The sequence below is a fragment of the Hermetia illucens genome, chromosome 5 (assembly GCF_905115235.1).
Source record: "Hermetia illucens chromosome 5, iHerIll2.2.curated.20191125, whole genome shotgun sequence".
NCBI classification, from domain to species: Eukaryota; Metazoa; Arthropoda; class Insecta; order Diptera; family Stratiomyidae; genus Hermetia; species Hermetia illucens.
Window position 1 is genome coordinate 64840343 of NC_051853.1, and position 288358 is coordinate 65128700.

The window sequence follows — 288358 nt, forward strand, 5'->3', positions numbered from 1 at the left end:
AGCTTCAAAATGGTATATAGGTTGTGGGGTCTAGGTGCCTGGAAAATTTCTGATTTTTGCAGGAATCTGGGGAAAAACTTTAAACGCTTATATCTCCGTTAATATTGAGAATTTCGCAAAAAGGAGCTTAATTTGTGATCACTACTACTGGTAGAGGGTCTGAGCTTCAAAATGGTATATAGGTTGTGGGGTCTAGGTGCCTGGAAAATTTCTGATTTTTGCAGGAATCTGGGGAAAAACTTTAAACGCTTATATCTCCGTTAATATTGAGAATTTCGCAAAAAGGAGCTTAATTTGTGATCACTACTACTGGTAGAGGGTCTGAGCTTCAAAACGGTATATAGGTTGTGGGGTCTAGGTGCCAGGAAAATTTCTGATTTTTGCAGCAATGTGGGAAAAAACTTTAAACGCTTATATCTCCGTTAATATTGAGAATTTCGCAAAAAGGAGCTGAATTTGTGATCACTACTACTGGTAGAGGGTCTGAGCTTCAAAATGGTATATAGGTTGTGGGGTCTAGGTGCCTGGAAAATTTCTGATTTTTGCAGGAATCTGGGAAAAAACTTTAAACGCTTATATCCCCGTTAATATTGAGAATTTCGCAAAAAGGAGCTTAATTTGTGATCACTACTATTGGTAGAGGGTCTGAGCTTCAAAATGGTATATAGGTTGTGGGGTTTAGGTGCCTGGAAAATTTCTGATTTTTGCAGGAATCTGGGGAAAAGCTTTAAACGCTTATATCTCCGTTAATATTGAGAATTTCGCAAAAAGGAGCTTAATTTGTGATCACTACTACTGGTAGAGGGTCTGAGCTTCAAAATGGTATATAGGTTGTGGGGTTTAGGTGCCAGGAAAATTTCTGATTTTTGCAGGAAGCTGGGGAAAAACTTTAAACGCTTATATCTCCGTTAATATTGAGAATTTCGCAAAAAGGAGCTTAATTTGTGATCACTGCTACTGGTAGAGGGTCTGAGCTTCAAAATGGTATATAGGTTGTGGGGTCTAGGTGCCTGGAAAATTTCTGATTTTTGCAGGAATCTGGGGAAAAACTTTAAACGCTTATATCTCCGTTAATATTGAGAATTTCGCAAAAAGGAGCTTAATTTGTGATCACTACTACTGGTAGAGGGTCTGAGCTTCAAAATGGTATATAGGTTGTGGGGTCTAGGTGCCTGGAAAATTTCTGATTTTTGCAGGAATCTGGGGAAAAACTTTAAACGCTTATATCTCCGTTATTATTGAGAACTTCGCAAAAAGGAGCTTAATTTGTGATCACTACTACTGGTAGAGGGTCTGAGCTTCAAAATGGTATATAGGTTGTGGGGTCTAGGTGCCTGGAAAATTTCTGATTTTTGCAGGAATCTGGGGAAAAACTTTAAACGCTTATATCTCCGTTAATATTGAGAATTTCGCAAAAAGGAGCTTAATTTGTGATCACTACTACTGGTAGAGGGTCTGAGCTTCAAAATGGTATATAGGTTGTGGGGTCTAGGTGCCAGGAAAATTTCTGATTTTGCAGGAATCTGGGGAAAAAACTTTAAACGCTTATATCTCCGTTAATATTGAGAATTTCGCAAAAAGGAGCTTAATTTGTGATCACTACTATTGGTAGAGGGTCTGAGCTTCAAAATGGTATATAGGTTGTGGGGTCTAGGTGCCTGGAAAATTTCTGATTTTTGCAGGAATCTGGGGAAAAACTTTAAACGCTTATATCTCCGTTAATATTGAGAATTTCGCAAAAAGGAGCTTAATTTGTGATCACTACTACTGGTAGAGGGTCTGAGCTTCAAATGGTATATAGGTTGTGGGGTCTAGGTGCCTGGAAAATTTCTGATTTTTGCAGGAATCTGGGAAAAAACTTTAAACGCTTATATCTCCGTTAATATTGAGAATTTCGCAAAAAGGAGCTGAATTTGTGATCACTACTTACTGGTAGAGGGTCATGAGCTTCAAAATGGTATATAGGTTGTGGGGTCTAGGTGCCTGGAAAATTTCTGATTTTGCGGAATCTGGGGAAAAACTTTAAACGCTTATATCTCCGTTAATATTGAGAATTTCGCAAAAAGGAGCTAATTTGTGATCACTACTATGGAAGAGGGTCTGAGCTTCAAAATGGTATACAGGTTGTGGGGTCTAGGTGCCTGGAAAATTTCTGATTTTTGCAGGAATTGGGGAAGGGAAATTTGTGATCACTACTACTGGTAGAGGGCTGAGCTTCAAAAATGGTATATAGGTTGTGGGGTCTAGGTGCCTGGAAATTTCTGATTTTTGCAGGAATCTGGGGAAAAACTTTAAACGCTTATATCTCCGTTAATATTGAGAATTTCGCAAAAGGAGCTTAATTTGTGATCAAACTACTGGTAGAGGGTCGAGCTTCAAAATGGTATATAGGTTGTGGGGTCTAGGTGCCTGGAAATTTCTGATTTTTGCAGGAATCTGGGGGGAAAAACTTTAAACGCTTATACTCCGTTAATATTGAGAATTTCGCAAAAAGGAGCTTAATTTGTGATCACTACTACTGGTAGAGGGTCTGAGCTTCAAAATGGTATATAGGTTGTGGGGTCTAGGTGCCTGGAAAATTTCTGATTTTTGCAGGAATCTGGGGAAAAACTTTAAACGCTTATATCTCCGTTAATATTGAGAATTTCGCAAAAAGGAGCTTAATTTGTGATCACTACTACTGGTAGAGGGTCTGAGCTTCAAAATGGTATATAGGTTGTGGGGTCTAGGTGCCTGGAAAATTTCTGATTTTTGCAGGAATCTGGGGAAAAACTTTAAACGCTTATATCTCCGTTAATATTGAGAATTTCGCAAAAAGGAGCTTAATTTGTGATCACTACTATTGGTAGAGGGTCTGAGCTTCAAAATGGTATATAGGTTGTGGGGTCTAGGTGCCTGGAAAATTTCTGATTTTTGCAGGAATCTGGGGAAAAACTTTAAACGCTTATATCTCCGTTAATATTGAGAATTTCGCAAAAAGGAGCTTAATTTGTGATCACTACTACTTGGTAGAGGGTCTGAGCTTCAAAATGGTATATAGGTTGTGGGGTCTAGGTGCCTGGAAAATTTCTGATTTTTGCAGGAATCTGGGGAAAAACTTTAAACGCTTATATCTCCGTTAATATTGAGAATTTCGCAAAAAGGAGCTTAATTTGTGATCACTACTACTGGTAGAGGGTCTGAGCTTCAAAATGGTATATAGGTTGTGGGGTCTAGGTGCCTGGAAAATTTCTGATTTTTGCAGGAATCTGGGGAAAAACTTTAAACGCTTATATCTCCGTTAATATTGAGAATTTCGCAAAAAGGAGCTTAATTTGTGATCACTACTACTTGGTAGAGGGTCTGAGCTTCAAAATGGTATATAGGTTGTGGGGTCTAGGTGCCTGGAAAATTTCTGATTTTTGCAGGAATCTGGGGAAAAACTTTAAACGCTTATATCTCCGTTAATATTGAGAATTTCGCAAAAAGGAGCTTAATTTGTGATCACTACTACTGGTAGAGGGTCTGAGCTTCAAAATGGTATATAGGTTGTGGGGTCTAGGTGCCTGGAAAATTTCTGATTTTTGCAGGAATCTGGGGAAAAACTTTAAACGCTTATATCTCCGTTAATATTGAGAATTTCGCAAAAAGGAGCTTAATTTGTGATCACTACTACTGGTAGAGGGTCTGAGCTTCAAAATGGTATATAGGTTGTGGGGTCTAGGTGCCTGGAAAATTTCTGATTTTTGCAGGAATCTGGGGAAAAACTTTAAACGCTTATATCTCCGTTAATATTGAGAATTTCGCAAAAAGGAGCTTAATTTGTGATCACTACTATTGGTAGAGGGTCTGAGCTTCAAAATGGTATATAGGTTGTGGGGTCTAGGTGCCTGGAAAATTTCTGATTTTTGCAGGAATCTGGGGAAAAACTTTAAACGCTTATATCTCCGTTAATATTGAGAATTTCGCAAAAAGGAGCTTAATTTGTGATCACTACTATTGGTAGAGGGTCTGAGCTTCAAAATGGTATATAGGTTGTGGGGTCTAGGTGCCTGGAAAATTTCTGATTTTTGCAGGAATCTGGGGAAAAACTTTAAACGCTTATATCTCCGTTAATATTGAGAATTTCGCAAAAAGGAGCTTAATTTGTGATCACTACTACTGGTAGAGGGTCTGAGCTTCAAAATGGTATATAGGTTGTGGGGTCTAGGTGCCTGGAAAATTTCTGATTTTTGCAGGAATCTGGGGAAAAACTTTAAACGCTTATATCTCCGTTAATATTGAGAATTTCGCAAAAAGGAGCTTAATTTGTGATCACTACTACTGGTAGAGGGTCTGAGCTTCAAAATGGTATATAGGTTGTGGGGTCTAGGTGCCTGGAAAATTTCTGATTTTTGCAGGAATCTGGGGAAAAACTTTAAACGCTTATATCTCCGTTAATATTGAGAATTTCGCAAAAAGGAGCTTAATTTGTGATCACTACTACTGGTAGAGGGTCTGAGCTTCAAAATGGTATATAGGTTGTGGGGTCTAGGTGCCTGGAAAATTTCTGATTTTTGCAGGAATCTGGGGAAAAACTTTAAACGCTTATATCTCCGTTAATATTGAGAATTTCGCAAAAAGGAGCTTAATTTGTGATCACTACTACTGGTAGAGGGTCTGAGCTTCAAAATGGTATATAGGTTGTGGGGTCTAGGTGCCTGGAAAATTTCTGATTTTTGCAGGAATCTGGGGAAAAACTTTAAACGCTTATATCTCCGTTAATATTGAGAATTTCGCAAAAAGGAGCTTAATTTGTGATCACTACTACTGGTAGAGGGTCTGAGCTTCAAAATGGTATATAGGTTGTGGGGTCTAGGTGCCTGGAAAATTTCTGATTTTTGCAGGAATCTGGGGAAAAACTTTAAACGCTTATATCTCCGTTAATATTGAGAATTTCGCAAAAAGGAGCTTAATTTGTGATCACTACTACTGGTAGAGGGTCTGAGCTTCAAAATGGTATATAGGTTGTGGGGTCTAGGTGCCTGGAAAATTTCTGATTTTTGCAGGAATCTGGGGAAAAACTTTAAACGCTTATATCTCCGTTAATATTGAGAATTTCGCAAAAAGGAGCTTAATTTGTGATCACTACTACTGGTAGAGGGTCTGAGCTTCAAAATGGTATATAGGTTGTGGGGTCTAGGTGCCTGGAAAATTTCTGATTTTTGCAGGAATCTGGGGAAAAACTTTAAACGCTTATATCTCCGTTAATATTGAGAATTTCGCAAAAAGGAGCTTAATTTGTGATCACTACTACTGGTAGAGGGTCTGAGCTTCAAAATGGTATATAGGTTGTGGGGTCTAGGTGCCTGGAAAATTTCTGATTTTTGCAGGAATCTGGGGAAAAACTTTAAACGCTTATATCTCCGTTAATATTGAGAATTTCGCAAAAAGGAGCTTAATTTGTGATCACTACTACTGGTAGAGGGTCTGAGCTTCAAAATGGTATATAGGTTGTGGGGTCTAGGTGCCTGGAAAATTTCTGATTTTTGCAGGAATCTGGGGAAAAACTTTAAACGCTTATATCTCCGTTAATATTGAGAATTTCGCAAAAAGGAGCTTAATTTGTGATCACTACTACTGGTAGAGGGTCTGAGCTTCAAAATGGTATATAGGTTGTGGGGTCTAGGTGCCTGGAAAATTTCTGATTTTTGCAGGAATCTGGGGAAAAACTTTAAACGCTTATATCTCCGTTAATATTGAGAATTTCGCAAAAAGGAGCTTAATTTGTGATCACTACTACTGGTAGAGGGTCTGAGCTTCAAAATGGTATATAGGTTGTGGGGTCTAGGTGCCTGGAAAATTTCTGATTTTTGCAGGAATCTGGGGAAAAACTTTAAACGCTTATATCTCCGTTAATATTGAGAATTTCGCAAAAAGGAGCTTAATTTGTGATCACTACTACTGGTAGAGGGTCTGAGCTTCAAAATGGTATATAGGTTGTGGGGTCTAGGTGCCTGGAAAATTTCTGATTTTTGCAGGAATCTGGGGAAAAACTTTAAACGCTTATATCTCCGTTAATATTGAGAATTTCGCAAAAAGGAGCTTAATTTGTGATCACTACTACTGGTAGAGGGTCTGAGCTTCAAAATGGTATATAGGTTGTGGGGTCTAGGTGCCTGGAAAATTTCTGATTTTTGCAGGAATCTGGGGAAAAACTTTAAACGCTTATATCTCCGTTAATATTGAGAATTTCGCAAAAAGGAGCTTAATTTGTGATCACTACTACTGGTAGAGGGTCTGAGCTTCAAAATGGTATATAGGTTGTGGGGTCTAGGTGCCTGGAAAATTTCTGATTTTTGCAGGAATCTGGGGAAAAACTTTAAACGCTTATATCTCCGTTAATATTGAGAATTTCGCAAAAAGGAGCTTAATTTGTGATCACTACTACTGGTAGAGGGTCTGAGCTTCAAAATGGTATATAGGTTGTGGGGTCTAGGTGCCTGGAAAATTTCTGATTTTTGCAGGAATCTGGGGAAAAACTTTAAACGCTTATATCTCCGTTAATATTGAGAATTTCGCAAAAAGGAGCTTAATTTGTGATCACTACTACTGGTAGAGGGTCTGAGCTTCAAAATGGTATATAGGTTGTGGGGTCTAGGTGCCTGGAAAATTTCTGATTTTTGCAGGAATCTGGGGAAAAACTTTAAACGCTTATATCTCCGTTAATATTGAGAATTTCGCAAAAAGGAGCTTAATTTGTGATCACTACTACTGGTAGAGGGTCTGAGCTTCAAAATGGTATATAGGTTGTGGGGTCTAGGTGCCTGGAAAATTTCTGATTTTTGCAGGCAATCTGGGGAAAAACTTTAAACGCTTATATCTCCGTTAATATTGAGAATTTCGCAAAAAGGAGCTTAATTTGTGATCACTACTACTGGTAGAGGGTCTGAGCTTCAAAATGGTATATAGGTTGTGGGGTCTAGGTGCCTGGAAAATTTCTGATTTTTGCAGGAATCTGGGGAAAAACTTTAAACGCTTATATCTCCGTTAATATTGAGAATTTCGCAAAAAGGAGCTTAATTTGTGATCACTACTACTTGGTAGAGGGTCTGAGCTTCAAAATGGTATATAGGTTGTGGGGTCTAGGTGCCTGGAAAATTTCTGATTTTTGCAGGAATCTGGGGAAAAACTTTAAACGCTTATATCTCCGTTAATATTGAGAATTTCGCAAAAAGGAGCTTAATTTGTGATCACTACTACTGGTAGAGGGTCTGAGCTTCAAAATGGTATATAGGTTGTGGGTCTAGGTGCCTGGAAAATTTCTGATTTTTGCAGGAATCTGGGGAAAAACTTTAAACGCTTATATCTCCGTTAATATTGAGAATTTCGCAAAAAGGAGCTTAATTTGTGATCACTACTACTGGTAGAGGGTCTGAGCTTCAAAATGGTATATAGGTTGTGGGGTCTAGGTGCCTGGAAAATTTCTGATTTTTGCAGGAATCTGGGGAAAAACTTTAAACGCTTATATCTCCGTTAATATTGAGAATTTCGCAAAAAGGAGCTTAATTTGTGATCACTACTACTTGGTAGAGGGTCTGAGCTTCAAAATGGTATATAGGTTGTGGGGTCTAGGTGCCTGGAAAATTTCTGATTTTTGCAGGAATCTGGGGAAAAACTTTAAACGCTTATATCTCCGTTAATATTGAGAATTTCGCAAAAAGGAGCTTAATTTGTGATCACTACTACTGGTAGAGGGTCTGAGCTTCAAAATGGTATATAGGTTGTGGGGTCTAGGTGCCTGGAAAATTTCTGATTTTTGCAGGAATCTGGGGAAAAACTTTAAAACGCTTATATCTCCGTTAATATTGAGAATTTCGCAAAAAGGAGCTTAATTTGTGATCACTACTACTTGGTAGAGGGTCTGAGCTTCAAAATGGTATATAGGTTGTGGGGTCTAGGTGCCTGGAAAATTTCTGATTTTTGCAGGAATCTGGGGAAAAACTTTAAACGCTTATATCTCCGTTAATATTGAGAATTTCGCAAAAAGGAGCTTAATTTGTGATCACTACTACTGGTAGAGGGTCTGAGCTTCAAAATGGTATATAGGTTGTGGGGTCTAGGTGCCTGGAAAATTTCTGATTTTTGCAGGAATCTGGGGAAAAACTTTAAACGCTTATATCTCCGTTAATATTGAGAATTTCGCAAAAAGGAGCTTAATTTGTGATCACTACTACTTGGTAGAGGGTCTGAGCTTCAAAATGGTATATAGGTTGTGGGGTCTAGGTGCCTGGAAAATTTCTGATTTTTGCAGGAATCTGGGGAAAAACTTTAAACGCTTATATCTCCGTTAATATTGAGAATTTCGCAGAAAAGGAGCTTAATTTGTGATCACTACTATTGGTAGAGGGTCTGAGCTTCAAAATGGTATATAGGTTGTGGGGTCTAGGTGCCTGGAAAATTTCTGATTTTTGCAGGAATCTGGGGAAAAACTTTAAACGCTTATATCTCCGTTAATATTGAGAATTTCGCAAAAAGGAGCTTAATTTGTGATCACTACTACTGGTAGAGGGTCTGAGCTTCAAAATGGTATATAGGTTGTGGGGTCTAGGTGCCTGGAAAATTTCTGATTTTTGCAGGAATCTGGGAAAAAACTTTAAACGCTTATATCTCCGTTAATATTGAGAATTTCGCAAAAAGGAGCTTAATTTGTGATCACTACTACTGGTAGAGGGTCTGAGCTTCAAAATGGTATATAGGTTGTGGGGTCTAGGTGCCTGGAAAATTTCTGATTTTTGCAGGAATCTGGGGAAAAACTTTAAACGCTTATATCTCCGTTAATATTGAGAATTTCGCAAAAAGGAGCTTAATTTGTGATCGCTACTATTGGTAGAGGGTCTGAGCTTCAAAATGGTATATAGGTTGTAGGGGTCTAGGTGCCTGGAAAATTTCTAATTTTTGCAGGAATCTGGGGAAAAACTTTAAACGCTTATATCTCCGTTAGTATTGAGAATTTCGCAAAAAGGAGCTTAATTTGTGATCACTACTACTGGTAGAGGGTCTGAGCTTCAAAATGGTATACAGGTTGTGGGGTCTAGGTGCCTGGAAAATTTCTGATTTTTGCAGGAATCTGGGGAAAAACTTTAAACGCTTATATCTCCGTTAATATTGAGAATTTCGCAAAAAGGAGCTTAATTTGTGATCACTACTATTGGTAGAGGGTCTGAGCTTCAAATGGTATATAGGTGTGGGGTCTAGGTGCCTGGAAAATTTCTGATTTTTGCAGGAATCTGGGGAAAAACTTTAAACGCTTATATCTCCGTTAATATTGAGAATTTCGCAAAAAGGAGCTTAATTTGTGATCACTACTACTGGTAGAGGGTCTGAGCTTCAAAATGGTATATAGGTTGTGGGGTCTAGGTGCCTGGAAAATTTCTGATTTTTGCAGGAATCTGGGGAAAAACTTTAAACGCTTATATCTCCGTTAATATTGAGAATTTCGCAAAAAGGAGCTTAATTTGTGATCACTACTACTGGTAGAGGGTCTGAGCTTCAAAATGGTATATAGGTTGTGGCGTCTAGGTGCCTGGAAATTTTTGATTTTTGCAGGAATCTGGGGAAAAACTTTAAACGCTTATATCTCCGTTAATATTGAGAATTTCGCAAAAAGGAGCTTAATTTGTGATCACTACTGCTGGTAGAGGGTCTGAGCTTCAAAATGGTATATAGGTTGTGGGGTCTAGGTGCCTGGAAAATTTCTGATTTTTGCAGGAATCTGGGGAAAAACTTTAAACGCTTATATCTCCGTTAATATTGAGAATTTCGCAAAAAGGAGCTTAATTTGTGATCGCTACTACTGGTAGAGGGTCTGAGCTTCAAAATGGTATATAGGTTGTGGGGTCTAGGTGCCTGGAAAATTTCTGATTTTTGCAGGAATCTGGGGAAAAACTTTAAACGCTTATATCTCCGTTAATATTGAGAATTTCGCAAAAAGGAGCTTAATTTGTGATCACTACTACTGGTAGAGGGTCTGAGCTTCAAAATGGTATATAGGTTGTGGGGTCTAGGTGCCTGGAAAATTTTTGTTTTTGCAGGAATCTGGGGAAAAACTTTAAACGCTTATATCTCCGTTAATATTGAGAATTTCGCAAAAAGGAGCTTAATTTGTGATCACTACTGCTGGTAGAGGGTCTGAGCTTCAAAATGGTATATAGGTTGTGGGGTCTAGGTGCCTGGAAAATTTCTGATTTTTGAGGAATCTGGGGAAAAACTTTAAACGCTTATATCTCCGTTAATATTGAAAATTTCGCAAAAAGTAGCTTAATTTGTGATCACTACTACTGGTAGAGGGTCTGAGCTTCAAAATGGTATATAGGTTGTGGGGTCTAGGTGCCTGGAAAATTTCTGATTTTTGCAGGAATCTGGGGAAAAACTTTAAACCCTTATATCTCCGTTAATATTGAGAATTTCGCAAAAAGGAGCTTAATTTGTGATCACTACTACTGGTAGAGGGTCTGAGCTTCAAAATGGTATATAGGTTGTGAGGTCTAGGTGCCTGGAAAATTTCTGATTTTTGCAGGAATCTGGGGAAAAACTTTAAACGCTTATATCTCCGTTAATATTGAGAATTTCGGAAAAAGGAGCTTAATTTGTGATCACTACTACTGGTAGAGGGTCTGAGCTTCAAAATGGTATATAGATTGTGGGGTCTAGGTGCCTGGAAAATTTCTGATTTTTGCAGGAATCTGGGGAAAAACTTTAAACGCTTATATCTCCGTTAATATTGAGAATTCCGCAAAAAGGAGCTTAATTTGTGATCACTACTACTGGTAGAGGGTCTGAGCTTCAAAATGGTATATAGGTTGTGGGGTCTAGGTGCCTGGAAAATTTCTGATTTTTGCAGGAATCTGGGGAAAAACTTTAAACGCTTATATCTCCGTTAATATTGAGAATTTCGCAAAAGGAGCTTAATTTGTGATCACTACTATTGGTAGAGGGTCTGAGCTTCAAAATGGTATATAGGTTGTGGGGTCTAGGTGCCTGGAAAATTTCTGATTTTTGCAGGAATCTGGGGAAAAATTTTAAACGCTTATATCTCCGTTAATATTGAGAATTTCGCAAAAAGGAGCTTAATTTGTGATCACTACTATTGGTAGAGGGTCTGAGCTTCAAAATGGTGTATAGGTTGTGGGGTCTAGGTGCCTGGAAAATTTCTGATTTTTGCAGGAATCTGGGGAAAAACTTTAAACGCTTATATCTCCGTTAATATTGAGAATTTCGCAAAAAGGAGCTTAATATGTGATCACTACTACTGGTAGAGGGTCTGAGCTTCAAAATGGTATATAGGTTGTTGGGTCTAGGTGCCTGGAAAATTTCTGATTTTTGCAGGAATCTGGGGAAAAACTTTAAACGCTTATATCTCCGTTAATATTGAGAATTTCGCAAAAAGGAGCTTAATTTGTGATCACTACTACTGGCAGAGGGTCTGAGCTTCAAAATGGTATATAGGTTGTGGGGTCTAGGTGCCAGGAAAATTTCTGATTTTTGGAGGAATCTGGGGAAAAACTTTAAACGCTTATATCTCCGTTAATATTGAGAATTTCGCTAAAAGGAGCTTAATTCGTGATCACTGCTATTGGTAGAGGGTCTGAGCTTCAAAATGGTATATAGGTTGTGGGGTCTAGGTGCCTGGAAAATTTCTGATTTTTGCAGGAATCTGGGGAAAAACTTTAAACGCTTATATCTCCGTTAATATTGAGAATTTCGCAAAAAGGAGCTTAATTTGTGATCACTACTACTGGTAGAGGGTCTGAGCTTCAAAATGGTGTATAGGTTGTGGGGTCTAGGTGCCTGGAAAATTTCTGATTTTTGCAGGAATCTGGGGAAAAACTGTAAACGCTTATATCTCCGTTAATATTGAGAATTTCGCAAAAAGGAGCTTAATTTGTGATCACTACTACTGGTAGAGGGTCTGAGCTTCAAAATGGTATATAGGTTGTGGGGTCTAGGTGCCTGGAAAATTTTGTTTTTTGCAGGAATCTGGGGAAAAACTTTAAACGCTTATATCTCCGTTAATATTGAGAATTTCGCAAAAAGGAGCTTAATTTGTGATCACTACTGCTGGTAGAGGGTCTGAGCTTCAAAATGGTATATAGGTTGTGGGGTCTAGGTGCCTGGAAAATTTCTGATTTTTGGAGGAATCTGGGGAAAAACTTTAAACGCTTATATCTCCGTTAATATTGAAAATTTCGCAAAAAGGAGCTTAATTTGTGATCACTACTGCTGGTAGAGGGTCTGAGCTTCAAAATGGTATATAGGTTGTGGGGTCTAGGTGCCTGGAAAATTTCTGATTTTTGCAGGAATCTGGGGAAAAACTTTAAACGCTTATATCTCCGTTAATATTGAGAATTTCGCAAAAAGGAGCTTAATTTGTGATCGCTACTACTGGTAGAGGGTCTGAGCTTCAAAATGGTATATAGGTTGTGGGGTCTAGGTGCCTGGAAAATTTCTGATTTTTGCAGGAATCTGGGGAAAAACTTTAAACGCTTATATCTCCGTTAATATTGAGAATTTCGCAAAAAGGAGCTTAATTTGTGATCACTACTACTGGTAGAGGGTCTGAGCTTCAAAATGGTATATAGGTTGTGGGGTCTAGGTGCCTGGAAAATTTTTGTTTTTTGCAGGAATCTGGGGAAAAACTTTAAACGCTTATATCTCCGTTAATATTGAGAATTTCGCAAAAAGGAGCTTAATTTGTGATCACTACTGCTGGTAGAGGGTCTGAGCTTCAAAATGGTATATAGGTTGTGGGGTCTAGGTGCCTGGAAAATTTCTGATTTTTGCAGGAATCTGGGGAAAAACTTTAAACGCTTATATCTCCGTTAATATTGAAAATTTCGCAAAAAGTAGCTTAATTTGTGATCACTACTACTGGTAGAGGGTCTGAGCTTCAAAATGGTATATAGGTTGTGGGGTCTAGGTGCCTGGAAAATTTCTGATTTTTGCAGGAATCTGGGGAAAAACTTTAAACCCTTATATCTCCGTTAATATTGAGAATTTCGCAAAAAGGAGCTTAATTTGTGATCACTACTACTGGTAGAGGGTCTGAGCTTCAAAATGGTATATAGGTTGTGAGGTCTAGGTGCCTGGAAAATTTCTGATTTTTGCAGGAATCTGGGGAAAAACTCTAAACGCTTATATCTCCGTTAATATTGAGAATTTCGGAAAAAAGGAGCTTAATTTGTGATCACTACTACTGGTAGAGGGTCTGAGCTTCAAAATGGTATATAGATTGTGGGGTCTAGGTGCCTGGAAAATTTCTGATTTTTGCAGGAATCTGGGGAAAAACTTTAAACGCTTATATCTCCGTTAATATTGAGAATTCCGCAAAAAGGAGCTTAATTTGTGATCACTACTACTGGTAGAGGGTCTGAGCTTCAAAATGGTATATAGGTTGTGGGGTCTAGGTGCCTGGAAAATTTCTGATTTTTGCAGGAATCTGGGGAAAAACTTTAAACGCTTATATCTCCGTTAATATTGAGAATTTCGCAAAAGGAGCTTAATTTGTGATCACTACTATTGGTAGAGGGTCTGAGCTTCAAAATGGTATATAGGTTGTGGGGTCTAGGTGCCTGGAAAATTTCTGATTTTTGCAGGAATCTGGGGAAAAATTTTAAACGCTTATATCTCCGTTAATATTGAGAATTTCGCAAAAAGGAGCTTAATTTGTGATCACTACTATTGGTAGAGGGTCTGAGCTTCAAAATGGTGTATAGGTTGTGGGGTCTAGGTGCCTGGAAAATTTCTGATTTTTGCAGGAATCTGGGGAAAAACTTTAAACGCTTATATCTCCGTTAATATTGAGAATTTCGCAAAAAGGAGCTTAATATGTGATCACTACTACTGGTAGAGGGTCTGAGCTTCAAAATGGTATATAGGTTGTTGGGTCTAGGTGCCTGGAAAATTTCTGATTTTTGCAGGAATCTGGGGAAAAACTCTAAACGCTTATATCTCCGTTAATATTGAGAATTTCGCAAAAAGGAGCTTAATTTGTGATCACTACTACTGGCAGAGGGTCTGAGCTTCAAAATGGTATATAGGTTGTGGGGTCTAGGTGCCAGGAAAATTTCTGATTTTTGGAGGAATCTGGGGAAAAACTTTAAACGCTTATATCTCCGTTAATATTGAGAATTTCGCTAAAAGGAGCTTAATTCGTGATCACTGCTATTGGTAGAGGGTCTGAGCTTCAAAATGGTAGATAGGTTGTGGGGTCTAGGTGCCTGGAAAATTTCTGATTTTTGCAGGAATCTGGGGAAAAACTTTAAACGCTTATATCTCCGTTAATATTGAGAATTTCGCAAAAAGGAGCTTAATTTGTGATCACTACTACTGGTAGAGGGTCTGAGCTTCAAAATGGTGTATAGGTTGTGGGGTCTAGGTGCCTGGAAAATTTATGATTTTTGCAGGAATCTGGGGAAAAACTTTAAACGCTTATATCTCCGTTAATATTGAGAATTTCGCAAAAAGGAGCTTAATTTGTGATCACTACTACTGGTAGAGGGTCTGAGCTTCAAAATGGTATATAGGTTGTGGGGTCTAGGTGCCTGGAAAATTTCTGATTTTTGCAGGAATCTGGGGAAAAACTTTAAACGCTTACATCTCCGTTAATATTGAGAATTAATTTGAGCTTAATTTGCGATCACTACTATTGGTAGAGGGTCTGAGCTTCAAAATGGTATACAGGTTGTGGGGTCTAGATGCCTGGGAAATTTCTGATTTTTGCAGGAATCTGGGGAAAAACTTTAAACGCTTATATCTCCGTTAATATTGAGAATTTCGCAAAAAGGAGCTTAATTTGTGATCACTACTACTGGTAGAGGGTCTGAGCTTTAAAATGGTATATAGGTTGTGGGGTCTAGGTGCCTGGAAAATTTCTGATTTTTGCAGGAATCTGGGGAAAAACTTTAAACGCTTATATCTCCGTTAATATTGAGAATTTCGCAAAAAGGAGCTTAATTTGTGATCACTACTACTAGTAGAGGGTCTGAGCTTCAAAATGGTATATAGGTTGTGGGGTCTAGGTGCCTGGAAAATTTCTGATTTTTGCAGGAATCTGGGGAAAAACTTTAAACGCTTATATCTCCGTTAATATTCAGAATTTCGCAAAAGGGAGCTTAATTTGTGATCACTACTATTGGTAGAGGGTCTGAGCTTTAAAATGGTATATAGGTTGTGGGGTTTAGGTGCCTGGAAAATTTCTGATTTTTGCAGGCATCGGGGGAAAAGCTTTAAACGCTTATATCTCCGTTAATATTGAGAATTTCGCAAAAAGGAGCTTAATTTGTGATCACTACTACTGGTAGAGGGTCTGAGCTTCAAAATGGTATATAGGTTGTGGGGTCTAGGTGCCTGGAAAATTTCTGATTTTTGCAGGAATCTGGGGAAAAACTTTAAACGCTTATATCTCCTTTAATATTGAGAATTTCGCAAAAAGGAGCTTAATTTGTGATCACTACTACTGGTAGAGGGTCTGAGCTTCAAAATGGTATACAGGTTGTGGGGTCTAGGTGCCTGGAAAATTTCTGATTTTTGCAGGAATCTGGGGAAAAACTTTAAACGCTTATATCTCCGTCAATATTGAGAATTTCGCAAAAAGGAGCTTAATTTGTGATCACTACTACTGGTAGAGGGTCTGAGCTTCAAAATGGTATACAGGTTGTGGGGTCTAGGTGCCTGGAAAATTTGCAGGAATCTGGGGAAAAACTTTAAACGCTTATATCTCCGTTAATATTGAGAATTTCGCAAAAAGGAGCTTAATTTGTGATCACTACTACTGGTAGAGGGTCTGAGCTTCAAAATGGTATATAGGTTGTGGGGTCTAGGTGCCTGGAAAATTTCTGATTTTTGCAGGAATCTGGGGAAAAACTTTAAACGCTTATATCTGCGTTAATATTGAGAATTTCGCAAAAAGGAGCTTAATTTGTGATCACTACTACAGGTAGAGGGTCTGAGCTTCAAAATGGTATATAGGTTGTGGGGTCTAGGTGCCTGGAAAATTTCTGATTTTTGCAGGAATCTGGGGAAAAACTTTAAACGCTTACATCTCCGTTAATATTGAGAATTAATTTGAGCTTAATTTGCGATCACTACTATTGGTAGAGGGTCTGAGCTTCAAAATGGTATACAGGTTGTGGGGTCTAGGTGCCTGGAAAATTTCTGATTTTTGCAGGAATCTGGGGAAAAACTTTAAACGCTTATATCTCCGTTAATATTGAGAATTTCGCAAAAGCGAGCTTAATTTGTGATCACTACTATTGGTAGAGGGTCTGAGCTTTAAAATGGTATATAGGTTGTGGGGTTTAGGTGCCTAGAAAATTTCTGATTTTTGCAGGAATCTGGGGAAAAACTTTAAACGCTTATATCTCCGTTAATATTGAGAATTTCGCAAAAAGGAGCTTAATTTGTGATCACTACTGCTGGTAGAGGGTCTGAGCTTCAAAATGGTATATAGGTTGTGGGGTCTAGGTGCCTGGAAAATTTCTGATTTTTGCAGGAATCTGGGGAAAAACTTTAAACGCTTATATCTCCGTTAATATTGAGAATTTCGCAAAAGGGAGCTTAATTTGTGATCACTACTATTGGTAGAGGGTCTGAGCTTTAAAATGGTATATAGGTTGTGGGGTTTAGGTGCCTAGAAAATTTCTGATTTTTGCAGGAATCTGGGGAAAAACTTTAAACGCTTATATCTCCGTTAATATTGAGAATTTCGCAAAAAGGAGCTTAATTTGTGATCACTACTGCTGGTAGAGGGTCTGGGCTTGAAAATGGTATATAGGTTGTGGGGTCTAGGTGCCTGGAAAATTTCTAATTTTTGCAGGCATCGGGGGAAAAACTTTAAACGCTTATATCTCCGTTAATATTGAGAATTTCGCAAAAAGGAGCTTAATTTGTGATCACTACTACTGGTAGAGGGTCTGAGCTTCAAAATGGTATATAGGTTGTGGGGTCTAGGTGCCTGGAAAATTTCTGATTTTTGCAGGAATCTGGGGAAAAACTTTAAACGCTTATATCTCCGTTAATATTGAGAATTTCGCAAAAAGGAGGTTAATTTGTGATCACTACTATTGGTAGAGGGTCTGAGCTTCAAAATGGTATATAGGTTGTGGGGTCTAGGTGCCTGGAAAATTTCTGATTTTTGCAGGAATCTGGGGAAAAACTTTAAACGCTTATATCTCCGTTAATATTGAGAATTAATTTGAGCTTAATTTGCGATCACTACTATTGGTAGAGGGTCTGAACTTCAAAATGGTATATAGGTTGTGGGGTCTAGGTGCCTGGAAAATTTCTGATTTTTGCAGGAATCTGGGGAAAAAGTTTAAACGCTTATATCTCCGTTAATATTGAGAATTTCGCAAAAGAGAGCTTAATTTGTGATCACTACTATTGGTAGAGGGTCTGAGCTTCAAAATGGTATAGGTTGTGGGGTCTAGGTGCCTGGAAAATTTCTGATTTTTGCAGGAATCTGGGGAAAAACTTTAAACGCTTATATCTCCGTTAATATTGAGAATTTCGCAAAAAGGAGCTTAATTTGTGATCACTACTACTAGTAGAGGGTCTGAGCTTCAAAATGGTATATAGGTTGTGGGGTCTAGGTGCCTGGAAAATTTCTGATTTTTGCAGGAATCTGGGGAAAAACTTTAAACGCTTATATCTCCGTTAATATTGAGAATTTCGCAAAAGGGAGCTTAATTTGTGATCACTACTATTGGTAGAGGGTCTGAGCTTTAAAATGGTATATAGGTTGTGGGGTTTAGGTGCCTGGAAAATTTCTGATTTTTGCAGGCATCGGGGGAAAAGCTTTAAACGCTTATATCTCCGTTAATATTGAGAATTTCGCAAAAAGGAGCTTAATTTGTGATCACTACTACTGGTAGAGGGTCTGAGCTTCAAAATGGTATATAGGTTGTGGGGTCTAGGTGCCTGGAAAATTTCTGATTTTTGCAGGAATCTGGGGAAAAACTTTAAACGCTTATATCTCCTTTAATATTGAGAATTTCGCAAAAAGGAGCTTAATTTGTGATCACTACTACTGGTAGAGGGTCTGAGCTTCAAAATGGTATACAGGTTGTGGGGTCTAGGTGCCTGGAAAATTTCTGATTTTTGCAGGAATCTGGGGAAAAACTTTAAACGCTTATATCTCCGTCAATATTGAGAATTTCGCAAAAAGGAGCTTAATTTGTGATCACTACTACTGGTAGAGGGTCTGAGCTTCAAAATGGTATACAGGTTGTGGGGTCTAGGTGCCTGGAAAATTTGCAGGAATCTGGGGAAAAACTTTAAACGCTTATATCTCCGTTAATATTGAGAATTTCGCAAAAGGGAGCTTAATTTGTGATCACTACTATTGGTAGAGGGTCTGAGCTTTAAAATGGTATATAGGTTGTGGGGTTTAGGTGCCTGGAAAATTTCTGATTTTTGCAGGAATCTGGGGAAAAACTTTAAACGCTTATATCTCCGTTAATATTGAGAATTTCGCAAAAAGGAGCTTAATTTGTGATCACTACTGCTGGTAGAGGGTCTGGGCTTGAAAATGGTATATAGGTTGTGGGGTCTAGGTGCCTGGAAAATTTCTGATTTTTGCAGGCATCGGGGGAAAAACTTTAAACGCTTATATCTCCGTTAATATTGAGAATTTCGCAAAAAGGAGCTTAATTTGTGATCACTACTACTGGTAGAGGGTCTGAGCTTCAAAATGGTATATAGGTTGTGGGGTCTAGGTGCCTGGAAAATTTCTGATTTTTGCAGGAATCTGGGGAAAAACTTTAAACGCTTATATCTCCGTTAATATTGAGAATTTCGCAAAAAGGAGGTTAATTTGTGATCACTACTATTGGTAGAGGGTCTGAGCTTCAAAATGGTATATAGGTTGTGGGGTCTAGGTGCCTGGAAAATTTCTGATTTTTGCAGGAATCTGGGGAAAAACTTTAAACGCTTATATCTCCGTTAATATTGAGAATTAATTTGAGCTTAATTTGCGATCACTACTATTGGTAGAGGGTCTGAACTTCAAAATGGTATATAGGTTGTGGGGTCTAGGTGCCTGGAAAATTTCTGATTTTTGCAGGAATCTGGGGAAAAACTTTAAACGCTTATATCTCCGTTAATATTGAGAATTTCGCAAAAAGGAGCTTAATTTGTGATCACTACTACTAGTAGAGGGTCTGAGCTTCAAAATGGTATATAGGTTGTGGGGTCTAGGTGCCTGGAAAATTTCTGATTTTTGCAGGAATCTGGGGAAAAACTTTAAACGCTTATATCTCCGTTAATATTGAGAATTTCGCAAAAGGGAGCTTAATTTGTGATCACTACTATTGGTAGAGGGTCTGAGCTTTAAAATGGTATATAGGTTGTGGGGTTTAGGTGCCTGGAAAATTTCTGATTTTTGCAGGCATCGGGGGAAAAGCTTTAAACGCTTATATCTCCGTTAATATTGAGAATTTCGCAAAAAGGAGCTTAATTTGTGATCACTACTACTGGTAGAGGGTCTGAGCTTCAAAATGGTATATAGGTTGTGGGGTCTAGGTGCCTGGAAAATTTCTGATTTTTGCAGGAATCTGGGGAAAAACTTTAAACGCTTATATCTCCGTTAATATTGAGAATTTCGCAAAAGAGAGCTTAATTTGTGATCACTACTATTGGTAGAGGGTCTGAGCTTCAAAATGGTATATAGGTTGTGGGGTCTAGGTGCCTGGAAAATTTCTGATTTTTGCAGGAATCTGGGGAAAAACTTTAAACGCTTATATCTCCGTTAATATTGAGAATTTCGCAAAAAGGAGCTTAATTTGTGATCACTACTACTAGTAGAGGGTCTGAGCTTCAAAATGGTATATAGGTTGTGGGGTCTAGGTGCCTGGAAAATTTCTGATTTTTGCAGGAATCTGGGGAAAAACTTTAAACGCTTATATCTCCGTTAATATTGAGAATTTCGCAAAAGGGAGCTTAATTTGTGATCACTACTATTGGTAGAGGGTCTGAGCTTTAAAATGGTATATAGGTTGTGGGGTTTAGGTGCCTGGAAAATTTCTGATTTTTGCAGGCATCGGGGGAAAAGCTTTAAACGCTTATATCTCCGTTAATATTGAGAATTTCGCAAAAAGGAGCTTAATTTGTGATCACTACTACTGGTAGAGGGTCTGAGCTTCAAAATGGTATATAGGTTGTGGGGTCTAGGTGCCTGGAAAATTTCTGATTTTTGCAGGAATCTGGGGAAAAACTTTAAACGCTTATATCTCCTTTAATATTGAGAATTTCGCAAAAAGGAGCTTAATTTGTGATCACTACTACTGGTAGAGGGTCTGAGCTTCAAAATGGTATACAGGTTGTGGGGTCTGGGTGCCTGGAAAATTTCTGATTTTTGCAGGAATCTGGGGAAAAACTTTAAACGCTTATATCTCCGTCAATATTGAGAATTTCGCAAAAAGGAGCTTAATTTGTGATCACTACTACTGGTAGAGGGTCTGAGCTTCAAAATGGTATACAGGTTGTGGGGTCTAGGTGCCTGGAAAATTTGCAGGAATCTGGGGAAAAACTTTAAACGCTTATATCTCCGTTAATATTGAGAATTTCGGAAAAAGGAGCTTAATTTGTGATCACTACTACTGGTAGAGGGTCTGAGCTTCAAAATGGTATATAGGTTGTGGGGTCTAGGTGCCTGGAAAATTTCTGATTTTTGCAGGAATCTGGGGAAAAACTTTAAACGCTTATATCTGCGTTAATATTGAGAATTTCGCAAAAAGGAGCTTAATTTGTGATCACTACTACAGGTAGAGGGTCTGAGCTTCAAAATGGTATATAGGTTGTGGGGTCTAGGTGCCTGGAAAATTTCTGATTTTTGCAGGAATCTGGGGAAAAACTTTAAACGCTTACATCTCCGTTAATATTGAGAATTAATTTGAGCTTAATTTGCGATCACTACTATTGGTAGAGGGTCTGAGCTTCAAAATGGTATACAGGTTGTGGGGTCTAGGTGCCTGGAAAATTTCTGATTTTTGCAGGAATCTGGGGAAAAACTTTAAACGCTTATATCTCCGTTAATATTGAGAATTTCGCAAAAAGGAGCTTAATTTGTGATCACTACTACTGGTAGAGGGTCTGAGCTTCAAAATGGTATATAGGTTGTGGGGTCTAGGTGCCTGGAAAATTTCTGATTTTTGCAGGAATCTGGGGAAAAACTTTAAACGCTTATATCTCCGTTAATATTGAGAATTTCGCAAAAAGGAGCTTAATTTGTGATCACTACTACTGGTAGAGGGTCTGAGCTTCAAAATGGTATATAGGTTGTGGGGTCTAGGTGCCTGGAAAATTTCTGATTTTTGCAGGAATCTGGGGAAAAACTTTAAACGCTTATATCTCCGTTAATATTGAGAATTTCGCAAAAGGGAGCTTAATTTGTGATCACTACTATTGGTAGAGGGTCTGAGCTTTAAAATGGTATATAGGTTGTGGGGTTTAGGTGCCTGGAAAATTTCTGATTTTTGCAGGAATCTGGGGAAAAACTTTAAACGCTTATATCTCCGTTAATATTGAGAATTTCGCAAAAAGGAGCTTAATTTGTGATCACTACTGCTGGTAGAGGGTCTGGGCTTGAAAATGGTATATAGGTTGTGGGGTCTAGGTGCCTGGAAAATTTCTGATTTTTGCAGGCATCGGGGGAAAAACTTTAAACGCTTATATCTCCGTTAATATTGAGAATTTCGCAAAAGGGAGCTTAATTTGTGATCACTACTACTGGTAGAGGGTCTGAGCTTCAAAATGGTATATAGGTTGTGGGGTCTAGGTGCCTGGAAAATTTCTGATTTTTGCAGGAATCTGGGGAAAAACTTTAAACGCTTATATCTCCGTTAATATTGAGAATTAATTTGAGCTTAATTTGCGATCACTACTATTGGTAGAGGGTCTGAACTTCAAAATGGTATATAGGTTGTGGGGTCTAGGTGCCTGGAAAATTTCTGATTTTTGCAGGAATCTGGGGAAAAAGTTTAAACGCTTATATCTCCGTTAATATTGAGAATTTCGCAAAAGAGAGCTTAATTTGTGATCACTACTATTGGTAGAGGGTCTGAGCTTCAAAATGGTATATAGGTTGTGGGGTCTAGGTGCCTGGAAAATTTCTGATTTTTGCAGGAATCTGGGGAAAAACTTTAAACGCTTATATCTCCGTTAATATTGAGAATTTCGCAAAAAGGAGCTTAATTTGTGATCACTACTACTGGTAGAGGGTCTGAGCTTCAAAATGGTATACAGGTTGTGGGGTCTAGGTGCCTGGAAAATTTCTGATTTTTGCAGGAATCTGGGGAAAAACTTGACACGCTTATATCTCCGTTAATATTGAGAATTTCGCAAAAAGGAGCTTAATTTGTGATCACTACTACTGGTAGAGGGTCTGGGCTTGAAAATGGTATATAGGTTGTGGGGTCTAGGTGCCTGGAAAATTTCTGATTTTTGCAGGCATCGGGGGAAAAACTTTAAACGCTTATATCTCCGTTAATATTGAGAATTTCGCAAAAAGGAGCTTAATTTGTGATCACTACTACTGGTAGAGGGTTTGAGCTTCAAAATGGTATATAGGTTGTGGGGTCTAGGTGCCTGGAAAATTTCTGATTTTTGCAGGAATCTGGGGAAAAACTTTAAACGCTTATATCTCCGTTAATATTGAGAATTTCGCAAAAAGGAGCTTAATTTGTGATCACTACTATTGGTAGAGGGTCCGAGCTTCAAAATCGTATACAGGTTGTGGGGTCTAGGTGCCTGGAAAATTTCTGATTTTTGCAGGAATCTGGGGAAAAACTTTAAACGCTTATATCTCCGTTAATATTGAGAATTTCGCAAAAAGGAGCTTAATTTGTGATCACTACTACTGGTAGAGGGTCTGGGCTTGAAAATGGTATATAGGTTGTGGGGTCTAGGTGCCTGGAAAATTTCTGATTTTTGCAGGCATCGGGGGAAAAACTTTAAACGCTTATATCTCCGTTAATATTGAGAATTTCGCAAAAAGGAGCTTAATTTGTGATCACTACTACTGGTAGAGGGTCTGAGCTTCAAAATGGTATATAGGTTGTGGGGTCTAGGTGCCTGGAAAATTTCTGATTTTTGCAGGAATCTGGGGAAAAACTTTAAACGCTTATATCTCCGTTAATATTGAGAATTTCGCAAAAAGGTGGTTAATTTGTGATCACTACTATTGGTAGAGGGTCTGAGCTTCAAAATGGTATATAGGTTGTGGGGTCTAGGTGCCTGGAAAATTTCTGATTTTTGCAGGAATCTGGGGAAAAACTTTAAACGCTTATATCTCCGTTAATATTGAGAATTTCGCAAAAAGGAGCTTAATTTGTGATCACTACTATTGGTAGAGGGTCCGAGCTTCAAAATCGTATACAGGTTGTGTGGTCTAGGTGCCTGGAAAATTTCTGATTTTTGCAGGAATCTGGGGAAAAACTTTAAACGCTTATATCTCCGTTAATATTGAGAATTTCGCAAAAAGGAGCTTAATTTGTGATCACTACTACTGGTAGAGGGTCTGGGCTTGAAAATGGTATATAGGTTGTGGGGTCTAGGTGCCTGGAAAATTTCTGATTTGTGCAGGCATCGGGGGAAAAACTTTAAACGCTTATATCTCCGTTAATATTGAGAATTTCGCAAAAAGGAGCTTAATTTGTGATCACTACTACTGGTAGAGGGTCTGAGCTTCAAAATGGTATATAGGTTGTGGGGTCTAGGTGCCTGGAAAATTTCTGATTTTTGCAGGAATCTGGGGAAAAAGTTTAAACGCTTATATCTCCGTTAATATTGAGAATTTCGCAAAAGAGAGCTTAATTTGTGATCACTACTATTGGTAGAGGGTCTGAGCTTCAAAATGGTATATAGGTTGTGGGGTCTAGGTGGCTGGAAAATTTCTGATTTTTGCAGGAATCTGGGGAAAAACTTTAAACGCTTATATCTCCGTTAATATTGAGAATTTCGCAAAAAGGAGCTTAATTTGTGATCACTACTACTGGTAGAGGGTCTGAGCTTCAAAATGGTATATAGGTTGTGGGGTCTAGGTGCCTGGAAAATTTCTGATTTTTGCAGGAATCTGGGGAAAAACTTTAAACGCTTATATCTCCGTTAATATTGAGAATTTCGCAAAAAGGAGCTTAATTTGTGATCACTACTACTGGTAGAGGGTCTGAGCTTCAAAATGGTATATAGGTTGTGGGGTCTAGGTGCCTGGAAAATTTCTGATTTTTGCAGGAATCTGGGGAAAAACTTTAAACGCTTATATCTCCGTTAATATTGAGAATTTCGCAAAAAGGAGCTTAATTTGTGATCACTACTACTGGTAGAGGGTCTGAGCTTCAAAATGGTATACAGGTTGTGGGGTCTAGGTGCCTGGAAAATTTCTGATTTTTGCAGGAATCTGGGGAAAAACTTTAAACGCTTATATCTCCGTTAATATTGAGAATTTCGCAAAAAGGAGCTTAATTTGTGATCACTACTGCTGGTAGAGGGTCTGAGCTTCAAAATGGTATATAGGTTGTGGGGTCTAGGTGCCTGGAAAATTTCTGATTTTTGCAGGAATCTGGGGAAAAACTTTAAACGCTTATATCTCCGTTAATATTGAGAATTTCGCAAAAAGGAGCTTAATTTGTGATCACTACTACTGGTAGAGGGTCTGAGCTTCAAAATGGTATATAGGTTGTGGGGTCTAGGTGCCTGGAAAATTTCTGATTTTTGCAGGAATCTGGGGAAAAACTTTAAACGCTTATATCTCCGTTAATATTGAGAATTTCGCAAAAAGGAGCTTAATTTGTGATCACTACTATTGGTAGAGGGTCCGAGCTTCAAAATCGTATACAGGTTGTGGGGTCTAGGTGCCTGGAAAATTTCTGATTTTTGCAGGAATCTGGGGAAAAACTTTAAACGCTTATATCTCCGTTAATATTGAGAATTTCGCAAAAAGGAGCTTAATTTATGATCACTACTACTGGTAGAGGGTCTGAGCTTCAAAATGGTATACAGGTTGTGGGGTCTAGGTGCCTGGAAAATTTCTGATTTTTGCAGGAATCTGGGGAAAAACTTTAAACGCTTATATCTCCGTTAATATTGAGAATTTCGCAAAAAGGAGCTTAATTTGTGATCACTACTATTGGTAGAGGGTCTGAGCTTCAAAATGGTATATAGGTTGTGGGGTCTAGGTGCCTGGAAAATTTCGGATTTTTGCAGGAATCTGGGCAAAAACTTTAAACGCTTATATCTCCGTTAATATTGAGAATTTCGCAAAAAGGAGCTTAATTTGTGATCACTACTACTGGTAGAGGGTCTGAGCTTCAAAATGGTATACAGGTTGTGGGGTCTAGGTGCCTGGAAAATTTCTGATTTTTGCAGGAATCTGGGGAAAAACTTTAAACGCTTATATCTCCGTTAATATTGAGAATTTCGCAAAATGGAGCTTAATTTGTGATCACTACTATTGGTAGAGGATCTGAGCTTCAAAATGGTATATAGGTTGTGGGGTCTAGGTGCCTGGAAAATTTCTGATTTTTGCCGGAATCTGGGGGAAAACTTTAAACGCTTATATCTCCGTTAATATTGAGAATTTCGCAAAAAGGAGCTTAATTTGTGATCACTACTACTGGTAGAGGGTCTGAGCTTCAAAATGGTATATAGGTTGTGGGGTCTAGGTGCCTGGAAAATTTCTGATTTTGGCAGGAATCTGGGGAAAAACTTTAAACGCTTATATCTCCGTTAATATTGAGAATTTCGCAAAAAGGAGCTTAATTTGTGATCACTACTATTGGTAGAGGGTCTGAGCTTCAAAATGGTATATAGGTTGTGGGGTCTAGGTGCCTGGAAAGTTTCTGATGATCATGCTAAGATCATCCAAAGGTATCCTTGCCCGGGGACCAGGGGATGTAATCGGAGGGTGGCAGTCCAGTTCGGCACGCCCCAAAGGGATAACACTATTCAAAAATCTAGAAAAGATTTTGTTTTTCTTCAGAGATAAATTAATGGAACAAAGGACCACCTCGTCACATTGAAGCCTTACTCTACGTGGTAATTAAATTTTTCAAAGGAATATAGACAAACGTGGAATTATCTCGTATCGTATTTTTAGATATCTGGAGACAAGTCTTTTTTCATTGTTTTCATTCGTCCTAACAACAAAGTTTTTCTTTTGACTTGGCTATTCAGAAAGTGTTCTCTGAATCTTGGAAGTGCTCGGGGCTCTCTAAAGATTCCGCAAACAATGGACTTTTTGTTATTGTCTCCGCGTTCAGAGGGAAAACTTCATTGGAGCCAAGAAAACCATTACATGGTTTTCCACACTGAGGCCGGAGCTTTCATGAAAAGCTTCCGTGAATTTTCATTTGTTGAGGAGTATCATACATCCCTTTGGCACCATTTCACAGTGTTTCATGTGCCTGCCGGATAACACGACGAACTCTCTGACTAAATTGTCCGTTTTTCCCGTTTCGAGAGCAAATTCATAAAGGATATCGACATTAGTTGCGTTGTTTGTGTCATCGCCTCCTCGAATTCTATTCCAATTCCCATCGTAATTGGGTCTGTGTGTAATTGAAAGTAGCCGCTTTACTTAATTAAGGGGTAACAATGTGTGGTGACGAAGTGCTGTGAACAGTAAAACGAGTTCATGGAGTATTGTGTATAAATTACAATTGCTATCAGGAAGGTGGAAAGCACGAGGAGGTTACGCGATTTGTGAGGTAGATCTGCTCAACGGTGCAGCATATCTGAAACAGTTTTTTGGTGGAGCAAGTGGCTATCAACTACTAATTAGTGGTGACCTCAGACAGCAGTCAGCTTCGATTTTTTGTAAGTTCCGAAAGCCAAGTAGAAAGAAAATAAGAAGATAATGAGATAATGCGATATTGTAGCCTGTACACCGTCATGACCATAAGAATTGGGGGTTCTAAATCGATATTTTTGCCTCACTGTATTATGGGGTTTAGAGGGACTTTCCATGGTTCCATTAGCACAAATATGTTTTGATAAAGTGTGAAGCATGAATGGGATCTTATCGTTACCTATAGAAGCAATTGAGGAACGACACGCACCTATACATACATATATAGGTAGTTATTTTGCAACATTGGGAGCTGTCTAGTCTATTTCATAGAGAGAATCTAAATACAGGCATTTAAAATAATCAATTCTAGGCGACATACATACTGGGAATGCAGTCTGAAAGTGTGAGTCAGTCTATTTGCTATAGGATTTCAATCTGCATGGCACAAAGCAAGTAGTGAAATAACAATGCAGAGCAGATTAGCGGAAAGCATAGAAGTATCTTGTTTTCCGCATAGGAGGCATATGGTCAATTTAATGCAGTACCCATTCCTCGATTTATGTTACTATATAAATGATTTGAAATATGAATTTTGCTCCAGGACAAGTCTATATTATCATGTATAAAGGGCCTGGACATATCAACAAGGAAAAAGGTTTAATTTATGTGGAATTTCTAACTGGTCCTAATTTTCTTGCCTTAATTACACATAAGTATGGAAGTGTATGGACAGTGACACATTAATTTGCTACAATTTTTCACTGAAATACGAAACTCAAGCACTCTTTTATGACGGAAAGCAGGTGTCCACGACAATGTTCACACACGTAACATCGGGCAACATTTATTTGTTTTCATTAGTGGCTACCATGTTCCATTCGTGACGTTCTAAACTGCTCCCTAATGTATATTTAGGCAAGCCGAAGCTCATATAAGATGCTTTGAATATCGCGATAATACACTGTACATGAAATATTCCTGTGATTATTCCCTGAAAAAGAGTCCCCAGTTATCATGTTTGTTTGGTAATGTGCCTTCATTAACTTAACCTTTTTTTATCGTATACAAGCAGTATCAAGATGAATATACATATAATCACACAAGCATCTCGAATTTTTTAATGGATAAAGAAATTGAAATTTATGTGCAAGACAGCGACACAATCAAGCAAAATAAACATCAACTTTTTTCCCACATGGGGCGCCGATTAAATATTTTCATTCGATTTCATGATATCAAAGATATGTCATCAGAAGATGCAAAAAGGACGTGTGCCCTCCATTTACTGCTCGCTCAAAGTACAGTCTTAGAAATTGGAATAAGTTTCATGCAAATGAATCCTGTGCTTTGCCACGGGTAACACATACATATATAGTAAGTATATGCAAGTTACTTATTCGTTTTGAGCAAGGGGGATATAATATTGCTGAAGGCTAGAAGCTGCCTTCGTTTTATTATCCACAATATTCGCGCATCTTGTACTTTGGAGGCTTCATAGTGTAAACATAAAGAAATTTTAAATCCTGTCTCATTGAATATCGTCGGAATAAGCATTTTTGGGGTTTGTGTGGAACAAAACCTTATTAAAATTGGTTTGTTGAAAGACGTCACTTTTTTTATAGAGGTCGAAAGCATGGAGTGTGTTACTATATCCTACCAAAATCGCCTCTCTTCTGCTATGCCACACAAAACTATTGGTTCACTTCTCTGCCACTTGATCGCAAGGGTTCTATCGTTCGAAGTTCCTCCTAAATACAGGTTATGCCACTTGCTGCACTTCACACTCCCTGGGACTCAGGCGTTTGCGGAATAATAACATAGTGTCTACTCGTTAAGAGGAGTTCAAACTGTTCCATCTCACTACCAAATCACAAGAACGGGCTTTGGGTTTTCATAGCTGCATTCACTTTAAAAGTCAGGACGAAAGGGGGAATTGTGACGTCCAAAACCATGTAAATACCGGCGGTCTCTATCATGTCCCACCATGACCCGGAAGTTCTTCGTGATGAGGTTTAAAAAATCTTTGAAAAGTTTGGGTTCGTGTCCCCTGATGAGCAAGCTAGACTATTCCATTTCTGGTAAGTTCACCCAGTACAGTTCCCTTTGCGGTTCTTCTTCATTTTTCAACTACGTACTCCTGAACTCATTTGCGATTTGACAGAATAGCTCTAGATCGTATAGTGGCGTCGCCGCTGCTTTCCTGACCAGTCCACTCCCACACCAGTTTGTAATTAACCTGTTAGGACCACAGTGCCTTAATAGCTGCTAGGATTCGGTTTGAATAGCAATGTTCTGCCCCTTATAATTCCTTTCAAGGTTGAAGGAGGCATTTCCGCCTTAAATATGCAGGTTTGTCACCAATTGGCTCAAGGTGCGTTTTCCTTGGATCAATGATCCCGGTGCCTGCTCCCGCTGCTATAAGGGATTTGTCAGTGTACCAGGTAACTAGCTGCTGGTTTAAATCATATGTCAATGCCACGCTTTCCCAGTTTAACCTGTTGCTATAACCTGTTTCAAATTTCTTATAGAACAACAGGTTTCAATCTTTTTGTCATATTATCCCTTGGTATCAGCAGTTCAGGACGCCGTCTAGAAACAATAAATTTTCCTTCGAATTCGGTAGCTCATCCCTTCACTTGTATTCCCAGACATTTTGAAAACCGCCGTCCTTGCCTGCAACTGTATGTGCAGATAAAGAGGATGGAGAAGAGGAAAGATGCCGTTGTGCATGTCCTATTGTTCCACTGATACACACGCAAGCCAGTTTTTGAAGTTTGTAAAAATTCTGGCTGTTGTTGTTCTGTTTGCCCAGATTATCGCCCCATAGATAATCATTGACCTTACTGCAGTGTAAATTCAGTGCAGTATTTTTGGGGTGCTCAGCCATTTCTTTCCCTATTTTGGGCCTGCAAGTAACCAGAGCCCTGGTGGCTTTTCGATTTATGTTTTCAACCATAGTAGTTTTTGGTCCAGTGTGATTCCCAAATATTTGGTCTCTGTTACACTTTCATGCTATGCAAACTAATGGTTTTCAGGTGATCAAGGTTGCGCTTCCTAATGAATGATACTATATTGGCCTTGTCTGTTTTATGCGCAGCCCTTCCTTCTTGCACCACAGTTACCAGTGATTCGCAGTCCAATTTGGTTTATGTCACATAGGGAATCCTCGTATTTTACCCCTAAAGATTAAAACAATTTCATCAGTCTAATCGTGGACTTGTATTCTAGTGTTTGTTAGCTCTGCTAGGAGTTCATCAACTACCATGCCCCACATTAATAGTGATAATACCCCACCTTGTGGACAACCTTGAGTAGTGTTCATTACAATAGAATTTGTACCTGTCGGTACTTCTATTTGCCTACTCTCTAAGATTCTGGGTGTTTCCTGCTCCCTAGCGGATTAGGGCGTCTCGTATCTCTTCGTGCGATATGCTATCGAACGCTCCTTCGATGTCCAAAAACCCATAGAGTGCTTTTTCCTGTTTTTATGGTGTACCGTACTGCGCCCATCAGCTAATACAGGACAGTTTCAGTTAACCATTCTACTCGGTAAGCGTGCTTATATGGATGTGGAGAATGTTAGATCTAATGACATGACATTCTCCACCATTTTAAGTACGAACGATGTTAGGCAGATTGGTCTGAAAGATTTGAGGTGTATAGGTTCCTTTTTACTCACTTTCGGAATAAAGACCACTCTTGCCCGTCTCCATACTCTTGGTATATATCTCAAGGCAATGCTGCCGTTTGCCACTCTCAGCAGAGATCCTAAGATGATTTCAAAGCCTGAAGTAGTGCTGGCAAAATCCAAAGCCATCTACTCCGGGTGATTTCAGTGGGTTCAATGTTCCCACTGCCAAACTAACCCCAGCTTGCAATTCACCCTTTTCTCCCTTCTGTACGAGTGACAAGCGGAATGCTATTGCCTTCCGCCGTGGAGTAGGCACCGGAAAATGGGTTCTGAGAAGTGGATGTATCCTGTCCTCCTCATATCCCATAAATGACCCTTCTTCTTCACATAGCCAGAAGATATTGCCTTGAATTTGGCTATTGCTGTGTTTAGTCTGGATGCTTCTGCGGCCTGTTTTATTTTGTAACAAAAATCACTTTGGGAAAATTATGTGTGACGTCAAAGGAAATCGTAGTAATGACCGGAAACCAAAATTATATAACAGTAGGGCGAATATTTAGCTAGCATAATTGTTAACAGATGACTCTAATGCCAGTAAGGAGGTCTTGTCAAAGGCGCAAAGTAGTTTTTTAGTACAGTGTTTGCATGCCTTTTTGGACCCGTTAAAGGAATTGTCCTATACTTCATTGTTCAGTATGGTTGTATAATTTAGTGTAAAAAAGCTTATTTAAAGTTATAGAACGAGTTTTTGTCTAGTGCTACGCATTCTATTGATGCAAGTCTACGTAAAGTAAGAACCTAACAATATCTTCACAGCATTCCCTGAAGCTGTATCGTTTTGCTTCCCTGATGGCGTTGCTATACGCCGCCAGTGTTCTTTTGCCAGCCTCCGTCCCACTCGATTAAGGAGTTTTCTCACATCCATTCTCATTCTGGCTAGGTTCTTGTTCCTCCAGGGAACGTTCCTTGATGATTTGACTGTCTTAATCTTAACTGGCTTCAAATGCGTCAATGACTACCCTGAAGAGGCTTCTCACCACTGTTTTCAGCTCTTTTTCGCTCCTGATATCACCGCTCCTTTGCAGATGAGCCATATTGTCACTCAGTTGTTTTGTGTAGGAGCCCCAGTCTGCTCTCTTGGAATTCTTTATTATTCTGTCTACTTCCAAGTTGCCCTCGATGTCCAATGTGATTTTTCTGTGAGCCGATATTGAGGGCTGAGGAGGCTGAGAGACTTTTCGATCGGCGGGATTGTTAAACCTAACAGTTAAGTACATTGAATTGCCCTCGATTTGAAGATGAGTTTTTTCGAGTAAATCAAAGCAGCACCGGGCAAAGTGACAGTTGGAATTTCGGCCTTAAATCGGCTCATGGAAAATGTTGAGGGTCCTATCATAAGAGCATGATATGTCTTTTCATGAATGCAACACAGTTTGTTTTGTTCTATGGTGCGCACGGTTGGGCTGAAGCACTTGACAGGGTAGTTGCGAGGGTGATTTCCATTACCGTCTTGCCAAGGAAAGTAAAATGATTTACAACTGCAAAGGAAGAGACGCAAGGGCGGTGGTAGCTCGTGAAGAACGACGAGATGTACTAAGGAGGCAGATATAATGCGCGGCTTATTAGCCACTTAACACCGTGATATTGATTATTTCTTTATCCAGTTTCTAATTAGGTATGTAGTTTTTCAGTTGTACCTGAGATTAGGAGACATGCATCCCTGACTGCATATATTGCAATGAGGTGGTGGACAACACCAATCACATCTCCTCTCTTGTGGAAGTGGGCGTAGGATTCTTCTGTAACTTTACCCAGATACAGGGAGCTTTTTACGAACCACAGTTTTCAGAAAGATGGAGAAGAGTACGGTCAAATGGACTTGTTCTGGGCATTATGTTCAGATTCTTGTTGCGAAGAAAATAGAATTCGACCGGCGGGGGACTGGATGCAGGGGGTTGTTTGAATTAACAATTCCCTTCCTTATCTGCCTTCCTTCTCTTCGTGAAAGGAATTCCCTGACTAGCAAGCTCCTTAAGGCGAGACTGGCCTGTGTCAAACGCAGGTATTCAATTGGTAGTCCGAGGGCTTACCATTGTGGAAGTCCAACACTGTGCGTAAACACATTCTTCTACTTTACCTAAAAAACAAGAGTATATTTTATCACTCGAACCTTTCATAAGATATTTCCTCTGTATTTATCACATTCACAGCGTAAAATGTACAGTAGGCCAAGTAGGTATGAAAGAAAAACGAACGGAAGAGAAAAAAATAAAAGATCCTATATACTATGCTATAGTAAGCGTTGAACGTATATGTACTTTCTATTGGTTCTCTTGGAATTGCAAAGAATACTTCATAGTTACAAAATCCATACAAACTCGAAATCATTTTTCGACGCTGAAGGTAGCTAAGAGAGCAGAGAATCACACTCACAAATTCGCTAGTGGTTGTCGGCATGGGGTCGGGACTCGGTGATGTTTGCAGATGTTTTGTAACATAATATCACATCGACACGGACGTTACAAAACATTACTTATCACAAGAGTAATATCATCATTACTTATTCACTGGGTGGTGATACGGTGATGTTTCGAATTTAAGTAGTGTTATGATGTTAAGTGATGTTGCGATATTAAGTGAACTCTTGATAAGTGGAAAATGTTCTTAACTTTAAGCTTAAAAGGTCAATAACTCACCTGCTATGGATAATCGCTAAGGTTCTGAAAAAGGGCACTATTCTTGAAGGCGGCAATTTAATGAGTATTAGCATGCTTTCTGCTATCGTAAAGATAATAGCTAAAATGATCCTGGGACGTATCAAGCTTCCGTTCTTCCGTTACTTCTTGCACTGACCACATTAACATCTCGCGGATCATTGTTGTGTGCTCTGTTTAGATCACCGCTTCATCTGGTCTTCATTGATTTCTAGAAAGCTTTTTACGGCATCAACAGGGAGTATATCTGAAATGCTCTATGCAGTAGAGGCATCATTGTGCGTGCTATATCGGGGTGTGAATTTTCAAAGGAATTTGAAGTTCAAAGCCGAACTGGTTAAATATGGAGGCGACCAATTACACCAAGTGGTTCATCAACTTGTGCTCAAAGTGTGGGACAGCGAATTAATGCCTGACGGCTGGCAAAGAGGCATTATCTGTCTGATATAAAAAGGGAGATATCACGCAGTGCAGCAATTATAGAGATATCACGTTGCTGAGTACTATCTATAAGATATTCTCCGCTATCTTGCTCAGAACATCATTAACCCATACTAAAGAGGCTTCACTCCAGGCAAATCAACAATAGATCAGATTTTCTCTGTGCAGCAAGCGATGGAAAAAACTGTTGAAATATGTAGTTGCACCATCTATTTATCGACTTTAAAGCCGCTTATGATAGCATAGCCAGGGTAAAACTGTACACAGCCATTCAGTATTCCGACGAAATTAATAAAACTGACTAGGCTGACTCTGACCAGTGTGCGAGGCCAGATAAAAGCAACAGGATCACTCTTAAAACCATTTAATATCAACAACGGTCTTTAACAAGGGGATGCCGTTTCATGCGTCCTCTTTAACCTGGCGCTGGAGAAAGTGATCCGTGATGCTGAGGTAAATGCGAGGGGTATGATCCTCTTTAAGTCCACCCAACTACTGGCCTATGCTGACGATATCGACATCGTGAGAAGAACGAACCGTGACGTTCAAACTGCCTTCATCCAGATCGAGCAGAGATCAATAAAGGCAAGACAAAATATATGGTGGCAACTGCACTGGTCAAACGGGAAGAATAAACATAGGGGACTACAAATTTAAGACTGTTGATAATTTCTCCTATCTAAGGTCGAAAATCACAACCGATAACAGCTACGACGATGAAATCCGAGCACGGTTGTTGGCAGCCAACAGAGCCTATTTCAGCTTACAAAAACTGTTCCGCTCGAAACATCTCACCATAGGGTCAAAGCTCTTACTGTATAAGACAATGATCTTGCCAGTCCTCATGTATTCCTCGGAGACCTGGGAGAGAAGAATCCCGCGAAGAATTTTTGGCCCCCTACATGAGGATGGACGATTCCGTAGCCTACATAACGAAAATACCATGACCGTCCGGTTGTGGATAAAATCCGGCTCAATAGGTTACGGTAGGCAGGTCACTTAATCCGTATGGATGAGGATGATCCAGCCCCGAAGGTTTATAAGGGCAATATCTATGGTAGAAAAAGAAGACGAGGCAGACCCTGCCCAAGATGGAGCGGTGGCATAGGTCAGGACGCCAGACAGCTTTTAGGGCTATCGAAGTGGTGGACCTTGGCCCAAAACCGAGATGTCTGGGGTTCCTTATTAAGGCAGGCCTAGACCGGATTCCGGTTGTTGCGCCGTTGATGATGATGATGATCTGGATGCAATCTCGAGGGTTTTATATCCCCATTCACCGTATCAAGTCACTGTTGTTTCGGCCGGCCTTTTGGTCGTTTACCATCGACTTCGATGTTCAGACCAATGTTGGCAAGTGAATTTTCGTTAGCGCGAGTTACGTGATCATACCATCGAAGACGCCTCTCTCGTAGTTTTTGCACGATTGGCGCAGTCTTATATCGATCGAGGATATTCTCATTTCGGACGTAATCAAAACTTGCCAGGCCACTAGTCCAACGTAACAGGTCAACTCTCAGAACCATAGAGAGCGACAGGATGGACGATATTGCGGTAAATTTTAGATTTGAGACGAACACAAGTTTTGCAACGCTGCTTCATCCAGGTTGCGTTAATATGTGGAGCAATTTCATAGTACAGTTCTTCGTTGGCTGATAGTTCTGGGCAGGTCACTCCCGCTGACAGTGATTGTGCCTGTTTTATTGGGATCGGTCGTCAAAAATTCGGTTTTGTTCAGTTTGTTTTCCTAGCATCTGATAGTAAAAATGATCTCGAGCAACTTGTTCAAAAATGGAATGATCGCCTCATGCAACATGGTCGCAGATTGAATTTAAACAAAACTGAATTTTTGACGACCGATTCCCATGAAACAGGCACAATCACTGTCAGCGGCAGTGATCTGTCCAGAACTGAGCGATTTAAATACCTCGGGTCAAGGCTATCAGCCAATGGAGAGCTACGTTATGAAATTGCTTCACGCATTAACGCAACCTGGATGAAGTGGCGTTCCACAACTGGTGTCCTTTGTGATCGACGTATCAACGAACGTCTCAAATCTAAAATTTACCGCAATGTCGTCCGTTCAGTCGCTCTCTATGGTTCTGAGTGTTGGCCGACCATAAAAGACAATGAACGGCATCTCGCGGTAATGGAGACGAAGATGCTACGTTGGACTAGTGGCGTCACACGTTTAGATCACATCCGAAATGAGGATATCCGCGATCGTTATGGGGTTGCACCGATCGTGGAAAAGTTGCGAGAGAGGCGTCTTCGATGGTATGGTCACGCAATTCGTGCAAGCGAGAATTCACTTGCAAAGATTGGTTTGAACATCGAAGTCGATGGTAAACGACCAAAAGGCAGACCTAAGCAACGGTGGCTTGATACGCTTGATGGGGATTTGAAAGCCTCGAGATTGCACCCAGATCAGGCATTCGATAGAGCCAAATGGCGAAGCCGATTACGACGAGCCGACCCCGCTTGTGAACGGGACAAAGGCTGAAGAAAAAGAAGAAGAATCTGAGACACATTCAAACGTTCTCTCCAGAAGAAATGCAATGTAAAGAGGGTGATGCTTTCCACGGTGTTTCTCCATAAGTAACCGCGCAGCGTGTATTACGTTAGCAGTTCCGCAGTTCTTGACAAATCAGGCTTGATTTACGGTTATTTGAACAATTCCGCGAATACGGTCGTCAAGAATGCGTTCAAAAATCTTCATGGCATGGGAAGGACGGTAATTTGAACATTCGGCTGGACTTCCTTTCTCTTTCCAAATTGGAACTTTGGTACTTTCTTGCCAGTTAGACGGTGTTCTACCTTTCTCAATTTCTCGATTGAAGAATTCACTGAGCCACAGTGTTGGGTCCCAGCTCTTCGTTTTCCAGAGCTCAGATTCGATGTCGTCATGTCCTGTGGCTTTCCCGATTTCGGCGCTGATAGGTGGAACTGCCACTAATGTCAGCAATAATTGTGGAAGTGGAGGATGAACAAATTCTTCAGTTAAAATCTGCTCCAAGTATTCTCGCCATTTATCTGCTTTTACTGAAATTAAGTTGTTCCGGTCTAATGTCCTTCGTACTACTATATGGGGGTAGCACATGGAAAGTGATTGAAACTCTGTTGCTAAGAATTAATAGTTCTGTTCCAGGTCAACATTGAAAATACTATCCTTAGATTGGTTACTAATTCCAACTGGATGATGATTTTGGTTGTTGATGCTGATATCAAATCTCAATCAACTGATAATTGATGTTGTAATTAAATTTTCCCCCATGGTATTACACTTCTAAGAAGCCTTTCCTAGATAGCATTGAGAAGTTCAGTAGTATCAATATAAATCCTTTACGTTTTGTTGTTGTTTGTTTCTTCTATTAATTTCACCTCCACTGTATTATAAGCCTTTTATCAGCCGATACCACTTTGGCTGGTTAAAGGATGCTTCCAAGTTAAGTTTCCCTATCTTTCCTTAAATGTTTTGTTACTATGGGAGCTATACTAAACTTTCTTCTATCTTTCGGGAGTTGAGTTTGGGATCATATTGGGCTTTTTTGAGCTACATCATTTTGGAGTATTTAGTTCAGATAGCTTAGCTGGTAATGTTATGGACTCCATTGTGGGTCTTAATCATTCCAAGCACAAAAAATAGGAAATCTCCCGGTAAAAGTTTGTATATATTTCTCTGCAAGAAACTGCTGCATGGGCATAAGGACAACCTAATGAAATATTTAAGGAAGTGCATATGTATGTATTTCCCTTTTTAAAATCCGAAATTTGATGGGGTTATTGTCCTCCGGACGATTCTTACCCACGCACAGAAGTCATTTCAATTACAAATTTCTTCCGTAATTTAAGCTTCCCATGGAATATACACCCCTTGATTATTTCTAGAATATTTTTCGCGTTATAAAGCTGATGGTTATATGCCACAGCATCCACACACTTAACCATTCAGAACAAGAGTACGTCTGTTTTTAATAGGGCTCAACGTGGGTACACACAAAAGTTGTCAGCCATTAAGCTCGGAATAATACCCCGCAGGATATTCTGACCTGCGAGTGAGTTCTAACTCATGTAACATGTTTTAATTATCGCGATAATCTAGTGCATATAAGAGTGTCCCACAGTGTTGTGAGCACCTACAATGAAACAGTATCCGGGAATCGGTGCTTGTAAGGAAATATGTGCTTTTCACACCATTGTTGTTCACTGCGTGGTACACACATGTATTCATAGAGGGATTGAAGAGAAAAGTTTATTTCTAAGGGTTTTATTTCAATTTACGCTTGAGATTTTTCAAGTGCCTTCGATTTTATGCTATTCGCAATACATGGTATTTTTTCATGAGGACTCTAAACTTTTTATTTAAGAGTTCGTTGAATTGGAAGCGTATTCCTTTTATGTAGTCATTACACACTTTATATCCTTAAATATTCTTATCCAGGTTTATTTTGGCGATTGGTTTTATTAGCAGAGCATGCAACCCGTATCCTAATTGCTCAAATCAAATATTTTAAATTCATATATTTATGTACATTATATAAACGTAAATTGTGCCTGTAAATTTGTAAATTAATTTGAGGGAAAACGCTTCTTCAATTAATGGATATTTTTTTATTTACTTTTTGTAATTTTTATAAAGACTCACTCCTCTCACTTGAACCTTCGTCATTCATTTTGTGTCATTCTTTTCATAATTTTGATAAAGGTTCGGTTTGAGTGGAAATGCCATGTCTTAATAAAAATTAATAATATTACCGCTGGGAGCGTATGGTTTCTAAGACCCTTCATTTCAACTCAATTTCAGAATCTAGAAAATCTGCCTAGCAAGAAATTAAAAAGAAGGGTGTCTTTTGTCACCATAGTTTGAGTATTGGGAAAATGAACTACTCCTTCCTAAAACATTTTTTTTTTAATTTCTCAAACGGCATGCTATTTGTAAATAGCCGACATCATATTTAAAACTTACCCGTGTGAAGGTTGTTTTTTTTTCGCTTTTTTTAGAATTTTTTTGTGAAGAACTGGATAAAGATACAAATATGAATTTTTCACCATATATTTACTAATGTATTGAGCATGCGTAGTATTTTTTCCAATCCGATGGCATGGTTCGTTATTGAAATACAGAGCAATTTATACGCCCATCTCCAAAAGAAGGTGTTTTTCTGCTGCCACACTAGTTGGAAGGAGAGGAGAGTTGGAAGGAAAGGGAAGTGACAAAGTTTAGGATGGGAGCAGTAGTGGATAAGGAACGGTGTAAACCGCTTTGTTTGGGCATGGGAGTAGCGACCTGTGTAAGGAATTACTCGACCATCTATGACTATGTTTTGTGTGTTTCTTATATAAAGACATTTGAGCCGGCATTTGCCCCATTAGCACCTCCACCGTAATGTATTGCATATATTGTGTCAAAATATTCACTTTCGCGGCTAACATTGAAACTCTTAGAAGTTTCACTGAAGTGACAACTTTGACCTCCTATAACTCTCTTATTAATGGTGTAATTTCCACCAAACTTGATAGAATAATGCTTTTGTGCAATATGGTAATATACTATTATTAATTTTATTTAAATAGATATCGGTATGGAGGGACTTTCGGAGTCTAGGAGCATAGTGGCAGCTTGGTGATTTTTCTCAGATTTTTCGGATAGGTAGGTTCTGAGAATGGGTCGGTGAAAGTGATCTTTCAGCGGCCGCTCTCCTTCTGGTGAAATTAATGTCAGAATTTAGACCAACTTTGAAAACTACTAACCGAGACCGTTCAATTGATACTCCATATGACTATATCCTGTGAAAAAAGATATAAATTCCACATAGAATTATGCAATTCACTTCACTAAATGGATATTCACAGTTCTCAACTTCCCACCAAATTTGGTGTTAATCGGTATAACCGTTTCCGAAAAAAATGTGTGACAGTAAACCGATTTTAATGAAGGTTTGTTTTACTCAAACCCTTAAATGGGAGCACCTCTTCCCTTCTTATTTTTCCCCTAATGCATGAACTTGGCTTTTGTTCAGGTGCAGATTCTTCGCATTCAGCGAACTTTCTATGGCGTTTATTTCTTCTCTTGGAATTGTTTAATTGAATTCATTGCTCGTGATCGCTCCACTGAAAAACTTGGAATTTTTGCGACTTGACTTTTCTTCTTTAATTTTTCCTTACCATCCAGTCTCTCACGCAGTGTCTACCAAGGGACAATTTTGGCTTATTATAGCTTTATTAATAATAGTGCGATTTCCACTAAACTTGGTAAGATCATGCTGTATGTTATAGCCTACATTACTACTACGATGAACTTATGGGGAGTTTTCCAGCCAAATACTAAAAATTATAATAATATACTATTATTTACTTTATAAGGAGGGTATTTCGGTGCTTAGGTACCATTGAGACGTACAAACTGCCATCATCCAGATCGAGCAGGCGGTGATTGGCGCGAGATCTTGGACTACACATGAATGAAGTATATGGTGGCAACGTCAGCACCGAAAACCAACCAACCAAAAACATCAATCCGCACTGGTCGAACGGGAAGAATAAAGATAGGAGAATACAATTTTGAGAGCGTTGATAATTTCTCCTATCTAAGGTCGAAAATCACAATCGATAACAGCTACGATGATGAAATCCGCGCACGGTTGTTGTCAGCCAACAGCGCCTTTTTCAGCTTACAAAAACTCTTCCGCTCGAAACGTCTCACCATAGGGTCAAAGTTCTTACTGTACAAGACAATGATCTTGCCAGTCCTCATGTATTCCTCGGAGACTTGGGTTCTTAGCAAGAAGAATTGCGAACTCTTGGCCGCTTTCGAGAGAAGAATCCTCCGAAGAATGTTTGGCCCTCTACATGAGGATGGACGATTCCGTAGTCTACATAACGACGAAATATATATTAGCGATACCATGACCGTCAGGTTGTAGATAAAATAGGTTATGGTGGGCGGGTCACTTAATCTGTATGGATGAGGATGATCCAGCCCGGAAAGTCTATAAGGGCAATATCTATGGTAGAAAAAGAAGACGAGGCAAACCCTGCCTAAAATAGAGTGATGGCGTAGGTCAGGACGCCAGACAGCTTTTAGGGATATCAAATTGGTGGACGTCGGCGCAAAACCAGGATGTCTGGAATTCCTTATTAAGGCAGGCCTAACCGGATACCGGTTGTTGCGCCGTTGTTGATGATGAGGTAACATTTAGAAGCAGCCTGTTGATTTCAAATATCGGTTGGGTAGTTTCTGAGAGTGGGTCCGTTGAAGAGATGATCATTTTCGACCCCCCGCATTCCCCACCTTTCTAACAAATGTGAAAACTAAGACCGGCTTTGGAAAGTACTAATCGAGGCATTTCATTTGATATCCTACATGAACCGATTTAGTAAAAAAAAAATGTACACCGTCGTTCTCTTTAAATTCAACCTGAAAGGATATAACTCATTGTATGGGTGGGCGTTCGCAGTTCCCACCTTTCCATCAAATGTGTCAATCGCTATAACCGCCCCCGAGAAAAATGTGTGTGACAGACAGGCAGACACACATTCGGCTTCCGTACTGCCAGATCAACGCTCGACGCCATCAAACTGGTCACTGGCTTAGCTGAAAATGCGATGCACCGAAGGGGTAGAACTAGCAAGTATTGTGCTGTGATTACCCTTTACGTACCAAATGGGTTCAACTCTGCCAGTTGGAACGTTATAAGGAGGTTATTGGCGGAGATTGGTGTACTCAGTTAGTTAACTCCGCTAGCCGACAGCTACTTAATAGATAGAAGGTTCTGGTATGAGACAGGCAATCGAACCAAAGAATACATTGTTCCCGCGGGTGTTCCACAGGGCTCTGTGCTGGGACTGCTATTGTGGAACATCATGTATAACGATGTCCTCAACGTCCCAGTTGCTAGCGAGGCCATAATAGTGGGTTACGCCGATGACATAGATTGTTGTTGTAAAAGACCTCGTGGATGCGGAATTATTTCCATCCGCTGAAAGATGCATATTTTGCATTCGCGGAATATTAAAACAGAATCGGTGCTTATCACGAAGCCCGCGATGCACTCGTAGACTACTTATAGCTAGAGTAGTTAGCTCTATACTGCTTTACGCAACGCCAATTTGGTCAATTGCATTGCATACCGCATGCAATGCTCAAAAAATGAGCACGGTGTATAGAAAGACCGCCCTAAGAGTGTGCTGTGGTTATAGGACCATTTCGGATAAAGCGGCCTATGCAGTAGCCGGAATGATGCCGATCGACATTTTCGCCGATTAAATGGCACGTACCAATGATGAACTAGATTCTTCCTCTGATCGGCAAATGAAAAATGCCGAAAGGGAGAAATCGTTAAGCACGTGGCAGCAACATTGGGAACAGGCGAAAAAGAGTCGATGGACCCATATATTGAATCCCAGCATGAAAGTGTAGACGCAGAGAACGCATGTGAAATAAACTATAACCACCATGTCCCGTGAGAAACTGCGTGAGATTTCTCACGGGATATGGTGGTTACCGTAAATATCTCTATAGGTTTAAACTGGACAGCTCACCCAACTGTACCAGCTGCGACGGTATTCCGGAGGACCCGGAGCATGTTTTCTTTTATTGTCCGAGATTCACTGAGGAACGCAAAAGTCTAGAGGATTCATTGGGAGGAACACTTGCACCGGAAAATATAATTGGAAAAATGCTTGCATGCCAGGTGAGCTAGAATGTAGTGAGCGACATGGTAGGGCGGATTCAGTGCAGATTAACAGCCGCATGGGAGGCGAGAAAGGAGCGGTTGCGAATGCAATCGATAAGCGAAGGGAAAGGCTAGAGCCAAGCCATGTCCACCCCGCAACGAAATATATTGTGGTTGTTTCGCGGGGAAAAGGACAAGAGTGTGCATGGGGTGGTTTTAGTGGGTAAAAATCCGACACGCTGGGATATGTGTACCTGTGTCTTTGGAAGATTTCCACCTCCGGAAAAAAGAGACAGATGGGCAGACAGACAGTAAACCGATTTTAAAAAGCAAAGCACAAAAAAAACAAAGATAAAGAGTTAAAATCTCAACAAACTTTTCGTATAGGTACAAACTGCCACTGGATCAGAAAAGTCTGGTTTCAATATTGGTTTATGTCGTGCTTCAGTTCGAGAAGGTATACCTTTCCAAAAATTTGGCAATGAAATAATACGTGTAGCAGGACTTGTTGTTAGCCAGCGGTGCAGTTGAAAACTATTGTTATTGATATAGGAGTCAAACCAAGGGGTATGTGTGTAGTTTAAGTTGCCCTCTAAAATTAGGGTCTACGATTTGCCAGGTGGGCGTGGTTGATCCGCGCAGAAGGAACTGATGGTGTAGAAGTCATTCGGATTAAAGGTTTGATCTGGATAATAGACGAAGAATTTAAGGAAGCTAATGGGTGGGAAGAGTTGTATAGTAAAGAATTTGCCGGAAACTAGAATTGCGGTGCATCTGACCAAGCTGCAAGCATTTGGTTTGAATAGTGTTGGTCAAAGTTAGGAAATGAGGGCCTGTGACATTATTTGCGCGTTATGTTCACCGAGGAACAATTCGAAATCGTGTCTACGGGTCCGATCGACTAAAGAGTTTATCTTTAATTCAAAGATCCTAGCATCCATGATTGACGTCATTAGGATGATCATAATCATAAATTGCCGACATTGTTCGGCGAACAGACACTGATTCGGGATGTTTTGGTTGGGCAATGTTGGAGGAGCTGGTGTAGTTAGGTTGCCGCTGCAGATTGAACTAGCGAAGTATACGGAAGGCCGAGTGGAAGCGAGCGTTGAAACCTCGTGTTATTTGTTGGGTTGGACAAGGTTTACTGTAAAAACTGCATTGTCGCCCTACATTCAGCGCTTAGGCGACAGGGACAGGTCTAGCTTTTCATGAGTCAGCCTTAGTCCAAGCATTACTTTCTTTTCGATAGGATGTCGGTTCATTTTAGGCACCATTATTCTATTTATTGAAGCTTTAGCCTAGTTTCTCAAAGTGAGCAACACGTAGAACCCTGATGGCTATGGCATATTCTTAATTGCTTAGTATAAATTCCGATAGTTCAACAATTTTGACTCCAAATATGAATCTTCAGATCTGACTTCTACTCAACAGCAGAAGAGCTGCATCATAGTAATTTCCGTTCCTAATTCGCTACATTTCAGGGTGTTTAGAGAGCTCCTTTGGTTTACGTCTTTTACCGCACTAAATATTGAAGGAAATTTCATAGTTGCTGAGCTTCTCCTGAATATATCCAGCTTTCGATCCTGATTTCTATGATTCCTAAGCTTGACTGCGGTTGCTATCATTATGCCTTGTGATGCCTATTGTTCTCTTTTGTTGTCACGGATCGGGCAGATCCAGTTTTCCATGTTACGCTTCAATTCCGACAAGTAAGTTCATTTCTATTCCAAGACAAACTATCCCACGCTGGGCGCTATTTATGTTTTATTGGGCCATGTATTATGTATGGTTAATGGGTGGATGAAAACACTAAGTTTAACCATATCTATATTCATGACATGTTAGATATACATAATCCAACTTTATCAGAGTTGATATTAGCTGGCATTTACCCTTTCATCTTTTGTGTTCTCATTGTTCTTAAAATTTTTTCTATTGGGTTGGTATCTGGTTATTAAAACCAGACAGCTGCCCATTTTCATTAAATTTAAGCATAAGGTAATATGTAATATGGTTGGCATAAACCACTACGCTGAGCAAAACGCGACAACTACAATACACCATCATCCTTGTGGGTTCCTGGTAGTATGATTCAGGATCTGAATATAAAAGGCTAGCATAAATAATAAACAAATAACATCCTTCGCGAAAAATGAAGGCTGAAATGGCCGAAGGATAGAGTCCTGAAGGAACTCCGATGGGGTAAACATAGAGACGAGATCAACTACAGAATTAAACGCGATTTACTCTATCATCTCAGTAAGAGCCCAACCAGTAGAGACTAGTTTCTGAAAATCCATACGTCGATGTTTGGTGAGAAGCAAGGAGTAGTCAATAGAGACGAAAGCGTCGGAGTCAGTAGCATACAAACCTCCACTAGAGGTCGTTATAAGCAAAGATTGTTGAATATTATCCTCACAACAGTAAGAAAGAAGGAAATAAAAGAAAAAAAAGAAAAGAATAAAAGAAGGAAGGCCTTGTCACCGGGTTCCCTTTTCCAATGATTATCCCCTTCTTCCACTCATTGGGAAAGCACTTCTGAACGACAGCCAGATAGCGGAGACGTATTGAGTTGGAGTCCAACGCTCAGCTCCCTTGGGAGTAGACGCAGTAGTAACAGGTAAGCGACCGATGATGGCCCCTTTGAAACTTGATATCAACACCTTTTCCCTTAAGGACAGAAGACTACTCCTAAGTCTATTATCAACGTCGATTTGACCGTTACCGTTCAGCCGAAACTCAACTGACATTTTGTCACCGAAGACGAGGTGATGAAACTTACAGAAATCTACAAACGTTAAGCCATACTTTGGCAGATCTCATCTTAACATTCAGATCGATCATCACGGCAATAATGTCACCTTTAGGGAGCATTCCTCTGCACTGGTGCGTAACATTGTAGAATTGTATAATAATGCTCTTAAATCTACACCGTAATCTAGCAATCAAAATCCTGTCAGAGTCTAGCTCGCAGGTTGTGAGAGCATGCTTCTATCGAGCATTCTGGGACTCTCGATATCATTGTCGAGGAGTTTCGATGACCAAAGGCCCTAACCATAACGCCAGTCTCTACCCGAGGCATATTGTAGGGAGAAACTTTCCAGATAAGTAAAAATACTTTGAGTGTATTCATGAACTCGAGCTCCTGTGATGCTGACATTCTATTACATTGTGGGAGTAAATTCACACGAACTTTGACCTTCCATGATCTTATCAATAATAATAAATCTTCCAAAAACTTTGCAGTAGTTACGATTCTATCATATTTTGCAACTGACTATAATAAGCCGAAGACGTGAAAATATAAGTTCCATCTGATATTCTATTTCAGTATTAACAGTTTCAGCAGCCTATACCTTAGTACTTTTCCAGTTCAACTAATTAGGGTGTATACATATGTACATGTATATAGTGATTAAGATAAATGAATTTTACAGGAGTGATGCCCTGGAGTGATCACCCAACCAACCATTTATATGGTTGCCCTTCATCCTTGGTATGGTATAATGCGTCAACTAGTTCTGCTATCGTTCGCGGTTACCTAAAATGTCCTTCAGCACCCCCAATGACTTCCCTTCACACTCACATTTCTCGTCTACTGTTCTAGGCCAAGTGCCCTTGGGGCGATTCACTCATCGGCCATCCTGAGAGAGTAGGTCCCACTGCATGCAATAGCCCGCAGTGTAATTGTTGCCAATCTGTAATGTGTGACCTATCCATTGCGACCTCCATCTTCCGAACACAGTGCGCCCACCAAGTTCTTAGTTTGAGATAGTATCAGGCCAACGCACTCCGATGATACAACGTGGAGAGGTATTGACAAAAGCTTGGAGTTTTTGGGTAACATTGGAGTTCAATTTCCATGTGCATAGCAACACAGAAATAACACTAGCGGAAAACGATCTGAACTTGACCTTGGTGGTAAGATAACCGCATTTCCAGATTCTAGACAGGGTAGTGAAAACGGATCTTACGCTGTTAGTACGTCGGTAACATTCATTTCAGTGCCACCGTGTCGGCAGATGCTCTGCCCATTAATGGAGGTAGGGAGAATATGATAGGTCAGAAGCAAGTCATCATCATCTCTGCCCTGGGAGAATCGTGACCGAACACGACATGAGTGCGAATTATATCCAAGTGAATACTGCCTTATATATTCAGACCCAAATTGGGCCGAAACGAAATTATTTTGTTTGAGCATCCAATTGATGTTGGATCAGACAAATTGGGTAGAAACTTTCTTCCACTTTCGGTCATGAGTTGCCTCTGCCCTGGACGAAAGTGTCAGCCATTCTTTCCATAAATCTTTTTATGCACATATCCTATAACAATTCTATCATAATGCTAACTTCTGAGAATTTTATTCGAAACGTTAAGTACCGTACCCGGAAAAGTCTCGCTTGAGGTCACATTCAGCATAAAAGAGACATTTTCATAGCTTCCAAAGAATCGCCCTTAGTCACGACTTCCTACGAAACAGCAAAACTCGACCTAACCAAAGTGTAAGCAAAGGTAAAACAATACACAATGGCTATAAGCCAATTAAGCCGATTCTTAGGCGAAAGTTTCTTAGGAAAGTTTGCGGCATAGCTGCATGGCCACGTGACCAGTAAAAATAAAGTCTTCCGGTGCTATAATTCTTTTTCCAATTCCCCGTTCCTTCTATTTGGTTAGTTGGACAAGTATTCCCTTACATCCGTCATTAGACCAGAGTCTCAAATAATTAAAGTTAATGTCACGATATCTTGCGAAGTAGGCATTTTTTATCCTTTCAATGTCACGGGCAAGCTCAAATGGTGAAATAAAAATTACTCGTTGCGTGTTATGGGCTGTGTAATAATAAGGTTTCTTCCAAATGAAATGGTGAAATGAAACGTCGAAATAAAATATTATTTGCCGAGTTGTCACAATCTCGGCAGATGCCGGATTTTACCTAATACTAGTACTAAGTGTCAAGCATTTAGGCTAGGACGATCCTACCTACTTAAATTATAAAGGGGCGCTGGTGGTGGTGGCCAATGGTAGGTTATTTATTTATTAGTTTGGCAGATTTTTGGATTTATTTGTTCCGGTGAATGGAAATGAAACGAAAACAGAGGGAGAGATAAAATCTGGTCCCTGAACTTCGTTCTCGGTTAACATGGTTTAATCGTCACATGAGTTTGGATGTATTCAAATTTGGTTTGCCCCTAACAAACAGGAGGCGTGAAGTCTTCAGAAAGACAATCTACCGGACAGCTTCTGAGTAGGTATACTTCCTTTAAATAATTACTGCTAAAATCGAAGCCTATGGCTGCAAGTACCCGGAAGCTTTTTTGGAAAATACAACGGTCAGCTTTCCATCTAGTGTATTGCTCTGCTTATGGTGTCGTACCGCATCAGGCCCAGAGAACTTATTTGAAGTTGTACCATAGCTCTTACCACTCTAACATAGAGATGTCCAAAGTCATACAGAATGCAATCTCAACAGTATGCAGTATTCGACGATTAAGTTGGTATTTCCGTGGTGGGATTGTGCCTTAGATTTCTTCCCAGGGTGGGTTTGGTCATCATAGCCAGCCCACAAGGGGTCTTTCACATTTATATGGTTGCCTTTCCTCCCTTGATGGAGTCTTGGATTGTTCCATCCTCTCTTTATGACAAAAGCGTTGATGTGGTATTCGACATAAATCCCCATTAAAAAATTAGAAAAAATAAGAATTCGCACAAAGTGAAATCGAAACCAGAATGGAAAGATATCAAAATTGGAAAACATAAATAAGTAAACATATTTCTGGACGAACATTAAGAAGAAAAGAGGATTTTAGTCCAAAATGAAAAACGAGTAAATACGAGGCTAAAATATAATTATAATCATTAGAAATGTTGAGTTCAAACGAAAATTCATCCTTTCGAAATTCCTTTACTTGCGGGCTAGTCGCTTTCGAAATTGTACGCAGCCTTCTATGGTTGAAATTGCTGGACAACTACTACTTTGCTCTACGAGTTGGGGCTAAAGAATACACTTAAAGTGTTTTCCTGCGAAAGAGGCGACTAAAAAGGATAGAAATTTGTGGGCTAGCAATCTCCAAATTTTGAAACTTTATTGCTACTGAAACGTCTCGGATAGAGGCTGACCTCACGCCGCAGACCATCGAACATGGACTACGATTGATTTCTGGAATGTGCGCACGCTCCTCGAGAATGGTAGCTAGGGTCCCCAGAATATTCACTTTCTTAAACTCGAGCGAGAATTCCAACGATGTACGTTGGACTTTCTGGACGTAAGCGAAGTAAAATGAAGAGTACTGCTCTTCCATTTGGTAGCAGTCCGAAATCTGGTGTTGGGTTGTTTCTGACAGCTATCGAAATTTGCGCTCTCTTGATATTGACTGCCAGATTCTGGTCCAGGGTAAGAGATTTCCGATAGAGTGCAACAGAATTCTAGGAACAATTACATATACGCAGTTCAGGAGAGACCTTTGGATTATGACTATTATTTAGATAATAATGGGGAAACCCGCTCTTGCCCTCCGTAACGAAAATTGTTGAATAGTTGGTGGATTTCTGCATATTCTCATCATTAGTGGCACACATGTCAGTTGGGTTTCAACTGACCGACACCATACGAGCAATCAGTAGATTTATGAGTTGCATGCTGGATATGTGTAACAAGAGAGGCAATGACATCGGCTTCGAAAGGAATCATCATCTGATAATTCGTTCGCTTGCGTGTTGCGTCCTAGGGCAAGTGAGCTGTAACCCGCTAACATCAACATTGATCCCTTGTATAATCTAGTTGTCGCTTGAGAGTGGAAGAGCAATTTTGCTGATCGGACGGAAGATACACTGAGTAATCCGTCTGAGAATATCGATAAGCATTAGGTCGCCATGAAAATGCTTTGTTCCGGATACTAGCCAGGTCGTGGGTCACGTTCCGAAGGAACGTTATAAGAACTGACTGACTGCAGAATCGTGAAAACGGATCTATGAATGAAGGGGTTCTATTGACCGTTCTGAATGATGGCGGATGTGACGCGCTCAAAATTTGATACCGAGCGAAATCTCTGGAAGTTGAGCGTAGCGAAATAGAGAAATTATTTCGACCATCAAGTGCATTGATGAATAAACCCGTTGGAATCGACGGTCTCCTCGCGGAATTATTTATCGCTACATCTGCAGTTATCGTAGATTTGGTACTTCCATTCATAGGGAAATCTTGAGAATGCGAGACCTTTTCCGAAGAGTGGAAGAGGATGATTGTTAAGAGTTCAAAGAAAAGCACCCATTTTGAGTGAAGCAATTGCAGTATCTGGTACTTCATGCCATCGCAAAGCTAGTAGCTAAAATAATCCTGGAACTTATCAAAGAACATTTCGAAAGTTTGATCGAGAGAGCAGGCGGGCTTCCGCTCCTACTCTTATTAACCACATTGAAACCTAATGAATTATTCCAGAACAGTGGAAGGAGTTTAGGCCTTCGCTTCACCTACTCTTTATCAATTTTGAGAAACTTTCAACAATGTGAACAGGGCTCTATGTGGAGCGCTCTACACAGGAGAGGCATTCTGGAGAAACTAATAGCTATTACCAAAGCGACATATATTGGTGGGAAATGTTACGTGCTTCACCGATGCTTCACAGGTTCAGAACGAAGTCCGCCAGGGTTGCATCCTGTCACCGATATTATTTCTTTTTGTTATCGGTTACGTTCTTCATGCTGTTTTGTCCGGAGGACGAGAAGAAATTCAATGGGCAATGACATCTTTCCTCGAATACCTCGACTAAGCTGATGACATCCGTTTGCTCTTTCACCGGGTCATGGAGCAAATGGCTCTGGATTTGGAAAGACAAGAGTAAAGATTATTATCAACAAAACCAGCTTCTCAGTCTGACGGGTCATCGCCATCAGCATTAATGAGCGGAGCATCCAAGGCTTTGATCAATTAATTTATCTAGGAGCAGCTGACGGGGGGTAATGGACTGGATGTACCCATTAGCAGCGGTAGATCTGTATTTGCTTTTCTAAAATGTGGAATGCAGTCATCTTAACACCAATATCAAAATGAGACTGTTCGGTGCCAGTGTCCTTTCCGTGCTGCTATATGGAAGAAGCACATAGGAAGTCCCCCCCACTGTCAGTCGGAGGCTTGAAGACTTCGTGGGGTATGCTTCCCCGATACTATTTCAAACGAAGAAATTGATCGACGCACGGGTCTGGTACCCATATACAAGGCGATCGGAAGGCGAAAGTAACAGTGGATGGATCACACATTAAGGAGGGGCGACAATTGCATTACTGGCTATGTCATGGAGTGGAATCCACTATTCTAAGATGGCCGACAAATAGCGCAGTAGTGAAGGACTGTAGGTGCCTCGAAGTCCGGGGGAGCTGAGCGCATTTACGGTACGGTTGACGCGCTATACTTCACCCAGGGTTAAATGACAACCATAGATGTACTAAATACAATAAATGCTATATGCTATCGGTAATGAAGACGAAGATATTGCACGGACTCGGTAGCATAACACGCTAATTATGACTGAAATGAGGACATTCACGATCGATATGAGTCTTTAATGGAATGGTCATGTCTATCGCTAATCTATGAGGTGATGTATCTTGTTTTGCTTTTGCCAAAGTGCAAATTTTGAGTAGAGCAGATTGGTTTAGTAGCTTTTTCTCGCCTTTCTTTTTATTTAAAGTCGCCAGTACTGTACACAAGATGTAATATAACTATGTTTTATTGAAAAGCTTACTTTGGTGCAAAGCTTCCTTTATGTGTAGTCCTTTATATCATGAATCTAACGCACCGGACTGGAAGACATCCTGAGGATGGCAAATGTAGTGGGCGTCCCTTCAACGTTACCACATTGAGAAATATCAAAACAGTCTTTCTGATTGTTTTTCGAGATTGGAAAGCACAGTTGAGTTTAATAGCAAAAGCAGAGGCATAACAACATTTGGGTGTGAAAAACATTCGCGAGGCGTAGCCCGTTTTCCCACTCCGAAACAGAAATATGTTGATGATTTCAAAAGTAGAGTCCAATAAGCAGTCTTTGGAGTGGGTAGCAGCCACTGCGAGCGTCCGAACGACCCACCAGTCGGTTGAGAAGTTTTGAGATTCTGATGAAACAATCTACATATGGAGATTACTTGATGAAGGGAAGAATCATCACACGTGCCGTTCAAGAGGCATCTCGCACGTCACCAAATGTCTCTCGATATCCTTCTCCTTGAATTGATTTGGAATCCAGTTACCTGATTTCCCGGCCATTTCCATCGCGTGCATCCAACTCTTTGGACAAATAATCAAGGGTTCGCGTTCTTTATCACTCACGTCGAAATTGCAACTGAGGATCGTCGAAATCATTCTTTACAAGTTGTATCTGAGCGTGATTACCGTAAATATTGCTCAACATACGACGCGTTTCAGCCCCATTTTTTCTTTGAGAGGTAAAAATGAAGCATGACTTTCTGCAAATGCTGTTTTTTCGGGGCGAATGTTGACATTTTTGGCGTCAGATAAAAAACGATTTTTACGCTTCCAACGAATGTCAACTGCTCCGATCAAAACCTTATACGGTTTTCGGGATGTCTTTTCCGGCAATGTGGATTGTCACGATGGCTTCCTGGTCTTGGTTCAAGGTTGGGTTCCTTGGATGTCGCTGGCTATCGCGGAAGAAGGTTCGAGCTCATCGGTGTTGCTAATAGACGAGCTAGTCATCGCCGGGAGCACTGTCTATCAAACTCAAGGTAGCAGTACTGTATGTTGATTTATTTTGCGGTGTGCTTTGCTGAGATATTAATGCTACTGTTTGCACTTCTTGGTCACGTGATCGTCGAACTGCTGTTGCCTTTGCGTGGCTACCTTGTAACGTCTCTTTTTTGTGGTCCTTGGTTCTTGGGGCGTGGATAAATGCTTATATCAGTGCCTGTATCATAGGACCGTATTTTCGTGTTTCGGTCGGACATAGACATGCGTTGTGATAGGGATGAAACGAGGCCATTAGCATGGAAGTATTTTCCACGAGCTACCTTGTTTTCTCTTCCTGGCTGGCACTCAATCGCTTTATTACGGATTATTTATCGCTCCTCTGTATTAATCCGCAAACGTATTAAAATCATCAAAAGTTGTTGCACTTAAAGTCAAGCAGGCCGAGGCGGACTAATCACACTAGCCGTTGCAGTCAGCATTGTTTTCCAAAGAAGAAATTCAAGGCACATTTGATTCGAGATGTTTCCGGTGGAAAGAACGGGAAGTACGTCGGAAAGGCAAAGAGAAGCGTCCAACACCTCTTGATTTAGCCAAGGAGCATAGGATTACAATGGTGACATTTCTGTCTCCCTCTTCCCGCCCTAGACGGCTTTTGGACCCATCAAATTGCAGTGGGAAGCTGGAATCAATGGCTGAATGAAAATCCATCCAGGGAAAACTATGCATTGAGCTCACAAAATATGTGAATAAAAGATTTTTTTCAAAACCAATAAGTCTAAGGCCTAAAGAGTGTTGGAACTCACACCACCCAAGCGGGTGGTAGAATTGGTTGTCCCTACTAAGTTCTTAGTAAGGTGGTAGAAGTTTGTGTTAGTACGGGTATAAAGAATAGAATACCTCTGCAAAATGTCACCTTAGACGATACGAGGATAGAGCTGCATCTTTATTATGTGAGATGCTCAAGAAATGGTCTGCCGTTATACAATATTTCTTAGACAATTTCCACTATCCAAAGTGAGCCAAGTTTGAATTCTATTCGATACGGTGCTACCCAATCACCCGTCTAAATTGTAAAACATGCTTGAATCGTTAGAGTGCTTTGTTCTCATAGCGGCTGAAAATGCAAATAGAATCGTAGAAAGGTGCGCGTTTAATACTTAATGAAATCTACTATTCGTAACTTACAACTACTCAATCGATAAGATGAGTTCTTCCATATACATATGTATTTATTTTCACTATTCCTGGGTAATTGAATGTGAACTTTATCAGAAAAAAAATCATTACTCAGCGAACGTTGAAAGGTCAAGCAATATTCCCTAAGGTTAAGAAAACATTCTCAAAAAAGGAATTGAATGAAAAGTATTTTCATGAATCGTACATCCGTCTTCAATTCAGATTGCTTGAATCATCTGTTTGCCTTTTCCTTTTTTGATAAATATAATTTTCTGCCAATCAAAACCCACTTTCAGACATTTCGGAAATTGAGAAGTGCACTTTGCCCTTTACGTTGATGGCAAGTGTATTGGAATGATTGATCAATATTAGACCTTTCTATAGAAATCAATTGTGGATTTTATATAGAGTGAGGCCAAAAGTCAATTAATATTTGAAATGATTATAAGAAATTCAAAAGTTATATGAACTAAAAAGCATTTGTTTCAGAGTTGTTACAATCTCGACAGTTGTTACATCTAGGACGATCCTACCTACTTAAAATATAAAGGGGCTCTGGTGGTGGTGGTTGGTGGTAGGTTAAGGAGAGAACGCCCCTCAACCATGAACATGTATGCAGAATGGTGTGGTTCTGAATGGTTTCATCCAAACTTTGTGAGAGTCCCAGGCTGTGACGAATTTGGGTACAATCCTTCTAGCTCACATTATTATGGGAACTAAACCGCCCTCTCGAGACACCAAATTTCTTTGATTTCCAGAGTCAGTGGCTGATAGTTCACCCTCTTCTCTACATATTTCCGTTCAATGTTGTTATTACAGGGGATAGCAACATCAGTAATATACGTGGAGGGTCCTGTCTTGTCAACTAATAGCACGTCAGGCTTGTTGTCGGTTATATGGTAATCAGTTAGAGTTTACATATTCCCGCGATCAGTCCATGCTTGAATGAAAGATTCTGTATCGGCGCCATAACAGCCCGCCACAACGTCTCTAGTGCCGAACTACACATTTTGCACCCGTACTTTCATTATAAGCTTTTTATGTTCCGGGATGGCGACCACAACATCCTGAAGAGTGCACATAAATCCTTCCGTCTCAGCAAAGAGCTTCCCAGCAAAATATGACTACCAGAGATAATTCAAGTTTTTACCAAGGATTGCCTTTGACTTATCTTAACTTTAATTCCTTTAGAGGATTGAAAGATCGATACTTCAAGTTAAGTGGAGTCAGCCCACAATCTGATACTCGTCTGCTCTTTGCTGGTGGCGTCTGGTGGGTCGACTTGGTGGTGATGTTATGCCTCCACGTCAACCTCGTACCTGCTTCCGATCCCACGAAGCAGGTTCATCCGCCTGACAGTTCTAACAATTTGGATGATGCATTCGGAATTTGGACATAGTAGTCTGTATCCGTCGTTGGATATTTTCCAGATTGGTCCTCATTCACGACAATATTTCGAATGTATAAGCTAGTGAAGGAATAGTGAATATGTTCAGTGCGCTTATTTTATTCTTCCCCGAAAGATGGGATTTCAGCACTAGCTCACATGTCGCAAGAATTTGGACAGCAGAGCATCCTTCAGATCACTCCTAGGTATTTTTAGAAATCTGTCCCGGCCATAGCCTGGATGTGAAGGTCGTCAAAGCTATGTTTGGCTCGTGATAAACGATTCGACACTTCCACTGTATTCCAAATTCCATCCGAATATGACGGTTAAGCATGTCTACTAATCGTAACAGACATCTGAGATGGTCATCAGTACCAGCATATAACTCGATGTGATCTAAGTACATCAAGTGTGTAAGCTCGTTCGTACTAAGTAGGCCAAATTTGATTGCGAAATCATACTCTCTATCATCAGTCAGTACCAATATAAAACCAAACAGAACTCAATCAATCTAACAAAGCCCCAAAGAAAATAGTTATTTAAAAAAAATCAGAGCTAGTAAACTATTCATACAATACAGTTTCTGATATTAGATGCAATATATTTCTTATCATTACGATAACTGCCTCAACAAGGATCCTCGATCTACTTCTGTGGTAGCTGGAAGCATCCACGATGAATCGGCTTTGGCTCAAGCGCCTCACACATTTCTCGCAGCTACACCCGCCCCTGCTGTTCCACTTGCTGCCTTCAACGCAGTTTGTTGCGCAGCTGACAACCGGAGCTATTCCGAAAAACTTTCCGATCTTGTCTCGCTCCCGCGATATCGTTCATTCTCCAGGCTATCGTTCGTCACTTTCACGGTCGAGACACTAGAGTACATAAAGGGGAAAGTTGACTCACTTTCACTATTGTCATCTGTCAAACTGACAAAAAACATCCGCCCCTACCGAGTGATATCTTTATTTAAAGTCAATTATCCGCACGAATGGAACGGAATCGGCAATACTGCTTTTTGGCTTGAAGGTGTGTTCATTAAGCCGTACAAGTGTACCAGCTCAAGAATAAATTACAGGGCTGCCTCAACCATCAGGGTCACTGGCTCTGTGTTTACTGTCGGCCGTTTTATCAAAGTGTTATTGGGTTAAGAACCAAGCAGGGACCTTCAATTTATCGGTGATGGCTCAGCAACATCATATACTCTGTATTCATGAAACCTGGTTTGGCGATAATTGATTGAACTCGAAGCTCCTTGCATGGTATTCTATTTTCCGCTGCGACAGGAATCGGCCTGCATTACTTAAGTCCGGCGATGAGGTCTTAATTGCATTAAAAGTTCAACTCCGCCCCGAATCCGTTTTTTTCTCCCCTTTCTCTGGGTATTGCTCAACGCCTCTTCTAGATGCAGACTGCTCCGAATTGCTTGCCATTCTTCTCCTTACACGTTCCGTAGTTGAGTTCCTCATTGGTAATCTTGACACCAACGTTGGACCTGCTTTCCTGACATCTTCCTTGTTAACTAACTGTAAATAACACATCCGCCCCTCTGTATGTAATCTTTGACAAAGGTCTCGCTACTTTCCTTATCTTTGGAAAGAGGGACGCTAATTCCTATCCTCCAGAGCGGAGATCCTTCTTTAGCTGTGGACTACCGTCCCATCTTTCCTCTCTCCTCTAGAGATACGTCAACGACTGGCTGACCATGCACTTCAGTTACCTCATTGTCAAAAGGCAGGATGGTTTCGTGGAACATGGACCTACTGCTCTAAACCTTCAGGTCTTTACCAACTTTACCAACTTTATTAATATTTGAGCTTTGGTAGTAAGCAGTAAGTAGTCCGGTATCATAGTTCATTATTGAAATACAAAGCAACTTATACCCACATCTTCGAAAAAAGATGTTTTTCTGCTGTAAAGCTAGAGGGCGCTGTGCCCAATTTAAAGAAAGAAAAAAAATAAATGGCATTTTAACGTGCGGACTTAACCACGGTTGGCAAACTAGGAATATTAAAAAATGTTGAAAGGTAAATTTTTTCCACCTTGTTGAATTTTTTTGTAAATGTTGATGTTTTTTCACCGCTTCTTTAAAGCATGAAAAAAATGATCCAATGAATCATCATCAATCATCCTAGTTTGCGAACCGTAGAAATATGTTCTGAATAAGTGGTAAAAATTTCAAAGTATTTCGTTGGATAGGTTTTCAACACGCAGTTTCGAGAAAACCGGGAATTTAATTGAAGAATTCACTTTTCTAGAAAACTAATTTCTCTCAGAAATTTCTACAGTAAAGATATTTTTAAAGAATAGTTTACGGAATTAGTGGCAGCTATGATATCACAAAACGTCTTAAAACAAATACATACAATCAAAATGTAACAAAAATCGATGAATTCTATGCACAAAGTGTTCTGTCTTCCCGAGTGCTATATACATACATTATTGTCACACTAAGCAAATCCCTAAGCTGAGTTGTTTCCTCAATATCTTGGAATTGATCGAAAATTCTCCATGCAATCTCAAATCTGTGCTGTAATAGGTTCGCTCGTATCTATTGATTTTATTCAAAGGTTATTACGAAAATAATTACATAATCGGCTTATTGCGCTTCAAGATAAAGTATGTGCTGTAACGCTAAAAGTGTTTGAAAGGATATTCTTCAAATTTATGTTAAAAGGGAGCTTTGGAATTTTAACTACAAAGATGTAGTTTAAAACGGAAAGTTTTGGAGAAGAAAGTGGACCGTGGGCAAAACAAATCGAAAAACCGGAAACTGCCTCAAGTGCAGAAGGTTTTGTGTATTTATTATGCGAGAAACTTTGTTTATCAGCAAAAAAATTCTTTATCCTCTTCCGCATGTAACATAAAATTGTATCAATCGCTGTACGTAAATAGTTTTCCAGGCCACACATTCCTACCAAGTAAAATATGTAGCTGATTTGGAGTAAATTGTATGTGACACACAGACAGATGGAGTTACTTTGATGAGATTTGGCTTTACATAAAACCTTAAAAGCACTGGCAGTTTCAAGAAACGAACCTAAAAATTTGAAAGATAAAAGCTCTATGCTTTAAGTACAAGTGTCGGCAAGAGAAACAAAGCTCAATACAATTGACAACGATGGATGAACCAGAGTTACGAATAAAAAGGAGCAAAAGCAAAGATAGAACTTCGCTCAGGAGCAATTATTATCTCTAGCAAGGGCGATATAGGCGTGCGGTCATCAAGCCTTATAATATACCATCATCATCAACGGCGCAACAACCGGTATCCGGTCTAGGCCTGCTTTAATAAGGAACTCCATACATCCCGGTTTTACGCCGAGGTCCACCAATTCGATATCCGTAAAAGCTGTCTAGCGTCCTGACCTACGCCATCGCTCCATCTCAGGCAGGGTTCTTTTCTACCATAGATATTACCCTTACAGACTTTCCGGCTGGGTCATCCTCATCCATACGGATTAAGTGACCCGCCCACCGTAACCTGTTGAGTCGGATTTTACCCACAACCTGACGGTCATGGTATCGCTCATAAATTTCGTCGTTATGTAGGCTACGGAATCGTCCATCCTCATTCTTCGGAGGATTCTTCTCTCAAACGCGGCCAAGAGTTCGCCATTCTTCTTGCTAAGAACCCAAGTCTCTGAGGAATACATGAGGACTGGCAAGATCAATGTCTTGTACAGTAAGAGCTTGATCCTATGGTCAGACATTTCTAGATTTTGTAAGCTGAAATAGGCTCTGTTGGCTGCCAACAACCGTGCGCGGATTTCATCGTCTTAGCTGTTATCGGTTGTGATTTTCGACCCTAGATAGGAGAAAATATCAACAGTTGTAAAGTTTTAGTCTCCTATCTTTATTCTTTACGTTTGACCAGTGAGATTAGACGTTGTTCGTTCTTTCAGTTTTGGTGCTGACGTTCCCACCATGTACTTCGTCTTGCTTCCATTGATGTGCAGTTCAAGACCTCGCACTGCCTTCTCGATCTGAATGAAGGCAGTTTGTACGTATCGGGTCGTTCTTCCCATGATGTCGATATCTTCAGCATTGGCCAGTAGTTGGTTAGACTTAAAGAGGATCGTACCTCTTGCATTTAGCTCAGCATCACGGATCACTTCCTCGAAGGCCAGATTAAAGAGGACGCATGATAGGTCATCCCCTTGTCGTAGACCGTTGTTGATGTCGAATAGTCTTGAAAGTGATCCTGCTGCTTTTATCTGGCCTCACACATTGGTCAGGGTGAACTTAGTAAGTCTTAGCAATTTTGTCGGGATATCGAATTTTTTCATGGCCGTGTACAGTTTGATCCTGGCTATGCCATCATAGGCGGCTTTAAATTCGATGAAAAGATGATGCAACTGATGTCCATATTCAAACAGTTTTTCCATCGCTTGGAACTTAGCAACGTGATACCTTATAATTGCTGCCCTGCGTGATATCTCAATTTTTATGTATGCGACAGATAATGCCTTTTTGCCAATCGTCAGGCATTGATTCGCTGTTCGCTGGTTGATAAACCACTTGGTGTAATTGGTCGCCTGCATATTTAACCAATTCGGTTGTAATTCCCTCGGCTCCTGGCGGCATATGATTTTTAAGCCGATGAATTGTACAGACTGTTTCTTCTATACTTGGTGGTGGCATTATTTGTCCGTCATTTTCAGTTGGTGGGACCTTCAACTCGTCGATATTCTGGTTGTTCAGTAGTTCATCAAAGTACTCAACCCATCGCTCCAATATGCATGCCCATTCTGTCGGAAATCAGATTTCCCTCTTTGTTTCGGCAGGATGAACATCGAGGTGTGTAAGGCTTCATCCTGCTGATTTGTTGGTAAAACTGCCTGGTGCGGTTACTCCCTGTACTTTTCGAGTTCACAGACCTGTTGATTCGCCCAGGCTTCCTTTTTCCGTCTGTGATAAGTATTCGCGCGTGCGTGCGTCCTTTGAGAATGCGACATTACTCGGTATGCAACATTCGTCCGTTCCGTTGCTACCTTACATTCATCGTCAAACCAGCCGTTCCAACTTTTCTTGCGGCTGGGGCCGAGTATCTTTGTGGCCGTATCAATGATAACGTTCTTCAGGTGGTTATGAAGATCATTTGTTGATGCTTCATCTCCAGTTCATCTGTTAGCTGTGTTTATTGCGGCATCCATTTCCCCCTTATAGGTCTTACGGAAAGCTGTGTTGTGAACGGCTTCGGTATTCACTCTCACTTGATTGTCGGAGAAGATTCTGGCCGGTGTTGTTATTCGATCTCGGAGCACCATGCCAACGAGATAGTGATCCGAGTCTATATTGGCTCCCCTATATGTTATGACATTCATCAAGGCGTTCGATCGTGGTCAATTTGGTTGAAAGTGGTCCCATCTGGAGGGGCCTACGTATGTTTGGGGACCGCTTTCCTCGCAAACCAGGTACTTCTATCATAACAACCATTTCGTGTGACACTGAATAATGCGCAGTCCGTTGTCAATTGTATTTTCATGTAAGCTATGGGAGCCAACGTATCGCATTAATACGGGCTCCTTCCCTACTTGGTTGTTAAAATCCCCAAGTATGATTTTGATATCATATCTGGGGCAGGCTTCCAGGGTTCATTCTACTGCCCCGTAGAAGGTATCCTTCTCCAACTCTAAAGTCTCCTTTGTAGGGGCGTGAACGTTTATGAGGCTTACATTTCTAAATTTGCCTTGCAAGCGCAGAGTGCATAGCCTTTCGCTTATGTTTTCAAAGCCGATAGCAGGTTTCATTTTTTGGCTGACTAAGGAACCTACTCCGAGCGCATGGTTAACTGGATGGCCACTATAATATATGATGTCGCCACTGTTCTCCAGGAAACCGGTCCCTGTCCAACGCATCTCCTGGAACGCTGTTGCATCAGCACTATATTGGGACAGGGTGTCGGCTAGCTGCTTGGTAGCTCCATCCCAGTATAGGGAGCTCACTTTCCATGCGAAAATGTGCAAATCGTTATTCCTTTTTCGTTGCCGGATTCGTCGTTGTGTTATCCGTCCGCTTCGTAACTTCGGTTTTCCGTGTAGCGTTGTCAGCCTTACTCAACCCCCAACCTAGAGGACCAGTTGGTACAATTTGCCCCGTTTTTAGGTACGGGAGACTCGCCTTCATCCTTCTCTGTCTGCAGCTTTTCGTTAAGAAAGAACTCCCAGCGGTCACCACGTGGAGGTAGAGATAGGGTTTGGTAGTAGAGCTGCTGGTGTTGGATAAGCAGGCGTTTCCCACGTTTTATGCTCCATCGTGGTACTAATCCACGTTTCGCCCTGGTACCTATACTACCCTTTGACCAGCCTTGCCTCTTAAGTGAATAGATTTACGCTTCGTAATGAATAGTAATGAGGCGATCGTAGCTGGATTAATGCTCAGCTCAGACTTCTTCCATCAACTCCTTGTAATTCTCAATTTCAGTTGGATTCTATGACATAGGGTGAAATTAATATAATATCGTCAGATTAATACGATATCGTTTGCGGATCCTTGGATATGCAAAGAGTCCTTCTTGCCTTATACATACATACATACATGGTTCGATTTAGGTCATTTTCCGGTTTTCATAGACTAATTAGTTCTAGTCGAGGTGTTTGTGTAATACAAAGTTCTGAAAGTCTACTGGAAAGTCTCGTCTAAGATCAACTTAGGAGTGCAATACTTTACGTGAATACTAATCAAAACTAGAATGTTCCCAGCCATAACAAAAACGATGACACTGGAAAGTTTCGTGTAAATCCTAACAAAGTTAAACTATGTTAGTTAAAATTGTTGGTTTTCACGTGAATCTACGACTCATTTCTTTCTGATATTGATGCGAACTATTTATCCCTCAGTTGTAAGCAGTTCAGGATTGAATTAGGTTTAAGTTTTACCACTCCTAAAAACATGAAGCAGTTCTGTTATAAATTAATAAATAGGATTAATCAATTCCTATTCAAATTACCAAACCTTGAAATAACGAATAAGCAAACCTTAACCCACTCGAAATGAATTAGTAAACTTTTGAACATATTCAACATTTCCATAGCTGAACCAAATCAAGAGTTATTAATTCAGTACCTTCTGAGATTTGAATGATGTTTGGAAGCATCTGATACCATTACTTGAGTTGTCCTCTGAAAGTGTGTGGGGGAATATTTCTGCTATTATCTCCTTTTAGCATAAATCCACCATATCCCTTTAAAATTAACTTCAATTTTAACAAGCTTGTATCTGGCGCGTACTTCAAGATTTCGATAAGAACACTTCCCCATTCATATACAGGTAATAGGTGAAACTTGCACAGGTAAAAAGCCTCTGCCTTCTTCCAACGAAAGTAAAATTCATTATTTCCTGGAAATAAATATGGTTAAGATAAACAAAGAAACGTTTACGTTTTTCCGGGAAGGGGGTTTGGAGCTACGACGGAAAGGACTACCCATTTCAAAGTAGGTTAGTAAAACATTCAAATCTAATTTCCTTATCCTGTTCTTCTATTTGCAGGTGCGCTTATAGGAGAAAAATGTCCCTGCGATCCTTTTATGTTGTTTTATGCTTAGTATGCTGGCTGCACGGAATCTCCGGGGCTTCAACACCTCTTAACATTCGCAAATTGTACGGTAAGTTCCCTTTGCGTTTGAATTTATGTAAACCTTGTAAGTCGTGGACTAAAACAATTGCGGAGAAAGTGAGTGTTTTGTTAATTATAGCGTACATGCAGTTGAAATGTTCTCTCGTTTTTCAAAATAAGGCGCTTTAAAGGACATCCACTGGAGAACTTTGAACATAGGCATGTAAAGGGGAGAATATGTCAAGGTATTATTTATTCAGGCTATCGCATGCTCTGCAAATGTTGTTAAGAATGCAAACTTGTTCAGCATAAGAGCGAAGGAAAAATTATATCAAACGGCTTTCATTCAGGATCCTTTTTCATGCGCGTGAAGGAAAAATGGAACGTTTTTCTGAAAGTCCGAGAGTTTCTAGTTATATCTCAAACCCAATCTCTCCCTAACCTTGTTTTTACAAAATATGCGTTATGGAGGAGTATTTAAGAAATGAAGGGTAGTTTTACGATTCGTTAATTTTTCATAAATTCTTATCTTTAAATATGCCAACAGGTTTCCATACTAAATCTGAATAATGAATGTAAGTTTCTCATGTGACAATTTGATTGACATGAATTCGATAACTGTAAAGGAATTCTAACCCTTGTCTTGAATTTCAGTGAGAATTCGGTTTACATCACCTTATATCTTTGAAATATATTCGAACTCCATAATTTTACTTTTCAGGGTATTTTGTGGATAAGGAACATTTTGTTGTGCGGTATTTTTAAGCAGGCGTCAGTTGAGGGTGCGGTGGCCGAGGAGGTGGTTGGACGTCTTGTGCCTCGGTTTGACCTTTGCTTTCCGTCATATTTGCTTTTTTGTCTGGTACGTTTTGAGGTATGCTTGTCCTCTGCAGCATTAGGTGTGATGGAAAGAAAGCGGTTCAAGCTCAATAAAAAAAATAAAATAGAAAGTAACAGGAAACATTACGAAACAACTGTAAGAAGGGAAAATGAGAGTGGATTAGATCAAAAGTGAAAATAACATGGGCCAACCAGCAAACAAATTTTCTCATGTTAGGAGTATAAATCAATTTCAAGTTTTTTTTTCATAAAATTGAATTGAATATATTTTGCAATGCGATTATTTAAAATATTGGCCATCGTTAGCCACTACTTTTTCCCATCTTCCTGGTAGCATACGAATCCCGCGTGAAAATAACACCTCGGTTTTTGATATAATCCACGAATCTACCCACTTTTTGGTTTCTTCGTAAGAATGAAATAGTTGGTCAACCAGGTCATGCGTTGTTCATAGGAAAAGGTGGTAATCCGAGCAATGTCTGGACTGTATAGCGGGTGAGGTAGCACACACCATATTTCCTTGACGATTTTGCAACATGTAACCGGGTATTATCATGCTGAAAAATCACCCTGTCATGTCTTTCGGAATATTCTGGTCGTTTTATTTTCAACGTTCCATTCAGATTCATCAGTTATTGTTGTTAACATTCCCCTGTGGGTTGTCCGGATGGTTTCGTCCGGATGGAGTAGCTCATTCTACAGAACGTGGAATTGTAGAGCATGAGCCTCGGTCCGTGAATATTCGGCTTTGGCGTTAATGATTATGCGTGTTCGGGTTAATCATATGATTTTTCCACTTCGGGTTATCGTGGCGAATCCACTTTATATGGCCAGTGACGATGCCATGCAAAAAATCCTTTCTTTTAAGACTTTTTGTGAAAGAAAACCTTATTAAAATAGATTCAATGTCTGTCTGGACGTCTATTTGTCTATCAAACCCAATTAACCCAGAAACGGGTGAACCGGTTGTCATGAAATTTGGTGGGAACATGGGGTCTGTGTGCCTTTTTACATGCAACAAGTGGCATCATTTTACGTTGGGACTAAGAGGGGAAGTCCCTATATATGCGAAGGAGGGGGCTATAAATTGTTTTTCACAGAATATAGGCAGGATATCAAATGCAAGACCTCGATTAGTACTTTTCGAAAATGATCTTATGTGACATTGAATGAAACACAGAGGAGTGATGACTCAAAATATGTGGATCAAAAAGTGAAACAGATCTTATTCTCAGAACCTATTAAACTGAACAATCTAAAAACAAGTCGGAATACCGGAATGCAATTCAACTATTACTAACAAAGTTATAGAGGGTAAAACTCTCTCTCTCTCTGTCAATCACGTGAATTCATTGTTACCCAGGACATGTGTGACGTCATCATCATATAAAGTGAACTCATATCATACACCATCTACTGAATGGCGGGCACACTAATTTGAGTAGCACTTCACTCCATTCTGCTATTCAGAAGATGGCGGGCTCCGGATCACTCATCCCTGTATTATTTGAAAGTGGGTGCGAGTTTTGAACTAAATAAAAATAGAGCAAAAGCATCTGCAGTCGGGTTTGGCCATGCTGCTCTTCAGGGTGGAGGCGCGTGGCAACACCTGATGAGATCACCTCCACCCGGTAATCGAAACCGACGACTCACAAGAATTTTTTCCGGGTAGTGTTCCATATAGGTGAATGCACTTATCTATACTTTAGTACCAGCGGTTTTCAACTTTTGTACTTATATATGTACATATATATGTTTTAGTGTATACAAAGTGGAAATATTTAAATGCGCGCTATCAATTAGATGCAAACAGACGGACAGATAATAGACAATGTTTTTCTGGGATGAGCATAACATTATATTTATGTCTTTAATATGTACATATATCTGAAAGTTTGGAAATGCAAACATGAAGGAATATTTTCAATTAATAACTATCTGTGAAAAGAGAAACATGCATAGAAAGTTCCTTACATAGGATGAACACAAAACCTGATCTGAACCGGCCAGCTTCCGGTATTCCGAGTTTTTTGCTATTAAAACTGCTGTTTACATGTGAAAAAACGTCGTTCCACGTGTTTCGGCTTCAGTTCGGATCGTACCCAATTTCTTTCCTTTCTGATCATTTCAAATGCTTTCTAAAGTATGGAACTGGTTTGTTGTGTTACGTCTAATGATTCCGCAAGTTCTTCTTTTGTTTGGACTTCATCCAATAGTTCTTTTAATTCGGTGTTTGCAAACTATATCAACTGTCCATTTTTACAGCATGACGTTACGTTACACGTTCCCTGCGTTGGAAGATGTTTTCCATAAACTTCACGCAGCAATCGGTAACCTTCAGCTGCTTTTTTCTTCCAAGTTGAAAACCGGAAGCTCGGCGCTTCAGTTATGGGAAGTTTTGTTGATTTTGTTTTGTATATAGCTCATAGTGTATAACGTTGAATATATTGAATTCGACATGGTACTAGCATTTTAGTAGTAATTTGACGCGAAAGAGGCAGTTTTGACGTGTCCGCGGCAGTGATCTGCCCAGAACTGAGCGATTTAAATACCTCGGGTCAATGCTATCAGCCAATGGAGAACTGCGTTATGAAATTGCTTCACGCATTAACGCAACCTGGACGAAGTGGCGTTCCACAACTGGTGCTCTTTGGAATCGACGTATCGACGAACGTCTCAAATCTAAAATTTACCGCAATGTCGTCCGTCTTGTCGCCTTCTATGGTTCTGAGTGTTGGCCGACTATAAAAGACAATGAACGGCGTCTTGCGGTAATGGAGACAAAGATATTGCGTTAGACAAGTGGCGTGACACGTTTTGATCACATCCGAAATGATGATATCCGCGATCGTTATGGGGTGGCAGCGATTGTGGAAAAGTTGCGAAAGAGGCGTCTTCGATAGTACGACCAAACGACCAAAAGGCCGGCCGAAACAACGGTGGCTTGCTACGCTGGATGGGGATTTAAAAGCCTCGAGATTGCATCCAGATCAAGCATTCGATAATTTAATTTTTTGATAAGGTAGTTTCTGAGAGGGGATCCCTGAATTATTTGGGAGCTTTTGGACTTCCACACTCTTCCCATTTGCAACCAATGTCAAAACTAATAACCGTTTCAGAAAGTACAACTCGCGCCCTTTCATTTGAATCCCAATCGATAAAACGTTCAACGTGAAATTCACCGCTTCTCGCAATTGCGTTTCTTTGGCACAAAACTATTGTGTTCGAAGCAAAAAAAATATACTCATTACATTACAAAGAAATGGCAGACTGAAATCTAGTGTGGCGATTACACTTTGTCATGGCTAAGTTGGTTGCAGCATAACTTGGCGTAATTTAGTAATACAAACCCCATCTTTTGTAAAATTCTTCAAATTAATTTATATACCTAATAACTTCGGATTATACAAGTTGAATCCGAAAATTTCTTAAAATTCTCAAACCAAGAACAGATTTTATATAAAACATAAAATTTTGTCAGAGTGAAATTATGCGGTGTTTCCTACGATTAATTAATTGAAGTAATAAAAACTTGTTGTTTCGTTTTCGTTGGTGTGGGTATTTATTCTTGCATATACCGATATTTCGGGAACCACTTGTTCCCTTCATCAGTGCAAACAAGTGGTTCCCGAAATATCGGTATATGCAAGAATAAATACCCACACCAACGAAAAAGAAACAACAAGTTTTTATTACTTCAATAAAATTTTGGTAGTATTTGCTTATTGGATATCAATATCATATCAATAAGCATACTTAAGTCCAAAGGCAATGCGTATTTGGCGCAATTCGTCCACTTTACCAAACTAACAAGCCAGGGATAACAAGACCAAGAAAAATGTCACTCTCAATGATGTCATTTTGCAGTCATTGAGTCCCAAGTAGTAAATTTTGCTTAGTCTATTTCTACTATTCATCATCTGGGTATCGGAGCCTCTTGAGAATCCGAATATCCTATTCTAATATTCGCTACAAATATAAGCGTTTGGAATTCCCTTACTTTAAGATTTCAGATTGCAGTCTAGTTTTATACTTTTTCAGCGTCTGGCTAATCAACTAATTTACTCTAACGGATGTCAAGGGGCGCTCATTAAAAAACGAATACTTTAGTCACCTTGAGTTTGCTTCCCAAATTTCGAACGCTGTGAATATAGTAGTCAGGGACGCAAAGTTCTGGTTTGCCGTGATATAACTAATGAGGATAGAAGCAAGCTCATAGTATTCTCTTGCAACACAAACATTTAAAATTTTATTTTCCTCACCGCAGATATTGGATAAGTGCTGGGAAAACATTAATGCCACCAAGTAGCAAGTAAATCTACAAAACCAGCTAACAAAATGTTTTGGCACAGACTCCGGATTATAGCAAGACTGCTTTTAATATGATACAACATCGCTCTGGGATATATAAACCGAAAGATTCCAGTAGACCTAAATGGTATGGTACTGTACAAATCATCCCAGATATTGGCCTATGTGAATGATATAAATATCCCGGCATGATCAAAATAACGGAGACCCTAGTCAATCGTACTTGCGAAGGAATGTAGCGAAAAATAAACGAAGGCAAGAAAAAACTAGAAGAAAGACGCTAATCACAGAAAGTGGGAAACCAGGCGATTGTAACTTCGTTCAAGTTTTATTTTTGCCTACTTTGGCTCAATTGTGAAAAAGGACAAAAGAGAAATAGACGAAATCAACAGGCGGACCTTAATGGTTGCGTTGCGCCTCGTCAACCACACCTACGCGCCATCAATATCGATTCCTGCAAATTGCTTCAATATCCCTACACTAGGCCCCCCCCCCCTATATCACACAGTTCTACTGTAACCACCAACTATCCCAGGAAGGTGATCTATCCCTGCCACTTCCGCTTTCTGATCATCATTCAAGGCAATCATCAATTAATAATCATCAGTACCAACGGTCAACCAAGCGGTTGGCACAAGATATGATTAGAAGTTGCCGGCAATTATACTATATCTGACAATGGCACATAGTGTAGACTCAAAAATTTGTATATACAAGCAGACATCCAGAAGCACCACTTCCAGACTAATTAATGTCCTGATTTAGCACCTATTGAAGGTTTGTCTACTGGTTTTTCATCTTATGCAATCTATATCTCCAAATCCATATCATACTATGTAATCATACGTTTGCAGCAGTATGTACGCATTTGCTGCGTGATAAGAAAGCAAAGCAGACAATGTTTTCCCTTCTCCACAGTTTTTGCAATTAGAAAGAAATTAAGTTCCTTCTTAGAACATGCAAACGCCAGTGGTGCAGCCCAAAGGAATGAATTTCAAATCAACGGACCGTAACAGCTCTGTATTTTCAAATTGTTGGTGGGTAATTCAAAAAAATCACCATAGAGGCGACTTATCTTTCTAATAGAGGGATTTGTTCCCCCTCTTTTGTGAAGTATTTGAAGGATCAATTCCTGAAAGAAATTTTTGATAGGATAAATTGTCCACGAAGTGAACCAAATATTTCGAAGGGAAACATTGCCTATTTGAACCTACTTGAAGCATATTAAGGATCAATTCGTACTTGAGAATGGTGCTCCCTATCTATGGATAATAGTAACCCTAAATATTTTTTCCAGAGATTGTCCTGGTGAAAAGTGTTCTAGGCAGCGCCGAAGACGTTAGTCTTACATTTGTATAGTAACAATGTTATTCTGCAATATCGCCCTTTGAATCCTTATGGATTCACGAGTCCTTACATCTTGTTTTTTTCGCCCCTTCAGTAGCTGAAGAAGCGTACGTATATATATGAACATATTTTAGGTAATCCTATAGAGATTGTCCTAACGATATCGAAATCTCGCAATTCAAAGAAATCTTTGTTATCTTATTTCGTCACAAATAATATTGAATTATATACACTCAACGCAACATAGCACATTGAAAATGTTGAAATCTAACTGAATATTATTTTGGAAAGGAATACTTGTTACGAGTTGGAAAACTGAGTTTATATGAATAACTACTGTTCTGTGAGACTGACAATCAAAAGCCTAAAGAAGTGCAATTGCTTTTAGTTTAAAAGAGTGCTGACATTGCATTATATGGGTGCCACTCATCCCTTGGTGAGGTATAGCGCACCACTGAAATGTTCGTACAATTCAGCCCCGTGACTTCCCAAGATGCCCCCACTTCTCCTTTACTGTTCTGGATCAAGTGCTTTTGGAGCGACATACTCGTCGGCTATCACGAGAGAGTGGGTTCTACTGCATGGCGTAGCCAGCAATGCAATTAGCGTCCCTCCTTAATGTGTGACCTACCAACTGCCACTTCCACCTTCCATTTACATCACGTACGTACCAAATTCTTCGTTTGAAATAGTACTCCAATGATGCGTCGCATACAGTTGTTCACGAAGGCTTAGCACTTTCCAGTGATAGTCCGTTGGAAAGGAAAAAAAGTGCACCAATCGTGTCCGGATAACTGAGTGGTTAGAGCACAAGGCTGCCGTGCCGAAGGTCACGATTCAAATCTTACTGGTGGCAGTGGAATTTGTATCGTGATTTGACGTCGATTACCAGTTGACTCAGCTGTGAATGAGTACCTGAGTCTCAAATCAGGGTAGAGGCGAGCGCAATATTGACCACATTGCCTTCTGTAGGGTCCGAGATCGAGTTCACTTCAATGTTGTTGACCATCGCGTAAGCAATTTTCAATCAACCGATGGACACTGTGAGATTATGTTACTCGGCAACTTTCTCTTTAAAAATCTTACTGCTATTTATCTTATTGTCAGGTCCTTAAATACGAAAATTCCTTTACTATTGTGCTGATTTGTAATAACTCGTTGGCGAAGTTACTGCCATTTCCCCAACAACTGCGCAGAATTCTTCCTTCCAAGCTATGTGAATGCCTAATAGCACGATAAGTAATGCTTTCACCCAGCGGCTATTATGACAGCGTATTGCTGCTTTAAGCTGATGATGAAGACGCTCGACTATGCTGTTAGCTGCAGGGTGGTTCCGTGTACTTCTGATGTGTTCTGCCCTTCAGGATGGTGAGTTCTTGAGCCAATCTCAATTCAAATTTCATTCCTTGACCTGAGGTGATTCGAAATGGTATGGCATGTTTAGAGGTCTATAAATCGAGGAGGGTGGGAGCCAATATGAGAAATCGTCTACCAATAAGACATGACGATAATATCCAGATGCACATTGACAGTTATTACATTTATATGTCCAAAGTCGGAAGTCGGTTTTGACAGGTGGCCAAACTAGTTCGGTGTTATTCATTTGATTGCGACGTTTGTTCCGAGGGTGTGTGGTGCACGACGTCTCTAGAAGTATTTCTCTCTACCTGCACGTACAAATGCTGTCAAGGAGGAAGATCTTCAGAATGTCCGGGAGTACCAATGAGGCGAGGAGCTTCATAAAAAGAAGGAAAATTGATATTCTTTCTAGGCCGTATCCCGAATTGCTGATATCAAGTGATAACATGACAACGAGCTTTTACTTTGCAAAGAAGTTTGAAACACTTTGGAGCCACAGGGCAAACTGAGAGAGCGTGACATTGACATACGGCTGAAACCTACAACTGATTACCTATTATACTGAATCCCTTACGGCAGAAGGAGCAGACGTTGTGATCATTGATTCGAAGAAAACGCACTTTGAAGAAATGGGTAAGCATACCAGCTTATTTCAGGCGAAAATATACGCCATGACAGATGGTCCTCCTTCACCCTCGAAAGGAACTTTAAGGGGCAGAATATTACTATTCTAACGGACAACCAATCGGCTATTAAGGTACTTAGGTCCTACCAGATAAATTTCAAATTAGTATGGGAATGGCTTACCACACTTAATACGCTCGGTTCGCTCAACACGGTGTGGATACTTTGGGTTCAAGGCCGCATTGGGTTAAAAGGCAATGAAGCAGCTGACGGTATGGACAGTAAAGGAGCATCGATGCTGCTATACGGGTCTGACCCATTCGGTGGGGTCGAAAATGGGTTCATTGCAACGACATTGAAAATAGAAGAGGAATGACTGAGGGAACTTTACTCTGCGAGCTTACCAGGAATGAAACAGTCCAGGGTGTTCATGGAGAGATAAGAACCCAAACGATCGAAAGTTTGTTTTAACCTTACCAAGAAGATCCTCCGGGTCATAGTGGTAATACTCGCTGGTCACTGCAGGCTAAACTATTACTTGGGGAATATAGGATTATCTATGGACACTGTGCGTATATTCTGTGAATGATGAAACCTCCACACATGTTCTGGGACAGTGCTTGGCACTTGTGCAAAGTACCATCAAGATCAAGATCTCATGACTTAGATAAGCGCAAATGGACCAAATGTGAAGTCGCACATCAGCACATCAAATTATATAAGAATCAGTTGAAATTATTCAAACAGCCTTTTGGCTACAAACCTGTGTAGTTGTTGACCTAGTTGCTTAGGGCGTGTTTCTGCTGCTGAAGGCGAGGATGCTGGCAGGCCTGAAATTGCTTTAATGATGTTTGGTGTCGAAAGAAGAACCACGTAATTTTTGTGAGGAGTCTCTTACAGTTTTGTTGTAAATTAACCCGTAAATGAATTTCAATTAAATTGTAAATTTTTTTTCTAATTTTTGTTGCGTTCTATCACTTGAAAGTATTAAAAAACTACAATGCATCTTTTTCTTGCTTTGGGTGTATTGTAGGGAGGCTACTTACGAGAACAATGAACCAACTTTCTATAGAAAGGAAATCCTCCAAGAGTAATGCATTACCCTCTTTATCCGCATTTACATGCATATTTCATCCGCATTCGGGAACTGAGCTTACATTTGATATCCTGGTCATATTTCCAAGAAACGCATCTATTATAACTATTTACTTATGGTCATAGAATTCAACAAAATCTACAACTTCAAAAATAGAACAACCTTGGAAGTATATGTAACCTATTTCCAAGTATTCGGACAGTGTGACACTTTGCTTTCCGTCGTGGGGGAGACGGACTTCCGGAGATAAACTCAACTTTCTAAATGAAATAGAGCAGGAAGATACATATCCAGATATATGAACACACAATATATATGCAGATGTGTTCGTTTGGATGTTACAAGTAGATAGATATGTACTTACTCATCTCACGGTACAGTTTCTATGATAACTATTAAGGAAGTCTGTGAATATAAAATTTTGCTGGCATGAGATTGCATACTGTCTACATCCTCCATCATAAGGTAAACTTTTGCTATTCCATTAAACTCGTGTAAGAGATATTTTGCTCATCAAAAGGGCAGTACGAAATTTTGGGATGAACCCATTCCTTGAGTGCTAGTACAGATGATGAAATAGGTTTGCCACCATGGAAGCATGAGAATAAGTTAAACTCCTCAATTCATTTAAAATGAATGTGCGCTCAAGGCTTTCATAGGAAAAGGACAATGCTCTAGTCATACTGAATTTTGGCCAAGGATTGCTGAAAATACTACGTTTAAATAATAAAAGCGTTTTCAACAGATGAGGCACTGCAAGCTTAAAAGTTTTGGTACCAGAGTTCAGTGTCCTATTTGCTGTGAAAAATTTATAAAGTTATCCTAATTGTGATACTTCTCGGGTAGGTTGGGGACATTAGAGCGTGTCCTACTGGAATTAGGAAGTTGTACAGTAATAACAGGATTAATTAAAATGTCATGAAGGCTAGAAATGAGTACGGAGAAACAAATAAAATAACACAGAGCTTGTTCGCTATTTCGAAGTTGTTCGTTATTTCGAGTTATTATTGTCAGACAGTTGTTGCAAATAAGAACTACGAAGAAAAGTGTGTAAGATTCATTCTTTCTGTTTGATGGATGAAAACTTCACTACACTAATTTCTGTCAGATGGTTATGTGGGGCTTTTACCAATGGAAACTACCTCTTTTTCCATCCACTCTCTCCGAGACTTCTTTATGGTTTTACTCGCGGGGTTGGATTTTAACTGTTATGCTTCTTTCGCCGCTTATCACACCTCGATCGAACTCAACATATTCTCCACGATAATTTCCGTTGATAAGTGAGGATTGGCTACCGCTTTTATTTCGGTTCTGCAAACCTTGGGCAATGGAAGAGTACATATTCCACGTCCTCCGTTATGCACTCGTATTTCCGGCATTTAGGTGAATCATGAATGTGTCCTCGACAGCCACCATGTTTGGCTGAAAACTAGGTTAAGTCATAGCCTACGTTACCAGGCCTTCATTTAATCCAGCTCTACCAATGATAAGTTCCTTGCCGACCGTCCTCGAACGCCATTAGGTTCACTAGTTCGTTCGTGAATCCGTAGGGCTTCAGTCGTTCGTGCGCGCAGCATTTTCAAAGAACACTAAGTCTAAACGCCGCCCCTATTTTTCTTCTGTTATTAATCTTGCTTAGTACGGTTACCCACCCAGGTACTGCGTACAATAACACCGAAGATGCTACTTTTGAAATGGGTTGTCAACGGCTTTGTCTTGGGTGCCCTATAGTCGGTAGCGATCAACGAGCTGATCTTATACGCTGCATATTATAGATGTTGTTTGAACACCCAGATATATGAGAGCAGGCTGTGAATGTATAATTAATTATAATATATAATTCTACTTTGTGCTCTGCGAGTGATAGTCTAGCATTTTTAAACCATGACTTTATCTACCAGATTGCTTTGTTGGCGTATATTTCGACGTCGTCCAATGGAGGTGACTCTGCCATAGAGACGCAACGTTAGTACTATGTTTTACATTATGTTTCACAATAAAGGAACGAGGACTGATTCTTGTGTTAGACCGCAGATTGTTCGATATTTTGGAGGGCTCGCATCTGAATCTCAACGGAACTGCCTTTCTATCAAAAACTCCTCAACAATACGTATAATGTACATCGCGGTACCCGGCCTGGCTAGTGCCTCTATGATTTCCTTCCACCTCGCCGAATCGCTAGCGTTTTTTAGGTCGAGGTTTACCGTCGCACAACGCCGATTTAGCCAGATCCAGACTGTCTTCCAGATAGGTCGCCCTTCTTTTCTGCGATTCGGAGTAATCCCCTCGAAAAGTTTGCCGATGGTATTTAAGAGGCGTAATGGCCTACAGGCCGAAGATTCGTCTGGTGGCTTGTTCGGCTTCGGGATGAGTATCAATTTTTGTCCCTTCCATTGTGCAGGGAAGATACCTTTCAAGCATCCACTATCCCTACTGCCAGTTTGCTATGCTATGTTGGGTATACCATTTAAGCCAGGAACCTTGTTGACTTCGATGTCCTTGGCCGCTTCTAATACCTCTTTGTCGCTTATCTTCGGTACTTCATCGGGATTGACTTGAACGCTCGGGAGTTCGTCGTTAATATATTCAGGAAATAGAACCTTAATCCGTTCAGCGACTTTGGACAGATAATTGGGGAGACGGGGTGGGGAGGAGACTTTCCCTTGATTGCAAGCTTCCCTGCTTTGCGATGGCGGTTTGGAGTTTTTTTTTTGGCAACTGTATACAGTTGGTGTAGCTCCTTATATTCTGTCATGTTTCTGCGGCGTTGAAATCGCCTTCTTGCATTTAAGCATACTTTGCGATATTCATTGATTTCAGCATTCCAAAGTTGGTGAGAAGGTGGGAACTGTGAACGCCCACACCTACAGTAAGTTACACCTTTCTACATTAAGTTTAGGGGTTAAAATACTTAAAGGAATATTGTGCTCATTGTCATCTTCCATCGGGTTTCTAAATGATATTCCAACGTTTTGCGATTATTTCTTGTGGTTTTTTTCGAGCCGAATACAAGTTCAATATTCCATCTTTGATCTGCAGTCCCTCTAATACTTTCTCTATCGTAATATTACCTTACGTAACAATTGCCAATAGCAAAGCACGATGATAGTGCATTTTGGTTGTAGCAATAACATTTTCATCCATAGATTTATCTAACCTCATCCATAGATTTATCTAACCTCTAAAAATCAAGCGGAGCAGAATTCAGTTGGCTTAGATTTTCAGAGCCAGCTAGTAACCTGGCCCTAGCAATATCTGGTTAATCGCAAAGGAAATGCCTGAGAGTTTTTTCCTTTTGGTGGCATAGTCACCTACTGGTGCCCGGTGCAAACCGCCGTAATTCTCTAAGCATTTGTACGCGTTGGACCCAAAAGTTCTTGCGATCGGCCCTTGCTATAGGAGGACTTGGCGTAGGTAGTAAGTGGCTATTAAGTAATATGAGTAGATTCCATCATTTTATGTTCCTATGATTGGGAATCCAGAGGAGGAGATTTTGAGCTTGCTGTCTAGATTATTGAACGTGTCTCTGCACTGCCCCGCTAGCCTGATATCACCACAACACACACTATGTTACCCTTGAGATTCTGATCATACCCCAGCCATCGACTTGCGAATCCCGGAAGATTGTTCGGCTCAATTACATCGTATGTACCGGAAAAAACATCGTACCAAAAATCTTTACTCCGCCGGTGGAGAATATGGTGTCATAAACTTGCAACATATGACGTCCTCCATTCTGCCCTGGTTGGAAAGTCCGCAGCAAAATTGGGGCTTGGCTTGCAGGAGACGATCGGTTGATCAGAGCTCCCGAGATACTTCGTTTCGAATGTTGCTATGGAAATAGGAATTCGCTGTTCAACATCAGGGATGTTTCTCAGTGAGTGGAAGGGGATGACCGTCAAGATTGGGGAAAAGAGGACGCATCCTAAGTGCACCGTCGCGAAGCGAGCATAAGTTTACCATGAACGCATTAAAGGACATCTCGGAAGCTTGATCGACAGAGAGTAGGTTGGTTTCTCTTCTCGCTTGAACCGGGAGTGTATCCGTAATGCTTTGCGTAGGAAGGGGATTTCGGAGAAACTAACAGCTATTTTCAGTGGCATAAAATGTCACGTGCTGCATAGAAGTAAAATTTCGCCGCAATTTGAAGTTTGAAGTGGAGTCCGAAAAAGTTACATTTTTTGGCCGATACTACTAATCGATACTACTTCTAAGCGACGTTCTTAATTCTGCCTTGTCTGGAGAACGTCGAAATGAATTAAGTCGTGTTTTCTTAACTATCTCAATCACGCGGATAATATTTATTTGTTCTCTAACAAAGTCATGAATTTTGGCGAATTGGTTCTGTATTTGAAAAGAGAGAGATTGGAATTAATGATTAATCGTTTCCATGTACTATCCCCAGAAGGCGGAATAGAGAGAACATTGGATAAGAATAACCTCTACTTGATATTGATAAAATTAAACGGTTTGAAAAGGTTATTTCCTTAAATGGCTGAACATTTTACGGCGAAACAAATACTGTATTTCAGGAACCAACTGAAATAGAGAACAGTTTGCTTCTGAAATACGGTATTTGTTTTTCCGTCATATTTTTAGCCAACGAAAAAAATATCGTTCTTAGTTCATTCACCCCCCAACTTAAACCTTGATATTGATGCTGAGATACTCAAATTTCTAGATTTTGGACAAAGCGGTGATTTCCCGTTTGTTTGCAAGAGAAGTTAAGCTGGTCACCGTCTTAGATGAGAAGGCAACCGTAAATGCCCCTGACCACATTTGTGACCATACGGTACCGAAATCATCATTATTTGCGGTAATTTCTGCCTCCCTGATTAAATAACAATGACAATAATGAGTTTTCTATTGTTAGGCCGTACACTACGTTGCACCTCCCGAAATAAGTCGCAGTAACGGATCTTAAATACCTTATGTTCGTTCCCGTTCCAAGTGATAGAAAGAACCTTAAGTTTTCAGCGTTCGTCGATTGGTTTCCAAGCTCCCGCCAGATACTTTTCCCACTGTCAAAAGAAAGTCGGGTCACATAAAAACACCGTATTGAACCTAGGTTGCCAAGACTCCCCACCACTGCGAGTAAATGTGTACGCAATACGCAAGCAACCATCAAGTGACAATTTCGATTGAGGCCTATGTCAGAACCTCTCTTGTTTTACACATCTAGCTGGTAACTCCTAAATCTATTGGTGTCGGTCAAATAAATGCTCGAACAATGCCACTAACGAAAAGCGACACTCTCGCCGAGGAGTGTTCGTAAATTCCGAAATCTAATCATAAACCATTTGTCAAAATATAAGGCCATAACCTAAAGATCAGTTCAATACCGAGTCATCGTAGCCGTTTCCGAAGCATGGGGAATTTGGGCAATTGCAGGTTACTAGGCCACAAGCCTCTATCCCATTCGGAGTGGGTTTTGAATCTATATTGATTTGATTTTTTGGTGGGAACCCTGAGTTGTAGGCCATTGGTCTAAATAGTAATGAGTATTGATTTATATATTATAATTTTGGTTGTTAAGTTAAACCTTAAATTTCTTATCCACCTTATATCATCATCATCAACGGCGCAACACCCGGTATCTAGTCTAGACCTGCCTAATAAAGAACTTCATATATCCCGATTTTGTGCCGAGGTCCGGCAATTCCATATCCATAAAAGCTGTCTGGCAGCCTGACCTACGTCATCGCTTGATCTGAGGCAGGGTCTGCCTCGTCTTCTTTTTCTACCACATATGTTATATTTCTCTTATAGACTTTTCAGGCTGGATCATCCTCACCCACACGGATTAAATTACCGGCCACAGCAACCTATTGAGGCGGATTTTGTCCATCACCTGACGATTATGGTGGTATCGCTCATCGATTTCGTCGTCATATGGACTACGGAATCGCCCATCCTTTTTAGGGGCCAAATTCTTCGAAGGATTCTTCTCTCGAACGCGGCCAAAAGTTCGCAATTTTCATTGCTGAGAACCCAAATCTCGGAGGAATACATGAGGACTAACAAGCTCGTTTTCTTATATAGTAAGAGCTTTGATCCTGTGGTGACAGGTTTCGAGCGAAACAATGTTTGTAAGCTGAAATAGGCTCGGTTGGCTGTTAACAACATTATAGATGTTATCGGTTGTGATTGTGAGAAAATGAAAAATGATCAGCGGACTCAAAGCTGTAGTCTCCTTCTTTCTCTGACGAGTCCTTTTCGGTGCTGTCGTCGCCTAAACATGTTTTTCTTAATTTTATTGATGTGCAGTCCAGCATCTCGCGCGATCGCGGGCTGTTCGATCTGGATGAAGACGATTTGTACATCCCGAGTTTTTCTTCCCATGATATCAGTATCGTCAGCATAGGCCAGTAGTTGGGTGACCTTAAAACGGATGGTGCAATTGCTGGCCAGTTCTTTTTCGATCGCTTCTTGGAGAGGGCAAATCTGATCTGTTGCTGATTTACCTGGATTGAAGCCTCTTTGCGAGCAAGATAGCGGCAATATCCTGTAGTTAGTACTCAGCAACGTGATACCTCTATAATTGCTGCAGTACGTAATATCTCCTTATAGTTCCTGGAAATGTAATTTGGACGCTCCTTATCTCTTCAATGTCACAAGGTGACTAACGAGTTTGTTGGCACTTTTTACTAATTACACTTATTGGCCCGCATGTGCGCTTTCACAACAGGACAGTTATTTGTTGATTTGTTTCTTATTGGTTTTGATCGTCCAGGAATTGGTACAGTCGAGGATTTTGCTAGCTTGAGCTTGAAACTTTCTTATGGCTATTAGATCGTCATGTGATCATAGGATGGCTCTACAACCTGCAAATGTGGTAAGCGCTGTGTGATTTGTGGGCAGATTTACAGTATATATTAGGTAGAGGACGGGACCTAGGATTTCTCTTTCCGAAACACTCGGTTTTATTGTTTGCGTGCGACTGAGCACATCCTTATTCTTGACTTTGAATCTGCCGCCGAAGAGATAGCTGAGTAACAATTTTTGGAATTTGCAAGAAAGCTATAGCTTTTAGTTTAGAGCCTTTCGGACAAATGCCTGTGGGATGTCTAGGATTTTGCCTATCCGGTACTCTTTATCTTCAAAAGGCGTTGGTGAGGGCAGATTATATGCTAATATGTCTATAAGACCAAACCTTAATTTTTGTTTTTTTCCTAGCCTTAGAGTCACTGAAATCCTCCTTGCGTGCTTAAAACCGGGAGGATAGTAGTTCACTCAAAATATGGCATTAAATATATGGCGAATAGTTACTTTGCCTACACGTGGTAATTCTTTCGCTATTTTGGCAGTAACCAGCTCATGTTCAAACGCTTTGTGAAGGTTTTTTTTTTTTTGTTTATCTTGGCTAGTGCTAATTTAGGAATTTTCATTTTTATTTTTATTTTTTTCTCCTCTCTATCCCCTTTCTTATTATTTATATGAAGTAGCAATAAATTCATACTTGGGCCCAGCTGCAAAAGGAGTCGGAACGGCTGGTTTGATGATGAATGTAAGCTAGCAACGGGACGGAAGAATGCTGCATACCGAGTAATGTTGCATTCTCAAAGAACGCGGGCACGCACTTATCACGAACTCCGTCGAGTGGAGAAGCGACTTCACAGACGGAAAAAGGAAGCCTGGGAGAACCGACAAGTGTGTGAAGTACAGGGAGCAACCGCACCAGACGCGCAAGTTTTACCAATAAGTCAGCAGGATGAAGCCTTATACACCTCATTGCTCATCCTGCCGAGACAAAGAGGGAAATCTGATTTCCGACAGAATGGGCATATTGAAGAGATGGGTTGAGTACTTTGATGAGCTACTGAACAACCAGAACATCGGCGAGTTGGAGGTCCCGCCAACTAAAAACGACAGACGAATACTGCCACCACCTAGTATAGAAGAAACAGTCCGTGCAATTCATCGGCTTAAAAATCATAAGTCGCCAGGAGCCGATGGAATTACAAAATTAGTTAAATATGGAGGCGACCACTTACACCAAGTGGTTCATGAACTTGTGCTCAAGGTATGGGACAGCGAATCAATGCCTGACGGACGATTGGCAACAAGCCATTATCTGTCTCGTACATAAAAAGGGAGATATCACACAGTGCAGCAATTATAGAGGTATCACGTTGCTGAGTACCATCTATAAGATATTCTCCACTATCTTTCTAGGCCATCCATACGCTGAGTACCATCTATAAGATATTCTCCACTATCTTACTAGGCCATCCATACGCTCAGAACATTATTGGCCCATACCAGAGAGACTTCATTCCAGTCAATCAGGCAAATCAGTAACAGATGAGATTTTCTCTGCGACAAGCCAGGGTAAAACTGTACACGACCACGAGAGAATTCGGTATCCCAACGAAATTGATAAAACTGACTAGGCTGACCCTGATTAATGTGCGAGACCAGATAAAAGCAGCAGGATTACTGTCAAGACCATTCGACATCAACGACAGTCTACGACAAGGGGATGCCCTATGATACGTCCTCTTTAACCTGGCCTTGGAGAAAGTGATCCGTGATGCTGAGGTAAATGCGAGAGGTACGATCCTCTTTAATTCCACCCAACTTCTGGCCTGCTGACGATATCGGCATCATCGGAAGAACCACCCGAGACGTACAAACTGCCTTCATCCAGATCGAGCAGGCGGCGATTGTCGCGAGATCTTGGGCTGCACATCAATGAAAGCAAGACAAAATATATGGTGGCAACGTCAGCACCGAAAACTAACCATCCAACAACATCAAACTGTACTGGTCAAACGGGAAGAATAAGGATAGGAGAACTTTGAGACCGTTGATAATTTCTCCTATCTAGGGTCGAAAATCACAACCGATAACAGCTATAATTGTGAAATCCGTGCCCGGTTGTTGGCAGCCAACAGAACCTATTTCAGCTTATAAAAACTCTTCCGCTCGAAACGTCTCACCATAGGGTCAAAGCTCTTACTGTACAAGACAATAATCTTGCCAGTCCTCATGTATTCCTCGGAAACTTCTTAGCAAGAAAAATTACGAACTCTTGGCCGCATTCGAGAGAAGAATCCTCCGAAGAATTTTTGGCCCCCTACATGAGGATGGTCGATTCCGTAGCCTACATAATGACGAAATCTATGAGCGATACCATGACCAATAGGTTGTGGATAAACTCCTACTCAACAGGTTGCGGTGGGTGGGTCACTTAATCCGTATGGATGAGGATGATCCAGCCCGGAAAGTCTATAAGGGCAATATCTATAGTAGAAAAAGAAGACGAGGCAGGCCCTGGCTAAGATGGAGCGATGGCATAGGCCAGGACGCCAGACAGCTTTTAGGGATATCGAATTGGTGGACTTCGGGGCAAAACCGGGATGTCTGGAGTTCCTTATTAAGGCAGGCCTAGACCGGACACCGGTTGTTGCGCCGTTGATGATGATAATGATGAATAAATTCTTTGAAATTTGCTTGAATTGATTTTCTGATTAGTTTGTTTGTTTGGACTTGCTATCAAGTGTGGAGATAGTTGCTGGCTGATCTGGTGAGAGTTCGTTAGTTGTAAACCCTGTTAAGAGCAGTTAATTAATGTTTTTGTTAATCCCAAATAATCTGGTAAATGCATATTATTCGCAGTAACAGAAAATCCTAAGAGTGGAATGTATTTTGACAGTTTGGGTATGGGTATGGGAAACTGATGAAGAATATCCGGAAATATCTTAAAACAACCAACAATGGGAAACTGACCTTTCAGCATCAAATGAAGAGAAGCATACGAATAGTAAGGATACGGACTCCAAAGCACTATCCTGTGGTTCTTCTTGCATAGGCTGCATCTGTTTATGAGAATCGTACTTTCATTACTTTCTCTCTACTATATCCTTCTTAAATCTATTTTCATCCTATTCAATTGAACCGAGAAAACGTTAAACATTCAGCCTAGGGGTTGATTGTTATTTTTAACGCCTTCACATAGCAAAGTTCTTTTATTTTTCAAATGGAAATATTATTTTTCCTCGAAAAGCTTAGGAGAAACGCAAAATGTGTTAAAATTCCACTGCTTGATAAAATGAAATGAAATCGTCAAATCGTCTTTACACTCCAGGAATACATTTTCCGCGAAACAATTACAATATTGTCAGGAGTGTTCCCTGGTTAGCGAGACGCCTACGCAACGTTCTTAACGAAATCTTTATGCTAGTAAGGGAAACGAGGTAAATATGTATGTTAAGTAAAGTTAATGTATTCATTTAACGCGCACACTGACAACGAATAAACTACGAGAGGGGCTTAGGTTCAAAAATATTACATCCGGGAAGTGTAGTATTTACTATGGAAATTCATTACAATCCTCATTTTGACAAGAACACATCCACCCTAGGCCATTCTATTGCTTCCCATGTTATCAGGTTGTACACGCCTCATCCTTTTGATTCCTGGCTTAGTATAATGGGAACACATTGCACGATTGGATCCATTCAACCTTTCGCCTTTCAATAAAGGAAATGTTAAAAGCTAAAAATAGTTACGAGCTATCAGGAGAAAATGCTTCGACCTTATCAACATTCTATTTGGCCTTTGATAAGGCCCGAGGATATCCTCCGAAACTTTCTCTGCACAGACATAATAAATTTCCCTTGTTTGGCAAGTGGACTAGAACTATTGATTTTTTTACAATATGTTGCATGTTTTCCTGCTGAAAATTTGCTTCAGGACGGACGAGCCCAGAAAAGTTTTATCGCTGTTTGATACACAGAAGCCATATCCGAAACCGAAGCCTGTTCGTGTGCACTTGGTCAATTTCGACGGAATTGGGACGAGCAAGTTTTACGTTCATGCCCATACTACGCAACCAGCATATTCAGGACTCGTGTTGTGAATACTAACAGACAGTCATAAAAATAATTATCCAGATGGCTGATGGTGATGAAGATGGGAGCGATAAAAAATGAGGGTACGGAACTCTATAAAAATCTCACAGTAATCTTCATGTTAACGTTTACGGGGCAATGTACAATAATTTGATTTATATGTAGCCTTACTTTACATGCTCATCTTATCTTTGTCATTTTCTGAAAATAATGTATTGGGTCGCAGGAGTTGAAGTTCGTAGATATGTATTTCAGTGCTTCAGATGGTTTTGATATTACATTTCTCTTTTAAGATTTTGTAAATTGTGGGCTTGGGCGGAAGAAGTCAGTCAGTCAATTAAGTTTTTGATTAACTGTGAGATGAAAATCTTCAAAAAATGAATCCCTGAAACGGTAGGACCTGGCAGTGTGAGATTTTTACCCACTAAAAATACCTCACGCGATGCTACAATGGAACACTATCTCATCCAGCAGGTATTCTTACATCAATCATGTGAAACTAATGATTTGGTGAGCCTAGTCTGGTCTGCCTAGTGCTTTAATAATAATAATAATATTATGTATCGCATTGATCCGAAACTAATAAAGTTTTTGGCGACAGTCATGGAAGGGTGGCATACCACCTTATCAGTGCGTATATCTAAGGGTGCTAATACCTCAGAGCCCATCCGTATACGGAGGGGCATCTTCCAGGGGGATTCGTTGAGTTTGGTTTTGTATGGCATTGAACCTCCTTTCATGGCTACTGAATGATGCTAGAAGGCATGGTTTTGCTATAAAGTATGGCCTACGTGCTAAGTGCGAACTGACACACTTGATGTACTTAGATGACATCAAGCTGTATGCTGGCTGACGACAATCTTAGAAGTCTGTGATAATCGGATGGAGTTTGGATTAGACAAGTGCCGAATCCAAGCCACCCGCAAAGGTCATCACGAGCCGCATGCCGGACATGGCATTGGTGACCTCCACATCGAAGCTATGACTGAGATAGACTTCTACAACTACCTAGGAATTCTGCAAGCCATGCTTGAGTTGGTGATCTGCAGGATGCTCTGCTGTCCGAATTCCTGCGAGGTGTAAAGCTGGTGCTGAAATCGTATCTCTCGGGGACGAATAAGATAAGCGCGATGAATATATTCGCTATCCCTTCATTGGCTTACGCATTTGGAATATTGCCGTGGACGAAGACCGATCTGGAAGACGTGCAGCGGCGGATACCGACAACTATGTCCAAATTACGAATGCATCATCCAAAGTCTGCCGTGCAGCGGATGAGACTGCCTTGTGACATTGGAGGTAGGGGCGTGGTTGACGTGGCGGCACAACATCATTGCCCAGTCGACTCGCTGCGCGCTTATTTTTACAGCAAAGAGCAGGCGAGTCCCTTGCATGCGGCTGTCTGTAAGGCAGACTGTGGACTGACTCCACTTAACTTAAAGGATCGATCTTTCAATCTTCTGAGTGGGGTGAAGTCGAACGAAGAGCGGATCGATGAATGAAAGTCATGAATTGTCTTTGGCAGCCATTTGTCGATTTGCGTTTGTCGAAGAGATGGTTGTGTGCTGGGGAGCTGTTTGCTGAGACGGAGGGGTTCATGTGTGCCATTCAGGACGGTGTGGTCGCCACCCGAGCTTATAAAAAGCTCACCATGGAAGAGCGGGTCGAAAACGACCAGTGCAGAATGTGTGGTTCGGCGTTAGAGACGTTGGATCATCTCATTTCTGGTTGTACTGTTATGGCACCGGTGCAATACATCACCAGGCATAATGCTGTATGTATCATCAAAACCTTGCATACAGGCATGGGCTGATCACGGGAACATGTCCGGTTTACCGATATGAGCCGCTAGCAGTACTTGATAATTCTGGTTACAGCATGTATTGAGACTGGCAAGTTCTAACTGATCGCCATTCTCTATGCAACAAGCCTGACGTACTGTTAGTTGACAAGTCGGGTCGCTCCGCGTATATTATTGATGTTGCTATCCCCCATAATAGTAACATTGAACGGAAATACGTAGAGAAGAAGGTGAACTATGAGCCATTGGCTCGGGAAATCAAAGAAATTTGGCGTCTCGAGCGGGTGGTTGTAGTTCCCATAATATTGTCAGCCACAAGTATTGAACTAAATCCCTCACTGCTTCCCTTGATGTCCTGGGACTTTCGCACAGTCTGGTCCAAACCATGCAGAACACCACCATACCACCACCACCAGCGTCCCTTTATTTTCTAAGTAGGTAGGATCGTCCTAACCTAAATGCTTGGCACTTAGTGCTAGTATTAGGTAAAATCCAGTATCTGCCGAGATTGTGATAACTCGGAAAAAAATAATAATCGTTGGCGCAACAATCCATATTGGATCAGAACCTTGAAGTGTGTTAGAGCACTTCATTCAAGACCGTAACGGTACACGTCAGTACACTGTAGGAGGCAATGTAGTCAGCATTGCGCTCACCCTTGATTATTACCCTGAACTCGGATATTTTAAGCTGAATGTTATCATACATTACACATAATCAGCGCTGCAGAAAGATAATTCGGTCCCGGGGTGAAAACGATTCACACCCCTCTATTGTTCTTTTAGCTTCAGTTATGTATTTCATTATTTATCTTTATTTTGGTCTTCTGGGAAAATTTCGGGCCTGAGAAGAGTCATTTATTTCTCCTTCTTTAACATTATCAGTTACCGTTTGTTAAAGTTTGGGTATATAGTTGCATGTGATGTTCCACGATTGCGAGCGCAGCACAGAGCTCTGTAGGAAACCCGTGGCAATGAAATCCTCCTTGAGTCAATCATTAGCATCGTGCCTGAGTCGTCCTTCCTTCGCGAAGTTGTTGACAAAAGCAAAAAGATAACTGTGAATATCAGCATTCATTAAGGACTTCCTAATTGGGTTCCATTGTTTGAATTGGGGCAATAAGACGATTAACCAGTTCTAGCTATGAAGACAAGTTTCTACCACCATCATAACGCTCCGAATATTTCCTTTGGAATTCATGCTCCTCATAACTTGGCGAACGTGTTTGGCCTTACCTTTACTGCAAAATAGAAGGCCTCATTAGATTTTCCTTCCTTACTTCCGGTTCCGGGGTTTGCTTCTATATATCCTACTGTATACTCCCAGTTACTCTTCTCTAACCCCTGGGGATAATACTATTTCCCAAGTTTCCTATGACTGTCACAATCTTTTCTTGCTGAGGGAATAACCCCTCAACGATGATGATGACTTCTGGGTGACACTAACGCAAGCTTCTAAGGGTCTACTAAAAAATTGGGTTCGGCTTTAAGCAGGATCTTCCAACTAACTTGAGGTTTCTTTAGATTTTCTATAGGCTTGTTCTTTCGTTGGCCAATTTAATGGCCCCTCATTTCTGGCCTTGAAAGTTTCCTACAGGTCCCTTTTCCAGCTGAAATAAAACTTACCTGATCGCCAGTATGGAAGTACGCTTATGTTGTTATGTTGTTATGCACCAGTGCAGTCTTTACCGATGTTAGTCCTACAACTGGACTTTTACTCTTTGACATGCCTTTTTATCACTTTCGTTGGTCAATACCACGTTCATCTGTTGTAAATATAACAATGAACTGTACTTCGTTGAGTTTTCGCTGATCATCAGGATGCTCGATTGTCGGACGCCACACGTGACACACATACATATGATAGAAATTTTTTCCTTTAACTTAACCTTAACACATCCCCCTTGATTTCGGGCCCTTGTCCGAGGAAGGGATATTGTTATTTGCTATCTAGTATATGTATATCCTGACGATGACGAAGTGTATCTTTACGTGTAATTTCTTGTTATTTTTTATGTGCTTAAACAATTGTACGCCCTCGTTGAAATAGGTATAACTCTCCAAGTCGTACTTTGGCACCTTCTATCTGAACTATTTCGACGGCTTCTTTTCGCCAACTATGCTTCCTTTAGGGACTCCATGAGGCGTTTTAATCTTGCCTATAGTCTATTCGTTGTATAGTTTGTCGCAATGGGTGCAGAACACTTTATTTACTCCAAACTTGGTCATTTAGTCTTAGAAAATCTGAAAAAGTCTAAGCTACTACTGAAAACGGTTTCCAAACCACCACCACCACCAAACACCACCGCTTTCGTCTTAGCAAAAGATAGATTTGGCTAAACTGCAATGCAATTTTCCTCTTGGATTGTTGGTCTGAAAGGTCCAATTACCTCTGCTCATCAAACTGTTGATAGCCTAGTCGGTGCATCCGTTCATTCTACGGTGTGCGATCCCCTTTACTAAAGCCTCCAAGGATATGGAGGGTTAGCAATCGATGAATCAACTGATTATAGGAGGCGATTTTGTGATGTAGTGGTTCGATATAGATCTAAAAATGGTAGCCATCCGGCCTGGCGAAGTTATGCCTTTTTTAAGGTTTTGTGTAAAACAAAACCTTACTAAAATCGGTTTGCTGTCGGTCTGTCCGGCATACGCATTTTTTCCGGAGACTGTAGCAGCGATTGACACCAAATTTGGTGGAAAGGTGGGAACTATGAATGCTCACGCATACAGTGAGTTACATCCTTTTACGTTGAATTTAAGGGGGCAGGCCTCATATATGCAAAAGGGGGGTGTACATTTTTTTTTCACCAAATATAGTTATGTGGGGTATCAAATGAAAGGTCTCCGTTAGTACTTGTCAAAGCTGGTCTTAGTTTTGACATTTGTTGGAAAGGTGGGGAGTTCGGGGGGTCGAAAGGGACCATTTCTTTAAGGGGGCCATTCTCTCTTGTTCCAGCTGGCTATGTATTCCGCCTATCACAGCCACCCTCTTGTAATTCCACACAGTCTTGTGGGCGGACACTTATTTTTCGGCGTCACCAGTACAATCCTTGCTCTATATATCATTGCAAACTATAAGTGACTCCTCAGAAATTGAGGTCGAATTAATTTATTTTTCCTGTCCCAGTCAATACCTATCCAATTTCCGTATATTTCGCGCTAGAAACCATGCAGCTTTTATCTATACTGTCCTTTCTTCAACAATTTTTGGTAATATGTTTCTTACACCGAAAACTTCTCGATTGAACGGACTGATGTATACTATTTTGCACGCTTTCGGCTGTGCGTAGAACATTCGGGATGATAGTGGATAGGGCGGCCCCATCTTTATCTATCTTTTTTAAAAATATCTATTCAAGTTATGTTTCTTTACTATGTCACTAACAATTTCGTTTTCTAGCTGCTTGGAGAGTCCTCCTTACTTATGTGAACAAGTGCGTCCACCATATTCTCGAATATTTTGTTTTGGAATGACTGTTCTAATTTTGTTTTCTTGGTACAACCCCCGGAGCATAGTCAAATTGGTTGCATTTTCTGCCTATAAAGTAAAAGCCTTTTCTCGATAGACGGTTGAAATTTTTTGCGAATGGGCCAGTGCTCCCAAACATAATTTTTTTCATTAATAAAGACTTCACGAACACAAGCAAACATAAATTAATAATATTTGATTTTGTTACTGAGGTGGCATGTGTGATTCTAATCGTTGTTGTTGATTTATTAGGGCTGAGATTGCAGGGGAGGATAAGGATGGGGTAGCGACTGCAGATGTGAAATATGCGTTAAGAACTGTGTTGACCGCTTTATTTGATGGGAGGGACCTAATGTGCATGGGAATAACGACCTGTGTGGAGAACTACTCTACTTTCTTTGTTGGATAGGCGATTATCACTGTTGTATTGAATGAGAATTTTTGGACGTTGATTCCCGCGGTGGAAAATTAAAGGCCATCTACATTCTCCCGCTAAAAACATTAGTTTGGTATTTTTATTGGTTTTGGGGTTATCTTCACTTGATAAAGTGTCGGTAAGTTGACCCAATTTGAATTCAAACATAAGATCATTGGCATATTGCTGGACTATCCCTGGTTTGGTTCCGCGGGGAGGTTTAGGGATACTCGTTGTGTAGACCGAAAATAAATTGACAGACAGACGCGAACGGAAATGAAGGATGCTATTTAGCTTATAAACGAGTCCTTATTGCCACATGGATTCGAAAGCCTTTCTTGTGTCTAGGGGGTAGCTATCGTAGGTGTCTTTTAGATTGATTCTGAGCAAAACATCAATTTGGGGACTAAGAGGGCATGCTCAACTGGGTGGTCCGATGGGTTCTCGGACTGGAAGATTTGTTTAGTGTTATTTGCATCACAGCGTTCGTTGTTAACCGATCTGCCGGGGTTTGAGAGAATGGAGATATACTATTAAGAAGTAGTTCTTGTTAGTTTTTGGAATAGATGTGATCTAGACTCACTTCCAGTTCATGGAGAAATGGGCGTTTAGCAGGCAGTGGTTTACCAAGTAGGACAGAAACGGACTTCGATTTTATCGAGTCCATATAATAATCGTTGGCGCGATAATCGAATTAGATTAGGACCATAAAGCACGTCAGAGAACTCTATTCAAGAGCGTGCGGTATCTAGTCTGAGATTATTACCCTGATTTGACTCAGGTACTCATTCACAGCTTAGTGCACTCGTATACGGCATCCATTAACGATTCAAGTTCCTCTCCCGCCAATGATATTTGAATTGCGTCTTTCCGTGTGACATCCTAGCCCTCTAACTATTGAGCCATCCGGACACCCTTTAAATTTTTTCTCTGATTATTAAATAATGCGACGAAGGGTTGACAAAGTTAATTTGTCAGATAGGCAGTCAGTCAGCATCTAACATTTAGCTTCTTCTAGATACGTTCTTGTAAAATCTACGCTTATTTTACTTTATCCCCCGGGGGTACTGCGTTGAATTTGAGTCATATTCATTCTTTTGTTGATGAGGTGTAAAAGAAAAGTTTATTTCATTCAGTTTTATTTACCAGACTTTTATCTAAACAATTATTTTGTTTTACACTAAACCTTACTAAATCGGTGTACTATATGTCCGTCTGTCCTTCTGTCTGTCTGTCTGTCTCACCCATTATCTCAGAAACGGTTGAACGGAATTTAGTAGAAAGGTGGGGCCTATAGATCCCATTGTATGCAATGAGTAATATAGTTCCACATCGGGTTTAAGGGGTGGTCTCCAAACTTGGAGACATGCAACAAAGAAGTTTGCATTCTTTTCACTGAGTATATTCGTGTAGGGTGTTAGATGAAAGGACTCGATTAGCATTTTCCGATACCGACATTAGATTTGATATTGGCTGCAAAGGGGAGGAGTACGGCGGTCCTTAAATAGTCAGTTACTTTAAGGACCAGTTCTCAGAAACTACCCAAGCCAAATATCCGAAAAAAATATGGTGGTCCATGCACATGGTATCTAGGTCCCAAATACTGATACCCGGTATTCAAATAAAATTAATAATATAAACATAATATTAATTATAAGTGTATGTTTTAGAAATGGGAACCCCACTTAAATTTATCCTAGAATCACCAAGTATTTCAATAAATAAATAAAGGCTATACTATAGAGCACGATACTTGGTAAGAAGCCCGCTATTACCAACAGAGTTACAATAAGTCAAAATTGTGACGTTTGTGCCAATTAATTGCATTCTAAAACTTTGAATGCTAATATCATACTAAAAGTCTGACTAAATGCAAAAACATTGTGAGCTAGAAATAAGCTTATATATGCAATACACAAAACCTTTTATACCTGAAACCCTTAGCTTCCGATTTACCGACTTGTCATAATTTGGCTTCGGGTTCAATAGTATTAACTCTTATAATTACAATGACAGTGTGCTGGGACCCAAACCCTCCGTTGGGGAAGGCATAGCACATTAGTCTCACCTGTGCACCTTCGCTGAGGGCTCCCGGCAACGGGCTTCAGCTTCCCCATTTACTTTCTAGAGGCTACCACTCTTCGCCACTATTTTCTAGCATGTCCCTCTATGGGAGAGTAATCCACTTGTCGGCCTTCCTGGGATGGTGGATTCCATCACATGGCATGGCCACTGAAAATTTCACGTTCTAATTAATATCTTATGGATGTCTGACCTGAAGGCTGATGAAGCACTCCTTTCGAAATTGTGTCAGATTTTAGCACCTCGACAATACGGCGCAGGCAATTGTTGACGAAGGTATGAAGTTTTCGGACGACAGTAGTGGCCACTTTCCATATGATGTTTCCATATAACAATATAAAGAGGATATTGACGCACAAAATTATAATCCCTGGCAATTGTAGAACGTCTAAGATTTATTTTTAGATTGTGCTTATGTTCTTCCCATCCTATAGATGCTTTTTTCAACGAACATTTCAATTTTTGTTGTTTTCTTTGGTCTTGAATAAAGCAAGCTGTTGGGCGCCTTTCCCTCGTTAGACATTATTCTGTCGTCCCTTCTAACGACAGTACTGAAAAATGCGTTTTTCAACATAAGGTTTCAGGCATGATTCTAGTGAATACGTACTTACATTAATTACTGTTACAGACAGCTTTCTATGAACAATGCACAATCTCGCCATAGTAATTTGAAAAGTTGTGGTTATACCAGTGATCGAGGATTTCTGCGTCTATCTTGATACAATTCTTGAAAAGAAAACCAAAACAAATATACCAAGGCAATCTCAAAATTTTGATTGGTAGAGAGCATGATTTCCTTTCCAATTTTTTATGTACTGGCGAGAGCAACTCATGGAATCTAGATCCCAGTTTTTCCTACTTTTCACCAATACTTTTCAATTTTCAACTCCAAAAAATTAACCTCTACAGGAAGCTTTGTTAGTTCCATTTGCATGCCGCTATACTAGTTACTTCTCTTACAAAGTTGTAGTTACGTGCAGAGGGATCTGCATCATCCCTATTCGTCAATTTCGTAGCTTTTTTACCAACCTCGAGCGCTCAAGTTTATTAGAATTCTTTACGCTGCTTTTTTATAAGTACAAAAAAAACAAGGGTTTTGGATCCTAAAACTGCTGAACTGAATTCATCCGGTGTAAGATTGGGAAAAGATAAGATAATAAAGTGGTGGCTTGATTGTGGGTAAAAAGTTGAATTGCTCTGTAAACCTTTTGCTGTAGTGATGAACCTATTATTTTAGAGATGAACATAAGTGGGCATAGAACCAAATTTGGACAAGTTTTGAGAGACTAATATCATCTTTATCTGATCAATCACAATAAGAAGCGTGGAGCTGATTTGAGCATATTCACGAGCCCCACATACGAGTATAATGCTTCATGATTTCTGACCCACATTGGGCGCTATTTCCAAAAAATGAAATTCATTATTCCCGAGTGGCTGATGAGTGGGTTGGTCTAGTGCGACATAACGCAGAACAGCGAAGGAAACGTGCGAGCTTTTTGGGAAGTCCTGGAGGAGGCTAAATGACATTCCACCAAACTGGCAATGATTTTGTGTCTATGTCTATTATCCATCTCGATGATATTTTAATACTAATAATCGTTGGCGCAACAATCCATAATGGATCAGGGCCGTTAGACCACTTCATTCAACACCGTGACAGTACACTACAGGATAGCCTTTAGAAGGCAATGTGGTCAGCATTGCGGTCGCCCGAGATTATTACCCTGATTTTGATTCAGGTACTCATTTACAGCTGACTCAACTGGTATCCGACGTCAAATCACGCTACAAATTCCACTGCCACCAGTGAGATTTGAAACGCGACCTTCCGTACGAGAGCCTTGTGCTCAGCTATCCGGACACTATGGTATTTTGCTAACTAAAATTTTCCTAAACATCTAAATCATGGAAAACAGCCAAAAGGTTGCCGAGACCGTGATGGCTCGGCACAGCGTACAATAGTTTAAAATCTTCCGGCATCACGTGGAACTACCTGTAGGCCAGATAGCACCATTCCTGAGGAGAAAGAAGTCATTTAGAACGTTTTTGGAATCAGATAATAATCCACAATCAAAATAATCGCAGAATGCATCAAAGGGTCCCTTGAGAGATAACATAACAAGAAACGGATTGGTTCACTTTCTAGTTTCTTATGTCCAGCAGTTCATGGTATCTTGACACCAGCTTCACCTGCTTTTCATTAGTTTTGTGGAGTGCATCATAACAATAACGCGGCATGAAAAGCAGCATTTTGGGAGGTAAGTATGAATATCACAGTCTAAAATATAAGTAACTTAACAAAAACCCTTGCGGCTAACTTCATTTGTGGATAAAACTACGAAATTTTACCTAATATTAGGGATGTCGACTCAGTGGTGAATAAGTACCTGAGTTAAATCTGGGTAATAATCAACGGTGAGCGCAATACTGAGCTCTTTGTCTCCTACGGTGTACTCCAATCCTAAATTTCGAGATATTCGAAAGTTGGGATGCGGGGTAGGGTATTAGGACAAGTTGGTAAGAACAAAATGGGATAAGGATTAAGGGTAGAAAGGTATATTAGGTGTGAGCCGTTTTGTTCGGGTGGAGGAAAGACGCGAGTGTGGTGATCTGTATGGACGACTATTCTATTCCCTTATAAAGGATGGTTATTGATAGACAAGGGGTAGCTTCTTCCAAACTGCAATCTTTAATTTTAAATGTAAATATATATATCGGCGACTTAACCCCTTCATCAGTGCAAAGTTAGATAGGTAGCTAGGCAGCTTTGTACTGATGAAGGGGGTAAGTCGCTCCCGAAATATATAATTACATTTCAAATTAAAGCTTGTAGTTTGGTGCAAGCTACCCATTGTCTATCAATTTTAGATTAGACTATGAGCAGCAGACAAAAATCTGGGTTCTTAGAGACGGATATATCTTCTAAAAGATCTGCGGGAATTGGTTGATAGGAAATTTTTCTCGCTGGTCCCAATCTGCAGATACTTGGCCACTAAACGTTGGTGTCAAATTGGCTCCCCTCAAGAAAATTCACTGTGTATTTGGCTAGGATATAATTGATGCGATTAAAAACGACATCCTCGAAGGATTGAGGTGGGTAAAAGCGCTAAATACTTCTATTTTGAATTTTGGCGCAATCCCTCTTAGTAGGATGCAAACATATTGCTCAAAGTTCGTAGAGATGCTTTCCATTCAAGAACGAATGTATTTTCAATCTTCTTGTTATATGTTTATATATGATTTTGTAGCATATTTTATATATGATAGAATAAGATGTGTAATTTCCATTTTTGAAAAAAGATTTCATAAAGTAACCATTTTCATCCTTTATAATCATCAACGGCGCAACAACCTGTATCTGATCTATACCTGCCTTAATAAGGAACTCTAGACACCTCGGTTTTGCGCCGAGGTCCACCAATTCAATACCCCTAAAAGCTGGCTGGCGTCCTGACCTACGCCATCGCTCCACCTCAGGCAGGGTCTCCCTCGTCTTCTCTTTCTACCATAGATATTACCTTTATGGACTTTCCGGGCTGGATCATTTTCATCCATACGCATTAAGCGACCCGCCCACCACAACTTATTGAGCCGGATTTTATCCATCACCAGACGGTCATGGTATCGCTCATAGATTTCATCGTCGTGGCCAAAAATTCTTCAGAGGATTCTTCTCTCGATCGCAGCCAAAAGTTCGCAATTTTTTTTGCTTAGAAGTCTCGGAGGAATATATACGGACTGCAAGATCATTGTCTTGTACAGTAAGAGCTTTGACCCTATACAGTAAGAGCTTTGACCCTATGGTGAAACATTTCGAGCGGATCAGTTTTTGTAAGTTGAAATAGGCTCTGTTGCAGCCAACAATCGCAGATTTCATCATCGTAGCTGTTATCGGTTGTGATTTTCGATTCTAGATAGGAGAAATTTTCTACGGTCTCAAAGTTGTAGTCTCCTATCTTTATTCTTCCCATTTGACCAGTGCGGTTTGATTTTGTTGGTGGCTTGGTTTTTGGTGCTGACATTGCCACCATATATTTTGTCTTGTCTTTAATAATGTACAGTCCAAGATTTCACGCCACCTTCTCGATCTGGATGAAAGTAGACTGTACATCTTGGATTGTTCTTTCCATGATGTCACTATCGACAGAGTAGGCTAGTAGTTGGGTGGACTTGAAGAGGATCGTACCTCTTGCATTGACATCTGCATCGCGAATCCCTTTCGCTAGGACCAGGTTAAAGTGGACGGATGGTAGATAGGGAGATAGGACATCCTCTTTACTTAGATGAGTCTTATCAATTTCGTCGGGATACCGAATTCTCTCATGGCCGTGCACAGTTTTACCCTGGCTATCCCGTCATCGGCAGCGTTGAAATCGATGAAAAGATAGTGCAACTGATGGCCATATTCCAACAATTTTTCCATCACTTGCCGAAAAGAGAAAATCTGATCTGTTGCTGATTTTCCTAGAGTGGAGCCTCTTTGTTATGGGTCAATGATGCCTTTTTTGGACAAAAAAATTACTCACTCATTTAAAATTCGCCTTTTTCCCATAAACTTTAACGAAAATGATAAAAATTAACAAGTATATGAATTGCAAGTTGAATAATTTGTTTGTTGAATAATAACTGCACGACAGCCCTGAGAAATATAGTCAATAAGCCAAAAAGTCAGATCTATTGGAAGTATCGTCCGCTCTTACTCATTAGCGGTGTATAGGTCAGTTGCTTTTGTGAAATTGCGTTCCCTTATATTTTTGTTAATGATCTCTCAGAGATGTTCGATGAAATTCAAGCCTGGTATTGGTACAGGGCATTGAAGCACGTTTAATGGTTGTTGGCTAGCCACCTTTTCGTAGTTTGGGCCGAAAGCTTCTGATTATTGTCGTAACCAAAAATTCGATTGTTGCCCAATTTATCGCAAGAATGAAGCTGGATAGATAGCGATAATAAATTAGAATATTTGGCTGAAGTACTTACACCCACGACCTTAAACCGCCTCCATGTTTGGTCACCTGGATTGGTATTTGACACCCTAACATTTTCCAAAAATTAGTCGAACATAACGAAACCCTTTTGTTGAAAAGAGCGAGATCCGGAATTCATTAGTAGATACTCTCTGGATGGGCCCTTTTTGCGCCATTTAAATGATAAAGGTCTTCAGCTTCCCGGGCAACTGGTTTCTAACAAATCAACAATAAATTAAGAAAATTCATTTGAATGTTTTTCCCCCGATAATTCAACCATAAATTGGAGAAATTACCTTTTGGTACGTTTTTTTTTTCGTCCAAAAACTTGACGAGAGTGTGAGTGATTACTTTATGACAACCTTTTTCAAAAATAGAAGTTACACATCTTATTCTATATAAAGTATGTATATATATAAAATAGTGTCCGGAAAGCCAAATGGTTAGAGCACAATGCTATCGTACCGAAGGTCGCGGTTCAAATCTTGCTGGTGGCAGTGAGATTTGTATCGTGATTTGACGTAGGATACCAGTCGACTCGGCTGTGAATGAGTACATGAGTCAAATCAGGGTAATAATCTCGGGCGAGCGCAATGCTGACTACATTGCCTCCTACAGTGTACTGTAGTGTACAGTTACGGTCTTGAATGAAGTGCTCTAACACACGTCAAGGCCCTGATCCAACGATTAATATTCTGTTGTTGAGGATACAGAGAGTCATCAGTCCGCACCCACTTGATGATGGACCGGACCACGTGGAAGCAACTTACTTCCTCTCTTGTGGCACACGGAGTCCTCTTTTTTAGGTTAAATACCGAAGTTTTTCAAAAAAGTTGACTGACGGCTACGTCCAAGGCAGAGGCAACTCGTTAGACGCTGCCTCACCTCCATCTTGGGAACAGCTTGACCCAAAGTAGCAACAGGTGATAATCCCTCTGTTTATATATAATTACAAACATGACATCATTGCGAATTATATTGAAGTGAAATGCGTCGTAAGATCAGACCTAAACCAGGCCAGGACGATACCGTCGGTCAACTTTTTTGGAAAACCACAAGAAAGGAAGTAAGTTGCTTCTCAAGAGGTCCGTTCCGTCATCAGGGGGGTGCGAAATCAGGACTCCCAGCATCTTAAAAAAAAAAAAATTCACTTCGGCCTGGTTTAGGTCTGAACTTACGAGAGAGAATATGCTACCAAATTATATATAAACATAATATGAAGATAAAACATCTTTAAAAACTTTGATACGTTTTTTTTCCGGCACTGTAATTCCAAGGGTAGTAGACGGCGCGCCGCTATCCAATTTGAAAATGTAAATGATGATGCCTTCGCAAAAATTTAGAAAAATTTAGAACCACCTCCAATAAACTTGCTTATTTAGTTGACTTACTGATAGCAGATACATATGACGTACTTTATATTGAGAAAGATCTTGTCTAAGATGTAGTAGCTCAATTTGGACCACGGAAAATATTGAGGCTTCAACAAACCTTCAGCCCTTTAAATACAAACCATTTAAAAACTTTGCCCAAATCCTGTCGCCACTCAATGTATAGATCTGTATGCCTGCATGGATATCATCATTTTTAGGCAAACTTTGGATGGAGGTCGTAACAAGGCCAAGTATGAACGAACTTTGTTACATAATTGGATTAACTCAATAAATTGATATCGACAGATTAGTAATTATGGTTGGTAGGATTCAATTGCGTTGAAAGATTCATGAGCTCTCTAGTTATCAAGGAGGCTAGAGTTACGTAACTTGGGTTTATATTCCAATCGAAACGTGGAGCGGTGGCGTGAATATATTGTGTAATCTCTCCTAGCTAGGTGGCTTGTTTAATGAGATTAACTCGGCCTTTGGATTTAACATTGCTTCCAGCGTAACATGATAATTCCATTTCACCCTGAAAGCAAGAATCCGACCGAATTCTTCCCATAATTTGCATAATATCAAATAGTTTAATGAGAAGTTAATTACTCTGATAAATTTTTGGATGGATTCAGTTTCAAGCCAAACTCCAGAAAACTGGAAGGAAATAGTGTTTAAAAGATATTATACGGAAATTTTAAAAAAATTGGTCTTCATTAAAGATGAAAATGATTTACAAAGTATTATGGCCGCCCATTTAGAAGTAAATGCAAAAACTCCTAATTTTTCGCTTTCAATATACCAACATTCATCATCATTCATGCTATCTTTGAACATATAATAAATGTCTAGATAGATTCCTTTGGGATCTCAAATGAAGATAGGAGAAGCTGTGCAAATGGTGATGGCAGATCTTATGACGCACTTCGGAACGAATACATAGATACCAGCATGGATGTGAACAAATGTTCATATTAATTAAAGATAATGGCACAAAGAGTACATTAGCGTGAAATCCTTGAATTATATTTATCAGGACAGGCAGAAAATACAAAATTAGGAAGTCTGTATCCGGTATGCAGATGGGCGAAGAAAGAGAATTTCCAAGAAAGCAGGACTCAAAGCTTCCTTCATCTGCCTAATCTATCATGTATTATACAAAATATTTCTGAAGCTATAAAGATTAACTTAACAATGCAGGTCGGAAATGATTTTTTGAAGTCAAAAGATTTGAGAATTGCCTGAAATGTTCCGCTTTAGGGCACAATACAAAAAGATGTGATTTTGATTGGTTGAATTCAAAAGGAATTGGATGAAAAACCTGTTAAATCTGAACATGAATTCGAACTACAGTAGGAATTATCCACACAGGAAGGAAAGAGCTTAGAAAAGACGAAAACTCCCACTAAGTAGATTCCGCGGAATCGGGCAACTGCCGGATTCAATTAATCCATTTGGCCTAAGTAGCAGCTGCTTATGTCAACATACTTATACTACACAATATAATTCAAAATTATAAAAGCCTGAAATAGGGAATAAGTATTGATCGGCAATTTGGTATCTATCTCACTACTCATTGCAACTACGTCAGCGGGGTTAATGCTGCCATGGGGCTGGGGGGAAGGCGTGAAACTTTCCGTTCTGCAGATGATTATTGTTGCAAGAGATGCTACTAAGTGAAGATAGATAGTTGGAAGGAGCTACGTTTTCTTATAACATCAACTCCTTCGTAACGAGAAGATAATTAACAGGAAGATAATTTTACTCTATACGGCGATGATAAAGGATATATTCTATTAGCAGACTTTACATATGACTCTTAATTTTAGGCAAGTAAGATCGAAGCAGCGTCTGGAATTGATGTCCTTCCATTGCTGATGAATTCCCAATTAAACTCAATTGCTTCGTCACTGTAAACGTCTGTATGATTTGATCTTCTTATCTTTTGTGGTATCTATTAAAGGCTACTTTTGAAATGCAACAGCAACGACCTGAAATTGGAAAATGAAATTTTGTTTCATTGTAGAGAGAAACTCAGTCGATTAATAATACTAATTGAGAAAAAAGTAGAACATAGGGGCGCTCAGGATATATTGATTAGCTTAGTTTTTGGCGAAGGAAGGCCAGTCTATTCTAGTAAGTAGATCATTCGCGGAACTTCTGAAAGTGAAAGCATAGTACTTCCACGGATAAACAGTTTGTCCTCATCTTTTCAACGGCGCACCAACTGATGTCCGGCCTAGGCCTGCGTTAGTAAGAGACTGAAGACATCCTGGCTTTGTGCTGAGATACACAAACTCAACAGTTGTCTGGCGTCCTGGCCAGCGCCATTGTTCCATCTGGCGAAGGGTTTACCATGTCTTCTTTTGCGAATATAGATATTGCCCGGGTAAACTTTTCAGGCTGAATCATACTCACCGAATCCAACCTTTTCAGCAGGTCGTGGTACCGTTCCTAATTTTTTTTTGCTATTTAAGGAATAATAAGGGGCCAAAATACTTCGCATGACTCTTCTCTCGAACGCGGCTAAGATTTGGCGATTTTTCTTGCTAAGAACCTAAGTATCCATACAGGCCTGCCAAATGATTTTCTTCTACAACAAGGGTCTGTTGGCTATCAACAACCACGCAGGTTGGTCATACCTTTTATCGATTGTGATTTTAGACCCTAGATAGAAGAATTTTTTTACGATTTTGCAGTTGTATTCTCTCATCTTTATTGTTTTCACTTGACCAGTCCTACTTGATATATCTGTTACTTTCATTTTTAGTGCTGACGCTGACATTACATGGTATCGTCGGGCTTTCATTAATGTTCAGCCCAGGATTTCGCCCTGGTCGCCGCCTGTTTGAGATCAATGAAAAGAGTTTGTACTGTGACGAAACCCCTTTACTTTACTCTGAGTGAAGCCCCCCAACCTGGAGGACAAGTTGATACAATTTGTCCCATTTCTAAGCGGGAGACTCGTCTTCATTCTTCTCCGTCTGCAGCTTTTCGTTAACAAAGAGCTCCCAGCGGTCACCACGTGGAGGTGGGGATAGGGTTTGGTAGTAGAGCTGTTGGTTCAGCAGGCATTTCCCAGGTTTTATGCTCCATCATGGGTACCAATCCTCTTTTCGCCCTGGGACCTATACTACCCTTTGACCACGAATTGGTGGACCTTGGCGCAAAACCGGGATGTCTGGAATTCCTTATTAAGGCTGGCCTACGCCGGATACCGGTTGTTGCGCCGTTGATGATGATGATGTAAATTATATTATCATCGAAGACGCCTCTTTCGCAGTTTTCCCACGATCGGCGCAACATTATATCGATTGTGAATGCCCCAATTTCGAAAGATACGTTTCGACGGGCCGACAACACTGCGATAAATTTTCGATGTTGGATACGATGCGTCGATCAAAAAGAACGTCAGCTGTTAAATGCGACTTCATCTCAGTTGCGCTGCGGAGTGAAGTAACTTCATAACATAATTCACCAGCATTGATAGCTAGCATTGATTCAAGATATTTAGATCACTCAATTCTGGATTCGGAGGTGTCAAGTGGTTAGAGCGCTGAGTTGTCCTAGCGAAAGGTCGCAATTCAAATCTCATTTATGGTAGAGGAATTTGATATCGTGACTGTATGTCGCATGCCAGTCGACTCAACTGTGAATGAGTATCCAAGTCAAATCTTGGCAATCATTACGAGCGAGCGCAATGATGACCACATTGACTGTTACAGTGTTTTATAGTCTACCTTTACGGTCTTGAATGAAGTACTCTAACATACTTCAAAGCCCTGATCCAATTGGATTGTGGCACCAACGATTATTATTAGAAAGAATGACTAACAGTTTCGTCCAAAGCAGAGGAAACTCATCAGACTCTGCCTCCCCTCTCTATTTTTTGAATATTGGGTGCTATGGCCAAAGCGGCGGGATATAATTCGCACATTTCATTTCATTTGATACCCAACATAAGTCAACTCAATGTAGAAAGGTGTTGCTTACTGCATGCGTGGACATTCATAATTTCTACCTTTTCACCAAATTTCTTGTCAATCGGTATAGCCGTGTTTGAGAAAAGTGTGTTTGACAAATGGACATTAAACCGATTTTCAAATGGTTTTGTTTTACATTATTCAAATAGATATAGGGTCATCAGTTGCGCCATTTTTTCAACAGCGCCAAAGTTGACTATAGGAAAGCTAGGATGAAAATTCACGCGGCCATGAGAGACAAGATAAGATGGCAGCGGCTTAAAAATATTGCTTTGATCGGAACGCCCCACCATAGGGTGAAAGCATCATGTATTCCTCGGACGCTTGGTTTCTCAAAGCCGCCATCCACGTCCAGTTCGGCTGGTCGGTTACGCCTAAAGAGTTCGCAGTAGACCGGCAGCGTAACGTGATGCAGATGTTATGTCAGTTTTCATTGTTCAAACGGTGATCGAATGAAAAATGATTCGGCTAACCGGCCAGATATACCCATTTAGGATGTAAGTTAGAATTTCATGTTTGTTTAGGCTTTAAGCGAGAATTCGCTAGTAAACATCGGCATAATAATATCTCAAATTTGCGCTCCATGGGTGAGAGCGGCATCTCAGGCAGTATTCACTCATTGCAAAAACATGGTGTTTGAAGTTCCTTACTAAGGCAGGACTAGATACCAGTTATTGCGCCGAAGATGACATATAAAATGACTATTCATTAATTTCAAAAGTCAGTTTATTCACAGTATCTAATATTTTTATATTTTTTTCCTTTCAGAATCAAATGAAATCAGAACTAAAAAGGACGACACAACATTTCCCCAGGTAATTTCACTTAGTTATTTACTGTAATAGCAGTTATTTTATTTTTTGCTCTGAATGTATACTTTTGGAATAGGGTAGGTGAATGAGTTTACGCACAGAGTGTTGGACTCCCGCAACAGTTCGCCATTGGAGTACTAACTCAACACCTCCCTGGCATCCGAGAACTATCCCGGAACCGTTTGATACATTACTTTAGGCTAGCCTTTCCGCTCTCCCGGCTTTGGGAGCCTTCAAGTCAGGGAATTCCTTTCACCAATGGGAGGGGAGTTGTTAGTTTAGGGAACTCCTTGCCATCTGGTCCCTCCGTCGGTCGAACTCAATTTTATTCGTAATAAGAAGAGTCCTCATTTCTCTGACAATGTTGTCTGGAGAGAGCTCGCTTGTGTCTGCATGAAGCTGCTGACGAATGCCGTCCCACTTTTCGCAAGAGAAAATGGTGTATTCCGTGTTGTCCACCACTCCATTGCAGAACACACAATCAGGAGATTCCCAATCTTGTGCAGGGTAAGGAAGTAATTAATATTACCGTACGTTCGGTTCAGCAAGGAGCCTAAATTGTCGATAAGTCACGTAGTCCATCTGCCTCTTGGCTCATTTTGCCAATAGACGTTCCTTAGCAAGGAGGGCAACGGGGATCACTCCCGCGATCACTATCGCGGCCGGTTCTCAGACAGTAAATTAATTCGCATAGAGGTTAGCATTAATGGTGCAAGTTGAAACAGAGAAATGTGCTTAGATTAATATATATAATAGTATGTATGTAGGACTCAGTAGTAACTTTCACGAATAAGCAGAAGGATTATAAACGACGGGGAAAACAGTTGCCACGGACTAAAAAATATAAATAGGGTGTGTCCAGTGACAGAATAGATACCTCTCTAAATGATCGCGCAACTTAATATAGGCGATTCGAACCTTAGCTATAAAATACAATTTGGCAGTATATCAACAACACAGATGTTGCTATATTTAACCGCTTAACGATATGTATGTACGTAGATAGTTATCATCGCTGCTGTGGTGCGCCGTTTTCATGCCACAAGCTCCTAAGACTATGGTAAGAGCAAGCGGGAAGAGTCCACTCAGCTCAGATATTCAGAGTCAACCTGTAGCATTCATGAAAGAAAGCAGTTTTCCCATCCTGCAGCTAGAGGTCCCTCTGAGGTCCTCTCTGAAGTCCTCAAGGAATGTTTTCCGTATATTCTCCTTAGCCTGGCTCTAGCTAAGGCTGGACAGTCGCAAAGGAAGTACCTGAGGCTCCCTCCTTTTTCACCGCAGCTTCGGCAATGGGAATTGTAGGGTATGCTGAGTCTAACGTCATGGCCCCTTATAGGCCAGGGCCCCGTGTAGACTGCGGTAATCTTGTATGCATTTGCATGCGCCTGGCACAAGAAATCTCGCAATCGGGTTTTGTTATAGGAGCTCCCAATCCTCCTTGACTTGGCATTGGTGGTTAGCTTTCGCTATCAGAAGTTCCAACTGCTAAGTAATGCGAGTAGATTTCGCCCTTGATAGTCGCCAGAGAGCGCAGATTGGTCGAGCCGAAGGACTCACAAGAGCATAGCCCCGCCTCGCCAAGCCCCTCAGCCCGCTCATTCATCTTCTATGTTCCTATGACCGGGAATCCAGAGAAGAGTGACTGAAGAATCGTGGGAGACCGTACGACTCGGATATACTGTGTGTATCCGGGAAAACTTCCACACCAATTCCGCAGGCCGCCTTTGATCCCTCGGTGAAGAATACTGTATCATAATAACAATATCAGAACAAATCGAAAACCACAGGTTCATTGCATGAGGTATGAAAAGTTTCGTGTATTTCCTATGTAAAAGTATTTGAGTACACATATGTAATACTTATGTATTTAGTATGTCTGGCCATTCTCTTAAGTGTGATAATAACATTGACTCTTACATTGCTGTAAATTTACACAAAAGAGGCAAATTTGAGCTGTTATAACTCCGCTAATAATAGTGTGGTTGCCACGAAACTCGGAAGTAGTAATAATAAATATAAATATAGATAAATAGAATCATCATCAATGCAACAACCGGTACCCGGTCTAGGCCTGCCTTAGTAAGGAACTCCATACACCCTGGTTCTTTGCCGACATCCACCAATTCGATATCCCTAAAAGCTGTCTAGCGTCCTGACTTACGCCATTGCTCCATCTCAGGTAGGGTCTGCCTCGTCTTCTTTTTCTATTATAGATATTGCCCTTATATACTTTCCGGGTTGGATCATTCTCATCCATACGGATTAAGTGATCCGCCCACCGTAACCCATTGAGCCGGATTTTATCCACAACTTGACGCTCATAGTGTCGCACATAGATTTCGTCGTTATGTAGGCTACGGAATCGTCCATCCTCATGTAGGGGCCAATAATTCTTCTGAGGATTCTTCTCTGGACCCCGGCCAAGAGTATGCAATTTTCTTGCTAAGAACCCAAGTCTCCGAGGAATACATGAGGACTGGAAAGATCATTGTCTTGGACAATAAGAGCTTTAACCGTATGGTGAGACGTTTCGAGGGAAAAAGTTTTTGTAAGCTGAAATAGGCTCTGTTGACTGCCAACAACCATGCGCGGATTTCATCATCGTAGCTGTTATCGGTTGTGATTTTCGACTCTAAATAGGGAAAATATCAACGGTCTCAAAGTTGTAGTCTCCTACCTTTATTCTTCTCGTTTGACCAGTGCGGTTTGATGTTGTTGGTTGGCTGGTTTTTGGTGCTGACGTTCCCACCATATATTTTGTCTTGCCTTCAGTGATGTGCAGCCCAAGATCTCGCGCCAATCGGCGCCTGTTCGATCTGGATGGAGGCAGTTTGTACGTCTCGGGTCGTTCTTCCCATGATGTCGATATCGTCAGCATAGGCCAATAGTTGGGTGGACTTAAAGAGTGTCGTACCTCTTGCATTTACCCCAGCATCACGGATCACTTTCTCGAGGGCCAGGTTAAAGAGGACGCATAATAGGACATCCCCTTGTTGTAGACCGTTGTTGATGTCGAATGGTCTTGAGAGTGATCCTGCTGCTTTTATCTGGTCTCGCACATTGGTCAGGGTCAGCCTAGTCAGTCTTATCAATTTCATCGGGATATCGAATTCTCTCATGGCCGTGTACAGTTTTACCCTGGCTATGCTATCATAGGCGGCTTTAAATGAATAAATGGTGCAAGTGGTATCCATATTCCAACAGTCATTCCGTCGCTTGCTGCAGAGAGAAAATCTGTTGTGTCACTGATTTGCTGGAGTGAAGCCTCTTTGGTATGGGTCAATGATGTTCTGGGCATATGGGATTATTTGACCTAGCAAGGTAGCGATGGTACTCAGCAACGTGATACCTTTATAATTGCTGCACTGTGTGATATCTCCCTTTTTATTTTTACTAACTTTACTTTAATAACCAATCAAAAATATTAATCAAGAACCGAGGTGATGCATTTTCTTATTTGTCATGAGATCATCTTCTTCCGGAAAGAAAATCAGAAAAGTCATAACTTGGAAAATTTTCCGGCATTATGTACGAAATTCTTTATGTTTCGCTTTCTGAATAGCGCTTTGTCTGGCCACATTGTGTGATGGAATTTGCCATAACAGTACTTCTGTAAAGAAATGTACACATTTTGTTAGAAAGCAAATTTCACTGAAACTATTGGACGACGATTCGAAACTGTTAAGGACGATTTTATGGAGAAACGACAGGAGAAGTAGGATAAATCGCATAAGAATTAGTGCGCTCCTGTAGCTTGCACCAATTGAAAACTATGAGTTTTTCCTCCTACACTTGCCATTCTAACTTAATTCATACTTGGTCCCGCTGGTAGCTTCCAGCCGCATGGACTACATATATTTTACTTAGCGAACTGTCTCACGATATTAGAGCTGTACGTACATAAGTTTGTTTGCATGTATCCACAATGGAATACACGCTTTTTATATTATCCCCAAAATAATAAAAGTTTCCCATTTTTCCTATTGATAAACGCCGGCCTGTCAACAGTAAGGTCGAAGCAATCCATTTCCGCAAATTCATTCGATAAAAACAAGCCAGGGTTATATCCATCTTACGAAGTGGCAGATTTGATTGTATCACAAGCTTAAGCAATCGACACATGAAAGTCGCTAATTATAATCATAAAATACCTTTAGGGAGTAATTCATGGATTCCTTCCGACGAAGCACTTCAAAATGAAGCTATCTTTCTCCATAGTTTTAAAGTGATCAGTTTCGTTATATTATAACTCCACAAAATCTATTCTTGAAATCTTCTACTGGAACATACGTTTAGCATATTTAGCTGCACATTACATACTATATTTTGTGAATTCGAGTCCCTAGAAGCACGCAGAATGTGGAGAATCCAATAACATTTAAAAAATAATACTAGAAATTTGCTTATAGTAGTAATATAAGTCTAAGGAAATATTAAGGGTTCGCAGAAAAAAATAAATCTTTAAAAATCCTTACACAAACTTGGTATATGGTCGCAAGCATATGCGGTGATAAAGCCGATTTATCGGCATTAATATTATCCCCACGAATGGAATATTCCCAGCACCATTGATAAAAAGCTTTCAATACAGAAGTTATTTTCTGTTATCCTTATCCGTAAGATCCAACGCATAAGGCAAAATGATACAAGACACTTCCACGATATGCAAAGACATCTCGCTACTAGGATTTGGGATGAATTTAAATTGACAGCCTTTGTATTAGCGACATTATCCAATGATGAAGAGCGGAGACGTGAGAATGGAGGCGGCATCCATTCGTTTTCTATTTTTAGATGTTTACATTGCTCGGAATACAAATCAAATGTTGGAAATACGTTATGAGATCAGAAGACCGAAGTTATATTTGGCCTTACATTTTTGTTTTCCTCTCTTGGTTCAATTCGGTTATTCTATCGAAAGGATAATTACAGTTGGCCAAAAAAAGTGTTTGCGTTTTGCGTATCGAAAACACAAGGCCATGAACTCCGAAGTATGTACTTATCTAGCATATGGAGTTTCGGAATTGTGTTTACAGAAGAAGGAATACTATTTTACGAGTATCTGAGCGTGAAATTGAGTTTTGGCCATACTCTTATGTCTTCAAAGATTTCTCCTTTTAGAAAATGCCAAGTAGATGAAGTGGAACCTCAAACAATGAGTGTGAGAATTGGAAAATGGTTCAACGTCTAAAGTTTTGTGTAAAATAAAACCTTGTTAAAATCGGTTCAATGTCTTTCTGTCGACTCATTGAAACCTCCCTGTACTCTCCCGCTTCCCGTGGAACCATGAAGTATTACCTTTAGTCGGAATGTGCGTCGTCAAAGCGATATGAACTCAGATAACAGATGCAGTTTGAAAAAAAAATTGTTAGAGAAAAAGTAATGCCCGGCTGCGTCGAAACGTGCTTGTGTCAAATCTTTAGGCGTCGAAATGACGTGTACTCAAATATTACAGCACGTGGCGGGGTTAGGTCACTCTAGCTAGATCCCCTTTGTTCTATTCGCGGCGCACGTAATCGCAATTTCCTCCTCCGTTTTTCGCAATCTAGGTTATATAAATCCGATCATGGTTTTGATAGAATCCGAATTCTCCTCCGATTCATCTAGAATCTCCACTAGATTCCTCCTTTTGTCCGCGAATTTCACACAGTGGGTAAATATCTACTCTGTGCTTTCCAGGACTACATCGCAGTATAGATAATTGGGTGGAGTGTCCACTTTAAACTTCTAGAAGTACTGTTGAGGTTAAGGTTAACGTTACAATTGATCTTCCAATCTCCTCCTACAACCACTCCTCAACCTGTACGTTTTCCCTCGCAAGTGTCAGTTGAGTGCTCTATAACCACCCGTCAATAGTTTTTTTTTGGAAGTAGGATAGATGAATGCCTTTACGCACAGGGTGTTGGACTCCCGCAACAGCACGCTGGCGGACTACCAACTAACACCTCCCTGTCATCAGAGAACTTGCTGGAATCGTTTGACACATTACTTCGGGCTATCCCTCCCGCTCTCCCGGCTTTGGGAACCACCTTCAAGTCAGAGAATTCCTTTCACTAACGGGAGGGGAATGGAGGAAGAGAGTTGCTGTTAGTTCAGGGAACCCGGTCCATCTGGTGGGTGCTCAGTATACAGGGTTTCCGCAGAGCCCCGATTTTCCGGGTGACAAGTTTATAGCCAAGTCCCGACAGGTCCTCATTCGCCTCGTTAACAAGATTCTGCAAGCCGCGAGCTTTGCTTTTATTTATAGCGCTGCGGAGTCTCCTTTTTGCTTATCTATATTGTGCCTTTATGGCACATGCCTCCTCGTTGTTGTGCAAAAGTTGTGCCAAACGGCGGAGCTTTTGACACTCTTTCCGTAGGTCGGCAATTTCTACCGTCCACCAGCACATAGAAGGCTCGTCGCTCTTGGGGCTTCTCCGAGGCATGGAAGCCTCACAGGTCGTCGTTATCAGGTTCATCACTGAATTTACGACGGTGTCAGCTGCGACACTACCACCCCCCGGAGTGCCCCCAGCGCGACCATACCTGCTCCAAGAGGAGCATGCTTCCTTCACAGCCTGAGCGCCGAAATGTTGGCGTGGATCCGGTGTTTAAAACTACGGGCCCGGTTCTCGCCGCCATTTCCAGAATCCGTTTCCCTCGGTAGTCTGAGTGAGGCATGCCCCATTCAAGAGCCCTGGCATTAAAATCGCCGCCAACCAGGATTTGTCCCTCCGTGCTCGAAACGGCGTCCTCCAGAGCATCGAGCCGAAAGTCGGGCATCGTGTCATTCGGCGTCAGGTAAACGCTAAAAAAACGTTATCTCTAAACACCGGATCCAGACAAACCCGTCCCCCGTCTTTCAGCAAGAACACTAAGTCAAAGGTTGTCCCGAACCCAGATGGCAGCAGTGCCCGATAAGTTGAGATGCCATGAGGGCGGGTCCTTGTTTCGGTATTGCTCGCTAATCAACACTAGATCAGCATTTACTTGCGCAGCGAACTGTACTAGCAACTGGTGAGCGGTTGCACTCCGGTGCATGTCAATTTGCAAAATGCGAATCCCACCGTTAATAGTACCGACTGTTCCCATGAACGTAATTTAGCAGCATCGAGATGGTTTACAACCACAATCAGTGCTACTATATCGTCGGAAAATCTCAATACCGTGGTTCCCTCCAAAGTTGTAAGGTTCAGTACATGATAATACATGGTGCTCCAGAATCGTTGACCCTGAAAAACATTCGTCGAGAGCAGAGCTCCTTATCGATGTTATTCTAGTGCCATATTTCCTAGTAGCTATTGACAATAACACTGGATACGAATACCTATCGTCGGCAGGAACCTCTCACGTGCAAAATTTGCTTTGCTTCTCCAAGAAGTGAATTCTCGGTCATTTAATATAGAGTGAAATTTAATATAGAGTAAAATGCCAAGGAATATACTTCGAATTAAGGCAAAAATGCATATGGTATATCGCAGGGCAGCATTGTTTCTTTTGTATGCCAATGATTTACGGTGAAAACTCTCTTAGCGGACAACCCTAATAGGCTGACGACCCTCTTTTTTGTATATGTCAGAACAATTAGCCTCTCTTGGGCGGACACCCATTTTGACCGGACGCGGGCAGTAGATTTTATAATTTAAAACAAGTCGGAATATCGGAAGCACGCGCTTCGAGTATAAAGGTTTTGTGTTCATCTTATGTAAAAAATTTCTAGGCATGTTTTTCTATCCGTATACAAATCCAGCATATTCCTTCAAATTTTTCCAAACTACAAGATATGTGTACATATTACAGACATAGATATTATTCTTACCCTAAACAGACAAACTGCCTATTACTGAATATTGTACATATCCATGCATATGTAAATTGATCGTACTTGTATTTCTGGTTTACTTCATGCACAGAAGTATACATATATAGTACCTATATATACTAATTTGGAGAATCCCCTGATAAAAAATGTGTGTGCTAATTGCCTTGGAGTTAAAGATTTCACTGCGTCTAACGGTTGGCTGCAAAGATTTCGCAATAGACACAATATAGTATTTCGATGTGTGTCTGGTGATGCCTCCGCTGTTAATCCAGGAGACGCTGAATAATCAAAAAAAAAAACTTTCAGCAATTTTAATTGGTTATAGACTCCAGGACATTTATAATGACGACGAAACGCATTGCCCAACAAAACGCTTGCCTTCAAATGGGATAAGTGTCACGGCGGAAAATTATCCGTCTGTCTGTCTGTCACACCCGATGAAAATTGGTAAGAGCATGTGATCTGTTGTTCCCTTTACATACAGCAAGTGGCGCGTGTTAAGTTTAAGGATATATACCGGTATTTCGAGGACCAGTTTTCCACTTCGCCAGTGAGTTTTTGAGATAAAAATATTCGACATTTACAAAATAAAAAATAAAATTTTGCCTTTTTTTCCCAATGATGCATGCGTTCAATTCACATAAGTGCATATATGCGTATTTGGGTACATATATACGCATCAGCAATGTTTCTTTGTTTAGGATGATCACAATATTTATGTCTTCAATATGTGCATATATCTGAAAGTCTGGGAATATATGAGCAAATATTTTGAATTTTTAGCTATTTACAGAAAGAAAATCGTGTATAGAAAGTTCTTCACATAAGATGAACACAAAACCTTTATACCCGAATCCGCTTCGTTTTCAGTTGGAAGAACCTACAACTCGCCAACAGTTTGATTGTTGAGCAGTTCATCAAAGTACTACTTAGTCGGAAATCACTCTCTGCACATGTCAACCTTCATCGAGATTGCTGGATTGGCCATCATTCGTCCGTTCAGTTGCTAACATCGGAACAGTCGTTCCACCTTTATCAACGATTATTGCTTTATCTCCAGGGCAATTGATAGCTGCAATTAGGGAATACTATGTTATGAATTGCTTTTGCATTTACTCTCACCTAATTGTTAGAGTTAAAATTGAGGTAATGTTGCTATTCGAACTCGGAGCACCATACCAAGGAAATAGTGATCCGAGTCTATATTGTCCCCTATATCTTTTAGCACTCATCCAGGCTGAGAGGGAGCGGCGTTCGAATAACGTGCGTTCATTTGGTTGAAAATGTTTGCGTCCGAAGAAGCCTATGGCCCAGGCCCCCGTGTTTTAACCATTTTGTATAATACTTCTGCTGTTCGATTTTCCTTTTTCTTCGAAAGGTCCGCCGTTGAATTTCTCCCTGAGATCTACGTTACACTTTGGCCTCTTTTTAGTATGATTTTACAATTAGCAGTGATATGCAAGCATGAATCTAGTACACCGCTCTCTTTTGATGACCAGTTTTATACACTTTTTATAAGTTTTCCTTTCATCTTCTAGTTGCTTCGCAGCGAGTATTGCAAAAAACTGTTTTCGAAGCTTAATACTAGATATATTTAAAGTCAATTACAATATCTCTGCCAGTGCTGATTGTATCTGAAACGTACGTTTTGTTTGAAGGGTATAATTTTAGAAAATATTTCATGTGGAAAAGGTCCGTCAGTTCTTCTAAGTTGCTAAATATTATTTGAGGTGTAGCAAATGAGAAAATTTCGGCTATTTTCCAGGGTCAAATACTGAGAACCAAAAAATGACAAAAGCTGGTCAGTTACTGGGAAAATCGACGAGAAATACATTGATCAAAACGCGGTTTTGTCTGTCTGTTTGCTCGCGGTTGAATTCATCAAGAAGCTCAGTGATCAGGGCCTCATTACTGTAATGCCAAAAATACAAAAATATTTGAATTGATTGCAGAAACAATCGCAACAGTCAGATTGCTGAACAAATAAGTGGTCCAGTGGGATTGAAAATGAATTATCCACTACAAATTACTCTCCAGTCTGGCTAAAGGATTGGTTCTCCATTGTTGGCAACTAACGAGATTATTCGAATCAGTAATGAAAATGAGTTTAGAATGGATGAAATCTCAAGATTTCTTTCTCCAGCAGACATAATGGACAACAATTTTGTGGAGTATACGGAATCCATTGGGGTCTTTGTTTCAGTCTTTACACATTACACTTAATAATGTGCTGCTGGACAAACATTCGAAGCCAGGACCACAGTACGTCAAATAAGTGGTATCCACACTAAATGGACCGGAGCTGCGAATGTATTGAAAAGGTTTATCCGTAGACATCATAGGCACTAAACCACGTGCTGGTACTGCTAGATGTTGAGGACCTATGATGTATATGGATAAGCTTTTCCAATACGTTCGCAAGCCACGTCCATTTAGTGTGGGTAATGAACATTACCATAGATATATTGTACCCAGTCAAATGAGATTGAGAGGCTAGCGTTCTACTCTCTCCACCATCGCGCCTCCTAAGAGTACTTCCCGGAACTTTTTTAGCCGCAAACCAGAAGAGTTTTATGAAAAACCATAGCCCTGCTAACATCAACAAATGAAATGTTTTTTACCCTTCTTTTTCTTCAATGATTTCCAGTTTTTCAGTTCAGTCATTTCCCATTATGCTTCAGCGCCCTTCGTTTTTTCGGAAGTCACATTCCACCAATTTTAGTGTCGTATCACCTTCGCAATTATTTGGTCTTGCACCGGGGTAACGGAAGAAATCATTTTATTGTTTGTAATATTTCCTTTTCCTTATGACTTAGCATCCATCCTTTTTATAATCTCTCTCATTTCCTGTGTTTTTTCCTGAATTCGCAATATCAATAATTAACGTCCTTTTGAAATCTCATTTTGAAGATATTACATCAGCTTCCTTTGTGCCTTGGAATCGAGGAAGTTTCTGGGGCCAACGAGAAGAAGCCTGAGGTTATGGGTTTCCTACGTAAGAATATTCGAGTGCATTTGTAGGTAGCCCGTAATGTATACGCATTTAGTGTATCGGACTATTCACTTTACACTGATGTTGATATTTAATGGCGATATACTCTGATTCTGGGATGAACTTAACGGAAGTTTCTAGCGGATTTTCAAAACATAATTATTAATTTTGTTTGAGCATATAAAGGGTATTGTAAGGCCTAAATATCTTATAGGGTCAGCTTTATGATTTGTTTCAGATTTTCCAGTTGGGTGATTTTTAAAAATGGGCCCGTGAAGTAAGTGATCACCATCTCGCCCCGCGCACCCCATATTCGCAACTGATGTAAAAATATAGACCTACTCCAGAAAGGAGTAAAAATATTTTACACCTTCCCCTCCCCTGACGAAGACCGATGGCAGTCACTGGATGTCTGAGGGTAGTTTAAACCTTGCCACTAAGTTTCGTGTTAGTAGATTTAATCGCTTTTGAGAAAAGGGCACGTAGGACAGGCAAACAAACGCGCAAATAGACAGCAAACCGATTTTAATAAGTTTTTGTTTTAAAAGAAACTTTAAAAAAGCTAGAAAGTGTCAGTTCTCGATGGTATGGTATTGTATCGGCGAAGAAATATTTGGGGAAGGATATTGATTGTATAGATTGCATATTGGGTGGTTGGATAGAAGGACTTTATATCACTGGAAACTTAAAAAACGGGAAGGTCACATACAACGAAAGGAGGACGAGTTATGTATCGTGCAGTGAGTGTTTAATCCTTTCTTTCGATTAAGGGCCCGAAAAAATCAGTGTTACACTGCAAAGATATTAAAAATTTCATACAATGATACAAAGATACTAAGTCGATCGCTAAGATTGACAAGAGGGCACAAAGGAAAACAGCAACATAAGTTTTCCGAACAATTTCGCTGTTGTCTATGTATGTTGAAAGGAGCCCAGGAGTATTCACAGGAACTAATTTGTAGTGAGCGACTGTCGGTAGTATATTTGAAATGCAAAAATATTAAATATTTATTCAATACTGGTAGTCTACTAAGCTGAATAGGGATGATGAGTTACTCAAGCATGGGCAGTTGTTTTCTTCTGCGCTTCCCAAATTGCAGCAAATACGAGTATTTTGATGGGTCAGCAGTACGAGGAATTCTGTTAGTGACCTCCATTATTGATATGTATACAACGAATATGTTATTTCAGGTTCATCGTCTAGTACCGAGAATGTAAATCTATATCTGTGGGACCCTTCCTTGCGTGTTCTATGCCCCTTCTATTTTATGAATTTGGGATGGCGGTGCAGGACACGAAACTGCTCTATGTTTGTCAGCGGGTGGTGTTGTTAATGTGTTTTCCTGTATGTCGCTCGACGGAATGCAGCTTTGGTTGGCTGTTCCTCCTCCTGATCAAGAGGTAGTCCGGCGTGCCACGGCCTACAGGATCAGGAGGGGCGAGCCGATTCAATCAGCTGGAGGGGTTAGGAACACTGGATAGGGATTTAAAAGTTTCGCGATTGCATCCAGATCAGGCGTTTGATAAAATAAAATGGCGAAACCGATCACGACGAGCCGACCCCGCTTGTGAACGGGACAAAGGTGAAGAAAAAGAAGACGAGGTGGAGGACTTAGGACCTTTTGGTTGTTAGACGTGGCACCTTAAATGGAACGAATTGGGGAAAAGTTTAAATTGTGTGCGCCAGAGAAAGTTCTGTCGTGGACTTTGGGCTTGAGACGAACTTCCTGCTGACGGGGTATGGTAACTTGAATGAACTTCTTTTCTCACGGAAACTTGCCTCGATTCATGACTTTTAAAGATCCTATATAGCCTTGAAGTTTCTCTTTCGGCGTCCAGTTCCTCGCAGTATGTTTTAAAGGAGCCTCGTTCTGAGCACTTAACTAGCCTCTGATATTCATGCTGTGAATTTCAGAATAATCAGTGCTCATTCTTATTGCTTTTCGAAAATTCATTGATTTCCTCAGACTTTGCAGTTCTCGGTTCCACAAAGGAACTGTTCTACCGCGTTTGGCTCGAGAAATAAAACAAACATCTACACAACGCTCCAGAGTTTCCAATTGATCTATTGTCGCCAAAAGAGTTCTTAGTAGCACTTGCTTGCTAAGAAGTTTTTTGAACTTTATCCATTTCGTTTTCCTAAGATTTCGTCTTTGTACTACAGACTGTTTACTTGAAATAGTCAGATTTATTTCTAGGTATCGGTGATCTGCTAGTGAGACTTCGTCTAGCACCTTTAAAATGCAGATTGTTAGGTCAATTGCTTCAATTCTTTTTGGCCCCGTGCACCCTACGTTCGCAACCGTGGGACCAGCTGAAATTATGAAATCAAATAACTTCTCACGTCCAGGATTGCATTTGTTACTCCCCCAATAAATATATTGAGCGTTCGCATCGGAACCTATTAAAAGTTCGAGACTAGTTCCTTCTGCATACACTACCAGATCCCTTAGTTCTTGTGTCGCAGTTCCATTCTGGAGGAGTGCACCGAATATGCTGCAATTTGATTTGCTGTGTGAGAGTCGAAAATCATTATTGTTGTTCCATCTCAAAATAAATATGATGCTCTACAGTTTCCTGATATAATCGAAACACTATTTATCCAAGAAAAACTAAAGCACCACTTAAGACTTTTTTGGCCCAGTTTGAACAACAAGCTCAAACCCTCCACATTTATAGATTTGTCCTTCCTGGCATTCATGAATTTTGTCCTCCAGTGTCCGAAATCATTACCCGGATTCTGTTCACCCAGCATGCGTGCGCAGCTCGAGATTCACAATGGTGAATTTGGCCCGACCGCCAGAACTCAAAGCTGGGATTAGCTGTTGAAGCACCCGGCAACCTCATCAGTGCACTTGAAGGAGCCCATCACGAAAATCTCAATTCTTAAATTTTGTTTTCATTCCTTGCACCAACATTTTTTTCCACAGGTACCTTTGTCCCTTTGGCATTTTACCATCCATCGAGGAAACATCCACGGCGAAGGTCAGAAATGAGGTTGCAGCTTGTACATAGGTCCTCTTCTTTCTCGACTTTGTGTTTGTATTCCTTTGACAGGACTAGTTTCGTTGGAATCTCTCTTGATCTTGATCACTGATCTGATCACCTTCCAGCACATAGCTCCTAGTCCCCACAGGAAGCGGGGATGTAGGCCCTAGTGCCCATCACATATGTGTTGGTCGTACGTTCTTGCACGCATTACCATTGACCGAAAAGTCCGCTCCAGGGTGGATCTCACCGGGGTTACCAGTTTGTCTTCAGCGTTCTTCGAAGATTCCGCTTCCTTGCATCCGATATCTCTGGACAGCACACCTGGTGGTGTAGCGCACCCATGTCCTCATTCCCAAGGAGCTTCATTTAATTCCTCGTCGTCTTCCGAGGTCCACGGCGTTCGGGCGGTTTGGCCCCATTTTCACATAACAGCGTTAATGAAAATTTTACTGTTGTTATTGCTACATAAATATATCCAAATAGTTATTTTAGTGTGTGTGTATTACATCATATGATATTATAGAATGCCATGCGATCGATGAGTGTTTAGACAGGGGACTAAATGAAAATTGTATTTTATTTTTTTTTATTTTTTACGCAATTGTAATAAGCCCATAACATAGGCTATGTTACTACAAGGTTTTGCAGAAAATGCTGTACTTCCGAACTGAGTTACAATGGGTTAAAATTATTTTGTTAATATGTTAGAAAAAAACAAATAGCGTCCTATCGCCGAACTCAAGCTCTCCTAGCTTTTGTAATTAATTGAAAAATAAATCCAGATACTCGAGAACAATAAATAGAGTTGCAATGAATATAGAGTTGCTTATTTTTCCCATTCATTCTGATTGTCCACTACCGAATGCATATTAAATAATGCTAAACTATCGTCGTGAGAAGATACCACAGGTGGGCTAATCCATACAGAGTATACCATACAGTCTTGGAAACTAGTACGTAATTCAAGTTTCAGCTACATGCAAATAGGACAGTTCAAGCTCCGCAAATGGAGGAAACCTTTTATACATGAAGCTTCCAGTTTCTCGTTTCTTGGCTTCCTTAATTTGAAGTGTCCTTGCTATTTCATAAAGCGGGAACCCATTTCCATTTCCCCCTTCAAAATGTGAATTTATCGTTGTGTTTCTGGACAATGGCATCTCTGCATATCCCTATCTCTCATGGTTAACAAAGAAATGCCAATGAATGAAGGAATTCCTAGTTCATGGGGTTAGTTTGATTTTAAGATCAATATTTCCGTACTGAATCTTACTACACTTTTATTACGTGCATGTAATGGCATCGTCAAAATTCTACATTTCCGAATATTATGAGATATTACGCCATTTTCTTTGTATAAAAGGATACTAAAAAAGTATGGCTCATGAAATATGTAATGGATATGCAAATTCTTATCATGAATATATTTATCGATTGGGTGGAGTGGTTGAGTAAAAATATAAGTGAATATATTAACTGAGAAGTACAACCGTAGAATAAAGCATGACCACGTATTATTCGTCCGTACACATACCAGCAACAGGTGGCATCTGTTGATGGAAACATCAATAAGATTTATGTTTTGCTTTCCAGTATGTGACCATGGTTGACTGCGTTGATAATAATAGATACATCTCAATTCAAAACAAAATTTATGCATTACCCGAACGCTCGTAATATTCCCGCTGGAATTGTTTAGCTTGAGGCGGGTTTGTATAGACATACCCGAACGCTCGTAATATTCCCGCTGGAATTGTTTAGCTTGAGGCGGGTTTGTATAGACATACTACACATAAGTTAACCTGAGATTACTTAGGAGTTTCTGAGTAACCTTGTATCACTCCATTTTTTATTCAAATGCAATTAGCACCTAAGAAGGCTTTAAATTAATTGAAAGAAGAAGCAGATGAATGAAGCTGCGACTGTTCGATCTGTAATATGAAAAACCAGAAAGTAACTTTCATACCTGGTACCAAATACATATACTTATTGGAGCCACCCGCTAAAAATTTTGAAAACGAAAATTTCAACAGGGGAGAAGTGCAAAAGATTCATTAGAATGGGTCCACTTTTCCACTGAATTATAAGGATTAGAAAACTACATAGTGTAAATCGCTCTTTTCCTTTGGTATCTTTTGATATTGAAAACGACATAAATTGTTGCGACATCTCCTCTGCTGCAATAGAGTTACAACAATAACAGTTTAACTAGTCGCCGGTCTTCGTCTTCCTGTTCTTCCTTCGAATAGCTTTCCTTTAGGACTTTAGGGTCATTAAATATTTGGTAGAGTTCGTGATTGTATCTGATGCGTCATTGGTTGTCCTCTCTTTCAGTTCCTATTGTTTTCCACAGGACGCTCCTTTTGAAGGTACTTTCCCGCAAGTTTATGTAAGGGTTCATGTTTCACATCCGCGGCATAGCTCATAAGCTTATATAGTTCTGTTTACTCGGAGTTTTGCTTTCCTAGCTGTATCAGCAGCACCGAGTATTCTTTATTTCGTCCATTTCATTTCCATCTTTCGTCAGTTGTACAACTAAGTATATAAAGTCTATATTTTGAAAGTTATATTCGTCAGCCGTTGTATTTTGTCTGGTGCGCGCCTTTTTCCTCGTTTGCATCATAATTCTTGTCTTCTTCTCGTTAATCCGTCGATCAACTTCATTTGCTGTTTTGTCCAGGTTTATAAAAATCTTCTTTGTTGATGTGAAAGATCGTCACATGATAAGAGGTTAGATATTGTCTTCTATTTGCAGTTAACTCTAAAATTGGTAGACCAGTAGCTTACTCCAAACTAGAATTTTATTTTACAGTGTATATATTTTTCGGGAGCAACTTACTCCCTTCATCAGTACAAAGCTACTGCAAACAAACACTAATTATCTAAATTACTTTTTAAAAAAAAAAAAAAAAACCTTAAATTATTAAATTAAATTATTAACTATCTGCTAATTACCGCGGCGAGTCTTATTAATTTTGAGGGGCAGTTACCGGAATCTGTGTTTAACAACCGCGTCGTGTCTTCTCTCAAAATTTCTGGACCTTCCCAAGGGTCCAAGGTTGTCCTTCGGTTTGTATGACGCAAGAGTTCAAGATTTTCGCGTTGAATGGTATGGGCTTCACCGACTATGTACCCTGCACTGAAGATCTTATGCACGACTTTTGTTTCTGAACACTACTTACCGCTTCCTTGATATGTTCATTAAATCTAGTCGTTATCAGGCGTTTCGTCTGTCCTATGTATATTTTATTACAGTCGCTGCACGTTATTCGGTAAATCCTGCTTTTTTCCTCAGCTGCCAAAGGATCCTTGACGCTTCCTAGTAAATTTCGGAAGGTAGACAATCGACTCGAACCTACGACTTCCGGTTGGTACTTTTTTACCCAATTCCTGATGTTGTTAAATAGGTAGGAATACGGGATACTTATTCGTCTGGCGGTTACCTCCTTCTGCTGCGAAAATAGTGTTGTATGGGTATGCCTATTGTGTTGTTTTACTTTCCTTTAATCAATTTCTCAATAGTCTGAGGATTATACCCATTCTTAATAGCCGTGTCAATAATATACTGTCGTTCCATTTTTTGGGGAAATGTGTGATGTGAAGTTGCTGGTATCGTTCTCTGCGTTGCTGTAGGTTTACGGTATATCTCGAACTTAAACTTCCCGCTAGAGTTGACGATATTTAGATCCAGGAATGGTGGAGCCCCATCCTTTTCTACCTCTATTGTAAGCTCGATTTTATGTTGAATCTTGCTTATAGAGGAGATGACCATGTCTATATCCTCTCTTCTAACAATCGCAATTCCCCTCGATTCAATTTCTTCTTCGATTGATGGCATGAACCTTTCAGTGAGTAACGGCGAGAGGAGGTTCCCCATCGCTACTCCCAAAGTAGGTTTATAGAATCTGTCCCGGAATGTAAAATAGTTTTCGTTCATGCAGAGTCTGGCAAGGTTTGCATAGATACGAACTTTTCTTCTCCATTCCGGGCCAGATCCAAACTGGCTCAGCCATCTCTCGAGTTCGAAAATTGACTCTTTCACTGGCGTATTGGGAAACAATGCCTTCACAAAAATGTCAAGCGATGACGGCTTTACGGTTTCTTACCCAATATTCAGGAATAGCACACTAGCTTCCTTCAACGCTCGAGCGACCCTTTTGAGAGAATCGGGCAGCGGGTTGCTCCTCAATTCGAAGAAGTTTCCACTCGCAATTGTTTTCAGTAGCTTTGTACTGATGAAGGGAGTAAGTTGCTCCCGAAATATATATGCACTATAAAATAAAATTGTAGTTTGGAGTAAGCTACTGGTCTATCAATTTTCGTCACATGATGTTTATACCATCCGCATGTGCGACGTTTTGGATGAACTTGTAGAGCAGCATGCCTTTTGTACGCACAGGCAACTTTCGTATAACCTTAGAACATTAGAGGTGCCGGCCCAACTCCTTAGTTTAATCCGACGTTTAGGACAAAGTTTTCATGGTCTATGAATTGCCTGATTTGATGAGTTCAGCGTGGATGTCATCTACGCCCGGCATCCTGTTCATTTTCGAGATTTGATGACTAACTCTACTGCTTCAATGTTCCCATTATGGTCGGGCATAATTCTTGTGATTTCTGGTGATTAAGTTGTGAATGAAGGGTCAAGTAGTTCATTGAAATGAGACGCTCATTTCTCACGTGATCCACTTTCATCCCCAATGATTACCCCGTTTTTGTTTTTACAAATGATGGTTTTGGATTGATATCCACCCCGCAGGCTCTTCACTATTTTTAAGGTTGCATATTGCCGGATTTCTTCAATTCGCTTTTATTTTATTTATTTTTTTTTTATTAGTTGCTCGATGAGGATTTTCGTGATTTTCTCTTTTCTCTTCGCCATTGTGTTCCGTCCTATATGTTTGTTACTAGTCCATCGTTGTTTGGAAATATTGGATACATGATGCGTGATCATTTATCATTTGTTCCAAAGGGTAAATGCAAGTTTCAAATTTCTCATAGTCAATAATTTTTATTATTATTCACCGAATACGAACTTCGGCAGCCTGTTGCTGCCTTCCTCAGCGGAACAGACCCAGAAATGCTCTTAACTTAAATATCTACTAAATATTTTAGTGGATTAGTACTAATTGAGCCCTCTTACACCCCCCTTTTACATGTATGAGCAACCTCCCCCTATACCCAGTGTAAAATGATTTCACCCATAGTATGTAAAAGGATTAACAGACCACACGTTCTCACTAAATTTCGTGACAATTGATTTAGCCGCTTCCGAGTGAATCGGATATGACAGACAGATAGAAAGACAGACAAAAGTTTGTGCTAATCCCGAAGATAGAGGGTGATCCTTCGTCTGGTAGGCCTACATACCTATTAAACGACGTCGGCAATAGGCTTCTACTGATCACAGAAAGGGAGGATGACCCCTCAGATAAGTAGTTTGGATTCTGAAAGGCAAGATCTACTGTTAATACCATCTTTACGGTAACGACAATTGCTGAGGAGGCAATTGAGGCCAATAAACGACGTGAAGAATGGTTTCAATATTGCAATAATGGAGCGTTTAGTCAAATTGACCGCTCCCAAATACCCGGTGTGCTTATTCATAGAACTCCTCCGGGAGAGGCTATTGTATTATGATTCAGACGATGGACCTAAGACGCGTAGAACAACTTGCGGAGTTCCACAAGAATCAGTCCTCGGACCTCTAATGTGATAATAATATACGACGCAATTTTAAAATTGCAACTGCCCTAAGAAGCGGCAATCGTTGGCTTTGCATACGACATCGGAATGACTATCGTGGCCAAAGATATTGAGGGGATCGATGTCCTCACCTTGACCAGAAAACGCTGGACTGAGACTCGCAAAGTATAAAACTGAAGTAGTTTTAATAACCAAGCGAAGGAAGCAAGTGTCGATAAAGATCACAATTGGCGAACATATCATACGTTGTCAACCAACACTTAAGGGGGTCATCCCGTGTGTCGGATCCGCGGAAACGAATTTTTTTTTTTAGCATCAATTGTATCTAGATATAGTGTATTATAGAATATATGAGTAAAGTGATTTTTTGATATTCGGAGTCGTTCGGAAATTATAGTGTTAAACACGTGATAACTCACATGCCAGATTTATGTCGATCGCCGTAATAAAGCTCGTATTTATCGGTCCGAATGACGTTCGAATGACTTCGCTAAAAGGACAAGAATTGAAGTCAAGGCCGTACATGTCTTTCTTGAAGAAACCTAAGGTTTATGGACTAGGTATAGCAGATTAATGGTCAATTAAGATTTTATGGCTAAAAATCGCAATCTAGTTTTTAAATGCGTTTTTCTCGAAACCGCATGTTGAAAATCGGCTGCCACCATAGCCCAGAATCTATTCAACGAAACTCTTTGAAATTTTGTCGATTTATTCTGAACATATTTCTACGGTCCCCAAACTAGGATAATTGCAATTCATTCGGCAGTTTTTTTTTTATTCATTGAAGAAGCCGCAAAAACACCAGAATTCAAAAAAAAAATTTAACATGGCACCAAAAATTTAGTTCAGGACTGTACTTAAGTCTGTACGTTAAAATGCCGTTTACTTTTTTCTTTAAGATGATCGCAGCGCCCTCAAGCGTGGCAGCAGAAAAATACCTTGGAGATGGGTGTATAAATTGCCCTGTATTTCAATAATGACCTATGTGATCGGGCTGGAAAAATTATTATGCACGCTCAAGATAGTAATAAATCTTTGGTGAAAATTCGTATTTGTATCTTTATCCAGTTCTTCACAAAAAATTTCTAAAAAAGGCAAAAAGAACGGCCTTCACACGGGATGACCCCCTTAAATGCCGATGGGTTATGGTTGATCAAAGACTAAAATTCAAGCCCCACCTGGAGAATTTAGCAACAAAGGCTCCCGAGGTTGCCGCATTGTTGGGAAGAAGGTTATCGAATGTAGGTGGCCCTAAGCAAAGCCGTCGGGTCCTTATCTCAATAGATGTCAGCTCTATCATGCTTTATGTAGTTCCAGTCTAGGCATCGGCATTAATACTAGAAGCAAACAGAAGAAAAATCGCTGCTCCATACCGGTTGACTCCATTGCGAATGTCGTGCGCTTACCGTACAACATCAGACGAAGCAGCATGTGTGATAGCGGGCATGGTCCCGGTCGACACTTTGGCGAACGAGGGTCGACGCCTCTAAGACTCGTCATATGCAATCGGCGAGGCCTGTACATATCGTCGGCAATTAGCACAAAATGAAGTGATTTTGAAGTGACGGTGGAAAAATAAATGAAAGTGATCCACAATCTGCTGAGGAAAAGGAGGAGGGTAGTAACAAATAATCACACGGGCTGCAGTTCATAACTGATCCTGCCCCGCGAAGTAATATCGGAATGGTGGCCCCGCGGGGTAAATGAAGGAGAAGGAGGCAAGTAAAAATCTCACATAACCGTATGAAAAGAACCAGGGGTAAGTTTTGAACCTTTCGACCATCCAATGCCACGCAAACCTTTAAAAACCAACCCAGAAACCAAGAAAGTATCGAAATCTGCAGGTGAATATCACACAAACTTCTATCCATTATAATCACCTTTTACGACAAACAGGAAATATTTTGAAGGAATTTTAAATCCCCAGCTTACAGGGGTGTCACTATATCAGTGGAATAAAGGTGCAATAGATTAATAGCGAATTCCTTAGGGCTATCTTTAACGAAATTCAGAGAATGTAAGACGCGCAACTAATATGTCGTTAACTTGTTCACCGAAATATAAACCTCGAAAACCGTTCAGACATGAACACAGGCTCTAACTTTTGAATGTCTCACCCGATGAGTATAGAGACATGGCCGCTGTTGCATTACTACTTCCCCACGTTTCAAAAGAACATTATGACCAGGCCTTAGTAACTTTACTTATTAAAAAAAAACATTTCACACTTCCAATATTCTTGGAATAATTCATTACTTTATATTCAATACACCACGACGTGGTTTGAGTTAGACTTAAAGGCGAACAGTGAGCCATGGTTACGGATCTTTAGGAGTTTCATTTTCTAATCCAAATATGGAAGCTTTTTCCATGGCATCCCTTCATTGGAGCGAAATGAATACGGTTCATCACTGTTCGACCTTATCCGGTTTCAATTCACTGGTTGTTTCCCTTGGGGATTTCTATGATAATTAAGCGATATAAAGTTTGCATTATGAAACCCTCTTATTTTCTCATTAACACAAATCAAAAATCCGGAAGGAGATAGAGCCCTGGAACCTCTTAACCAATCTAGTCGCAAGGCAGGTTTTCGTGTTGCATGAAATATGCAAAAGAGTAATTCGTTAAATATTAAAGGCTTTGTTGCAAAAGTACCCAAGTATAACTTCTAAACAAATTTTATGCTCTGCAAAGTATGAATGTTAATTACTCCTGGAAATACACAGACCCAAAGACGGAAATGGAAATTGTTGAAATGATAAAAATAATTTCTGTCGACATCATGTTTTTAATGAGGTATCAGCAAATAACTCCTGTTTTGTTTATTTTCCAATTATAGCCCAGACTAAAGGATCTCCGACTTATTTTCAGCCACCTCCGTAAAATTGGGTTACCGACAGTATCCGCAGGAATTTTTTTCGTTATCGTTCAGGAAGCAACGTTTATCACTATAGTAATTTCTATGGAAATGGAGTCCGCAGCGTTTTGTGGATGAAATTTGTGTTAGCAATTATGCGGTAAATTGGGTCAGTAATAAATAAATAGAAGCCGTGGACCATTTATAAGTTAAAGAAGCAACGATTGTTACTGTGCCACTTCCAACCGTCCATGTGCAGAAACATTCCGTACTAATCAATCGTATAATGAAGATATATTCCGAGCAATGACGATGCTATTTGTTGGTTTCCAAACCCAACTCGTGCGGGAATTCCTGAAAACATGTCCCCTTCTTTCGTTGCAGAAACAAGAAACACTTAATTAACTGAGAGCTGATAAGTGGTGGTTTTCTAAAAATACCCCCGAGCAAATAAATAAATTGAATCCGACATTTGAACTCCAAAAAGAAAATTAATGTCGCTTGAAGAAACGTGCTGGTATTTTCTCTTGAGATTTTGAGAAATGTAAATTATTTCATCTTATTTTCAAGTTAGTCGTCCTGATTCATAGATAACGTTTTGACATGATTTGAATATATCCTCGAACTACACAAGGGTATAATGCGGGAATCCCTCTTCAAGGAAAATGTGGATGTAAATGTTATGGTAAAATCTATTGCCTGAATATGATATCATATTTACTTTAGTATAATAGCAATCGCCCTGAGTAGTTTCTTTACGAAATTAATATTAATAACGATTAATAGTTTTTGATTAAACTGCAAAGTATATATAAGCTATAAACATGCATCTTCCCTCATTCACCAAAGCAAACCCTTGAAAACCTTTGTGTAGCTGGTCTCCTTAAAAACTCAAGTGGAAGGGAGGAGGAAGTGTAGCAGAATTCAATTGGTAGTTATTTCCCCATTTAAATTGAACTAGAAAAATTCCAGAAATATAATAATTTTAAATATGGTTCACACTAATTGAAAACGACTGCCATGTTCCTTCATCACCTACTAGGACTGCTTCTAAGAATGATTCTACAGGGAAAGTTTTTTTTGCTCTTCTTCGTTTTCCCTATTTTCCTGACTGGCTTCTACTGCTCATTCCCGCTCAAAGCACATACCCTCCCCTTCTTACTATAATCCCCTCCGTGACTTGCCAGCATGAAAATTTCGAAACTGTCTTCTTATCCAACATCAACTATGCCTCGTGTAGGGTGTTAAGGGCGTTAAGCCTACAATTAATTGTGTCTCTCTGATTTCGAAAAAGCGGGCACGCTCCAGAACGGTGGTATCAAAGGCTCTCCCCAAATTGTGGGAGAATGCCACCGATATCGGCCCGGCATATGTATCGGGCTCAAGTGATGTGAGATAGGTTTAGGCGTATGACATTGCGCAGTACTAAGCACCAAATTAAATTTGAGAGAGAGAAGGAGAATAAAGTTACCATGGACCACAATATGCAGTTTAGAAGAGGTTTATTAGATGTATCCTTGTGATCATGATTGGTGTTATAATTTTAGGATGGTTTTCGGGGTGTTCTCCATCTGTATGCCTTGAGGTTGCCAAAGAAGAAAGAGCGCTCCCTAAAAATCTTTAGAAATGAAAAGTATAATTGCATAATTGGGGATGCGACTCGTCGTGGATTCCCGTTTCGGGCATCACTCGCGTCTGAATTTTTCCGGCGTGACCACTCATCCTATTTTTTCAACTCTGCACGATATCCCTGTTTATATTATTCCATAGGGCCCATCTATTAGAGGTGCAATATTTACGGGCGGATCTTCATAATCAATTCCGCAATTTTTCTATGTTTTTAGGATAGCTCTCTCCTCATAGTTCACCCTAAGTCAATTCGAATGGTCTCTTGAACATCGCACAACTCTCATAAGTCATTACAAATGGATTAGCTTTCGTCATAGGCGGCACAATGAACTCAAGGCTTGCCCGAAAATCAATTGGTTTTCAACTAACCGGCAGCAAACATCTAATCAGGACCAGATGAGCATCAGTAATAGATTTAGGAACTGTCTTGGGTTGTTACCAACGCAAAAGGTTTGCAATGTCCAAAATAATCATCTGCATCGACAGCCGCCAACCTAAAAGAGATTGTTACCACTGTGTTTCCTCAAGACGAAAACAGCATAATCGACGGAAATTGAGAGTGCAAGTTCGCCAATTTCTAAGTACATCACAACTAAATTATTTGCCGAGCTTAATTCGGTGAATTATCCAACCCAAAAGCGGTACAGATACTGCCTGTAGCAACCACCCATGTTTCCGTCCAAGCCAAGTCTTAATGTTAGGAAAGGGCTTATGCGTCCAACGACCTTTTGTGGCGCTTCCGTTGCCATTGATCTTTCAGCTCTGACATTTCCACATTCCTACGTTCTGTGTGCCCTCCATACGTCTTGCATGGTATGGCACACCCATTTCTTTCGCCATGTTGACTAGGATTATGCTCGTCACCCCTAATACCGCCTCATTTAAAATGGTTATAAAAGCGCTGCGGATCTTCAAAGCCATCAGCCGGTTAAGCGACTTCACCTGCTTCCGTCCCTGAGAACTTGCAAACTCCTCTGCCCACACAGGTGACGCGCAAGGCAGAATGGATTGTACCACTCCGACTAGAAACATTCCGACGGCGTTGCGGCTCGTCAATATTCGGCAACATCTTTGAGACTACCGCAATAGCACTTGGTGCCTTTTGACATGCATGCTCTAGGTGTCCTGTAAAGCTCAATTTTGCATCAATTTGAGACGAACATATGCTCGCCAACTTGCACTTTCACAGTGTTCTACTTTCCATGGTTTCAAAATCGCAAAGCTGACGGTCATAGCCTCAACCAAAGACCGGGCGTAGTCTTCACTTCAGTTTCAAAACTTTACTACAGATGCCATCCAAAGCTGAAGCCCTGTTGACACCTATCTTATCGCATACTTCTCGTAACTTTTCATTAACTATTGAAGGTATTACCCATTTGTTGAGCTGAACCAGTCTTCCATTGTTTGTGACCTGAGGCGACCTCGGTAACCTTTTCATTACCACCCGAGGGGCCCACCTCTAGAGTTTATAACGGCATCTTCACACAATTGTTTGATGCAGTTTTTTTACTCTGCTGAATAGCCCCTTTTCAGCGGCCATGCAGTTGTTTGTCTGCTTCCTTTTGACCCCAGGTAAAGCCCCCATGCGGCTCATAAACTTGCAATTTCACTGTTCCATACGTAGTTGTTTTGCCTACTAATATCGCATACTTTCGGCTCCCATCGGGTGATTTGAGTGAGTTTTTCTATAGTCGTACCACTCAGGAATATGTCCGTGAATGCCTTGAGCGGAACGCGTTCCCTCACATTTGGTCTCCGGTTACGCTATTCAAAACGCGTTAAAATCCTTTGCTATGATTTTCGAAAAACATCATGCTGCATTCCGAACCGGATGTAGCGCTGGGTAGAATATACCATAGCAACTATATATGTAGATTCCTTTCCTTTTTCATAGTGCCGAGCTGAGTTCAAATAGGCTTTTTTTCTTGTGAACGGGACAAAGGCTGAAGAAAAAGAAAAAAAATTTCGCAAGCAAATGCGAATTTCGTATAATTGGAGATTTTATAATAAATATATTTTAAAGTGAAATAAACAGAACAATGGTATTTCATTAAATGATCTCCGAGCTGCTATGTCGGCTTCCTATCCTAATGGCTTTCCTATTTGGGTCAAGAATTGGGTTTCTGGATTTCTTGGATTTCATAAGCTCCAACCTAAAGTCTACTTTCTGGAACCGTTTATAGCGGCTGACATTATAATCGGAATCCCGAATTATTATCTCCTGCGAATGTCTGCGTATGACCTCTCGTTCAGAGATGATGATAACTTCCGGTCTTTCCTTTTTGGAGGTGCCACATTGCTCCAAGCTTCCACATCCTCCTTGAAAGACCCACTCCCTTTTCCCAGAATCGTCGCCACATGAGTTTCGCCGGTAGGTTCAGTTATGCTACTCATCAACTCCGCCTTTTTGGGAGTTGTGCTTTTCTTCTTTTTCCTGGCCGATTGCTTCATTCAATCACTCGCGTAGCATCCCCCCCCCCCCCGGTTTTTAATTTCTCGTGTTGTTTCGTCTGGTTTACTTTCTCTCTGAATGCATTCACTCCTCTTTCATCTCGGGCCTTGCCGTACACCAACCATATGCCTCTTATTATGACCCTTATATTTTGGTGAATATTCCCAATTCTCGATTCCCGGTTGGATTTTACACTTTAACATCGCTGGGTGGTTCATCGTCAAGATTTCTTCCTTTTCTTGTTCTCTCGCTGCACATTCCCCACTGGGAGTAGCACTTTCGATTGCGGTGGTTTATGCCCGTATCGGAGAGAGTCTGCGAAGTATTAAACCTCTACTGGAAGGGGTCGCCGATGAAGCTAGTTCTAGTCCCTCCCGTGTGGTACTACTGAGGCACTTGGTTCGTTGGATATGAACGCTGAACTTGGCCACTCCCAAAATCCTCTTCTTTTCTGCTCCTCCACGTTTGGTTTTATTTCTGGATGTCCTTTCCGTAGCCATTTTTATCCACAGGTGGAAGGTTTGTTCTCACACACTCGGTCTGCGCATAAACGTGCCCATAACTCATCCGCCGAGTGTTCTCTTATCCGCACAAAGGGATGCGCCTGTTGGAAGATTTCGTAATTCATCTAACATTAGCTATTAAATAGTCCTTCTAATTCTACTCCTGGCCAACACCACAATATATTCCAATCAATTTATAAAAAAAGATTCCTTTCCACGAAATATTTATAACTCAATATAGTAGCCAAAACATGACCAAAAAAACTAACCGACCTCATTTGAGCGTTCTGCTAATTTTGACTCGCAACTAACAACTTCCGAAACTTCTGAGTGGTGCTCAAGAGCAATCACTCTAACCCGAAAATACTGGCGGGTGATGCAACAAGAATTGTATGCATTGGCTGTCAAAACGAGTGAAGAAGGGGGCAAATTGGATCTCATTAAGAAATATAAAATAAAAGAAGTTAAACAAGAATTCAATCTTTTTTGTCTGAAACCAAAGGACCAAATATGAGTGGACAACTGGGAACAGAAAAAACAGCGATTGTCGATTGACTCCGTGTTCACGCATACGTATTCGTCTTTTCCTCCTTACAAAAGAGGAACAACAGATTAAATAACAGAATTAATGTCCCCAAATATATAAGGGAATACGCTTAAGAAGCTCCGACAGGAGACACCTTATAGTGTATATCCACTAAAGCCGGTACTTCCAGAGACATCTAGACGGCAACCACTTGCGGGGCTTAATCTCAAGGACAAACACAAGAATGCCAAGGCTTATAAGGTCAACTGTACAGGAAGAGATAGGAAACTCTGCTCTACATTGTGGGAGGGCAATGTGGCAGAGGAACTCGCTTCAAAAGAGAAACACGAGTAGGTCAAAATTAAAAGATGAACAGAAGTGTACGTGAATCCTATGGCTGAGACTTATACGGTAAATTTTTGTCGGTTTTCAGGTTTTTAACTTAGCTATTCCCTCATGATGCAATTCTGCAATGCAGTATCGTCAGAACATTGAAAGCATCAGCGATTCTATAAGACTCAGTAAGATAAATGGAGTTTCCGGTTGAGAATGTTGGATGTTCACAGCCGTGGTCCGTGTCATCCTAATATACGGTTCTACTGTGTAGTGGCCGATAAATAAAACTCTTCAGAGTCGCTTTCCCCAATAAAAATGGGATGTAGCAGAGAAATACTGAAAACATTAATTTTTCCACCCCCAACCTAAGATAATCGAAAACAAAGATAACTCGCATGCCGTGAAGCGGATACTACAGCTCCTGCGATTCTGAAACAAAACAACTCACTTCAACCATTCATTGCGATTTTGACAATATCCTGCACTATATTGTAGAATATAACTTGACTGCAGTGCTTACCTTTGAAGTGGCTTCAGATTGTGATTATCTACTTTAATCCCTATCACTTCGCAATTTACTGAGGAGAAATCCAAAGGAATATTCTTTAGAAACGTACATACCCTCCTGGAAGAACTCTAAACATATTTTATATGAAAGTCCGTGATGGTCACCCGATGTATACATCTTCGAGATGATGGAGATAGGATTTAACAGAAGAGTCGCAGACGTTACTTACAGAATACATTCCATAGGATTGGCTTCGCCACCATTTGATCGTGTTTTTAGCATTTAAGGAAAACATTTCTTCAACGAAAAACAAAACCAATTGAAGGTATTTCAATGACTCCTATTAAATCAGAAATAGATGAACCGATATTAATGAAATGTATTCTGTTACCGAAAGAAAATGTTACTCATTAGAAACGTCGAATCTATATTTGATTGTCGACATTATAGTCAATTTGTATCTGATATTCATTTTGCATTATCCAATTTCACATTCTAACCTTCACATTTATGGAAAATTCCAAAGAAAAACAAAATATTTCTATCTCTCCTTCAATACCGCAATACTACCGATGGCAGGAATCCTTCGTCAACGTCCCATCCTGAACTCAAAATACTCGTACATACGCGTATCCGCGCAACTTTGACGGAACATATCCTGATTCTATCGTCACTTTGCGTTCTATAGAATATAATTGCGTCACATTTCTCATTTCTCTTAAATTGAATTCATTTCATGTTTCAAGTTTTTACTTCCGCTCACAAGAACTAATATAACTAACTCCAGGATACCATTTTGCTGGATCATGATTGAAGTTAGAAGTTTTTCGTGGCAAAGATTTTTTCGTGGTTGCTTCTGAAAGGACACTTTGAGGGAATCGACTGAAAACGAATGTAAGGTATTCGCACCCATTTGAGCTCAAATCGAGTCCTAAGAGCAAAGGGAATGTTAGGCTGGAAAGTAGGTTATTTGGAAAACCTATTTATAGGAAATAGAAAAATATTTCGCTGCTGACGCAATTCGTAGTGATGAAGTACGTGGACTGATGACGTGGTGATGTTTATGGTGGCGCTCTTCAAATGGTGGTTTTGCGATAAATGCGATGGGAGCTGATTCAATTAATACAGTGAAAAATATTTGAAGTATCACAATGAAAAGTTGATCAGCATAATTGTGTATTGTCTGGTGGTGGCAAGGCTTGTTCTGAATTGGCGTAAAAAATTCATTTAGCTATTTAGCGTCCTTTTCCTGAACGGAAAAGGTTCATATATCTCGAACCTCATATGAAAGCCAGTTTTTGATGGAGGTACCTCAACATCTTATCCCTGGGAGATGTTGAGGTAGGGTGGGATTTACAGAGAGTCTTTCAGACTGTTCCTCTATGAGCGAAATCCTCAGTAAGGGAACTCCTCTATGAGTCACCCCACCGTTGCTGCCACTTTTCCAACGACTCCTGCCTTGCTGCCTTTCGGTATTCTGTATCCTTTTAAGTAGATTTATTCCCGTTTTCTTGTATGGACAGCGTGCCTCGCTTGCCGAAATATCCAACCTATAATAGTGGGGAACGAACCACTTCGGCCACAAGAAATCAGCGGCTGTATCTTGGGCTTCGAATGTTAGGCATCATCAGCGCTAACAATACGCAGGTATTTGCCGTTTTCTGACAGTCATAGTCCAAGTACTCCTTGAAATTCATCTTTGCCTCAATCATCACTCCCAGGTATATGATAACCGGCTTTGAAATAATGTGGTGGGAAACTAGCAACGGAAAGAAAAAATGCTGAATCCCAGGCAATACAGAAATCTCAAAGAACGCAGACTCGCGTGGAGGTTCACCACAAACTCTATCAAGCGGAGAAGCGCTTTCAAGACAAAAGAGAGACAAAACCGGGAAGTACAGAAAGGATCTGCACTAAACGCAACAAACCAACAGGATGACGTCGATACTTCGATGATCATCCTGTCGAGACAAACAGATAAATTTGATTTCCGGCCGTATGGATATATTGGAGTAATGAGTTGAGGATTATTATGAATACAATATATCAGCAACAAAGCAGCTTATCTCTTTGAAATCTGATGGAATATTGCCATTAGTTGCACCATCATTTCATCGACTTCAATGCCGCTTATGATAGTATAGTCTGTACGACTATACACGGCCATGAAAAAATTTAGTATCCGAACAAATAATAATAAGACTAACTTAGCTGACACTGAGACTAGGTAGAAGCAACATGATTACTCTCAAAACCTTTCACCATCAATGAAAATCTAAGATAAGATAGTGTCCTATCAAGCAGTCTTTTTAACCTGACATTAGGGAAAGTGATTCGTGATAGTTCCAGTCGTTGTCCGCTCGATAAAAATTTGTATGCTAGCAACCTGTAAATTTCGAAACTCTACTGCTACCGAAACGTCGACATCGCCTCGGATAGGGACTAACCTTACGGCCAAGACCTTCTGCTATCAAAAACGGACTATGATTGGTTTCTGGAATGTGCGCACGCTCCTCGATAATGGTAACGAAGGTCCTCAGAATGCTCGCTTTCTTCAATTTGAGCGACGATTCCAGCGATATAAACTGGACATTCTGGGCCTAATCAAAGTAAGATGGTGGGAGTCTAGAGAGTACTCCTCTCCCTTTTGATAGCAGACGTGAATCCGATGTCGGGTGGCTTCTGACGGCTACCGCAAGGCGCGCTCTCTTAACCTGGTACCCGGTTTCTGACAGACTTTTAATTGCAAGATTCCGGTCCAGTTTAAAGAGCATCACAATTGTACACCAACGGAGACTTCCGATATAGTGAAAAAGGATGCTTTCTACGAGCAAGTAAATGCAGTTCAAGGGAGGCTTCTTCAAGGTAACAAAGTGGGATCCGAAAACACCCTGCTCGGACATGTGATGGGGAAACATGGCCTGGGCAACAACGGTAATGGCAGGAGACTCGTGGATTTCTGCAGCAGTAGATTAAGGAATTCTCTCCTGGCTGTGCGTAACAAGAGAGGTATTAACATCGGCTTCGGAAGGGATCACGATCTGATGGTCACTTACGTTCACTTGCGTGCTGCGTCCACCATTTCCCATAAGATTGGGGAGCTGCAACCCCCCAAGTTCAACATCGACCCCGCTATCGAACGGCAGATATACTGAGTAATCCGCCTGAGAATATCGATGAGCATTGGGCCGCCATCAAAAATGCTCTTTTCTTACGTCCCGAAGGGGCGTCATAAGATATGGCTGACTGGAGGGTCGTGGAAACAGGTGATGGTGATCGTGACGTGATTTCAAGAATGCATACCGTATGTGGTCGCAAATCTTTCGATAGTCCTGTGAAGGACGTCAACGGTCGACTCCTCATCCATGATGATGAACAACTGAAGACGTTGGAAATAACACTTCACCACGATTCCTAACCGTATCAAATGGCTAGTCACCTTAACATGCGGATACGGACATATTTATATATATACTCGTATATATACACTTGATGTTCAAACTGCCCTCATATAGATTGAGCAGGCGGCGATTGCCGCGAGATCTCTTTCTGCTCATGAATGTAGGCAAGTCGTAATGCATGGTGGCATCAAATTGGACTGTTCAGCTGAAAACAATTAAAATAGGAGAATACAACTTCGAAACCATTGATAATTTCTCCTATCTAATCTCCACAGTCGGATCCAATAATTTCTTTGACAAAGAATTCAGCTGATGAAAACTAGTTCAGTCGAAACATCTCACCACAGGTTCAAGAAGAGTTAAAGAATGGAGGATGGTCAATTCCATGGTTTATATAACGATTAAATTTATGAGTAATATCATCAACGTTTGGTCTTGAATGAAATTCGGTCGAAAAAGCAATGATGGGCGGGTGCCCTAATCCATATGGATGAGGACGATCCAGCTCGGAAAGTCTGTAGAGGTAATATCCATATCTAGGGCGCAAAGGAAGACGTGGCATATTCTGCTTCAAATGGTGTAATGGTTGTTGCGCTTTTGATGATGACGGTGTGAAATATTACAAACTTTGATGCCAAACAGTACATCAGGCACTGCAACACCAGCCAATCTCAACTCGTGAATGTTACAGAGATGAGGACAGATGACCATTGTAACTATCACGAACATGACGAAAGGACTATGAGGACTGTTCACAATGAGAATGTGAGATACGAACGCTTTATCCTCATATCTCAACGGATCATGCCTACAGTATCATCATATTCTAGAAGTTGGTGATTGATGCTACACCTTTAGTTTCAATCCATCATCAAATTTTTCTTCCGCGTGGAAATATTTACCAGATCGACCCCTCAAGAGGACTTCGTACGGCAGTGTACTCTGAGACAGAGAGCAGCAGACTGGTGTCGTCAGACAAATCGAATGCGAGATGGTCTTTGCCAGCAGTTTAAACGGCATTAGGTTAGTGGTCCAACCTGAGGTCATCATATTTCGATAGTCACCATAAAGTTGTTTGACGGCAAGTCAGTCGGATACAAAACTGCTTAAAGGAAAGAAAGCCGATAGTATTCGTAATTCGTAGTCTGAAATCTAAAATCCAGAAGCAAGTCCTCTAATTTTCGGCCAGCAGAGCGAAGATTATAGAAGCATCTCATTTACATTCAGTCATTATCAATTCTCAGCTTTTTTCCTGTGTTCAGAGGAGGTACGCGAATTTCATAAGCTATCAGACTTATTTGATCTGCTCGAATTGTTGGTAGATTAGATATTCTTACGAAGGCTGTTTGGGTGAAAACCCCAAGCACTCAGACCGTAATTAGGCGCATTGTAGTATCCTCAGAGATCGCCTAATCAATGGCCTCTCGCCTACGGCGTTCGCAGGCTTTCACGAAACTGAGGACAGAACAGAAACAGAAAATGCCTAAACTCCTCGTTGATGAAAATCTTACCAAAACATTTTCATCTGACATCTGATGAGGCCGGGCAGCTGCATACGAAGTGAAAGGCCGTCTCTCCCTCCTCTTCACAAAGACTGCATATAGCCGAGACCAGAGAAGCAGTGTCCTGTTAAAAGCCCTACTAGGGTTTTCATGTCCCACTTTGTCGGGGACAATAAAAATGCCGCTCTAGTGGCCCCGGGCTCCTTCACAAAAATTTTCGCCGGTAGAAGTTCAAATTTCTCCATTTGGCCGCGGGAATACTTGAAATTTCTCCCTTCAAAGTGAACTTGACAGTAAATAGTCGGAAGCCAAAAACTGATTCTGGCCTCTCCATTATGGATTCAGAACTTGGGGAGCGAGTCTGTCGACTTCCTCCTTACCAGCGATGTTTGAGTACCCTGACACCAACATCAGGAATAATTCCTTCAGTAGGCCAAGTTTCAGCAGCATCTGATGACAGCTCCAGACCAACTGGCTTGGTATATCGTTGCTGCTTAGTGCTGATAATGCTGCCCGACTGTCGGATTCGAATTCGAATTGTGCGATTTAGGATAGCTTCGAGTGCCACTGTGGGCGTACTACTCATTGCTCCAGTAATACTTAGGCAACCGAGCCTCTCAATCTGCGTCAGCAGCTTTCTGCTGTTAACAAAGTTCAGTCTCGGCCACCAGACGATATATGCATACATAAAAATGGGTTTCATTATGGGTACATCCAATGAATTCGTCTTTATGAAAGTCCCCAGGTTTTATCTATCGCAGTCCTGCAGCACCAGAGCAAAATACAGTATTTCTGGAATTTTCCCTGGATATGGTGCTTTCACGTTAACATAGTGTCGAAATGTACTCCTAAATATTTGACTGTTTGTACTAGGTGGATTTCCACCCCTGCTAGCGGGGTGCGTAGCGTGTAGCTACCCCACCGGACGTTCCTAGTGCACATAATTAATCCAATCTTGTTAGCCTTGTCCTCATGGAGACATCAAGCGGTCACAGTCCACAATAGATCGCCCGCGAACGATTGTGCGGAAGCCTTTGTGTCCTCTAGGAAGAGAAAGAGTCTCCACCTATGGGCAATCCTTAAGACATCCTCCTTCAATAGATTTCTATCTGACCAATATAGGGATCTTTCTGCTAGCATGTGCAGAATCCAACAAATTAACAGCGTATTGATTCCATGCTGTCTTGCCGCGTTACAAATTGCCGCGAATGAGGCATAATTGAAGGTGCCTTCGATGTCCAAGAACGCGCCCAAGGTGTATTCTTTATCGGAAATCGTTCGCTTTATCTCTCTCCCCGTTAACTCATAGAATACTGTCTCAGTCAAGTGAGGTGATCACTTAAGAATGTACATATGTATCCATTATGAATTGATATTACAAGAGTTATATCATCATCAATTTTCTACGTGATACGGTGTTGTTTGTTGATGTTGGGATTGCGCTCATTAATGGTAAAGTGATTATACACATACAAACATTACCTCCCCATTTCAAGTTTTAAGGATAGGCTTATTCTTTACTTGTTAAGCGACGCAGTTATGCAAAATAAGGGGCAATTTGCTATTCAGAGCTCAGCAACTTCATTTCGATAAAGCGATACAACGTCAAACTAGACGAGAAGTTTGCGAAAGTAAGTCATCGAAAAACTCAGAACGGTTGTAAGCAGAATGTCGCATATACGAAAAACCTAAAGTCCTAACCAACGTCTTTTGTCTTTTGCGCCCTTTCCTTTTCTCCCTCGTGGGGTATCCTCATATGTTGTTCCCTGCGAACGTAAGATGAGAACCCCATAATTAGTGCCTCACCAACACCTTCCTTGATTGCGGTACTACCGGAGTTATCTCATCTGTAAAAGTTAAGCGCATGGTTAATTTTTCTCCTCCTTTCCGCTCTTGAGAACATTCATTGCAATTGCTAGAAATAACTTACTGATCCATAAAATCGCAACCACAATATCGCTACCTCAGCGCTAAAACCGTCATAATACTTTACAAGAGGCTTTCCTTCTCCTGAACTACAAAAGTACAAAATAGTAGAATTACCGATAACTTAACCATCTCACAAATTCTTTCAAATAAAGATTCAAACCATTCTGCTCCAATTAAAGGATTCGTTACAAGTAACTTTCATAAAAATTCCCATCCTGTTGAATAATATCAACTAATTACTTCTCAGTCCAAGCTACCCAACTCAAACGACAATACAAGAAGGAACTCTAATATGTCTCTTCATTAAGTAAGGTGCCAAACTACATTTGGTATACATAAATATAATAACTTTCGCGCTCAATCAATTAACTTGATTTCTTTATTAGCCGCTTTATGTACTCATGGCGTGTGTAGTTGTTTCTCGAGCCTATCGTAAGCTCCTTAAATTGTCCCTAATAGATGTCTTTCCATCACGCAATCGACATTTCTCATCAATGCGAGTAACCAAAATGGTAATGAATTGAAGGGGTATGACGTTACGAGATGAATTAAAGCATTTTGTAGCAGTAATAAATGTATTTCACGATCAGGGGTATCGGTAATTACTTTCAGAAAGCATTTTATTCAAATTATAATCACAGCCTTTATACTGCCAATAATAAGATCATAAATTAGCGCACCGGAAGGTAAAAATCGTTAAAATATTAGTTCTCAATGTTCTTGGTGTGGCTACTTATATTCTTACTAGGTAAAGTTACCTGCGTGGTCAATACTTCCTTTGAATGACGCTGAATAAAGGTAAACATATCGCCACTCACAAATCCGAACTGACAACGAAATAAAGTTCAACGATCCATAAAATAAACTACACAACCACATAAGGGTCACACCCGTTCTTATTGTGTATCAATGGGGTAACCGTCATCACCTAACTACAGCAATGCTTGTTATCCTAAAGTATTAAATAGCAGCTTCTGAAGTTATAATAACTATCTTAGGTATCCTTGTTGCTGACCGCTGCAAACCATTTTCTTAAGAAACAAAGAGGAGTAGTCCTCAATTATGTATCAAGTTTTACACTCATCTGGTCCCTTTTACCTTTAGAAAAACATGTGGATGAAATCAGTGCACGTAAGAGAAGACAAATATGTAAACGATTTTCTCCAAATATAATATATAACAAGGTCCACATCTGGTAATCATTTTTCAGGAATACTCTTTTCAGAAATTTTAGGGAACGTATTGCTGGTTGAGTTCCTTCCTTCTCTCTATGTGTTCCTTTACCTAAGGATTCCCATGTACACTTCACAGCACAGTCAATAAATGCTCATTTTCTCATTTCACTTCTTTATTTTAAATAATGTCTGACCACGAATGCTTGCAATTATTCCCTATATGGAGAACATCGCGTCAACCACGCAGGTTTCCGGAAATATGTTTCAAGACCCTTTGAGAAGTCTGCACTTCTCTACCGTCCGAACAACGTGAGTTTGACTATCATCCTGAGATAGTGTATGTATGTATGGCATAGCCTGCAATAGGGTTATCATTCCTTCTTAATGTATGACCTATCCACTGCCACTTCCGCTACTCACCTATGACTGGTTTGGTTTAACTTGAGCGCAGTCGCACACAGAAACTAATGATCTTCGCACAGTGAGCTTGATTAATCTTCATAACACTTGTTGTTTAGAAAACCAATTCGTAACAATTCTCACAACGTAAGAAAAATATTTGAGAATCTACAAATTTAAAACGAAGACGAAGATCTATAGTACAGGAGCAAACAGAGTTGTCACCTGGATGTGCGTTATAAGAGAAGCCCTGTCATCTCGCCTTAATTATATCGCAGGATTGAGGAACTGCGATCATCATTACCATCATCAATGGCGCAAGAACCGGTATCCGGTCTAGACCTACCTCAATAAGAAACTATAGACATCCCGGTTTTGCGCCGAGATCCACCAATTCGATATTCCTAAAAGCTGTCTCTCTATGTCATCACTCCATCTCAGGCAGGATCTGCCTCGTCTTCTTTTTCTACAATAGATATACCCTTATTTAAATCTGCATCATGAACCACTTTTCCCAGGGCTAGGTCAAAAAGGACGCATGCCTGTCAGCCTGTCAGTCTTGTAAATTTCGTCAGGGTACTGAATTCTCTCATGCCCGTGAACAATTTTACCCTGGCTATACGCCCATAGGCGGCCTTACAGTCGATGAGAAGATGGTGCAATTGATGTCCATATTCCAACAGTTTTCAATCGCATACCGCAGAGAGAAAATCTGATCTATTGCTGATTTGCCTGGAATGAAGCTTCTTTAGTGTGGGCCAATGATGTTTTGGGCGTATAGGGCTATCCGACGTAGCAAGATAGCGGAAAATATCTTATAGATAGTACTCAGCAGCGACACTGCGTGATATATGCCTTTTTTGTGTATGGGACAGATAATGCCTCGTTGCCAATCGTCAGGCATTGATGCTGTCCCACACCTTGAGCATCAGTTGATGAACCGCTTGGTGCAATTGGTCTCCTCCATATTTAACCAGTTCGGCTGTAATTCCATCGGCTCCTGACGACTTATGATTTTTACGTCAATGAATTGCACGGACTATCTCTTCAATATTTGGGGGTGGCAGTATTCATTCGTCGCCTTCAGTCGGCGGGACCTCCAACTCGCCAATGTTCTGATTGTTGAGCAGTTCATCAAAATACTCAACCTATCGCTTCAATATGCCCATTCTATTGGAAATAAGATTTCCCTCTTTGTCTCGGTAGGATGAACATCGAAACGTATAAGGGTTCATCCTGCTGACTTGTTGGTGGATTTTCTGCGCCTGGTGCGGTTGCTCCCTGTACTTTTGACAGACCAATTGGTTCACATAGCCTTCCTTTTTCCGTTGGTGAAGTCGCTTCTCCGCTTGACGGAGTACGTGATAACTCCCCGCGTCCTTTAAGAATGCAACATTACTCGGTATGCAGCATTCTTCCGTTCCGTTGCTAGCTTACATACATCATCGAACTAGTCGTTCCGACTTCCCTTTGCAACTGGAAGCAAGTATGTTTGTGGCCGTGTCAATGATAACGTTCTTCAGGTGATTGTAAATATCATTTGTTGATGGTTCATCTCCAAGATTTCTATTGACTGCGGTTATTGCGACATCCATTTCTCCCTTATAGGTGTTATGAAGGGCTATGTTTTGGATGGCTTCAATGTTAAATCTCTACTGATGGTCAGAGGGAATTCTAGGTGATGTTGTTATTCGAGCCCGGAGCACCATGCCAATGAGATAGTGATCCGAGTCTGTATTGGCACCCTATATGTTCTTACATTCACCAAGGCTGAGTGATGGGGCCTTCGATCAATAAGTGGTCAATTTGGTTGAGAGAGTCTGGAGAGTCCCATGGATGTTTGTGGGCCGCGTTCCGTGCAAACCAGGTACTTCTAACTACCATTTACCGTAACACTACTAATTGAATAATCCGCAGTCCGTTATCGTTGGTATGCTTATCTATGCTATGGGAGCCAATGTGTTGCCTGAATACGAGCTTCCGTCCCTACTTGGCTGTTAAAATCCCCAGTTATAATTTTGATATTTCACCTGAAGCAAGCTTCGAAAGTTCGTTCTACTGCCTCATAAAAGGTATTCTCCTCCAACTCTGCAGTCTCCTCTGTAGTGACGTAAACATTAATGAGGCTTACATTTATAAATTTGCCTTGTAAGCGCAAAACAGATAACAGCAGATTTCATTTTCTAGCTGACTAAGAAACCTACTCCGAGCACATGATTTACTGGATGACTACTATAATATATTGTGTAGTGGCTCTTCTCCAGGAAACCGGACTCTGTCCAACGCATCACCTACAACGCTATTACATCAGCCCTATATTGGGACAGGGTATCGGCTAGCTGCTTGGCAGCTCCTTCTCTGTACAGGGAGTGCGCGTTCCATGGGAATATGCGCAAGTGGTTATTCCGTTTTCGTTGTTGGGTTCGTCGTTGTGTTGCCAGTCCAGTCCGAGGTTCCTTTTCTGGCTTCGTAACTTCGATTTTCCATATATGGTTATCAGCCCTACCCAACCCCCAAACTGGGGAAGGAGGACGGGAAACTCGCCTTCATCCTTCTCCGCCTGCAGCTTTTCATTAAGAAAGAACTCCCAGCGGTCACCACCTGGAAAGTGGAGATGGGGTTTGGTAGTAGAGCAGTTGGTGTTGGTTCAACAGGCGTTTCCCAGGTTTAATGCTCCATCGTGGGTACCAATTTATATTTCGCTTTGAGACCTATACTACCCTTTGGTCACTGCGATTCCTCAAAGCTAACATCAAGCGCTTGGATGATAAAGTGGTCGGTCGACCGTGGAAGAACTATCTTTCTGATCGCAAGGCAGATATACTGAGTATCCCGCCTGAGAATATCGATGAACATTGGGGCGCCATCAAAAATACTCTTCTCTCGGGCACTAAGCAGATCGTCATAAGATCTGGCTAACTGAGGAATCGTGGAAACGGATCATTGAACGGGAGGGGTTGAAGGTTCTATTGAACCGCTGCGGGCGATGTTGGGCGTGCCGCGCTTGAACTCCGATACCGATCGAAATCCCAAGAAGTTCAACGTGGTATGTGCCGGAGATGGTAATGATTTCAGAAGAATATACCGCATCACTAAAAAGCTTTCATGTGATCGCAAATATTCGATAGTTCTATGAAGGACGTTACGGTCAACTCATCATTCACGATGACGAGGAAATTAAGACGTTGAAAGAACATTTCACCATGGTTCTTAACCGTATCACATCCGCTGAGGTTCCCCCTCTTGTGGATGTAGTGACTAGTCACCATGTTCCCCAAAGAGAGGAGAAATCATTTCGGTCATCAATACACTCGATAGTCTTCCCGCAGAGTTATTTATCGCTGAACCCGCAGCTACTGGAGTTCTGCTACTTCCACTCGTACGGAAATCCTGGGAGTCCAAGACCTCTCCAAGAGAGAGGAAGAAGGGAATGATCGTTAAGATTCCGTAGAAAGGCAACCATTTGGAGTATGACAATTTTAGGGATATCCGCATGCTCTCTGCCGCCGCAAGAATAATAGCTAAAATAATCCTGCCACACGTTAAAGAACATCTCGAAAACTTAATCGACAGAGAGCAGGTTGGTTTCCGCTCCCCATCTTACTACATTCACCACATCAACACCTTGTGGATCGTTCTGGAACAGTGTGCGAAGTTTAGATTTTCGCTTTACCTGCTCCTAATCGATTTGAGAAAGGTTTCGATAGTGTGAACAGGAAGTGTATCTGGAGTGCTCTTCGCAGCAGGGAGGGAGGAGGAGGGGCATTCCGGAGAAACTAATAGCTATTATTAGAGCAACATACGATAGTGTAAAATTTCCTGTACTCAGCGAGGTAAAATCTCAGGAAATTTTAAGGTCTACAGCGGAGCCTGTGGGGGTGAGAAGATGCACTTCGCGATATTATTTCTTCCAGTTATCGGTTATGTTCTTAGTGCTCCCTTATGCGGAGGATGTGAAGGAATTCAATGGACTATGATATCTTTCCTCAAAAACCTTGACTACACTGAGACATCTGTTTGCTCTCTCACTGGGTCATGGACCTTGGTCAAATGGCTCTGGGTTTGGAAAGAGAGCCAACTAGAGTTGGATTGAAGATAAACATCAACAAGACCAAGGTTATTAGTCTGACGGGTCAATGCACTCTCCCTATCTGCATCGATGGGCAGAGGATCGAAGTTGTCGATCAATTTGTATATCTAGGAATCGCAGTTTCTGCCGACGATTGCACCGAACTGGATATTGTCCAACGCATTAACAGCGTTGGATCCGTTTTCGCGGCCTTATCAAAAATCTGGAAATTCAACCTCAACAGCAAGATCAAGTTTAGACTGTTCTGTACTTGTGCCCTGGCTGTGTTGCTATATGGAAGTAGTACAAGGAAAGTGGCCCCCACTGTTACTCAAAAGCTCCAAGCCTTCGTCAACACTTAACTGCATTGTATCGTCGGATTGGGCTGGCCAAATTCTATTATAAACGAGAACTTGAAGAACAGATAACAGAAGAACAGAACAGAACGATGTCGCGTAGGTATGTTTGACCATCAAAGGATAAATAGCGACCATATATATATATATCACCTGAGTTGCAAACGCAGAGCTGCATGCGACCAGGCGCGTGTCATGGATTGCGGATAATGACATGACCCACCGGGTCAGCTACGAATATCGCAAGTTAATCTTGTAAATAAGTAGCCGCGGACAAGCAGAACGTTTCCCTTTGTGTTCGTCCTCCCTTACCGATTCTTCCCGTTCAGGGGGAGTAAACCTCCTTAACAAATCCGTAATCCGGGGTGAAGGGATCGACGCGCCTATCGGATGAATTGAAGTGACGTTACACTGTATTTCAGCGGCTCCCCTCCAAATACCTTCCCTACCTTTGGAGGTAACCATGGGGCATTGCAACATTGGGGCTCTGTTGCAGGGTTGACTGCTTCCCCAATACTCGTGGGAATAAAATTGGGGAAAACAATTTAAATTCTCTTAATGGGATCCCAGGGACACGAAGACAGTACCCAACACGGTTAAGGGTCGTTCAACAACATCAGAGCGGCTCTTCGCCCTTGGATGTTTTGGCGGTTATGCCGTCAACCACCAGGGACGGGAGACCTAGGCGTCGTATGGTTTGGACGAACCAACTCAACGAATTTATCGTCCGCGCCTATTACCGTGTCACGGATTTGGAACGGAATCCATCAGGATACAGACATCGACTACATGACGCGTTCATAACCCGATTTCCGGAGCTAAGTCATGTTCCGGAACAGAACGTCGTCAACCAGTACCGAGTGATCGTGAATAACAACCGAGTTGCCTTACCAACTAGGCAACAAATCTTCCAAGAGGTTTCACTTGAGCTCGGGATGGAGTCATCAAATTACCGGACTAGTCAAAGGAGTAACACAAGTACTCCACCTGTAAGGCACTCCATGAATCCAGTAGTCAGGAGAAGCTTAGTAACTGGGGATGTCGACCCAATTTATAATCAGGCTTTGACCGCATTCCAGGTCGCATACACAGAGTATGCTGAGATTCTCCCAGGCGCTAGGCCAAGGATCCCAAAACTGAAGTTTACTTCGGCAACTACTAACATCATTGCTGCCGTTGACAGAATTTTGGCTGATAGTTTGGCTAGCGAGATTACTGCTACAGAGGTTCACAGCCTGATCTACGTTGCAGCTGCCACGGTTATTCGTCTCCATAACCAACATCTTAGAGCGAATAACAGAGGTATGCGCAGAAGGACTTTACCGTTCTGGGTGTTTCGACTCAACAAAAGAGTCGAAAAGTTGAGAAAGGAGATTGGTCGTGTGACGCAAGCACTCCTTGGAAATCCATCACCAAGAGTGCACAGATGCGTTGCGAACATCATTGGAAACTAACATCTGTCCAATGATATGCCAATCGAAGAAATCCTCGAGGTGCTGAAGCAGAAACTTGCGGTATGCTCCAATCGCATCCGTAGGTATCAGAAAAGCTTTCAGCGAAGGACAGACAACACCTTGTTCTTCCAGAACCAACGGGGATTCTACAAAAATCTCATCAACTCAGGTAGGGAAAGTAACCTCAATCTGGATCAGGCAGAAGACTTCTGGAGAAGTGTTTGGAGCGAATCCAGTCGTTGCAATTTAGAAGCAGCGTGGCTCCCACACCTTATGCGTTCATGCGAGGCCCTCCCCGAAATGACCATGCCTGACGTAACTGAAGTCGACGTTAAAGCAGTCCTTGACAAGGCAGGTAACTGGAAGGCGCCAGGAGTTGACAAGATTCACAACTTCTGGCTGAAGCGGTTCAAGAGCACTCACAGGATATTGGCAAATCAATTTAATCAGATGATTGCCAATCCTGATTTAGTTCCACCATTTTTCACTAAGGGGATAACTTTCCTCATCCCCAAGGAACAGGGTGTCTCTTGCCCTTCAAAATGTCGACCAATTACTTGTCTTCCTACCATCTACAAGGTCTTCACTTCAGTTCTGTGCGCGAACATCTCAAAACATCTTGATGTTCATAAATTGATAGCTGAGGAGCAAAAAGGATGCGCAAAAGGCTCCCGAGGCTGCAAAGAACAGTTTATAATCGATACGGTAGCTGTAAAGCAGGCTGTCCACCAAAAACGAAACATCTCGACAGCCTACATCGATTATAAATCAGCCTTTGACTCCATATCACATTCGTGGTTACTACAAGTGTTACGCTTGTATAAAATCAACCCGAATGTCGTTCTTCTACTGAGAACAGTAATGAAGAATTGGAGCACGAAGCTATCGGTATCTTCGCAAACATCAGGAGAGATACCAATCAGGCGTGGCATTTTCCAAGGCGACTCTCTAAGCCCACTGTGGTTTTGTTTGGCTTTGAATCCGCTATCCCATCTTTTGCATGAAAGCAAATATGGGTTCCAAGTCAAGCATGGCATATTGTCGAAATGTACATTAAACCATTTAATGTATTATACATTGACGACATCAAATTGTATGCCAAAGACGAGAACCAACTTCGCTCCTTGCTGGACATCACCATCCAGTTCAGCAGGGATATCGGCATGCAGTTGGGTTTGGAGAAATGTCGCATAAAAGCAATTGTTCGGGGAAAACACACCGACAACGAAGGTTACAGCCAAAATAACATCCGAATTGAGGGCATGGATTCGGACGACGTCTACAAATACCTGGGCATATTGCAAGCAACAACACCTGCTGTGGCAATAATCAAATCTAAGTTGCTGGGGGAATTTGAACGGCGTCTGGATCTTGTCCTTAAAACTGAACTGTATGAGAAAAATAAAATCATGGCAATCAACACCTTCGCCATTCCCTTCCTTCTATACACTTTCTGTGTGATACAGTGGAGTAATACTGATTTAGAAGCTGTCAATAGACGGGTAAGGGTAGTTCTTGCAAACAACAACATGCACAATAGAGCTGCCGAAAAATTGAGGATCACTATCCCACGTCATCAGGGAGGAAGGGGGGTACTTGATTTAAAAACGATGCACTACAATCAAGTGCATTCTCTTCGTGAGTTTTTCTATGAGAAACAATCCTCTAGCCAAATACATCAGGCTACCGTCATGGCAGATAATAAATTATCTCCTTTGAACTTGAGAAGCAGAGAATGGGATCCCATGTCGAATGTTACTTCAGTCCAACAGAAGATCGACATGTGGAAAGAGAAACCCATTCACGGAGGTCATATCAAAAATTTGTTGTTGTCAGGCATTGACATCGAAGCCTCCAACAAATGGTTGACAAATGGTGTACTTTTCTATGAGACCGAAGCATTCCTAACTTCAATTCAGGATGCTTCGCTCCCAACTAAAAATTATAAACGGTACATTCTTCACGACTCCTCAATCACCAACTCCAGTTGTAGGTTGTGAAGAGGAGATCATCCAGCACACCAATCGTCATAACTCCGTCTTCAAGATTCTCCATCAAAACCTTGCATTGAAATATAACTTAGTGGCAACCTACCATCCTTATTATAAGTATACTCCGCAGAGAATCTTGGAAAATGATCGGGTTAAACTACTGTGGGATCGCACTATTGCCACCGACCACATTGTTAATCATAACAGACCCGATCTAGTTCTGCTTCTGAAGGAAGAACGAGCGTACTTCATAATCGATGTAGCCGTACCGTTGGACAGGAACACTGTTGAAAAACAGCCCGAAAAAATCCGGAACTACGGCCCCTTGGCAGACGATATGAACCAGACTTGGAGACTACAAAAGATTGAAGTAGTCCCAGTAGTAATTTCAGCGACGGGATTAGTCCCACAGAACTTACATAAAGCGCTGAAAACGCTCGATCTTAGGGCTGGACTATACATGGAGATGCAAAAAAAGGTTATCCTTGCAACTTGTGCTATAGTCCGAAAAGTCCTGTTCGGTAACAATCTGACCTAATGGGTTTCAGTCTTGATCCGCACTGTCTTCGATATAAGATCCATGTCTCTGTAGTGTAGAACCTCCGCGTCATTGGCTGAAGTGTTTGCGACAATCGGGATGTAGTAATACATTTTCGCATGGTCGCACACACTTTGCGTTAAAACGCATCATCGCTGTGTTGCGGGCCTTTGGATGTTGCCTTCAGCCCATCCTTAGGTTGGTCGCCCCTCGGTCCGGTTGGGCGGGAAAAGGGTCCGTGGGCTTTTTTAAATTTATATATATATATATATATAATATAAAGCTAATTCAAATGAATCGAAATACTGTTAGCTATCCGCACTACATATTGCGAAATAGAAGATAACGAGCAATAATAATTAATGCTGGAGAATGTTAAAAGCTCTCTAATCAAAGTTAGGTGAAGTTTAACATCCCCTTTTTATCTCTCCTGCTCCTATTAACTTCAATTAATTTTCGGATATTTTCGCAAGTCAAAAACAATAATTTGACTCTGATTAAATCCCACCTCACTTAAATCTGATTATAAATTGATTAACAACTTTAAACAACATTCCAAATCAACACCAACCCGTTCCGAAGCTAACTTCAAAGAAATCCGAAATTAATTCGATCTAACGCCTTTAGCATGAGTTAACGTTCCCAGTGCTCTTTGAGAAACGCCGATAGAATTCTCGATATTTCTATATATTCCTGGGATGAGAAGTTTGTAAAACAACATCCAGAGAGACCCTCGAGGCAATAATTAGCCCAGCCCCCTGTTGAATTTGGTCTTTGTGGATCTGAATACTATGTTCTCTGCTTTGTACAATTGTAAAGTTTCTTTATCGAGTACAACATAGAAAATCTATTTCATTTCCTAGATTGAATTCTGTAATGGGTAATTCTATTTTAACAAATTTATAACAAGGAAACGTTGGATGTACGGCCCTGAAATGAATTTGTTTATTTAATAAGAATGGCTTTAACCTTCCAATTGTAAAGCTGAAATCTTTAATTCTATGCTGTGACACTTCAATGTATTGAATGAAATTCTCATTGAACCATTTTCCTATCTCATCTACTGTTTTGATACATTTCAGTACAAGGCTTCCTTGCTCCAGAAACTTTTGCCTCCACCTGCCAAATTTTAAATGAAAACACGATACAAATCACAGTTAATCCTCCTAAGCAGAATTATTCCCAGACTAGCTACGTGTCAATCATAATTCTGTTGTAAATGAGGGAATACTTCATCAAAACATCAAGTTTTTATGGGACTACATGGAATCTTCCTGAAAGGTTGGGACTGAAAATCTGCATAAGAAAGGGGATGACGAAAAAAATAACTTGGGTCAATGAAGTCTTAGAAACTCATCCGTTCTTTTTTGGTAGATTCACCTTCAAGCTTTACAGATATAAGTATCTATGTGTTTATATTAATAAATCCTTCTAAAGCCCGTCGATTAGATATTCTCCAATGAATGCATTAAAATTATGTACCTACATAAATCATAAATATTAAAATAATGTCGTATCTAAAGGATGGAAACCCCTTACAGTTTTGTTCATTAACAATTCAATCTCTAAACACTTTTAATCTTGTAGGGAAACTCCGCTTTTTACGAAATAAGTCCCTTAGGAAAGGGTTTAGACAGTATTCAAAACTTCATAATGAAAGATGACCGAATAAATTTGAGAAGAGAAATAGAACTCTTCCGTTTTTAAGATAATCTCTGAATAATAGCATTTAATCTGGAAAAGAACATAAAGTAAATTGGCTTTTATAGTACATTTGGTAGATTTTCAAATATACATTTTTTTCATAATTCATCTTGTTAAAATTAAATGACCTAAAAGAGATTTCCCCCAGGGCCCAGTCAACTAAACAGATGTGGCCTCGCCTCTGTTCTGGTTTAAAAACATTAAGTTCCCAAAGGTAAGCAAGATATTTGATGATTTCAAGCAGGCCATTAGGAACGTTAACTGTCTGATGATGTTCATAAAGTCAAACAAAAATAAATCTAACATATTGTACTTGTCTTGTGTTCTCGTTTTTTGAAGCAGTCTATTTCTTCTTTTAAGGATCTTGACCCCAGAATGTTCACCTTTTTTAAATTAAGAGAAAATTCTAGCCTACTTGTGTGTATATGTTTTAGAAGGGGGCGGCATAGCCTCTGGACATTCAGACCGTAGTGGCCCACTGTATACGATTTCCCCGTTTAACGAATATCCCAAACAAGTTCATGAATCGCAGGATTATTGCTAGTGTATATGATGCTACGAATTGCAGCTGGAGCACATCAGCATGAAAGATCTGATGTCTGATGCGTGAATAGATGGAGCATTCATATAGAAAATGCCACTAGGATTCCCGTTTGAGTTTTGAAAAGACTGTACAGCAGCCCCCGCTCTTTCATTGGTAACCACCGCTCTCGCAGTGTTCCAATTTGTAACAATTGAAAGATTTGTCTCTCCAACATCTTTCACTTGTTATCCCGGATGGTGTACTTAGAAGAGATGAAAGCTCCTTCTTTCCAGTTCCTCACAGTATGCTCTAAAATCGTCTCGTTTCGAGCACTTAACCAGCCCCTTATATTTATGCTGTAAATTCCGGAAGTTTAACAAGTCTTCATTCTTATTGCACGGTTGAGATATCGTTTTGTTGATTACCTCAGTTTTTAAAGGTCTTGATTCCACCAGGGAACTGTTTTACCGCGGTTGCCTCTTGAAAGCACTATCAAAGTGTTCTACTCAAAATTTCCAATTGATCTTCTATTGCTAAAGGAGTCCTTAGTTGAATAGCGAGCTCTACTTTATTTTAAAAAGTTCATTATACTTTATCCAATCCGTTTTCCTAGAATTCCGTCTTTGTATTATATTTCGTTCATCTGAAATAGTCAGACCGAATTCTGAGCGTCCGTGGTGTGATAGTGACACTTCGTCTAGCACTTGCCAGTCTATAATCAACTCTAACTTCCTCAAAGTGTAGATGTCAGGCCAATTATTGCACTTCTTGTTGATCCCACGAACATAAATTTGAACCATACGTTTGCAGCCATGAGGCCAGCTGAAGAGATGAAATCAAATAACTTCGCTCCTCTAAGATAGCATTTGGTACTCGCCTTAGCTTTTTTTGTCCACAGAGGGCATATAGACAACTGTCTGTATTGTGGTTATCTTAATTAACTTTTAAGGTTATCTTAGCCTTAACTGATCTAATACCCATCGTATGTAATAGAAGACGCGTAAGCGTATATAACGTTCGATCTGTAACCAGGTTTCCCTCGTACCATACCGCCAACGACTCCATCCTCTGAGGATCGATTTCTTTGAGAATGGCCGCATTTGTAGGTGAGACAGTGTCCATGTCCTCATCCACAAAAAGTCCCACTTCTATACGCAAAGCAAACTCCCGTTTTCCATTAAACGCTTTCTATGCCTCGCGGTATCCGGTTTGCGTAGATCTAATTCCACAAGCCGAATGAAAGCTGGTCATCGTGACATGCGCATACAAAATCACGCACCCAACTGGGAATTAGATCTTTGTCAAGGAATACAGGTAAGTTTTCCGTTTTGGGGGCGATCATTGGGGAGATATTTACATATGTGTCTCGTTCAGTAATAAAGATAATAGTCTGATTCATCCTGAAACGCATAAAAGAATATCTCAAAAGCGATGATATTAAAGAAGGTTTCTCCTATATTGCTTTTTTGTGCCATTGGCGAGGAACCCCAGGGTCACAGTGTCCAATCTGCATGAATCCGTTGACTAGTGGAGAGCGTTCTGACAGGCGACTACCCTACAGTCATCTCTTCTTAGTGGCTGAAGATTCTTTCTGCTGAGCCTCCCTCTTCCACGGAGGGGCAGGCCGTAGTCGGATTTGCAGTTTTTCCCGAAATGCAAGCTTTCCATTGAAATGGAGTCTTGCACAAATTTGTCCTTGTGAGACATGGACTTGATGAGTATCCCAATAAATCCCTCTGCCGACATGATTGCTCATAATCGCGGGTGGATTCGAAGTTTGTTACTTCTCTCCACTTAGAAAACTTAAATGTGTGGATCCGGAATAGGCTGCATTATGCAGGGTTACTCTCATAAAACTCAAAAAATTATTTGCCCCACCCTTGGGCGTTATTTTTAATAAGGGTAAATGTTGCGAATTGGCCAAGATGACTATTCCAATTGGCTATCATCAATCATGAGGGAAAAAACTATGCCAACTGTTACTCAGTGTACCTCCATGCCATATAGTCGAATGGCTATCAGCGGAACAAGTTTGCGCTTTGTATTGAATGGTACTATTTTGGCCTTGGCTGGATTTAGACGAATCGCTGCCTTCCTGCACTAGTTAGTAGTAGTTCGAAATCCGGTTTGAATTCTGTCGCCTCGGATATCTTCATATTTGCCCCTACAGATAAGAAGAATGTCATCAGCGTAAACCTGGACCTGTATTCCAATGTTTTTTAGTTGTCCTAGGAGTTCATCAACTACGATGCACCACATTAATGGTGATAATACTCCCCCCCCCCCTTGTATACAATATTGAGTAGTGTTCATGAATTTGTCTTGTATTTGCCTAGTCTCTAACACCCCCTCCCCACTCCATGAACTCCCTTGCGTATTAGTTCATCTCGTATCTTTGTGTGCGAGGTGTTATAGAACGCTCCTTCGATGTCCAAAAATGCACACTGTACTATTTCTTTTCGTTTCTATGGCATCCCGTAATATATGTAATATATCCGTCAGCTGATAGAGGGCAGTTTCGGTTGACTATGTAGAGAATTGCGCATTAGAAAGTTAGTTCTAATATAGTTGTCCATGACGTTCTCCACTGTTTTAACTACGACCGATGTCAGCAGATTTATCTGAACGATTTAAGGTAAAAAGGGTACTTGTCACGCGGTCTGTATATATCCGATCCCTTCACAGAATTCTCTGAAGCTGTTCTGTTTTGCTTCCCTGATCGCGTCGCTATACGCAGTCAGTGCATTTTTGTGCCTCAGCGAGCCTTTAGTTTGTTTCGCCCGATTAAAAAGTTTTTGCACCTCCTTTCCCATTCTGGCTAGGTTCCTATTTCACTAGAATATGTCCTTGGTAACTTTAATCTCTTAGCCGAATAGCTGGCATCAATGACGTCTCTGTTGAGGCCTTCCACTACAATTGCTAAATTTATTTCGCTCTTGATGTCACTGCTCACTGCTACGATTTCTTACCATCCTATCTACTTCCGAGTTGCCCTCAATTTCGAATCTGCTCTGAGGATGAATTCCGGAAGGTACTCACACCTTCAATTAATGTCGCTGCTTCCGATGTTGCAGTGGGATCCGGGTGTGGCCTCTTGGGAAGTATCCTGATACCACGAGTGTCTGTCGCGTTCTTTCCTCGGCTTACATTGGGACTTGGAAAGCCATAAATTAAACAATTAGAGACTCTGAAATACATATATATTTTAAGTTTCTTTTGAGAATGATGCAAGCTCTTAATTTCTCACAAGAGGAATCCCACATTAACTTCATGCTTCTTCGTTTCAGACAGCGAATCTGTCCTTGCAACTTGCCCTTGCAAGACACTTCCTTCGTTTCGCTGTTCTTCTGTGGGCAGCAAGTCCACTTTCCTGCTCGGCCTGGCCATTTCAGCCCCTATGGCTTCGGGGAATCCAGTATGCTTATCACCCGATTTGTCCACCAAAGTATTCTTCCTTAATTTCTCCCTGTGCACGTGCACAGGTATGTTATCAAATCTGTAATTGATGAGGCAGTTGCGACATTTAATTACCTCCAGGGATCGATCGTCCGCCTCAATCCTGTATATCCAGTATAAGACCTGGTCGAAAGCATATTCTGGTGAACACGAGCTCCTTATTATATCCTTCACACATCTCCATAATGATCCTCCCCACGAGTGAGTATTTGTTTTGGAAATACTTTCGATAATATGGCCAGTCGAATGTTCTTCACTACATTGGCATAGCTCGCTTCTCCTGGCTCCTGCTTTCACCCCTAATTGCCCCGAGATTTCTTCTCTCTTGGGCTCGAGCTTGGATTTCTAGGGAGCATTTCCGTCTTGTGGGCAGATTTCCGCAACTCCCCATTTTCTTAAGGAGCTCCTCTGACTTCAGGTCTTCTTTCAGGTAGCGCAGATGCCACTAAGCACCTGCGCACTGAAACCTAAACCAAGTAGCCTTACTCGTCTTTGCATTTTGAGCGAAAACCTTTGTTGATTGTGGTCTTCACAGCAAGCGAACTTCTCTCTTCTTGAGTGGGGTCATAAGACTCTCAGGGGAAATGAGCCTCCGTCTGATTGACCAATTTGTGTGCGGTGCTGAGTCATGCTTGTTTGTTGTTTAATTTGTTGATTAGTTTTATTATATTATTCATATAACTTCCACGGGTTAAGAGGTCTGCCGTGCTATAGCTCCCCGTCGCACGACGAGGTCATGCTTACTCACTGACGCGACTAGATATCAATGAGGCTCCGTTCGAATACAGTCAGTTACCGCCGACTGCAAATTATTCAAGGTGAATGGTTCGCATAACACCCTGAATTTGGGAAATGTTTTTCGACCCTTCGGTCTAGCTTCTACAAGGTGAGGCGTGACCACCCACTAATGTAACGGCTTGGTAGACGAGAGGCTATATTATCTCCAGAGAGAGATAGGTTGGCTCCCAGAAGACTGCATTCCGCATCAGTCTATCCGCCAATCTACTGCTTAATCACACTGTTTTGTTTTACACAAGGAGTTAGAAAATATTGATTCGATAACGGATTAGGATAGGCCGCCTTTTGACACCGTTTCACTATTACCGAAATTCCTGCATATGAAAACAAAATCATGAATTTAACATTCAAGCAGTTCATGAGAACAAAACTGATTTTTTTATTTAAATAAGAAATTTTTCAAATTATAAGTTATTATAAGCACACGTCACTGAGAGGACATATGATGAAGGACTGGCTCACTATACTTAAATTCCAAGCATTATCTGAGTGTAATTACGCGGTGTTTCTAGCGATTAATTATTTATTCGCTAGTGTTGACTTTTATTTTGCAAATACCGACATTTCGGGAACCACTTGTTCTCTTCATCAGTGCTAACAAGACTTGGAATATCGGTATTTGTAAAATAAAAGTCAACACTAGCGAATAAGAAAAGACAAGTTTCATTATTTCAAATTCCAGGCATTGTTTCTTTCACCCTTCTTCCACAGGAAAAAGGGGAAAATATTGGACTCTTCTCCAGATTCTTTCAAGGATTTCGTAAATACAATTAATCTGGTTGTAAATAATAATACGTACTATCGTATATTGGGTCAAATACATTCGGAAATTAACAAAGCTATTGAATAAACATATACTTCTACAAAAGCTACCCCTGAAACTTTCTAATCGAATTATTATCTACAAACCATATTGTAGAAAACGACAATAATATTACGTTTCAATCAATAAATAGTTTTTTTTCCATTTATTTGCAGGCCGACGAAGATGTCCTCGAACTAGAACAACTTAAACTCAAGAATCTTGAGAACAAAGCCACAACTACGCCTAACAGCAACCTCGACATAGATGGAGATATCCTAACAGCGCCAACTGTCCTTCAAAAGCAGCAAGCCAGCAACAAGAATCCCATAGTTCTAGGACAACCCGAAGAAGAGGAACAAATGGTTGTTCAATATCGACCACATCATCCAATCGTTCATAATGCTGAAGTGCCCCGTCAAGAGGAGACTGCCACTAACACGGAAAAGAGTCCTGCTAAGGTAGCTCAACTAATTAGTACTTGACTAGTATTCGAGGAGCAATTTTAAAATAATATTTGCAAAGTGGGTTACCACAAGTCTCCGATGATTGATTGATTTTTTTTAAATATTTTGTAAGTGGGGGAGGATAATGTGAAAATCATAAGCTAAGGTGGAATTATTTCTTAACTTCTTATGTTATTGATGTTAGGAACTCTTATATTAGATGCAGTTATAGTAACTTATTTTATGCGAAACATATTATTTGATGAACAAACTCCTTCGAGCAAACCTGGATATGGAAGTAACAAATATGTACTTGATTATAGAAACTTCCTATTATATTTATGGAAAAGGGTGCTTATAAGACACCGAGACAAATGTCTTTTAATGGTAACGTAAATAGATACAATTTGCCGTCAATTTCGTCGAAGAAAATGTAGTTCTACTTCTCGAATTTCAAGGACCATTTTCGACTCAGAAAGTCGTAAAAAATGTGGCTAGCCATGGACCCAGGTATAAACCGAAACGTGAACTCGTTGTCCATATCAAAATCTTAAACTCTGCAAATTGCTTTAAGGATTACACGTTTATTTTTGAATTTATAATTTGCCGATACCATATTGGCAAACAGCCACTTCCAATCATCCTCCTGGAGCTTGTTCCACGCCAGGCGATCAAAGAATATTTACTTTCCTTTCGTTCTGCTGAAGCAGGGAAATCCCCTATTCAAAATTCATATACAATAAATATAATCTTTCTAAGGTAAAAGGTTTATCGATTTTGTCAACATCAAATTGAGTTTGATATTGCAGAGTTGGCGGAAAATGAACACGACAAACGTGTGCGCTGCATACCAGCGAAAACCAATAAACTGGAACGTGTAGGGGTTGAAATGAATTCAATATCTGTACATGGGCATATTTATGCGACCCAATTCAAATATAGGACATAATAGCGTAAAGCACTTGAATGTGAGAGCAAATAACTAGTTTCCTGCACAATGGAAATCCTCTCGAGCTCCCAATCAGAGGAACGTATTGTAGGCCAAATTATGCAGGTGGAGTCAAGACCGAATAAACTGATCCGTGTCAAAAATCATAGATTGGAACGGAATTGGAATGCATTATTCATAATCAGAGAGCAAATACCAATTAAGTTCCTTCTAAATTTAGACTCCTTGTTGGCTAGGACCAGGGATATGAGTAAAACAACTACATATTAAACTAATGAAGCGAGTTAGGACATAATCTGATGAGTCTATCATACATGAAGTAGTCGAAGAGAGAGGAAGGTAATTTTAAATGGTAAAGTTAATTAAAATTGATTGTTATTTTTTACTACAGGAAACGAAAAAAGAAGAAAAGATATATACTTATAAAGTACTGTTTACTTATAATATCTCTCCTTTTAGAAATTTTGTGAAATTGAGTGAAAATATGTATAACAACTATGAAATCCTACGCAAACAGCGAATTGGATGAGTTTGTGTAGAGTTTAAAACCGGCGCAACATTTTTTTTTCTCAAAGTGCATCTGTGTATGGTATCAAAGGCAAAGTCTTAATTGGTATTTCACACCGGTTGCAACGGAGAGGAGTAAGGCGTCATCAAGTACAAATCTAAAGTGAGACAGAACTCACTTTCGGAGCTACCCAAACCAAAACTCTGCAAGATGACTGTCTTGTATAGTAAAAACTTTGACTCTATGGTGAGACGTGCGCGGATTTCATTGTCGTAGCTGTTATCCGTTGTGATTTTCTCTCCTAGATAGGAGAATCACGCCAGGTTAATGAGAATGCATGATAGGCACCTCCTTGTGTTAGACCGTTGTTCATCTTGAATGGTCTCGAGAGTGACCCTGCTGCTTTTATCTAGCCTCGCACAGTGCTCAGGGTCAGCTTAGTCAGTTTTATCAATTTCATCGGGATACCGAATTCTCTCATGTCCGTATATTCTGGCTATGCTATCATAGCCAGCCCACAGTTTACCCATCGCACAGAGAAAATCTGATCTGTTACAGATTTGCCTGAAGTGAAGCCTCTTTGGTATTGGCAGATTACGTTCTGAGGATATGGAGCTGGAGTAGCAAAATAGCGGAAAATATCTCATAGATGGTGCTCAGCAACGTGATCGCTCTATAATTGCTGCACTCCGTGATATCCGCCTCATGCCGATCGTTAGGCAGTGATTCGCTGTCCCACACCTTGAATATAAATTGATGAACCGCTTGGTGTAATTTGTCGCCTCCATATTTCACCAATTGAGCTGTAATTCCTTCGATCCCTGGTGACTTATGGTTTTTAAACCGACGAATTGCACTTCCATGCTTGGTGGTGATTTGACCGTCGTCTTCAAGCGAAACCTCCAAATCGTCGATATTTTGGTTGCTGAGCAGTTCCTCAAATCTCTCACCCCATCGCTCAAATATCCCCATTCGATCGGCCATCAGATTTCCCTTTATGTCTCGGCAGGATGAACATAGAGGTTTCGTCCTGCTGACTTGTTGGTAGAACTTCCGGGACAATGATCTGAATCTGTATTGGTTCCCCTTCAGCTTTCAATAAACGCATGGTGAATTCGGTTGCAAGTGGTCCCACCTGGATAGGCCCACCTTTGTTTGTGCTCTATTGCCTCGTCGAAGGTATTCTTCTCCGACTCTGAAGTCTTTTTTGTAGCTGCGTGAACATTAACGGCGTTTATATTTCGAAATTTGTCTAACAATCCCCCCCAGAGTGCATAGCCTTTCGCTTATGTGTTCAATGCCGATAATAGCTAGGTTCATTTTTTGACTGACTATGAGATCTACTCCGAGCGCATGGTTTATCGGATGGCCATTTCTCCAAGAAACCGGTCCCTATCCCGCGCATCTCTTGCAATGCTGTTACATCAGCCTTGTATTGGGACAGGGTATCGACTAGCTGCTAGGCAGCATTCCGTGTGTTCAGAAAGCGCATATTCCATGAGAAAATTCATCGTCTGTTTTCGTTGCCGGGTTCGTCGTTATAATATCCAACCAGTCGGAGGCTCCTTTTGTGGTTTCCTAACTTCGGTCTTCCGTATAGGGTTGTCAGCCCTACCCAACTCCCGCCTAGAGGACCAGCTGGTATAATTTGTCCGATTTTTAGGCGCATCCTTCTCTGTCTGCAGTTTCTCAGTAAGTAAGAACTCCCAGGTGGAGATAGGGTTTGATAGTAGAGCTGCTGGTGTTAGTTCAGAAAACTTTTGCCAGGTTTTATGCTCCATCAGAAGTACCAATCTATGTTTCGTCCTGAGTCCTATGCTACCCTTTGATCGCCTGGAAGTTATAGTTTCGTCAAAATTTATTGGACTTTAAGCCATAGAAATGTGATTCTCACATTTTTTTGTGCCTATTTTAAGTGAACTTCTGCCCACTTGCTAGGTAACAACTCCAATTGTTAACTCAAATTTGTGTAAATGGTTTTGAAAAAATAATGCGCAATTGAATTTTTCACTATATACAAGTGCACGACACTCAATTTTTTCATATTAGAAGACATAAAGCCTTCTGGCTTATTTAAAGTTTTGTGTAAAATTGAAACCTAATATGGTACCTGTTGCATTCGGCTGGTTTTCGCTGACTGAAGTCCTACTCTAAAAGTAAAAAAAGGCTAACTGCCTTATAGCCAATGAATATTTATTTACAACCATATAAGGACTCCGGAAGTTTTTGTTTTTTCTTAGCGGAATCTAATTTAAATAATTTGGTTGTTTTTTCTATTAGAGTGAAACCTTTTACATAAAAATCAGCTTACTCTCGTCTGTGAGAAGGTGGACATCTTCAAAAGGCACTGTCCTGAACATGGCAGCGTGTAGGATTCTTACCCACGAAAACTACTCCCGGCTCTCTCGCTGCCCCGTGGAATCGCTATAAGGTATTACATCACTGGGCGCAGACAGCTCCCTCTTCCTTGATCTTCTTCTTCTATACATGGCTTTCGTAACCGCGTTGTTCTCTTCTGCCTTTCGTAGTTTGAATAGATCCGATCATAGAAATCATCGCATGCTAATCCTGTTAAACTGCAAGCATTCTCCACACTAGATCTCCATGTATCAGTGTTTTTCCTAGAATTTCCTCTAGGTTCCTGTCTTCTTCCAAGAATTTTGGAAATTGGAAGAATACTGGGTTTTCAAGGACTACATCCCAGTTTGTAATTTGTCCAATTTAAATTTGTAGAAGTACTGTCAATATCCTACATGTCCCGTGAGAAACTAGATGAGACTACGTTAACTATGCTGTCTCTTCAACCACTATTTGCGACTAGGGATCAGCCGGTAAGTTCACCGGCTTTTCCTGAGCGTTCTCAACACTCTTCAATCTATTTGTAGAACTCTCCCATACGGCGTTATCTGCTTCCTTTATTAAGGAGATGTACTCCACATTGTATATCCTCGCCATCTCATCTACCAAGATGTAGCCATATCTAACGCAATTCTGAAGCCAGAATACACCATTAGAACTGTCCTCCTATAGACTGCGCTCAGTTGTGAGCATTGATATTTAAAGTTCCCTGTGTATGAAGTGAGGGAGAGACAAAATCGTAATGGGCCACTGTACTTGTGACCGTATTTCAATGAGGCAAGAAAAATATACTACCCCGAATTGGGGCTGCACCATGCAAGATTGAGTTCACCGCCCTGAAAATAAGTAACCTACAAGTACCCCGCGACTTTCCCATGTTCAGTGTCATTCTTATCGCCGTGGATGCCTTGTCACATGCATACTGGACGTGTTGATTAAAACTTAGCTTCATGCCTATCATCACTCTGACATATTCGTAATATAAATGCCAATTTTAATGTAGACGTAATTTCGTTTACAGCACATGTTCTCCGCTTCCGCAAATGTCAGTCCAGCCTCTTTAACCAGGCCTTGCTACGCACGAGTATAATTCAGCATCATCGGGGTGCTTTGCGACTGCAACCAGTACTATCTCATTTACGTAGCCAATCAGCGTGGCCTCTTCCATCCTTGTGTCTAGGACGGAGCCCCCGGCTTACCTGAAGGTTTCCAGCCTTACGCTGCAATACCAGCCTATGTCGCTTCGAGGGTACAAGGAATATCCCCTCGTACATGCACGCTTCCAACAACTCAGGGAACATATCCAGTCTATTCACAGCGAATTAGGGACCCTATTTGGTACTCTGTCGGGGCCCGGCGGTTTGTTGTCGCCCATTCTGTTGCAGATGCCCAACAGCTTTTTTATGATTACCGCAGGAATTATCGCCATCAAGTGTCAGTGGCCCCCTCTTGCTAGAGGATAGCAACTGAATGACTTTCAACAAGAGGGTAGGGCACGTGATCTGTGGGGTTGATCGCCTTCTACGTCGTTTCATCGCAATTCTACAGGCGCTCTCCCACGCGTTTACATCCACCTCGGAAAATAGCTCCTTAAAACATTGCCTGCTTGAGGCTTTTACTCGGCTTCCCTGTATGAATGCACTTTTTGCACCTAGCTAATGAGCAACTCGTCTTGCTCAGTGGCAAACTGGCTGGCCAGTTCACCATTCCAACAATATTTGGGTCTTTTCTGTGCTATGCCAACCTTAGCAGGTTAGTTTAAACTCGCCCTTCATATTCGTTTCGGCCTGTCAGCTACGCCTGAAGAGTCCACCGTAACCATGCCGTGGATGGGATGCAGTTTGTCTATCAGTTTTCACTGTTCAGGCGGCCGGTGATCGAATGAAAAATGATTCTGCTAACCGTTCAAGTTTGTTTAGGCTGTGAGCGGTGAACATTTTTGAAAATTGTCACATACAAAAATATCTGGAATTATCATCTCAAGGTTTACCACGTCCAGAGTTGAACTAACGACGCATCCAACTGACGGCTGGGTATATTACAGGTTCTTCCGGCGTAACCGACAGGCCGAACTGAATGTGAATGGCGGGTTTTAGCCACACTTCTATGAAGTTTTGTTTATCCAATGCTGTTGTAGACCCGCCTGATATCCTTCTCGGCATTCCGTGTGCTATTTTCCTGCTGCATGGCTTTTTTCTCTCTTTAAGTCCACCCAACTACTGGCCTATGCTGACGATATCGACATAATGGGAAGAACCACCTGAGACGTACAAACTGCCTTCATCCAGATCGAGCAGACGGCGCGAGATCTTGGGCTGCACATCAATGAAGGCAAGGCAAAATATATGGTGACAACGTCAGCACCAAATAACGAAGAAGTCTTGCCAATAAACCAACAACATCAAACCGCACTGGTCAAACAGGAAGAATAAGGATAGGATAATATAACTTTGAGACCGTTGATAATTTCTCCTATCTAGGGTCGAAAATCATAACCGATAACAGCTGCGATGATGAAATCCGCGCACGGTTGTTGCCAGCCAACAGAGCCTATTTCAGCTTACAAAAACTGTTCCGTTCGAAACGTCTCACCATAGGGTCAAAGCTCTTACTGTACAAGACTATGATCTTGCCAGTCCTCATGTATTGCTCGGAGGCTTGGGTTCTTAGCAAGAAGAATTGCGAACTCTTGGCCGCGTTCGAGAGAAGAATCCTTCGATGAATTTTTGGTCCCCTACATGAGGATGGACGATTCCGTAGCCTACACAATGACGAAATCTATGAGCGATACCAAGATACCATGACCGTCCAGTTGTGGATAAAATCCGGCTGAATAGGTTACGGTGGGGGTCACTTAATCCTTATGGATGAGAATGATCCCACCTGGAAAGTCTATAAGGGCAATATCTATGGTAGAAAAAGAAGACGGGGCAGACCCTGCCTAAGATGGAGCGATGGCGTAGGTCAGGACGCCAGACAGCTTTTAGGGATATCGAATTGGTGGACCTCGGCGCAAAACCAGGATGTCTGGAGTTCCTTATTAAGGCAGGCTTAGACCGGATACCGGTTGTTGCGCCGTTGATGATGATGATGGCTTTTTTCATTGTTTAAAAATAATTGCCTGGATATCGTTGTGGGTGTAGTCCTCGCTAACGTGCCAGGACATACGCATCAGTACAGGGCTGAACAAAAATCATCTACAATTGAACATGTCTCCAAATTCAGATGCACAGCAGCTGTACACGCACACACTTATTTTCGGCTACACAAAACTAATTCATAGCAGGCTGTATAACTTGGCTCCATCGGTCAATTCGATAAATCTTGAAAAACTCTGTAATGATTGAGATTTATTTGAATAAACTTAATTTTTGTATTGCAGTCAATGGTTTCCTAAATTCCAGGCATTTACTATTTTCAGCAATATGCTGGTTATTCCCTTCGCACAATAGGAAAAAGAAATGTCGTATTTTGTCAATAGATGGCGACACTTAAACATATCTTGTGTTGTACTTATCGCATCGGGTCATACTATACGGCGATTTGAAGACGACAATCTGGGCTACCGGTGCCTCTTTGACAGTTTTATGATCGTACGTTTCAGTCTCAAGTTATAGCGCGTCAAAGATGGAGTCCACCAAACAAGAAATTCGTCATATATTACATTTTTGCTACCTGAGAGACAAAAATGCAACGAAGGCGACCAAAAAAATTTATGAAGTTGATGGGTCTGATACTGTAACGATTCGCACAGCACAGCGTTGGTTCGATCGATTTCGTTCTGATGTAGTGGATGTCGAAGATACACCCCGTACTGATAGGTCAATCGTCGTAGAAACCGATAAAATCGTCGAAATCATCCAAGTAGACCGGCATGTGAGCATTTGCTCAATTGGCCAGGAACTGGGTATAGACCATAAAACCGTTTGGAACCATTTGCAGAAGATTGGATTCGAAAAAAGGTGGATGTTTGGGTGCCACACGAGTTGACGGCAAAAAAATCTCTACGATGCACTTCTGAAATGGAACGAATTCGACCCACTTTTGAAGCGGATGGTGACTGGTGATGAAAAGTGGATCACGTACGACAACCTCAAGCCAAAAAGATCGTGGTTGAAACGCGGCGAGCCGGCCCAAACCATCGCGAAGCCCGGATTGACGGCCAGGAACGCTTTGCTGTGTGTTTGGTGGGATTGGAAGGGAATCATCCACTATGAGCTGCTCAACTGTGGCCAGACCTTCAATTCGATCCTCTACTGTGAGCAACTCGACCGTTTGAAGCAGGCGATTGACCAGAAGCGGCCAGAATTGGTCAATAGGAATGGTGTTGTGTTCCACCAGGACAACGCTCGGCCTCACACATTTTTGATGACCCGCCAGAAGCTACGGGAGCTCGGATGGGGTGTCCTATCGCACCCACCGTATAATCCGGATCTGGCACGAAGTGATTATCTCTTCCGGTCTATGTAAAACGCTCTTGGTGCTATTAAGTTGGCCTCAAAAGAGGGTTGCGAAAACTGGCTGTCTGAGTTTTTTTCAAATAAGGAGGGAGGGTTTTATAAGGGGGGAGGGAGATAATGAAGTTGCCTTCTAAATGGCAACAAGTTTGCGAACAAAACGGAGCATATTTGACTTAAATGGGATAATTCTAAGTATGTCTAATAAAGCGTCAAATTTCGAACTAAAATACGACATTTATTTTTCCCCAACCCAATTTGATTTGTTGGCATTAATATAAACACTGCATTTAAAGCTCCTGCACTCTTAAATTGCAGTTCGTTACACCCAGGGATTCTAGTATAAAGGACCTGATGTCTCTGTCCCCAAGTGACACTACGATTATCCCTGTTTCTTTATCAAACCTAACCCGAATGATATTTCAATTGAAATGCAGCTTGCAGAAATCCCCCACTTGAAGAGTAGGTGGATTCAGGAATCAATTCCCAAATAGTCGAAATACATTTGAACATTCATACATTTATCACCAAAAATTCATTTCTGTCTTCAGGCCTTGTCTCAATTTATAACTTTTATCTTTCGATTCCAATTTTATTTATTTTTTTTTTTTTTTTTTTGACTTTCCAAAACCGTAAATTTTCACATTAAGTTTTTGATGGAATTGTTATATTTATCTTTACACAAATTTTTTCATGAATAAACTTTGTGGAAAATTCCATTGAACCTCCTTTTGTGTAGCAATGTGGGTTCTTAAACAAAGATACTTGTGCAAGTTTACCCCCGGAGACTGAAAACCTAGAAACTTTGCTTTTTTGCCAGACAATTACACACAAAAAATGTAAGCAAACAAATATGTATAAGTGTAATTTTCCAGAAAGTACGGGCGCAAAGGAAAAGATAATATACCACGATGGGATTTATATATACACATGCACACGCACATCTTATAGAAGCGGAAAAATTATTAATGCCAGAAGTGCAAAAGTTTTTCTGCTCCGTGAGATAACTGTTAGCTGGTGGATTTTTAGTTAAATAGTTGTGGGTGAGCAAAAGCTTAATATGCGCGCATGTAAACCTACATCCTGATTTTCCCCATTGGCATAGCAATCAGAAGAGATACTTATGAACATATCATACATCCTGCATTACGATCTATCATATCTGCCCCTTCAAAAGTCTTATTGTTAGGAAAATTCCTGTAAATCGTGCGTTACCATTACCACGTATTACTTTCGCGGATTTGCTTTAGTGGATTGTGCAGCACGATTTAAAATAGGCCAGATACTTTTGTTTTTCTTCTATGGAGCAGCAGACCGATGTCGGTCATTGGCCCCTAGGGGCTTTTTCGGTGGAACAACACCGTTTTCAGATGGTGAAGCTCAGCACTTTTTTGACCCGCATACTCTACTGAGTTCTTCCTTCTATTCCCAGATTTCCCACTTGCTCGTTTCTCCCTCATCTTTCTTTTAAATGGGGGTCTGTGAATTCATCTGTCTTTCCTGTACTCTCCAATCCACACGCACTGAAGATTTTAATTTTCGATATGAGTTAATGCTTCGTGCTCATAGTACAAGCGATTAAATAGAAAATTAAAAAATGCTAATGGTTTCGTCCAGTACAGGATCATCTTTTCAGATGCTGCTTCACCTCTGACCTGGGAGCAACTTGACCTAAATCACTCACCTACCTATAAAACTACGTAGCTAAATTAACCTAACTCATGCACTACCTTAACAGCCTAGCTTAATCTAAGGTAAAAACTATGGCTTAAACTAACTTATCACTAAAGAAGAAATTGTAAAAAGAATGAATTATGTTCTGGAGGAAAAGTCGAAAAAAACCTCCACTCGTTAATTTTTTTTATAAAAGCGGGCGGGGGAAGGAAGTAGGATGTGGGCTGGGATGGGGGCATGCAGGAGGGGTTTGGGAAAGGATGGAAAGCATGGCCTGGGAGATAAGTGGATTTGGATGGGATATGGATTTGTCTAGGAATTTGAGGGCATGACGGGCTAGGACGGCATCGATGCGGGGCGTTTGACAGGAGTCGTAGAGGATCTGGTTGGAGATGTATTTGGAACGGTCTCCGTTCTTGTAGATATTGGCACAGTGGTGTAGGATTCTGCGCTCTTTTCGGTGGAGTCGATCGATTCGGTGGGGGGAAGTGTCGGACCAGAAGATGAAGCCGAAAATGAGAAGGGGACGGATAAACTGTTTTTAGCAAAACAGCTTGACTTTCTGAGGTGTTGGGCTACTGTATTTTGGGATTTGAAGGCATCTGTTGCACGGTTCAGTGCCTTCGTGATATGTGGGAGGTGGGATAGGCGGGAATTCATTGTCACCCCAAGGTAAGTGACTTATTTAACGGTTGGGATGGTGTCGTTGTGGATCTTCAGGAATAGGGTTGATATGTCGCTCCTCATTTTCGGGGTCATCTTAGCGGTACCACAGAATACGATTGTTTCGCATTTTTGTGGGTTTAGGGTCGGTTTCCAGCGGGAGAAATACCGATAGAGCTCGTCCAAATGGGAATTCAGGCGGGCTTCACCGGCAGGGATGTTTCTGGTGGAGGTGTAGAGGATGAGATCATTTGCGTATTGGAGGATTCGGATTGGATTTGGGTGTGGAGTTGGTTTGGGAAGGTCTGCGGTGAATCCCTGAGGGATGCCAGCCGGACTAGAATATGGGGAAGAGAGGTGTTCACGGAGTTGGACTTAGGATTTCCCCCCATCAAGAAAGTTAAGAATTAGCTTGCAGAGGTGCGGATGGAACTGGAGGACTTCGGAAAGCTTGTATACGAGTCTGTATTGCCATACGGAGTCGGAAACTTTTTTTATGTCGAGGAGACAGGCTATGGTCGGTGCTTTCCGGTTGAGACCGAGGAGAACGTCGATTTGAGCACGAGTAGTGCATGCTCAACTGAGTGTGTGGGTCGGTTAGCGAATTGAAATTGTGAGATTGAATGGTTGGAGTCGCAGTGCTCGTCGATAATGAATTTGATGATCCGCTCGAAAAACTTGGTGAGGAGGAGAGTATTGAGATAGGCCTGTAGCTATCAGGATTTAGTGGATTTTGTTTTTTTTAGGAATAGGAACAATTCAAGCACTCTTCCAATCTGTTGGGAAGTGGGCGTTGATAAGGCAGTGGTTGATGATGGAGGACATAATGGGAGCTATACTTGGAGCGCATTTCTTCCTACCGATTTCTTGTTTTTGGAGGCGGCAATGGCCGCCCTGACGGAGTCTGGACTGACTAAGTGAATGGGGAGGATATTATCTCGCTGACTTGGGTCGGCGAGGGCATGGGTTAAGGGATTTTGTGCGGGTTGGGGAAGTAGGAAGGGTGGGCTAGGAGTTGGGGGATCTTTCCGCTTATCTCGTTATCGAAACTTGGTTCACGAAAGTGGAGGGTGCAGTGGTGGGCTTGAAGGAAGTGGTGAGCGAGGACGTTCACTTTTTCTGCGGGTGGGATGTTTTGGGGTAGGATCGCGTTTTGTTGGACTGATTTACCCAAACGCAGCTTTTCATGAGTTCCCTGTATGTACCAGGGTTCAGTTCGGTGTTGGAGAGGCGGTTGTGGAGATATTGGGTGTATAGGGTGAGGATTCTTTCGCGGATGCACTTGTCCAGTTTAGGATTTCGGTGAGGAAGTGAGAGGATTGCGGAAAGTATCTATTCCTAAATAATCTCCGCCTGAGGGTCTTTTTGTATTGGATATCGGATAGGATATTGTCGGGAAGGGTGATTAGGTTGCGGTGGTTTAAGGGACGGGATGGGATCAATTCGTCGCATACTTGCCAAACTGCTTCGGTGTATTGACGAACTGCCATGTCAATGGATTCGTTAGGAACTGTACAGTTGGATGGGAGTAGGAGAGGTTGAAATTTGGTTTTGAGGGCCAGGTTGATAAGTTTCCAGTTTGCACGCTGGAAGTCGGGAACTGAAGGAGGCGTGGACCGAACGACTCTGTCCAGGAGTTTTATGTGGACGATTATGGCGTCGTGATCGCTGATGCCGGGGACCGTTTCGAATAAGAGGAAGGTGTTAGGGTTGGGAATAACAGTCAGGTTACTGCTAATCAGGAAGTGGTCTAGGTAGGAATGGTAGTGCGATCTGTTGTAGGTCGGAAGTGCCGGACTGAAATGGGCTACGTTGATGGTGGGATTTGAGATTGTGAGGAACAGGTTGAGCTGATCCCCGTTCTGGTTCGACATTGCATCGAACCAGGACGGGTGTCTGGCGTTGAGATCTCCACCTATAATCAGGTACAATTGTTCCGCCACAAGTGTCCGGGCCTTGAGGATTGAACTCTGGTCGGTCAGTCCGGAAAAGGTAGAATTTGGGAAAGGAAGGATTGTATCTATAGTTCAACATAGTTTCACATAGGCGGGTTTGTGCTCGCCAAGGAAAAATTCGAACTCCGAACTCCGGCCGATGATTGAGTTAATGTTCAACTCAATTTTCATAACGTCCATTAATGGTTGCAAAATACCGATCATTGAGTTGAACATCTGCAAGAACTCTTGCGATTTCCTGGCAAACTCAAGAAAGTCTGGATTGGAGATGGTGGTCGGTTGGTTTACGTGGTTGGGTGTCTGGAAAGAGGTTCCGCTTCGTGCGGCGTCGGCGAAGAACACGGACGGACGGGTGAAGGCTAGGTTTGTGATAGGACGACCAGCGGGGCGGGAGGTAGTTGAGGGGAGAGAGTGGGTGGGAGGGGCACGTTTTTGTGCGTTCCTTCTTGCCACCACCTGGACGAACCGTGGGCACTTTCTATAATTGGCAGGGTGTGGCACTTGTTTCTTTTTGATTTGTTCGAAGTGAACAATCATGTGCTGGATGGCTTTCACCTCGCGCAGCTGCTCCTCGCTAAAGGTCACATCAAAAGTGACTAACCACAAGTCGAGGTTGATATTATTGGTCTTTGCCCAGGTTCTGGCAAAGGGTTTTGCGCTCAGGGTACTTGAGACTTCCTAAGCCTTCAATTCTTCGACGATCTCCTGAGGGGAGGATTGATGAAGTGTCCAATGGATTAAGTCTAGATTTGAGAATTCAATTACTGAGTTTCCAACTTGCCTTATAGACTTCAGGGACTATGAGTAGAGCGGGATGGATGACTCTGACGGAGAATTGGAAATCGAGGATTATAGCATCATCGTCATTGATGCTAGCGATGTTTTCCAGCAAAAAGTAATTATTGGGATAATGTTTGAAAGTTATACAGTATGCATTCCTGCTGATGAGGAAATGGTCAGGGTATGAATGGTAATAACTTTTATTAGAGGTGGGAAGGACTGAACTGAAATAAGAGAAGTTAATTTCGGGAAGGAGCTGGTAAAAAAAGGATGATGACTTAGATTTGGAGCTATTTTGAAAGTGAGAACCGTTGGTTATACAGAAATTTATTGGAGACGAATATCGCCTTACCACCACAAATAAATCAAACTTACGGTGTGGTCGATCTGCTCAAAATAGTTTGAAATTTGGGAGGAGGTAAACATTGTTTGGCACCGGAACACTATGATTTTTGTTTGTTTTTGCCAAAAAGTAACACGAACTCGTGTGTACAAATACGGCCTAAGACGGAACGTTTAATGCAATGATCCTTGTGCACATTGTTGAGAGTCAGGATACCAGCCATGGCAGTGAATATCCTTCAAAGGATACATTGTGCTGTCAAGATTAATTGTGTGGAAGAATGAGTTGTTTTCGTGCCGATAGTACTTCCCCCACAGTTTACACGATTTGGTGGTAATGCAGGTATTTTAGAGTACTCTGTCCATGAACATGGCCACACACTTTGCACAATAGTAGATCAGGAAACAATTTGTTTAGACTTGACTCTCCCCATTTTAATTTTTGCATTTGCATTGCAAAACGTGCGGCTCTTTTCGAGTTCACAGATCTGTTGGTTCTCCCAGGCTTCCTTTTTCTGTCTGTGACGTGTCTGTTTTTGTGAATGGCTGCAGTATCTACTCTCATCTGATTGTCAGAGGGGATAGGGCGTGTTATAATTCGGATCCAGAGCACTATGCCAACGAGATAGTGATCCGAGTCTATATTGGCTCCCTGTATGTTCTGACATTCATCAAGGCTGAGTGTTGGCGGCGTTCAATCAGCACGTGGTTAATTTGGTTGTAAGTGGTCCAGACTTGAGGGGCCCATGTACGTTTGATGACCGCTTTTCGCGCAAACCAAGTACTTCCAACAACCATTTCTTGCGACACTGCTAACTAAATAATGCGCAGTCCGTTATCATTGGTATCCCTATGTAAGCTATGGGAGTCGACATATCGCCTTAACACGCGCTCTGTCCCTACTTGACTGTTGAAATCTCCAAATATGATTTTGATATTGTACTTGGGAGGGGCTTCCAGCGTCTACCCAAATGCCTCGTAGAAGGTATCCTTTTCCGACTATGCAGTCTCCTCTGCAGGGGCATGAACGTTTATCAGGTATATATTTCTAAATTTGCCTCGCAAATGCAGAATACAGGAGGTCAAGGCCACTTGATTCTGCATACACTACCAGAGGTCTTAGTTCTTACGTCGGGGGAAGACACAAAGAATCATAGGGTAAGTAAGCAGAAACAGCTATGACGTTTCTTCTCTTACAGTTAACGTGATATTGTAAGTTGACCGCAACAAGGTTCTGAGAATAGAATTATCTAAGCATGGTCGCCTCTAACAATTTTGACATCAGAACGCAGACCCTCGGTCTCGAGGATCCCTCATCAAAAAAGATCCCAGTCCCCTGGACCGATTCAATACCACAGATTTTGTTAAAACAAACCCATGGTTCTTGAATCAGAAATATATAAGGGTAGTCCTGCAACTTTGCCAGCCTTGCTGACAGTAGATAGGAAGAGGCTTTGATGTGCTGCCGGTTAAACTCTTATGTTTGTAGACATAAATGTGGTCTAATACAAAAACCGCCGCTAATTGAAAAGTCTGCTGCGTTCAGTCTGCATCTCACCGAGGTTACCAGCTTGTCCTCACCATCTGACTTGCGTCCGACTTCCCTGAATATCGGCACACTTGGGTGTGTAGTAATGCTCATGTCCCCATTCCCAAGAAACTTCGCCTACTTTTGCAGTGCCTTCCGTTGTCGTCAGTTAGGTAAGTAACAGTGTCACCGGCAGGCCGGCCGTAGTCAGGTTTTCAGTTCCTCTCATGAAGGAAGTATCTGTACTATCATTTCTGGCTGACCACACCGTAGACACGGGGTGCAGGTTTTCCACTCAAGTGGAGAGCCTGTCTTTCGCAGATTTCTCCGCGGGAGAACATCATTCAGGTGAGGCTTTCAAAATCCATGCCTTGGACCTACCTGATTTTTCAAAGTCGGGTGTGGATTCGAATTCTATGACTTCTGACTTTCCATCTTCATGTATTTCTGGACACCCTTAGTATAGTAATAAACTACCCCACCTAGACAAGGTAGTGTGCGAGGTGACAGTCAAAGTATTTTGCTATCTATAAACTACTGGATTATCACTCTGGATCCAGGCTCAAATTAAGTTCATTTTTTAAATAATGTTAAAACATGCAATTATATACATACATGACATAGAGCTAGATTGAATTAGGTTAATGACTACCGAAAAACAAAGATAATTAGCTGAACTCGAAAAGTGGCTGAAAAAAGACATTTTCGCCAGATTACACCAGTTAAGCGTCGATGAAACTGCTTAGACTTTGCCGGGGATCCAAATGGAGATATTTCATTTTCTTTTTCTGAGATGATTTTAGCTAGTTTTGAAACAGATTTAATTACTCCTTTCTTTTCTTTGTCTTCCTGCCAATTAAAAAACATTGCATTTAAGCAGCAAAATAGTAAATAAAAGTTAATGGTTGCCAGTGATTCATGGAACTACAGAACTCTGTCTAAACGGTGAGAGGCAGGCGGGAGATAGAACAAGAGAGACGGTGGAAGCAAAATCTAGAGGCAGAGCGAAGGGAAAAGAGGGAAGATTGAATAGGAATTCTGACAAATAATATCCCTTCTCTTTCTTTATGTTAATCGTCCTGTTGTGAACTTCATTGCCATGAGTAACAACATCAGATGTGACTAAGTAACAATATGTAAATAATCCCTAAAAGCGAATCTAATATTACTTATACATATATCATATATTGTGCTAGGAAACAGAGTATCTCTAGGACTAGAGTCCTGAAATGACATTCTTTTTTCCCTTGAATTCTTACTGATTACGTAAGTTCTATAAATTCAACTTAAATTCTATATAACGAAAATTTCTAGCCATTTTATGGTGCCGCACGTCTAACCTACGGTCAAAATCCTCATATCGAAGCCAAAACAACGCAAACTTCCACATCACCTTCAACAACATCCGTTTCCGAAGGCGACCATTCAACATTAAATGCGGTCCCATCTTCATCCTCTCCGTCCACGTCATCAACAGCAATATCTTCCACATCTATGAATGCCAGCCCAACAAATCCAATTATCACGGAATCGGAGAATGATTCGTCAGAGGAAGAATCAGTATCAGCTGAACTGGAGGCTACGAAAAATGGCGAGAGGCGTTCATTGAATTTGAAGAGCCCCAAGGTTATGGATATTTGTCAATAAATTCTAATGCAAAATGTTTGATTGCTTTGACTGCACATCGTTACAATTCACAGTTCATTATGTTTATAGATGCTAAAAGTAGATTAGACAAAGTAGAGTTTGTGTTTATGAAATGCTGATAGCTTTAGTTGGATTAGGATTCTGGACCCCGCTCCGGGCACTCAAGCAGTCACCTCATCTTCTTGTGTTCTGAGGTGGATTTTGGTTGAGATTAAAGCTGTCTAGAAAAATGCTTGAAACATCTTTAGATCATACGCATTACCTCGTATTACGGTTTAAGAAATTCTACAGCTAAAATGTTCTGGTTGCTTATAATTTGCCATAGTCAATATTATTTCCGGGCATCCCATCAAAATCCCATCAAAAAACATTCATGAGATGGGAGAGAATACTTCGTGCGAAGAAGCGATAAACACTCTTCAATCAAATTAAGTGGCGGAAACAGGAGCAAGCACTTAGAAAATCCATTCAAATTATAGTGCCCTGAATCCAGTGGTAGATTTCACGCAAACCAGCATTCGCTTGCCTTAGTTCATTTCACAAAACTTCCTTACCTGAAAAGGAAAATTAATTACAGTATCTTATTTCAGACAGCCGAGAGCGTCTTAAGACATCCTGACGGGCAGTATTCATCATTTGACATGGCTCAGTATGTTTTCTGGACCGGCGATGAAGCTGGAGTAGCCAAGGCTGTTGAGGAGTTCATCCAAGAAGGATTGGTAAGTGAATCAAATATTTGATAGCAAAGCAAACACAATGAAATGGATAGCACTGACCGAAGAGCTTTCTCAATAGTCATAAAAAATACATTTTCCTTGATTTTTTCTCTCTGAGAAATTAAAAAAAAATTCAGTTTCTTATCGCGTTGATTTTTTAAAAGCTTTCGTTATTCACAACAAAGAGAAAGACGAGACCAGGAAATAATGAAAAGCAACTAAATAAGACCGACTTTTACTAAATTTCTATTTAGTCTGCGAAAATGAAATATAAACTCCAGTAAAGATGAGAGAAAAGCAAACACTTCGGGGTCATAAATTTAAGTAAACCAAATCCATTCTAGATGTGATCCGTGTTTTCCAAGCATTCAATATTTATTAAGGTACGCAATGACCTTTCACTCTAAATGTTATAGAGGAGAGTCTCCTTCGTTATTGTATTTAGTAGTAGTTATTCGGCAGACGAGCTCTTGCAGTTTCATATTTCCCACATGGAACAGGAGACGATTATTTTGTTAATTTGAAATTGGAGTGTTGCATTTCTACGCGCTATTCTTGTTAGGCACTTTCGGCCAAGGGACAATCCATCGTAACTCATAATCCTTATTACTTCTTACCTTACAATGGTCAGAATTTTTGGAACAACTGAGGGAATGCAATATGTTACAGCTTCGATACACTGTTTAAATGTGTAGAATACGATTGGTTGTGCACTATTCATTCGAAAAAAGGTACATATAATTTGATAGTTCATCACTTCATGCCGGTATTTTAACTATTTTCGGAATATCTGGAATGCGAAGCAAGATTCCTTCCATATTTCTAGATCCCCTAATGGAATGGAAAGCAGTCGCAGGGCGGACTGTTTCCATGGATATCAAGTAAAGTACATCATTTCCGGATCAGACATCCTAGGTGATTAGGTCATTATTTAACTATAAGACCATTAATAGCGCTCATGTTATCTCTCACTAGCTGATGGAAAGGAATTCAAGAGACAGCATACTAGATACTTTCGCCTACCTTCACCTTATTATTATTGCAAATTCAAGAAGCTATCTAAGCGTAGCATATTACTTTGAAATAAGAGCGAAATTATTAAAAACTTATGAGGCAATAGTAGAATAGAGCAAAGTTAACACTTTTAAGTAAGTTTGTTATTAGTATAAATTTTATATATAACATGCATGCTGAATGGGGTTGTTTCAACATCAATATACAAGGATTTCAAATTCCTGGAATAAGCAATGAAACCTTTTTCAACTAGGGGTCGGGCGAAAAGTAGTACCGCCTGGAATAGAGTTTCTGGTCGAGAAATTGTGGGTTCAAAGGGGATCAGATTCTTATTTGCGGGCAGCCTGATTTTGTAATAGGAGTGGAAACACCCGCAGCTACTTCATTTCCGAAACTTGCGTAATGTATGAAGTGCGCACCCGAAATGAATTTGAGAGGTACATCAAAGCCTTGACTAGGATCAAGATGATCGGTAAAAGCAGGAGAGAATGCATTGATGGAAATCGTTTCCCGAAAAAAAGACAAACATTTTAGCGATACTCAGAATTAACATAATAGTGAAAAACGGTGAGGACTCTTGCCAAATTAGTTTTGAAAACAAGGTCAATTGAAGACTTTAATCGGTATATAGGTGCTCATAAACCTTTGAACAATGACATCGGATTAGCTGAACGATCGTATGTGGTGCAAAGAAACGAACTAGCTGGAAGTCGTCCCTCTTTTGGTTTAATAACGTAGCCAGAAAATTTTGTGCTTGGTTTCGTCCACTTAATGCTTGATGGCATGTAAAATTGTATTTTCGACAAAAGAATCGTTTATCGAGGAGCGGTAAACCTAAAATGGGTGCCATCACCAAGTAAACTCAAATGATTCTTTCAGAGAGCATTGTCTTCACAGGACTGTGAATCGATCTACTACTACTTCTAGTCCCTAGCTGAAATAAAAATTATTTGGCTCTCACTGAGGCAATAATCTTCATTAAAGTGCCAAGAAATATTATGCACCAGCGCAGTTCCAACGAATGGTGACCTCACAACTGACCAGACCTTCCTTTTCCATTCGTATTTATATCAGTTTCTTTTGTCAATACCATGTCCAACTGCATAGAACCTAACAATGCTGGTCATCAGTAACCACGAGCACCCTAGTTTTCGAATTATGTCATTATAAAACTTGGAAGAGCATAGCAGCTATACACGTATACGTCGCCTACCATAGTTAACCCAAAGCTGCCTCTTGCAATCCCGTATACATTAACCACCCGCCGCTCATATTGCAGCTCCCCCGGCTTATTCCCTGGTCCATATATCATTCCAAAGATGCCTGTGGGGATTACCTCGAAAGTGATGAAATTGGCTTGGAATTAATTTAATTTTTCCATCCTAATTTAAATATGGAGGCGGCCAGTTACACCAAGTGGTTCGCCAACTTGCGCTTAAGGTATGGGACAGCCAATCGATGCCTGACGATTGGCAAAGAGGCATTATCTGTCTCATACATAAAAAGGGAGATATCACACAGTGCAGCAATTATAGAGGTATCACATTGTTGAGTACCATCTATAACATATTCTCCACTATCTCGCTAGGCCGGATAGCTCCATACGCCCAGAACATCATTGGCCCATACCAAAGAGGCTTCACTCCAGGCAAATCAACAACAGATCAGATTTTCTTTCGGCGGCAAGCAATGGAAAAACTGTTGGAATATGGACACCGGTTACACCATCTATTCATCGACTTTAAAGCCGCCTATAGTCATAGCCAGGGTAAAACTATACACGGCCATGAGAGAATTCGGTATCCCGACGAAATTGATAAGACTAACTAGGCTGATCCTGACCAATGTGCGAGGCTAGATGAAAGCAGCAGGATCACTCTCAAAACCATTCGACATCAACAACGGTCCACGTCAAGGGGATGCCCTCTTTAATCTGGTCCTCGAGAAAGTGATCCATTATGCTGAGGTAAACGCAATAGGTACGATACTCTTTAAATCCACCCAACTACTGGCCTATGATCACGATATCGACACCATGGGAAAAATGACCCGAGACGTACAAACTGCCTTCATCCAGATCGAAGAGGCGCCGCGAGATCTTGGGCTGCACATCACTGAAGGCAAGACAAAATATATGGTGGCAACGTCAACACCGAAAACCAAACAATCACATCAAACCGCATTGGTAAAACGGGAAGAATAAAGATAGGAGACTAAAATTTTGAGACCACTGATAATTTCTCCTATCTAGGGTCGAAAATCACAACCGATAACAGCTACAATGATGAAATCCGCCTATTTCAGCTTACAAAAACTGTTTCGTTCGAAACGTCTCATCATAGGGTCAAAGCTCTTAATGTACAAGACAATGATCTTGCCACTCCTCATGTATTCCTCCGAGACTTGGGTTCTTAGTAAGAAGAATTGCAAACTCTTGGCCGCGAGAGAAGAATCCTCCGAACAATTTTTGGCCCCCTACATGAGGATGGACATTTCCGTAGCCTATATAACGATGAAATCTATGAGCGATACCATAACCTGAGGCTGTGAATAAAATCCGGCTCAATAGGTTACGGGGGCCGGGTCATTTAATCCGTATGGATGGGGATGATCCAGCCCGAAAAGTCTATAAGGGCAATATCTATGGTAGAAAAAGGAAACGAGGCAGACCCTGTCTGAAATAGAGCGATGGCCTAGGTCAGGATGCCAGACAGCTTTTAGGGATATCGAATTGGTAGACCTCGACCGGGATGTCTGGAGTTCCTTATTAAGGCAGACCTAGACCGAATACCGGTTGTTACGCCGTTGATGATGATGATGCAGCTATTATGTCCTGCCTCCTTCCACAACATGTATTTTGTGTTTGTCTCGGTACTGTGAGCTTATCACTTGCACGGCGTTAAATGTGATGACATCTGACTGTGAGGATGTTCTAAACTGCACCAAGAAGTGAACAGAAACATTAGAACATGAAATATTAGAAGGAAGAAAATGCAATACGTCATGGACTTTCCCTCTCCCGATGGTGCCATCGAAGTTACTGAGTTGTTCGGGCAATAAACGCCGCCGACTAGTAAATTTTTTATTTGCTTTCGCCACTTCTGTCATCCACACAATTAATATCGAAGGTTGAATTTTAGGACACATTCATCCACAATTCCCCGGACCTAAACGAAGTAAGATGGTGGAACTCTAAAGAGTACTCTTCTCCCTCGTGTGGCAATGTGCTCTTCTACTCTGGAGAGTGAAAGCAGACGCGAATGACTGATGACTATCGCAAGGCGCGATCTCTTCACTTCGTAGCCTATTTCTGACAAACTTTTAACTGCAAGATTTCAGTCCAGGTTGAAGAGCATCACAATTGTACATTGCACCAACGAAAACTTCCAATATAGTATATCCACAAAAATGCTATGCAGGTCTTCGGCCACGTCCCGAAAGTGCGCCATAAAATCTGACTGAGTTGCGAAATCATGGAAATGGATTGATGAACGGAAAGGATTGAAGGTTCTATTGACCTCTGCGACTGATGGCCGGCACGACGTCAGTTCGGTGAACGGCGAACTCCGATACCGTGCGAAATCCCAAGAAGTTCCGTGTAATGGACGCCGTGACAAAAAGGAATTTGTTTTTACGCTGGTCAGGGAAACGGAAGGTGTCGCAGAAGGCAATGATTTCAGAAATGTGTACCGTATCACGAAAGAGCTTGCATGTGGTCGCAAATCTTTCGATGATCTTGTCAAGGATGCTAACGGTCGACCCCTCATCCACGATAACGAACAGCTAAAGAGGTGGAAAGAACACTTCACCACGGTACTTAGCCGTATAATATCTGGTGAAATTCCTCATCTTGTGGATGAAATAACTACTCACCGGAACATACATATACGGATTGTTCCTCCAAGCAGAAGAAAAAACATTTCGGCGATCAATACAACCAGAATGCCTGGCTTGACAGTCTTCCCGTAGAATTGTTCATCGTTACACCTGAAGTTTCTACAGATTTGCTGACTCCACTCGTACGGAAATATTGGGAATCCGAGAACATTTCCAGAGAGTGGAAAAAGAGGATGTTAGATAAGATTCCAAAGAAGGGTAATCATTTTGAGTATGACAACTCGAGGGGTATCTGCGTGCTCGCTGCTGTTACAAAGATTGTAGATAAAATAGTCCTGTAACGCATCAAAAATTATCTCGAAAGCTTGATCGACAGAAAGCAGGCTGGTTTCCACTCCCCATTCTCCTGCATTCAGCACTCTACGGATCATCATTAAACAGTACACAGAGTTTAGATCTCCGCTTTATCTGCGCTTCATTGATTTCGATTGATTGCAGCACAAAGCGGTCGTACGGAAGGACGCGATTCAAATCTCACCGGTCGCCAAGATGGCCGACGAATAGATTTCTCAGGAAGTACTTGGCGCAGAATATTAGAGAAGTGCGAGTTTTTTAAAAAGTTATGGAAGGAGTTAAAGCGCATTTCAGCTAACCATGTACAATGGCACGTAGGTATGATTGACGCTCTATGCTTACCAAGGGATCAATGACAACCATTTATAAGATTGGCGAAGATAACGTTAATAAATCTCCCCCACCAATCTCTGAAACTACGTCAACCGAACAGTTTAATATACAATATATAAAAATCCCATGAGACTCTGAACAATAGGATCGCCAAGACAATCATTCTTGAGACGCTTTTATAAGAAAGCAAACTCACTGAAAGCAACTTCGAAATTGTAGTAGATGCTGATTAAATAGCATAGCCAGTAACTTGACAACCTACGCCTCCAGATTGAAAAACACAGAAAGCAAAGAAGAAGCGTGGATAGGTGGCATCGCGGAAACTCTAACTAGCAAAGTAAGTCAAGCATTTACGAGTATAATTCACTCTAAATTATATTTAAAATTCTACCTCCTTGATCAGAGGTTTTGCAAAGCGTTCTTAAGCTACAGAATTGAAACAGGGAAAGCCTTGAGGCGTTGACCACACACAGTTTACTGAATATGCATATCAATAATAGAGTCTATTTCCAAGTATTCAGTCATCATCTGAGGGAACATTTTAGTAACAACAAAGAACCTGCTGGCGCAAATTGAATGCTGTGAATCCTGAATCCTCTTTAATTAAATTTGAAAGGAAGTTTAAAGCAACTAACAACATATCTACACTAGGTGCCGTTGCTAAGACGCGGAACCCCTATACATTTAACGTATTATGTGAAATCATCATCACCAAACCGCCACTTCGAAGCGCCAATTTTTGGCGAAGATTTTTATAAGTTCGAACATTGTGCTGGTAGCACTTAACTGGTGCAGCAGATACTCACCTGCAGACTATTCACCCACACCACCAATCAATAAATAGGATCCTAAATCATTTAGGATCCAATTTATTGATTGGTTTGTACTCCTCGGATCAGAGAATGTTAATTGAGGGATGAGGCAGCGGAAATCAGATGATCACACAAGGTGTGTCTCTTGTTGTCAACACCGAGCAAAGATATAGGAGACAGCCTGATTAAAGGTACGAAGAACGGCCAAAACTGGACAAACTTCCGCAAAATGCCCCATTGAACGGAAATTTAAAAATACGCTCAAAGTATTCCCCGCTTGTCGGGAAAGAAGAAAAAAATGGTAAAAAAAAGTTGCTTTTAATTTTGAAACTTTATACTGAGACGTTCCGCCCCGCAAAAGGATGGACGTCACGTGTAAGACCTTTAGCTATCGAAAACGGCTAATAATTGGTTCCTGAAATGCGTTCCTCGATTTCTCCAGCGGAAATGGAAATTCCGGCGATATAGGCCGCCGCAGTGTGGACCTAAGCGAATTAAGATTTTGGGACTCTGAAAAGTACACTTTTCTCCCTTTGAAAGACTTTGCTTTTGTACTTTGGAAAACCTAACAGTAGTGAAAGCGAATACAGTGTTGGACTGTTACTTGTGAAAGAAGCCGGTTTCTGGCAATATTTGGCTACAAGATTCCGATCGAAGTTAAGAAGTACCATAATTGTGCAGCGCTAGATTCCAAAGGTTCCTTTATAGAAGGGATGCATACTTTCTAGAAGTGACATCATGGTCATAATGGGTGATCTGAATACCAAGATGGGCTCTGATAATAACTTGCTTTGGCATATAATGTGGGAACATGGTCTTGATGACCGCATCATCAACGGTGAATGGTTTCTAAACTTATGCAACTTTCACCACCTCGTCATTGCTGACGTACTGTCTAAAATAAGGTCAGTTTCAACCGACCGGCTACGAACCATGTTGCGATTAGCACCATCTGTGCCAGTACTGCAGGCAAGCGCAACAAAGCCGCCGGCCTGCACGGTGCACTTCCAGTTTTTATAAAGCTGTCACTTTCATTTATTCGTAAATCCTGAGAATCCGAAATCCTCAACGGTGAGTGGAAGGAGGGGATGATTGTTAAGATACCAATAAAAAGCACCTATCTTAATCGCAACCGTTGCAGTGGTCCGGAGGAACTTATAGCTATTATCAGAACAACATATATCATGTGATACATCGAGGTAAAATATCGTAGAAATTTACAGTCTAAAGCGAAATCCGCCTAGCTTTCAAAAATGTCCTTCTTGTTATCAATGACGTCTTTATGCTGTGCTAGCTATAGGGTGCGAAAGGGTTCAAAGCATGATATCGTTTTTCGCCAAACTGTTATAATCACGTCCGACTTTATTTATTAATAAAATAAAATTGATTTATTAATAAAATGAAATTGATAATTGAAGAATTAACAAATAAACAATAATAATATAATCACGTCGGACCGCTCTACACGGCTATTAGTCTCTTAAATAAAATTGCATAATTAATTGTGTACACTTTTCAAATAAAAACCTCGGAAAGGAAGTGCCGAACCGCCGGGTCTCGTGTTAGGCCGCCAATGGTATCCATCTAGGCCTGCCTTAGTAAGAAACTACAAATATACTTGTTTTTCATCGAGGTCCAGCAATTCAATATTCGAGAAAGCTGTCTAGCACCCTAGACTATGTTATCACTCCATCCAAGGCACCGTCCGCCACGTTTTTTTTACTATAGACATTTCCATTACAGGATTTCCGGGTTGTATCTTTTCTGCCACTTAGAGGGCGAATTCATAGAGGGGGCCAACATTTCTTCTTCTTCTCTCGAACGCGACTAAGAATTTGCAATTTTTCTTATTAAGAACCCAAGCATCCAAGGAGTACAAGATGACTGACGAAACCATTGTAATATCAAACGGAACAGTTTTTAAGGATTTGTGATATTTGTTCGCAAACGGCTGGAGCTATTGTTATCAAATAATATGTGGTCTCTGAACGCTACATGTGAAATGAGTTTTATGTTAGATCTAAGTGAAGGCTCTCCATATATGCAAAAGTGGGGAAGAACATTTTTTGTGGCGTATCAAATGAAGGTTTGAAGGTAATCCAACTATCATTAACAAACTTATAGAATGTCAAAATTCTGTATTTCACGTGAACTTATAGCCTTCTAAGACTTGTATGACGTCATCATCATATACAGTGAACTCATATGAACGGCGAAGTTGGAGTTATAAGCTTTTAGCTATGTAGAAGTTGAAAAACGTACATAAAAAGTTCCTCATACAAGATGAACACAAAACCTTTATACCCAAAGCGTCCAGCTTCCTGACTTATTTTAGGTTCTGTTGGCTGCCAACGAAGGTTTCGTCGTCACATCTGTTATCTGTTGCGATTTTAGTCCCTAGATAGAAGAAATTATCAACGGTTTTAAAGTTGATCAGTGCCATTTGATGTTGTTGTTCCTTGTATTGAATCTGTAGCCCAAGATCTCGCGACGACAATCGACTGCTTAATTTAGATGGAGGCATGTCGTCAGCATAGACAGAGGATGGTGCCTCTCACATTTATATTAACATCACGGATCACTTTTGACAAGGTCAAATTGAAAAGAATGCGGGATGGAGCATCCTCTCCTTTCAGACCGTTTTTGATGATGAAAGGTCTCGAGAGTGATTCTCCTCCTTTGATTGACCTCGCACATTGGTCAGTCTTACCAATTTAATTGACATACCGAATTCTCTTATGGAGCAAAGCCTATTTGGTATGGGACTTTACTTTACTGACTATAGCTCATGAAGAGCCCAGAAGAGGAGCTGATGCTATCCCGTTATTACTTATTGTTTACAATTTATTATGGTAAGCTCCGTCTATGTGGAAGAAAGAGAAAACGACTAGTTCGCCTTTCTCAGACCCAAGACGCAGGTACCTTATTTGTGCCCTTTTTAATGGAGTATCTGCTGTCAAGAGAATCTACAAATAGAGTAGGCATGAAACGGTCTAAATAGACTTACGGATAATTAGAAATGCGACTACCAACATTTTTCTAACCTAATTCATACCAAAGAGACCTCACTCCAGGCAAATAAGCAACAAATCAGATTTTCTCCCTGGGGCAATCGATGGGAAAGCTGTTAGAATATGGCCATCAATTGCATCATTTTTTAATCAACTCCAAAGCCGCCTATGATGGCATGGACAGGGTAAAACTGTATACGCGATGAGAGAATTCGGCGTCCAAAACAAATCAATAAAACTCACTAGGCTGACCCTGGGAAATGTACCAGGCCAGACAAAGGCGGCAAGATCACTCTCGAGACCATTTATAATCGACAAAGATCTAAGACAAGGGATACCCTATCATGCATTCTTTTTAGTTTGGTCCTGGAAAAAGTGGTCCGTGATGATCATGTAAATGCGAGAGGCGTCATCCTCTTCTTTTTTTAAATAAGTAAAATTAATCATTTTAAATGTTAATTGTTGGATATAATTGATGCCAGGATGGGAATTACGAATTTGAGAAGGGTAATTGGGAAAGCTAAGACATGTTGAAACGGAAGGAAACCGTTATGACATCAACCCTATTGTCAAACCATGCATGCCATTACACCAATGCCTTTCGTTTCTCGGTACTTTTCCGACATTGTTGGCAAAAGTATACTTTAATAGATCTTATGATCCAAACCCCCCCCCCCCGCAGGAAAATTCCTGACAACATGCGTTATCTACTATTGTGAACTTTTGCCAACTATAGGAGCAGAACAAAATATTAGAAAAAAATAGCCATTATTCAATTCCTCGTAACTTGCAACCTGTTCCTAAGAATTAAGGATATTAATCCAATTAATCCAATGGCTTAAAACTCCAGGGATCACAATCATCCATAAATGCAGGAAATGTCCAAAGTCGTAATCTGCTACCAAACTTCCCCGAAAGATCTTTCGAATTACTAATAACTATGGTATTTAAAGGCGGCAACGTCATTCAAAGCACGCACTCCCATTTTCCAGTTCCATCGCTGCAACTACAGAACTATTAACTGTAGACGTGTTGTCTTTTAAAATGTCTTTCGGAATGTAGCGGACTCCTTTGAATTGCGGCAAGTGTTCTTCTGTTGCTATCCATTTCTAACAACAAACTTGCCCTGCAATGAAGACTAAGATACGTATCTTGGAATGCATCTATATATCATAAATAGAGTTCTTTAAGAACAAACCTGCCACCTGTCTAAACTTGTAGAGTATCTTTGCTTTCTTCGACATCCTCTGTTCAAAGCGCAATATTTAAAATTCTCTCACAGAATCTGTTTTACTCGGAGTCTCCTACAATACGCATAGAAGACACGTCCCCATGAGAAATGCTAGTATAATTCCAAGAAAGCGAATTTAAAATTTTATGGAGTCATTCACAAGGAAGTACTGTAGAGTATGTATTCAGTTTGGTATGTGTTCTAGAAACTATCCATTTTTACGTTGATTCAGATATTTTATTTAGGATCTTGTTTACTCATCCCCTTGAAGACCCCATCAAATCAATAAAAGTTATAACAATCTCTTGTGCTTTGATCTACATATGCCTTTTCAGTTTATTATACGTCCGAGCAGAATCCAATTTATTTACGTTAAAAGGAAATGGAAGAAAGTTATATTCAATTTTTTTCAGTCCACGGAATCACATTAACGTACTGTGCGGGCTTTGCTTCCCAGGAAAGTGAAATCATCCCCATCAAATCTAGTGAAGCCAACGAACATGACATTCTCCCAACAGAATTGTTTTCTGAATCCTTTGTGGTTTTTAAAAATCTGCTCCCCATCTTCTTTCATGCTATTCACCCTCAAATTTCTGGGAAGCTGAAAACTTTCCCAAGTACATAATGGAAAAATGGGGTGATTATTGAAATGTCAAAAAAGGGTCTGTGCCCAGTGCAAGGATTGGATAGGAAATCGATTGTTCTCGATTGTCGCGAAAATAATAGCTTAAATTATACCGGAATATATCGACGAATACCTCTGCAGTTTTACAAGCAAGAAACGGTTGCTTATCTGGCTTAAATCCTCCTGCGCTGACCATGGGAATTTAGATACTCGTGTTGATATATAGTTGCCACTTACCCCCTGGTGGAGTATAGCGCGTCAACCACACCTATGCGCATCGTTCGCAGTTACCTGAAATACGCTTCAGCTCCCCCACGACTTTCCGAAACGCCAACGCTCCTCCTCTACTGTACTGCACCAAGTGCCCTTGGTACGACCCACTCATCGGCCATCTTGTGAGAGTGGATTCCACTGTATGGAGTAGCCAGAAATGCAATTCTCGGTTCTCCTTAACGTGTGGCCTATCCACTGTCTCCTCCGCCTTCCGATCACAGTGCGTACGCTAGACCTGTGCGTCAAACAAGTTCTTCATTTGAGATAATATAAGACTAGCGCATTCCGATGATACGTCGTAGACAGGTGTTGATGAAGGCTTGGAGCTTTTGAGTAATAGTAGAGTTCAGATTCCGCGTGCTACTCCCATATAGCAATACAGAGACAATACTAACAGAGAACAGTCTTAACTTGATCTTGGTGTTGAGATAACTGCATTTCCAAATTTTAGACAAGGCAGCGAAAGCGGATCTAGTGCTGCTAATGCGTTGGGCAACATCAAGTTTGGTGCCACGGTCAGGAAAAACTAAGCTTCCAAGATGTGCAAATTATTCGGTGCCTTCGATGCTCTGCCCATTAAAGCAGATAGCGAGAGTCCGATGACCCATGACCTAGTGAGTCAGCAAACAAATGTCGTCAGCATAGTCGATGTGTCTAAGGAAAGATGTCGTAGTTCATTGAATTCCACCACGTTTTCCAGAAAAAGCAGCATGAAGAACCACGTCGATAATAAGAAGAAATAATATCGGTGACAGGATGCAATACTAGTGGACTCCACTTTGAACCTAAAAATCCTCCGCGATTTTCCCTCGGTGCAGCAAACCATCATATGTCGCTCCGTCACGGTATACATTTCTGAAATCATTGCGTTCTGCTGCATCCTCCACTTCCCTGACCAGCGCAATAGTAATTTTTCTGTTGTCGTAGTTGCAGCACCTCACACCCACCGTCACTCGTAGCAGTCAAAAGAGCCTTTAACCCCTTCCGTTCATCGATTCGCCTTCTTGATTCCGCAGTCAGCCAGATGTTATGGCGCACCTTCGGGACGTAGCCGATGACCTGCATAGCACCCAACAAAAGAGCATTTTTGATGGCAGCCCAATGCTCAACGATATTCTCAGACAGGTTACTCAGTATATCTGCCGTCTGATCAGCAAGATGAATATTCCACTGTCGTGTGACTACTGGACCATACAAGCGGTCGATGTTAAGCTTGGAAGGTTGCATCTCTCCAACGTTGCGAGAAGTGGCGGACACAACAAGCAACCCAACGTAAGCGTGATACCTTTCAACGCCTTTTTTGTTATGCACATCCAAGAGAAAACTCAAAGTGGTCGATCTGATTGATCGTACGGTTTCGCCTAGTTGAAACCCAACTGTCCTGTTCTGTGACCATGTGCTCGACCAACGTGCCTCCAATGACAAGGCGGTGGATATTGCAGAAATCCCCGAACCTCCCACTATTACAGTTGCGGTTTCCAAGACCGTGTTTCCCCGCCACATGTCTGACCAAGGTGCTGTCAGATCCCATCTTGGCATGAGATCACCCATCACGATCACAATGTCACCTTTAGGAAATCTCCCCTGAACTGCGTTTAATTCCTGCATTATATTGGAAGTCTTCGTTGCTGCATACCATTATACAGTTGTGATGCTCCTTAACCTGGACCGGAATCTTGCAGTCAATGCAACTAGCTCCCAGGTCTTGTACGCGCCTTGCAGTTGCCGTCAGGATCAACCCGACCCTAGATTTGCGTCTACTACCACTTGGCTCTCCAGAGTAGAAAAGCATATTGCCGCAAGAGGAAGAGGAGTACTCTCCAGAATCCCACCATCTTACTTCGCTTAGGCCCAAAATGACCAGTTTCGACCGGAACAGTTTTTGTAATCTGAAATAGGCTCTGTTGGCTGCCAACAACCTTGCGCGGATTTCATCATCGTAGCTGTTATCGGTTGTGATTTTCGACCTTAGATAGGAGAAATTATAAACAGTCTCAAAGTTTTAGTCTCCTATCTTTATTCTTCCCGTTTGACCAATGCGGTTTGATGTTGTTGGTTGATTGGTTTTCAGTGCTGACGTTCCCACCATATAGTTTGTCTTGCCTTCATTGATGTGCAGCCCAAGATCTCGCGCCGATAGCTGCCTGCTCGATCTGGATGACGGCACTTTGTACGTCTCGGGTGGTTCTTCCCATGATGTCGATATCGTCAGCATAGGCCAGTAGTTGGGTGGACTTAAAGAGGATCGCACCTCTGGCATTTACCTCAGCATCACGGATCACTTTCTCGAGGGCCAGGTTAAAGAGGACGCATGATAGGGCATCCCCTTGATTTAGACCGTTGTTGATGTCGAATGGTCTTGGGAGTGATCCTGCTGCTTTTATCTGACCCCGCACATTGGTCAGGGTCAGCCTAGTCAGTCTTATTAATTTCGTCGGGATATCGAATTCTCTCATGGCCGTGTACAGTTTTACTCTGGCTATGCTATCATAGGCGGCTTTAAAGTCGATGAATAGACGGTGCAACTGGTGTCCATATTCCAACAGTTTTTCCATCGCTGGCGCACTGAGAAAATCTGATCTGTTGCTGATTTGCCTGGAGTGAAGCCTCTTTGGTATGGGCCAATGATGTTCTGGGCGTATGGGGCTATCCGGCCTAGCAAGATAGCGAAGAATATCTTATAGATGGTACTCAGCAACGTGATACCTCTATAATTGCTGCACTGTGTGATATCTCACTTTTTATATATAAGACAGATAATGCCACGTTGATATTAATAATATATGGGGAAAATTCCCATATATGTCTTTCTTCAGTTCTTCAAAAAACATTCCAAAAAAGCGAAGAAAACGGCCTTCACACCGGATGGCCCCTTTGAAGAAAGGCTTTCCATACATACGAAAAGGAGGTACAAAAAATCATTTGCTTCTGGAACATGTTCGTCCACATCCACCTCCATTTACCCACCTGGTTATTGCTTTTAACGTTTGCGGATTCTGCATTCGGAGTATGCTTTCTTTTTACTACGAATGGATTTAATTCAAGGAATCGTTTGGAAGGAGTTATTCTTTCCAATCGCTTCTTTGATTTTCTCGTACCTCCTTCCAGTCTCTGTTAACAATATCAATTACACTTCTCATTTATTGGTGGATGGAATGTCTTCTTTGTTTTTTTTTTAATGCGAATTGCCTCCTTCTGTAATTACTTTCAAATCTACTTCCAGTGGCGTTTGCGACACTGCATTCACTGACCTTTGATTTTGAGCTTGCACTGGATGATCCCCTTCTGGAGGGATTATTTGGTTTACCATTACTGGTATTTCCGATATTATTAATGTTATTTGTTGGGTCCCTACTAATAGCGTTATCAATGATCAAGTATATAGGCACTACTAAGTAGTGAGGCCATGTGTTAGCGCGGCTTCTTAGGTTTATTTTCAGAATCGCCTTCCCCTAGCTTTTCCTACCTGCAGGCAGGTATTGCATAGGCCTTGTTTGCTGCGCGCAACCTCTCTCGTTGGCTTCAGGTGCATTAACCAGGACTTGGTAGCAGGGCTGTAGTGGTAAGCCAGACTGCATTTCCCAGATGTTATTGTTGTTGTTTATATAAACGTGTGCATGGGGAGGTGTGTTGTCGACACGGTTATTCAACGAGCTTGGAGAATAAGACCTCTCCTTCCTCAAATGCTCCCCACTTCATCAATCTCATACCCGAACTTAAATAACTGAATTATCTTATGCCTACAAGGTGCGTTCTATAAATTTTAAGATTATTCTTCAAAAACAATTTTTAAAAATGCAAAAAAATTTGAGAGGGTGATTATTATTCAAAATAACCTCGGTCAGCACCAATTCACTCATTGGCACAATATTGTAGCTTATCCATCGCTTTCTTAAACTCGGAAAGGCTTTCAACTTGGCTGTTAAGGATGTTTGGATATCCTTAATCGTTTCATAATGGGTTCCCTTCATCTCCAATTTCAACCTTGGAATGGTAAAGTAGTATAAGGGTCTTAAATCCGGAAAGTAGGAGGAATGGCTCAACTGAGTTACACCTTTTTTAGTCAATAACTGCTGAATAACAGTAGCCGTAGGCAAGGAGGAAAAATTTACGGGCTTTCCATAATTCGGGACAAAATCGTGGTGAGTGATCCCTTTGGTTCCAAAAAAAAACGTGCATTGTCTTCACTTTCGACTTTTGAAACCGAAATTTTTGAAGGCGGCGTGTTCAGATCATAAGCGAAGCACCAGCTCTCGTTACCCGGTATTATCAAATCCAAAAAAAAGGGTCATTTGCGTTTATTTTGAGCAGATCTTCGGCGCGAGCAAAGCGCTGTTCCTTTTGTTCGACAGTTAATGCATGCGGCACAAAACGCGCGCACATTTTTCTTTTCTTCAAGTCTTCACGCAATATGCGTTGAATGATGTTTTTTGGTATCCCCGTTTTCTCCTCTATCAACCTGCACGAACATCGACGATTGGCTTTCAAAACATCTACTACACGAAATCCCCATTAAATTCATCCTAGCACCACGAAATTTTATTGTGATGTATATAATATAATGTGAAGCATGATCTTACCAAGTTTGGTGGAAATCGCACTATTACTAACAAAGTTATAATACGTCAAAATTGTTGCTTCTTTGAAGACTATGAATGTCAATATCACCCGAAAGTGGATACTCTCACATAATATATGGATATATTACGTGCTACGCACTAAGAAATACACAAAACCTTTCGTACCTGAAGCATCCAGCTTCCGGTTTCCCAACTTGTTAAATGGCATAATAGAAAAGCATATTCGTTACAGAAATGAGCTGAAACTTGGCATGCAGGGAAGGGAATCGTTAATCAAAAAACTTCAATAAATTTCATGATGGCCGCGCCTTCGTGCCACTCTACTGCTTTTTTTCTTTGAAGCGTAGTCTCAAAACTTATGGGACGCACCTTGTAGATTATTTAATTTAATCCTTGTTTCCAACTATCAAGTATCCTCCAATGGTACTACTGTAGAAGTGTTGCGGTTATAAATATAAGAATGAGATTGTGTTGTAAATTACATAATCAGTTATGTCCTTTTAATTTAAAATGACAATAGACCGATGAATTCAAAACCTGAAAATAAATTGAATATTATATCATTTCGTGCTATTCTTCAACGCATCACTGCTTCAGAGTGCTGACGACTTTTCCAATAAATTGAGCCACAAATTCCTGCAATTGTCTGTACCTGATTAACATCGTTTCAAAATCTGATTTAAATCGTTTCTTACGAATCATTCCCATGAAAAACGTACATTAACATGATATAAGCACCATTGCCCTCATGAATTAAAAACAGTACTTCGCCTTTTCAATGGTGTTCGAAATTCTCATGAAAATCGTAAAATAGCTTAAAAGATACAATTTATTTTATAGTCCCCACTTTAAGCCTATAAATTCACGTCAAGAATTTAGGAACGCGATATAAAACCTCAAACATGTCATTAATATTCAATTCGGCTTGGAAGACACGTTAGAAACGTGTTCTTTCAGTATTTGACTTACCACAAAGGACTCACTCTGAGAAAGAATTCGCTAGGTATATACACTCATACATATGTACATTAGTCAATTCAATTTTTTACTGGGAAAATTTCGCAGAAATTTGGGTGAGATCGTATCCCCGGGGAGCATGTTTCAAGCCCAATTTCAGGTTTTGAAGTTTGATTATCGTGAAACGTTTAGATAATACAATTTGGCCATACAACGATGACAAGGTTTTTTATTTGAGAAGACCGCAGAACATAGAGGAAGAATAATCCGGCTAATAAATGTGGCGAAGGCCGTATGTTTTCGCAGCTTCTCAGATAATAAGTAACATTCGCACCCCAGGTTTCAACTTCCTTAGAGCAATTCATATTTAGATAGACACCAACGCCACCATAATTCCTTCTTTATATTTCCAGATGTCCCGAGAGAATGCAATAAAATTCCTGCGAGATATCAGGCTAGGCATCGAATACCTGCAGGACTCATATGCTAACCGTGTGTTCCCTAACCACCTGAAAATTGGCTCCTTACATCCAGTAAGCACTTTAAAAATTGATCCTGAAATCAGAAAATAAAATAATCATAAAAATAAATGTTCCTTTCCACTCAGAAGACCGTTCATGCACCTGTGCCAGCTTCTCCACCAACCACAACGACAACAAGCCCCGCAGAATCACGTCCGATGCTATCGCCAACCATAAGAAAAGCTCTCGAGGGAATCCCGTCCCTTCTGAGATTACAGGAGATGAATAACGACCGGAATAAAGGTAAAATTGAGCTGTTGTTACCTAACCGCTTTCATGGCCACTCAAGCCCGAATGTATAATATGACACAATATTGTTAGCAATGAATAGCTGCGTATGTGTAAAAAGATGTTTAAAGGAATTTTTTCGTCCTTTGTAGAGAACTCCCTGGATTATGATGAGATGTCGGGAAGGTTGCGACTGGCTGATTTTCTCTACGCTGAATATTCATTGGAGGAGGTCATCTATCAGCTGGCCAAGGTTAGTATCAGTATTTTGAGGAGGGCAAATGTGAGTGCTATTGTTGTCATTAAGAATGCTCATTCCACTATGAATATGATACTTTCCATTGACAACTTTCTGACATGATTGATCTGGAAATTTGAAATAAAAGGTGCGATTAAGGTAAAGGAAACTACATGTCCATACATACATTTATTTATATAAAAATTGAAAGTAAATCCAGGTGAAAGTCCAAAGCTTAGCTTATGTTTAAAACTAGATATGTCAGGAAAAGGACTCCAAAGAACCAAAAAGTTGTGTTACAACACTCAAAATTCGGGACTGGAATTAGAATTCAAGCTCCGTGGAGGGCACTTCGGAAATGTGTGCGTTATATGTACTATACGGAGTGCGACAGTAAATTATGTTAATACAGACAGAGTAGTCCAATATGCCGGTAGAGAGTTTAAAAGGAGTGCACAAGCTAAAGGTTTTCCGTTGTTGTAGCTAATACTTCATTTTTGGAATCAGTCGGTAAGTCCTCCCTATCCTATCTCCTGCACCAAACTGTAAAGGTGACGGAGCACTCCAATACGCGACGTTTTTGCACATCGTTGATTACATGCATTGGTTTCGTACAGACTTTTCCTCTTGACCGCGAGAATGTCACTGCATTTTCAGACGTCGTTCTGTAAGCGCTCGCAATTCTTAACGATATGCCGTTGCCAACAATCTTCTGGATGAGGACCTTTCTATTACTTCTGCCCAGGCAGGAATTTCATACAGCAATACCGAGGTAACCACTTTAAACAGCAAAAATCTAGCTTTGGTCCACTTTTATCAATTACTATTCCAAGATATTTAAGTGAGTGTTCTAATTAAACCAGATACTCTCCCACTTTGGTTTTAAGAAACTGATTCTCCCTTGATCTAGTGGTACATACTGTCTCTGCTCTATGGTCCGCCTGTCCCAAGACACTTACTTCAAATCATTTCTTAACAGTGTGAACCGATTCGAGCTCTCTATTCTCCATTCTCATAATAGTTTCGAACTTCGAACGCCTTCGAAAATACTCCCCCTCTCAGGTGGGATGATAAACGCTTTTGTAGTTTTCGATCCTAACCTCCCACACTAAGGAAACATCCTGCCTTCGAGCAGAACTCTCTAGTTATCAAGGAAACAAAGTGTTTCTTTTTTTCAAATTTTCTCTAAGTGTAGCCAAAACTACGCTATACACTCTACCGCAGGAATCGATATGCTCCTTATTACAAACTACTTAATTTAGTTTATTTGGATGGGTCGCATCTCCGAGCACTCTAACCTTTATTAGGCCCATTGTACTATCCCCGTAAATCTTCAGGCTTTTGTGAATCTGAGAATGTACAGATCCTCCATTGAAGAAAACCTTACTGAGGTGTCTTCGTTCGAAATCTGGGGACCCCGGACAGCTGCATATGAAGTGCAGGTCCGTCTCTTCCTTCTCCTCAGCGGAAATCACCACCCTAATATTTTCCATAGGGTAGTTTAAAGAGCAGTGTCCCTTTAAAAGCCCTACTAGGGTTTTCATGTCCCACTTCTTAAAGGACAACAAAAATGCCGCTCTCGGCCTCGGGGTCTTTCACGAGTATTTTCTCTTGCCCGTTTTTCCACTCGGCTGCCTGCATCCTTGTAATTTCACCCTTCAGAGTAGACCTGACCCCATCATTGTGGATCCAGACCCCTGGGGAGCCAGTTTATCAGCCTCTTCATTACCAGCGATGTTTGCGTTCCCTGGCCCCCACACTAGGAATGAACTAGGCCAAGTTTTAGCAATTTTGAGAGGGTGAGGCCAGTTTTACAATGGAGTTCCCCATCCGTCTTCCATGAATGACTCGTCGATGAAGATTATTAAGTCTATAATCCGAAAAGAGTCATGGCCAGTTATCGGCAATTCTTCTCTTTTGGTGATAATGATAGAGTATGTCTTTTGAAAGACGAATCTGGAAACCATATGATCGGCTGGCTTCAGAACTACTGAATGTTTGTCAAAGAATTTCCAGATGGACGCATGACCATATGATTGTCCGCCTTTCCCTGCTGTAATATTATCAAGTCTATTGGCGTCATCGGTTGCTTTCCGTATCACCTCCAAATGAATGCAGGTTAGATTTAGGACAGCTTTGAGTGCCCCAATCCGCGTAGTACTCATTGTTCCAGTAATACCTAGGCAATCGAGCATCTGAGCCTGCGTCAGCAGCTTCCTGCAGTTAGCAAAGTTCAGTCTCGGCCACCAGACAATGCATGCATACATCAAAATACATAAAATAAATTCATTGCGGTGAAATTCCCCAGGTCTTACCTATCGCAGTCCTACAGCACCGGGGCAATCTGTAGGATCTCTGATATTGTTTCTGAACATGGTGCTTCCACGGTAGATTGGAGGCGAGATGTACTCCTAAAAACTTGCCGGTTTTTACCAGTTGGATTTCCTCTGCTGACGTTCCTAATAAACATAACTAGTCCAATTTTCCCAGCGTTCGTCGTGAGTCCCTCGCGAAAGCACCAACTATGAAGAGTTACATTCAAGCGGTCATATGCTGTGTCCGCAAACTTGCCGGTAATTATTAAGCCTAGATGACCCGTAAATGCTTGCGCGAAGACCTTTTTGTAGTCCAGGAGTCATAGCAAGGTACCAATTACCAGGGGTCATAGCAAAGGGAGAGACATCGCTGTGGGCAGCCCCTAAGACATCCTTCATCAATAGAGCATAGGCCGACCAATATGTGGATTTTTTCCCACTCCGGCAAATGAAGGATCCAACTGATTAACAGCGGATCGATTACATGCTGTCTTGTCGCGTCACAAATTGCCGCGAATGATATATAATTGAAGGTACTTTCAGTTTTTGCCGTGTGCTCATGGAGTGCTGTCTCCGCGGATTTGCCTGTCTGGTAGGGGTATTGCCGATATTGAAGTGGCAATTTAGGAATGTGTATATCTCTTATGAACTGATCTACTAGTCTTTCTAGTCATTTTAGTAGAAAGGATGTTAGACTGTTCGATCGGAAGCTTTTTGCGTCCGCGTAGGTAAGTTTCCCTGGTTTGGGAATAAATATCACCTTCACATCACGCGTGTGGTGTGCATGCACCATAGATATTCCAAATATGTAAACCGAGGGCATCCATTCCCGCTATTACTATCGCAGGATTGATACCATTCGGACCTGCAGATTTGCATCTATATTACGAGCTAAATGCCCATTTGACTTGCATCAGTGATATTACTTCCAGTCTCCTGATTGAGAGCTGTATACACATGTCGGCCCCGAGATGAGATTTTGGATGCTGCCTGGAAAATGCACTCCAAGCAAATGATTTGTCGTTTCTTCATTGCTCTCTGTGCACCTTCCGCTCTGTAAACGTAAGTAACCCAGCTTCTAGCTACGTTCTTAAACAAAGATTCACTTCAAATTTGAGGTTGCCTGAAGAGAGTTAATCTCTTCGCATGATGATCGTTTAGCCAGCCAGCGGCTGAATCAGATTTCGGAGCACGATTGAGGAGCACCTAAATTGCTTGTAATGATTAGAATCTGCGTACCTATATCCTTTTCGCTCTTAAGCATTAAGTTCTAAGCTTACTAATACTCTTGTTCCACCAATAGATAAGATGTCATTATTTGCTTCCTACTATATATAAGCACAATTCTTTCGCGGTCCTTGCAGTAGTGATTTAGACTATCCGAAGAGAAGGAGCAGGACTTACTTGTCAAAGATTTCTGAGTTTCTTTATCTCTTTCTGCCTTTGCCACATTGTTTTTCATTTTCGTTCATTAAATTTTCACTAAATCGTTAGGATAATCCATGCGAAAGGGTATTGCTGACAAAAAGAAGGCTAGTAAATTTGCTATTCTCGTAAGAAGGATACGGGAATGGTTTGTGTTTATAAAGGAAATGTCGACTGGCGTTAATGTAAACAATACCGCTCGTTGTCAGCGGCTTGTTACTTTGATGATAATTATGATGAATTAAAGATAATTAATAATCGCAGACGCAAAAATCCAATTAGATCAGGGCCTTGAAGTGTGTTAGAACACTTCACTCAAAACTGTAAAGGCACAACACAGGATTACAGTATAATGTAGCAGGCAATTTTCATCATCATCAACGGCGCAACAACCAGTGTCCGGTCTAGGCCTGCCTTAATAAGGAATTCTAGACATCGCAGTTTTGCCCGAGGTCCACCAATTTGATATCCCTAGTAGCTAGCATCCTGGCCTACGCGATCGCTCCATCTCAGGCAAAGAATACCACGCTTGCTCCTTCTTTTTCTACCATAGTATAAGGGTAATTATAGACTTTCCGGGCTGGATCGTCCTTACCCACACGGATTAGGTGACCCACTCACCGCAACCTCTGGAGCCTGATTTTATCTACAATCTGACGGTCGTGGTGTCGGTTATAGATTTGGTTGCTTCACTGTCATTTGAACGATGTGCCAATCAGATTATGCGTAATTTGAACACCGTACTAAACTGCATTTCTTTTTCAGTATTGGAACGTTCGTGCTGTCTTACCATTCAGGTGATGTTATACCCTCTTGAATAACCCGATTGAAGAACTCACTAAGCCAAAGGGGCCTCAGCTCTTCGCTTTCTAAAGCTCAACAGTGACGTCTTCTGGGTGTTTGATTGCTTCCTAGATTTCTATGGCATTGATAAATGGCATTGCTCCAAACATCGGCAGTGACTGTGCAAACGGAGAATTAGCAAATTCTTCCGTTGAAATCTGCATGAAATAATCCCGGCGTTGAGCAAAATGCCATTCTTGTCGTTTCGCAAATGAAGCGTCGTCATAGATCTTTCACGCGATCCAAAGTATTCAACCTACCATAAAGATATTTGTAGAGGACTGCTCGAGTGACAACGGTCGCTTTCTTTTTGTCCCGATTCGTAATGAAAGCGTTCGTTCTCACTCTTTCTTCATCATCAAATCGCTCAACTTCTTTAACGTCGTCACGGAAACTGTCAGCGATGACAAAGTTGACACCATATTAAATTTTCTCCGTATTTGCGTTTTAAGTCGCAGCTTTTGGCGCTACACCATCAAGTTTCATGTGAAGCGCAGATATCAATGCGCCTTTCTCAAAGGAGTTCTTACAGCCTAACATTGTCAATGCGCCAAGAACTCTTGCTGATTTCCTGATAGCACAGGGTTCCGTCCTACCCTAAGATGAACGCACCAACATCTTTCCGAGGCTTTTTATTCAACCCCACTAATTTTGGAGAGATATTGAATACGTTTTCTTGAACCACCTGTCCCACTATACTTTATTTATCTTTTTCCCTGATCTCAGCATTTTATTTTTGTTTTACTCCTTCTTTATCTGGACTTGTTATATAAATAACATGAGGGTTTTAGGCCATTCTCTATCCACCAGCTGTAACTCCTTTACTACTCTGAGCTCAGCTATAAAAGTATAAAATTTTGCACTCACGTTGGCGCCATTGCAAAGCATATGATGTTTGGAGAGTGTTTAGAGAAACTCAAAACACCATTAATTGTTCAACTGTAGGGAGTACTCCTCTCCCTCCTGCGACACTAAGCTATTGTACTTTAGCCTACAGGAAGCTGTCATGAATCTAGGGTCAAATTAACGCTTAGTGCATCGCCTAAGCAAATATTAACTGCAAGATTCCGATTCAGCATAAGAAACATCTCAGTAGTGCAATGTTACATACCAAAGAAGACTTTCCATACGGGGACTAGAGGGCTTTCTGTGAGCGACTCAATACATTCCAGGAGAGACTTACTAAAGGGGACACTGTTTGGATAAGTGATAGGAAAGCACAGAGCCTTCGACAACATCAATCGGGTTTAAACATACTAGGAACGTACATTTAAACAAACGACTACATCACGATCAGGGGTAACATTAGGAGTTGTCTGTTGGATGGGTGTAACAAGAGAGGCGTTGACGTAAGTCTTGAATGAGATCACTTATTGAACATTTGTCTTTGTTTACGATATCGCATCAGCATCTACTCGACCTCGACCTCTAAGCTCAGCACGGTCCATTTTCAACATCTAGATGCTGTTTAGCACCATAAGATCCGCATCGAAATGCTCCTATAAACAAAATTGAAAGCATCTCGGCCGTCAATGAACTGAAGGGAACAAGGCCATTGGACTTGGCCTTCTCCGCGCGGAGCTGTTCCTTGCAATCCCTGCAACCTCTGCAGAGATACTACCAGATACTTCCACTCATCTAGACATCCTGAGAATCTGAGACCTTTACCAGGAAGTGGAAAAGAACATGATCGTTGAAATTACGAAGAAGGACATCCGTCTTGAGTGCGACAATTGGAGAGATATTTGCGTGCTCCTTACCGTCCCACACATTAAATCCTGAAGCACATAAAAAACATCTCGAAAGCAGATTGGTTTCTGCTTTGGACCCTCCTTCTTGCTCCCCGTTCTTCATGGGGATTCAATGGATTATGTTATCTTTCCTCAAACAACTCGACTACACTAATGACATGATTGCTGCCTGCTTGCACACCGATTCAGGCATCTTGTCCAAATTTCTCTGGATTTGGAAAAAGTGGCGAACAGAGTTAGGCTGAAGATAGGCACCTACAAAACCAGTCAGTCAGTCAGGTAGCTCTTCCTATCCCATCAATAAGCAGAACATCGAAAGCACCCATCAATTTGTTTTTTGTCAACATTGTTTTCGCTGATGGTGGCATCGAACTCGAAGTTACCCGACGTATTAATAGCGCCAGATCCTCTGTTCTATCCAAAATTTGGAAATATCACTTTCTCAATACCAATATCAAGTTAAAGTTGTAGTACCTATGTCTTACTAGATGGAAGTAAAGTGACTATCGTTGTTACGCGCTACAAGCTTTCGCCAATTAATATATGCGTCATGTCAGTGAGGTCTAAGACAATAACTAATTAAGAACATGGTCAGCGTACGAGCCTGTTACCCATGGACGTGTTAATCAGGAAGCGGAAGTACCAATGGATAGGTCACACATTAAGGAGACGACAGGTCTATTTCGAGTAATACCATGCATTGGAACTTACTATCCCAGGATGACCGGCGAGTGAGTCGCCATAGATGTAGGTGGCGCCAAAGAGTGCAGTTGTGGGAATCAAAGCCAGGAAAAGATTATGTAAATGGCGGCCGGTAGTTAATGACGTGCGCGTCGCTATTTATGTTGGCGTCTTTCTCAGTGTTCATCCGATAACGATTTACAATCCACTGCACCGGAAATCGTTTCAAAAACGAGGCTGCTTCTTTGCGGTGGCATGATGAGTAGTTCACCTGCTACACCACTCTCTTACGACTGAGCAAGTCGGAAAATGCGAGTATTGCTGTTAGTCACGATTCGGCTACTTTCTATTGCGAACGTAGCTCTTTTCGACTTGGGACCTGTATGTTTCGGCTGTTGTCCCATTTGGTGATCGACTCTGACGCCCAGACTTCAGATCGAAGGGCGCTTCGAAAAATGTGGGATTTCAATTGTTCGAAACTCGCATTCGCTTCTCGATTATTCATGTCTACAGGGAAAACTTGGTCCGACAACCTTGAAATAACTCTGAATGGTTGATTATATGTAAGCTCCAGAGGCTTTCTCACGCGATCAATCATTGAGCAGGTTCTTGTAGACGAAGATCTTTTTCACGGTGTTGGCGGGGTGTCGATATCGGACGTAAACGTCTACCCTACTCCCTGAATTGCTGCGGGGTGGTGGTGCTGCACCATCGCGATGATGCATTTCCGCATGTCCAAATGGTGAGCACACAACGAAGACTTACTAAGGTAAGATAATCAAGCTCCCACTTGATCGGGCCAAATCCTCAAATTTTTGTAAATGGTGCATCACCTTTGATTCCTCGAAGGCGGTAATGATACGGTTTTTAATCAATGTGTACAGATCTGACTGCAGAGGGCAATTGGCACTATCAACGGCAAGTTCGCCGGATCTGCGTGCTGGGCGATATAATCAAACTTCGTCCTCTCGCGAAAACCAAAAGCGCACATTGTCCTTATAAAACGCGGGAAACTTCGCTATGTGCCGAATTTCTTCTCGAACGCAGACTCTGTCTGAGAAGAGTCTTATATGATGGCGTTGCCACGTGATGGGCATTCTCCACTTCGTCCAATTGCTACTACGATTGACGAACCCGCTCCTCTGTTTCGCTCAAAGTGGAGTGTCATTTCCAGTAGCTGGCGAACTCCGCAGGATGTAATGCCTTGTTGCTACTATCCGCGAATGAGACGGATGATCGTGAATTCCACTGTTCACTGTTTTTTTTTTTCAGACTCACCCATGTGTTTATCAAACAGCTTTGTCTCTTAAATTTTCTCGGTTTTCGACACCAATTTTGTGGGAATCAAAGTCAGGCTCATGGCTAATGACACCCATGTTGCTGTTGATTATGGTGGCGTTTTGAATTCTCATCCGATTAAGGTTTACAATCCACTGCACTGAAAATCGTTTCGTAAGCGAGGCCACCGCCTTCCAGTGAAATGATGAACATCGAGTAGTTCGCCCGCTATAGAGGAAGAATGAAAGCTGTTCCGAAAATTGTGGGGGGAGTTAAAACTCGTTACCAGGAATGGGCAACGGTATGTTACACGAAAGGGGTTATGACAACTATAATTTATAATAAAAAGGTTGTTTCAAAGAGATATGACGGTCATTCACACCATAGTGTTCGAAAATTAGCACTCACAATACCAAGTAAAAGCAAATATCCATACTCACAAAAGCAAATATACATGCCTAGATACTCACATGATAACGCAAACCCCAATAAAAGCCAAGGGCAAACACCCTTCTAACTATATCAAAGTGCGAGTATATCATCCACAACATTAATATTCATATCCACTTTTTATCAGAGCATATGGCTAATCGGAAGTACATAACTACCTACTTATTTTTCAGGTCATGTTTTCAGAATCGCTTGCTAATGGCTCGGAACAGGCCCAGAATGCTTTACAGCGTTTAACAGCGTTCCTCGAGGCAGAGGGTGACCATGGGCGGATTTCGCCAGCTCTACAGAAAAAGATATTAGGTAAATATCCTCTCCAAGAGTCAGATACATGCATTAGATACGAACCTTTTCTTTTCGAAAAAATGGGTATTTAATATTGGGTTAGATGGAAACAATTACGAGTAGTGACCGGATCCTACCTTCTGCTCCACTGTCTATGCGTTGTACTCATGTACACATATAGATATGGATTCTAGTTCGTTCGTGCAGTACTGAACCTCATTGAATTATCTAAAAGCTTCAATATATGAGCACGTATATGATTTGTGTCATTTGAATGTTTTCATTACAGATGTAATTCTGAACGCGCTTTCTGATGTCCTGGCAGAACATCCGGAGTTGATAGCAGCTGCACGTACCGGTTTGGGGAGCTCATTTCACAAGCTTCCTAAACACATCGTCGAACCAATCAAAAATTAATTGGTGAATACTGAATTCGTTGAAACTAAATCCGTTTATGGCTATACTTTCACCTTAAACATGTAACAGGAATCAAATCGTCTCTCAACTGATAGATTCTTTCATTGTTTCCGGTCACGATGGATAATTTGGCTCTGTCAGCATTATTAATGTAAACACATAGTACGTCCACAATACAAACTCCATGAAATGTAATCAAATCATCTTATAGAACCAAAGGAGCATTAGGAAAATTGAAATCTATTTTTTGGGGTTTTCTTTCAGGATATCTGATATTTTTTGTGTCCTAGCCAGTCACATTTATTATAATATAATGGTCATAGTCGGTCAGTCGGACTGAAGGAGGAACTCGCATCATTAGAAATTCGAAGAAAAGCACAGAAAAAAGATACTCTTGGACTAGTCTCTTTACGACTTGAACCTTTTATCCGACAGATCCTCTCTGACCAGGTTTACAATAATCATATTCACATTTCAAAAGGACCAGTTATAATACCTACCACCTACGAGTTTCTTCTAATGCTTCTAGGAAGACTAGCAAACAGTTGTTAGTAGGCATACCTGCAAAATTTAAAGATATTTGCGATTTCCGTGGAAAAGTTGATACGTATATTTATTGAAATTTAAGTCTACAGGACTGCATGGGGATAATACCATATAACACAAGCCGAAAAAGGCTTACACAACACACTACACAAAAGGCTGGTGGAGCGAATACAAATGAATTGATATAAAAAGTTTGTTCTTTCTATCTCTGTTAAATTGAACGAATCAACTTATTCACGTAAATCGTCGATTGAGCAGATACAGATATCTACGAGTATATCTAAATTAGAATGGTTTAGATATTTCACTCTTGTTCTACGAGGTGTACTCAGTCGAAAAGCTTTTACATGTATATAAATAGATATCGTAAACACACACCCGTAAAAACTTATGCATACTTCCAGAGAATACATACATAGATGTAACTATTGACATCCAATGAAGGAGTAAACTGTAAATTGCAATTATACAGTCGAATTATAATATATATATATATATATACATAAATATAAATATATAAACATACACATATATATTGATAGTCAATGAAACATCGTTAATATACTAACACGTAGTTCAATTAAACTCTTTAGTCGAATTAATTTATTGTTCGTCACCGATATTTAACGCAATGGTTTCTCCGGGACATCTGATTTGTTAATATGAATTAACTTTCCTTTAGTTAAATATGAATAGTTATTCATTGATTTTTGTTGTTTGATTTAACTGAAAAATAAAATATTTATTGACAGCTAAGAAAGGATATTTTATTCAAGCAGTTGAAAAAAAGTGTGCAATTAGACGCGCCAGTGGCGGTCAAAGGGTAACATAGGTTCCCGAGCGAAAGCACGGATTGGTACCTATAATGAAGTACAGAACCTGGGAAACGTGGAACAACACCAATAGTTATGCTACTAAACTCTACATCCACCTCCGCGTGGTGAACGCTGGGAATTCTTTCTTAATGAAAATTTACAGGCGAAGATGAAGACGAATCTACGGCGTTTACAAACAAGACAAACTGTGTAAATTAATTCCCCAGGTTAGGGGTCGTTGTAAGGCTGGCGACCCCACCTGGAAAAACTACTTGTTACGAAGCTATAGAAGGAATATCGGACTGGACCCGCTACACAACGACAAACCCAACAAGAAAATAGACAAACGATTTCTGCATTTTCTGCTAAAAAGCCCATCGACATCCGGTCTCAATACAAGGCTGGTGCTCGAAGTAGGCTTCCTAGCCAGCCAAAAAATGAATAGAAAATGAATCGGCTTTGAAAAGATAAGCGAACGGCTATACAATCTGCTCTTTCGTGGCAAATTTTCAAATATCAGCTCCCCTAACGTTCATATCCCTACAGAAGAAAACTGGAAACTCCGAGAATACCTTCCAGGAAGGGAACTCTAGTTGTGATATTAAAATCATACTTGCAGATTTCAATAGGAATAGAGTGCGCATTTAGGCAACATATCGGATCCCATAGCTTATTAAGGATTTGTTTGCAAAACAAAACCTAATTAAAATCGGTTCAATGTCTGTCTGTCTGTCTGTTTTTGTTTTTCCGATGGAAGGTGGAAAGCTTTAAAAGCTACCGCAGGCCCCTGTCACACAATTATGTGGGACTCTTACCCACTAAAACCACTTCCTTCTCCTTCCACTCTCCCCACGGGAATCCCATTTGGTATTAAGTCGCGAGGCTGGATCAAAATTTATTCTGCGATCATGTTAATCTTCGTATTTCTCTCGCGTTCATTCTTTCGGATGACTTCTTCCTGCCTAAACTTCTTTCCGATGGCTGCAATCACCTTTTCGACTTCGGTCCATATCCCCTTTAATTTCAATAAATATTCCATTATATTTTCGGGTGTAAAGTGCTTCTCGGTTGTAGTTTCTAAGGTAGCCCTTTGGGCTTCGAATCTGGGGCAATGAAAAAAGACGTGTTCTGCGTCCTCTGCAATATTTGGGCACTTTGGGCAATATGGCGAATCATCACGCCCAAATCGATACAGATATACTCGATAGCCTCCGTGTCCGCTCAAGAATTGAGTTAGGTCGAAACTTACTTCGCCGTGGGGTCGCGCGATCTATGATATTTCCGGATATCCCATATGATTTTGTGAGTCCAGCGGCCTTTTTCTGACTCGTCCCACTTCTCTTGCTATTCCGCGATATTTTCAGTTCGTGCGACCTGCGGTGAGGTACGTTCGGTCGTAAAGTCATTGTATTTCTTACGCCAGAATCTCAATCGGGACCATTCCTGCTATCACGCAAGCTGCTTCATTGGATATTGTTCTGTAAGCGCAACATGTTCGGACTACACTTATGCGATACGCAGCTCCAATCTTTCTCTTATTTGCTATGTTTTCCTCCACTTGCAATCTGAAATTAAACCTCTGGTCAATCATTACACCTAAGTACTTAAGTACAGGCTTGGAATGAATTGTTTGCGTTCCAACTTTGATCTTCATGGATGCTACCTACAGGCGTGATGATTCGACTTATGCGTGTGGTTTAGCGTGGCCCCGACGGGACCCAGGTCTCGCGCTTTTCCTTGAATGTTAGTACGATTTTGGCGACGCACCTTTTTGCTGTCCTTCAGGCCATTAAAGATGGCTTCCAGAATAGGTGAGCAAAAGATTACCATCATCACAGACTCTCTCTAAACTTGTAAATTACTCAAACAAACTTCGCGATCATACTACCTAGTGGGCAATCACCTTGGGAAGCTAGGGATATCTACGGACACTGCCTATAGGTTTTGTGAGGAGGAGGACGAAACCTCTATATACGTCCTGGAACAGTGTCCGGCACTTGTGCAAAGTAGGTCGAGGCATCTGGGAGAACACTTAATACCAGATGCAAAGCTGAAAGATCTGGAAGTAGGGAAAATACTAAAGTTCCTAACGGTTATAGGCCTGCTTGAGATACTATGATCAATAGGTACACTATAACCAGTAAAAGGGGCACAATAGCTCTTCAAGGACGCGGTGCGACGTTCCCTTAACAGAATAATAATAATAATAATAGTGGGCAAAATACATGCCCAGGCTTCTGACCCCTTTAAGTCACTGGAAATTCTCTGATGCACGGCTCATGTGGGGCACCCATTAAATGAACTTGCCCATGTAGAGGCCCGCAAGTCTCTGGGTTCGTATCCCACGAGATTGATCAAGCTCTCCTCTGTTGATGTTCTGAAGGCCGTTCAGACACACTTATACAAGGAAGGGAAGGAAGACTTTTTGGCAACATCACGAGTGAATGCACATTTTTTCGCCAGCATTTAGGCGACTTTACCTATAATTGAGCAGGAGGTCTCACGTTTACTTACAGCTAAATGACTGAATCGAAGGTTTGGAAACATAACTTCGGACGGAGCGAAGTTAGGAAAAGTAAGGAGTATACCAGGTTTTAGTTAAAGTGTAGATGGTACAACAAGTATTTTAACCGTCAACAAATTCTGTTGAGTAGGGATCCTTGCATGATTAATTACATTTTATATTTTTTTAAGGACGCCAGATTTAGATCATGATACTTTTTCTAATCTCTAGCGGCGCGACATTTCCTGGATGCAGTTTTATTATCGAGTAGCCTTCATGCGTCAAGTTTTTACCGGCCTTCTGGTCCGTTTTGTGCCTTTTCGGATGGAGATTTAATCCAATATCATCACTTTAACTTCATCAACCCAACAACGACTAAACACTCACAATCCTAAAGCATTATTGACTAATATTGGAATACATCCTGCGTTCCGAATCTCATCAACTATATACTAAAACCTAAAATAAATTTTGATCATTCCTTCAATAACGACTGGATAACGACTAAAACCGCTAACATGTGTTATCCCTTGAATTAATATTATTAACTTAACCTTCACAACTCACTAACGACTAAACGCTCATAATCCCAAAAATTAACTACTAATATTGACAAGCTTGCAGCACGTGTCCAGTCTCTTCGGGCAAGCTCTGACACTCATGTGTTTGTAAGGATATAAATTTGTATTTGGCCTTTTTTTGGCCATAAATGATTGTGGCAACATGGCAACATGGGATAAGTGCCTCCTGTTGGTGTGCTTCGTGGATAGTGATAGGTCCTTTTTGAACTGTTAGCCTGCTGTGTCCCAGGAGACACCCTGAGGACCATATAGCTTCGTGATTTTGTCCAGCTATTTCGATTGAGTTGATTTTGAGAATGGGTCCATAAAAGAAACGACCACTTTTCAGCCCCGGCCCTTCTCCTTGTGCATTAAATATCAGACCTGAGGCCAGCTTTGAAAAGTACTAGTCGATACCTTTCATTTGATACCTCACACATTCGACTATATTCGGTGAAAAAAAATTGTACGACCCTTTTGCATGTGTGCAGAAACTGCAGCGCTGCAATGGATTATCTTGTGGGACAACGATTAAGCGCGGAAACTTTACTTCATTTGAGTTAATTGATAGCAGATATGATTCCACTTCTATGTGAAGAAGTAATCTGTATCCACAGGTTACGATAACTAGGCATATCCGGCACAAGAGATGTAACTTCTCCGGATCTATATGGGTTAAAATTGTAGTGAAGAGCTCCCTCCCTAACTAAGACGCCGACGGTTAACCTCCTTGACTAGATAAGTTCTTCCGTGATAGGCTATACAGTTCTGCCAACTTTATTATTTGTGGTAGGTTTGACTGCAGTAAACTTCCTTTTGTCACCGCGCCTACTACACTGAAATTTTGAGAGTTGTCATAGTATTAGAGCTCGAGCATGTGACGCTCGCCTCCACTCGTCGCGATCAAAACGGGTTTCAATCTTTTACATTCATCGATTTACTTTCAGGATTCTGCAGTTAGTCAGGTCTTGTGACGCCCCTTAATAACGTAGCCGGTGACATGGCTAACGCGAATATTCTCTGGTGAACTTCTTCTTTTTCCTTTTTAGCCTTTATTCCATTCAGCAATAGAGTGGGCTCGTCTCGACTGATTACGTCATTTCCTTCTATTATAGAGCTAATCCATGTGAAGTTGAGAAGCTTTAAAATCACCACCAGTACCTCAAGCCATCACAGTTTCAGTCGGCCTTTTGGTCGTTTTCCATCGACTTCGATGCTAGTGACTTCTCATCTGGGGAATTCAAGATAATGGTCAACCGATCAGTAAAATAATGCTCCCGCTTTCTACTGGAGGGGAATCATGTAAGCGGTCGTTGTTGAACTTTAGAGATCGAAGAAACTGCCGAACCAATACGTAAACGAAGACAAGCAATGATCTGGCGATGACCTCTATTAAGGCCATAATAGCATTCCTTTCATTAAGGGCATCCAGAAATCAATTTGATTGCTCGTACGCTACCGATCGGTTGAAACTCAGCTAACCAGCAAATTCTACGGTGAAAGCTGCAGAAATCCACAAACCCGTCACCGTTATCGTTATGGTCACCGAGACCGTGTTCACATATCTGAATAAGGCGTTGTCAGAACCCATTTTGGCATTCAAATGGGTTACTGCGGCACTTATCACCAGATGCAATGTTAAATAGCCACAAAAGAAACTCGGCATATTGATGAAATGAGTAAGGCGATGCATAACTGCTTATAGTTTCAACCGTGTGCAGGAAAAAACCGAAATAGTCATCTTGACCAGAAAGGGAATTCCGATATCACTTCCCAAATGGATTGGCGAGTTGACTACAGAGTCAAAACAAACGGTTAAATATCTTGAACTGACGCTCGACTCGAGCATGAGATAAGCCTGCAGTTGGAATCTCGGCCATAAGTCGACAAGTGACAAATGTTGGAGGCCCACACATACCAGGAAACATTTTCTTGTGGATGCAAAGAACCCCGTTCTGCTCAACGAGGCCCTATATCGTCTTCTTGTAGATGATCGCGAGAGCAATTCCCGTTGTCCTGCTTGGCAATTAACGTAAAGTCATCTACAGACGCAAAATAAGCCAAGAGGCAGATGGACTGCACAATTCAATGTCGGAAAGGCAGATCAAGATTTTGAGAGCAGTAAAGTAAGAAAATGCCTAGCGAATTAAATGCAATCATGAACTGAATGAATTTTTGACGACCCACTATCATTGTCGCTAATCAAAATCCAGAAATCGCAACGGGCTGACTATGTCGAACGAATGTAGGAGGGAAGGATTCCGAAACGGGTGCTGAAAGGCAGAGCCGATGGTAGATGACCAAAGAAGCGCTGGGGGGACGCACTGTACGCAGATTACAAATGAACTAAAGAACGCCATCTTTGAATCGAGATAATTAGAGGCGATGCATCCAGTCTCCCGGATGCTCGGTTTGGGCTGTAAAAAAAGCCCACAAACATATATCCCCTTTAGTCGCCTCTTACGATAAGCAAGAAAGACTTTGCGTATATTCTTAAGCTGAAACACACAGGGCAGTAGTAAGTCGGAAAATCACTACCTTGGTTTGATAAAGCACAAGACTAACTATTGAACGATTGAAAAAGTAACTATTGAAATAGTGGAAAGCAAAATTACTGGCTATCCCCAGTACAGAGTACCTGACATTTATGACTGATTCCCGAAAACACGAGTGTTCAAAATGCAGTAATAATTCCTGCAGCACGTCTTCACAGCCACACAAATTTTTCGAATTCTCTCCTTTTCAAAGGTACATTACAAAATTCAAATCTCTATGAATTACCGATTGAGTTTTTCACTCCTACCCAAGCGATTTGTGTTAATTTCTGGGATTCCCCGTTTTTATGTGAAACTGTTCATCTTAAATTCGAACACATTGCCAGAAATCCGTGGCCCTAGACTAGCGCTCGAGCGGACAGTAGCCTAATCAAACAATTCAAAATTCAAATGCACATAACTTCTCTCGTATTTATTGTTGAGATAATAAACGTCAAACTAGTCGCGCATAAACATTTGTGTTGTTTGCAGCAGGCATGCAGGCTGGCGGTAGCCCAATTGTAATAGATCCTTACGTGGCGCAGCACATGCTTCAAGTTGGCGCCACATTGATCATCGCGGGAGTTCCAGTGGGCACGGAATTCGGCATAGACTTGTCGTCGTACGACGTTGGCGAACGATTCCGTGGCGTTAAGATGATTCCTCCTGGTCCCCACTACGTTTTCTGTGCGGCCAGGGATTCTTATGGAACCACGGCTCCGCGGGTTGGCTTCGCCCATTACTTCAAACCATGTGAGATTGTCGTCAAGGAGTGGGATCCCCAAACTGAGGAGTTACGAACCAGACAGTGCCAAGATATTGAACTGGAGAAGCAACGAATCCGGGAAAACCTGAAAGATCTGGACAGATTTCTGGCGCCTTACGACTTCAAAGAACTCGCTAAATGGAAATCCCTGACCGACACAATAACAGAGGATGTACTTTGCAGATGCACTCCGCAGTCGGGGTTTATTAGGAACAGCATGGAATTCCTATCATGCCCGGATTCAGAACGACCTCGGGGAGGAGCTCCTGGGAATTACAAGAATCTGCCATACGTTGCAGACGAAAGTGAACTGTTGCCCAACCTCAAGCCTCTTCCGGACACGGCGTTGAATTTTAAAGAACTACCGCCACGAATACCAAAAGGCGTTGCTCCCTCCGAAGTCACTCGACACCACTTGGACTGCATAGAGGCCGTCGATGCATTTTTCGCCAAGTTCTCAGATCAAATCGAAGCAATACAAGAGATCCAACTGGCTTTCATTTTCTTCTGCTCCGGCTACTCAGTGGACAGCCTCGCGCATTGGCGAAAAACTCTCAACCTCCTAAGCAACTCAGAAACGGCCGTGGATAAGTACATGCTGTTCTACATGAAATACTTGGAAATTCTTCAGTTCCAGCTTCCGGAATTGCCGGAAGAGTTAATGGAGCAAACGAAGAACAACACAGTGTGCAGGGACGTAAGGAGCTTACTTCAAAACTGCGCGGTTGCTGGATTGCATATCAGTGCCGATCGCATGGCGAAGAGGCTAAAAAAGACGATGAAGTGGAAGTTCGATGGGCTCCTGGACGAAGACCCGGAGGACATGCCTGTGGTCGTAGACAACGCAGACTAAAAGTTCAACTCTAGCAATAGATTTTGTATTTAATAGAAGAGTTAATAGAAAATAAAGTATTTTTCAAAAATTACATTGGACTAGAAATCTCTGCATTAAAACACTTTCAAACAACAGTAAACCCGCAAACAATAACGCTCACACTTATTTCTCTTTCTTTGCTTCGTTATCTCCTTCCTCGTTGGCGACTTCTGGTATATTTTCCAATGAAGAGTCGTCCTTGTTGCTGGCTTTTTCTTCATTTAGCTTGACTGCGTATTTGGCCGCAATTTCCTCTAATTTCTCTTGGTTCCTCTGCAGGTGCCTGGGCAAGTAGAAGATCGCTTGCACCAGCCTTGAAAAAAGAAATTGGGTGACAGTTTGATCATTTTATACCTTCGCGTACTTACTTGAGGAGGACATATCCTGAGAATGCCAGCAGTAGACACAGGCAGGACGATTTGAGCATAGTCGTGTAGTCGGGGACAACCTGTTGATGCTTCATTTTCGTCCAAGTTCTCTGCCGATTGGTCCTGATTTAAAAATATTCAAATCGAAGCAGGCCTTGTGCGTCTTCGCCCTTGCGGTGCAACTGCAATGATATGTTTGGCTTATCGTGTCCTAAGCAACAGTCGTCTAATCAGAGCCGTAAGCAAACAAATGAAAATCGATACCCAAGTCTACGTCATTTTGCTGTGAGCGGAAGGAACTTAATCGCAGTTTGTTATTGTACAATTGAGTCGTTATGAAGGTGTTGGATGGTTTGGTCTAGGATATTGTTGGAGTGTGCTGCTCTTGAAAGGTCACCAAGCCTATGAAGTTTGTTGTCTGCACCTCAGTGGTCCACGTAAGCATTTTGTGTATGCAACCAAAGAGTCAGCAAATGAGAATGCAAGTCGAAAAGGCTCGCGGCAAATTATGCGCGTGTAATGAAATTCAACGTTCATGTCCAATATATTTTTTCTTTCGTTAACTGATAAGAAATTGTTACTCAAGTGGATAACCTAGTTTGGTTTATCTCTTTATCAAAGGTACATTATGCCCGGTTTTCATCATTCGTGTTCAGGAAATGTACATAGTTCCCAACCACTACAAACGGTGGTTTCTTTTCACAAAAAATATGAACGACACCGACCTGAATGCGTCGCTAAGATAAGACGCAATTAAATCAGGATACAAATGAGTGTTACCGATTCCGCACAACAACAACAACCACCACATCAGCCCCCTCGACCCCCTAAATTGAGCAACTCAATTCCATCTATGTGGTCGACTTTTATATGTATCTGGAATACAAGAAAGTCGTTGAAATACAAGGTAGTCGTGCCGTCCGATGTGGCGGCTATTGTTATCCGAAAACACGTTACAATTTTCCGCTCCGGGTCGTCAACATTTGAATACTGATTTAGACGCGATTAATAGAAATACAGCAAGTTGTGGCTATGGGACCGAATAGCCCCATACACCCAGAATGTAATCTACCAATACCAAAAAGAGGCTTCATTCCGGGTAATTCAGCAACAGATCAGAATTTCTCTCTGCGGCAAACGATGGAAAAACTGTTGGAATATGACCATTAGTTGCACCATCTTTTCATCGACTTTAAGGCCGCCTAAGATACTATAGCCAGGGTAAAACTGTAGACGGCTAAGCGGACCCTGACTAATGTGTGAGGCTACCTTATTATGCATCCCCTTTAACCTGATCCTGGAAATAGTAAGCCGTAGTGCTAATGTTAATCCGAGAGGCACCATCCTCCTTGAATCCATGTAACTATTGGCCTATGCTGGCGATATTGATAAAATGGGAAGACCAACCCGAGATGTACAGTCTAACTCATCCAGATCGAACAGGTGCCGGTACCGGTCAAATGAGAACAATAAAAATGAGACACTACTTCTTTGAAACCGTTGATAATTTGCCTTATCTAGGCTCGAGAATCACAACCGATAACAGCAAGAACTATAAAATTCACGCACGGCTGTTGGCAGCCAAAAGAACCTATTTCAGCTTCCAAAAACTGTTTCAGTCTAAACGTTTCAGCAAAGGGTCAAAGTTCTTACTGTACATATTCGTCGCAAACTTGGATTCTTAGTAAGAATTATTTCCTATCGGCTCTCCACAGTATGAAGCATGGTTTCGTGGCGACAACGGCAAAAATATATCTTCTCGACGAAATCGAGAAAATTTGGGCCCGACGTAAAAATAATACTGGCCTGGCGAAAAAAATTATGCGGGCACGCCTATTATACATTTTTTCATTAAAGTTTTTATTCCGAGCTTCTGGTAAAACTCCGGGCCCAGGGGAATCCCCCCTCTCATCAGTACTGCCGACTCCTTATTCCTTCATTTCAATAAACCGATACTCCAAACCTCCAACAGACGCGAGGGGATTGCCTGAAAATTATGAAAATGAACTTTTAGTCGAGGTGCCTTCTTCAGGTAAGATACCCGGGTGTGGCCAATGTTAAAATAAGTGCCACAGAATCGTTTATTTTAGAAAATATGAACGATGAAAATCATCTAATTCCTCGGAAATCAAAAACTAAAAATCGAATAGATTCTTGGATAGCAGGCCTGGCGGTGGGGATGAGAAAGAAGGTAATTACTCCTGCGCCTAGAATTTACTTCAAGGGGAGAATATTGAGACTTTAACAAAAAAAGATTGATTATTAAAGCTCATAATTATCTTCATATGACTCTACTGACAAAAGCAGTCCTCACCGAATAATGACCTACTAATTTAAGTATGAAACCAATGCAGGCACTGCTAAGTGATACAACACCCAACTTCCGCTTCAAGCCACCAGTGTCAAGTCCCGAAAAAGCGCTTCATAATGTAAGTAAGGCAAGGCAGTGAAGCCCATGGTGTTTTACGTAGGCACCTGTCGTGAGACTTAATCCTACGGTCCTCTTCAGACACGGATTGATTTTGTGACCACAATCAGAGCCCCGCTGAGACAAGCAACAACGGTACCAGTCTATACCAAGTGCATGGATTAGCATTCATACTGGTGGATGCAAGAATTACCTAAATCTCTACCGAATTATGGAGTACGGTACGTCGAGGTCCGAAGGTCTCTTCTCGCTTGAGCATAACCACAACCACCATGAAACTCCCACTAGGGGGCCAACCGCAAATAACCGAGCTGTCCTCACATACAGCAGGAGTTCACCCGAAGTATATGAGTCCAGGGGCTTTCCCGGTTCCCATGGTACCAGTATACCCCTGGTAAGGTTTCGTGACCAATTTGCCACTTCAGATGAGTCCCCGTGCAGACTCGGGTCTGATCGCCCTGATTAGGCCTTTGGAGCATTCGCCTACTGAATCACAGCCGGCAAACCAAAGTGATTACAGCGTCTCCCGGTGCCACCACTATGGAGGTTCTCCTCGGCCACTTGGTTTTGGTTTGGCCGATAGGGTTGCCGCCCCGTCTTCCTCGCAGCCACCTCTGAGCACCAGTAAGGCAAGGCAAACAAACATAGGAATGCCACTTCCACGGAAGCCAAATGGAATCTAATAATGCAATCCTTTCATGAACCCATCTACCCGTGCCATGACTTTAATTCGGGAAGAATTCAGCATCCTCGTCTGAGTTTGGTTTGTTGGAAAAGAAAGAGTGAGGGGGATGTTATCTGTGGTCTCAGAAATTTCTCCAAGCTAAAAAGGTGCGGCAGAATAGAGGCATCAATAAAATTAGGCGGGGGAGTCTACCTAATTTTTGAGTTTGGATTTTTTCCAATAATTTTGTCAGTGGCAATCAGCAAACTGCCTTCCGGTATAAATAAAAATTTCTAACGCTTACCAAGTACCTGAGTCATTGAAAAGTTCCTCAACGAGGAGAAAGTAAAGCTGTCTTAGATGCATCTGCTTATTTGCTCATCACTTCCTAGGAGAGCAAACATGGAATAATTGCCGAGAATGATGCGCTTCTACCAAGTTTCCCGCAGAGAAGTGTTGAAGCTGGGATGTGCGAAGCCATAAATAGCAGTGCAATGTTTGTTATTGTGACAGATACTGCCACGTGCTCGCAGCAACTCGCAACCATGTGCTTGTACACTTATGCACTGTAAGACATTCGTGGCACCAACACCAGGTTCTAGACGCGAAATTTTTCCCACAAAACTCCCGCCACGGTCGAACTTGTGCAAAACTTTTCTGTCTCCATAAAATTTTAAAGAATGTGCTGGGAGTTGAATCTCCGTGTATAGCCTTCTTGGTTTGGAACCGGTCAAAACAGTTAAGTTTACAAGCAACTGGTCCCCCGTTCCTTGTATGGTTTTCCTCGAAATTAGCATGTTTGTCAAAAATGATAATGAAATGGCTCAAAGCAGATAATTGCAAGATGGTAGAAGTTGACAAAATAACAAACTTCTGGCTAAAGCGGTTTAAATCCTTTCAATGAGATGATTGCTAATGCAAACCTTGCTCTACCATTTTTCAGCAAGGGGGTAACCTACCCCCGAGGAACAGTGTGCGTCTTGCACCCCAAAATGTCTACAAAGTACTTGCCATTATCTGCAAGATTTTCAGTTTGGTTCCCTGCGCTAACACTTCAATTCTTTCATAAATTAACAGTTGGGGAGCAAATTTGCTCCGTTTTGCGGACGGTGTGATGGTTGAGGGGGTAGAGCGTCAGCCTCCCAGTCTCGTTGCTCTGGGTTCGAATCCCAGCCGTCGTGAGTGTCTAGTGTTTGTCTCGTGTGATAATAGTGAAACTGAAGCACAATCTGACTGCGTGGATGCTCTATATTCCACCAAGGAGTGAACAGGAAAACAAAATTTTCTCTGAAAACAAAATATTTAGAGATTAACCCTGTATAGTTTATAAATCCACCTTTAGATCCAATATCGTATTCGAGGCTCCTATATGTTTTAAGCTTGTATAAAATCAACCCGAATGCGGTACTCCTCCTAAGAACAAACGAACCGATCGACATCTTTACAAACATCAGAAGAGATACCAATCAGGCCTGGAATATACTATCTTCCATCTTTATTGGAGATCACCATCCAGTATCAGTAGCGATATCGGCATGTACCAGGTTGTTCAATAAGTTTTCCGGTTCGATAAGAAAAACACAATTTTATGATTTGAAATACACTTTATTATTCAGTATAGTCTCCGTGAACATCAATACAGTTGTTGCAACCATATTCCAATTTATAAATTGCGTCCCCGAAGTGAGAACTTGGAAGGGCTGAAAAATATGCTTCCACAGCTGTTATGACATCATCATTTGATGAAAGACGCTTCCCAAGCATGATTTTTAAGGTTTTGTGTGAAACAAAACCTTATTAGAATCGAGACGGTGTCTGTCTGTCTGTCACACCCGATTTATTCGGAAACGGCTAGACCGATTATCACGAAAATTGGTGAGAGTATGTAATCTGGTGTTCCCTTGCAGTAAGTGGCACCATCTTGTGTTAAGTTTAAGGGGGGCTCCCCATACATGTGAATGGAGGGTGTAAATTTTTTTTTTACAGAATGTAGCCATTTGGGGTACCAAATGAAAGGTCTCAATTAGTACTTTTCGAAACTGGTTCAATATTTGATGTTGGCTGAAACATAGGGGAGTGAGGGATCAAAATATGACCCCCAAAAAGTGTAACAGGTCTCATTCTCAGAACTTATCCAACCGAAAAATCTGAAAAAAAATCACAGTGGTGTATCCCCACGAAATCCAGGCCTCAAAATATATCCGGTTCCGATATCTGCACAAATAAAGTTAATAATAGTATATTTCCATATTTTAGAAATTTACCCGCCACCCCCCTTGTGTTCATCCCAGAAGTACAACATTTACCATGCGTGTAATGAAGAACATAATCACAGTTTGGTCACGTTTGACTAAAATCCAACTATTATTAACAAAGTTATAGGGGGTGAAACTTGACAATTTTTTGAGAATTTCGTGCACTCGATAACCTGCATGACGTCATCATCACACCACAACGAAATGAGTTCTTATGAATTGGGTCGCAGAGAATTATTTTGTTTTAGTTTTTTAGTTGTCAGCCAGACATGTGTGTATGTAGGTATATAATATATGCGTGCTAATAAACTTTGCGGGTAGTGCCTAATTCAGATAGATATAAGAAGGAAATCGGAAACATGGGTACGATAAATTTATATACTTGCATATATGTACAGTGTTCGGAAATAGGCAGTTTGTTTGTTTACGGTGAGCGTAATATCTATGGATGGATAGAAAAATGTGGGTTGAAATTTCTTACATAAGATGAACACAAAACCTTTATACCCGAAGCGCGAGCTTCCGGTATTCCGACTTGTTTTAGGTTTGAAAACAGATCGAAGTGGCTAGGAGCCAAATCTGGTGAATGCGGCGGATGCTCCAATAATTGGAAATTGAATTCATGGATTTTAGCCATTGTCAAAATGCTCTTGTGACACGGTGCATTGTTCTGATGAAAAAGGATTTTTTTCTTCTACAAACCTGGCCTTTTTTCACGAATTCCGATTTCTGGACATGAACTCGTTTCGGAGCCGAAGAACCAGGTTCACCCCACGCTCTAACTGTTGGTGAGAAAATCGCATTCGAATGTGTTTTTGTACCATTGTTAGCGAATGCGGCACCCATTGTGCACACAGCTTTCTGAAACCCAATACGTCAATCAAAATATTGCTTACATTGCCCAATGAGATGCCTAGGGCTTCTAGTAAAGTTCTTTCAGCCACTCGACGATCTTCCAATACGACGTGTTTTCTACGATTTCTTGCGTTATTGCTGTTTTTGGACGCTAGTGGCAACGTCTTTTCTTATCGAACCGCACTTATTGAACAACCTAGTAATTAAGTTTGGAGAAATGTCGCATAAAAGCAATTATTGGGGAAAGCGCACCGACGATAAAACATACTAACAATATAACATTCATCGACGGTATGGATTCGGAAACGTTTACAAATATTGTCAGCAATAACAATTTCGATCTCATCCTGAAAACTGGGTAATCCAGCAGAAGATCGACATGTTGAAATTGAAATCAATTTACGGAGAAACATAAAAATGTTGTTTCTAGCCATTCCTATCAAACGGACATCGATCATTTCAATCTAAAGTTAGAGTTAGTTGAGCTGGTGAATCTGAAAGTTCGATTAGTGGAGAAATCAAGGCTTTTAGGATTGAAAGTCAAAGAAGTTTTGATCACACAAGTCGCCCATAAATCAATGCTGCACATCTAAACATAATGGAAAATTCTACCTCTAACTCGGCGCTACCTTAACTACACCGGGGCATTTCATTTTCGTTTCAGATAATGCGCTCTTTATTCGAAACTCGGGTTGAGAAATTTAACTTAACGATAATGGGAAGAGTATTGAATCCGAACGGGACCAATGTTAAAGAGGAAATTCTCTCTCAAGTTGACAATAAGCAACCTGAAGAAATCACTAAGGCCGATTTTGAAATGAACGCTGCAAGCTACCAGCTTCAGTATTTATTTCTCCTAATGTTATACAAATTATGCGAAATGGTTGATTATGATGGTACCATTACAATTCAAGTGAATAAAATAGTAAAATTGATCTCTACAGAAGACCCTGTCGCTTCAAATCTTCATAAGTCTTGCGGTTGACCACGTTTCCTTGTGAATCCTCATATTCTTCTTCTTGATCGGGAATCCATCGTTCGCCTTGTTTCTGTGTTTTTAGCTTTTCCCAAACTGCAAATTAGAACATTAGTTTGAAGATAATTCTTGTCGCCTATCAAATTTTCCAAAACTTACGTGTAATTGCGTCTTCAATTTGTGTTACATTTGCGAAATGCGCCGTATTAGGAATGCCTAGACATCGCATACCATGGGCATGTCTCCATTCAGCGAAATGTCGTTGGAAAGCTTTTGGTCCTTTGTAAGTATAATTTCCGCAAATTTCGCAATTGTAGTTTATATTCAGACCGTGCAATTTATACAACCAGTAGGGAATTGGCTTGCCGTCCCAACCCAGAGGAAGGTTCTTAGGATTGTAGGGCACATCATCGTTGTCTTCTTCCTCATTGTCACTTTCACTAGCTTCTGCGTCACTATCTTCACGCTCGCCTTCCGTTCGGGCCTGTTTACGTTGAACATTTTCTTTTGTTGCGCTTCTTTGCTCTGAAACGAATTCGGCAAAGCGATAAAGCTGCGCTTCTAGAGCAGCAATTTCTTTTTGACGAGCCAATTCACGGCTGTTTGATTTGCCGCCTGTTTTCTTAGCCATCAAGGATGGATCTAACACTTTTTTACCCTTGGTGGAGAATAGTCGTTGCGCTCTCTCTTCTAATGTGCCACCACATTTTAAACCGAGCGCCAACAGAGCGGACTTCAATCTATCCAAACCTAAGGAAGCTAACTCCTCCCAACTGGAAAATGCAGATAGATCTAAATGGGCACCCGTATTAGCTAACACGGATTCTGTTTCCTTGGGCCATCCGGGGAATGTTCCATTTGCCCACTGTTTTTGAAATTCTTTATCAACCTTTTGCAATTCTGCATCCAAATCTAGCAAAGGTTTAATTCTCTGGACGTAGTTGTGTAAATATTCAATCATTGTTTCCAAATACTTCTTATATTCCATGTTTTTACGATCTTTGGGAATATCAAAGACATGATCGAATGTCATCAGATACGTGATATAATCAACTTTTTCTATTCCACGAATATTTAGATATTTCTCGTAGCATTCGTTCAGATCAAGATATTTTCCGAACCCTTCCTCGTCGGTGAAGTCCACAAGAGCACTCATTTCGTCTGGATTTGAGTAAGCCTTTGTCAGCTCCTCAAATTCCACTGACAACGGAACACTGATTTCGTTTTGATGCTTCTTATAAAACTCTTTAATTTGCTTCAACCGAGCGTAAAATTCACTAAACTCATTTGGACCTGAGAGCGCTTGCACTTCGTTTTTCCTTTCATTGTCCTTATCCTCATATAGTTCACGCAGCTTCGCGGTAGCATGATGATGGAGCTGAAAAAAATTAATGTTTGACACAGATTCCGAAATTATGTAGTAAGAAACAATCTTACCTCGAGGAGATATTTCAGACGATGTTCTGAATAGATTTTGTCTCTGTCCTGGAAATATTCGAAATACCGAAAACGGAACAAGTTATGCATTACATTTTTTCGAAATCGATATAATAATACTGTTAAGAGTAGTTCACTGCGTCTTAGAACAACTATTGTGCCCGTTTTACTATTTATATTATACCTGATAACAATCAGATTTTCTCTCTGCGGCAAGCGATGAAAAAACTGCTGGAATATAGACATCAGTTGCACCATATTTTCATGGACTTTAAAGCCGCTAGGCTGACCCTGACCAATGTGCGAGGCCAGATAAAAGTAGCAGGATCCCTTTCAAGACCATTCGACATCAACAACGGTCTATGACAAGGGGATGCCCTATCATGCGTCCTCTTTAACCTGGCCCTCGAGAAAGTGATCCATGATGCTGAGGTAAATGCAAGAGGTACGATCCTCTTTAAGTCCACGATATCGACATCATAGAAAGAACGGTCCGAGACGTATAAACTGCCTTCATCCAGATCCAGCAGGCGACGCCAATGAAGGCAAGACAAAGTATAAACAGGAAGAATAAGGATAGGAGAATATAACTTTGAGACCGTTGATAATTTGTCCTATCTAGGGTCGAAAATCACAACCGGTTGTTGTCAGCCAACAGAGCCTATTTCAGCTTACAAAAATTGTTCCGCTCGAAACATCTCACCATAGGGTCAAAGCTCTTACTGTACAAGACAATGATCTTGCCAGTTCTCATGTATTCCTCGGAAACTTGAGTTCTTAGCAAGAAGAATTGCGAACTCTTGGCCGCGTTCTAGAGAAGAACCCTTCGAAGAATTTTTGACCCCCTACATGAGGATGGACGATTCCATAGTCTACATAAGGACGAAATTTATGAGCGATACAATGACCGTCCGGTTGTGGATAAAATCCGGCTCAATAGGTTACGGTGGGCGGGTCTTTTAATCCGTATGGATGAGGATGATCCAGCCAAATCTATAAAGGCAATATCTATGGTAGAAAAAGAAGACGAGGCAGACCCTGCCTAAGATGAAGCGATGGTGTAAGTCAGGACGCCAGACAGCTTTTAGGGATATCGAATTGGTGGACCTCGGCGCAAAACTGGGATGTCTGGAGTTCCTTATTAAGGCAGGCCTAGATCAGATACCGGTTGTTGCGTCGTTGATGATGATGATGAGGATAACTATAGTATGTCAAGCAAGCCCATAACCGACAGGAATTTTAATATACTTCTAAGCATTTCAACTTGGCATCTGGTATTAAATATTCTTCCAGCTGCTCCAAACAACTTTGGACAAGTGAAGGACACTGTCCTTGAACATGTATGGAGCGTTCGTCCCTTTTCGCATAGAATTAGCAGACGTTCTTCGTAGGTATCCCTAGTTTCTCCAAGAGATAATTTAGCCGGCAATGACAAGTGATTATTCTCACTAAAATCCAGGGGCTTTTCTGGATGAGGTTTAAACAATCCTCTGAGAGTCTGGGTTCGTGTCCCATGAGCAACCGACACTACTTCATTCATGGTAGGTTCGCCCAATAATAGTTCCCTCAGCTTTTCCTTTTCATTTTTCAACATTGCGGCCATGAACCCATATTCGATTTTACAGAAGGGTTCTGGTCCCAGTAGAAGCATTTCTGCTCCGTTTCTGGTCAGCTCGTCTACTGGCTCATTGCCTTCTGATCCACCATGGCCTGGAATTCAGAGAATCGAGATCTTATTGTGCGAAACGAGCGGGTTCAATCTCTCATGGCATTTCGATACCTGTTTGGGTCTGAGTGCCTTGATGGCCGCTTGGCTGACGATCTGCACAGCTATGTCGAAGAATGAAAAACATACTTTCAGTAATATCGGAAACTATAGCCAAGGTGGGTGGGTCTTGTTTGACGGCACCAGCCGATCAGGTTATGATTACAAACGAGGCAAATATTATATCGTAAAATGCTACGGCTAAACTTTGTCGGCTAGAACAGGACTAAGTGCAACAGGCAACACTGCATCTCCTTTACTGCCGTGTAGGAGGGGACGAGACTGAGTCGGCCACGTTTGGTTTCCAGGTAAGGAGCCGAAAGGCGTGGCGTAGCTGCTGAATAGTTTAATGACCAGAACAATTTCAAAACTACTACCTGCTAGCCATTAGAACTGCATATAAAACTGATAAGTCGGGAGTTTTTCTAACCTTATGCGTTTTGGAAATTGATCATGTATTAATTCGCGGAATATCAACTGGACGATATGTGACCGAGTTACGATTTCTGGAGCAAATTAAATGTTTCCAGCTTTCGTAGAAAGTTATCCTCTCAATACGACAAAGATAGGGAAAATGCCATGATGTAAAACGCATTCCGAAAGGACACATCTTTCTGATAAATGAATGAGAGGCTCTGAAAAGAAGTATAATATTAAATCGCCTAAAATTTCGTTGTGGAAACGCTTTTGTGAAAGACGAACTCGCTTGAAAGAATCTCGAATTAAAAGTGAATCCTAGCTAAAGAGTATAGCAAAGAACTTGACACAAAATAGTGTCATTTGAGCGGCTTAAATGAGCATTTAACTCGTTCCATAGATGTAAACCTAGGTCTGCATACTAAGAATATATACCGTCTATGCTTAACGAACGCGTATTTTTCACTAACTTAGCGGAATGTGAAAGTTACATTGGTTCCCATACCTAGGACCTCGCGACTGGAAAAACTAGCAGATGGGATCATAATGGATATAACCCTGTGAGTTTGAATTTAAAGAGGAAGATTTAGGAATAAAATCAAAGTATTTCGAAATAGGAATTTGTGCACCAGGAACTGTAAATTTTCGAAATTCTATTTCTACTGAAGAATGAACAACGGCTCCATTCACTCCATGGCTACAACGGTTTACCATCAGTTTCTGGAAATTGCACACAAGAAAGGAGATTGTGAACTAGCAGCAGATGCCCGGAATACAGGAGAGCCCTCAACGCAAATTGCAGATGAGGTTGATATAAATCAACCTCAACCACTGCCAGGCGGCGCAAGGCTTGCTCTCATAAACCGCCCGCGAGAAAGATATCGATAATGCCATAATTAGTGTGCCATTCCGAAATTCCTCGGAATACCTACGTGGTTAGAATACAAGGCTGTCGTACGTGTATCATGATTTGACGTCGGATACCAGTTGACTCGGCTGTGAATGAGTACCTGACTCAAATCAGGGTAATAATCTCGGGCGAGTGCAATGCTGACCACATTGCCTCCTACAGTGGACTGTAGCGTACCGTTGCAGTCTTGAATGAAGTGTTGTAACACACTTCCAAGGCCCTGATCCAATATGGATTGTTGCGCGAACGATTATTATTCCGAAATCCCGGTTATGACATTTATAACAGGTCAATGACCAAATGGACCAAGCAGCGCTATGAGCTTGAAGGGAAAAAGCTTCCTAGTTAATAATACAGCATCAGGAGGAGGGATTCATCAAAACGAAAGCGAAAGGGATCCGCAAATACAATTGTAATGCTCTACCCGGCGCTATACTAGCCAAGTATGAGCAAACGCTGAACGCTCCGGTTCTGGGGGGTCTGTATTCTGAATTCTCCTGAGATATATGAACTTGTCGGGCTATCCTGGTTCCTATTGTACTAGATAACCTTTGGTGAGGCCTTGGAGCATTCGCCTACTGCAGTGTTTTTGGATATTTGGCGAATCTGGTCGAGAATTACCTTACAGAGAGGACTCCCTGGTACGTGATGAGCCTTGAAGACTACATTGTGACATCGAAGGTACCATAAAGCTCGCTGCTAGACACTCTGCTGTGAAATGTCATCCATAATAATATGCGCTTCCCGTCTCAAAGGCTATAATTGTCGGTTTTGAAGATAACCCGGCTGTAATTGTTACAGTAAAGTACTCAGACGACGTTGAGGTCTACGCGACGAAAACAGCGAGAGCGATAAAGACCTGCTTGGAAAAGATGCTGGTGGCTGACAAAACGGAAGCGGTCTTAATAGTGAACCGAAGAAAGAAAAATACTGTGAAAGTAGAAGTCGACGGACATACGGTTGTCTCTAAGCCGGAGATTGACACTAAACTGAGTGCATCACTGAACTTGCAAAAATGTTGCCGAATGTCGACAGATCGAAATACTGTAAAATATTGCTTTTAGCCGGAGTGATGTGATCCATTCTGATTGTGTGGGCGCAGCTGCTTTTAAAACCCACGTCAGATGAAGTATCCTGGTGTTGGCGGGCATGATCCCAGTTGACATTGCAGCGAAAGAAATGAATGTGCTGTACCATGCAGGAATCAGTGTGTGTTGCACTATGCAAGTTCGACTCATCTTAAGTGGCCCTTGCCTCACCAGAGGTTATCTAGAATCATAGGAAACGCGGTGGCCCACCGAGAACATAACCTCCAGGGGAATTGCTGGACGATATGTTCTCGATCTGGTTATTTCCGATTGTGGGAGTTTGATGGCTGCGATTGCGCCCATATCGCGACTAGGGCTCAAGTGCGAAGTTACACAAACCAGTACCACGTTGCTAGTCACGGCTGGGCTCTGATTGTCGTTCTTGTTCGAAGAGGACGGTGGAATTATGCTTACATGGCAGATGTTAGTAAGATTTGAACTGCAACGCCCCGTACAACAGTTTAGCGTTCTAACCGCTGGGCTAATCCGACATACAGAGATACCGACGCTAAATTCCTAGGTACCCTCCTATAGCAGATGTTCGGAGGGACACACAGAACACAGGAATGCGGCAAGGTCAGAATACACAGACAGGAAGCTTGGCAGAATCTTTTGCAGTAACTGCGAAGGAGGACGGAATAGCAAGGACTTGATCGACCTGCCTGGCTAAGGGGCGAACAATCGCGTGCCGACAGGCACTACGGTGGAATTACATTTATAGGCGAGGGACCTTTTGTCCTCGAACGATCATTCAATCATCCCTCCACCCCCAAGTTATGTAAGACCAGCAAATTTCTTTTGAAAGGAAGAAAAATCGCCCAGACTGCTCCTGCAGTTTAACAATGGATAGGAAGACCATTTCTCCAGCCGGTATGAGCAAAAAATTACTTTCAGGGTAGAAAATCCATGTAACTACTGGCATAATTTGCACATTTATGTTTTGTCGGCGTCATTACCACAAACCCCCGGAAGTAATTAGCGATCCTTAACGGGTCGTTTATGATACGTCGAGTGGCGTCCTCGAGGTGCCGGAGCAAGTAGTTCATACCCCTGGTTGGCATTATGCCTGCGTCCTAGGGAGTAGCCCCGAGAAAGTGTCTCAGTGAAGTGCAAACTGCTAATGACCGATACACATTGGGACACATTAGGAATCCTGGGCAACTCTTTTCGAACATCAATGTAAGCCTACCTCTACTTGGGCCGTAGTTGTGGCGTGTATCAAGAGCCAACTTCTTCGGGAGCCTGGTTGGGTAATGTGCATTGAGCCGTTATTAGTAAAGGTGTTCTCCTGAGCAAGCTCTGATTCGTTCGTGAGTTCCGGGATCAGCTTAGCATAGGCCAGGCTTCGGGCAGGGGCTTTGTTTTTGAGGGTGCACCCGCTTCTGACTATTGCGACCCGCTCCGTTTCACACGATTCATTAATAGAACTTCCACAATGAAAAAAAAAATTGCAAAACTGAGGAGATGGGATTGTAGAAGAAGCCGATAGAAAACCCTCTGCCCAAACTTAAGGCGGACACGACTGGTGGAGCACCAGAAGAAAACGTGGGGAGATGAAGGAGTAGACCGTCGCTCTGCTTATAAAGTTGACGGACGGCAACACCTTTGCAGCACTCTTTAGCAAGATCTGTTAAAGGATGCGAATTTTCGAAGATAACAACTCGCTGCGGTGGAAGTTGCCGAGCAATACGGGAAACTTCTCTTGGGTCGTTATCACCAAGTGCTGCAGATGCTTAGATTATGGGCACATAGCTGCAACTTACCGGGAGGATGAGGATAGGAGGGTAGTATGCCGCAAATATGGGCAGGTAGGTCATAAAGTGAATATGTGTACGAAAAGGACGGTTGGGTTCTATGAAGGGAAGGGCTTCGGGGCGGTTTTCAGTCTTCAGAGCAGAATTGGGGAGAGCTAGGCACTCGTATTTTAGTTCTTACTTAAGGCTGAGGGGATGGCTTTGAATTCAAGAGACATGTTGGCAATTTATTTCATTCATTTGCAAATTCAGCTCCATGCATTATAAACGTTGTTGTGAAGCCACTGATGCTTTGCCCGTGCTTTCGAGGTTAACTCAGAATTGTACAGATCAAGGTGGTAGCTCCAAATTTCCAATTAATTTCGCATTATATAATATATCCCAATTAAACTACTATCAGCAGAAAGGATGCAAACCGTATTTATTAATTAAATCTAGATTGCAAGGACTACTCTTCTGAATATTACAAACTCCCTTACCGTTTGCCGCTTCTGAACGTATTCGTCCACCATTAATTTAATCAAACGCTCTCGCTCTTCATGATATCGTCTCTGCTGTTCAAGTATTGTCTCCATTTTTAGCCAAAAACCCAACTAAAACTTGCCCAAAAGAGATTATTTACACCGCTTACCTTCTTCCGAAGGATTTGCCAATAAACATTTTTGATGTCTGTCAAAAACTCAAAATTGCACGGCCACATTGCGCCATCTCTATGTCAACAGGAGCGAATCAAATAGATATAAGAAACATTTCGAAGTTAAAGGGATTTATTAACTTTTGAAATTACTTTATTTCATGACCAATATTAAAGCCATGACATGATATCTCCTCTTGAAAAAATTGTATATTAAATATGTGTGTTAAATAAATATTGTGTTATTGTGGTAAATAAATATTGCTTTTTACTTTGAGACGTCAATTAACTTGTTTCTGAACATTTTCTCCATGAAAACTTCGAAAACTAACCTTTGCGCAGAGTCATATTGACAAAATTGATAAAAAATACAAATATTTTTACAGCAAAATCGTTTTAATAATTTCTTTACATGAAAAACACATTCATTAGCAATTCATTACATAATTGAATATTTATTACAACTTTTCAACCAATAAAAACAAATTATCTTGTCCCCTTAAAGTAAGCATTTTTTAATTTAATTATTTTCCTCACCCTTTGGTTTAAGGCAGTTTTCACACTCCGAGCGTAATTAGTAGTGTTTGCAAAATTGTGATTTCTGAAAAATGCAACATATCGATCTGCGTTTTTTTATTTTCAAAATAAAGAATGAAATTAAAATAAAGTGTCATTGCTGTTATACACAGGCTGGTTGTGTTGGGTAAAGAAAATGGCCCTTTTTTCTGAGACTTGTTCCAACTTCACAACCGATAACAGCTATGACGATGAAATTCGCGCATGGTTCTCGACAGCCAACAGAGCCTATTTCAGCTTACAAAAACTGTTCCGCTCGAAACGTCTCACCATAGAGCCAAAGCTATTACTGTACAAAACAATGATCTTGCCAGTCCTTATGTATTCCTCGGAGACTTGGGTTCTTAGCGAAAAAAACTCCGAACTCTTGGCCGCGTTCTAGAGCAGAATCCTCAGAAGAATCTTTGGCCCCCTACCTGAGGATGGACGATTCCGTAGCCTACATAACGACGAAATTTATGAGCGATACCACGACCGTCTGGTTGTGGATAAAATGCGGCTCAACAGGATACCGTGGGCGGGTCACTTAATCCATATGGATGAGGATGATCCAGCCTGGAAAGTCTATAAGGGCAATATCTTTGGTAGAAAAAGAAGACGAGGCAGACCCTGCCTGAGTTGGAGCGATGGCGTAGGTCAGGATGCCAGACAGCTTTTAGGGATATCGAATTGGTGGACCTCGGCACAAAACTGGGGGTGTCTGAAGTAGTAGAACTAACGGAATTGATTGAAAAATATAATTTTGGTAACTTTTAAAAAAATGCATTTCAAAATTGTACTAATTTTTTTTACTTTAGGGGGAACCTTTATGGGAATTTCGGAGGGGGAATATGATCAACATTGAACGGAGAGAGGAAAATACGGTCAACCGAGAATATTTTCTAATGAAGACAAAGACTCTAGGGCTCTGGCATTGCAGATTGAATCATAAGTTTTTGCAATGATTTGTTACATTTTTAATTTTTTATTCAAATTGAGTCACTGTCTGTCTGTCACCTGCACTTTTCTCCAAAACGGCTAAACGGATCCGATGGAAATTTGGCGGATGGGAGGGAACTATGAAATCCCACGCATACAGTGAGTGACATCAATTTAGGTGCAGTTTAAAGGGGAGCTCCCCATATATGCGATGGGGGGATTTAACATTTTTTCACTGGATATAGTCGTGTGAGGTATCAAGTGAAAGGTCTCGATTAGTACTTTCCGAAACTGATATAAGTTTTAGCGTGAATTGTAAAGTAAGTAGTAAATAAGAGTAAGGAGTCAAAATATACACATTTAAAGTGAGACACGACTCATTATCGGAAACTAATCTGAAAAAATCGGGGTGATGGGCTTTAATGAAATCTAAGTCTCAAAATATGTCCTATTCCGATATTTGCTCAAATAAACTTTCTAATAGTATAATATCAACTTTTTGACGTTGCCTGGAAAACCCTCTTAAGTCCATCCCAGAAGTATCAAATTTTGTAACAGCCAGGAAACCCGGCTATTACTATCAAAGTTAAAGCAATTCAAACTTATCAATTTCAGACAAATCTACTGCAGCTTACGCCAAGCAAATATGTGACGTCACAATTAACGAGAGTAATTGACATTCGCGTGGAATATTAAAGTCCCTTTTATGAAAAATCAACTTCTCTCCAGCCCTTTTTACGATTTTGTGCAAACACACATATCTGGTTACTTATTAATAATATATTAGCAACTTTTAGAAATTTACTGAAAATGATTCCTTAATATTATCCTAGGAGTATTAAATATTGCACCGCACATACGCATGCCAAGTTTCATGGAGATCCGGCCATTAGTGTCAAAGTTATAGCAGTCCAAACTTATCAATTTCGTGCGTATTAACTGCTTCCTAAACCATGTAAATAAAATGCTGGCGAAATATTGAAATATTGAAATTCTATTCATGAAGAATCAACTTCTCCCGGGCCCTTTTTAAGGTTTTGTGTAAACACAAAACCTTATTAAAATCGGTTTACCGTCTGTCTGTCTGTCTGTCCGTCACACGCATTTTTCTCGGAAACGGTTATAGCGTTTCACACCAAATTTGGTAGAAAGGTGGGAACTGTGAACGCTCACGCATACAGTGAGTTACATCCTCTTACGTCGAATTTAAGGGGGGGTCCCCATACATGCAAAAGGGGGGGTGTAATTTTTTTTTTCATCAAATATAGTCATGTGGGGTATCAAATTAAAGGTCTCGGTTAGTACTTTTCGAAAACGGACTTAGTTTTGACATTTGTTGGAAAGGTGGGGAGTGCGGGGGGTTGAAAGTGACCATTCCTTTGCGGGGGCCATTCTCAGAAACTACCCAACCGAAAAATCTGAAAAAAATCAAGAGGCTGCCACTATATGGTGCCTGGGCTCCGAAATACCTTCCACACTGATATCTGCACAAATAAAGTTAATAATAGTATACTATAATATATTATAATTTAATTTTTTTAATTTAATTTTTTATAATTTTTAGTAATTCGCTGCAAAACCCCCCTTAAGTTCATGCTAGTACGACGAAATTTCGCGACAATATAAGGTGTAATATAGAGCATGATGTTACCAAGTTTGGTGGAAATCGCACTATTGCTAACAAAGTTATAATACGTCAAAGTTGTCGCTTCTTTGCAAATTCAAGGCTATAAATGTCAATATCATCCCAAAGTGGATATTCTCACATAATATTGTATATGCATATATTACGTGCTACGTACTAAGAAATGTACAAAACCTTTCGTAACTGAAGCGTCCAGCTTCCGGTTTCCCGACTTGTTTGTATTTGTTGTTGGTTGTCTTCTTCGCATTTGTTAATACAATTGAGCGCCTAGTGTAAAGTGCTTTCCAGATCAAATTATTTGTGTAAATGGCTTTGCAAGAAGTAGAGGGAAATTGATTTTTTAACAATGTACACAAATAAAATATTTTTGAGAAGTGTACAAAATAAATAAAAAGATTCATTAAATTATCTTCAGTCGTTGTTGGCAATTAATTCCTAAAAAAAGGACTTAATGTCAGTCAAATGTAGCCCTTCCCCGTTGAGTCTGGTTTTGAGGAGCCAAAGCTAAATAGTTCGCAAAATTGTCTGAATTATAAAATTACTAGTCAGACTCTCATGAAATTTTATCAAAGTACTGATAAATGTCAACATTTTCGAAAAATGCAAAATAAAAATAAAAAGATTTTTAAAAAGTGTTAGGGTGAGAAGAGTCTTCAAAATTGTCTATGTAAACAAAAAAATGTTATCAAAAGTTGTGAAATAAAGTATTTTGAATTGCATAATCAAAAATCCTTTAACAATATATTATATAATTCATTATTTATTGCTATAATACTTTTCAACCATTATTTATTGTCAAAGTATAATTTTTGTGAAGGACCATTCAAGTAAAGAAATATTTTGTTTATTTGTTAGTAACAATGGTATTTTTATGGGAAGCTATAACAAATCTTATTTGCTTGTTTTACAATTGAAAATATGTTGTATATTTTATTGTGAAAAATGTATGTTGCATTTTTTAATTTTCATTTGACAAACTGTCATCTCTGAAGATTTCTTCCTCGTCTTTCTCTGTAATTGGCGTACTATTTTTCCAGTTTTCCCCTAAATATGTACCGCACATTCAGCATGATTCCTTTTCTGAAGGACGAGTAGGTGTTCAATGAACCTTGCCATCTTTCCTCAGACACCTCCAATATACTGATGACATCTGTTTGCTCCCTCACCGGGTAATGGACTTTGGCCAAATGGCTCTGAATTTGATGCCTTTCTTTCCAAATTCAGAGTCATTTGGCCAAAGCCAACAAAGGCAAAGTTCTCAGTATGATGTGTCATCGTACTATTCCTATCTGCATTAATGGGGAGAGGATCGAAAGTGTTGATCAATTTGTATATCTAGGAAGCGTAGCTTCTGCCGACGGTGGTATCAAAGTGGATGTCGGCCGACGCGTTAACAATGCTAGATTCACCTTCGCTGCCTTGTCTAAAATCTACAAATAGAGTTATTTCAATAGTAAGATAAAATTGGGACTGTACACTAGTACAATAGTGTTCTTGCTGTATTGCTATATGTAAGTAATACCTGGAAAGTGCCCCCCATTGTTACTCGGAAGCTCTAACCCGTCGTGAACACCTGGCTGAGTCATATCATCGGAGCTCATTGGGATGATACTATTACAGGCAAAGAGCTTGGTCGGCGCACAGGCCTGGCGCCCGTACGAGACGTGATTAGAAGACGGAAGTGGCAGTGGTCATACTGTCTCAGGAATTCTAGTGCGACATATGAACTCAAAGGGCTATCGCGGTTCCCATGGAAGCAGATAACCTCTGGTGAGGTTTCGTGCCTGAAGCCACTTTAAATGAGTTCCCATGCCAAATTGAATTTGATCGCCTTAATTAAGCCTTGGAGCATACAGCATCACGACCAAGAAGTCAATATGAATACAGCGTTTAACATTGCCACCACGTGGCAATTCCACTTGGTATTGATTCAGTCAGTACAGATCTCTCTCGCCATCCCCCCAGTTTATCGTAACGATCTTTATAATGGACCATTTGAGAATACCGATTATTTTCTTTAGTTCCCGGTTGGTGGCATTCTTGTAAATTTGCAAATTGGTTAGTGTTTTATCGACGAGAAAATTGTCATAGAGGAGTTTCTTCTCACGGGCCTACATTTAGATATCATCATTACAAAGGTTTGATGATCTTCAGAGTTGTATAGACGTCTTTGCGGGTCTTTTTAGTTTGATTGTACGATTGCTCAACGTTTGTAATGATGTCTTCGATAAAAACTCGGGGTGCCCATCACCCATAAAATGTTATAACCCCTCAGAGTGGGGTTCCTTTTATAGTATCATGTCAAGTTGGATTTTCAAGCCTATCCCGTGGGGAGGACAGAATGGGGAATTTTCTAATCCCATTAAACGGTAGGGTTTAATTTTGAGCCCTATTCCGGCAGTGGTAAAGGAGGTTCGCTCTCTCAAATCCACCCCCCCCCCCCCGTCTAAAGGGGATGTTTTCATATCATCATGGTAAACTTGGGGTTGTCGACCATACAATCGGAGAGAGAGAAAATATATAGAAGTAACAAGAAAGGTCCTGCTATTTTGTTGTTTTAGAACCATAAATTATCGTCCCAATGTACAAGGGGGGTACAGAGGGGACCACCTCCTTGCCTCTATACTCCCTGTCGCACTTGCGCGGGTGACCTCTCCGTCCACTAACTCCTCATGCCCTTCGTATGTGTGCATGTATGGGCCCTATAAGTGAGTTCACTTCTTTTTTTTCTCATGAAATTTCCATCATTTAATTCGCGGCGGGCCAGCGTGTCCTCTAATTTATTTTATTATTTTATATGGAATTTATGGAATGTTTCCGGATAGCTGAGTGGTTAGAGCGCAAGGCTGTCGTACGGAAGGTCGCGGTTCAAATCTCACTGGTGGCAGTGTAATTTGTATCATAATTTGACGTCGGATACCAGTCGACTCAGCTGTGAATGAGTCCCTGAGTCAAATCAGGGTAATAATCTCGGGCGAGCGCAATGCTGACCACATTGCCTCCTAGTGTACCGTTACAGTCTTGAATGAAGTGCTCTAACACACTTCAAGGCCTTGATCCAACATGGATTGTTGCGGCAACGATTATTATTATATTATTTTATATGGAAGGGCTTTGTAGTCAGTGATCGCCAGCAATGACGTTATATATCATCGGCAGGCATGTTACAGGTCTTTGTGTCAAGTAGTTGCCAGAAAGCATCTTTCTTGGCATCAGGCGGACCCGTCTGTTGTGCTTATGCGTGCGATTAACTGATATAATAGTGATCTTCATTGGTCGGTCATCGAATCGTTCGACTTTTTTATAGAATCATGGAAACCCTCAGAAATGGTAATGCCAGCACCATATTGGGTGGGTGGGCTACTGGATTGATCACGATCCCAAAATAAACCTAGCTAAGATAACATAAAACAATACACATAAAGCCAGAACATAAAAAAAAATCCATATATGAAATTGAATTTGTGTTTTACTATATTTACTAATTTTAGATTAAAATTTTTGAAATAAATTTAGCCTAATCAGTCCATCACGTTAATATTTACCTGACATTTAAGTTAAAAATAATTTTAAAAAATTATTAATTTTTAAAATATTCTTCATACAAATAATAACATACAATCAAGTGTCTTATGAAGCACCAAAGTGGCCCCTTTGGTGCTTCATAAAACACTTGGCTGGAATAATTAAATACTATTATATATGTTGCAATGCTGACCACATTGCCTCCTAGTGTACCGTTACGGTCTTGAATGAAGTGCTCTAACACACTTCAAGGCCTAGATCCAATATAGATTGTTGCGCCAACGATTATTATTATTATTATATATGTTTGCAAAAATATTCTATCTTTATATAATATATATCTTTCCATCCTGGGAATTCCTTATAATGAGTGAATTCGGTAAGTAACTCTGGATGATTGTCTACGGGTCAATAATACTCCAATGAGATGCGTCAAAGAATTTAAACAAGAATTACAATGCGAACTGAAAAGTTCATTCATTCACATTAGGAAATCGCACTAGCAATGGTTCACTAGATTGACGACATCTGTTAAGTGCAACAATATGGCCAAGAGTAGAAGCGAAGGTATAAATAACCAAAAAACGATTTTGTTTATTAATAATTAGTATATTTAATAAAATTAGAATAAATACTTTTGTACATTAATTTTTTTAATTAATCTATCACAGCAGTTATTGTGGTGGGCCTCCTCTAACTGTGGCTAGAACATTGGCCCCTTGTTGAGCGATTGCGATTCCTTGAATACCGGCATCACGAACTCGTTGACCCAGTTTTTCCTAGAATGAAAGAGTTGACGTTAGGCATTGAACTCTATTTTCATGAAAAATTCACAACTTACCACTGGCTTAAAGATTTTCTTCCATAAACTCCTTGATTCACCTTGTCCGGCGAACGCAACAAGAAGAATAGTGAATACGACAAAAAGCTTTGTGAAGTTCATTGTGGTTAGATTTGGTAGTTAATAGATTGGAGGTTGATTTGAGATGAGATACTTTGAGATTTCAAGCTGAACTAATGCTGGATGCTGTTCGTCAGTAAGCTTTTATAGAAAGAGCAAAAATTTAACGAGCATACTGATAGTGACGTAGGAAATAAAAATCCCCGGTTTTTGGGGAGCCTTTAGAACTGAATTTTGAGTGACTGGCCAATGAGTTTTTTTATGCCGGGGGCTCGTCATATTAACTTTGGGAATCTCCTGCATTTTTTGTGAATAGTGACGAAAATAACGCAGCAAGTTCATAAAGGTGAAGTTTTAAGTTCGGCGAGGTTTTGTTTATTTCTACTTTGACTCAACTGAGCAGAACTGGTTTCTAGTTTATGTTTGGTGTCTGGTTAAGATTGGATTACTTGGGAATTCAGTCTTCCCTTATCGAAAGCTTCAAATATATTTCTAGAGAGTACAAATATCAACATCATGTTTGGGAGACCGGCTATATCTGTTTCAACAGGGTTCCGCTTTCAGTAATAATCCCTCAATTATTTATTGAAAGTTGACTTATTTGTCTATAATCGATCGGGTTTTTGCCCCTCTATCTTTACTTTTCTTCGGATATAGCAGTTGGTTATGCTCACTTCATTGTTTGTAGACTTCATTGATTGCCTTCGTAATTCCTATGATTCCATCCTTTAGATAGTCTTGTGCATAATGTATGCCATCATGCGTTTTGTATTTAAGATTTAGGTATACATTTTTTTGAAGGGTCTTCCGAAGAACTTTTTACAATTCGAAAACTAACATTTCTGTGAGACTTTTACTATATAAAAGTAGAACTTGGCATATGATTTCGGAATGTTGCCACGGTTGAGGGTTGATTTTGAAACCATTTAAACTCCATTCAACTTTGAAACAAAGAAACTTACTTTAGTACATAACAAGTAGAGACAAAGTAAAATGATGTGGGAACGAAGCACGTAAACGTTTCAGATATAGATATATATTTTTCGTATATCACGAGTGTTGTTATTATTAGAGAAAGAGAATTTTTAGAATAAAATTGTTAATTATTTTTCCTATTTTTAAGGTGTTATGGAAAACAAACATTAAAATCAGTTTACTGTCAGTCGGTGTGTCTGTTTTTTTTTATTTTTTTCATGAAGATGGAAAGCATCAAAAAGGATGTGGTAACTCATTGAAACCGTCTCTCCTCGCATGCTCCTTCAGAATAGAGCCTATGGTGACAATTATTACATTTCTTATTTCTTGGACTTTGAGCATTTGCTAAATGGCTGTTTTTACTCACAAGAATTTCCTCAAGAATTGTTCAACCTTCGAGTACCCGAAAAGTACCTGCTCCGGGCTTCCCCTTTAAAATCCAGGATAAAATGGGGAACTGTCATACCCAAAACTATGTAAATACCGGAGGAATTCACCATGCCCGGTCAGCAGCTTACTGATTTAATAATCTTCACCAGTCAGTCAGTCATAGGAAACGGTTCGCGCCCAGGGATGTTCTCGGAAAATCCGATTATGGAACTGGCTCGACCTCTGCTATTTCATTGGCAGCAGAAAAATGTTTGCAACAAAAATGGTAAGGTCGCATCGTTCAAATCTGTTCCGACAGTCGTGCAGCATTATTACTACTAAACAGCAACGACATATCAAGCCAGTTGGGATAGAGTTGTCACTGACTGACGACTTAACGAAACATTCATGATGTGGGTGCCAGGGCACTCAAACATCACTGGTAATGAGACTTCCGGCCATCCGCAGTCAAATCTACTCTGAAAGGGGAAATTGTAACGCTTCACGCAACCGAATGGAGAAATTTGAACTTCTGCCGGTAGGCGACAATCTTTGTGAAAGAACCCGTGGCGCTAGAGCGGCATTTTTGTTATCTCTTAAGAAATGGGACATGAAAACCCTAGCAAGGCTTTTAACGGGACACTGCTCAATAAACTACCACATGGAAAAAATCGGAGTGGTGGTCTCGGCTATATGCGGCCAATGTGAGAAGGAGGAAGAAACGGCTCTGCACTTCGTATGGGGGGGAACCTCAGGCCTCAGACCAAGATACTTTGGTAAAGTTTTCTTCCACGAAGAGTCTGCGCATTCTCTGTCTCTGAAAGACGCCGTAGGAGGTCTGAGTGGTTGGAGTTGTGGCTCCTCCCACTAAACTAAATTAACTAATTAGACGTACTTTGACTAGCAGTAATCACTCTGGTAGTATGTAACCAATGTTGGGTATCGCGCTAGTTACCGCAGTTACTTTTCCCGACTTTTCACTCTGTATTTCATGAAAGTTAACTGAGGGTCCATAGAATATTTGATATAAGACTTGGACCATGTGATATCTAGATAAAATTTTAAAACTTATTTCAATTTACAGTTACAAACTAATGCAGCCTCAGTCTTGTGTTTTATCAAATCCAGTCAGAGTGAAAGCAACCTTCCTTGGATTAGCATCTTCAAAATTGTTGCTTTTTACTACAACCATGATGTCGTCAGGAAAGCCAATAAATATACATAATAAACCTTAGTATTGGGAATAGTATTGTTCCTTCTGACACTCACCCGGTTACTAAATACTCAACTGGATCTATGTGAGTGTCATACAAGAGCTTGCTATTCGTGAAACAGTCCCTAACGCGAATATCCTTGATATATCGAACTGGTTTAGATGTCTTATAACATAATATTATATGTTCCCATTGCGCAGAGTTAAAAATTCTTCACATCGAGGGTGAAGACAGTACGGTACTCTGCAACCTTATGAGGCGCAATTCCTTTCTGTGCCAGAATAATCACTGAGTTTACGGCAACTACTGTTAATCGTGCAACACGAAAACCATACTGTTGGTTCAGGACACCTCCTCTTCTATAATTGCTCAATCAACTTTCCCATATTGTCCAGTAAATAAATGGGAATGTACGGCGATGATTCTACCAGTCCTCCTTGGTAGTAGCGCCAGTATTTTCTTTTTATCAATTGACTCGTCCTATTTCAGATTGCGCTAATGAAGCACGTTAGGTATTCCGTTCAGCCGTTGTGAGGTATTGTGGTTATTTCCTTGTATGATTACTTTCCAGACGTCCATTCGTGCTTTGTTGGTGGTGGTAGGTAGCAAATGCCATGCTCTTTTTTTCTCTGCGTGGTTTGCTATTTCATAAAAGTTAGTCGATGATCGTGTATAATAATAGTATATTTGATATGGGATTTGGACCACTTGGCAATCTGCAAAAAACCTTAAAACTTTCTCTGATCAGTCTCTTCAAAATTGTTGCCTAATATATTTTGTCGTGCGAGGTGGACCCTTAGCTTATGGTCGTACATTAAGTACTTTGGTAATGGGCATAGTGTCGATCCTTGCGGCACTTAGGCGGTTACTGAATATGCGACTATATGTCAGTTTCATAGAGCAGCTTCCTATTTGTGAAATAGTCCCTGACGCCGACCATCCTTGGTACAACCCGCAGGTTTAGACCGAGGGTGCTGAAATATTTTATTCGAACCGCCATGCTACCTTATGCGCGCAATTGCTTTCTGTGACAGACTGGCAACGGCGTTGACGGTAACCACTGTTGCTCGGGTAACGCGAAAACAATACTGTTCCTTCGATACGCCTCCTTCTCTATAATTGCTCTAGAAACTTTCCCATGCTCTCTAGTAAACAAATGAGAATGTACGACGATGGCTTAGCGAATGGTTTGTGTCCGTTAGCAATAGTACCAGTGTTAGTTTTTCCCATTGACTTGATCTCTTTCAATCAGTGGGAGCACTTCTTGCCTTTATCGCTGGCTTCAGAGCTACGTTAGGTATTCCGTCAAGTCCGGGTAGTTCATTCAGCTCCTAATTTTTCGTAGTCACTAGAGCTTACTAGTTTTTTGTTACAACTGGAATATTCTCTGGAAGTTATTCTCTTACGATATGCAGAATTCATCTGTCTTTTTGTTGAAACAGATTCGTTACTATCTTTTGTAATAAGACTGGGCATCCAGATCGAGCAGACAGTGCGAGATCGTGTGGTGCACATCAATGCAGACAAGACAAAATATATGGTGGGAACGTCAGCACCAAAAACTAACCCAACCAATAATATTAAACCGCACTGGTCCAACGGGAAGAATAAAGATAGGCGACTACAACTTTGAGATCGTTGATAATTTCTCCTACCTAGGGCCGAAAATCACAACTTTTAACAGTTACGATGATGAAATCCGCGCACGGTTGTTGGCAGCCAAAAGAACCTATTTCAGCTTACAAAAACTGTTCCATTCGAAACGTCTCACCATAGGATCAAAGCTCTTACTATATAAGACAATGATCTTCTCAGTCCTCATGTATTTCTTGGAGACTTGGGTTATTAGCAAGAAAAATTGCAAACTCTGGCCGCGTTCGAGAGAAGAGTCCTTCGAAGAATTTCCGGGCCCCTATATGAGGATGGACGGTTCCGTAGCGTACATAACGATGAAATCTATGAGCGATACCATGACCGCCTGGTTGTGGATAAAATCCGGCTCAATAGTTTACGGTGGGCGGGTCACTTAATCCGTATGGATGAGGATGATACAGCCCGAAAAATCTATAAGGGTAATATCTATGGTAGAAAAAAACGAAGCAGACTCTGCCTGAGATGGAGCGATGGCGTAGGCCAGGACGGCAGGCAGCTTTTAGGGATATCGAATTGGTGGACCTCGGCGCAAAACCGGGATGTCTGGAGTTCCTTCTTAAGGCAGGCTTAGACCTCACCAAGCACAGCACTTCCTTGATTGGGTATTTTTGCTGGAGCTTTGACTTGGACTTGGATTTTCATCTGCTTAATATGATGTCGCGAGCGATTCTTTCTACCACAGATCGTGTTTGTGTAGGACGGGAGCTTCTTTTCATCAACCAATCTTTTGCCAGTCAATTTTGTAAATTTGTCAAGAAGTCCATCCTGTTTAGGGTTTATCATGTTGTAGAAGAATCACATAGGCTACCTTTGAGTTTTTCTATTAACGGTTCTATTAATGGTTATATATTCTGACATAGTTGGTCGAAAACGTCCACTCCATGCTTTGTTTCACTGTAATCACTGTATCATCCCAGGTTTACCCGTGTTGGTGTTAATTGATGAGTCGCAGTGTAAAGTTAAAATCAATGTTACTAACTTCGTGAGTTTTGGCTTATAGGGAACCGCCGTGGTATGGGGTTGTAAAAGGGAAAGTGAAGATTCTGTGCTTCTCTTAGGATATTTAACATCTGTAAATTAGGTTGGTAACTCTTTTCTATTGTTTTTAATGTCCCTATAGTTGTCAGTCCGTATTCCATTCTCAACTTTTTGAGCAGTGGCAAGCTGCAAGCTGGCATAGTAATATTGCGATGGGTGTTTTTAACTGTTTCAGCTCTGTACAGTATGGCATTTATCATGTATTTAGATCTGCAGTCACACATCATTATTATTTTTAGGCCGTACTTGTTAGGTTTGGAAGGGATCTCTATCCCAAATGGACATTTTCCTCTAAACTTGACTAGTTGTTCCTCGACGGTGAGATAGCTTCCGGGTTTGTAATGCTTTTTTTCAATTTTCAACCGAGGTATTCCATATTTCTTCAATTGGCGCAAGCTTGTTATTACCTTGTTCTCGGATTCTTTTATCGTCAAACCTTAGGCAGTTAGTCAAGAAATTAAATCGATTGCGCGACATGCAGGCTTTGTAAAGATGACCACAGTATTTTTCCTGGAATAAGCGCTCTGCAGTAAGGTGATTATACTGTTGGCGGCTGCCAAAATTAGTAATCCAAGATAGGCGTTGATTTCTTCCTTACTCGTTACGTTAAGACTTTAATTTTTCGGGTTTTATATTTCAATTTCTGTCGCCAAGAAAACTCAAGGATTTCAGGTGAAAAAAAAATAGCTCAAAAAAATCCAAGACGTCAAACGAATAATTCGAGGAAGGATTAGTCCCAGGTCTGATGTGAATAATATTAATTTCTTTTGCCTTTTCGGTGTGAGGAAAGCCTTCCTTTTGCCATGATGTCCCATCCTTTCTTAAGAGAACTGGTGAGTCTAGAGACACTATTTCGGGACGTTCTTTTGACCTGCCAGCGACTAATTTTGCACGCTTTAAAAATGGAACATCGCTTTCGTGGGTTTTTCTTTTTTTGCTGTATGTTTTTCTTCCATTTCTTCTATCTTTCTGATTTCGTGGAAAACGATAGTGTCCTCATCGTCCTCGTCAACAATTACTGGTGCACAAAATCGGGATCGATATCTGAATCAAAATCATCCATTTACAAGTTATATTCAAAGTCTGAATCGTCACTATCATCTTCTCGTAAAATTCGTAAAATTTCCTCCTCGTTGTCTTCTATTGTCAAATATTGATTTTCTCCCATTTTTTTCTTTACTTAAATACAAATTTAGGTTAACAAATATTAAAAATGGGAATTAGCAGGAAAACGTGGGTCGTTTTGACTCAAAAGTGCAACCATAAGTCATTTCAATTCATCCTAATAACTCACATTTTGCCAATCATGAGTGAAAATGACTACCAAAATTTTAAATGAACTAACCTCAAAGAAGAGCGAAGATTCGATTTTTGGTTTAGAAATTTCGAAAGAAACGCGAGAAAATTACACAAAACAATAATTTAACCTACAGTAACTTAGTTTAGTCTTGTTTCCACCAAACTTTCTTGTATGATGCTTCAAGTTTCTACAAAATTGTGTACTTTCAGACCGCGCTTACCGAAGGGTTGTAGTAACATAACTTACTATTCTGGATTTCATTTGATCAAATATCGGGGTGGCGGGTAATCCGAGACTTAAATGTCATGTAGGGACGTCATCGTAATTTTTTCAGAGTTCTCAACGAACGGTCCCTTGATTTAAGTCTACAGTTTCTAACCCCCAAACTCCTCCTCTTTAGAACTAATGTCAGATTTGTGCTTGGGATTATTATCAAAGTATTAGGCGGCCATGGCCATATTTGGTAAAGAAAAATGCGCATCTTTTTTGTATATATGGAGACCCCCAGATTTTCACAAATGCTAATCAATCTAAGTGTTAACCACCTCCACTAGTTTCATGGTATAGCTGGTTTCTTCACTGGAAATTGCTTTTCCTAAGAGTTAATAGGGCCTCTAAAGTAATAAGTCAAAGGAATTTCTTTTTGATTCAATTTATTTATAAAATAAAACAAAATAAATAGCTTTCTTAACGGTAAGGCACGTACATACTACATTTATACATTTTCGACAGTCTTATTTATAAGTTTATCAGATATCAGATGATCTAAACTTCGTTAATCTCATTTGACATCCATCCACTTAACCTTGTCCGGGAGGAATTGCTGGACCCCCGCGAATTGTTGCCAGAACATTTGCCCCTTGTTGGGCAATAACAATGCCTTTGATGGTTGCATCACGGATTCTTTGACCTGCTCGTTCCTATAATTACAGAAGCCGGTTAGTTTTTAAAACCATTGCATAGAATAACGAAAAAATAGTATAATCAACGAACAAGACTTACCACTGGCTTGAAGAGTTTCTTCCACAAACTGCGTGATTCACTTTGACCGGCGAAAGCAACCAGAAGAATTGTAAAGACGATGAGAAGCTTTGAGAAATTCATCTTGTTTCGTAGTCGATTGTGGGTTTACTTCAGAGTTAATTCAATCGCTCTAAGATGTGATGCGGAACTGATACTTGATTCACCCACTTGGAAGCTTTTATAGAGATACTTAATTTCTTGCGCAGATAAGGCAAGTAGCATTCAAAAAGTCCCGAAGTTTGAATTCGGATGAAATGATTAATTGCTCCATAGGTTATCGCTTCAGTGAACTACGGAATTTCCAGAAAAAAATTGGTGTGAAGATTTTTGTGTCTGGTTTTCCTCTGGAGTTTTTTTGAAGTGTTCCAATTAACGTGCGTTGATAAAGTCTGAAGGCGAATCGTTTGTATGTATATTTTAAGGTCTGGTAATACATTTGTACTATTCAATATAATGTTAACCTTAAGGGACAACTGTTAAAATAATTAACATACTATTAATTTGATGTGAGGTAGTCTCGGCTTGCTAATTGTGATCACAAAATTAACTAAATCGTTTACCCGTTAGCAAAGTTCTCAATTAGAAGAAAATAACGGCCGATAGTCAGTCAAACTCAGAGAACATCTGTTCATATTTGAAGATACCATCCCTTGCGCCTAAAAATGGGACAAATTGTACCAACTGGTCCTCCAGGTTGGGGGTTGGGTAGGGCTGACAACCCTACACGGAAAACAACCGTTACGAAGCCACAACAGGAGCCTCGGATAGGACGGATATTAAAACGACGGACCCGGCAACGACAAAGGAACAACGATTTGCGCATTTTCTCATGGAACGTGCGCTCCCTGTACAGAGATGAAGCTGATAAGCAGCTAGCCGATACCCTGTCCCAATATAGGGCTGATGTAACAGCGTTGCAAGAGATGCGATGGACAGGGACCGGTTTCCTGGAGAAGAGCCACTACACCATATATTATAGCGGCCATCCAGTAAACCATGTGCTCGGAGTAGGTTTCTTAGTCAGCCAAAAAATGAAACCTGCTGTTATCGGCTTTGAAAGTATAAGCGAACGGCTATGCACTTTGCGCTTGCGAGGCAAGTTTAGAAATATAAGCCTCATAAACGTTCACGCCCCTACAGAGGAGACTGCAGAGTGGGAGAAGGATACCTTCTACGAGGCAGTAGAAAGAACCCTCGAAGCCTGTCCCAGATATGATATCAAAATCATACTTGGGGATTTTAACAGCCAAGTAGGGAAGGAGCCCGTATTCAGACGATACGTTGGCTCCCATAGCTTACACGAAAAAACAAATGATAACGGACTGCGGACTATTCAATTAGCAGGGTCACACGAAATGGTTGTTGGAAGTACCTGGTTTGCGCGGAAAGCGGTCCACAAACATACGTGGGCCTCTCCAGACGGGACCACTTTCAACCAAATTGACCACGTGTTGATCGAACGCCGCCACCTCTCAGCCTTGATGAATGTCAGAACATATAGGGGGGCCAATATAGACTCGGATCACTATCTCGTTGGCATGGTGCTCCGAGCTCGAATAACAATACCACCTAGAATCCCCTCTGACAATCAGGTGAGAGTGAACACTGAAGCCATCCACAACACAACCCTCCGCGACACCTATAAGAGGGAAATGGATGCCGCAATAACCGCAGTCAATAAAGGACCTGGAGATGAAGCATCAACTAATGATCTTCACAACCACCTGAAGAACGTTATCATGGATACGGCCACAAATATACTTGGCCCCAGCCGCAAAAGGAGTCGGAACGGCTGGTTTGACGATGAATGTAAGCTAGCAACGGAACGGAAGAATGCCGCATACCGAGTAATGTTGCATTCTCAAAGAACGCGGGCACGCGCAGAGACTTATCACGAACTCCGTCGAGCGGAAAAGCGACTTCACAGACGGAAAAAGGAAGCCTGGGAGAACCAACAAGTCTGTGAACTAGAAAAGTACAGGGAGCAACCGCACCAGGCGCGGAAGTTTTACCAACAAGTCAGCAGGATGAAACCTTATACACCTCGATGCTCATCCTGCCGAGACAAAGAGGGAAATCTGATTTCCGACAGAATGGGCATATTAGAGCGATGGGTTGAGTACTTTGATGAGCTACTGAACAACCAGAACATCAGCGAGTTGGAGGTCCCGCCAACTGAAGACGACGGACAAATACTGCCACCACCAAGTTTAGGAGAAACAGTCCGTGCAATTCATCGGCTAAAAAATCATAAGTCGCCAGGAGCCGATGGAATTACAGCCGAATTGGTTAAATATGGAGGCGACCAGTTACACCAAGTGGTTCATCAACTTGTGCTCAAGGTATGGGACAGCGAATCAATGCCTGACGATTGGCAGCGAGGCATAATCTGTCTCATACATAAAAAGGGAGATATCACACAGTGCAGCAATTATAGAGGTATCACGTTGCTGAGTACCATCTATAAGATATTCTCCACTATCTTGCTAGGCCGGATAGCCCCATACGCCCAGAACATCATTGGCCCATACCAAAGAGGCTTCACTCCAGGCAAATCAGCAACAGATCAGATTTTCTCTCTGCGGCAGGCGATGGAAAAACTGTTGGAATATGGACAACAGTTGCACCATCTGTTCATCGACTTTAAAGCCGCCTATGATAGCATAGCCAGGGTAAAACTGTACACGGCCATGAGAGAATTCGGTATCCCGACGAAATTAATAAGACTGACTAGGCTGACCCTGACCAATGTGCGAGGCCAGATAAAAGCAGCAGGATCACTCTCAAGACCATTCGACATCAACAACGGTCTACGACAAGGGGATGCGCTATCATGCGTCCTCTTTAACCTGGCCCTCGAGAAGGTGATCCGTGATGCTGAGGTGAATGCAAGAGGTGCGATCCTCTTCAAGTCCACCCAACTACTGGCCTATGCTGACGATATCGACATCATGGGAAGAAGCACCCGAGACGTTCAAACTGCCTTCATCCAGGTCGAGCAGGCGGCGCGAGATCTTGGGCTGCACATCAATGAAGGCAAGACAAAATACATGGTGGCAACGTCAGCACCGAAGACGAATCAACCAACAACATCAAACTGCGCTGGTCAAACACAAACACGAACAAGAATAAGGAATGGGGGATACAACTTTGAGACCGTTGACAATTTCTCCTATCTAGGGTCGAAAATCACAACCGATAACAACTACGATGATGAAATCCGCGCACGGTTGTTGTCAGCCAACAGAGCCTACTTCAGCTTACAAAGACTGTTCCGCTCGAAACGTCTCACCATAGGGTCAAAGCTCTTACTGTACAAGACTATGATCTTGCCAGTCCTCATGTATTCCTCGGAAACTTGGGTTCTTAGCAAGAAAAATTGCGAACTCTTGGCCGCGTTCGAGAGAAGAATCCTCCGAAGAATTTTTGGCCCCCTACATGAGGATGGACGATTCCGTAGCCTACACAATGACGAAATATATGAGCGATACCATGACCGTCCGGTTGTGGATAAAATCCGGCTCAATAGGTTACGGTGGGCGGGTCACTTAATCCGTATGGATGAAGATGATCCCACCCGGAAAGTCTATAAGGGCAATATCTATGGTAGGAAAAGAAGACGAGGCAGACCCTGCCTAAGATGGAGCGATGGCGTGGGCCAGGACGCCAGACAGCTTTTAGGGATATCGAATTGGTGGACCTCGGCGCAAAACCGGGATGTCTGGAGTTCCTTATTAAGGCAGGCCTAGACCGGATACCGGTTGTTACGCCGTTGATGATGATGATGATGATGATCCCTTGGAGCAATCCAGAATTGCTAAGGTATACCCAAATGTTAAACATATTTGAATTAGACGCTACCCGAAAACTTCATTGGCATACCCTTAGCATACACATATGCATATATACATTATATACAAATGACTAAAAAAGCGGAAAAGGGGAAAAAATATAACCCTATAAAACCGCCCATCCATATGAGCTCATTGTGTTCTGGTATTGATGAATTAATAGGTGATGATGATATTATACACGTTTTAGAATCCAATAAATTCACATAAAATGCAAATCTTTCACCTTCAATAACTTTGTTCATAATAGTTAGATTTCCTTCAAACTTCCCAAAATTATCCCTTATATCCCCCCTTACCCAAAACTGCCATTTGTGCTTCTAGGATAACCTTAAGGAGGATCATCGGGTAAATTTCTAAAATATGGCAATATACTATTATTAACTTTATTTGAACAATAATCATTGAAGCGGGATGCATTTTGTGGCCTAGATTTCGTATAGATGCGTCATTGTGACTCTTATTTGAGATTTTTCGGTTGGAGGACGTTGGAGGTTCTGAGAAGGAGACCTTTGTCACTTTTTGGTGCTCTCATTTTGAGCCCTCACCCCTCTATGTTCCATCTAAACCAAAAAGAGAATTAGGTTGGAAAAGTAGTTATTAAGTCCTTTCATTTGATAAGCTAATTGGCCATATTCTGTGAAAAAAAATGTTGCACTTTTCTTTCGCATGTAAGACCCTCTTAAGCTCAACAGAAAATGGCGCCACTTGCTTTATGTAAACGGATTTATAGACCACATGTTCTCACCAAATTTTGTGGAAAAAGATTCAGCCCTTTTGGAGTTATCCGATGTGACGGACGTCTTTGTGGTTTTAAGTGAATACCTGGACAGTTGACTTAACTCCACGGTCCTCTTAAGGCACAGATTGATTTTGTGACCACAGTCAGAGTCAGTTATTTGAAATAATAAAAACTTGTTTTTCCTATTGGCTAGTGTTGATTTATATTTTGCAAATACCGATATTTCGGGAACCACTTGTTCCTTTCAACAGTGCTATTTGCAAAATAAATCAACACTAGCGAATAAGAAAAACAAGTTTTTATTATTTTAAATAATTTAATCACTAGAAATACCGCGTAATTACACTCATATGGCTCAGTTTATTCATACTAGTGGATGCAAGATCTATATAAATTTCTACCGAACTAAAGAGTACGGTACCCGCGTTGAAACGCAGCAACACGTCGAGGGCCGAAGGACTCTGTTGGCTTGAACATAACCACAACCCCCATGAAACACCCACTAGGGGGCCAATCGCTATAACCGAGCTGAACGCACATAGGACAGGAATTCTTCTGAGACATGTGAATTCAGGGGCTATCCCGGTTCTCATGGTATCAGTATACCCCTGGTAAGGTTTGGTAACCTATTGTCACTGCAGATTCGGGTCTCATCTCCCTGATTAGGTCTTTGAAGCATTTGCCTACTGTATCACGGCCAGTAAACAATAATGAGTACAACGTATCCTGGTGCCACCACGTGGAGATTTCCTCCGGACACTTGGTTTTGGTCTGGATGACAGGGTTACTGCTCAGTCTTCCTCGCTGCTACTTAAAAGCAGTAGACAGACAGACAGGCAGAACACAGTAAAAGTCTACTGAACCATCTCGCGAAGCGCATCAATGAGTGTGCTTACTTGGGCTAAAGATACGCAAGATGCGCTGATTATAACAAAAACAAGCATGCTGACCTATGTGGAAATATTGCGGAAAGTAAAAACAGACAGTTCCAAAGATGCGGGAAAGAATATATTGCCAAAAAGTGCAATGGGAATTCCAAATGCCTGCTATGCAAGAAACACAGGAAAGTAACATCGACCATGTCACAGCAGTTACAGATTTCTGACGTTCAAGAAGGTAATTTCAGTTTTTGTAAATTAAGTTCCTAAAGTTGAATAGCCCTTCCAAAGGGCGCTTGAAAATAAAATTGACATTGCGATTATATGCCAGTATTACAAAGATCTCCACAGTGGTGTTTTCGTATCAAACAGAACAGGCAAAGAGACAATCTGGACCTGCGGAAACCAAACAATCAAAAACAACAATATCCCAGAAGGCGAATTCACACGACTTAAGGTAGGTGGCATTCACATATTGTGTTACACTGCGCCAAGCTCCACGCTAGATGAATTCATATTCATATGAAAAGATTAGCTTGCGAAACAAGCGGCCACAACCCATAATAATAGCTGGCGATTTTCACGTTTAGGCCGAAGAAATAAATGCAAGAGACCGCATATTGCTGCGGCGTCAATAGTTTCCTGATACGGGAGATGAGATCGGTGATAGATTTTACGTTTGTTAGAGGCACATTATCTAAAGATCCCCAATGGCAAGGCACAGCAACCATTAGACTATCATCTTCCAGATGGAGGAGCGTAGGACAGACATCCAAGAAAAATGCCCAACCTTTGGTGGAATATCAAAATTGAAGAACTTCGCAAAGTTTGCCTTAAAACCAGAAAAAGAGTTGTATAAAAGTGTAAATGAGGGTTACAAAACTGCATACAAGGCAGTTATGGCATTAATCAAGGGAAATCGTTGCCATCGATTATCAACCCTTATTTGTTGCGAGATAAGATTAGTACTCTCTTCCCACATTTCAAGCGAATCGAACTTATCCACTGTCCAGATAGATCCCGATGAAATTACCGAAGTAACAATTAAAAATCTCTAGAAGCCGCGAAGAAGATTGTCGAAAGTAAAGCCTAAGGCTCGTCAAAACAGTTCCAAAGTGGTTCGCTGAAGCATTTACGGTGGATTTTCCCGGGAAAGTGGAGGCAAGGAAACCTTTTTCGATTCGACCGATGGGCCTAAGACGTGTAGAACAACATGCGAATCGGTGTACGGCCCTCACCTGTGGATAATAATCCATGACGGAATTTTGAAGTTACAACTGACCAAAGGAGAGTTTCGTAGACGACATCGGAGTGACTATCGTGGCACAAGATATTGAGGAGATCGAGGTCCTCACAAACGAAGCAATTTATGAAATCAGATCTTGCCTAGAAGACGCTGGTCTGGTGACCGGCATGAAACCGAGATAGTTTGGATCATCAAGCGAGGGAAGAAAGCGTCGGTAAAGAGTAGAACTGGCGAACACATCACACATTCGCAATCAACGCTTACATACCTAGGAATCATGAAACTGAAACTGAAATATAAGCCGCATCTTCCGAATTTAGCAACAAAGACTTCCGGAGTTGCTACATTATTGACAAAAAATGTTACCAAATATAGGTAGGTAAAACCGCCGGCTCCTTATCTCGAGAGTTGTCAGCTCCATCCTGCTTTATGCAGCTGCAGTCTGGCCATCGTCATAAGCCAGAATCCACTCTCGGGAATTTAAAGAAACATCCTAACACCCTAAACAAGAATTAAAAGCAGAGCTGCAAAGTTTATTCACTTCCCCTAGATCCAGCATTAGAAAGCCGCATTATCTATGATTCACCAGATTGATGACGTCCCAAAGTACAATAAAACCAAGAATAGGAGTCAACATATAAATAAACAAAAATATATTTTGTTTACAAAATTTAATAAATGAGTAATTTCATAAAATTAGAATAAATAATTTGCTATAACTAATCTATCGTAGCAATTATTGTGGTGGGCCTCCTCTAACTGTGGCTAGAACATTGGCCCCTTGTTGAGCGATTGCGATTCCTTGAATACCGGCATCACGAACTCGTTGACCCAGTTTTTCCTAGAATGAAAGAGTTAATGTTAGCCATTGAACGCTATTTTCATGGAAAATTCACAACTTACCACTGGCTTAAAGATTTTCTTCCATAAACTCCTTGATTCACCTTGTCCGGCGAAGGCAACAAGAAGAATAGAGAATACGATAAAAAGCTTTGTGAAGTTCATTTTGGTTGGATTTGATAGTTATTAGATTGAAGGTTGAACTGAGTTGAGATACTTTGAGATTTCAAGCTGAACTGATGCTGGATGCTAGCCGTCAATAAGCTTTTATAGAGAGCAAAATTATAACGAGCATAATGATGGTGAGTTAGTAGATAAAAATCCCCGACTTTCGGTGTTTCTGTGGAACTCGATTTTAAATGAGGGGTCTCTGAGTTTTTTCTTGATGGGGGCTCGTCATATCAACTTTGGGAATCTCCTGCATTATTTGTAAATAGTGACGAAAATAACGCAGCAAGTTCATAAAGGTGAAGTTTTAAGTTCGGCGAGTTTTTGTTTATTTCTACTTTGACTCAACCGAGTCCAACTGGTTTCTACTTCGTGTGAACTAGATAATCCATTTGACGAATTGCTGGATCATTTTTGTTGAGGAATTTAATTCAATCTTTACTTATCGAAAGCTTCAATGATAATTCCAAAGTTCTGATTAGAGAGTACAAATAGATTAGTTTTTTGTAAACCTTTGATTTGGAGTAAGATCATTTAAAATCTTGCAGTCCTGTGTGAAAGCGTGTGTCTTAACTTTCCTTTTTTTTTAATTTTTTGAAAAATATTAATATGATGTCTATCTGCATTGAAATATTTATTTTTGATCATTTTCCTTCCTTAGTCATATGAGGTATCAAATTAAAGGTCTCGGTTAGTACTTTTCGAAGCCGGTCTTTTGACTTTTGTTGAAAAGGTGGGGAGTGCGAGGGTTGAAACCGAAAAATCTGAAAAAAATCAGGGGGCTGCCACTATATGGTGCCTAGGCTCCGAAATACCCTCCATACCGATACCTGTTCAAATAAAGTTAATAATAGTACATTGCTATAATTTTTAGTAATTGACAGGAAAACCCTCCTTAAATTCGTTCACCCTAGAATCACAAAATTTTGCAGCAATGTAGGATCCTCCCAAATTTGGTGAAAATCGCACTATTACTAACAAAGTTATACTAGGTTAAAACTGTCGCTCCTCTGCAAATTCAAGACTATGAATGTCAATATCACTTGAAAGTGACTATTTTCACATAATATATGTATATTTTACGTGCTACATACACTCAAATCTCTTTGTAAAAGAAATACACAAAACCCTTCAGACCTGAAGCGTCTAGCTTCCGGTTTCCCGACTTGTTATTTTTTATAAAGATGAAAAACATCGGAAAGTAAGTGGGGTTTTAACTCACTGAAATTGACTCTTCTCAACCACTGTAGTTATGGAATAACCTTCAAAAGTATATCCCCTGCATCTCTCCAGCCTAACTGTTAAAGGGTATCATTTGGACCACTACGAATGCTGCTTTACCTGACGTAGTTTGGGATGCATCATATATTATACGTGGCTTTTCCTTGCATGTCTTATTTTAAGGTGTGTCAGTGAAATAGTCTCTGACGCCGAATGTCCTCGGCACATCGAGCTGGTTCAAGTGTGTTATAAAATAACAGGTTCCCATTGCGCAGAGTTAAAAGCATTCCTCACATTGAAAGTGATGACAGCGCTATACTTTTTCGTACCGGCGCGCCATTTTATGCGTGCAATTGCTTTTTGTGTAGACTGCCCACTGCAATGAATCCAACGACTGTTGACCGGACAACGCGACAACCATACTGTTCCTTCGATACGTCTTTTCCTCTATAATTGTTCTAGAAACTTTCTCCTACTGTGCAACTAAAAAATGGAAAGTACGACAATAACGCGTCAGGTAGTTTGTCACTTGTTGGTAGTAACACCAGTATTTGCTTTTTCTATTGACCGTGACCTGTGACTCCAAGCACGTATTAAAAGTGGAAATGAAGCACTCCGGTTTTGCCTTTACCGCTGCCTTCAGAACTATGTTTGGTGTTTTGTCTAGCCCGGGTAATTTGTTGGCTGTTAACATTGCGCAGACGACGGTATTCTGCTCTTCTAGAGTATTCTTTGGCGGTGTTCTCTTACGATAGCAAGAAAGCGACTTGGGAGTTAACTAATCTCCCAACTTTAAGAATCCTAGGTGTACCGGCGGCAAATTCAGGGTCTGCAAATAGAAAGCATCCAATTAACTTCGGATCTCTTTTGCGAATAACTATGAATCATTCGAGATTTAAAATATGTGTGACTTTCAGAGTTCTTGACTGGAGACCTCGTGGTTGGAAGATGGGTGGAGAACTCAAGAGTCAGTTGTGGCATCGGGATACTTCCCAGAAGATGGAACCTGGTTTCTACCGTTAGACTGGTGAAGTTCTGCTAGGGGAGAGCACTACTACTTCCCCTCAGCTGCGATGAGTCAGGGTTGAGGGTTGCTCGGAAGTAGAGAGAATACTAAGGAATCCCTGGAGAACAGATTAGGACTCCTATACAAGGCACCTGAGTAAAAACATGGTTCATCTACAGGTGGCCGGTGACATCAGGAGAGAAATAGAGTTGGAAACAGCAGACCCTCAACATATCCGTGAGAACAGCTGTTCGATTCAGACAGCCATATTATCAAGGGGCGTACCCTAGGACAGGAATTTAGGCAGCATGAGAACAGAGGCTGTACAAAGCTATAGCCAAAAATAAGGTAATATCTTTGGTATCCCACGGAGGAAGGCAATAATATTCTGCCTGACACCCCAACAGCGGTCAGGAATTGGGAACTAGAAGGAAAGAACTAAGCTGGGAAGCTAGAGGAAAACAGCCAGTAGAAATCTTTAAACTGCTGAAATCATTTTAGGATTTCTCCTAAGAGTAGTAAGGGGCGACATAGCCTGAGATATATATCTAGCGCATGGAGACGGGCAAAATTGGTATTTATTACGAAAACGGGTAAAAAGAATCTTTTCACCCTAAATCTTTCAGACCAATTTGTCTAATATCGTTTTTATTCAAAACAGTGGAGAAGATCATAGACAACTGTACTAGAATATTTTTTTGAAGACCAGCTCTGGCCAAGCTCTGGTCAAAAGGGCGGATTTACGCTCAATATAATTTGTAAGTCATGTTGTGTTCTGGGAATTATATAAAGGATCATTTAAAATCTGCGAGCCGCTTCGGTTACGCTGCTTTCAGGGCAGAGGTGAGGCAGCATCTGACGATTTGCCTTTGCCCGGGTAAGAAACCGTAAAGCCGCCATCGCCTACTATTTTGAACTGTACTAAAACTAACGTTTTAATGCGTAACTCCTTATATCCATTTCAACGCGCCTACCGGGCAGGACGTCAACCGAATTTTCCCTGTATCACGGGAACTGTCTGCCTTTCTGAATATCGAAAGATTGTTCAACAAGACATCGCACAGGGAAATAAAGATGTTAAAGAGTAGACAAATATAAGCACCTACGGATACAAACTCAATTGTCACTCAATGTTGTCTACAGTGCCGGGTACACTCATCGCTAATGTTGAGTATGGTAATTGACGGACTCCTAGGAGAGCGAACAATCATTAATTTGTAGGGGCAAATATGAGGATACCCTATTTGATTGCATCCAAACTACACTTCGAATCAATCCAGTTAAGATCAATACAGTACCATTCATTAGGAAGCATAAGCTTGACCATCTGGGAGCTTTTAGATTATATGGCATGGAAGCGAAACGAGTAACAAGGACTCTGATGACTTTCCGGTCCAAAGCAGGGAAAAAACAGCCCTGGATATACACTGCAACAATAAGGCTAATAATAATCACCTATGGGGAGGTAATCTGAACTGAACTTAGCACAAGAACCAGGAAGTTACAGAAACTTCATAGGCTCGCTTGCGTGCGTATGAGTACGGCAATGAGGACATGCACAACGCCAACCCTTGAGGACCTTCTGAGATTGACTCCTCTTCATCTTCATATACAGATGTAGCCAAGGAGAACCATTTTCAAAATCGAAACATCCGGGAGCATCAGTAAAGAGGGAGCTGCCTAAAGCGAAGGAAGTTTGATATTTTTTTAGGCGGTATCCCTAATTACTGACACGGAGGGAATGTTCCCCCTCCTCCCAAAGATGTTTTATTTCGATAAGAAGTTTGAAACACGTTGGAGCAACAGCCGGCAACTTCCTCAAAGCAGAAGGAGCAGGTACCTGGGCCATTGGTCAAAGACAACTTACGTGAAACCAATGGGTAAGCACACTTGCATATTTCAGGCGGAAATATACGTCATAGATAAAAGTGCCTTCTTCTATTTCGAAAGGAACTATAGGGGGCAGAACATTCTAACCGATCGCTAATGGCTATTAACGCACCAAGGATAAACCAGGTGAGCTCTAAACTGGTATACCTGAGCACGCTTGGCTCGCTCAATGGGGTCTTTCAGGTTACATTGGAGGCAATGAAGTAATACTATAACCAGTAAAGGGGCACAATAGATCGTTTGTGATGAAGTGCGATCTCCCTTTGTTATTATTAATAATAAGAAAATATATTTTTACCAAGAATTTATGAATCGGTGCAATTTATGGATTATTAATACTCCAAAGAGAAGTATCAAAAAGCTTAAAGAGTTGCCTCTCCATCTCTCGCGATTTTGAAGAAATGTCCACCCTAAACGGGAATTACAAGTATAATTATAAGTTCATTTACTTTGCGTAGACCCCAAAAATTATTATAAAGCCGCACTATCAATCATCTGCTGGATTAATGACGTCACGAAATAGAATGAGACAAAGAATAGGAGCCAAATATAAATAACCAAAAAATTAAGTTGTTTATAAAGTTTAATAAATAGTATATTTCATAAAATTAGAATAAATATCATTGTACATTTAAATTTCCTATAATTAGTGTATCACAGCTTTTATTGTGGTGGGCCTCCTCTGATTGTGGCTAGAACGTTGGCCCCTTGTTGAGCGATTGCGATTCCTTGAATACCGGCATCACGAACTCGTTGACCCAGTTTCTCCTAGAATGAAAGAGTTGATGTTAGTCATTGAACTCTATTTTCATGGAAAATTCACAACTTACCACTGGCTTAAAGATTTTCTTCCACAAACTCCTTGATTCACCTTGTCCGGCGAACGCAACAAGAAGAATAGTGAATACGACAAAAAGCTTTGTGAAGTTCATTGTGGTTAGATTTGGTAGTTAATAGATTGGAGGTTGAATTGAGATGAGATACTTTGAGATTTCAAGGTGAACTGATGCTGGATGCCAGCCGTCAATAAGCTTTTATAGAGAGTGAACATTTAGTATGTATAACGCGCATAATGATGGTGAGTTAGGAAATAAAAGTCCCCGTCTTTCGGTGTTTCTGTAGAACTCTAATTTCAGTCAGTCGATGGCGGTTTTTATCTCGACGGGGGTCTTAATCGAATTTCGAGAACCTGCTACATTATTTATAAACAATCGTGGGCACTACCCATTTGATAAACAATGGGAAATGATTTGGGTGGCGTGCGTTAATCTGAACCGGGGAAAACTGATAGTCAACATTTTGTGAATGTAAGTATCGATGTACTCGTATAATAGAATATTTTGTAAGTTGACACTCTGTTTTCTAGGTTAAAGTTTTTTTTTTGATAAATGAGAAAATAAAACGGTTTATATTATAAATATGTTATGTATTCACTTTGCTTTTAATGGGTTTCCTCTAATCTAAAATTATTCCAATGTATTTGACGGTTCCATAGTATTATAGTTAATAGGGGTTGCTATTAATATGAACGCCGAGTAACCCCCTGCAAGTGGGTTAAAGGTTTTGAATGGTACAATTTTGGGAAGAATATTCTGTTAACATAACATGTGTAATTTAAATGAATTTTGGATTAGCATTGATCTTTGCCAAGGAGACTTGGCCATTAGACCAACCTGCGATTACTACCCTTTCAGTCTTTTTCTAGTCAGTGTTTGCGTTTTACTTCTGATTAAATTCAATTTCTAGATTGTGTTGCGCTGTTTGGGAGCCGCCATGAATCGCTTTGAAACTAGTTTTGGTAAAAAAATCTGCCATCCTGCAACGAGGTTAGAGAGAGGAGACATTACTCTTCCTCCAACATACCTCTCCATCCCTCCTCCTCTGGTGCTAGGGTTGAAAATTCAAACTTTACGGTCATGATGTAAAAACCCACATTGCAGCGTCATGACTTTTTAAGGGGGAGTCATCAGCACAACGAGTTGAAGAGGGAGAACCTCCCCCTTCATTTTTCATTACTATGAAAATTCAACTTTTAAGACAGGTTCTATTGCTGGAGTATTCAATCAGTCTGGCTCGTGGAGAAAAAAAAACTTTGCGAAAGCTATTCTCTTTTCGGTTGTACCTAAACATTAAGTAGAGATTAGCAGGTATAAGAAAAATTGCAGAATCTCAAGACTTTCTAAGGAGAGTTATTCCCGGTACATTCATTTAGATATTTTTTTACGTAGGGATCAAGAAATTACTGCGACATCCTCTAGATGAAAATTTATTTTGAATTTTTAGCTATGCATAAATGGTAGAACATGCATCAGAAGTTTCTCATATAAAAAATACACAATGCCTGTCGTACCCGCAGCGTTAAGTTTCCGGTTTTTCAACTTTCTTTTTTTAAGGTTTTGTGTAAGCCTTATTAAAATCGGTTCACTGTCTGTCTTTTTAAGGTTTTGTGTAAAATAAAACCTTATTAAAATCGGTTTATTGTCTATGTGTCTGTCTATCACACACACTTTTCTCGGAGACGGTTATATTGATTGACACCAAATTTTTTCGGCTAGTACTTTCCGAAGCCGGTCTTACATTTGATATTTGCTGGGAAGGTGGGGAGTGCGGGGGTTGAAAGTGATCATTTATTTAAGGGACCCATTCTCAGTATTTAATAATAATAATAATAATAATCGTTGGCGCAACAATCCATATTGGATCAGGGCCTTGAAGTGTGTTAGAGCACTTCATTCAAGACCGTAACGGTACACTAGGAGGCAATGTGGTCAGCATTGCGTTCGCCCGAGATTATTACCCTGATTTGACTCAGGTACTCATTCACAGCTGAGTCGACTGGTATCCGACGGCAAATCACGATGCAAATTCCACTGCCACCAGTGAGATTTGAACCACGACCTTCCGTATGACAGCCTAGTGCTCTAACCACTGAGCTATCCGGACACATTCTCAGTATTTACCCAACCGAAAATCTGATAAAAGGAGTTCATCCTAGTACCACGAATGTAACCGTGGCATAGAGTAGGATCGTACCAAGTTTGGTGGAAATCGTACTATTACTAACAAAGCTGAGATGAAAACTGACGTTTTTTTTTCAAATTCAAGACTACGAATGTCAATATCACCCGAAAGTGGTTACTCTCACATAATATATGCATATATTACGTGCTACGTACTAATGCGGCAAATGGATACTCAAATGTGACATACCTGAAGCATCCAGCTTCCGGCTTCCCGAATGGGTTTTGATTTTGTTTATAAAATAAAACCATATTAAAATCAGTTTAATGTCTGTCTGTTCTATGCATTTTTCTCAGAAATGGCTATGCTGAAATTCAGTGAGAAAGTGGGAACTGTGAATGCGCATTCATACAGTAAACTACATCCCTCTATGTTGAATTTCAAGAAGGGTCCCTGTACACACAATAGGAGAGTGTAAAATTCTTGTTTCCCGAATATAGTCATGTTGAGTATCAAATGAAAGGTCTCGATTAGTACCTTTCGAAGCCAACGTTAGTTTTGACATTTTAGAAAGGCGGGGAGTACAGGAGGTTGAAAGTAATAATTTCTTTAGCGAATTCATTGTCAGAAACTACCCTAAATAATAATCTACTCCCTAAAGGTTATCTAGTTGCTAGAGGGTTAAGTAGAGTAGTCACTCAGTAGAAGAAACTGTTTACTCACAGCTCTCACTTTATCAAGCAGGTCAGATCAGTAAATAAGCAAATTAAATATTTTAACACGGCTGGTAATCCCCCTCCCCCCAAAAAAATATTGCGGCAATATAGAGTATAGCATGAAACATAATATCTCCAAGTTTAGTCAAAATTGTACAGTCACTGACAAACCTACAGTAGCTCAAAACTGTCTTGCCTGTGTAAATTTAAAATAAAATAAAATTTGTGCATGAAGTAAATCGGAAATATGTGCACGATCAATTTATATACATGCATGTATAAGTATAATATTCGGTAATATGCAATGTTTGTTTGTTTAGGGTGAGCATAATATTTACGTTTATAATATGTACGTACATCTTGTAGTTTGGAAAAAAAATATGAAAGAATATTACATCACGGGGCGGAGTTAGCTCACTTTAGCTAGATCTCCTATTTTCTGGCAGCAATGTTCGCAATCGCATCTTTCTCACTTCTTCCGCCTTTCGCAGTTTACCCTTTACCAGTCCTCCTGCAATGCTAGCACTCGCTTCACAACATTTTCCGGTATCAGTGCTTCACCTAAAATTGCTTCTAGTTTTCTTCTTTCAGAGAGCGGTAGAAAACTGGCTTGGGGTCAACGGGGACTTCCTCGTAGTTTCGACAATTGGACGAATTTCCCAATTTGAACTAACAGATTTACTAACGATATCCTCCATGCCTCGTGAGAAACTGGGTAAGATTATAATTAATCTCCCCATTCTTCAAGGTATATGCAGATTTCTCCCTTTCGGCGTTCTTCGTCTGTGACAAAGGAGAGACTGACTTCAGATTATATATGCTCGTCATTTCATCTGCCAAGATGGTAATTGGTATCATTCCCGAGATGACGAATGCTGCCTCATCTGAAGTGGTTATGAAGGCAGAACATGTCCTGAGGGTTGTCCTCCTCTACTCATTTTATGGGCATTGGAATGATATGTGAAATGCCTTTTCCCAAATAGGGGTAGCATGAAGCAAGATCGAGCTCACTACCCTGACAATAAGTAGCTTATAAGTATACCAGCCATGGATCCCTTGTCATACTGTCATGTCATGTTTAAAATTTAATCTCGTATCCACCATCACTCCCAAGAATTTGATGGTCGGATTGGGAGTGATGATATGATTGCCGTTTTTTCCTACGCAAGTGCCAGTCAAGCGCCCTCTAGCTATAGCCCCCTTTAGTCCGCAATGTTATCATAAAATTGCAATTATCAAGGCCATAAATTTAAAACAGAAGAATTACCAACTCTTGCCCGCGTTCGAGAGAAGAATCCTCCGAAGAATTTTTGGCCCCTACATGAGGATGGACGATTCCGTAGCCTACATAACGACGAAATCTATGAGCGATACCATGAACGTCAGGTTGTGGATAAAATCCGGCTCAATAGGTTACGGTGAGCGGGTCACTTAATCCGTATGGATGAGGATGATCCAGCCCGGAAAGTCTATAAGCGCAATATCTATGGTAGAAAAAGAAGACCAGACAGGCCTGAGATGGAGCGATAGCGTAGGTCAGGACGCCAGGCAACTTTTAATGATATCGAATTGGTGGACCTCGGCGCAAAACCGGGATCTCTGGAATTCCTTATTAAGGGAGGCCTTGACCGGATACCGGTTGTTGCAACGTTAATGATGGTGATAATATAAAGCATGATCCTACCAATTTCGGAGGAAATCGCACCATTACTAACAAAGTTATAATACGGCAAACCTGCGGGTGTGTGCCAGTTTATTGCTATCTAACAGTTTGAATGTCAATATCACGCTAAAGCGATATGCTAAATGCATATATATTACGAGCTGGCTATAAATGGAACAAATGTCCACTAAAATATTTTTATATAAAAAATACATAAAGTCCTTCATATGAAGTGTCCAGCATTTGGTTTGTAATTTATTTTAAATATAAGACAATCATAATTGGAAAAACAGCAATATTCAAGGATGCTATGACGAAGGGGTTGACAAGTGTTGAAGCGTGTGTTGAGTTAAAATCTGTGAAGAAACACCAGATTTTATCTCTGAATGCATTGCTGAGGATAACAAAACATTAGTAACTAAATTGGAGCCTTACGCAAAAGTTACACCTAGGGTTTTGAAGGAATTTAGGGAGGATGAATATATTTACCTTACATAGTTTGCGTACTGTCATAACGGCAAAGCCAGGTTTTTATGATACAAATAACGTAATGTTGTGAGGTCTGATCAAATAAGTTCATTTCGTTCTTTGCTTGCTAAATCCCCTGCATGTTGGTTAAACATTTTGGATAATATATCCGTGACGCCATTATTTTACATTAGTAGTATTTAAATGTAGAATTTTTAGTAAATTAGGATGACTACCACCTGAGGAAATCGCTACCGATGTGATATTGTTGTTATGTTTTCAAAATACAAATTTCAGCAATCCCTTTCATTATTGTTTCTTATTGATCATTTTCTAAGTTAACAATATTTTCATTCATACGACGAAACTGGAAGGCCATGAACGAATTTAGTTTAACGTGGCGTGTTTTTGTAAATACATACGTTAAACACTTATTTGGTTAAGTAATAAATGAAATTACGTTTATTTAAAGTGCTCTCCCTCCACTGAAGAAAGTGTGTCCGTCTGCCAATGTTGTTATTCTTCAAAGATGGATAATCTCCATTAAGTATTGCGTCTGATCTACGGTTTCGACTAGTTAAAGTTCAAACTTAAATGACTCCCGATTGCTCACTCAGAAGTTGACAATAATGACTTGTCGGTGTGCCCAAAAAATCAGCCGGTTCATCAAGAAAACAAGTCGGAATACCGGAAGCTCACGCTTCGGATATAAAGGTTTTGTGTTCATCTTATCTAAGAAATTTCAACGCACATTTTTCTACCCGTATGCAGCTACAAAACTACGAGACATACGTACATATTACAGCCGTAGATGTTACGCTCACCCTAAACAAACAAATTGCCTATTTCGGAATACTGTACACATATAGGCACGTATATAAATTGATCGTTCCCATATTTCCGATTTACTTCTTATATCTATCTGAATTAGGCTCTACCCGCAAATTTCATTAGCACGCATATACTATATACCTACATACACACATGTCTCGTTGGAATAATTGATATCCATACACAAATGATTAAAAAACTAAAACAAAATAATTCTTTTCCACCCAATTCATACGAACTTACTTCGTTGTGGTATTGACAAATTGATATGTGATGATGACGTCATCCAGGTTGTAGAGTGCACGAAATTCACAAAAAATTGTAAAGTTTCACCTCCTATAACTTTGTTAATAATAATTGGATTTTCTTCAAACTTGACCAAATTGTGCATTATGTTTTTCATTATACGCATGCCAAAGTTTGTACTTCTGGGATGAACATGAGGGGAGTGCCGGGTAAATTTCTAAAATGTGGATATATACTATTATTAACTTTATTTGTGCAGATATCGGAACCGGATATATTTTGAGGCCTAGATTTCGTAGAGATGCACCACTGAGATTTTTTTCAGATTTTTCGGTTGGATAGGTTCTGAGAACGAGACCTGTTACACTTTTTGGGGGTCATATTTTGAGCCCTCACTCCCCTATGTTTTACCCAATATCAAATATGGAACCAGTTTCGAAAAGTACTAATTGAGTCCTTTCATTTGATACCCCACATGGGCACATTTTATGAAAAAAAATGTTGCACCCTCCTTTCACATGTATGGGGGCCCCCCCTTAAACTTAACACAAAATGGCGTCAGTTGCTGCATGTAAAGGGAACGGCAGATCACATACTCCTACCAATTTTCATGACAATCGGTTCAGCCGTTTCCGAATAAATCGGCTGTGACAGACAGACAGACAGACAGACAGACAGACGGACAGACAGACGGACAGACAGACAGACAGACAGAAGTACGTAAGCGCCCAATGTGAAAACCAAGGAGGAGCTATGTTAGAGTCCGGAAGAATCATCGTTTGCCCTACTCGGAGGTAAAATAGTAGAGTTGTCTGAATTTATTAAGGACAAACACAACGTGCACCAGGCCATCAAAAACATGGTGCGTACCATTCGGGTACTATACAATGGTGCCAAGGAAGAAAAAAACGCCTCGAAGAAATCAAGCGTCACCCAGGCAACACAAGTGACACCCCCTCAACATCCAAAGGGCGGTAAACTTGAAAAAAGGAATAGAGAGTGCGCGAACGATTCTTTCGGATGCTCACAGGACGCGAAAAGGCAAAAAGGCCTCTCACCGGCAAAAGGCAAGGGAAACAAAGTTACCAACATCGTGGAAACTGCGGCGCCGGCTCCAATTGACCCAAGGGAGGCAAAGCCTCAAAAAGGGACCAAGGAAGCATGGACCAAGGTTGGTGGAAGGAAAAACACGACGCAGAAAAGAAGATTACGGCCCGAATTAATCATCATCTCCAAAAAAGGGGATATGACTTACGCCGATATCCTTAGGAAGGTCAAATCCGATCCTGAGCTGATGGACCTTGGAGAAAACGTCAGCCGAATCAGACGCTCCCAGAAAGGAGACTTGATGCTGGAGCTGAAGAAGTCTCCGGGCAAAACGGTAGAAAATTTCCTCGGCAAGGTGGAGAAGTCCTTAGGAGAAGAAGCTCAAGTACGGGCCAGAAAGCAGGAGCTTGTCATCGAATGCAAGGACATTGACGAAATCACGACCAAGGAGGATATCCGTGACGCCCTAGAAAAGCAGTTCGGACCACTTGGCTTGCAAGATTCCGCAATCAGGGGACTGAGGAAGGCATACGGAGGCACGCAAACGGCAACTATAAGCTTACCAACTGAAGCAGCGTTCAAACTGCTGGCGGCTGGGAAAGTAAAAATAGGTTGGGTCGTTTGCCGACTCAGGGAGCAGGTATCCCTTAAGCGCTGCTTTAGATGCCTGGAATTCGGCCACATAGCGGCGAAATGCACCGGTGACTGTGACAGGTCAAAATGTTGCAGAAAATGTGGGGGAGAAGGCCATATGTTCAGGGAATGCAAGGCTGAGCCTGAATGCATGCTCTGCAAGGAAAAAAAGGGCGTCGACTGTCGGCACGTTGCAGGCAGCAGCAGATGCCCAGTGTTTAGGCGAGCCTTGAATGCAGTAAAAAAATGAGGTTGATACAAATCAACCTCAACCACTGCGAGGCAGCGCAAGACCTTCTCTCGCAGACCATCTATGAGAAGGGAATCGAAGCTGCCATAATCAGCGAGCCCTATCGCAACAATAAGAGCGGTGCCTGGACTGCAGATGAAACTGGCAAAGCGGCAATATGGGCGTGTGGAAATCAGGCCATTCAAGAAGTGATGGAGTTTCCAGAAGTTGGATTCGTCAGGGCAAAAATAGCTGGTATCTATATTTATAGTTGCTATGCTCCACCAAGCGCGACGATAACAGAATTCGAAGGAATGCTAGGTATGCTAGTCTCGGATGCAAGAAGTCGAAACCCCAAGATCATAGCTGGTGATTTCAACGCGTGGGCCGTGGATTGGGGCAGTCGCACTACGAACACCAGGGGCCGTATCCTGCTCGAGGCTTTCGCGGAGCTAGATTTGGTGCTTGCCAACACGGGAAACGTTTCCACTTTTCGTGGGACAGGGTCGGGCTCAATAGTCGATCTGACATATGTGAGTACCACATTGGCGAGGAGAATGACATGGTTTGTTAGTGAGCATTATACTCACAGCGACCACCAGGTGATTTTCCTCCAGATCGAATATGGGCCATGCGTCGATACGTGTTCCCGTGAGGCTGGAAACCGGGGCTGGTCCGTGAAGGGGCTTGAGGAGGATGCATTCATAGAGATGCTATTGGGAGGCCAAAGTCCCGGTGGTGCGGCTACGGAAAAGGTAGAGCAAATGATGGGACGCATAACAAGAGCATGCGACGCTGCTATGCCGAGGCGACGAGTTCTCGCAAAAAGGCGCTCAAACTATTGGTGGAATGAAGAGATCGCGGTGCTACGGAATGCATGTTTTCGTTCTGCCAACGATCTAGAGCAAGACCAGACTTCGACGAGAAACGGCTAGCATATGTGAACCTTCGAGGTAGGCTTAAGCAGGCTATACGGACCAGCAAGCGAGAATGCTTCAAGGAGCTTTGCACAGAGGCAGACCAAAGCCCCTGGGGAACAGCGTACAGGATAGTTATGAAGAAGATGAGAGGGCGAACACCACAATTGACCTGTCCGCATCTTCTGCTCGATATCGTGACGGCGCTCTTCCCCCCGGATAAAGGGGAGCGCAAACAACACAAGCGAGCACTCGACGTCTACACCATACCTGCGGTAACTGAGGAGGAACTTATGCAAATTTGCCGGAGAATTGGTGATAACAAAGCACCCGGTCTGGATGCTGTTCCCAATAGAGCCCTTAAACTCGCTGTTAAGACCAGACCCGACTGGTTTATCAGCGTGTTTGAGACATGCATGATAGAAGGAATTTTCCCCGATCGGTGGAAGAGGCAAAAACTAGTTTTGCTCCCGAAGCCGAATAAACACCCAGGACACCCTTCATCATACCGACCGATTTGCCTTATCGACACGGCAGGAAAGATGCTCGAAAGGGTCATCTACAACAGACTGCTTCCTATCATCGAATACAAGGATGGGCTATCGGAGCGACAATTTGGATTTCGTCAAGCCCACTCAACCATCGACGCCGTAGACGTTGTTTTGAAGCTGGCTCGAGACGCGATGTCGTCTAAAAAATGCTGTGCCGTAGTGACGTTGGACATCCAAAATGCGTTCAATTCCGCAAGCTGGGAGTGGATAAAAAGTTCACTGGCTAACACGGGTGTCCCTAGTTACTTGACTAAGCTCCTTTCGGAGAGGACACTTTGGTACGACACGGATGAGGGATCCAAGCAGTGCACTGTCACCGCAGGAGTACCACAGGGCTCAGTGTTGGGTCCTCTCCTGTGGAACGTCATGTACAATGGGGTCCTCTCCTGTGGAACGTCATGTACAATGGGGTCCTTGTCCTTCCCGTGCCAAAGGAGGCCACGATAATCGGTTTCGCAGATGATCTAGCTGTGGTTGTCGTCGCGAAAGAATCTGAAGAAGTCGAAATGTACGCTAACGAAACCATTAGCGCCATAAAAGCATGGCTGGAGATGGTTCAGCTTGACCTTGCGGAACAAAAGACGGAGGCGGTCTTGATTACCAATCGTAGGAAGAGAAATACGATTAATATTCGCGTTGGTGGTCACGTCATCACTTCGAAGCCGGTTATCAAATACCTGGGGGTGATGATTGACGCTAAGATCAATTTCAGGGGACATCTGGACTATGCCTGTGAGAAAGCGGCAAATACCAGCGTATCATTAGCGCGGATGATGCCTAACATTGGAGGTCCAAGGTATAGTCGCAGATTACTTGTGGCCGGAGTGGTTCGCTCCACACTATTATACGCGGCACCAGTTTGGGAGGAAGCATTAGTGTGTGAGAGTAATCGTAGGAGAGGAAATATGACTTACCGCTTAGTGGCGCTAAGGGTGTGCAGCGCCTTCAGAACAATATCAGGCGAGGCAGCGTGTGTTATTGCGGGAATGATCCCGATAGACATTCTGGCAAGTGAAAATGAATCCTCTTGAAAAGGATGCAGAACGCCGAAAGGCGGCAAGGCGAGAGTCGCTGGAAAAGTGGCAGAAACGGTGGGATGACTCGCAGAGGGGTCGCTGGACCCACACTTTGATTCCCCGTATTGAAGAGTGGATCCAGCGACGACACGGTGAGATTAACTACCATCTGACGCAATTCCTGTCAGGACATGGCGGTTACAGGAAGTACCTGCACCAATTCAGGCTGGATGATTCTCCCTTGTGTCCTGAATGTGGTTGCACACCTGAGGACCCGGAGCATGTTATGTTCCACTGTCCACGATTTCTCTCAGAAAGGAGGAGTCTGGAAGACTCCCTGAAAACCACTCTAAGCCCGCAGAACATCGTCGGGGAAATGTTGAAATCGGAGGAAAACTGGTGTGCGGTGAACACCGCCATCAAACAAATACAAGAGGAACTGGCAAGAGCGGAGCGCGCAAGGAGGACGCGAAGAACGGAAGGCGTGGTCGCGTAAAGCACAGTCCACCCCGCGAAGTAATGCTTTGCGGCGGTCCCGCGGGGAAGGAAAAAGGAGAAAGTGGGGGTGGTTTTAGTGGGTGAGAATCCCACACGCTGCTGCAACCTGGCGCGGCAGTGTCTTTCTAAGATTTCCACCTCCATCCATAAAAAAAAAAAAAGACAGACAGACAGACAGACAGACAGACGGACAGACAGACATCGAATCGATTCTAATAAGGTTTTGTTTCACACAAAACCTTAAAAAGATGTGTAGAAAATCATCATTCAATTACCAAAATCCAGGACAATGTATACCGATACACCAGTTCTATTTTATTCTTTGGTTTACCGATTTGAGTATGGTCCTAAAATAAACCAAACCAAGATAATTAGAGCAAAATCATAAAGTCTTTAGAAAAAAATATATGCCATATAGGAAATTGTTTAATTGTAATTTCAACAAAATTCAGCCTAATTACAACAAAATCATATTCACAATAATGTTAACGTCACACTTAAATTACAAATAAAATTCTCTTTATTAGTAATGATGGAACCACTCTTGTGATTCATAAGGAATTCGACTCGGCCAGGTAAATATCATACATCTTCAAAAATCTTCTTTCTCTCCATCCTGTATGGAAATTACCTGTAATGAGTAAATTCGGGCCACAACTTTTAAAGAAGTAAATACTTTGTATAAATTAAGTCTGAATGATTATTTATGGACTAACAATACTAGCAGGAGATGTGTCCCAGAATTTAATTAGTGGCTACACCATTTATTAAGAATTTGAAAAAGTCTTCAACGGGAATTGCAATTTGAACTCCAAAGTTCATTCCCTTCATGTAAACTAAGCAAGTCATTAGAGAGTTGCACTTTCAATGATTCACTAGATTAATAATGTCGCAATGCACAATCAGCCCAAGAATGGGAACCAAAATATTATTTAAAAAACCAGAAACAAATTTTGTTTATAGAATTTAATAAGTAGTAATATCATAAAACTATTATAGAATAAATAATTCGGTACAAATAAATTTTGTGTAATTTGTCGATTATAACAATTATTGTGGGGGGCCTCCTCTAACTGTGGCAAGAACATTAGCCCCTTGTTGAGCGATTGCGATTCCTTGAATACCAGCATCACGAACTCGTTGACCCAGTTTTTCCTAAAATGAAAGGGGTTCTCTTAGTCATTGAGCTCTATTTTCATGGAAAATTCACAACTTACCACCGGCTTAAAGATTTTCTTCCATAAACTCCTTGATTCACCTTGTCCGGCGAAGGCAACAAGAAGAATAGTGAATACGACAAAAAGCTTTGTGAAGTTCATTTTGGTTGGATTTGATAGTTATTATGTTAGATTGGAGATCAAAATGAGATGAGATCCTCTGAGGTTTCAAGCTGTACTGATGTTGGAGCTACTCGTCAACAAGGTTTTATAGAAAGAAAACAAATTTTTGATCAAATTGATAGTGACGTAGAGAATGAAAATCCCCCATTTATGGTGGGTCTTTGGAACTCAATTTTGAGTGACTGGTCCATGAGCTTTTTCATGCCGAGGGCTCGTCTTATTAACTTTGGGAATCTCCTGCATTGTTTGAAAATAGTGACGAAAACAATGCAGCAAAGGTGAAGTTTTAAGTTCGGTGAGTTTTTGCTTATTACCACTTTGACTCAGCTGAGCAGAGCTGGTTCCTAGTTCGTGTTAACTAGATTGGTCATTCGATGAATTGCTGGGCGTTTTTGTTGAGTAAGTAGCTGAAACTACTTTAGTTCAGTCTTTGCTTATCGAAAGTTTCAAATATATTTGTAAAGTTCTGATTAGAGAGTACAAATAGGTGAGTCTTTTGTACCACTTTCATTTAAAGAAGTTGCAGGGGGAAGTTTTAATCAAAACTTCGCACTCCTGTGCGAAAACGTCTCCTTTTATTCACATTGCTACCGTGTCTTTTGAACCCATGCCACTAATATATGTAATACTTCTATTGGAAAAGAATCTTGACTTTTTGTTGCTCAAAATGTTCGATATATAATACAGATATACATATGAGGGTAGATCGCCGGTTGTCGAAAAGTGTAGATGTAGTCATAAGTAAGGTGGAGCAATTCATATCATGTTGTTCGCTAGATACCAAAACAGCATAGCATGACTCCACAGAAAAATTTAGACAGATATATGGAGCCAAGTTATGGGTGCAATTGTATACTATTTTTAGTTGGTCATCCGCTTTAGGGTGGCGCTGTTGCCCAGTGACATAATTTAAGCTTGCAGTAACTATCTTAATATTAGTAACATCTACACACTCTTCCTTATTGTGTTGTTTATTTGTCCCTTTGCTATATTGTTGAGTAATGTTTTTAACGTGAGATCGTGACACTGGACGAAGATAAATGTCGAAGATACGATTGCAGGCGTCGAGGGAGCTGTTAGGTTTCTGGAAAAGGATGATCGAGAGAAGGCAAGGTCCCTCGTAAAAATATTATTCAACAATACAGCAAAGAGAAAAATAAATAACACAATAAGGAAGAGCGGATCATTAAGAAACTAAACCAGAAACTAGTTTTTTACCTCAGAACAGATAAAGGTAACAAACTGGTAATACCCCGAACGACTTACGAAGACCTGGCACTCCAGAAACTAAATAACGGCAACTTCCTCAAACTAAAACAAATCCGCTACCAGAGTCGATCAAAAGAGTGGAGAAAATACTAAGTGAATGTGTTGACCTTGCCAAAAACATAGCAGAGTATTATGCATGCCTAATCCCTCTTTGCCTAGGTTCAGAATGCAACCGAAGGTAACGAAACACGGGAACTTATCGCGGACACTAATTCCTCTATCTACAATTTTGCGAAATGGTTATTACAAGAAGTCAACGCTATCGGTGACTATCGCAGCAAATATGCCGTAAAAACAGCCTCCAGGTGGTCGAGAAGCTGAAGGGTGCTAAAATTAGGCAACATCAAATCCTAGTTTCGTTTGATGTGGTAGCCCTTTTTCCGAGTGTATCCGTTAAAGAGGCCCTACACAACTTGGAAACGTGGCTCAACAAACACCGCACCTTAACCAAGGAAAAGAGGGAGAATCGCCAATATACAACGCTAGCGTCAATATGTATGAGTGAAAACTATTTCACCTTCCGGAATGAATACTACAAAACCATCGCAGGCACGGCAATGGGTAACCCACTTTCCCCTCTACTAAGCGAAATGTTCATGGTAGGTCTATAGGAAGCAATGGAACAGCGTGGAATAATGTCCCCTTTTTGGGTTAGATATGTTGATGATGTACAAGCCATCGTGGGCATTCACCATGGAGATGGAGATCAACAAATGGGAGAAATACGATTCCTGGACAACAAAATAATTAGAAACGGGGAGGATTTGGAGTTCGATATATTCAGGACGTCCACAACCATCCAACGAATCATTCCTAGCAGCTTCGATTCATACCAGCATAAATTCGCTATCTTCCACAGCATGGTACCTAGAATGCTAAACATCCCTCTAACCAGATTGAGATATATCAAAGAACTGGCTTATATAAAAGACACCGAGAAAAAGAACGGGTACAGCACCGAGATTATAGACACTATAATAAGGAAGAAACAGACTGTCAATATCACGAAACAATTGACGTCGTTGCTAGGCATCAATGACAAGACAACAATGAGATCGAGCATTACATGCACCTCGTTATAGCCCAGGGTCAGTAATGCGCTTAAAGAATTTAAAATAGAGGCTTTCTCAATAAGCAGACATGCGCAACTTAAAACTCGACTTAGGAACTTAAAGGACACGAAATCCAAGGAGGAAGGAAGCGGGATCTATAGATCACACGGTTGGTAAAAATACGATTCGAGGAACACACCAAAGAAGCGGAACTAGCGGCAAAAAACTTACTACAGCACCTCAAGTCTGCAGTCGCAAAACGCATAGGAGATGCCGGTCATAACATTTCCTGGGACAACGTGGACATTATACAAAAAATACATAAAGTCCACAAGCTGGATGCCGCAGAAAGCTTGGAAATATTTAAACAGAGTAACGCCAGGTTGTTGAGCACCGATATGGGCAACTGTTTATCTAGCTTATTAAGGTGGTATTACAATTTCAGAAAAATTATTTAAATACTAGTTATCACGTTAATTAGTTTAATAGGTTAGGGTATATAAGGGTATAGAGTTAAGTGAAATAAATAATTACAAAACCAGCACTGAAGAAGGACATATGTTGCGCCCGAAACACGTGTTTGCTATCCTTAAATAAAATCTATAGTTAAACTGGAAACTGTTCCTTTTAATAGTGTCTATAAAGCTCGGTACATAATAAAAACAAAACCTTTTAATCTTAAACGATCAGTTCAGTTTGAAATATATATTATTATATTTTATGAAATATATATTTGGTAAAATATATTCACCATTGGTGAGATTCCTCTCGATCAAATTGTGTGTTTACTCCGTTGCGCGGTCAGCTGCTTTATTGATGGTTCAGAATAAGCATTCTCTTGATTCTAGGCTAAGGTCAATTGGCGAATCAAATAAAACTGATGATGATTAGTTTGCATTGATGAAATCATTGATACAAGGACGAAATACCTGCACAAAGTCCCACGACATACATGCGCGATCATTTTTTGCTAGCATACAAATTCAAGCCCGGAGACGAATGTGATCTTGGCTTCTATGATGCTGTGCTCGGAGTGGACTCGGGACGCCTATTAAATCGTATGAATAGTCAATGTTTGGAATTATTTTGTGACACGGTAAGTGCTGGGCCCGCTAGCTGCTGGATCGCATGAATACTTTGGTCCGCGCTGTGCTTGACACGCTCCGTGTTAGATCGTATGAATAGAGCTTCAAGCGGTTTCCGTCTAATTATTGAGGTTACAGTTCTATTGGAAGTGACCAGTTTTCGGATAAGTTTTTATTTAGAAAATTCATTGCTTGCTAGGATGTGTACGTGCTGAACATAGTTTATTAGAGGCAATTTGAAGCTATCGACGTGACTTTGGCATAATATACGAGGAAAACATTTGCATTGTTTGGTGAATGAAGCTCGAGACTTTAACTTTATTCACCAAACAATTGGATTTCCAAACTGCCCGCAATGTCAATATAAGCTTGAGAAGGATGATCTTTTAAGCTACCATCAAATCCTCCACATCACAAGACACAGGACATTTTGAACCTCATGTGGACTCCAAGCATTTTGTGATTCATAGTCTGGACGCCCTTTACATGTGTCCTGTTTTTTGCGAATTTTTAAGTATCGGCTCAGTCACCAAAGCCATACTCTGAATGTTTGTCTGCGCTTTTTCGGGAAATGATTGTGTTCATTTCCACGAAATTGGGTGGAATTGGGTGTATCTGAATGCAGTGAGTAACAACATTCATCATCTCTATACAAGCAAAAGCAAACAAACGCTTAATTACAGTAATAGCGAGGGTAATGCACTATATTTAGTGAAAAGAAGTCCATTGAAATCAGGTACCATATTGGTGTAAAAATTAGTGAAGAAAATTATAAGAAAGAGAATAACGAAAGCATACATCCTAATCGGGCGTATTAGAAGAAGTGTCTACCAAAGTACGACAATGAGACGAAGAGTAGAAGCTGAAATATAAATAACCAAAACCGATTTTGTTCATAAAATTCAATAAATAGTATATTTTTTTCAAATTAGAATAAATAGTTTTGTACATTATGTTTTTTTTAATTAATCTATCACAGCAGTTATTGTGGTGGGCCACCTCTAACTGTGGCTAGAACATTGGCCCCTTGTTGAGCGATTGCGATTCCTTGAATACCAGCATCACGAACTCGTTGACCCAGTTTTTCCTAGAATGAAAGGGTTTCTTTTAGTCATTGAACTCTATTTTCATGGAAAATTCGCAACTTACCACCGGCTTAAAGATTTTCTTCCACAAACTCCTTGATTCACTTTGTCCGGCGAAGGCAACAAGAAGAATAGTGAATACGACAAAAAGCTTTGTGAAGTTCATTTTGGTTGGATTTGATAGTTATTAGATTGAAGGTTGAACTGAGTTGAGATACTTTGAGATTTCAAGCTGAACTGATGCTGGATGCTAGCCGTCAATAAGCTTTTATAGAGAAAATTATAACGAGTATAATGATGGTGAGTTAAAAGATAAAAATCCCCGACTTTCTGTGTCTGCAGAACTCTATTTTGAGTCAGTGTATGGCGGTTTTTATCTCGTTGGGGGTCTTAATCGAATTTTGGGAACCTCCTGCATTGTTTATAAACAATCATTAGTATTAACCAGTTGGTAAAAAGTGGGAAAGTTTAACATTGGATGGTTTTCTATGATTTGGAGATGTGCGTTAATCTGAAGTTAATTTTTTGAATGTAAGCATCAAAGCAAAATGTTGTTTAAAGTTTTTTAGAGTATTTGACGGATTCATTGTAGTTAATAAGGATTTCTATTTATATTCTCGCTAATTAGTTGTACTCTCTTAAAGTGAGTTATAGCTGTACACATTGAATTTTTTCTTGGTTGTAAATAAACTTTGATTTTTGTACCATCTGAAGGCACACATTTGTAATGAATTTTAGGTTGAACTGAATTTTCATATAGAATCTGTCGCCCTGGTATCTAGGAGGTGTCTGATTTAGAACTGATTGTAAAGCCAGGATTTTAGGGAAGAAACCCCGGGCTCAGGTTGAAAATTATGTGGATATGCTCGAAATTGCAAAATTAATGTAATTAGTTTGGTTATTATGCTTATTGTCATCCGAACAAGACAAGAGAAATGAAATTTCTCAGTACATATATAGGAAAATTATGTACGCACCTAGCTTATGAGAAACATATTAAGCTAGCTAATGTTCTGACAAAATGTAATCGAATGTTGATTCCTTTCATACTGATTTTTATAAATTTATCCTGCTGAGCACATCTTTATGAATTTGACTGTATATGAGACTCCATATTACCTTGAATTCCCCAAGTTCATAATGCAAGCCACCGTCAGACTTGTGAACATTGTACATTTTAGATTCAATTTACGGTAAAGGTTGAACTCTTAGCATCATCTCTAGGAGGGTTGAGCAGTTTATGAAACGGTAGGAGGAGGTCCCTACTTTTCAGGCCTGATAGAAACTCGCGCTGGTCACCCACCTTAAAAAATGATGGCCCCTTAAAGTGAGGTTTTCCGATATTATCGAAGTTCGGTGAAGTTCGAGGATGAGAATGAAGAGGATATGTAGAAGAAAAAGGAAGGCTGCTTCTTCCTAATCTTTTTAGAGAATTGTGTGGTGCCCCATCTAAAAGCTATGGCGCCTCAAAATGGAGCTATTTTCATTTTCAAAACGATAGAGTTAAACTGAACTTGAACCTTATCCCCGCAGGTGGATGTTGATATGAAGGACGAAATCGTGGCGATCACTTCCCCTAAAGAAGTTATGGCGCTTCAAATAGAAGGTATTTCAATATCATCATGGTAAAGTTAGTCCCATCCCTGTGGAGATAGGAAAAAGAACAGTACGCATGAGGCAGAAGAAGGTCTCTCCTTCCTAATACTGGAAGTATTATATTGGTCACCCCTCGTGGAAAGATAATGGCTATTTTCGTTTTATGCATAAGCTTACTGGTAGGACAGCCCACTCTATAAGCCACTTTGCATATCGTGACGATGATGGCCGTAATTTTATACATGATTCGATGGGTTTTCTAGGGGCTGTAGAAAAGCAGGACCCTTTTTTCTGCCTGAATAGACTGGTTGTCTTCTTTCCCATTTGACAAACGACGGAGAGGGGATGACCGGTGAGATTTTTCAATGCGGTTTGAGAGAGAAGACCCTTCACTTCTCTATTCACACTCTTATTTACCCCTGTGAGGATAGGGCTTACAATTAAACCTCGCTGTTTTGACATGAAAGTAGCCCCAGCGTTTTGGCTTTTTAAGGGGAGTGACTACCACAATTCTTTAACGGGTTTAAAAAGGGGGACCTTTATCTTTCTTTTATATATCCTTTCCATCTTTTCCTCTCACGAGGTAACTTTCTCTAACTTTACCGCGGTAATATCAAAAGAAACCCACTTCGAGACGTTACAACTTTTTAAATGGGGTTGGTTGCCCTGAATTTACTACCCTTCATAAACTTTCGACCCTTCAGAGGAAGGGGCCTTTACCTTTGCCCAATTTACTTTACCAGGTGAAAGCAGATATTATTTCCTGTGGGTATCATTCACATTATACACCAGATATTGATAGATTGATAGATTTTCAAGAAGTTCTCATTGGCACCCAACTTCTCGCCAAGGCAACCTCCTAAAAATTAGTTAAGAAGCACTAAACATTTTAAAACTTAATCAGGATGGACCCTTAAAAATAACCGAAGTCGATATAAAATATAGCTGGCGAAACAGCAAAATAAGAAAACAAAAAATATACTATTTGGCAAGTCGCATAGGACTGAAAAGCTAGCTTACCCGAAGAAGAAATCTGACAGCTGGCAATGGAAGGGTTTGTGAATTTTTTATATATGCATTTTTGATTGCATTTTTTCATTAAGCTATTCAGCAGCTAGCGTGTCCAGCACCGTATGTGTCGAACACAAACGAATTTTTCCATACATTTAGTATGAGATGGATCCGCACAGGACAGGTCAGAATTCTTGTAAAGAATATTTTTCCCTGGACTGGAAGCTGTCCCAGTATGGAAATTGAAACGCTATTCCAGTGGAAGCGAAGAAGCATAGACAGAGTTTTTTAGGAATTATTCTGTTGAAATGTACCTCTAAAGAATTCAAGCATAATTCTCGCAAATTTAAAGGGATGTGTAGAGTGCAATGGGAACTCCTATTTGGTCTGTAATTTCAAAAAGATAGAAGTGTTGTGATAAATTCTTTTCTCTTTCAAAAATGGGTAGTTGCATTTATCGATACCAATTTTACATAGATTTATTTTTAATTAGTTAGTTTTGATGACATTATTGATGCAAGAATAAAATAGTTGCATAAAGTCTCATTGGGATGCGCGGAACGGCGAACATGCCCAATTACTTTTTTCCACCCATTCTCCCACTCGAGAGGCGAGTGTTCTTGGTTCCTACCATGCCATGTTTGATACTCTCCGTGCTAGATCTGGAACGTCTACTGCTGGATCGTATGAATACTCTTTGTATGGAACAATGCTTTGCTCGGCAGTGCTGGACATCGTTAATCGATTTTAATAATGTTTTGTTATACATAAAACTATAAAAACTGAACTCTCATGTGCTGTGGAAGTCTGAAACTGGTTTACTCATGACATTTACCTCTTATTTGTGGAAACCGAAGTCTGATTAAAATTGGTTCACTATTGTCTGTTTGTTTGAGACCCCATCTGGCGATCTGTCTGGCTGTCTATCTGCTACACGTGCTTTTTTAAGAAACGGATATAGCTATTGACACGAAATTCGGGGGAAAAGTTGGAACTATGAACTCCCATGAATGCTGTGAATGAAGTAAAATAAAAATAGTCATGCGTGTGTGGTGTTGCCCGGGGGCTACAAAGTGGTCCCCTATTTCTTCGGCCCATTCCTAGAAATTATTCGAAATTCCGAATTCGGATTCTTTTTATTCGCTCCTGAAGAAAACATATCCATCGTCTATTACCATTTCATTGAAGATAAAAATAATTTAAAACTTCTTTTAATGTAATTTATTTACATGCTTATTAATAAAATAAATAAAGATTTTAAAATGACAAGAAACATATTCGTACATTCTAAATTTACATAATTTTTAACAGTCTTTATTATAATCAGGTTTTTATGACGACTTAACACCGCCCATCGATCCAGTCCCAAATGGATTTTCGCTTGATGATCAACTTATCCCTGTCCGGGAGCAATTGCTGGACCACCCCGAAGAGTTGCCAAAACATTTGCTCCTTGTTGGGCAATAGCAATACCTTTGATGGTTGCATCCCGAATTCTTTGGCCTGCTCTCTCCTGTAATAATAGAAATCAATTAGATTCCGAAATTAGTTTCATAAATAATTGAAAAAGGTCCTATATCGTTGGGTAAAACTTACCACTGGCTTGAAGAGTTTCTTCCATAAACTGCGTGATTCACTTTGACCGGCGAATGCAACAAGAAGAATTGTGAAGACGATGAGAAGCTTTGAGAAATTCATTTTCTTTGGTAGTTGATTGCGGATTTGCTTGAGAGCTAGTTAAGATGCTTGAAGATGTGATGCTAGACTGATACTTGAGCAATCTCTTTTGCAAGCTTTTATAGAACCATTCAATCTTTCGCGAAGATAACGCAAGCGGAATGGGAAAAGTCCCACAGTTCAGTTTTGGATAATCAGTCGCGATGATTAATTATCTCATAGGTTATCAGTTTTGTGAACTTCGGAATTCCCGGATGAAATTTGGTACTGAGATATTTCTAATTCAGTTTTTCTTAAAACGATTTTTTCATTAAGTTCGCCTTATCATTTTGTTGGTTTTTACTTTTACCTTGAGGAGAATTTACGGATTCTGGTTGATAGTCGGTGTTATAGGAACTATATAGCGGCATCTTCTTAATATTATGTTGCTTGCCTACTTAGTTTCGTGTGCGTAAAATATTCTGGACAATTTCATTAGATATTCCAAATGACAAAGGTGACGGCTACTGTTCAGTGTTTGGAGTCGTATACAAATTGTGGAGGATTGTGATTGGGATTCACTCCTTTATGGCTTATAGAACATCTGGATAGTCTCTTATCACCAAAATTTTAATTTCTTAACTGATGAGAATAACGCGATTAAGAGTTTATGAAGTGTACAATTGAGTGGCTTTATATCGATTATTGATATTACGTGCACATGGTCATTGTTTGACTGGAAGTACATTTAGGCGAACTCGTTTCTGGGGGATAAATAATTGGTCCGATTTTCCTGGTTAATGGTAGATCGGCTGCCCATTGTTGTAAAATCGTATCATGCTTTTGGGTCCTCGATTGAGAAGTAACGGTCTATGTATGGAATGTGCCAAAGATGGTTCAGACCGATAAAAGGATGGCTTCAAATTGGCATTGTAGCACTTCAAGAAATATTATGGTAGCGCTAGGGAAAACCGCAAGTATAAAGTTATTTCGCGTTTTAAGCCGCCAATATTAGAAACCCCAATAATAAAAAAAACCTGCATTTCGTTTTTGCGTTCCACAACTGGTGTTGTTTGTAATTGAGATATCAAGGAACGTAGAGAAAAATTTACCGCAGTGTTATCCGCCCTGTTGCCCTCTGCGGTTCTGAGTGATAGCTGACTATAAAAGACAATGAGCGGCGGTAACGGAGACGAAAATACTGTGTTGAGGAGTATGAAGATATCCCCGATCAATATGGGATTGCACCGATCGTGGAAAAATTGGGATTGTATGGCTATGTAATGGGCGCTAAGGAGAATTCACTTGTCAAAATTGGTTTGAACATCAAAGTCGATGGAAGATGATCTTTTGTCGACGACCCGGATGGCCGAAACAACGATGACTTGATTTGATGGATACTGATTTCTTTGACCGAGGCGAATGGCGTATCCCTTCAAGGCGTGTTGACTCCATATCTGAACGGGCCAAAGCTGAAGAAGAAGAATGAAGAAGCAGGTCCACTGTTGAAGTTTGAACCAATGATCTAAAGATTAGGTTTGTAAAGGATAAAAGAGCAAGTTAAGAATATCACAATATCTCTGTTCGCACCAACAGGAGAAAAATACGTTGCTTGCTTTTGCGGGAATTGCAAAGCTGAAATAGGCTGGGAAAATTTTACTGGGTGAAAAATAGGTAAAAACCCACAACACAATGAAACTAGATACAGTGTTTAGAAATTTTGTCATTGTACACGCGTATAAATCATTGAGATCAATATGAACTTTTTGCTCTGAAGTAGGGGCGTTAACGAGAACAGAAGCCAATATTACTGTATTTTAGCGAAGGATACTATGCAATATTTTTGGACCAACAAAGCGAAGCTCCTCAATCAAGTCATCAGTTCGATTGCTAATGTTGAAATGGATAGCGAACATAAAGATATTGATTGCAGTGGGAAGGTGGATGAATTTGCACGAAAGGGATACGAAATTCAAATGGTGGTCAATGTCGTCAGATGGGACGGTAATTTGAACATTATGCTGGACTACCTTTCTGTTTTTATATTGTAATTGTGGTGCTTTCTTGCCAGTCAGATGGTGTTCTACCTTCCTGAATAACCCGATTAAAGAATTCACTGAGCCACAGTATTGGGTTCCAGCTTTTGGGAAAGTACGTTAATGTAATTTCGAGAAAACTGATAGCTTACATGTGCTGAATATAATAAGAATTGGGCCACAAATACGATTACTTTGTCTAGCGCTTGAGGAAAAGAAATATGGATGTATAAATATGAAAATTGCTGTGATGGGGTGACCTCTTATTTAAAATTAATCAATGATTACTTAATAGCAGTTGATGGGGAATGTCGGTATTATTAGTGCACATTCAGGTATTCTATTTATTTAATAGTATGGAATTCGAATTGATATTAGGTTAAAACGAATATAACTAATAAAATCATTATGAGGCTCCATTCTTGCGCTTCCTTCGTTGGATGAGTATGCGAGGCTAACATGCGATTATAGTAACAATAATATAACGCGGAGGAAGAGAGTGAACAGGAAATTGTGACGGTTAGCCCTCCTTGAAAAGTTATGGCTAAAAAATGGGGTGCTTTTGATATCATAACAGCAGGGTTTAATTTTGAACTTTACCCTCAAGAGTATTGGGAGGGTATGGAGGGTGAAACGGGAGGTTTTTCTCTTTAGCTCGGATAAAAAATAGCGGCGACCACCAAGTTGCGACGCCTTAAAATATTCAATATGGAAAAGTTTGATTTGCCAATATCATCAATGAAGGGGAAGCGGTAAGGCAGCTACTTAAGAGGAAGAGAAAGATGCCCTTCTCCAGTTTCATTGATTATTATAGGCGTCACCCTCCCTAAAAATATACGGAGCTTCAAAAAGGCGAAGGCAATTGCTGCGATTGGACAGACTTGTGAAGCCCCCCATCTCGTGGAGTGATAAGGGCGACACGAAACAAGGTTATTTGTGATCTATGTGAGGTTACAATCATCGTAGAAATGTTGCAAAAGAGGCGTGTTCAATGGTGTGGACATTCCTTTCATTACAAAAAACGAGTACTCCTAAGAATTGTTCGTTCAAATACTTGTAGGAAAACCATTTGTAACTAAAACAAAAAATATTAAAATCGGTCTACTGTCTGTCTGTCCGTCCGTCTGTCTGCCTGTCACACTTTATATCCCAGAAACAGGTACTCCTACTGGTATGAAATTTGGTAGAGAGGTGGGACTTGTGAATCCCCATCCCAACATAGTCCACATTGAGCTTAAGGGGGGGGGGGCCCTCATACGCGTAATAGGACGGTGTAATTTTTTTTTCACTGAGTATAGTCGTGTAGCATATCAAATGATAGGCCTCGGTTAGTAGCCGATATTAGTTTTGACATTGGTTACAAAGGGGAAGAGTGCGGGGGTCCGAAAAGGGTCAGTTACTTCGATGACCCGTTCTCAAAACTACCCAACTCAACTATCTAAAAAAATGTGGTGGTCCATGGACATGGTATCAAGACCCCAAAATACTCTCCATATCGATACCGGTTTAAATAAAGTTAATAATATTATATTACCATATTTGTTATAAGTATATTTTGTAGAAAATGACTGGGAACCTCCCTTAAGATTATCATAGAATCCTTAACTTTTGCAGTGACTTAGGCTTTACTATGGAGCATGATGTCAACTTCGGTGGAAATCGCACACAAAGTTATAATAGATGAAAGTTATTACAGTTGGTCAAATTTATTGCATTCTAAGCAATACACAAAACTTTTCATGCCTGAAGCGTTAAGCTTCCGGTATCCTAACTTGTTTAAGGTTTTATGCAAAACAAAACTTTACTGTCTGTCACTCGCCCTTTTCATAAAAAACGGCACATTAATTTGAACGAAATTTGGTAGACATATGGGAATTATGAAATCCTATACATAGTGTGAGTGGCATGAATTTGTGTGCTACTCATACCTGCAAAAGGGGCTGATTTATTTTTCCTCCAAATATATTCAGGCGTTTATCAAATGAGTTGTACTTTTCAAGCAACTTCAATATTGGCTGCAAAGTTAAGGTGAGATATGTAGTGCTCATTTTTAGAAACTACCTAATCGAAATATCTGAAAAGGATAATGCGTCTATATAATGGGGGCTGGGCTCAAAATACATCCTATTCCAATATTTATCTAAATGAACTTAATAATGGTATACTCGTAATACAATCAATTGATTATTAAGTTGGACGAATTAATATTTTAAAAATAGTAGCAAAATGATTTTATTTTTACTTCAATTTTATAAGCTAACTTTCCATGAATATATCCGGTATATTCATGAATTAATCACCCCATCGATTAGACTTGTGACCTGCTTTTCAATAGCGGCTTCCTTGTTTCGACATAAACTGTCTCACACTGTCTGTTTATATTTCCTCCGCATGGAATCATCGAGCAACCAAATATTCTTACATAAAAAATCCAGAAAACCTTTGGTTACCTGAAACACGAAGCTCTTGGTTTCGAATTGTTCAATGGCCCGTGGAGAAAACATTTCCTTTGCATATTGCCACTTGACTCAAGATAAAAGAACTCAAACCTTTTGTTTTTAATTAAATTTATTTATAAGCTTATTGATAAAATAAATAACGAGTTTTAAAATGACAAGACACACATTCTAAATTTACACAGTCTTTAAAATAATCTCATATGGCGATCAAATATCTCTTGCCGATCCCCTCCCACATAAATAATAAACTTATCCTTGTCCGGGGGGAATTGCTGGGCCACCACGAACTGTTGCCAGTACATTAGCTCCTTGTTGGGCAATAGCAATACCTTTGATGGTTGCATCACGAATTCTTTGGCCTGCTCTTTCCTGTAAAAATATATATTAATTAGTTTTGAAAACTAACTTAAAAAATAATTACCACTTACCACTGGCTTGAAGAGCTTCTTCCATAAACTACGTGATTCACTTTGACCGGCGAATGCAACAAGAAGAATTGTGAAGACGATGAGAAGCTTTGAGAAATTCATTTTCTTTGGTAGTTGATTGCGGATTTACTTGAGAGCTAGTTAAGATACTTCGAGATGTGATGCTAGACTGATACTTGAGCGATCTTTTTTGCAAGCTTTTATAGAACCATTCAACCTCCGACGAAGATAACGCCAGCGGAATGGGAAAACTCCCGCAATTTGGATTCAGATGATTAATTACTTTATAGGTTATCAGTTTGGTGAACTATGGGATTCCCGAATGAAATTCAGTGTTGAGATATTTCAACTTTGGTTTTTCCTGAAATTTTCTTTCCATCAAGTTTACCTTATCTAGGGGTTAGGGCCTGAACCTATCGAATGTCATGTGCCATTTGTAATTACTAAGTGATTTGCATGATGGACAAAAGGCAATCGAAATTGACTAAGGTTAACTAAGACGGCAGAGCTATTCCGAGAAGGCTCGTCCGCAAATAATGCAACTCCGAAGTATCCCATCGACATACGGTTACACACCGCTGTGCTAGCCAGAGGGTTGGGAGAGCCTTTTTGGACACTACAGTTCCTCTCCCGTCATTAGTAAAGATTCAACGTGTTCTGTTTGCGATACGGTCCAAAGCGCCGCGCGGAAATAAAATCGATAATATGCAGCAGCCAAAGGATAAAATCAACATCCGTTTTGGAAAATTCTAGAGCCTAAATACTGCCAGACGCACTACCGCAAAAGAAACAAATATACCACAAAGTTTATCTGGTTGAAAAGCAGGAAGACTTGTAGAAGTATTTTGGATATTCTGATTAGCGGTAACTCATCAGCTGGGATATGTCCAGAATAGGAATTCTACAAAATAATGCCTGTCCATTCTGTTGGAAGCGGAAGCTTCGAAACATTCCTTACATGAGCGCCCCCTACGAACGTATCAGACATCAGATTTTTGGTCGTGGTATACTCCAGTTACACCGGGTAGCCTCACATTCAATGAAGGAAATCCCGTGGAACATAAATGAATGGCGTAGAATGAACCACTATGGAGTTGTCACAGACATCGATATTTCAGTATTTTAAAATAATATCATGCTATAGTTCCTTGTAATTCAGATATCACTGATGAAGGGAACAAGTGGTTTCCGAACTATCGGTATTTAAAAGAATAAATATCTACACCAGCGAAAAAGAAAAAACAAGTTTTTTATTATTTCAAATAATCAATCGCTGGAAACACCGCATAATTACACTCAGATCATGATGTCGGTCTATGTAACGATTAAGGAATAACGATCTACAAAGTCAAGCATAACATGTTTTAGGCCGGGAAAACAGCATATATATCTGATGAGATTGCACGGCATAGAATTAATATTCTAGCGCTTCGAGATATAAGATGAAACGACTAAGGGGGCCTGCAGGTATAATATTATTATATTATTTCCCTCCTCCGACTTTACCTCAATCTAGTCCTCCTTAACACTCTTCAATTCTTTTGTCAGAAACATCCTTGAATATAGCTGTGTAGTACCGCATCCGTGATTGCCGCGCTTTTAAAGCTGTACAACGCAAATTCACGCGGACCCTCTTTTACAAAAAGAACCTCCCACAGGTTGATTATCCGTCACGACTCCGCACCCTAAATCTCCCCTCCCTACGGCAACGCCGTATCTTTCTTGATATGTGTACTCTTTTCAAACTATGCAAATGTCTGATGGCCTGCTCCGCCAACTCGGATAACGATCCTAAATATCGCAGTCGAAAGGAGATGCCAATCCGTTGAGGAAAAAGATAAAAAAAATCGACATCTGGAAGTAACGTTGAACCGAAGAGACAGTTTGGTGATGACTACGTAGAAAAGGTATGAAGCTTTTATTCGTAACGAGGAAAATTGGACATCATATTGATGTAATGGCGAAAAAGCCTTTGTGTAGTACTTGAACAAAATGTAAAATTTAAAATAGAATTTCCTTTTTTAATTTAATTTTTGCTTCATAGTTTTTAACTGAACACACTGTAAGTAAATCTCGGAATGGGAATTAGAAAGCGTGTATTGGGGAAGCCATAGGGTTCCCAAATGGAAAAAAAGAAAAAATGTTATAGATTAGCAAATGCACTTCCTCATCAGATTGTCACTGGACAAGGCAAATAAAATGTTACACTTGCCACAAAGCCGCAGACACAACCGCACTAACATGATGGTGAAAATAGGGGTTTTCCGATCAGTAAACAAATGCGTGCATTATCTGAAATCAAAAAAGGGAAAGCAGGGAAAGTTTCACTAGGCAATACGTAGCTAAATAATTACAACATGTCGAAACGAGATGGAGTTGCCAATAATATGGTTCTATTTTCCAAGAAATCATTAGCAATAAATTTCGAAATAAGTCAATACAATAGTTTTTTGACTCCTTTTCGATCCCAGTGATTTAGTATTTACTGCTTAAAGGTTTTTAGTTAATTGTTGTCGATTGATTGTCTCGTATATTAGCTTGGAGCTAATTTACAATTTCGTTGCAATTAAAGGAAGCAGCCATTCATTCAAAATATTTCCTTTCTTCTCAATGGCTATAAAGTGTATAAGTTATAGTGGATTCACTTTTAGTAGGAATCTGTTCTTTATAAAACCCAATTTTTAATTTCTGCAAGTACAAAGCTTCACTTACCAATTCCAAGCTCGATCCGTTAATTGAGGAAGGGAGGTTTCCAAATCTTTTGTTCCTAGCAATTCCTTTGAATCTTCTGATATCCATATAAAATCGGCAGCTTTTCGTCAATGAATTAAAACATTGAAAACACCAGAGAACAAAAAATAGTGTTTATGAGAACATTAACAAGATTTTTAATTTATTTAAAAGACACAACACAAAGAAATTTACTATGTCTAAAAGACCTGATATCTGACGTATCTAGCACACATTTCACTACTCTGACTAGTTCTCAGCAAATCGCATTTTGAATAACACATCACTAATATCACTACTGGAAATAAATGGGAAGGATAATTCACTCGTAATTTCTACGTTCACTCTTTGCACGACACTTTTTTTTTAATTTTTAGAAAATTAACCACCATCAACACATCGCGATGTTGTTTAAATCCTTGAATCAACTGAAGACAAGAAAAATTAACTTTTTGTAAAACCCCCGTTCCATTATCACTATTCAGTTAATACTGGCGTTGAAAAATATAAGACAGAGCTCCTAACATACCATCAATATTATTTTTCTACTAAAGTATAAAGATAAGTAAAACACATGTGTTTCCCCCGCCACAATTGTAACCAATTATAATCCAGTATAAAATTATTAAAAAAATCAAAGATTTTTTTGTTTTTTTTGATTTGCTTATCTTCATTGAGTTATACCACGCCCCACTCCAAATACTGAATTGAAGTATAAATCGGACAAGGTGAAAGGTTTAGTACTATTGACTGCCAAAGATGAAGTTCCTTTCTTGTTCCTAAGTAGCTTACAAGCTGGCATTTATTGTATGTAAATTTCGCAGTAATATTGACATGAGAGATCAAGCTAAGTTCTACGTAAGAATCATACGAGACGATGGTTTTTAAGTAAATTCCAAAATGTTCATATCTGCGATGACGATCAGATAGATCTTGTACTTTACAAAGAAATTAGAGACATTACGAACTATGAATTTCACTTCGGACGTTTGCAAGAGCTAATTACGAGCCTATGGGGTTAGAAAAAAGGCAACTCACATAGTTGCTCAGAACATACATATAATACATATGAGCAAATGATAGCAATTTGTTTAAATTTTTTTTTCACTTTTCGGAGAGCAACTATTTCTTATAATAAACGGGTCGAGTAAACGCCTTTTTGCCTACCTCCAAATGAATACCTTTATTGTTCAAAAAAGAAACAAATCTAAAATAATTCTAGATAGTTTATTAAATTAGAATAAATAACTAAAAATAAATTTAGAACAATTAGTCTATCTTATCCATATTAAATATCATTGCGGTGGGCCCCCTCTGATTGTAGCAAGAACATTGGCACCTTGTTGAGCGATTGCAATTCCTTGAATACCAGCATCACGAACTCGTTGACCCAATTTTTCCTAGGAGGAAAGGATTGATTTTAGTCATTCAATTCACCTTTCATTAAAAATGCAGAACTCACCACTGGCTTAAAGATTTTCTTCCATAAACTTCTTGATTCACCTTGGCCGGCGAACGCAACAAGAAGAATAGTGAATACAACGAAAAGCTTTGTGAAGTTCATTTTGGTTAGATTTTATAGCTACTATGTACATATAATAGATTGAAGGTTGAATTGAGATAAGATACTTTGAGATTTCAAGCTGAACTGATGCTGGGTGCTGCTCGTTAATAAGCTTTTATAGAAAGCAAACATATAAGTAGCACCTTAACAGTGAGGTAGGAAATAAAAATCCCCAATTTTCGATGTTTCTATGGAACTCTGTTTTGAGTCAATGAACGACGGTTTTTACCTCGCTGGGGTTCTAATCGAAGTTTGCAATTATGAGCATTGTTCGTTTGGTTGACATGGGGAAAGTTTAATATTTAAGGAGTTTGTACGAAATGTCTAGCGTGCTTTCATGTGGAGCGGAGCAGTGTGTGTGTGTGTGTGTGTATGGTGGGGGAGAAGCTACAGCTTCTGAGCACTCAGGCCGTGTTGGCCCATTGTACTCGCCTCCCCCGTCTAACGGAATATTCCGGATTCGTTAACGTATCGCAGGATTTCCGTTAGTGAATGTGATGCTACCCGTCGTAATTGGAGGACATCGGCACCAAAGATCTGATGCCTGATGCGTCCATAGGCGGGGCATTCACATAGGAAATGCTCCGTGGATTCCGCTTCCTCATTACAGGAGGGACACGTATCATCTTCGGTAATTCCTATTCTGAACATATGCCCAGCTAGTGAATTATGGCGTGTCAGAATGCCCACAATACACCGGCAAGTCCTCCTGCTTTTCGACAGGATAAACTTTGCGGTACGTATGTTGGGTTTTGGCAGGAAAAGTTTGGTGTGTCGAGCAGCATTTAAGCTCTGCCACCTGTCGTTATGGGAAACTTGTTCCCAGTTTTTGAAAACAGATTTAGCCCATGCTACTGATACCCTAATTGCTGGCTCCGGTCCCGGCATAATCCCCCTCCCCCGGCATAATCTCCCCTCTTTCGCTAAAGCGTCCGAGATTTCACTTCCCCCTATGCCACAGTGAGCAGGTACCCAGAGTAGTTCCACCGTATTGAATCTAGACATAGAGTTCAAACGGTTTCTGCATTCCTGAACGATTTTCGAAGTGATCAAAAGACTGCTCAATGCCCTCAGTGCAGCTTGACTGTCACTGCAGATTGCGATGCGCCTGCCCTTCAACCGCTCGTCAATCACCCAATTTGCCACCCTTAGGATCGCATAAACTTCGGCTTGAAAAACCGTTGCATATTGTCCCAAAGGAAAAGCCCACTTCTCGTTTTTATTCGAGAAGTAGACTCCGGCTCCAGAACCCTCTTCTGAGCGGAGCAGTAGTATATTATAATATACGATGAGTTTGAAAGATGATTTTCTGTTCTCTAGGTTTAGATACATCTTAGCGATTAATTGAGGAGAGCGATTTATAAGATGCATATAACTTACTCTCGTTGGTTTCCTTGGAACCTAAATCATTCCAGAACATTTCATCACAGTTAATAGAGGATGCTGATAGCAATAGCACCGATTCAGAGTAATTTTTTAAAGCGGGCTACACGAGATAGGTGGTTTATTTCTTGTTTGTAACTAGTATTAGACTATGTTGGATGAAAATCATCCTCAATCGAATTTGGATTAAAATTTATTCATGCCGTCCTTCTGATTTGATATGAGAAGCTTTTCTCCGCACTCTTTTCTTTACCTTTAGCATTGTTTTGGATTTTCTAATGGTTAAATTCAATTGTTGAATTATGGTGAACTGTTTGAGAAAGCCTATACAGAGTTCGCTCCAAAGAATTTGAATTGCTTGTTGACTAACGCTTATTTAGTTGGCCCCAAACTCCAGATGGTTCCGGTTTCAAGTAATGGGGGGCAAAGAGGTGCGGTTATGGTTTGTGGTTGATTTAACAAATTTTAAAAAATGGACAGTATCAAAAAGTGTTCCTTTCTCTAGCATTCAACTTCATTTTATTTAATATAGGTAAAATATATTGCCTTAATGGAGTAGGTTGACGTGAATTGGTGCAAAAACACCACATTGAATGACCTCTGTCTACGTACTTTTTGATATTTTTTAGTGGAAAGACTTATTTGGAATCTAATGAAATTTGGGCATTATACAGGGTGCGGCAGCATAACTTCCTTTTTTCAAAACTCAATAAAAACTATTGTATGCATCGGAAAATATTTATTTATTTTTTATAATGTAGGTATATGTCTAAAGTTTTTATTTACATTGTTTTGAAGATCAAATCTGTTAGGTGACGTCCCCCATTCTCCATACATTGCGTAAACCGATTTCTGGCGTTTGTCATGACTCTTGTTAGCATAGCAGGTATTATGTAGGCAATTTCTTCTTGGATGTTGGTCTTCAAATTTTGTAGGGTTGTTGGACGGTTCACATAAACAAGGGATTTCAAAAAACCCCCTTGAAAAAAATCACAAGGGGACAGATCGGGAGAGCGTGCCGGCCATTCCAAATCGCCTCTAATTGAGATAAGGCGCTCTGGAAAGTGTTCCGTCAAAACAGCCATCGATGCTCTTGAAGTGTGTGCTGTTGCACTGTCTTGTTGGAACCAAGTGTCCCCCAAATCCAAATTTTCTAGCCGTGGGAAAAAAAAATTCTGTAGCATGTTTACATACCGGTCCGAATTCACTGTCACTGTAACCTCATTTTCTTCAAAAAACCAGGGACCAATAATTCCAGCTGAGGAAATTGCACACCACACTGTGACTTTGGGTGAATGCAAAGGCTTTTGATGCAATTCTCGAGGGTTGGTGTCAGCCCAGTAGCGCATGTTTTGTTTGTTAACCGACTCACACAAATGAAAATGGGCTTCATCGCTAAAAAAAAACAATAACACCCTCGGGAACGACATCAAGAAGAAGCTCACACGCGTTCATCCGAGAATTGAAGTCACGTTCTGAAAGTTCTTGCACTATCGCCATCTTATAGGGATGAAAATGAAGATCATCACGAAGAATTCTTCTCACAGAACGATCGGATAGTCAAAGGGCAGATGCGTGTTTGCGCGCAGAATGCCGTGGCGATCGCAAAATTGACGCTCTCACTGCTTCAATGTTCTCAGGTGATCTAACGGGCCGAGGGACTCCAGTTCTTCCCTTTGTCGCACTTGCAGTTTGTCTGAATATAGTGACCCATGTAACAATTGATTTGCGGTCTGGGACGGGAGCCAACGGGCTAAATTAAAGCGATTCCGAAATGCACGCTGTGTTGCAATAACCGAACATCCGCTTGAAAAGTAAACCTCAACGGCAAAGCACGCTCCTCACTATTCTAACGCATGATGGCGACTGAACTATGTCGGGACAAAACATTACAGTATCCCCTCTTGAACGAGACCACTAGCGCTCCGCTATGACATCAACTAACTGAGTGGCGCGCATTTTAAAAAAGGAAGTTATGCTGCCGCACCCTGTATTAGTCCTATTTCAAACAACTTTTGATAATTTTATTTGAAAAACTTAAGAAGAAAATAAAAGAATTACACAACAATATTCCACGCAAGGTCGTAACTAGAGTTCTCCAACTGGGAGATGTGTTGCGACTCCAATTTTTATGTGAAATCAAAAAGCTTTTAATTTCAAAACACTAATTTATTTTCTAACAGTATGGTCTTTAAGGAGGTCATCCCGTGTGTCGGATTTGCGGAGTCAAATTTTTTTTGGCCTCAATTGTATCTAGATATAGTGTAAAATATATAGGAAAAGTGATTTTTTTATATTTGAAGTCGTTCGGAAATTATAGTGTTAAACACGTGATAACTCATATGTTAGATTTATACCGATCGTCGTAATATAGCTCGTATTTATCGGTCCAAATTACGTTCGAATGACTTCGCTTAAATCATAAGAATTGAAGCCAAGGCTTTACTTGTGTTTCTTCAAGTAACCTGAGGTATATGGACTAGGTATAGGAGATTAACGGCCAGTTAAGATTTTATGGTTACAAATCGCATTCTACTTTTTAAATGCGTTTTTCTCGAAACTGCATGTTGAAAATCGGCTGCCACCGTAACTTAAAATTTATCCAACCAAATTCTTTGAAATTTCCAGGACTTATTCAGAACATATTTCTACGGTCCGCAAACTAGGATAATTGCGTCTTATTCAGTAGTTTTTTTTATTCATTAAAGAAGCCGTAAAAAACACCAAAATTAAGAAAAAAAAGTTTAATAAAGCACCAAACATTTAGTTTTTAATATTTTTTAATAATCCTAGTTTGCTGACTGTAGATAAGTCTGTACGTTAAAATGCCGTTTACTTTTTTTTCTTTAAGATGACCGCAGCGCCCTCTAGCGTGGCAGCAGCAAAACACCTTTTTTGGAGATGGGTATATAAATTTCTCTGTATTTCAATAGTTTATTATTATATTTATGCGATCGGACTATAATTACTATGCACGCTCAATATATTAATAAATCTACGGTGAAAAATTCGTATTTGTATCTTTATCCAAAAAAAGGCAAAAAAAAACGGCCTTCACACAGGATGATCCCCTTAATGTAGCTGAAAATAACCAAAATCAAATCTTTTGCAGGGGTTCAAAAAAATATCTCAACTTTCATTATTTTTTTCACTAATTATGCAAAAACAGCACCCTTAGATAGATGATATCATCTCAAATATTGGCTTATATTCTCCGATCGATTTATTACTTTTTGAGCTAGAAGCCCCGCGAATGTCAAAACGTTGTTTTGAGAAAAACGCGTCTGAAAAACAAAAATTGATTGAACAATTTTCCTTTTCGGATATGAACACATTTACTACTCTTAGTTACGAACAAAATCCACTTACAACGAATGCAAATGTACTCGTACAGGGGACTGACACCAACTATTTATAAATAAACTGCAAGATTTCGTGAGGACATAAAGCGACTACTTCCTGGACTGGCTCGAGCCTAAGTCTGTACCCGATAATCCCTCGGTTTTACGCCCATTAAATCTAAAGGACCACCAATTCCACTTTGAAATTTCTACAGCGTATTTTGAGATAGAAGCTAAAGGTTACGGTGGGCGGGTCACTTAATCCGTGTGGATGAGGATGATCCAGCCCGGAAAGTCTATAAGGGCAATATCTATGGTAGAAAAAGAAGAAGAGGCAGGTCCTGCCTGAGATGGAGCGATGGCGTAGATCAGGACGCCAGACAGCTTTTGGGGATATTGAATTGGTGGACCTCGGCGTAAAACCGGGGTGTCTGGAGTTCCTTATTAAGGCAAGCGTAGACCGGATACCGGTTGTTGGGCCGTTGATGGTGATGACGATGTAGGACGAGGAGTGCATTTCTATAGGAAGCTAAAAATTTAACATCTTCGAACTTCAGTAAATGGAATGGTTTCATCAGCGGAAAAAAGGGCGAATGAATTCTGAATGGTATTTCTTGTCGAAATATTTTGCAAGCAGCCATCAACAAATCACCAACGGAGACAAATTGTAGTTCTTTACTTCCCAATTGATCAACCGCTAGAATGCTTTAGCAAAGGAGAAAGAGGATGTCGTGAAAGGCGATTGCTACTCCCTATTTAATAAAATTTTCGATAGCTTCTCGCTGCCTTGAGCTTATTATTCACGGAGCCCTTAGGTGTGATGACAATGAAATTGAAGTGCAGTATGACTGTATGGATGCCCTAACGCTATACTTCACTAAAGAGTGAACAGGAAACACTACCTTCAACGCCAAGTTCGGAAAAGATTAGGTATACAACGACAATGCTAGGGGTTATCGGCTTCTCGAACAGTAAGAAGGTAGTCTCAAACTCAACTTATCCGAACCATTCATTTTTCAACCAAATTGATGATTTCATGGTCGACAAAAAGTCTTCTAAATCCACCGGCAAATGTAGTACCCAGATGAAGAGCGTGATACCAACTACATATCCGCGTTAAAATTGAACACAAAGACTGTTGAAAAGAAATATTTATTATTTACAAAAGGAGATTGGATAGCCCGACCCACAGAGAAAAATCCTTGTTGTATACACCCTACGACATCTTGACGAAGATCATCCATTGAAAGCTGAGAGCATATACTGACCACATCATCAGGGAAGATCAAGGTATTTTCAGAAGCGTTGAACAGATATTTAGAGTGAAGCAGACACTAGACTGTATCGGTATATTTCAATTGTTTGTGGCTACCCTTGTATGCAGCATAGCCGGATCATTTATTCTGAATTGGCGTACTCGGTCCTGCAAGGGCAATATTTATTATTAAAGACGTCTAGGTAGCAGAGGCGTATGACAGGGCCCTAACAATTTGTTTGGAGTAACAAACTGGGTGTACGGAAATTTTAATTTTGACAGAAATTCTTTATTTGAAACAAATCGTCTTAAGTTGAATGAAATGGATATTTTACATTTGTCACTAATATACGACTGTATACTTGATGTACCATTAAGCAGCATTTATAACGATAGAATCTATGTGGTACTCTTAATACTTCCTATTGTAGATAATTGCTGATCATTTTGAGTAAGATTCTATTGAGTAATATTCTATGAATACATATAGGTAATACTACCAATCACGATCGGCTTTAGTGTAAGAAGCTTACTTCCTCGCAGATGGCTCAGCAAATTCGTGCTTAGTTCCATACTAAACTAAACTATTATGGAATGGTTCTCTTCCTATTTTTCTTTTCTAAACAATGGAGCTATTTTGTGATTCCTACAAAGTAAATTAGCACGCGAATGGAAACCCTTCGATCATATAAAGAATGAAAGCCAACTTTTTGGATTCCAATAAAAATCAACCATCTGAAAAATGTTGGAAAGCTAAGAAGAGTTTACAGACTTCGTCATTTACTCTGGTCAACGAACGCGGGTCTGCAAAAGAAAATGTGTGAAAATCACAAAAGTTTTGTGAATCCACGTTGAGATAAAGTGGTAGATG

General features: G+C 40.7%; 13 protein-coding genes across 15 annotated transcripts; 2 read left to right on the plus strand and 11 right to left on the minus strand.

The window, feature by feature from the left end:
- The first annotated feature begins 26401 nt into the window (after positions 1–26401).
- On the plus strand, positions 26402–200595 carry LOC119657701. 3 transcript variants are annotated; one of them, XM_038064741.1, is made up of 12 exons: positions 26402–26829; positions 62013–62128; positions 101373–101419; positions 153988–154272; positions 170786–171097; positions 171709–171837; positions 189275–189394; positions 189469–189625; positions 189763–189863; positions 198765–198894; positions 199166–199296; positions 199363–200595. In XM_038064741.1, exons 2-11 carry the CDS (start codon positions 62032–62034, stop codon positions 199291–199293), a joined length of 1506 nt encoding a protein of 501 aa, XP_037920669.1. In that variant the 5' UTR covers positions 26402–26829; positions 62013–62031; the 3' UTR covers positions 199294–199296; positions 199363–200595. The 3 variants fall into 3 exon arrangements, with proteins under 3 accessions (XP_037920669.1, XP_037920668.1, XP_037920670.1); XM_038064740.1 differs by having other exon boundaries at positions 199166–200595; XM_038064742.1 differs by having other exon boundaries at positions 189472–189625; positions 199166–200595.
- A 6083-nt stretch (positions 200596–206678) lies between these two features.
- Positions 206679–207943, plus strand: LOC119657832 (protein AAR2 homolog). Its single transcript, XM_038064949.1, has one exon. The coding sequence runs from the start codon at positions 206749–206751 to the stop codon at positions 207868–207870; it is 1122 nt and encodes a 373-aa protein (XP_037920877.1). The 5' UTR covers positions 206679–206748; the 3' UTR covers positions 207871–207943.
- On the minus strand, positions 207874–208555 carry LOC119657833. The gene is made up of 2 exons (XM_038064950.1): positions 208260–208555; positions 207874–208204 (listed from the first exon to the last, which is right to left on the minus strand). The coding sequence occupies exons 1-2, from the start codon at positions 208352–208354 to the stop codon at positions 208015–208017; spliced, it is 285 nt and encodes a 94-aa protein (XP_037920878.1). The 5' UTR covers positions 208355–208555; the 3' UTR covers positions 207874–208014.
- A 6716-nt stretch (positions 208556–215271) lies between these two features.
- LOC119658030 (splicing factor 3A subunit 3) lies at positions 215272–223474 on the minus strand. The gene is made up of 4 exons (XM_038065260.1): positions 223288–223474; positions 216875–216922; positions 215597–216815; positions 215272–215533 (listed from the first exon to the last, which is right to left on the minus strand). Exons 1-4 carry the CDS (start codon positions 223381–223383, stop codon positions 215400–215402), a joined length of 1497 nt encoding a protein of 498 aa, XP_037921188.1. The 5' UTR covers positions 223384–223474; the 3' UTR covers positions 215272–215399.
- Positions 223475–230731: 7257 nt separating this feature from the next.
- On the minus strand, positions 230732–231110 carry LOC119657997 (cecropin-like peptide 1). The gene is made up of 2 exons (XM_038065216.1): positions 230948–231110; positions 230732–230885 (listed from the first exon to the last, which is right to left on the minus strand). Exons 1-2 carry the CDS (start codon positions 231047–231049, stop codon positions 230781–230783), a joined length of 207 nt encoding a protein of 68 aa, XP_037921144.1. The 5' UTR covers positions 231050–231110; the 3' UTR covers positions 230732–230780.
- A 7206-nt stretch (positions 231111–238316) lies between these two features.
- LOC119657830 (cecropin-like peptide 1) lies at positions 238317–238747 on the minus strand. The gene is made up of 2 exons (XM_038064948.1): positions 238559–238747; positions 238317–238476 (listed from the first exon to the last, which is right to left on the minus strand). The coding sequence occupies exons 1-2, from the start codon at positions 238658–238660 to the stop codon at positions 238357–238359; spliced, it is 222 nt and encodes a 73-aa protein (XP_037920876.1). The 5' UTR covers positions 238661–238747; the 3' UTR covers positions 238317–238356.
- Positions 238748–245932: 7185 nt separating this feature from the next.
- LOC119658397 (cecropin-like peptide 1) lies at positions 245933–246391 on the minus strand. Its single transcript, XM_038065786.1, has 2 exons — positions 246200–246391; positions 245933–246137 (listed from the first exon to the last, which is right to left on the minus strand). The coding sequence occupies exons 1-2, from the start codon at positions 246299–246301 to the stop codon at positions 246033–246035; spliced, it is 207 nt and encodes a 68-aa protein (XP_037921714.1). The 5' UTR covers positions 246302–246391; the 3' UTR covers positions 245933–246032.
- Positions 246392–250986: 4595 nt separating this feature from the next.
- On the minus strand, positions 250987–251427 carry LOC119658401 (cecropin-like peptide 1). The gene is made up of 2 exons (XM_038065789.1): positions 251252–251427; positions 250987–251189 (listed from the first exon to the last, which is right to left on the minus strand). Exons 1-2 carry the CDS (start codon positions 251351–251353, stop codon positions 251085–251087), a joined length of 207 nt encoding a protein of 68 aa, XP_037921717.1. The 5' UTR covers positions 251354–251427; the 3' UTR covers positions 250987–251084.
- An 11702-nt stretch (positions 251428–263129) lies between these two features.
- On the minus strand, positions 263130–263595 carry LOC119658400 (cecropin-like peptide 1). Its single transcript, XM_038065788.1, has 2 exons — positions 263415–263595; positions 263130–263352 (listed from the first exon to the last, which is right to left on the minus strand). The coding sequence occupies exons 1-2, from the start codon at positions 263514–263516 to the stop codon at positions 263248–263250; spliced, it is 207 nt and encodes a 68-aa protein (XP_037921716.1). The 5' UTR covers positions 263517–263595; the 3' UTR covers positions 263130–263247.
- A 4312-nt stretch (positions 263596–267907) lies between these two features.
- On the minus strand, positions 267908–268282 carry LOC119658399 (cecropin-like peptide 1). Its single transcript, XM_038065787.1, has 2 exons — positions 268093–268282; positions 267908–268030 (listed from the first exon to the last, which is right to left on the minus strand). Exons 1-2 carry the CDS (start codon positions 268192–268194, stop codon positions 267926–267928), a joined length of 207 nt encoding a protein of 68 aa, XP_037921715.1. The 5' UTR covers positions 268195–268282; the 3' UTR covers positions 267908–267925.
- A 3559-nt stretch (positions 268283–271841) lies between these two features.
- LOC119658395 (cecropin-like peptide 1) lies at positions 271842–272418 on the minus strand. Its single transcript, XM_038065784.1, has 2 exons — positions 272232–272418; positions 271842–272148 (listed from the first exon to the last, which is right to left on the minus strand). Exons 1-2 carry the CDS (start codon positions 272331–272333, stop codon positions 272029–272031), a joined length of 222 nt encoding a protein of 73 aa, XP_037921712.1. The 5' UTR covers positions 272334–272418; the 3' UTR covers positions 271842–272028.
- A 4465-nt stretch (positions 272419–276883) lies between these two features.
- Positions 276884–277400, minus strand: LOC119658396 (cecropin-like peptide 1). Its single transcript, XM_038065785.1, has 2 exons — positions 277215–277400; positions 276884–277155 (listed from the first exon to the last, which is right to left on the minus strand). Exons 1-2 carry the CDS (start codon positions 277314–277316, stop codon positions 277036–277038), a joined length of 222 nt encoding a protein of 73 aa, XP_037921713.1. The 5' UTR covers positions 277317–277400; the 3' UTR covers positions 276884–277035.
- Positions 277401–281152: 3752 nt separating this feature from the next.
- LOC119658402 (cecropin-like peptide 1) lies at positions 281153–281582 on the minus strand. The gene is made up of 2 exons (XM_038065791.1): positions 281407–281582; positions 281153–281344 (listed from the first exon to the last, which is right to left on the minus strand). The coding sequence occupies exons 1-2, from the start codon at positions 281506–281508 to the stop codon at positions 281240–281242; spliced, it is 207 nt and encodes a 68-aa protein (XP_037921719.1). The 5' UTR covers positions 281509–281582; the 3' UTR covers positions 281153–281239.
- Positions 281583–288358: the final 6776 nt, after the last annotated feature.

Coding starts and splice junctions, on each gene's coding strand:
- LOC119657701 (XM_038064740.1), top strand. CDS start 62,032: ATGTCCCTGCGATCCTTTTATGTTGTTTTATGCTTAGTATGCTGGCTG. Junction 62,129..101,372: donor TAACATTCGCAAATTGTACG/GTAAGTTCCCTT, acceptor TTTTCCTTTCAG/AATCAAATGAAATCAGAACT. Junction 154,273..170,785: donor CGGAAAAGAGTCCTGCTAAG/GTAGCTCAACTA, acceptor GAAAATTTCTAG/CCATTTTATGGTGCCGCACG.
- LOC119657832 (XM_038064949.1), top strand. CDS start 206,749: ATGCAGGCTGGCGGTAGCCCAATTGTAATAGATCCTTACGTGGCGCAG.
- LOC119657833 (XM_038064950.1), bottom strand. CDS start 208,354: ATGAAGCATCAACAGGTTGTCCCCGACTACACGACTATGCTCAAATCG. Junction 208,205..208,259: donor TCAGGATATGTCCTCCTCAA/GTAAGTACGCGA, acceptor TCTTTTTTCAAG/GCTGGTGCAAGCGATCTTCT.
- LOC119658030 (XM_038065260.1), bottom strand. CDS start 223,383: ATGGAGACAATACTTGAACAGCAGAGACGATATCATGAAGAGCGAGAG. Junction 216,923..223,287: donor ACGTTCAGAAGCGGCAAACG/GTAAGGGAGTTT, acceptor GAATATTTCCAG/GACAGAGACAAAATCTATTC. Junction 215,534..215,596: donor AATTGAAGACGCAATTACAC/GTAAGTTTTGGA, acceptor TCTAATTTGCAG/TTTGGGAAAAGCTAAAAACA.
- LOC119657997 (XM_038065216.1), bottom strand. CDS start 231,049: ATGAACTTCACAAAGCTTTTTGTCGTATTCACTATTCTTCTTGTTGCG. Junction 230,886..230,947: donor AGAAAATCTTTAAGCCAGTG/GTAAGTTGTGAA, acceptor CTTTCATTCTAG/GAAAAACTGGGTCAACGAGT.
- LOC119657830 (XM_038064948.1), bottom strand. CDS start 238,660: ATGAATTTCTCAAAGCTTCTCATCGTCTTTACAATTCTTCTGGTTGCT. Junction 238,477..238,558: donor AGAAACTCTTCAAGCCAGTG/GTAAGTCTTGTT, acceptor CTGTAATTATAG/GAACGAGCAGGTCAAAGAAT.
- LOC119658397 (XM_038065786.1), bottom strand. CDS start 246,301: ATGAACTTCACAAAGCTTTTTATCGTATTCTCTATTCTTCTTGTTGCC. Junction 246,138..246,199: donor AGAAAATCTTTAAGCCAGTG/GTAAGTTGTGAA, acceptor CTTTCATTCTAG/GAAAAACTGGGTCAACGAGT.
- LOC119658401 (XM_038065789.1), bottom strand. CDS start 251,353: ATGAACTTCACAAAGCTTTTTGTCGTATTCACTATTCTTCTTGTTGCG. Junction 251,190..251,251: donor AGAAAATCTTTAAGCCAGTG/GTAAGTTGTGAA, acceptor CTTTCATTCTAG/GAGAAACTGGGTCAACGAGT.
- LOC119658400 (XM_038065788.1), bottom strand. CDS start 263,516: ATGAACTTCACAAAGCTTTTTGTCGTATTCACTATTCTTCTTGTTGCC. Junction 263,353..263,414: donor AGAAAATCTTTAAGCCGGTG/GTAAGTTGTGAA, acceptor CTTTCATTTTAG/GAAAAACTGGGTCAACGAGT.
- LOC119658399 (XM_038065787.1), bottom strand. CDS start 268,194: ATGAACTTCACAAAGCTTTTTGTCGTATTCACTATTCTTCTTGTTGCC. Junction 268,031..268,092: donor AGAAAATCTTTAAGCCGGTG/GTAAGTTGCGAA, acceptor CTTTCATTCTAG/GAAAAACTGGGTCAACGAGT.
- LOC119658395 (XM_038065784.1), bottom strand. CDS start 272,333: ATGAATTTCTCAAAGCTTCTCATCGTCTTCACAATTCTTCTTGTTGCA. Junction 272,149..272,231: donor AGAAACTCTTCAAGCCAGTG/GTAAGTTTTACC, acceptor CTATTATTACAG/GAGAGAGCAGGCCAAAGAAT.
- LOC119658396 (XM_038065785.1), bottom strand. CDS start 277,316: ATGAATTTCTCAAAGCTTCTCATCGTCTTCACAATTCTTCTTGTTGCA. Junction 277,156..277,214: donor AGAAGCTCTTCAAGCCAGTG/GTAAGTGGTAAT, acceptor ATATTTTTACAG/GAAAGAGCAGGCCAAAGAAT.
- LOC119658402 (XM_038065791.1), bottom strand. CDS start 281,508: ATGAACTTCACAAAGCTTTTCGTTGTATTCACTATTCTTCTTGTTGCG. Junction 281,345..281,406: donor AGAAAATCTTTAAGCCAGTG/GTGAGTTCTGCA, acceptor CTTTCCTCCTAG/GAAAAATTGGGTCAACGAGT.